Source organism: Panthera leo, chromosome D1 (assembly GCF_018350215.1).
Source record: "Panthera leo isolate Ple1 chromosome D1, P.leo_Ple1_pat1.1, whole genome shotgun sequence".
Classification (NCBI taxonomy): Eukaryota; Metazoa; Chordata; class Mammalia; order Carnivora; family Felidae; genus Panthera; species Panthera leo.
In genome coordinates this window covers 38,973,426-39,261,783 of record NC_056688.1, presented here as the reverse complement: position 1 = coordinate 39,261,783, position 288,358 = coordinate 38,973,426, and the positions used below count along the sequence as shown (strand labels likewise).

Sequence of the window (288,358 nt, the reverse complement as noted above, 5' to 3'; positions counted from 1 at the left end):
TTTATTTTGAGAGTGAGTGAGAGACAGCAAGTGCATGCAAACAGGGGAGGGGCAGAGAGAGAAGAGGGAGAGAGAATCCCAAGAAGGTTCCTCAATGTCAGCACAGAGCTGACTCCATCTCACAGACCATGAGATCAAGAGTCAGACACTTAACCAACTGAGCCACCCAGGCACCCCAGAACTGTTTTATATCTACAAAAGGATTCCACGCTTCTCCTTTATAGTCAGGCCCCCACCCACACTTCCCCAATCCCTAGCAACCACTAATCTATTCTCTACCTCTATAATTTTGTCATTTCTAGAATGCTTATATAAGTAGAATCATACAGAATATAACCCTTGGAAATGGCGCTTTTTTTTTTTTTTTCACTCAGCATCATGCCCTGGAGATCCATTCATGTGGCTGCATGTATCAATAGCTTATTCCTTTTTTACTGTTGAAGAGTTTTCCATACAAGCTAGTTTTGAGGATCCCACAGAACTGCACAAAGGCAAGTCACGAGCACAGTGCTCAGCAAACATTAGGTCTTTCCTGGAAGCTGATTCTGAGCTCTTGCTGAAGATCAACACCAGCCTGGGGCAGTGATTCACCCTGCCCATGAATTTACACTCTCCCTCAGTGTGTCTCCCCATTGTATACAGCCTTGTGGTCAGAGCTTGTCTGGTCCACTCCTTCCTTGCAGGGTGGAGGGTAGTACGACGCAGAGAGAGAGGAGGCCAAGTACGAGACGCCAGGTCATGCATTCAGGGTTCCTTCCACTGTACTGTGCCTGCTCCCCAGCCCACAGCCTATGGCAGGTGGTTAATCCCGCACTTGGCCGGGGCAGGCTGTGTACAGCGCGTCAGCTGGGAAACTGGGCTCCTCACCAAGTCAATGAGTCACCCCTGAGCACTGATTGAGTTGGGGCAGGGAGCCAACGATTGTCAGTTTTCCCCTAGATACAAAGCTCCGGGGTGGGGGGGAGCCTTCAAAACTTCAAACGCAACTTAACTGCAAGATGAGGTTGGCATTCATTCATTCAACAAAGGCTTTTCAAACTCCTACTGTAACAGATGACGGATATAAAGTTGAGCAAACCAGTAGGCTTTGGTCTTCATGGAGTCTCCTGGGAATTTGGGGGGGGGGGGGGGGGTGGGTGCTGGGGGAGGCTGAAAAAGACGAAGTCTTTGTTTCCATCCATCATTTCACTTCTCCTAGCTGTCTGCTCGGTGTGGGGCTCAGACTAAATAGCCTCTGAAGTCTAACATCTTTGCTTCTGGGATCAATACTGTCACGCTCTAGATCCTTGGAACCTGGACAGAAGAAGAAAGGAATTAGTATTTGTTGAGTACCTGTATGCCAGGCATTTAAAAATATACCTTATCTTCACAATCTAGTGAGAATGTTCCCTTAGTTTGGGGATGATGGATGTAATCAAGTGGTTTAAGGGAACGGCTGCTTAAGGCAAGCTGCCTGAGTCCTGTCTGACCTCTGTATGACCTTGGCCCCTGACTCCTCTAGTCCTTTGTCTCCTCATCTATTATATCTGTATCATCATGGGGTTTCGATGAGGATCAAAGGCATCTAAATAAAGGCACTCAACATTGTGCCGGCACATGGAAAACATTTAATTCTTGTTTAAAAAAAAAAAAGTCAAGTTCACAAAGTAAACCATATTTGAAAACTAGAAAACCCTCAACTCATGCAAAGGCAGGCAGCCTGGCGCACTGCAGAAGCTCAATTTGAGTTTTGATCAGAAAATCTGATTCAGTGCCTTAGCTCTAAAATTACAAGAGGTGTCTGGGAAAGTCATTTAAAATGTTCTTCCTTGTGCCAAAGTTCACCTTTCAGGACTGTTGTGAAAATTCAAGGATATTATGCACCTGGCACCGAATAGAGCTCAGAAATAATGGCTATTTGTCTTACCTCAAATAGAAACCCACTAATGACAGCTAAGGACAAGGGAAGCCCCTTGAATGTTTTCATAGAACCCAACGGCGGGGCACTTGGCTGGGAAAGTATCTGGAAAGGTCGTTGCTAAGACAGGAAAACCTTCACTGTTTCCAAGAGCAGCTGGATACTTGATCCCGGGGTTTCGTGCCTGGGCCCCACACGAGTGGCAGCAGAGAGGTGGGACTGTGAGGGTGGCTTGGGGATTTTCGGAACTACTCAGGAGTGTCCCTGAGTCAGCGAGCCAGATGGGCCCTGTGGGTGTGAACCTGCCAGCATTTGGAGCAGATGCTGGAGAAGCTTCCCCGGGGACCCCCAGCCCCCCGCCTTTGTGCTGACAGGCCAGCGTGGGTGTCAGCGCCCCTGTTCCCACGGGAGGGCACCGCGCACCCCTTCCCAGCCTGGAGCAGCGAGGAGTGAGGCCCCAGGCTGGCCGGCCCCTCCTCCCATTCCTCCCCATTTCTTCCTTTTGTTTCCAGCCCCCACCCAGGGCCTTGCTCTGCCCACTTAATGCTTTTAGGACTGAATCATTCAGGAAGAGGAAGAGTGTCATAATTTTCTGACACGTATTTTTCTAGCAACCTGTAACATTTCAGTCAAGCATTACTGGCTTGGGAGGAATTCTTTTTCAAGTGCATTTAAAGAGGGCTCAGAGGGTGGGCTCTCCAGCTGGCAGGCTGGCTCCCAGTGTGGTTTTGGTGCTTGACTTCAGGGCTCCTCAGCCTCCTGATGATTCAATATTCAGCTGAAAACTGGGGATAGTATCACCTACCTCAGAAGACCCTTGTGAGGTTCAAATGAGGGAAGACATACAAAGAGCTACGGTGCCTGGCACAAGTGAAGTCCGTTAGCTCTCCTTCCTTGATTTGACTCCCTTTGCTTGCTGTACAACGTAACCCTCCGTCAGCCGGTACTACGTTTTCAGGCTCTTGGTGGTTGCCTCACAATGGGAATCTATCCAGTTTACGGACGCTGAAAGGAGCCTGGTGAATTTAGGCTTTTGATGCTTCTAGAATCCATACTCAAAGAAGTCTCGGCTTATCCTCTCAGTCCCTCAGCTTCCTCATGTATAAAATGGGGACCATAATAGAATTGTTGAGAAGACCTATTGAGTAACATAGGTAGAGCACAGAGGCCCCGCAGAAACCCACACCCTATGGCAGATGTAATTATTCCCAATGTCACGGCTAAATCAGATAACATATACAAAGTGCTTGGGCCAGCGGATGTGCAGGATAGATTAGCCATTGCTCCCATAATCAGTATTACGTCCATCCTTAAGAAACTAACTTTGGATTTGAGTGTGCCCAAATCCCATACCCCCAAAAAGAATCGTTTTTGCTGTGGATAGATTCATGTGCATTTTTGCCTTGTACAAGAACTGAAGGTACTCAGGAGAGTGTTTGCCTCACGGCCCATTGTCAATTCCAGAAGGTTCTATTTGGACGAACTGCTTGGCTTCAGAAAGACACACGGATCGCAGGCAGGCACCCCATGTGCACAGTTAACGGGGCCTATTAAAACAGTGAACCACTAAAACGTAATGCAAAAGGTCTGCTGGGATTCACCCAGAGTTGTATAGGGCCTTCAAGTCCAAACTTCCCATAGAAATCACTTTTGGTGACCCCAACATGACCCATCGGAAGGACGTGATGAAGATAAAATTCAGGCAGTTCTGAACCAGAGCCAGGGGACACTGGGTGCTACAAGCTATTGTGTCAGCTTTTAAAACATATGTTGCCATAAAATGAACATAACATCCAGAAACAATCTTGCCAGAAGTCGGGAATTATCCACAGGGGGAAAAACTTGCAAGTTGTTTGACAAGAGACGATATCGTAAATCTCTTTCGTTGTCAGAATCGCTGTGCGGCCCCAGGTCAGACCCCAGTTTCTGTAGTGCCAGGGGCAGAGCAGGTAGAAACTGATGGTGGAGGAAACCCTGTATAGACCTGGAGCCAACCTGGGGTCACGTGCGCTCATAATTCAGAGGCTGAGGTTCAGGGTGAGGCATGTAGGCAATAATCAGGAGGACCCAAGCTCTCCAGCGGTGGTCAGAAGCAACTATCCTAAACCAGATGGCATGGCAACTTCTCACCTAGGAATTTTCTAGAGCTGTCCTCTTCCTCTCAATTCACAGAAACGTGACGGCATCTCAACACGTCCTGGCCTGAGCTGAGCAGTCTTCCATTTGTAGTAGGAAAGAACAGAGGTCCAATAGGGTTATTAATTCTCATGATCTGAAAACCAATGAGCTTGTAACCTTTAAAGTTTGTCCCTTTCTCAGTCTCATCAACAGTTTTGGGTTTAACACTGTGAAATAACACAGCCATGCGTCCATTCACTCAACAAATATGTGTTACTACTAAATGCCTTCCTTCTTTAAATGTCACCACTTCGTCTCCATTCCCATGTGGCGACACCCTCCTCTTCCATTCGTCTTGTAACTACTTCTTTTGCTGCCCAGGAAATTTACAGCAAGAGCTATGGTATAATTTGCACAATATCTACGATCCGCAAGGTGGGCTATGTGGGTTTTTACATCTTCATTTCCTTTTACACGAGGTGATAAACCAGAGAGCTGAATTTGAAGGTTTGGTGATGGCGTGCTGAATACAAATTAACAGCCTGTGTCCAGAGCCTGGAGGTTGGATCCCCATTAGACACTTCAAACCAACATCAGAAACAGGCTGCTCCATCCGCCACCTCCTTTACCCCAGCTATTCTTCCCCACTTCCCAACAGGCATAAGCTCTTTTAATTCTCTCTACATCCCCTTCAATCCCTTGTCTGCCTGGAGTGAGTAAAAAGAACGGGGGAAATGTGGACAGTTGAAGCTGTGGTTCTCAAAGTGTAATCCCCGGATCAGCAGCAGCACCACGGAGCTGGTAGAAATGCAAACCCCCAATCCCCACACCAGACCTACTGAATCAGAAACTCAGTGGGGGTGGAGGGGCAGCTATCTTAACCAACTATTTTTTTTAATGTTTATTTTTGAGAGAGAGAGAGAGAGAGAGAGCGAGAGCGAGCACACACACAGGAGAGGGGCAGAGAGAGACACACACACAGAATCCAAAGCAGGCTCCAGGCTCTGAGCTGTCTGATGTGGGGCTTGAACTCAACAAACCATGAGATCATGACCTGAGCCGACGTCTGAAGCTTAATCGACTGAGCCACCCAGGCGCCCCTTAACCAACTTTTTTTTTAAAGTTTATTTATTTATTTTGGGAGAGAGAGACAGAAAGTGGGAGAGGGGCAGAGAGAGGGCTGGAGGGAGGGGGAGGGGGAGAGAGAGAGAGAGAGAGAGAGAGAGAGAGAGAGAGAGAGAGAGAGAGAGAGAATGAATATCCCAAGCAGGCTCTGCACCATCAGTGTAGAGCCCGATGTGGGGCTCAAATTCACGAATCATGAGATTATGACCTGAGCCAAAAGCAAGAACTATACTGAACCACCCAGGCGCCCCATAACCAACTATTTTAACAACCATCAAGATGATCCCAAAGCTTGAGAACAACTGATTCAAACCATCACATAGAATGAAAGGCATCAACTTTTGGTCATAAACTAAGCACCTATATAAAGTATCTTTTAACCCAGCCTAAGCTGATAAGGATTCCTTGAGAGCACTCCCAGCCGCTTACCACTGCCTTTGTTCTGCCTTCTCGCTTTTCAGGGGCTCCCAGAAAAGGGAATTCCTACAAAGAGAGAATATCAGTCCTGTTGTCCATATTCTCACTCCTCCCACTTAGCAGTGTCTTTGGAGACACCAAGATCAAGGCTCTCTGTGTGTGCCCCTTCAGTGTTTCTACATCTCTGGTGAAATGAAAATGTTTCTTCCCACAAAAGATTAGGATACATTTCATATTAAGAGTGAAGCCTGTAAGAGGTACCTGGGTGGCTCAGTCAGTTAAGCACCAACTTCGGCTTGGGTCATGATCTCACCGTTCCCAAGTTCGAGCCCTGCTTCTGGCTGTGCTGACAGCTCAAAGCCTGCTGTGGATTCTGGGTCTCCCTCTCTTTCTCTGCCCCTTCCCCATTCATGCTCTGTCTCTCTCAAAAATAAAGATTAAAAAAATTTTTTTTTAAAGAGTGTAGTTTTAAAAAAATTTGCTTGGAGGGGCACCTGGGTGGCTCAGTCAGTTGAGCGTCCATCTTCAGTTCAGGTCATGATCTTGAGGTTCGTGGGTTCAAACCCCACATGGGGCTCACTGCTGTCAGCATGGAGCCTGCTTCGGATCCTCTGTCCCCCTCTCTCTCTGCCCCTCCCCTGCTCACAATTGATCAAAAATGAGTGAACATTTAAAAATTTTTTTTAAATATTTAAAAATCTACTTGGAATGGTTACAATTAACAACTCAGGCAATGACAGATATTGGCAAGGATGCAGAGAAAGAGGAATGCTTTTGCACTGCTGGTGGGAATGAAAACTGGTGCAGCCACTCTGGAAAACAGTATGAAGTTTCCTCAAAAAATTAAAAATAAAACTACCCTATGACCCAGTAATTGCACTACTAGGTATTTATCCAAGGGATACAGGTGTGCTGTTTTGAAGGGGAACATGAACCCCAATGTTTATAGCAGCATTATTGACAATAGCCAAAGTATGGAAAGAGCCCAATGTCCATCAATGGATGAATGGATAAAGAAGAAGTGGTGTATGTATGTGTGGGTGTATGTGTGTGTGTGCGTGTGTGTGTGTATACACACACACGCACACACACAATGGAGTATCACTCGGCAATCGAGAAGAATGAAATCTTGCCATTTGCAATGACATGGATGGAACTAGAGTGTATTATGCTAAGCAAAAGTGGTCAGATAAAGACAAATATATGACTTCACTCATATGAGGAATTTAAGATACAAAACAGATGAACATAAGGGAAAGGAAGCAAAAACAATAGAAAAAAGGGAGGGGGACAAAACACAAAAGACTCTTAAATATAGAGAACTGAGGTTGCTGGAGGGGTGCTGGAGGGTTGGGGGGGGGACGGACTAAATGAGCAAGAGGCATTAAGGAGGACACTCACTGGGATGAGTACTGGGTGTTATATGTTGGGGAGGAGTCACTGGCATCTACTCCTGAAATCATTATTATACTATATCCTAACTAACTTGGATGTAAATTAAAAAGTAAATTAAAAAAATCTGCTTGGAGATATTGCATGATCATGTCATGAGAAATTAATTGAGGGGGAAGGAATGACACACAATATAAACACAAGGCAGCTGAATGGTTAAATGTACACCCACCTGTGTCTTTGCCAGGGGTCCACTATATCCTGGGAGATCTCAAAGTTCAGTCCAGGTCAGGCCCTTACATGGCCCCACTTGTCTAACTTTCTTCTCCACATGATTTCAGAAGCAAAACCAGTTCAGGGGCAGGGCCTGGAGGTTGAGTCTGGCTGCCTGCAACCACCGGAGGGTCAACAGAAGCGAGAATCCAGGAAGTGAGGCAGAGAGCTCTTCAGGCAACAACAAAGCTTGTTCTCAAATACATGCTCAAATAACTGCAACTGCATGAAACCACAGGGGTTGTTTATCTCGTTTGTTTGTTTGTTTGTTTGTTTGAAACATAAAAATAACCACAAGTTGGGGGGCGCCTGGGTGGCTCAGTCGGTTAAGCACCCGACTTCGGCTCAGGTCATGATTTCACAGCTGGTAAGTTCGAGCCCCGCGTCACGCTCTGAGCTGTCAGCGCAGAGCCTGGAACCTGCTTCAGATTCTGTGTCTCCCTCTCTCTCTCTGCCCCTCCCCTGCTCGTATTCTGTCTCTTTCTTTCTCTCTCAAAAATAAGTAAACGTGCAAAAATTTGTTTTAATAACCACAATTTTTAAATGTCAAGAGGGAGAGAAACGAATCTATCATTTCAAAAGCCTAACCTAATGGCTACTGTAGGTTTTTGCATGAGATTTTCAGTCTTGGGCCGTTTGCACTCTGTGCTGAAGTATGCCTTGTGTTTTGCGGGTGGTCTTTTTTCTTAATGTCATCATTAATGCATTTTCTCCAGGTTGTTGCCAGGCAAACACTGCAATCTAACCAGAAGGTTGCCTAGAACCATAGAACATCAGAGCTATATAGGACTCTGGAGGTCGTCTTCTCCAGGAATTCTTAGTTAGTTCTTCATAGATGCTTTGTGCCACACCTGAAATTATTTGCAGAATTTTACCATAAACATGTACACCTTGCTAGGGATAATAATATCTGTTTTTCATCTGATCCTCCGTGGCTTAGACCCCCCAAATGTGATCCATTCTTTCCACAAGGGTCACTGTGTACAGCCCTTCAGGCTGTTCCTTGCACAACTCTGGGTGGGAGATTCACCCACTCAGGGTATAACACCCTGTAGAAATGTGCAGTATACAATCTGTATACACATGGATGATGGACCTGCATTCTATTCTATACTCATTTTATGCTTGGCACCAAAGAGCAGAGATGTGATTTGCCCTTTCCTTCCTTCCATACCTCCTTGCAGATAATTCTTTCATCACTGAGATTATACTGAAATGACTTTAGGAAGTATGTTTAATTCTAGGATTCAGTATTAAGAAATCCACTGTTGCACCTGTTGTCATGTTTTCCAATGTCAGTTTTATTACTAATAAAACCAACATTTTATTCTACCTGAGCCTGACTCCTTTTTAAAAAACTTTTTTAAATGTTTATTTATTTTTGAGAGAGAGAGAGAGCGAACAGAGGAGGGGCAGAGAGAGAGGGAGACACAGAATCTGAAGCGGGCTCCAGGCTCCGAGCTGTCAGCACAGAGCCTGATGCGGGTCTCGAACTCACCGACTGTGAGATCATGACCTGAGCCGAAGTCAGAGGCTTAACTGACTAAGCCACCCAGGTACCCCCTGACTACTTTTTATTTTGCAGTTGTTTCCCAAACTCAGGTAGACAAGAAGGATGCTATTTATTGTCCCCTAAATCTTCTTTTTAAGTTATTTTTTTCTCGTGGAAATAATTCTTTTTTTTTAAATTTTATTTTAGACAGAGAGTGAGTGAGCAGGGGAGAGGAGCAGAGGGAGAGAATCAAGGAGGCTCCACTTTCAGCCCAGAGCCTGACATGGGGCTTGATCCCATGAACCTGGGATCATGACCTGAGCTCAGATCAAGAGTTGGACGCTCAGCCAACTGAGCCACCCAAGACCCTGTCCCTTAAATCTTAAGCATGTTCATGAAGAGTCAATCAACAATTCATGAATAAAAGAAGTAAAAAAAATAGCTGTACAAGGCAGTGAGGACTAAGGACCCAATGAAAAATTAATTCCTTCTGTAATTCTAGCTGCTAGAAAGAGTTCCCTTAAGGGTATTTTCATACTTTGCTGTTTCTCTATTTAGAAGCCTCAGTTCCCTCTTCTATTAAATTTTGCAAGGGATTCTATGAATTTTAACGATCAATAGCTGATCCTCATGGTTCTCAAAACACTTACAATTACATGAGTTGATGTATCAACAGGAAGAACAGGTGTCATCTCCATTTTACACAAAGAGAAAAAAATAAGACTGGAGAGACGGTATGACTACACTTTGTGAGTGGCACAGCTGGGCCTCAGCCAAGGTATGTCTGGCTTGGAATTCATCACACTAAGACCCCATTCCAGGCAGTGTGATAGACAACACAAATGATCACCAACATCTAGTTCTCCTCTACTTCTAGGCAAACAGAGGACTGTGCTTCCCTTAGAGTTGGACATGGTTGTTTATATTGGCTAGTTATGACCAGTAATGAGAAAAGGGATTGGTGTCACTTTTGCACCAAAGCATTTAATTCTTGGTGGCCAACTCATCAGCTCTCCTTCTTTCCCTGTTACAACTTCCAAGGCATAGAAGCAAGTTGTTATATGGAGGTGCCATATGATCAAAGCAGCCTAGAATGATAAGACAACAAATGGAAGACATTTGCTCTGGTGAGCCACATGATCCTGTAGCTGACTTTTCAGGAGCAAGAACTTAACTTGTACTGTGGGCAGTCAAGAAGATTTGGGGATTGTTTGTTATCACAGCATAACCTAGCCTACCCTAATTAATACCAACAGACTCCCTATGGGACTGGTCTTCTCTCCGTTACAGCTCAGGCTGGTGCTCTGAGAGACACGTGAAACCATGCTCAAATGTACTTCCCTCCTCAAATTCAGCAATCTCCTTTGTATCTGGAGCCTTCAGCTACCACATTTTAAACCATGGATATGGCAGAAGATACAGCCCAGAGGAGGACAGTTGGGAAGGGGCAGATTCCTGCATGGTTGAGGGGAAACATCCCCTCAGGTGTAGTGCATGCTGTGGGCTGGGTCGTATATGAGTTTCCCATGATTGACTGTAGTGGCCTAATGAGATGAGGTCAAGATCATCATCCCAAGACCACAAGGAAAGGAAAAGATCAAAGTAGCAAATGAGGGTCAAGTAAGAGAAAAGGGTCAACCTGGCTGGGAGCTGATTCAGCACCACAGACAGATCCCGTGGGCCTATTCTGATTATTTTTCCCAGGCAGCTCAGTCTTCAGTTAGCCCTGCCTTTGAAGTGTCCTTGTAGGTTCCAAATGCCCAGCTCTTCCCAAGTAAGAGCTTGTCATGCCCTAGACCAGGGACCATGTCCTTATTCATCCAACACAGTGCTCCCAACTTATTTTTCTCCATTGTATATGATGCATGAGAATATTTACCTGGCATCCTGGGATAAATGCTTGGGGCTGCTTCTGGCTAGAGGTGGCAAACCTGTGAGCTCCAGCTATCCTAGGCCCTGCCTTATGGTATCCACACTTGTAATATCCTCCTGGGAAGTTCTGATCCAGTGATCACTCCTTACCCTCTACTTGTCAGGGACTCGGCTAGGTCTTCTAGGTGACCTTTGGGCCAAGCTAGGTCTGGGTCTTCCATCACTTGATCCTGGCTCCTTTGGACCGTCTTCCCAAATCTTACTATGCTCATAGCCAGGCCAGAGGTCCAGAAGACTAAGGCAAAGCACCCGGGACTCCCCACTCCCTCCTACACTCATTTATTCATTTGGCACATATCAAGCACCTGCCATATATTAGGTTGATAATTACCTCTGAGAATACAGTGGAGAACAAGATGGATATGGTCCTGCTCTCCCATAGCTTACAGTCCATTAGGGGAATCTATTAACCAGCACTTATAAGAAAGTCTGATTAGTATTATGATGGGACATACACAGATGCTATGGATTGCCCAGCTGAGGAAACTAACTTGGAGGATGGGTGAGTTCAGGGAGGACTTTCGACAAGCTTTAGTCCCCTTTTGAACTATGCCTTAATATGTATCTAACTATACGTAACTGTGGGGATCTAATGGACGGCATGAAGTATGGATTTCCCATGACTTTAAATTCCGCAAACATTTTCCAGGCACTATGTTGGATGTTCACCCTTGAATTACCTAACAACAACACTGAGGGAAGGGTTTTGTCTTTCTAATTTTCTGTGCAGCCTAGAGAGGCCCCACTGCTAGTTTACAACGGACTCACATGCTGGACTCTTTTCCATGCTACACTGAGCCTATGGGAGCTCCACTTACCCTCTGTCCTGCTTCTGAGAACACATACCTCAGCATTCTGAGAGCTCAGGTCCTTCTGCCCTTGAAGTCTTCTGTGGAGAAGCAGTATTCAAGTTAGCTACAACTTCCTCAAGGTGTTTGGTTGCTTCAAAGAAGTGTTCACTGCGTTGTGAGCGGTAATAGGACTGCTCTCGTGGCCCCTTGATGTAAGAAGGTGGCAAATGTCCCTGCAACCCGTCACCAAGGATTTCCTTCCACCAGGTGAAAGTGTCCTTGTGGAAACAGAACAGTGATCCTCACATCACTCCAGCCAGAGGCGCAGACAGGAGCAGAGGCAGCATGAAATCCCTGGGACACACCCCTGTCCTGTCTTATTGTGAAGGAGATTTGGCTCTTTCTTATTGTGATTTTCACTCCAGACTTGATGGCTCTAGCTGTGTTCCTGCCAGAGTTGCCCATCTTCCTCTACGTTTAAAAATGAGATACCTGGGGCGCCTGGGTGGCTCAGTCGGTTGAGCGTCCGACTTCAGCTCAGGTCACGATCTCTTGGTCCGTGAGTTTGAGCCCCATGTCGGGCTCTGGGCTGATGGCTCAGAGCCTGGAGCCTGCTTCCGATTCTGTGTCTCCCTCTCTCTCTGCCCCTCCCCCGTTCATGCTCGGTCTCTGTCTCAAAAATAAATAAACGTTAAAAAAAATGAAAAAAAAAAAATAAAAGAAAAATGAGATACCTGTTTACCTCTTTTTTTTTTTTTTATGGGTTACTGTCAGGCAACGATTCTCAAACTCAGGGACCACAAGTGTCCAGAGGAGCACCCACAGATAGACCTCAGCTAGTTTTACTGCATATAATGTGAAAAGGTCTGTGCTTTCCTTGAAGGCAGAACTTCAGTTAGTCTTTCTCTTCTCACCTCAAGTGAACATGACCTCAGGCCTTTGCTCCCACTATTTTCTCAACCCATGATGTCTTCTCTCTTGCTGACTGCCTGGCCAACAGTAGCATGTTTTCCAAATCTCTGCTCTACCTCCTTTATGAGTCCCTCCTTGACCACGCTCCTCTGCAAGGTAGAACTTATCTTCTTACTCTAGGACTCTACTGTGTGCTGCACACACATCTATTATAGCATCCATGATGTTCTGTCACAACTCATTCTTCATAGGGTGCAGGTTGGCCACCCAGCAAATACTTGTTGGATGAGCTCAGGTGTTCCTGTGGAAAGAGCCCTGAAGCCAGAAGGCCTGGACTTTGGTAAGTGTGTGGGTTTGACTAAGTCATCGCACAGCCCTACGTCTCATTTTTATCTTCTCTAAAATGCACAAGTTGGAGCTGATAAGGTGGAAGGCAACTTCCTGCTCTAAATTTCTATTTAGAAGTAAAAATGGAAAGACCACTGTGATGGTCTTTTGTAGGGTTGACTTGGCTAGTCTACAGCCCCTACTTACTCAAACACAAATCAAGGTATTGCTGTGATGGTATTTTGGAGATGTGATTAATGTCCATAATCAGTTGATTATCACAGATAATAGGTGGGCCTGGTTCAATCATTTGAAAGGCCTTAAGAGCAGAGCTGAAGCTCTCTTAAAAAAGTAATTCTGCCTGTGGACTCCAGTATCAGCTCATGCCTGAGAATGCCAGCCTGCCTTTTCTGATGACCTACCCTCTACATTTCTAACTTGCTTATGCAGTCCTCACAGTTGTTTAAGCTAATTCCTTGCAGTAACTCTTACTATGTATCTCTTATTGGTTCTGTTACTCTGGTTGAACTCTGACTGACATAGCTTTATACTCATGGAAACCCTAGTCAAAACCCCAGCTCTACTACTTATTAGTTGTGTGATCTTAGGAAAGATACTAAATGGCTCTGGGCCTCTGCTTTCTTATCTATAAAATGAGAGAAATAACTACTTCATAGTTAATAATAAAAGCTATTCTTATTTATGTGTTTTAGAGCACTACAATGTTTGGTACTTTCTATGTTTCAGCTTCTCTGAGAAGCACTTAACATATATGATCTCATTTAATCATCTATAAACCCTTATATGATTAAATGACATAATGCATGTAAATGATGATAAACACAGCCATACCATATACATTTAAGATGCTTAATAAGAGTTAATTCTGACTTTTCCTTTCCTTTACAAACATTTTTTTTTTTCATTTCAGAGAGCATTCCAGGAGAGGGGGGCAGAGGGACAGAGAGAGAGAATCTTAAGCAGGCTCTACACTCAGCACAGAGCCCAACATGTGGCTCAATCCCACAACCCTGGGATCATGACCTGAGCTGAAATGAAGAGTCAGACACTCAAGCGACTGAGCCACCCAGGCGTCCCTATGTATATAATATTTCTAAATGGTAAGCTGTCATAAGGCGGATCCATTCTTTGTATCTATTCTCATGAGGCTTTACAGTGATGGGGAAGGGGATGAGAGTGGGAAGACAGATCTGAACTGGGCAATTGGTAAAAATAAATACGCTGTAATTGTAAGGGATTTTTTTTTTTTTTTACCCCACTGGTCTGTACCATTAAAAAGTTCTGGAAACAATGGTTTTGACCGTGTATATGACTTAAAGAAAACAAGCTATGGGATTAAAAGACAATTAACTTCGTTGACCCACTCTCATCTCCAGATTGGTTTGCAGATACATCCCTCTGAACATTAAATTGCCCTGGAATTCTAGTACTTTTTGTATGAGGATTTATGAAGATGGTCTATATGCATCAGAGAGGAAGAGGAGATCACCCCTCACTCCATGGAAAAAAGTGAGGTGACCAGAAATGTCATGAAGTCAAATTAGAAAATATCAGCTCTCTGGATTAATCACAGACTTATTTCACTCTGTAAATCAGATTAAAAAGTACGGTACCTAAAACACTACCTGGATGCACAGGGCTGGATTAGGATTTGTGAAGATATAGGTATATAGACATAGAAGTCCCTGTGTGCCAGAAAGAAGTTTCCTCAGTTCTAGGAACTCCATGCCATTTAATACAATCAACCTCACTTATTCACCCTGGCCCAGTCACTGAGCAGATACAGGCCTACCCACCGCCTCATCTTCATGCTCAAGCATAAAGGAAGAGGAAGAAGCAAAGTCGGTAGTAAATGGGGCACTTGTGAGTGGGGAAGAAGGTGCTTAGATACATAGCCTCGGAAAGTAGTGCCTGGAATAAGGGGTGGATTGTTAAGTAGGTGCATGGGAGAAAATGTGTAAGCACAGAAGCGAAGGATTAGACAATCATCCATGGATGCAAGTTTCCACGCTAAGTCCCAGTTTCCATGTTGCCCTGGCTCTTGCCCCAGGTCTACAACCCCTTATAATCGGCCATACTGATGTCCATTCCACCAGTATGCAGCCTCTGTTGTGCCCTTTTCCCAAGCCAGTCCTGACTGATGTGGGAATATATTTTTTAATTGTTTACTACAGAAAACAAACATATAGATAGAAGTAGAGAGAATAGTATTACGGATCCACGTACCCACTCCCCAGCTTCAACAATTTTCAATTCATGGCTGATCTTGTTTCATTTATATTCCCACATACTTCTTTCTCATTCCATGAATAATTTTGAAGAAAATTCCAGACGACATATCATTTCATTCACAAATATTTCAGTACGTATCTCTAAAACATAAGGACTCTAAAAAATAACTAATATATTTATCATGCCTAAATATTCATCATAATTCCTTAATAACAGTAAGTATTCTGCCAATGAATCATCTTTTTGTTAATTTGGCATGCTTGAGTCAGATTCCAACTAAGACCCGTTCGTGGTTATTTAATTTTATATCTTACAAGTCTCCTTGACTCAGCAATACCCTCCCACCTCCTTTTTCCCTCCACTTGCAATTATTTGTTGAAGAGAACAAGCTGCTCATCCTGTCGAGTTTCTCACAGTCTTGATTTTGCTGATTGCATCCGTATGGTGTCATTTACAGAAATGGTATTTACAGAACACAGGCTGGGTACTAGGGTATTCAGTTCCTACTGATGGACATTTGGTCCTTCTAGTCTTAGTGCAGGAGGGTTCCTCTGACCTCATGTGTGGCATATAGCATTAGTTCCCCCCCTTAACAGCCATGAAACCAATATGGTTTTCCTATTTTTCCTTTTCTGCCACTCATTCACTCTGTGGAAAAATCAGTAACTACCTGATATTTAAGAAGCAAAATAGAATAGCTGTTAAGAACACATATTCTGGAGCCAGCCTTCCTGGTTTTAGATCCTAGCTTTGTTATTTACTAGTTCTCTGGACTCTCTATACCTCGGTTTTCTAATCCCTAAAAGAGTAGTGGCCATAACACAACTTAAATGGCATTATTTTTTAATGAATTAATATACATAAAGCATTTCAATAATGGCAGGTACATATTAAGCATGTATAAACACTTGCCATTAATATTTGCAGTGGGCATTGTACATGTGCAAACACGGGTACTTCAGCATGTAACTCAACTCAAACTAACTTAACAAAAAAAAATAGGACTTACTGAATTACAAAGCTTGCAGTAGTCATGGGGAAGTGATAGAATAAAGGGGTGAGGTGTAAGAGCTAAGGACTTACTCAGAAACTGGAATAGAGGACACAAGCCTCCTTACCCTACATATCACTGTTCAATTCTCCTTCTGTCTTGTCCTCACTCTTTTTCCTTCAGATAGGTTGGTATCAGGGAATTAGGCTGCTGCAGCCCAAAATCAATGTTCTTTCAGCTCAGAATCCAAGAAAAAATGGCTACCCTTTCCCTTCCAATCCAGAGAATTTAATGAAGCACTCTGATGGCTGACCTTGAATCATATGTTCATCTTTGGGCTAATCCAGGGCTTTGAAGGAGTATCGAATTATGGTTTGCCCTGGGTGGGTCACATGCCTACCCCTGTGAATGGGGGAAATCATAAGTAAAGCCTACCAGGACCACACAGAGTGAGGAAGAGATCCCCAAAGAAAAAGACACCCCCTTAAGAAGGGAGAAATGAAAGCATACTGGAGATATAAAAACAATAACCGCCAGAGCTAACTGCAAAGAAAATACAATATGGTGCCCACTTTCAAGGAACTTGGATCCTAGTAGAAGAGGCATAACAGATAAATTAATCATGCCATTATTAAGCAACTATTCCATGTCAGGGACCACGTGGTGACGGTACAGGAAGGAGTGAGAGACACCCTCTTTCTCAGCAGCTGGTCTAATAGAAGTATCTTGCTTTCCCTATTGTGTTCCTGAATGCCTAATACTCACTCTAGTATTTGAAATGCAGCAAGCAAACTGGGCGCAGAGATTTCATGCCAGACTCCAGAGGAATGAAACACAGGTACTCATTTCTAATTTGGGAAGGAGCTTGTCTGGGCAGTCTTTCTTCTTCTTTTTACAAACCCTTTAATTACATCATAGAAGTCACATTTACTGGGGGGAGGGGCTAGGACTTCCTATCATTTGGGAGAGACATGCAACTTGTAACAAGCTTCATCTCATTTTGAAGAGATTTGAAGTAACTTACAACAGTGAATGAAAGTGGAATGTCCCACGCATCTCATCAGCTTGATAGCATGAGGAGGTTACGTGCACACCAGCATTAATCTCCTATCTACAACGGCAGCCTCTCCCTACCTGATTATGGGCAACTTCCAAAACCAGACCAGACAACAGTAAACCTAAGAGCGCTTTCTGAGAGGTTTCCCCAACAGGGAGGAGGACCATGTTCTCACTCTTGAGCCGCATCTTATTGTCTCTGTGGCCGGTGACACCCTGAGAGTACTGGCCACTGGTACACTCCCTGCATTTCTATGGTCAACGCTGTGGTTTGTGGCCATGGAAAGGATTTAGGTCCTTGTCCTAAATGGTTGCACCTTTTTACAAAGTTGTCCTGAGCCCATCCCAGCAGCCTGGGGCCCTGCGTATTTCCACAGAGGCTTCTATCGAGGCTGGGGCCAGACTACACCACTCCCTCCATGGGTATCATTTCTGACTGTCGTCCTTACACCAGGGCACACAGCTCTCTCATCCATTGTTGCCCCTTTCTCCTCCGAACCACACAGAACTGCAAAAGCCTTTTCTATCATTTTATGAAATTAGATCCCCAAAGATCCCAGAACAAATCTGTAAGAGCCTGAACAAACAACCAGACTTTGAACCTTGGGGTGAGCTTACCCTGAAAGCGGGAGCCCAAAAGCATCTGCTTCATATGCAAATCCATCTTTCCAAAATAAATAAAGAAACCCAAGAAAGGGGGAAATAAATGTAGATTTATTACAAAAAAATAAATAGAAGGCCAGAAGAAAAAGATTATACGTAGAAGCACACACTGTACAGTTGTGCAGCTGAGCTTTGCAGTAGCTAAAGTGAAGACAGAAAAAGAATCCGCGAGAAGGTTCAGAATTTCATTGGAAATAAATAAATCCAGTAGTTCAGGAGGAGTATGGCTTGGTCTGGCGGTGTTCTGGAGTCTTTACTTCAGTTAACTTTACGTTTTGGTTTGCTGTTTTGTCCTATCAAGTCCCCTTCCCTGTCCTCTGGGGACACAGACCACATTCCCCAGCTCTCTTGCTGTCAGGTGTGGCCGTGTGACTGAGCTCCAGCCAAGGAAATATGGCCAGAAGTGCTGTGTGTCATTTCTGGGAAGACTCTGATAAGAAGCAGGTCTACCTCTCCTATAGTTTCTGTCCCCATCTACCAGTTGAACAGGAAAAACTCTGCCCCCCATGAGGAGAGTGGATCACGAGCTGGATAGAGACTGGGTCCCCAAGTGCTGGTGTGGAAGGCTGCTAAGCCATGCCACTCACAGCAGACTGAGCCATAGGGAGAGGTAACACAATCAGTATTAAGCCACTGAGACTGCAGCATTTATCTGTTAGAGCAGCTGATGTCACCATGCCCAAAATATATGGGCTAACACTGGCCTCCCTTGTCTTAAACTTCTCTTCCACCCACTCTCCCCGATGCCCCAACAAACATTCCAAAATTTCATCTGCAACCTCTCCCAGCACAATAGAAGATATTCTATCAGGGGAGGGCTCAAAGCCACTTAGATTGACTCTGAGCCCTCGGATGATCTTTCTTCTCCTGGATCTCTATGCCCTGTACCTAATATCACCCTGTCCCTTGCAATCTGACAACTGTCCATTCTTCATACCAGAAGAGACCAAAGGACATGGGATTTGGGAAATTCTGCATTCTCTCTGCACTGGCCACACTGCAACATCTGAGAGTTGTTGTTTCCTGTGATGACAAAACACCAAGCATGCGTCCCTCCTGCTGAGTCGCAGAACAGGCCATGTGGCACACTGTCCAGAACTGCAGGTCCCCACAGCCCTCTTAGAAGAGCCAGGGGGCATGAAGGGTGGAGAAGGGTCAACCCCAGCCAGTCAGGTCTTTCAGTAAGTTAGGCGTTGGCCTGGAAGGAGGTCCACAGGCATGCTGATACAGCTGATGGAGTCCTGACTGTCACACCATTAGTACTCTGAAGGACTCAGGTACTATCATTTTCTTGGAGGTCATGTTGACATAACATTCCCATGGTAATTGGCCTTGCAAAATTCACTGGTCAAAATGTTCATTTCCTGAGCAGAGATTGCAATTAGTAGCCAATCAGTGAAGCCAATCACTCAGCACATCTATGTCAAAATTTGAAGAGTTCTGAGTGGCTCCATCACTTGGGCACTTGCTAAAATCTAGAAGAAATATTGGTCTGGACGACATAATGCCTGGGTTTCAACTGATCCAACAATAGCCACCACTTACGGGGTACTTGCTGTGTCCCAGATCATTCTGGGCACTCAGTATGCAGCATTTCAAACATCTCCTTTGAAACAGGGTATCATTTGCATGCCCATGTATTTGAGAGATAACCTCATTTCACAGAAAAATACAACTGTCTACTGTACACACAACTGTAGGCTAGTCCCTCCTGGAAATAGATCGGGACTTTGATTTTGAGTTTAAAATCTTTTTGTGGAAGTGAAATTTTTCGGAAATAATTTGAGAATCCTATAAAATAGCATACGCAGCTAGCCTTTTTTCTGCTCAAAGCTAGATGGGGACTGAAGGTTCTGTAGAGAAAAAGGGGTGTGTGGGGGGTGGGGAGAGTCATGTCAGCCTGAGACGTAAGGCCAGGGTTGCAGGGTAAAACCAGCTCTGTTACCAGGGGTCTGGATGGACAAACACCAGTTGCTGAGGGGGAGGACGGCCAGCACTGAGGTGCGGGTGGGGAGGTAGAGTACAGAGCACCTTGGGAGAGAAGAGACGAGGAGCTCAAGAAGAAGTTGAGGACGGCCTGTTTTCATTCTGTTGGGCAGCTGCCCCAGAGATGCCCTCAGAGCAGTGACTCTGACCCACAAACCGTGGCAATAAGTCTGGGAAGCCAAACCATCAGCTAGCAACCAGTCAATGAAATCAAATCACAACCTCTGTAGCAATAGGCCCCGATCAGATTTGATCAGTAACTGATAGCTTCACTAAGTTTTGCCCTCACTTCCGACTCAGGATCACCCAGACATGGCCAGATATGTTCCCCTCACCAATTACGCAGGACGCTCAGCTCTGGTTATCCCACCTCCTGCTTCCCCATGCAAACTGCCTCCAATAGGCGCACACCTGACGCTTGCCCTTTTTTCTCACTATAAAGCTTTTTCACTCCCTCGCTGCCTTTGAGTCTCTGCCCAAATGCAAGTGATGGGGGCTGACTCTACCGTTAGAGCAAGTCCTGAATAAATAGCCTTTACCTGTCCTCATGTGGGTGGTCTTTGTTTATTTCCATGCAACTAAGCAAGGAGGAAAGAACAGGAATTAAAAATCAGACTGAATGACTGAATGACGAAGTCCACCAGCAGAAAAATGAATCCATGGTGATGGAAATAAGAAAGCGGTTGTCAGGATGTGTGTGTGGGGGGGGGGGGATGGCAGGAGTGGGGTGAATTCACTAAAAAGGGTCATTAGACGCTTTCTAAGATGATGGAAATGGTCTGTCTTATTTTGAGTGATGGTTACATGGTGTATTAAGTTGTCAAAACTCATTGACTTAAATCCTTAAGATTTAAAGTGCATTAAACTGTACTAACATTATTACTTGTGGCAGGCTGCCTTTAGGAGGGTCCTCAATTCCTGGTATTCACACCCTTGTGCAGTGCCCTCCCCTGGTGTGTGGGCCAGACCTAATGACCAACTTCCCACAAACAGATACAGCACAAGTGACAGTTTATCACTTCTGAGGTTGGGTTATGAGAAACTGTGGCTTTCAGGATACTCTGTCTTTCTCTTGCTCTCACTCTGGGAGAGGCTGGCTGGTCTGCTGTGAACTTACCCTAAGGAGAGGGCAACATGGCAAGGAACTTAGCTTCCGACACACAGCCAGTAAGGACCCCGGGGCCTGGCAACAGCCAATAAACTTGAAGCAGATCCTTCTCTGGTAAGCCTTGCTGTTATCTTGATTGCAGCCTTGGAAAAGACCCTGAATCAGAACCACCCATCTACACTGTGCCTGGATTCCTTGGCCACAGAAACTGTGAGATCATAAATATCTATAATTTTAAGCTACTAAGTTTTGGGGTAATTTGTTATGCAATAATAGATAATGAATACAAAGATGGAATCTGTTCTATATCAATTAAAAAAAAACCAAGCACTTGTTAAAAAGGAAGGGAATGGGGGCACCTGGGTGGCTCAGTCGTTTGAGCATCCGACTTCGGCTCAAGTCATGATCTCATGATTCGTAGGTTCAAGCCCCACATCAGGTTCTGTGCTGACAGATCAGAGCCTGGAGCCTGCTTCAGATTCTGTGTCTCCCTCTCTCTCTATGCCCATCCCTCGCTCGTGCTGTCTCAAAAACAAATAAACATAAAAAAAATTTAAAAGGAAGGGAAGCACAGTACCTGGTAATACATGCCTCTGTTCTTTTCCTAGCTCAGGGACTCTGCTCTGTCCACCATGATCTACCCAAGTCTTTCCCCGGAAAGCCTTCTTCCAGAAGATAAGTTTCCTCAGTATAAAAATAAGTAGGACATACAGACACATCCATGGAAGATCTCCTCTAAGGCACAGGGAGAGAGATTCTCCACATGCTGTTACAGGAACATTCCTAGCTCTGAGGTTCACATGGAATTCAAACATGCTGATACCCAGACAGGTTCATGGAGGGAAGGAGGTGACAGAAGGGGCTATCTCTTCCCTCAGATGCACGGTCTTCACCATGCAGCTCCTCCTCACATCTTCCCCTCTCTTAGAGAGCCTCCCTGGCCAGGACTGCCTCTGTCAGGGGGATAGCAGAGGGAGCGTGGGCTCTGACAGCACACAGATCTGGACTCAGGTCCAGCCCCATGAGCGGGGGAGGGGGGGAGCTTTAGTGCACTGAGGAAGCTCAGGACGTGCCACTTGGTATAGTGATTATTTTGAGCTCAAGGCACTTGAAAAATAACACGTGCAGAGAGATACTTTTCTCTGTACACCCTTATCTGCCTAAAGACAGAGCCTCCAACAGGAACTCACCTGTTATAAATCCCCTCCCCTGGGGTTCCATCAACCAGAGGAGATGGACCCCTTTCACAGGAAAGGAGATTAGAAGTAGATGCCACATCCAGGCCAACTTTGTCACAAACCGTCATATCTCCCCCACCTATTTTGCTCGGTGGCCCATTCATCTTCCCTAAAAACCACTCACTCACCTCCCACTTCCCTTATTCAGATGGCATGTCAATTCTGAAATCTCACCACGTCTGGGGGCATTCACTTTTCTGTGTATGACATCCCTCTGCACATAATACTGAAAATGAATAATTGTATATTCCTTTTCTCCCAGACCTAGACGAGGACAGTAGAGGGAAAGTCTTTCCTTCCCTGCAACACCATGACTCCTTTCTGGCCTCAAGAACCTCATCTATAAAATTAAGATAACTCCTACCTTGAGGAATGATCGTAAAAATTAGCGACAGACACCAACATGGATGAACCTCAAATGTACTGGCCTGAGAGAAAACAGCCAGATTCAAAGGCTACATAATATGACATGCCGGAAAGTGCAAAACCATAAGGGCAGAAAACAGATCAGAGGTGAGAGGGTGGGAAGAGGGGAGGGCCACAAAGTGGCACCAGAGAATTCAAGGGGGGCGGTGACACCGCTGTTCTATATCTCAATTATACTGATGGCTGCATGACTGTATGTGTCAAAATGCACAGAACTGCACATAAAATTGATGAATTTTATTGTACGTAAATTGTACGTCAATACACCTGCTTTGAAAAATAGGGGCAAAGTAAAAGGCACAGACACAATAATTCTCTCATTCTAGCCCACTGCCCAGGCTGGGGTCACAGCCTCTAAGACTGCCCACTGACTCCTCTCTGCCTTGGGGAGCTTGTCATTTTGGGGCACACAGACTTAGCCCTGGGAAGAGTGGTATCAGGACCACTCAAAGATGGCACCCTGTCCTGTTCCATCAGCTAACAGGGAAACATGAAGAGTCAGCCATTTTCATCTATCATTAGCCTCTATACAAATTCATGTATGTTTTTTACTCCAAACCAGCAAACAGGATGTTGACACAACCATAGAGCAATGCCTACAAATCAGACATATATGTTATATGTAAGCTGCTAACAAACTATTGAATTCACCCACCCTCCTTTGCACCAGCAAGGTAAAGAGCGGAAATGTGAGTTTTTAATCAAATCAGAAAATGAGAACCAAAATATGGCAATGGTGCCTGTTAATCTCCTCTAAGTTTCCACAAGGATGGGCCCAGCCAGAAGCCTTCATTTCAATGGAAGATACAAATGGTTAGTTTGGATAAAAGAAAACGAAACCAGGGCAGGGAAGGGAGTGGCTACATCCTGAGCAAGACTGAATTCCGAGGTTGGTCAGTCGAAGGGCAGCTTGAGAGCTCGGAAGGCAAAGCCTTGGGTTACCAAGCCCTGGCAAAAGGATCTTACAGTCTGGAGGGCTGGTAAGAAACCTGGATGTCCAACTTCTTTAGGCCTCAGGGATTCCAGAGAAATCCAGCGAGACTCGTGTGTGTGGGCCAAGGCAAAAGCACAGGCAGGAGAAAATAGGGAGGGGATTCCACGCCCAGCAGGAAATGGTTCCTGATACCCCGGAAGTACGCTCTCCTCTGCAGGCATCTGTCTCCACTGTACCACAGATCAGGATATAGTAATAGGCCGCTTACTTGCTGTCTCCACCACTGGATTCCTTGTTAAGAGGAAAGGTGTATGGAACTCATCATTGTATTAACAGCTTCTAGCTCTGTGCCCAGCCCTTCTGGCAGCAAGTACAACAGGAACAGCTAACTCTCATATAATAACAACAACTAAGACACGTTGCACTCCGAGTGTGTCATGTGTACTCTAAATTCTTCACATCTATTAACTTAATTTTTTTTAATGTTTATTTGTTTTTGAGAGAGACAGAGACAGAGACTGAATGGGGGAAGGGCAGAGAGAAAGGGGGACACAGAATCTGAAGCAGGCTCCAGGCTCTGAGCTGTCAGCACAGAGTCCAATGTGGGGCTTGAACCCCTGAACCGCAAGCTCATGACCTGAGCCAAAGCTGGACGCTTAACCAACTGAGCCACCCAGGCACCCCACGTCTATTCACTTTTAAAATTCTCAGTGTTGGAGAAACTTAACAGAAGACCATGGGGGAGGGGAAGGGGGAAAAAAAGTTACAGAGAGGGAAGGAGGCAAACCATAAGAGACTCTTAAAAACTGAGAATAAACTGAGGGTTGATGGGGGGTGGGAGGGAGGGGAAAGTGGGTGATGGGCATTGAGGAGGGCACCTGTTGGGATGAGCACTGGGTGTTGTATGGAAACCAATTTGACAATAAATTTCATGTTAAAAAAAAAAAAAAGGAACATAACAAATGACACAAGAGAAAAACAATTCTCAGTGTTAATATTATATTTTATAGATAAGGAAACTAAGGCACAGAGAGTTCAAGATGCTTGTCCTAGGCTATACCACTGGTAAATGGCAGAGCTGGGCTGTCTACTCCAGAGTATATTTTTGGCCTTCTAATAATGTACTTGGTAAAGATCTGCTGACTGAACAGTCCAAGGCTCTGTCCTTGCCCTCTTCTCTCGGACTCTTTCTCCGTGGCCTCATCTACCTCTTCAGTTCCTAATATTACATCTCTGCAGCCTAATCTCTCTCTTCAGCCTACTTCCGAACACTAAAGACATCTCTGCCTTTAAATGTTTATGGTTTAGTCAAGAGACAGATACATAATCAATACCAGTAAATCATTCACCTACCGGTACCACCCTACCTCTCTACCTCCTCTCTCTCTCTCTTTTTACGTGTGCACACACATGAATCCCCAAAGTCCATCCCCTACTGCCTTCTCCTCGGTAGGATATAACTGACCAGAAGGGGTATGTCTTACAGTTAACCTACTGAATAGCTGAGTTGGTTACTCAACACCAGTTTTCTGTTTCTACTACCAGCTCCTCAGCACACAGAACAATGGGTAGGTAGCAGCATTTTCCGCCAGCGTGAAACCTGAGACCTGCTCTACAAGGAAGAGTCTGCATGGAGAGGCCAGGGCTCTCGGGTGGGAGTCTGCTGCCCACCTCAGGGTAAATTTCTCTTCATTTATCTGCAAAGATGGAGATGGGGGTGAGGGGTGACCCTGCCTGTCTGCTTCCAACAAACATAGTAATTCACTAAATGTACTCTACACAAGTACACAGAGCTCACAGACAACCCTTTTCACTTGGGAACATATGCACTGGAGAAATGGCAGAGGATGCCTCTGCCAGCATCTCTGTTAACTGACCCAATCTTTCCTAAATACAAAAGGAAACCCAGGATCGTAAGCTTTATGAAAAAAAAAAATCAATAGGTTAAAAGCGGAGAGTAGATGAGAAAACAAAACAAGAAACTCGTCCAAAACAAATTCTAAAAAAGAAAAAATTGGACTTTAGAGGAAACAGAATACTCAAGAAAAGAGGGAAAATGTAAAAGTTTTTATTAATATGATCAGATATTTGAGAAGCTATTACATCAATGGAACATGAATAGGCTGCTAATACAGAGGACATTGAGAAAATAATTGATTGGAAATTAAAAATGTGATTTCTGCAATAAAAATTTAAAAGTAGGGGCTCAATGATAAAATTAAGGAAACTGTCAAGAACATGGAACAACAGGGACACCTGGGTGGCTCATTTGTTGGGCATCTGACTCTTGATTTCGGCTCAGGTCATGATCTCAAAGTTCGTGAGTTTGATTCCCATGTCTGGCTGTGCACTGACGGTGCAGAGTCTGCTTGGGATTCTTTCTCTCTCTCTCTCCCCCCCCCGCCCCTTCTCTCTCTTTCTAAACAAACAAACAAACAAACAAACAAACATAAAAAAGACATGGAATGAAAGAAAAAGGATACAAAACATGAGAGAAAAGACACAAAGCATCAAACCAGGCATCCAGGTGTCCAACATCCATCCCAGAAAAACTGAATCCAGTACATGAAAGAGGACATAATTGAGAAATAAAAAAATATATAAATTTTCCAGAGTCCCCCCCAAAACTTCACACCTTCAGAATGAAATGTGTTCCCCCAAAGCTAGAAGAAGAATGAAAAAAGATATGTACACAAATACATCAGTATAAAATTTCACTAAGAATAGATACTCTTAAAAGCCACCACTAAAAAAAAGTAAAGCACACATAAAGTTGGTCAACTACAAAGGGACAAAAATTAGATTGACTGCCGACATTGTAGCATTGATATTGGAAATTACAATATGATCTAGCAGCACCTGGGAAATATTGAGAAAATGACACTATGCCCACTGGCTTGGCTGTCCCAAAGGATGGATGGAGAGAGGCAAGAGACACAGGCAGACATCCGGATCCTTCCGTGTAGTTAGAAGATACAATTACAGCCATACAGAGCACAGAGCAGCAGCACACCCAGTCAGAGTGCAAAACCTCTGGCTTTCACATCTCCCTGAAGGCTCACAGTCGCTGCTGTCCTACCTGGCTCAGGTAAACATTCCATTCAAGAAGCTGTTTGGGGTGTGTGTGCATGTGTGTGTGTTTAATGTTTATTTATTTTTGAGAGAGAAAGAGAGAGAGAGGGAGACAGAAAATCTGAAGGACAGAGCCCATTATGGGGTTTGAACTCATGAACTATGAGAACCTGAGCCGAAACTGAGAGTCAGACGCATAACCAACTGGTCCACCCAGCTGCCCCCGGTGTGTTTTTGTATCGAATCCTTATCCACACTCTGCCAGCCCAATAGGAGCAAGTAACTAATTACAACTCCAGCCTGTTCCAGAACGTTCACTGCGAGACAGGATGAATCCGAGGTTAGTCTCCCAAAGTCAGTCTCCTAGGCATCCTGCCCTCCAGCAGATCTACATGTGAGGGTCCCTTGAAGCCATTTCCTGCGCAGTCAGTCACCATGGGGACCAAATTCATTTCAGAACTACAAGAGGTCAAAGAGTTTATCTCCCATAGTCTTGCTGAGAAAATAATGACTTGGGAATTTATTCGGAAATTGAAAAATGAAGCTAAAAAAAGAAGAATTTAAGAACAATGTGGATTGGAGGATTATCTACAATATCAGAAAGATTTATTCCATGGAAACAACGAAAAGGCAAATCAGATGACAATTGTACAGGGAGTTTATAAAACAATTGGCCCAAATTAGAAACTGAAGTCAAAGGACTTAAGATGAATATCTCCAAGAAAAAAAAAAAAAAAAAAAAGGATTTCGCTCATCAGATAGTATTAAAAACCTAGAAATATCCAGGAATTAAAAAGGCATTTATTTCTCTCAACAAGAAACAAGGAAACAATTAGAAACTCCAAGGAAAGGAAACAAGCAAATGTGAGAAAAATCCCAGTGCAAAGACAGAGAGCAAACTAAAATGGCATGGTTTTGAGCAAGGCTGGAACGTGAGAGAATTTAATTGCTCCACGGGCTCGAATATTCTTTGAACTGAGCAGGATTAGTGACATAGGATTTCACTGTATTTGGTTCTACAGTAAGTGAAAAATATATAACTATCATATGGGTGGTGATGTTTTATTTTTTAGAGTCAATCTGTAGACAAAACATGAGATATAATTATAGGCACACAAAAGAATGCAAACAGCTGAACTTTGCAAAAATGGTAGTCTGCAACTGACAAGGAAAAAGTGGAAGATGTTGCATCAGCTCTGACTGCTCCTCCTGCAGGGACCATCTCAAGTTTACTGAACTGAAATTTGAGTATATTGTGTAGTTCACTCTACAGTGACTTACCACACGCCCTCCACACGCTACATATTGCCCTGGGTCTTGAGAGACGATGCTGAGCATGTCTACAGTGCTGACAGGCAGGTTTCCTGCCCTTGGGGAGCAGGTCATGGGACACTGTGGAGGGAGAGTGCAAGTGACAGAAAGTTGCCATCTTTGACGGCAGGCAAAGAATGTAAGACTCCTTGACAATTATGGTAAAAGCCAAACAAAAAATAAAGTTAGAAATGGTTAAAAGCACTTGCCTCTAGAAAGTAAGACTGGTTGGTGGGGCAGTGGAGTTTAAGAAATGAGTTTTTTTACTTGACTCAATTTGCACTACTTTGAACATTGCCTTATAAGTATAAGGTTTATTTTAATCATAATTTTTTTTTTAAAAAACTGTAATAATGCTACTTCTAACCGGCACGGTCAGAGTGGCTCACACTAAGTGCAAATGTTGCATAAAAGACCTGATGTCAGGGCTTCGGGATCCTGAATTTTGTGCAAAGAGTGTGAAATGGTGCAGCTGGGAGCCATTTTCTTCAATATACACTGAGAAGATTTTGGTCCTATAATTGTGCATCTGGATATTTTAATAGCGGTATGATATAAAATAAGCCTCTAGAAATATACTGTGTTGCCCTTTCTGCTTTTTTTATTGCTGTAAGTTGACTTTTAATTTTTAAAGTAGTATATAAATATTTTAGAAGGTGCTGTGAAAAAGTGCTTAAGAAAGTACACACTTGGGGCACCTAGGTGGCTCCGTTGGTTAAACAACCAGCTTTGGCTCAGGTCACGATCTCGTAGTTCATGAGTTCAAGCCCTGCATGGGCTCTCTTATCAGCTCAGAGCCCACCTCTGATCCTGTCTCCCTCTCTCTCTGCCCCTGCCCCACTTGCTCTCCCTCTCTCTCTCTGAAAATAAACATTAAAAAAAAAAAGTGCATACTTGTCTATACACAAAAAACATGTTTGAGTGGTTCAACCCCTCTTATAGCCCATATCTAATAGTATGTTGGGATCTAACCATCGTGGGCAACAATGATCCCTGAAAAGATGTGTCCAGAGGTCTGTTTTGCCTGATCCCTTCCAATCTCTTTCGTCATTCTCTCCCAGACTACCTGAAGCTGCCCCTCCATAGCTCTAGAACTCTGGGAGCAGGAAAGTCATGGGGAAAGATGGAGGGTGGAAGGGGGTCCACTTCAGAATGGGGTGGGGTGAGAAAGAACGAGGGGCACTGTGAAAGATCAGCTCTGATCTGGAAGGGACTCTGAGGAGGCATTAGGTTAGAGGTGAGCAGTGAGGGGCAGAGAAGAACGGATCTGCCTGTAAGGCAGGAGAGGGTGTGGGAGCAGTAGGAGAGCTGGTGTGGAGTTTAGGGCAGTGAACAGAGTGGCTCCAAATGGACTGGAAGGAAGGCCTGCAAGGCAGGGATGTGGTGAAGGAAAAGTGAGAGCAACACAGCCAAGCCCTTGTGGTGAGAAATGAACTGCCGTAGACATTGCTCAGGAAAGGTGGGCATCCCAGGGCCTGCCTGGGAAGGACACGTGGTCTATCTTAGGTGCTTTGGCCGTGTGGTCTCGGGTCCAAGCCCACCCAGGGACTCGGTGACATAGAATGGAGAATTTGTTTAATGAACCCAGAGCCATAAAGAATCTGATCAACAAAGCATAAAAATCACTCAGGGACTACCCCTACCTCAGTTGTGTCCAGTTGGGGGTCTGTTCTGTGGCCTACTTCCCATCAGCCTCTGCTCTCATCCTTAGAGCAGGTGTACATGAGCACTCATTTCTGCCTCCACCTCCAGTCTGTCCTGGGACGCGGGTCTGGGTCACAGCTCCTGGACACTGAAGAAACACAGAGGGAGAATGTGTCTGTACTTGACCACCTGAATCAGAGTCCTATGCTCTCAGAAAAAGGCAGTGCCTCCCCCTGACCTACATTTTCAGGACTCGCGTTCTTAACCCGCCATCGAGGGTGGTGACAGCTGCCAAGCACAGTTAATTCTAGACCTGTCACCAATCCTCTTCCCTGCAGGGCTCGAACACAAAGAACCATGAGCCATTATTGCCTTCTTTCTGCTGTGTAGGAAGAAACTACGACTGATTCCTTTCACCCTGAGCTTCCTGAGAGTCGGAGTCACATGCCATGGGCTTTGGAAACACTGACCTAGGCTTGAGTTCCAACGTCACCATTTTCTAGCTGTGCAGCTTGCAAATTTTAACTCGTCTGAGCTATAATTTTTTTAAGTTAACAACTCGATATTAATAATTACCTCATTGTATTATATGGAGGATTAAGTGAAATAATATGCATAAAGTACCTAATTCAGAGTCTGGCACGTTGTACTCATCTTTGTTCTCCCATGTCTAGACATAGGTGGTGTTGAAAGTATCCTTGCCCTCATTTCCTGGCAAAAAAGTGGGACTGCAGGACCCAGCTGTCTCCCATACCCCCTGAGTCAGGTCCACAACCCTGTTGTCACTGCCTGCACGTTCTCAGGTATGGTTTTCAGGCAGATCCTCCCTTCTTTCTGTTTATATATCATATAAGCATGCTGCAAACAAGAGGCTGTCTCTGGTTCTTGTCACATCCGTGTTGAGTTGCCATGCTCCCCGACTCTGTGCAGAGGGTGTAGCTGGCTGTCCAATGCCTACTAAGTCAGCGTTAAGGCTGGGTCTCAGTCCAGTCCCTGGGCTAGCTTCCCAGGGCTACTCTAGGCAGCCAACCCAGCAGACCTTGCACACCAAAACCTCAATCCCAGCTTCTCCTTTTCTGAGTTCATCCCATGTGGGCAACTGTCTCCTTCAGCTGCGGGAAAAACTCCCAGATATGAGAACAAATGAGTCTGCAGGGTCATTCTGGCCTCTTACTGGATATCAGCAGCCCAGATTCAGAAAGACCTGGGCTTTCCCAGCAAAGGTTCTGGGAAGCCTGCTTTTTCCTCTTTTCTTCTCTTTTCTTGTGTTACTCTATTTTTTAGAGATCCTAGCTGTTGAAAAACATACTTTCTATCAACCACGCTGACAATTTCAACACAAGATAGTGGTTGAGAAGACAGGCTTTAAATTTGGATAGAACTAGAGGTGAATTTCATACCACAATTTATGAGTTGTGTGACCTTGAGCTAGTTACTTTAATCTATCTTCTCATCCCAAACTGAAAATGATAGTATCTATATCATGTATTTCATCATTTGGTTGCAAGTGAAGAAATCGGACTCAGTGGTTTAAAAAAAAAGGAATAGTTTCTCTCACCTAGCAAGAGCTCTGGAAGTGGTGACTGTGTAGTTTCAGCACCTCAATAACATCTCCCAGATTCTTTTGGCCTTTATTTCATCCTTATTGCCTCATGTTTATAAAATGGCTGTTGTGGCTCCAGATATCACATTTATATCAAGGTACCTATATCTTTCCTTTTAACAGGAAAATAGAAGGCTTCGCAGTAGTCTTTGTTCTGGACTTTCCTTTAGATCCTATTAGCCAGAACTGGGAGATATGGCAATTCATAGCAAGGGAGCTGGGAAATTGGGGAATATTATTGGCTTAGACCAAACAGAATTCATATATTGGAGCTGGGCACATTGCAGCTCAGGGGGAAAAAAGTCAGGGTTTAGTTACCTAATGTGATACTGTGATTTATTATAAGAAATACATATTTGGTCTTTGTCCCCATTTCTGGCACACAACTCAAAACCCTTGGAATTTCCTGTGTTGAGAGTTTATCACTCTTTGTTATGTTACTGAGGCAACTTTTGGAAAACACCTCAGGATGGGGGCTGGCCAATGGAGCCTATCTTGCCATGGTTGCTCCATGGTTGCCAATGGGGCCTGATTTTGATTAAAGGGTTAGAACTTTCACTCCTCACCCTTCTCCCAGTCCCCACCTCCCTGCCCCCCACCCTGACCTCAGGGGAGGGGAGACAGGCTGGAGGTGGAATCAATCACAATGGCCAATAATTTAATCAGCCATGCCTATGTAATGAAGCCCCCATAAAAACCCAAGAGTACAGGGTTCAGAGACTTTCAGGGTTGATGAACATGTGGACATCAGGAGACACCGGGAGAATGGTGTGCCTGGGGAGGACATGGGAGTTCTGCACTCGGCTCACATACCTTGCTCTATGCATCTCTCCCACCTGGCTTTTCCGGAGTTATATCCTTTCATAATAAAGTGGTAATACAGTAAATAAAATGTTTCTCTGAGTTCTGTTAGCCAATCTGGCAAATCCACCAAACCCAAGAAGAGAGTCCTAGGAATCACTGATTTATAGCCAGTTGGTCAGAAGCACAGGTAACCTGGCCATGTAACTGGCATCTGAAGTGGGGGGGGGGGGGATAGTGGGAGGGGGGACTCATGGTGAGGAGGGGGGGGCTCATGGTGAGGGTAGTCATATGGGACTGAACACTTAACCTGTGAGATCCAAACTATATCCAGGCAGATGGTGATAGAACTGAGTTGAATTGTTGGACACCCAGTTGGTGTCCCCAGAGAAGTGCGGGTACAGGTAACCCACATTGGAATGGAGTCTCAGAACCATTTTCCCAAGCAAGAGGTAGGTATGGCTAAAGGGCAAGTAACCAGAGAAGTCTGACTTGACACAAGCTTGTGGTATTAAATTTAAGAATATTTGTAGGGTCGCCTGGGTGGCTTAGTCATTTGAGCATCTGACTCTTGGTTTCAACTCAAATCATGATCTAACAGTTCATGGGTTCGAGCCCTGTGTTGGGCTCCATGCCAACAGTGCGGAGCCTGCTTGGAATTCTGTCCCTCTCTGACCCTCCCCCACTTGTGTGTGCATGCGCGTGCTCTCTCTCTCTCTCTCTCTCAAAATAAATAAATACGCTTAAACATTGTTTAAAAAAAGAATATTTATAAAGTGCCTAGTGCAGTGTCAGACTTATAAGTAGTGTTTAATACATTATACCCATCATTATCAATAAAATATAAATTGTTGGGGGGCCTGAGCGGCTCAGTCAGTTGAGTTGCACTGACAGTGCAGAGGCTGCTTGGGATTCTCTCTCTCTCTCTCTCTCTGCCCCTCCCTAGCTTGTTCTCACTCTCTTAAAATAAATCAATAAAAACTTTAAATATATATCTATATATACATATATATATATATATATGTATGTATAGATATATATTTATTTTGCCAAAGTTGGTTGATCATGCCCTATAGATAATTAAATATAGTAGTTAGAAAGTGATAAAATTAATAGCACAACTCAGCTGTACTGATTTCTGCGTGTCCCCCACCCCCACCAGCATAGGACTTATTCTCATTCATTCTTTCAGGCACAAATATCAAGTACCAACTTTGCATCAGGTGCAAGGCCAGGTACAGGCAATAATCCCTCTCCCTGACTCCCTAGGCCTCAGAAATTTAATTCCCATACCTTTTGTGCTCGTGTTCTCTGGCTGGAACCCCAGGTCCAAGCTCCTGCAGACCCCTGGATCTTCCCTTTCCCCGCCAAAGTCAGAAACCACAAGAATGGTTTCAACTTAAGGGCAGCACGGTAATTCGTGCCACATCCACACCTTCCTTTTTGGATTTTGAGATTCCCCAGAACATAAATGCGAATGAAGCAGACACCCAAAGAGCTAGCAGGGAACTCTTCACAAAGCGCACACCTTTCACGAGCACCAAAACCGGGAGCTTCCCCCGATTCTGTCGACGCCTTATGACTGAATTCAAACGTTTGTCCAGCAAGGGCTGTTCATAAGCAGACCTTCTGTGCTGGACCCCAAGAACACGTTCCAGAGCACATCCTCAGTTTCATCAGCAGTGAGGTCCTCAAAGCGGGCCTCATCCTCCATTAATAATGGGGTTAGAACCCATAACGCGGCTGTTCACAGTGCCAGGCCCTGTTCTAGGCACTTTATATACATTCTCTCATTTAATCTTCCTGCACTGCCAGATGGGTACTATTATCTCTAGTTTACAGTTGAGCAAACTGAGGCCCAGAAAGGGTAATTTACCTGAGGTCACACAGCGAGTTGATGGCAAGGCCACAGCTGAAACCCGAGCCTCCAATATCTAATCCCAAATACTGCCTCTGGGGCTATATGGCCCCTCATTACATGCATTCTCTGGAATAATGTTCCTGCTTTGAATCTTTTTTTTGCCGTCTGAGTGGAAGTTTTCTAGAGAAAGATAGTATTCCTTAAGCTAGGAGTGTGGATTTCGGCCACCTGTATTTTCTATAATCGCATTTCTAGAAATGACCAAATTGCTTTTTCTTTCCCTTCCTGTACCTCACCACCAGCACCACCATTTTGCTCTCCTTTTTTGCCACAGAAGAAGCTATGGGAGGTAGCGTTAGAATGAGCTTGACGACGGAATTGCAAAGAATCAATGAAGTGCTGTCCACCCCATCTAAATCGTCTCTACAGGAAGAGACCCTGCCAGTACCAAGGACGCATCTGGGAGAGTATTGTGGAGAGAGAGGTAAGAATAAGGATGGGAATTGCCAATAGGCTGAAAAACGACCTATTTAAATCTGGTAAATATTGGGAAGAAGAGAAATGAAACACATCCTGAAATGGAGATGGGCAGACCCCTGTTTCCCTTTACTTCGTTCCTGATGCAGAGATTACACAACAGCAGCATGACCTCGCTTGGAGCCTGGGCCAGTGCCATGTGGAGAGAGGGAGGGGAACCAATTCACTGTGTCCTATGCTCAGCTGAACCGTTGCTACCTACTTGGTCTGACCAAACTTCAAGCACAGCCTCCTTTCCCTTCCAGTGCACTAGGAAACTGAAGGGAAGCCCCTATACCAGGTGACTCCTGAAAGATTTCTGAAATTGTACACCGCACGCCATCTCATCCCGTTGTGCTTTACGCCAATGCTGTGTCAGAAAACCAGGGCTCACCTCAGGGTCAACACAGAACAGAAATACCCAGCAGATATGCTAACACTCTCTAGCCTCACGCAGAAGTTCGCTCTATCATGAAATTTGAATCCAAGAGTTCTTGCAAGAAAATTTGGCCCTGCTGCTCCTGCAGGTCCCAGTGTTCCTGTGACAGTCCTCCAGTCTTTCTGGAAATCAGGGCCATCGTTGTTTCTTATCAGGACATTGCCAGAACCTGCTGGTGTAACATCAGCTTTCTCTAAGACAGACAGATGGGTTCCTGCTGTTCCCTCCTGGAGAAGGGAAGTGAAGGGGCAGATCTATGAAGTGCAGCGTACTTTGGACAGAATCACAAAGCCCAAAAAGCCCAGTCACAAGTGGAGAATTCTCTTTCTGGTGGGTGGAGGAGGGAGGAGGGGGCAGTGTACAATGACTGCCCATATTCTTCATTTGGAAGAGACTAAAATAAGTAGACATAGGTGTTCGGGTGAAGTAGGATAAACTGAGTGCCAAAGACAGAAAACATGACTGGTTCATTCCATTATCAATGATTCACTTATACAGTCATTCACTTCTCATCCATTTCACATTCATTTCATCCATTCATTTCACATTCATGATTATGTACTGGACATAGCCCTAGAGAGAAGGCAGAGAAAGACCCAAGGATGTAATCCCCCTGCTTTGTGGTAAGGGCTAAAGGAGTCCACGAAGGGTTCACCATCGAGTTGCTCTTTCCTCTTTTTCTCTTACTCACATCCTGCAAAGGTTTGATTTTTAATAATTTGCCTAAGCTTTACTGATCCACTCTCCAGAGCTCTAGAAACACTATCTAGAGTACCATTGAAACAAAAATGATGAAAATGATAATAGACAACACTTACTGAGTACTTTTTGTATGTGAAGTAATGTTCTAAGCATTTTAAGTAGATTACCTTATTTATACCTTATAAGAGTATGACAAGCTGGGTACTATTAATATGCTTGTTTTCCAGATAAGAAAGCTGAGGTATAAAGAAATTCATCAACTTGTCAATGCCACACCAAAAATAAGAGGAAGAACTGGGATTTGGATGAAGGCAGTCTAGCTCCAAAGCTTCCCTTTTAGCCATTACTCTATCTGTATAATGGATGAAGTGTTTGACCTCAGAGAAAATTTCAAGTATATGTAGTTTTCTTTGCTGACTTGAATCATATAATTTTAAACATCCAATAGTGGTTGCTAGTGGAAACTATTGGAAGCCTGTTCAGTATTAAGCCCAGTCATTAACTAGCCACTCTTGAAGCCAGGCTGTGTTTAGCCCTCCCCCAGCAGGGAAGAAACAAATTTTACTGAGAAGGTGTCAAAGTCACACAACTAGTGAACCATGGGGCCAAGGTTCAAGCCTGTGCCTAGCACATGGCCTTCAACAAATATTTGTTGAGCAGTGAATAAATGAATGCATAAAGAAAATGAAAACGCGAGCAAGCAGGCAGGCAGGCAGGGCTGTATAGCCCAAAAGTTCATGCTCCATCCTTTGTACTGGTGGTTTTAAATTGTGTGCCACAAAGGCCTCAGGTAATGTGAGGAGGGGTAGTGTGGAATAGCTAGCTACCTGTGAGACTGGAGCCCCAGGCCTCCTATCCCTGCTCCAATCAGAGAATCTCTGCCTCTATATGTATTAGGTACTGGAGGGCAGGTGTCACCAAAAATAGTAGGGAGACCCAAGTATCTATCCCTCCACTGAAGAAAACATTAAGCTGGCAAAAATAATCAGAATGAGGAATGTAATTAAAAAAAAAAAAGATTTGCAAAAACCAGGGAAGTGCTTAATGAAGCAGCTGCTGCTAATTTTAGTAAAAGCATGTGGCATTTTTCTTGCCCACCTACGATCCCCCCCATTCCCTAGCTTGGCCCATGGACATGTTGATGGTTAACTCCCATTCCTCGTGGTTCGGTTTGCTGATGCCAGAGGGGCAATTCAAACTTTGTTATCAAAGAACTGTAGTTGTGCATTTTGACCTGTCGGTTCCCTGACTCACTTGCTCAGAGGCTGCCTTTGTTTTGACCCTCTCGGAATTTTCTCAGGGATGGAATGGCCTTCTGGGCAGCATTTGTTGAAAGGATGTAAAGGCATTTTACTACTGATAGTCACCTGGGGCAAAGGATGGAGAATGGGACAAGCAGATGACAGACCAAAAATTTGGGAAAGAGTAGCCTGAGGAGGAAGATAACTGAAGGTAAAAGGCTTGGAAGGGTTTCCAGGTAAGCCAGGGAATCTGGAGGTCAATATGCATGCCCAAGTCTGAATATATATACTCAGAAAAAGTGAGGTGATCTGATCTTTGGGTTCTTTGTGAGAGTTAAGACAGTTGTAGATGGTCTGGCTAAGCACTGAAGGACTGTAGTTCACAAACAATCTGCAAAGACTGCAAATACCACAAAGTCTTTTCTGTTTTGTTTTCTTTTTGGTTCCAAACACTTAAGGAAATATCTCTCAGGTTCCTGGATGAATGCTGAGATAATGGAAGCGAGACTTGCATGACCACAGATGACAAGAAATGTATGCAAAATCATTTGGAAAAGTCACTAAATAAGGAGATGATTGTAACTCACAATAAGAAACAATAGCACATCATGGGAAGGGGAAAGAATATGATTTCTGGAGTTATCACTTTATAATACTCAAAATGTCAAGTTTTCAACAAAAATTTAGCAGCACGCCAAGAAACAGGAAACTATGGTGCATTCACAGGAAAAAGAAAGTAAAGTGACAGAAATGGTCTCTGAGGAAGCCCAGACAGACAGATTATCTTGAAGATGCTCAAGTCAACTATCTTGAAGATGTTCAAAGAACTAAAGGAAACCAGGAGAATGATGTCTCAACAAATAGAGAATATCAATCAATAATAAAATGAACCAAATAAAAATTCTGGAGCTTGAAAGTACAATAGCTAAAATGAAAAATTCACTAGAGATGTTCAGCAGAAGATCCAACAGGAAGGAGAATCGGGTAACTTGGAGATTGGTCCATTAAAATTATCCAGTCTGAAAAGCATAAAGAAAAAAGAAAGAAGAAAAGTGAACAGACCTAAAGGGACATGTGGGACATCATCAAAAGTACCAACATGCACACTATGGGAATCTCAGACAGGAGAGGAAAGAGAGAAAGAGGAAAAAAAAAAAGTTGAAGAATTAATGTCCCAAGAGTCCCAAACTGATAAAAAACATGAATCTACACCTCCAAAACGTTCAATGAGGCTCAGGTAGGATAAAGTCAAAGGCATCCACACTGAGATACATTGTTAATCCAATTGTCAAAAGACAAATATAGTCTTGAAAGCAGCAACAGAGAAGCAACTAGTCATGTGCAAAGGATCCTCAATATAATAACAGCTCGTTTCTCATCAGAAACCACAGAGGCCAGAGGACAATGGGGTAACATATTTAAAGTAGTGAGAAAAAGAAAAAGAAACCCTCTCACCCAATAATTCTATGCCTGGCAAAAGTATCCTCCAAAAGTGAAAGAGAAATTAAGATATTCACAGATGAACAAAAACTGAGGGAGTTTATTGCTAGTTGACCTGCCTTAGAGGGTATACCAAAGGGAGTCTTTCAGAATGAAATGAAAGGACACTAGACAGTAACTCAAAACCATATGAAGAAATGAAGAACATCAGCAAAGGTAACTACCTAGGCAAATATGAAAACCAGTATTACTGTATTTTTTGGTTTGTAATTCCTCTTTTCTTTCCTATATGATTTAAAATACAAATGCTGTGGATATTATTTCATTTTATGGAATCACTAAGTTCTTTGTCTCCCCTCATTGTCTAATAATTTCCTCTCCCTCTCTTTAAGCTTCATTATTTTCCACAATTTTATGTTCCATATCACCTATTCTCTCTTCTTCTTCTTCAATTCCCATTGTGACTGTATCCAGTCAGTATTACATCTTAGTTATAGCATTTTTTTAAATTTCAGCCTGACTATTTTAGGTCTTTGACCTCTGAAGCAATGTTTCTCTGGTGTCTTCTATACTTTTTTCAAGGCCAGCTATTAGTCTTATGACTGCTGTTCTAAATTCTTGTTCATATATATTGCTTATAACTGTTTTGATCAAGTCCCTTGGCTGTGATTTCTTCTTGATCTTTCTTTTGGGGAGAATTCCTCGGTCTTGTCATATTGGCTAAGTTTCTGTCCTTTGCATGTTTTAAAATCTTGTTATGTTTCCTGCATCTGAGAGTACTACTATATTAAAAAGGGCCATACACTGTCCAGGGCTGGCACTTTAGGAAGTGTTTCTGGTGTGTGCTGTGTGCACTCTGCTGTTGAGTTTTGAATATTCTTTCTCACTGGTCAGTGCTCTGCAGAGTTCCTCTTGCAGTGGGGAGTGTTTAGACCTTTAACTAACCAGATATAAATAACATAACTGATCAAGAATTTAGAATAATAGTCATAAAATTAATCACTGGGCCTGAAAAAAGCATAGAAGACAGCAGAGAATCTATTGCTGCAGAGATCAAGGGACTAAACAATAGCCGTGATGAATTAAAAAATGTTATAAATGAAGTGCAAAATAAAATGGAGGTGACCACCGTGCCGATTGAAGAGGCAGAGGGGAGATTAGGTCAATTAGAAGATAAAATTATGGAAAAAGAGAAAGCTGAAAAAAATAGAGATAAAACAATCCATGATCACGAGGGGGAGAATTAGAGAACTAAGTGATTCAAACAGAACACTATCTGTTATCATAGGAATTCCAGAAGAAGAGAGAGAGAGAGAAAGGGGCTGAAGGTGTTCTTGAACAAATCATAGCTGAGAAAACTTCCCTGATCTGGGGAAGGAAACAGGCATTGAAATCCAAGAGACACAGAGAACTCCCTTCAGACGTAACTTGAATCGATCTTCTGCGTATCAGAGAAATTGGCAAAATACAAGGATAAAGAGAGAATTCTGAAAGCAGCTAAGGATAAACAAGCCTTAACATACAAAGGTAGACACATAAGGGTAGTAGCAGACCTATCTACTGAAACTTGGCACGACAAAAAGGAATGGCAGGAAATCTTCAATGTGATGAAGAGAAAAAATATGCAGCCGAGAATCCTTTATCCAGCAAGACTGTCATTCAGAATAGGAGAGATAAAGATTTTCCCAAAGAAACAAAAACTGAAGGAATTCATCACCACTAAACCAGCCCTACAAAAGATCCTAAGGGGGATTCTGTGAGTGAAATGTTGCAAGGACCACAAAATACCAGAGACATCACTACAAGCATGAAACCTACAGATAACACAATGACTCTAAACCCATATCTTTCGATAATAACACTGAATGTAAGTGGACTAAATGCTCCAACCAAAAGACATAGGGTATCAGAATGGATTAAAAAAAAAAACAAGACCCATCTATTTGCTGTCTATAAGAGACTCATTTTAGACCTGAGGACACCTTCAGATGGAAAGTGAGGGGATGGAGAACTATCTATCATGCTACACAAGAGAAAGCTGGAGTAGCCATACTTATATCAGACAAACTAGACTTTAAATTAAAGGCTGTAACAAGAGATGAAGAAGGGCATTATATAATAATTACAGGGTCTATCCATCAGGAAGAGCCAACAATTATAAATGTCTATGCACTGAATACAGGAGCCCCCAAATATATAAAACAATGAATCACAAACATAAGCAACCTTATTGATAAGAATGTGGTAATTGCAGGGGACTTTAATATTCCACTTACAACAATGGATAGATCGTCTAGACAGAGAATCAGTAAAGAAACAATGGCCCTGAATGATACATTGGATCAGATGGACTTGACACATATATTTAGAACTCTTCATCCCAAAGCAACAGAATACACTTTCTTCTCAAGTGTGCATGGAACATTCTCCAAGATAGATCACATACTGGGTCACAAAACAGCCCTTAATAAGTATAAAAGAATTGAGATCATACCATGTACACTTTCAGATAACAATGCTATGAAACTTGAAAGCAACCACAGGAAAAAGTCTGGAAAATCTCCAAAAGCATGGAGGTTAAAGAACATCTTACTAAAGAATTAATGGGTCAACCAGGCAATTACAGAAGAAATTAAAAAATATATGGCAACAAATGAAAATGAAAATACAACAATCCAAACACTTTGGGATGCAGCAAAGGCAGTCCTGAGAGGAAAATACAGTGCAATCCAGGCCTATCTCAAGAAACAAGAAAAATCCCAAATGCAAAATCTAAGAGCACACCTAAAGGAACTAGAAGCAGAACAGCAAAGACATCCCAAACCCAGGAGAAGAAGAAAGATAAATAATAAAAATCAGAGCAGAAATAAACAATATAGTATCCAAAAAACAGTAGAGCATATCAATGAAACCAAGAGTTGGTTTTTTGAAAACAAAAAACAAAAAACAAAATTGATAAACCTCTAGCCAGGCTTCTCAAAAAGAAAAGGGAGATGACCCAAATAGATAAAATCATGAATGAAAGTGGAATTATTACAACCAATCCCTTAGAAATATAAGCAATTATCAGGGAATACTATGAAAAATTATATGCCAACAAACTGGACAACCTGGAAGAAATGGACAAATTCCTAAGCACCCACACACTTCCAAAACTCAAACAGGAAGAAATAGAAAACTTGAACAGACCATAACAAGTGAAGAAATTGAGTCAGTTTTCAAAAATCTCCCAACAAAGAAGAGTCCAGGACCAGATGGCTTCCCTGGGGAATTCTACCAGACATTTAAAGCAGAGATAATACCTATCTTTCTCAAGCTGTTCCAAAAAATAGAAAGGGAAGGAAAACTTCCAGACTCATTCTATGAAGCCAGCATTACTTTGATTCCCAAACCAGACAGAGACCCAGCAAAAAAAGAGAACTACAGGCCAATATCCCTGATGAATATGGATGCAAAAATCTTCAACAAGATATTAGCAAATCAAATTTAACAGCATATAAAAAGAATTATTCACCATGATCAAGTGGGATTCATTCCTGCGCTTCAGGGCTGGTTCAATATTCACAAATCAATCAATGTGATACATCACATTAATAAAAGAAGAGATAAGAACCATATGATCCTGTCAATAGATACAGAAAAAATATTTGACAAAATTCAGCGTCCTTTCTTAATCAAAACCCTCAAGAAAGTCGGGATAGAAGGAAAATACTTAAACAGCATAAAAGCCATTTATGAAAAGCCCACAGCTGGGGCACCTGGGTGGCTTAGTCGGTTGAGCGTCTAACTTTGGCTCAGGTCATGGTCTCATGGTTCATGAGTTTGAGCCCCACATCAGGCTCTGTGCTGTTAGCTCAGAGCCTGGAGCCTGCTTTAGATTCTGCGTCTCCCTCTCTCTCTGCCTCTGCTCTGCCCACACTCTGTCTCTGTCTCTCAAAAAAAGTGAATAAACATTTAAAAAATATTAAAAAAAAAATGCCCATAGCTAATATCATCTTCAATGGGGAAAAACTGAGAGCTTTCCCCTGAGATCAGGAACACAACAGGGATGCCCACTCTCAGCACTGTTGTTTAACATAGTGTTGGAAGTCCAAGCATCAGCAATCAGACAACAAAATGAAATCAAAAGCATCAAAATTGGCAAAGATGAAGTCAAACTTTCACTTTTTGCAGACAATATGATATTCTACATGGAAAACCAGACAGACTCCACCAAAAGTCTACTAGAGCTGATACATGAATTCAGCAAATTTGCAGGGTACAAAATTAATGTACGGAAATTGGTTGCATTTTTATATACCAATAATGAAACAGAAAGAAAAATAAAGAAACTAATCCCATTCACAATTGCACCAAGAATCACAAAATACCTAGGAATAAACCTAACCAAAGATGTAAAAGATCTTTATGCTGAAAACTATATAAAGCTTATGAAGGAAATTGAAGAAGATACAAAGAAATGGAAAAACATTCCATGCTCATGGATTGGAAGAATAAATATTGTTAAAATGTCAATACTACCCAAGGCAATCTACACATTCAATGCAATCCCAATCAAAATTGCACCAGCATTCTTCTCAAAGCTAGAACAAATAATCCTAAAATTTGTATGGAACCACAAAAGACCCCGAATAGCCAAAGTAATATTGAAGAAGAAAACCAAAGCGGGAAGCATCACAATCCCAGACTTTAGCCTCTACTACAAAGCTGTAATCATCAAGACAGTATGGTATGGGCACAAAAACAGACACATAGGCCCCTGGAATAGAATAGAGACTCCAGAATTGAACCCACAAACGTATGGCCAACTAATCTTTGACAAAGCAGGAAAGAGTATCCAATGGAAAAAAGACAGTCTCTTTAACAAATGGTGCTGGGAGAACTGGACAGCAACATGCAGAAGAATGAAACTAGACCACTTTCTTACACCATACACAAAAATAAACTCAAAATGGATAAAGGACCTGAATGTGAGACAGGAAACCATCCAAACCCTAGAGGAGAAGCAGACAAAGACCTCTTTGACCTCAGCTGCAGCAATTTCTTGCTGGACACATCTCCAAAGGCAAGGGAATTAAAAGCAAAAATGAACTATTGGGACCTCATCAAGATAAAAAGCTTCTGCACTGCAAAGGAAACAATCAACAAAACTAAAAGGCAACGAATGGATTGGCAAAGTTATTTGCAAATGACATATTGGATAAAGGGCTAGTATCCAAAATCTATAAAGAACTCACCAAACTCCACACCCAAAAAACAAATAATCCAGTGAAGAAATGGGAAGAAGACATGAATAGACACTTTTCTAAAGAAGACATCCAGATGACCAACAGGCACATGAAAAGATGCTCAATGTCACTCCTCATCAGGGAAATACAAATCAAAACCACACTGAGATGCCACCTCATGCCAGTCAGAGTAGCTAAAATGAACAAATCAGGAGACTATAGAAGGCTGGCAAGGATATGGAGAAATGGGAACCCTCTTGCACTGTTGGTAGGAATGCAAACTGGTGCAGCTGCTCTGGAAAACAGTGTGGAGCTTCCTCAAAAAATTAAAAATAGATCTACCCTATGACCCAGCAATAGCACTGCTAGGAATTTACCCAAGAGATACAGGAGTGCATAGGGGTACATGTACCTCAATGTTTATAGCAGCACTCTCAACAATAGCCAAATTATGGAAAGAGCCTAAATGTCCATCAACTGACAAATGGATAAAGAAGGTGTGGTTTATATATACAATGGAATACTACTCGGCAATGAGAAAGAATGAAATCTGGCCATTTGTAGCAATGTCAGTGGAACTGGAGGGTATTACACTAAGTGAAATAAGTCAGGCAGAGAAAGACAGATACCATATGTTTTCACTCATATGTGGATCCTGAGAAACTTAACAGAAGACCATGGGGGAGGAGAAAGGGGGAAAAAAAGAGAGAGGCAGGGAGGCAAACCATAAGAGACTCTTAAATACTGAGAACAAACTGAGGGTTGGTGGGGGGTTGGGGAGAGGAAAAAGTGGGTGATAGGCATTGAGGAGGGCACTTGTTGGGATGAGCACTGGATGTTGTATGGAAACCAATTTGACAATAAATTACATTTAATATAAAAAAAAAAGAAATGAGAGGAAATCAAAATGGCACGCAAGAGAAAAAACAAAAGAAGAATTTAGAAGTTCTCTGGCTCATCCTGCCAAAAGAAGCAAAGATTGTCTTTCACTGGATCTGACATGTAGCCCATGGGCAAAATGAGGCTACTCCAAACAGAAATTCAGCCCATATAAGGCTTTTACCCAAAATATAATATAAATGTGAAGCATTATCTAAGTAATAGGTATGACCCAGGAGCTTGATATGGTCTGAGCACCTTCCCCACTATTGCTACTGTGAAACTGATGCCTGTTGCCACATAGCAGCCCAGGACTTCCCTATGTGTGATCAGCAAAGCACTCATGCCACGATGTTTGTGGTTATAACACACACAAGGACTGCTGTGGTCAAATATGTTTAGAAATACTGGGTTAAGAGGAGTTCAAGAAATGTCTTTATTGCAGGACACCTTGTTGTTATATATCATGCATATAGACTGAGTCCTCAGGAGGTGGTGATAGCATGAATACTTCCCCAATTTTTTATGAAAGAATCTGTTATTTGGGAGACGGGGGCTTCAGGGAACATCCTTTAGGAAAGAGTTAAACATAGTATGGAGGTTTTCTATACCTCACGTTCTTCATGACCACAGATGGGGCGATGGCATTTAGGGTTGCTGTGTAATAACCTGAGTGACATACCTGGCCCAGTGCCTGAGTAAGCACTTAATACTTTGCAGATTTGATTATAAGATCTAAGTGCCAAGGAATAATTCAATAGACTTTTTTGTCCTGTTTAATGTCAAACAGGAGAACACAGATTTTGAAGCTAGATAGACCTAGACTCAAATCCTTATTTCTCACTGCTAATTATGGATTTTAATAAGTTCTACAAAACACCTGCACAGCCACATCTAGGTTAGTGTTACTGAATAACAGGGGATACTAACCCAGACAAGATGACATATAGAACTGACTATCACAGTCTTCCCTTGTCAGCTTGGCACTCACACACATCTTAAACCATACTTAATCTCCAAGTAAAGACAATAAAGTCATACTACCATATGATACAGTTATGTCAAATACAACCAGTAAAGTGCTAATCCATTCCAAGGAGAGTTAAGATCCTTGGGTGATATTTACTCTTCTCCTTTGATATCCTATAATTTAAATACTGTGATATAAAATTAACTATTACAGGGCACCTGGGTGGCTCAGTCAGTTAAGTGTCTGACTTCAGCTCAGGTCATAAGCTTGCTGTTTGGGAGTTTGAGCCCCACATCGGTCTCTCTGCTGTCAGCACACAGCCTGCTTTGGATCCTCTGTCCCCCTCTATCTCTGCCCCTCCCCTGCTTGTGCTGTCTCTCCCAAAATAAATAAACTTTAAATAAATAAAATTAACTATTACTAATATATCTTAGGTTAGATGATAAGGAGATAAGAGCTTAAACAACTTGTATAACCTGTCTGAGGTCATCTGTAAAACGGGTTTATAATACCTATGCAGGGTTATTTGCTAATTCATTCAGCAATCATTTGGACTAATCAGTACAAACTGTGTAGTATACAGTATTGAACTACACATGGTTTTTGCCCCTGACTAGCACATAAGACAATGAGATAAGGTCTATCAAGAGTTTGGGCCTAGACCAGAGTAATACTTGAGAAACTTTAGCTGACTTCCCCTTTCTCCAGGAATGGGAAAGGCACAGTTCTCAGAATAACCAATGGTAGATGGTGTCTCCTCACTCCACCTAAAGGGACCATTCATCCTGCAGTAGAAAACCCAGGAAACTTCTTCTGAATCCAAAGAAATCACCATGCCAGGGAATTTGGAGGAGATCAAGAGTTTCCACATTTCTGTGGATATGTGCAGTGCTCTGTGTTTAAGGACAATGCACTAAGATGACTCATAGTTCCTCTTAAGCTCCAGTGTCCATAGCAACCAGACATTCCACAGGCTTTGATTAAAAACAAAAACAAACAAAAAAACAGAATCATCAACTCAGGTATGAGGAGACGTTTAGCAATTAAAATCTAGTTTCGTAAACTATTTGAATATTTACAATCATTAACATTTTTCCAGAGTATTAAGTCTTCAGTAAACATCATACATTTAAGAGCTCCTCATAATGTTATATCATAATGGTTTAGAATAGGGGTCATGGAAGAATCAGAAAATTCACTTTTCTAGAAATGCCAACTGCTTCATCAATGCCAATTGCCTTCATCAGAAGGCAATTTACCCACAGTCTCTTGCAAAATTGATTTTTCCCATCTCTACCTTGTCATTTGTAGGCACAAGGGCATGAGGAGTCAAATATTTGCCAACTTCAAATGATCCACTTTCTACCACTTTCTTTCCAATAAACAACAGAACACATGATGGACCTTCCAATCCTTCTGTGCATTTTCTCAGACATTTTCAATGTAAGACCAAGACATACAGACCAAAACAAACCTAGAATATTTATATTTGTTTGTGTATTTCCTTTAGTCTGTGAAATATAAGCTGATCCAATTCCATTCTTTGAACTTGAAATTATGTACATGCCTTAGAGGAAAAACAATTCACCAGCCACAATAGCCAAAGCTTATGGTTAACAGAGCTGTGGGGAGTCAAGAAGATGAGTAAGACAAGACCAAAACAATTTTAAAAAAAGATGGACATCCACAAGCTTGTACACCACATACACATAACTCTTATAATTCTTACCACAAAAATTCTGAGGCTTCCTAGAATTTGTCCTGATACACTTCTTAGTAAAAATGAATCATGGAAGAGAATCCTTCTTACCAAGGGGTAAGCATGTGTAGAGACCTGAGAAAGAGTGACCACAGAATGTTGAAAGTATTAAAGATAGTTCAGTTTAGCTGGGGCTTGGGACCCCTGTCTCTTTTAAGGCTAACACCAGCATTGGCTCACGTCCCATAGATTGTTGGGCGGGGGGGGCAGCTGGAGGGAGAGTACAGTGGTGCTAAGAGTCATGATCTAAGCAGCCATGCCTGGACAGGACCTCAAAACCATCTAAACCATACGTATTATAACCATGTAAATTTGTCCCAATCTAAACGAACATATTTAGGAATGTTTCAAGATCCTCTGAGAAGAGCTACACATAGGTCTGTGCTTTCCCAGACAAATTTTCAATTTTAAATACAGTAGGCAGGTGGGATGAAACATCCAAGGGATGGGTGCTGGAAATTGGACCTGAGGAAACAGCACTGTCCCCAGGCTCAAAAAGACTGGATTCTACATACAAGTTCAGGCCCCTGTGGATCGTCAGATGTGGCACATACAACTCACTCATTTATTCAAACATTTGGAGGCTCTTACATACACCATAAACTATGCTGGAGGCTAGTAGCCAAAGAAGGAGACAAAGTCCTCACCCTCAGGGAACTCCAAATCTACATAGGGAGGCAAGCAATGCAGAAGATTATGCTACCTTGTAATCCCCTTCTTGGATAGTGTGGCGTCATAATAGAGGTATTTTTAGACCAATACTAAAAAATAGTATGGAAACCTATGGGAGTCCACAGAAGGGACCCTAACCTAGGGAGGGGCAAAGGCAGGCTTCCTAGAGGTGATGCTGCTTGAGTGGAGCCCTAAGAGAAGAGTACTTGGGTGAAGAAGCCGGGAAAGGTCATTCCTGGCAGATGGAGCTGTACGTGCTAAGGTACAGGGCAGGGGCAAATTCAGATAGCAGCAAGGATTTCAGCATGGCAAGTGTGTCCGGTGAGGATGGGATTGGGAGGAAGAGGAACTTCCGCAGTAGCCAATTGCCAGGCCATGAAGAATTCTGTGTGTCATGTTAAAGGATTCGCATGAGGTGGGAGAGGAAAAATAGTCCAGGATAACTCCAGGACCATGACCTGGATGACTAGAGGGAGAGGGTCCCAGTAACCAAGAAAGAAAAGCAGATTGAATGAAGAGCTAAGAACAACCAGGTTATATTGAGTATAAGGCGCCTGTTGGAAATCCAAGCAAAATACTCCTGGAGATAGATCAGTAGACACCCTCACATATCTGCCATTCTACAGGTCAGGACTGGAGAGAGATTTAAGAGTCACCTGCAGAGAGGAGACAGATCACTGAAGCTACACTGGGGGTAAGGTTGCACAGAGAGAGTATGGACAGTAGAAAGAAAAGAGGCCCAAGGAGAGTGTTCAAAAAACCCACTTAAATGGCAGATGGAGGAAATAGAGCCTACCAAGGAGACGGAGAAGGGACAAGTTGAGATGTTGGAGGGAAACCAGGACACAGAGGAGCCCTGGGAATCAAGGAGGAGATGAGTTTTAAGAAGGTAGGAGGGATTCTGTTGGCCAAAGGCAGCTGAGAGGTCAACTAGGATAGAACAATTTGGAGGTTGTTAGTGAAGTTGGCAAGAGTGGATGCCATGGGATGGCAAGCAGAAGCTGAACACCAATGGTTCATAAATGAATGTGAGGTGACACAAAGAAGCCACAATGAACACACACAGGTGTGTTTTTAGGAAGCAAGCCTGGGGGCGGGGGGGGGGAGAGAGAGAGAGAGAGAGAGAGAGAGAGAGAGAGAGAGAGAGAGAGAGAGAGAGAGAGAGAGGGAGGTTTGTAGCTGGGGTGAAACTTCAGGTCAAGAGATATTTGCGGGGAGGGATGCCAGGAGGATTGAGAGAGACAATGTATTGATTTCAGCTGCACATTTTAAACTGCAAACCTTAGTTATTTCTTAAAACCTATCTCCCAGCCGCCCGGCAGCAACCTGGTTTGGACGTCACAGTGAGACGCTGGCACTGGGGAAACCATGTTGAAGGGAAAAGAATCCAGCAGCCTGAGAAGAGAAGTAAGTAGGCGAGTAAAGACATTTGTTCTTTGTGACATACCTTTCTTCCAACTCCGATTTTCAGCTAATCACTTTCTGGTGGGACTTTGATGTTTTTCTGTTTCAACCTACTTGGACTCTCTTCAACACTGACAGGCTTCACACTCATTTCCTTTTGTGGTGGCTAGACCTAGAAAGTGGTCTCTTCACATGGTGACGAAAGGGCACTGACGCACTGAGATCTCACAGAACTCACCAGAAACTGTAGATGTTCCCAGGTGGAAGTCGGAGGGGGAGGGAGGCCAGAAGGGGGAGAGAAGGGAGAGAAAGAGGATGGTGAGGAGAGAAGACAGGGAACAGAAAATGAGAGGTCATTTTAAACTCCAGGTAAGGATGGAATAAAGGAAGGGAGGGAAGACAGAAGGGCAAGGAGAGAGGATAGGTCAGGTTAACCTAGGGAAGCGCGTGGATAGTTTTATTCTATGCAGGTATTTTCTGCCCATTTCCTCAGCAAACATGTATTGACTAGTCACTCTGGGCCAGGCACTGTGTTTGGCACTGTGAGTACTCCTGTGGTAAATTCCACGTTGGTGACAAGCATAAAACCCCAAGAGAACAATTCACCAATCCTGGGGGGAACCACACAAGTTCCCTGAGTAGCCATCTGTCCTCTGAGCTAAAGGGCCAGTAGGAGTTACCAGTCACAGAGAGTGAGCTCTGAGAGAACAGCCAGGCAAAGGAGAGTGATGGGAAGTTAGGGATGTTGAGGGGTGAGGATTGCCTGCAAGGCAGGTGAGAGAAAGGACCACAGGTTAGCATGGAAAAGTAAATAGGGACCAAATTAAACAGGGTTCTTGTGACATGTTAAGGTTGGGACTTACCTTAAGCCTAGAAGGGTTTTAAACATGGGAGTAGCTTAATCTTTACCTTCTTTAAAAAAAAAAAAAAGTTATTTATTTTGTGTGTGTGTGTGTGTGTGTGTGTGTGTGTGAGAGAGAGAGAGAGAGAGAGAGAGAGAGAGAGAGAGAGAGAGCGCACCAGCAAGAGAGGGAAAAAGAATCCCAAGTAGGCTCCAAGGTATCAGCACAGAGCTCACAAACCCAGATGACCTGAACCTAAGAGTCAGACACTTAACCAACTGAACCAACCAGGTGCCCCTAATCATCTTTACATTTAAAAAAAATAATTTGAAGCGAAAAAACCTGCAGGCAAATATTGAACTCTGGTTAATGATAAGGATGCACAAATTATTTAGGAGGATGTTGGTGACTAAAAGGAAGACTGATGGATGACCAGAAGGCTAGCTAGATGTGGGACAAATATAGCGAAAGGGTAATGGCAAAATCAAAGTTGTGGTTATATGGGGGTTCACTGTAAAATTCTCTCAACTTTCCTTATGTCTGAAAACTTTCATAGTAAAATACTGGGAAATTAGATCACTCTGGCCGCTGCTTGGATAAAGGTTTTGGAAAGGGGCAAGGGAGCCAGTTAGTAATTGAGGCAAGGCGTGGCCACAGCCCAGGAATTGGGAAGAACCAGGGATAAAAGAATTCGAATTGAAGAGATCCTTTGGGAGGGGGGCGCTTGGGTGGCTCAGTTGGTTAAGTGTTCAACTTTTGATTTTGACTCAGATCATGATCTCACGGTTAGTGGGATGGAGCCCATGCTCTGCGCTGATATCACAGAGCCTGCTTAGCATTCTCTCTCTCTCCTTGTCTCTCTGCCCTTCCCCTGCTCATGCTCTCCCTTTCTCTCTTCCTCTCTCTCTCTCTCTGTTTTAATTAAAGAAAAAATTTTTTAAGATACTCAGGAAGCTAAATCAACAGTTTGGTGATGGAAAGGATGTGGAGGGAAGGAGGACTAGAGGTAAACAAACCTGCCTTAGCCACACACCAATTAAGCGTCAAGTCAAAGATGGCCAGTAGATTTTGGGGTGAAAAGAAGAACTCATGAGGCCCATTAAGAACTCTGAATCACCAATGTCCCCTTCAGCTGGCCTCTGACTTCAGATTCTCACCAGGAGATTCCTGGCATGAATTCTTGCCTTCTTAGTCTGCTCTCAGAACTCAGTGGGGCTGGGCACCTTGGGCGACCTCACAAGCAGTGGGGGGGGGGGGGGGGGGGACCAGGAGAGGGACTCTTACTCTGCATGCGTGGTGGCCTGCTCGGGGCTGGGCCGTCCTGCCCAGCTCTCCCTCCCGTCAGACCTCTCTGAGAGCTGCTTTCTGAGAGCTGCTCTGCTCTCATCAATTTAAGTGTTCTGTTTTGTTTCTTTAGAGCAAAATTGTTTGGGGTCAGCAGCTTTCAATGGCTTCATCCACAGCCAGCTTTAATTTATCAGCTTTCAGTCACAAAACAGATTTCTCTGGAAGACTCAATCACAATAGAGCAAAAATGAGTTTTCTTCAAGGGCTGCTAACTGCCTCTTTGCTGGAGCAGATGTTGGCCTGATGGTTCTCCGAGAGGCAGCCTCCATAATCCCTCCCTCCCCCGGCACCTGCGCAGACTGTAATTTTAGCTCATTTTCCACAGCCTTGTCCTAGAGACTGTTAGCGAGCCCCTCCTCGTCCTCCTTCCCTCCACGTGAAGAATGTTTATCAGAGGACCTGTTTTACATTTCAGTAATTACTCCTGTGCTTCATTCCTGGATTCTTGTCCCTGGCACGTCCACAGTTTACAGCAAACTCAGTGTTAAACCCCAATGCTCTTTCCTCCTCAAGGCTTACTGCCCGTGAGTGTTTGTCAGGACTTGAACAGGACAGGCCTGTCTGCTCTGCCCCTGCTGAGTGGACGCTGGTGGAAAGAGACCCAGGCTTCAGAAATGCAGTTCCTATTTGGTATCGGACCCTGAAAGGGGGACTCCTAACTCTGCTTAAGGCAGGGACTCGGGAGGCTGGGCCGGTAACCATCACTGTTCCCAAATAAAGCTGGCACAGGTCTCCCAACACACAATCTGATGGTGGCATTTGACTCTTTAAAACACAGACTTCGCTTGAGACCTGGATGGCCCCTACCCCTTCAGTCTTGGAGGCTGCCCCCGTCAGCTGGTCCTTAGGCATCAGATATGGGGTGTTGACCTGAGTTCAGATCCTAGCTCTCCCACTCCCCAGCTGAGCCTCAGCCTCCCCACAGTTAAATCAAGGAGGGCATTCAGCTTGGGGGTCGTTTCTAGGGGCTTTGTTTCTCTCAAAGATAAAAACGCTTTTATTGTTCTCATTTCCTATGTGTTGGTAACATGTCAGTCACTTTGGCTGCTTGTCCCTTGGAGAGGGGACTGGGTTCAAGAACAGGCAAGGAGAGGGGCTCCTTTTCCAGCATTTTCATTACCTTTGGGACTCTCCCAAGAGTCCTGTCCCAGTTTCCCAGCCTCTCCTTGTTAAGAAGGACTTCCTTGTGTGCATCATCACTGCTGAGGACACTTGCAGAATATTTCACAGGACAGGGTCTCTGCATGCTAAGGGAGACAGTTCTGTGGGCTGTGGAGGGACTTTTTTGGTTTTGTTGGTTTGGGCTTTGGTCACACCTTTAAATTCTTGGGCCTCCAAGGCCCCACTTTATCTCTGGGTCACTGTGCTGCCGTGCCTGTTCCCTGGCAGGAGCCTTAGCTCCTGGGGGCTGACAGAGGTCACTGTTACTCAAGCCACCAGAGGGTGCATCCCAGGTACCTGAGCTGACAAAGGGGCAGGCGGAGCTGCGGAACGGGGCGAGAAACACTGCACAGGAGAAAGGAAAAGAATTAAAGCCGCTAAGACTTACTCTGTGCCAGGCACGATGCCAAGTCCGTATGGTGTATTTTCTCTTTCACTGCGTTCCCCCAGCAATCTCTGTTATAAAACGGCCCTCTATACAGATAGGAAAATTGAGAGAGTTTGGCATTTCCTCCAGGTCATCCAGCTGGCAAGGAGCAGAGCCAAGAGCGGAAGTCAGTAGCCGACCAGAGCCCGGGATCCTACCCACTACCTGGTCTCTGCTTCTCTGAGTAAGTGAAAGCCTCAGGCTCCAACCACAGAAGACCCCTTCACCTCGGTGAGGTGGATGTGTTTAACCGGAGCCACCTGGAGCTCTGTATTTGCACCTGGGCTGGTAGGAAGTGGAGTGGGTGATAAATGAGCAAGATGGCAGCCTCCAGTCTCTGGAGGTGGGAGGGAGCGGCTCCTGCTATGAAAGTAAGTATGAAGAAAGCACTGGAAGGAGGAGCATCTTTCCTCTAATTCCCCTGATGCACCAGATTCTTTAAAGATACGGGATGGCTGCAGCTATGCCTGAGACTGGAGGGGGGCAGCCGCAGATTTGGACTTGAGGGTAGGCTTGGAAAGCGGGACGGGGTCTCCATCCCCAGCCTGCTTGATGCTCTAAACTCAGGTGAGGCCAGAGGTTTTCAATTTCACTCTGATGGGTCCGTGGTCCCTCTTGCAAGGCCTGGGGGACTGTGGGAGCCAAGGGGTCCTGGGTGGGTGAAGGCTGAGGGAGCCCTGTTTCCCAAAGTGTTGGGCACTTGAGACAGGGTGCTCTTCTGCCTTTCTTCTTTTTGTCTCTCACTTCCTTCCCTCACATTACCAGCACTGCCCAGAACAGAGTGGAAAACACAGTGCTCAACAGACACCAAGGGAAAAGTCAGCCTTCTCACTCCTGTGGTGAGGACCTGACTTTGGGTGCACAAGGCCGGCACATCTGACTGCCTGGGCATGCTCCCTGGCTCTGAGGTGCCCGCAAGTCCGCTGGGTGTCCAGGCTCCTGCTCAGGAGGGTTGGTGATGGGTTGGAGCTGGTGGAGGCAGAGGGGCTGCCATCACGGCTGGCTCTCGATGGTGTAAGGATTGCACTTGTCCCACTACCATGTCCCACCATGCCCTCTATCCCCTGTAGAATCTGGTGATTTGCTCTGTTCTTCACCCAGGATTAAAGCTCTGAATTCCAGCCCATATGTCATGGAGTTGGAAAGTCTGCCTTGGAAGGGGAGGGACCAAGAAAAGCTCCCCCAGAGCAGGCTGGAGCCATTTCACCAGACCCTCCCTTACCTCAGGGCTGGCCTCTTCCTGGTATTTCACTCACGTGTCTGTGCATCCGTTGGGGGTGGGTGTCAGAACTCTCAGGTTTGTTTCACCTGCCCTGACGTTTTATGATGCTGCCTCAGATAGAGGTCCTAGGGGCAGCCAGAGTGTCATGATCATTTGAGGGAGGGAGCCTTGAAACCCATACTCACTCCCTGGGAGAGTAGAGAGAATGGAGCGGGCGTCCTGTCTATCACACAAGCAGGTGGGTCTCCTCTCTGCAGTAGGCCATGGGACGGTGGTGGCAGCTCGTGTTACGGCTGTGGACAGTCGTGCCCATCTGGGCTGGGGACAAGCTGCTCGATGTCTGCATGAACACCAAACACCACAAGCGAGAGCCTGGCCCAGAAGACCAGCTCTACGATGAGGTACAAAGGCCAGACCTTGCCTGGGGACGGGAGTGAGGCTGCTTTGGCAGATCAGGGAAGGGACACAAATGCCAAGATGGCTTCTGAACTATCACCAACCCTCACTCACTTGGTTCCTTATGTTAGGATTTGGGCAAAGACCACTGGAGGGACACTTTGGCGTTTTGAGATCATAACTGTTGAGTGTTTCCATGTCCCCATACCTGAGCTGCCCGGCCACTTGGGGGACAGGGGCAGGGGCAGCTCATGATCCAAGAGGTCCATCACTGGTTCAGCATACATTCAAACAAACCAGGTCCCCCTTCTTTAGCCTTCCTACCCATAGGCACCGGGGAGACCTATGACTCAGGTGACTCCTCCCCAGACCCCTAGAGGCAACTGACAGGGGCACGGGAGGAGTCGTGGAGCTGATTTTTACCTATAAGCTCTTCTCAACTCTGGTGCCCTCCCATCCAGGGCAGCCGCACACTCCTCTGGGTCTCGTGGGGTTCCTCTGTTCCCTTTAGGAGCTGAGATCCTGGAAACCCTGTTTCTAGGGAATGGCAGCAGCCTGTGGCAGGGAGATTGGTGTGCAGGAGCCCTTTGGCTACAAATATTGACATATTATCACCATTCCTTCTAGATGGGCATTGCTGGCCTGAAGTCCTCCCATTTGCCCAGGCCCTCTTCTAGGGGACATTTTTACCTCTCTGCCCTGGACACTCCTCCATCTCCTGCCTCTTATCCAACCCCCTGCCTTTTGCTTCTTCTTCCACCTTCAGTGCACCCCCTGGAAAGACAATGCCTGCTGCACGGCCAGCACAAGCTGGGAAGCCCACCTCGATGTGTCCCTGCTTTACAACTTCAGCTTGATTCACTGTGGGTTGATGATGCCAGGCTGTGAGAAGCACTTCATCCAGGCTATCTGCTTCTATGAGTGCTCCCCAAACCTGGGACCTTGGATCCGGAAGGTCAGAAGGCTGGGCTGGGGAGGCAGGAGGCACATCCACACAGTGCCCTGTTACTAAGAGCCTGAGGTCCACGATGCTAGCAGGAGCAGGACACGCTGTCCCCCTACGGACCAGAGCAGAGTCAGAAGCTGGGTTGGGGAAAAAAGTGGAGAGAAAGCCACCTCTGGGCCCCAAAGAGCAGCATAGGGGAGCACAAATGAGAACTTTAGGATAAGGGACGACACTAAAACCTTGGCTTGCAAGCATAATTCATTCTGGAAACTTGCTTGCCATCCAAAGCACTTGTATTTCAAAGTGAATTTCAAGAACCATTGGCTCAGCTGTGATCATGTGACATTCTGTGTCATGTACTACTCATATTGCAAGGCATCACTCGTTTATCAAGTTAAAATTTATTAGAAATATTTCCTTGTCGGGGCGCCTGGGTGGCTCAGTCGGTTGAGCGTCCGACTTCGGCTCAGGTCACGATCTCTCAGTCTGTGAGTTCGAGCCCCGCGTCAGGCTCTGAGCTGATGGCTCAGAGCCTGGAGCCTGCTTCCGATTCTGTATCTCCCTCTCTCTCTCTGCCCCTCTCCCGTTCATGCTCTGTCTCTCTCTGTCTCAAAAATAAATAAATGTTAAAAAGAAATTAAAAAAAAAAAATATATTTCCTTGTCTTGCGGAACACTCGCAGAACAAGTTACTTGCAATCCAAGGTTTTGCTGCCTTTGAATCCCATCTCCTATAGGTAGGAAGCTGTGTAGCTGGGGCCAAACCATTTAGCCTCCTTAGCCTCATTGTTCTCATTGGTTTTCTTTTGGTTTTTTTTTTTTTAAGTTTATTTATTTATTTAGAGGTGGGGGGAGGGGCAGAGAGAAGCCCAAGCAGGCTCCGTGCTGTCAGTGCAGAGTCCGAGGCAGGGCTCTCTCCCATGAACCGTGAGATCATGACCTGAGCCAAAATCATGAGTTGGACGCTTAACCGATGAGCCACCCAGGCGCCCCTCATTGTGCTCATTTGTAAAGGAATGCTTACAGGCACCCCTCATTGTGCTCATTTGTAAAGGAATGCTTACAGACTTCCTAGGAGTCTGTACCCTATCTTCCAACGGTAACTGGCAGAGTACCATTGTAGCTACTGATCATCTCTGGATCCTGGCTATTAGCATTCTTGTCTCTTGCTATGCCTGCACCCAGATGGACTTGGCTGGGCCAGGAGAGCGAATCCTGGATGTGCCACTCTGCCAGGAGGACTGCGAGCAGTGGTGGGAAGACTGTCGCACATCTTACACGTGCAAGTCCAACTGGCACGGTGACTGGGACTGGAGTCGGGGTGAGTGGTGCTTGACAGGGCCCCCACCTGGCAGCAAGCGCCAGCTCCCTATGCTCCCCTAGGGCAAAGGATGGGGACGTGAGGGTGGGAATCTTGGGAGGTAACTTTGTGCCTCGATTTACCCCCACCCCCCACCCGGCCCCCTCCCAGGGAAGAACCGCTGCCCTGCGAGGGCTGTCTGCCACCCCTTCCCCCATTACTTCCCCACCCCCGCTGACCTGTGCGAGAAGATTTGGAGCAACTCATTCAAGGCAAGCCCTGAGGGCAGGAACAGTGGGCGGTGCCTGCAGAAGTGGTTTGAGCCCACCCAGGACAACCCCAATGTGGCCGTGGCCCGCCTCTTTGCCAGCACTGCCCCACCCTGGGAAGTCTCCTACAGTCTCCTGGCCTTCTCTCTGTACCTGTCATTCCTATCCTAAAAGCCCCTTCTCCCTCCCACACTCCTATGCCCTCCCCAGCCCCCCCAGCTATGGGTCAGGCCAGCCGTGGCAGCCTCCTTCCTTGGGTCCTTCTTTTAATGGAGCGGCACAGGCCACGGGTTTGGTAGGGACGCTGAGGCTGCCAGAGCTGGTGCCCAAGCCGTGAACTCTCGGAGCTAGGCCCCCCCCTCCACCTCTCTGCTCTGCTTTCAGGGGCTGGGAGAGTCAATGTGACCTGCCCCCTCCCGCCTTTATGGCTGGCTGGAGTCGGGGTCTCTGAGGTGGGACTCCAGGCCTATCTCCTCCAGTGCATGCCCACCCCCTTCCCTGGCAGAGCTAATGGTGTTCCCAATAGAACAGCAGCTGCCCTTTCTCTCTGTGGGACCCACTCTCTCCTAGCTCTACGGTCAGGGAGTCAATGTCCAAGAGGGAGTCCGTTTGCCTCCTGCACTGAAGTCTCAACGTTGGTTGCTACTTAACTAATAACCATTAGCTGCTAGACATGTGCTTGGCCCTCTCCAATCCTCGCAACACCTCCTGGGGGGGAAGACTCACAACCTCTTTTGCTTTTGGAGCAGTACAGCCTACAAAAGACCCAAAGCCAGGGTAAGGACTACCCACACCATCGTCTTTACTGTGGATGCAAGGCTGAAGCCACTGCCTCCATTGCTTTAGGCATCTCCTGTCCTGATGAACCCCAGAATCACAACAGGCTGCTCTGGAAATTCAGAAGCCAGAGCTCTAATCCAGTTCTACAACTTTCTATGTGACTTTTGGCAGGTCCTTTGGCCTTTCTTTAAGACTGTCTCTGCTTCCCTCTCCCCTGAGACGAATGAGGGAGCTGGACCCCCTTGATTTTAACTCACAAAAAGAAAGAGGAAAAAGCCAATGCCGGGGTGCCTGGGTGGCTTAGTCGGTTAAGCGGCAGACTCTGGATTGCAGCTCAGGTCCTCATCTCACGGTTCGTGGGATCAAGCCCCGTGTCAGGCCCTGCACTGACCGTGCATAGCCTGCTTGGATTTCTTCCTCTCCATCTCTCTCTGCCCCTCCCCTGCTTGCTTGCCATCTCTCAAAATAAATTAAAAAAAAAAAAAAAAAAAAGCCAATGCCATTGTTTGTGGGGGTCTAGTCTGTGCCTCTCAGGCAGTGCCAGCCCCTAAAGAATAAGAGTCAGAACTGAACTCAAGAAAGGGCACCGGGGCAGCCTTCATGTCCTCTCTAGAAGTGGACTGGCAGCTAACCTGCCCACTTGGCACCTTCTGGAGCCTGAAGCCCAGCAGCTTCTCAGCACAGATGGTGCCTTCCCTACAACCTTTTCTTTGACAAAGAACGTTTCTAATAGGTCTGCATCTGAGGTAGTTGATTTTGCTGACGATTACTCATTCTCACCACACACCAGCAAGCCCTGCTGGTCCATTAAACTCTACCCCCATTCCTCCCACGCCTCCCCTGACTGTGCTCCTTCACTGAGCAGAACCTCTTACAGGCAGGGCACTCGTGTTCTAACACCAGTGAGGACGGTCCTCCTACGTGAGGTGCTCAGAGTCTAGAGTAGGAGACTGACGCTAGCAATGGAGACCAAGTAAGAACAGGGCCTGGGCTGGGGGTCCTCATGAAGGGGGTGCTGTCTGAGCCCCAGTGAAAAGGGTCACTTCGTTAAGAGCAGGAAATAAAAGGGGCGCCTGGGTGGCTCAGTCCATTGAGCCTCTGACTCTGGCTCAGGTCATGGTCTTGCTGTTCATTGGTTCAAACCCCATTCGGGCTCTACGCTGACAGCTCAGAGCCTGGAGCCTGCTTCCGATTCTGTTTCCCTCTCTCTCTGCCCCTCCCCCATTTGTGCTCTCTCTCTCTCTCTGACTCTCTCAAAAATAAATAAGCATTAAAAAGAAAAAAACCTAGGAAAAAATTGCTGAATGAAAATCAGGCGGTCCCTAAAGCACTTAACTATCTGAAGCAGGAATTTCACTTGCTCTGAAATGAGTCAATGAATTGTGGCTTCAAAAACACATCTAGGTAAAGTTTCTTAAGAACTGAGGACTGGGGGCACCTGGGTGGCTCCATCGGTTAAGCGTCCAACTTTGCCTCATGTCATCTCATGGTTTGTGAGTTCGAGCCTGCATCAGGGTCTCTGCTGTCAGCATGGAGCCTGCTTCGGATCCTCTGCTCCCCTCTCTCTGCCCCTCCCTTGCTCACTCTCTCAAAAAATGAATAAACATCTAAAGAAAAAACCTGAGGACTGAATGAAGTGTCTGAGGGTATGTGTGTGGTAATAAAGCTGAGAGTTTAATGACTTTTTATTTTTAACGTTTATTCATTTCTGAGAGACAGAGATAGAGGGCAAGCAGGGGAGGGGCAGAGAGAGAGGGAGACACAGAATCTGAAGCAGGCTCCAGGCTCTGAGCTGTCAGCACAAAGCACAGTGCAGGTTCGAACCCACAAACTGTGAGATCATGACCTGAGCCAAAGTTGGACACTTAACCAACTTAGCCACCCAGGCACCCCAAGTTTAATGACTTCTTAAAAAGGATTTTTGGGTAAAAATATAAAAATAAAGTAGGGTTAAAACTGAGACAGCCAAAACAAGACTAGTCCTGGGAACCCTAATAACTGTTAGTATATATTGATCACTTACTCTGTGCCTGGGGCTCTGTTAAGCTACTAACATGTATTAGCTGATCTGATGGCTCCAAAAGCTTTGAGAGCCACACTCATACCCATCTTTCTTTCCTTTTTTTAAATGTTTATTTATTTTGAGAGAGGGAGAGACAGAATATGAGCAGGGGAGGGGCTGAGAGTGACGGAAACACAGAATCCAAAGCAGGCTCCAGGTTCTGAGCTGTCAGCACAGAGCCCGTCTCAGGGCTTGAACCCATGAATCATAAGATCACGACCCTGCCGAAATCGAATGCTCAACAGACTGAGCCACCCAGGTGCCCCCCATCTTTTAAATTAGGTCAGACATATGTGGGTTTGAAACCAGGTAAGTCTGACGCCACAATCTCAGCTCATGAGACTTATACAGAATACCCTGGCAAGTGGGGCTGGAGCAAATGTGGGGAATGGAGGGAGAGGGGAAGGGCACAGGCTATGGCAGGTTATGAGCAGGAAATGGGGACTAAGCTTCCTCCCCATAAGTGGTTAGAAGAGTAATAATTTTCAGTAGTGGAATGGAATGATCAGATTTGCAGTTAACTGATTTGCTTTAATCAGAGTGATCTATGCATGTGGCTAAAACACAGGTCAAAGGATCTCTAACACAGAACCACACAGCCCCAGCCAGCCAGTCCCTTGGTACCCACTTTGGAACCATTTCTGGATTTAAGCCTATGAAGAAGTTCCAAATGTGGCTTATCTTTTCTGCCACACAGGCTACCTTTTTGCTGTGTGGTTAGTTTCTTAATCCTCCAATCTTTTTAATTTTGGAAATTCACTTTTAATTTCCAGGAGATTTTTTTTTTATTCCCTTGTTCTTCATAGCCTGCTGTTTTTGGTTTTATGGATGTAATATCTTCTCAACTCTCACTGAAGATTTAATCAGAATTTTTGTTGTCTTTTTTTTTTTCCCCTAGTGTCTGAATGACCTATTTCCTCCAAGGGCAATCTGTTCTATCTTAATCTTCCCCTGTGTGCTGCTGGTTCTCTCTATGTCTGGTGACCTTGGCTGTGTATCCATATTTAAGAATGACAGGCTGGGTTCATTTTTCTAGCTAGCTGGTATAGGTGTCCTGTGGTTATATCTGTGCCTCTTCTTGCCCCTGAAGAGCAAAGCTGATGGGGAGTTCTGGGTATATGGGGGAAGGCTTATTGGCTAGCAGGCACCTTCTGCATATGGAAGTAAATGAGAACAAGCAAATCTATTTGGTCAGAGCTTGCTGTGATGAGGCAGTCAGTCACCATCACTTGAGTTCTGGCAGACACCCAAAAGCTTTGAAGGGGAAAACTTCAGGTATGCCCTAATGGAGGCTGTTGGCATGGGGAAGCTGTAGGCAGGCTAACTGGAAGTGCGGCATCCTAGGTGGTTGGTTAATAATGTGTATTTGGCTTTCTCTGGTTGATCCTCCATTGGAAACAGGGATAAAAAGTAGGAAAGCTGTCACTCATTAATCAAATCCTGCCTGTTGGGGCCAAGTGTTAATTGGGTAATTGGCTGGCTTCCTGGGCTGGTTGTTAAAATAGCGGCCTAACTTCCTGTAAGTTTAATTTAGATAGCAGGTTGGCTTTCTGAGCTGCTTGCTGCAGATAATGGGTTGAAACTCTATATACACCCAACCGTTGTCCATTTATATATGTAGGCTATCAAGAGTGAGTTGGCAGGAGCTATATTGGAGTGCAGACCCCTCAAATACTGGAATAAAGATGGTTCTCTTTGAGATGTCAATACCATGTATTTCATGATACATGAAATCTCAGCATTATCCAGAATTTAACTTTTCAGGGAAGACTCCCTCCGGGGGTTAAAGTTGGGTTACCTTAGCTCCAGAACTGAGCAGAAGACAGAAGGCTTTTTCTCACTGCCCCCTATGCCTGCCAGCTCTGCCCATAAGAGCTCATCTTCCTTCCAGAAATGAGCTCCTCTTTCCACTTCAGCTGCCTCTTCCATTTCTTCTGGCCACCACTGTGCCCTTTGTGTGTTTCCATATGCTCTCTAGCTTCTAAATATTTATTTATTTATAAAAATGTATTTGAGAGGGAGAGAGAGAGAGAGAGAGAGAGAGCACTAGCAGGGGAAAGGGACAGAGGGAGAAAGAGAGAGTCTTAAGCAAGCTCCATACTCAGCATCCCATGATGCTGGGATCATGACCTGAGCCAAAATCAAGAGCCGAACACTCAACCGACTGAACCACCAGGTGCCTCTATCTTCTAAATATTTTTTGAAATCTCTTGTTCACTGATGGTCTCCTTCACACTCTTTAGCAAAGGAACACTTAGAAATAAATATCTTTGTGAGATCCTAGTAATTCATTCTACCTTCTGTAATGAGAAACTGCAGATTAAAAGAAGATTTCATTATATAAAGAGAAGATTAAAAGGGGGCCAAACTGGAGACAAAGAGGCTGAGGACAACATATAGGATGAAATTTATAGGAGGGGAATGACATAAGAAATGCATATGGTAGGAACTTAATTGTGAGTAGAGCTCTAGGAGGCATTAAGTCAGGCTATAGGAGAGACCAGTGAATCAGAATATGGCAGAATCAGAAACAATTAGGAAAATAGAACCTATGGAAATTTGGATCACACTTTTGTATACAGTGCCACAAAATACATAAAAGATGAAGGGTGGGGGAGAGAGAACTATCACAAAGGAAGCAACAGCCTTTGAAAACTCAACTCTGATGCTCCCATTTGTAAGAGGTACTTTCCCTAGTCTAGATTATACCAGGTCTTGGGTGGAGGACATTCCTTCTACCGGATGCAACCTATTCACTTTTCCACATGGGAACATTAAATCTTGTTCAAGTCCTTTCTCAGAGAATGCTGGGAAGTTCTGGGTAGCCAGTGAAAAACAAAAACATGTATGCTTCCCTTACTTTAAGATTCCTTTTTGAATAACTTTCCTGAATAGGACTTCATACAGAAGTGTGTAATTCACAGCAGCCTGACATGAATACACTGGGATCAGACCACCTCTGCTGCCAATAAAAGAATGCTGAGCACCCCTTCTGTTCCTCTTCAACCATGTTCTTGTCCACTCCTTTTCCCACCCCATCCTCACTGACACCCTCCACAAAAATTACTGTTTTCTTAGGTATTTCCCACTGTCCCATTGCTTTTTTTGTGGGGAAAGGCAGGAGGATACAGATTTGGAGATTATTCTGGTGTCCAAGGCAGGTGTCTCTCACATTGGATCACATTCCCCAGCTCCAGCCCGTGAGACAGCTTGAGTGTCCAGTCTCTTCTTGCACCTCAGAGGGGCAGTATTCCTGCCAACAAAACCAATCACTTGTTTGCATTTTCCACCTTTCCTTCTGTTCTGCTCACATCCATCCTCAGATTTACCCTCCCACAGAACCAGAAAGCACTTTTAGTAGTGCTTTTGCTACAAACGGACCAAACAGAAAACTCTGGAGGAAGAGAGAGGACTTCCCAGATGGGAGAGGCTGATGATAGGCTTGAAGATGCTGGTGAGATGTCAGCATAGAGCTGTTTATCAGACAATGACTTGGGGTACATAAGAGAGGTCAGAGCTAGAGAAAAGAATTTTGGAATCACTTCTCTGGAAGTGTTATTTGACACTTTGGAAGCAGACATGCTTTCTAAGAAAAAAATGTAGACAAAAAAACAAAAAGCTTGCAGAGAATCTCTAACTTACCTACAGTTTGGAGGTGACTGGGAAAATGGAGCTAGTCAAGTTGCAGGAAAGCAGAAACTAGGGGTAGAAGAGAAATGAAAAGAACTATATCTCAAAGGGGCAATATAAAATTCTGAGTTGCCATCCAAATGCAAATTAATTCATAAAAAACTATTGAGTTATTACTCTATGCTGGACACTGTGCTGGTCCTGGGGACTGAGGGACTGAGTAACAATGAATAATAACTAGACTATAAATATAGGGCTCTGCCCCATAACCTGTAACAATCAGCCCAGGAAGCCAGCTACTTCCTGCAGGAAGCAGTCAAAGAAGTCAAACTACTATCCATAACAACCAGTCCAGGAAGCCAAATAATAACCCCTCTAATAATCATCCCCAAATGGCCAGGACTTAATTAATTACTGACAACTTCTCTATTTTTGCTCCCTATTTCCAACTTAGGACCAATTGGAGAAAGCCAAATGTGTATTCCTAACCAATCTCATGCAATACCTCATTTCTGCTTGGCCACTTAAGCTTCCCCATGCCAATAGCATCAAATCAGGACATACCCAAATCCTTTTCTTTTTTCCATTCTTCTGCCTGTCTTTGAGTCTGTCTTTGAGTTTGTCTTTGTCTTCTGCCAAAATCCAACTGATGGTGACTGACACTCTTGCAAGTTTGAATAAATAGTCTGTGCTTGTACTCATTTGGTTGGTCTTCATTGATTTTCATGGATAAAATAATGAGTGAGGCAAACATGATTCCTGTCCTCATGGAAATGATATAGTAGTAAGGAATACAGTAAAAATATGAGTAAACAATAATAAATAAATACAAATGAGATAATCATTTGGAAGGAACCATACAAGGGACTCAGAGAGGATTGATTGAGGTGGCTAATTTGGATAAGGTAGCTATTTTATTTTTATTATTTTTTTCATGTGTTAACTTATTTAACTTTAATTAATTAAGAGATAGCTACGATTATTATCCAGAATTTACATATGAATAAATGGAGGCAAGGAGAGATCAAGAAACTTGTCCAAGTTTACACAGTCAGTGACAGGTACAAATCCAGGCAATTTACTTCCAGACTCCATGCATTAATCATTAAATTCCATTGACAATGTATAAGACAGATAAGATAGCTATTTTAAAGGAGTAGGCAGCTTAAGGAACATTTTAAGGATTGAGGTGCATGTTTGTAGAATAAATGAAAAGTGTTATGGGTGGTAAAATTAAAAGAGAGCTGAAGAGCTGAGGGAATGAGTTCAAAGATGGGTGGGTGATCCATGGCATAAACGCAAAGGTTGACCTTGGCAAGGAGTTGAGATACTTTTTTCATTGAGACAGAAAAAGGGAGAAAATATGAAAAAGTGACTTCAGAATTAAAATATTTCAAATATAAACCACTGACTCAATTAACATTAAGACTTTGCCATCTGTTGGGAGTTTAGAAACCCAGACTACTGGGCTAGTGGGAGCATTCTGGCCAAAGCATGGAGCCTGGGCAGCTGCTCCTTACAGCCAGCTTTCCAAATTCACAGCCCAGGCAGTTTGTCTATCTTAGCCATATGGTTATTGTAAATTTTCCAGAGGATTAATATCTCCCCAAGGGTGATATTCAAAAAACTGAAACAGGATTATTTTCAGGGTGAGGACATTTTATGAATAAAGTGACTAAGAGTTAGTACCAGCAATGAAAAATCAAAAAAAATTAATTCATCCTGGCCTTTTCTGAGCTCTACATTGTGTCTGCAGAGACAGAAGCTGTTTCTGATCCCAGAACAGTTTCTGATTGTGAAGCTGCTGGTCTCGGGTCCTTTGTTTCCCGCTTCACAGAGGAGAACTCTAGAACTTAACGGGCTCTGATTACTTTGAATTAAAGGTGAGCTTTAAAAGGAAGGAGTATTTTTCCCTGGGGTGGATCCTGGTGCCTTAGCAGAGAACTCCCAAAAGCTGGATCATAGGGTCCCTAGGTGGTTCAGTTGGTTAAGTGTCTGATTTCGGCTCAGGTCATGATCTCAGTTTGTGAGTTCAAGCCCCACATCAGGTTCTTTGTGACAGTGCAGAGCCCCCTTGGGATTCTCTCTCTCTCCCTCTCTCTCTGTCCCTTCCTCATGCTCTCTTCTTCTAAATAAATAAACTTAAAATCTGGATCATAGATGAGAACAAAAGAAGGCAATGAGAAGGGGACCATTTCTCCCCAATGGTTAGGTTTAGAGTTTAACCTCCATGAACACCAGCCAAATGTGGTTTTTGGCCCTCTAAGATCATCAAAATAGCCATAGCAAAACATTAAATAATATATGTTGCTATGTTTTCATTATTAAGTAAAAGGTATAATATCACCCAGTTCTTAATCCATTGGTCTTAGTCCCTCCAGGGAGACTCAGAGGTGGGGTAGAAATATTTGTCTTACACATTACTTAATTTTAAAAACTAATGGAAAAATTGATGATGTGTGAAAGTAATGAGTGAGATGGAAATATGGGTGAATATTTTTATAATTTTGGTAGAAGAACTTTCTCAAGCCTAGAGCTATGAAAGATTAATAATAGAGTTACTATAATTTTTTAGAAGGCACAATAGAAAGGAAAGGAAAAGGGATTTTTAAAACACTGTAAACAAAGGTAAAAGACAAATGAAAAATAGAGGGAAACATCTACAATACACATATGTATAGATGTTAATAATTTTAATACAATAATAGTTTTAAAAAATCAATATAAAAATATGACTACTCCAATTGAAATATGGGCAAATGATTTGTATAAGCAATTCACATTTAGAATAAAATCTCAACTCCTTACAGGAGTTTACAGGCCTCCTTTGGCCTTATAGGTTCCATGGATCTGTCACTGCCTACCTCTCTGACCTCAGCTCCTGACTTTCTCTCCTACTTACTATTCTCTAGCCACATGGGATTTCTTCGAGTCTTGAAATAGACTAAACTCCTTCCTGCCTCAGAATATTTGCACTTATTGTTTCCTATTCCTCTTATGAGTTTGCCCCATATCTTTGCATACCTAAATCTTTCTCATAATTGGGTATTCAAATATCACATCTTCAGAGAAGCCTTCTGCAATGACCCAGTATATACAGCATCACATCATCTTATTTTTGTATAGCTTGTGTCACCATCTGAAGTTGCATGTGTGTGCTGTCTTCTCCAACTCCCATTTGAAGGCAAGCTCCCTGAGAGGAGAGCCCCCTATCTCTTGTTTGTTGCACTATCCCTAGCGTATAGAATGCTCCCTGGTGCATAGCAGGTGCTATGTAGAGAAGGGGCTAAAATGACTAACACAATTAAGAAAAATAAGAACACGTGATCCATTAACATGAACAAAGGCTTGATTCCATAGGTAATCAAAGAAATGCAAATGAAAACAATAGGAACTTTTATCACCATTTAGATTGACAATAATCAAAAAGAATATGCTACTGTCTGCTGATGGAAATGTAAATTGGTAGACATTTTGTGGAAGGTAAATTGGTAAAATCCAATAAGTTTAAATTTTTAAATCTTTTGAGCCACAATTCTATGAAGAGTCCTAGGAAAAGATCACTTCTGCTTCAGACCCAAATGATAAAACTTTGAATCTAAGATGCTCATTGAACCTCCAGCACAAGAAACATGAAGATAGCACCAAAACAAATAATACCAAAATTGCTCAAAACTTGGATACAGAGAAAATCTTAAAACAGCCAGAGAAATAAAAGAGTAAATATATTCAGAGGAACAAAATGAAAGATGACAGCATATTTCTTATGGTAAACAATGCAAGTGAGGTGATAATGGAGAACATCTTCAAAGTGCTGAAAGAAACTGTCAACCTATAATTCTATACCTGGAAAAAGTATCTGTTTGGGGCTGAACTGTGCCCAGCTCCAAATTTGTATGTTGAAATCCTAACTTCCCAGTAGCTCAGAATGTCACTGTATTTGGAGATAGGACTTTTAAGAGGTAATTAAAATAAAATAAAGTCGTATGTGTGGGCCCTAATCCAGTATGACTGGCATCCTTGTAATACCTTATAATAAGAGATTAAGGGGGTGCCTGGGTGGCTCAGTTTGTAAAGTGTCCAACACTTAATCTCAGCTCAGGTCATGATCTCTCAGTTTGTGAGACTGAGCCTTGCTTGGTATTCTCTCTCCCTTGTTCTGACACTCCCCCACTCACACATTCTCTCTCTCTCTCTCTCTCTCTCTATATATATATATATATATATGTGTATATATATATGTATATATATATGTGTATATATATATATGTGTGTATATATATATATATATATCTATCTCAAAATAAAAAAAAATAAACTTAAAAAAAATAAGAGAATAGGACACAGATGCAGTCTGAGAGCTAACAATGTGAGGACATAGAAGGCAGACATCCACAAGCCAAACAGAGAGGCTTCAGAAGAAACCTAACCTGTGAATACCCTGATCTTTAATTTTTGGCCTCCAGAACTCAAGGGAAATACATTTCTGTTGTTTAAGAAACCCAGTCTGGGTATTTTGTTATGGCAACCCTAGAAAGCTAATACGATATCTTTTAAAAATGAAAACAGGGGCGCCTGGGTGGCTCAGTCGGTTGAGCGTCCGACTTCGGCTCAGGTCACGATCTTGCGGTCCGTGAGTTCGAGCCCCGCGTCAGGCTCTGGGCTGATGCTCAGAGCCTGGAGCCTGCTTCCGATTCTGTGTCTCCCTCTCTCTCTGCCCCTCCCCCGTTCATGCTCTGTCTCTCTCTGTCTCAAAAATAAATAAATGTTAAAAAAAAAAATTAAAAAAAATTTAAAACTATCTTCTAAAAAAAAAATGAAAACAAAATACTTTTACAAAATATTTTTTAGAAAAATCTGAAAGAATTCATTACTAGCAGACCCATACAATAAGAAATGTTAAATAAGCAGAAGAAAATGAGGATAGATCAAAATATAGATCTTCACAAAGGAGTGAGGAACATTGGAAAGATTTACTACATGAGTAGATATGTAAGAGCTTTAAAAATTATTTAAATCTCCTTAAAATATTATGTAGTGGGGGAGAAATGGCAGTGTGTTACTGTAAGGTTCTTATACCATAGTAAAGTGGTATAATATGACTTTAATGATTCTGAACCCAATTTCAATGTGTTTGTGTGGAGTTTTCCCCATATCACTAAGAAATTCTACAACACCAGCTGGATGTTCTATAATCAACTCAATTCTGACGCTATCTACCTGGAGATAGTCCTACAAAACTGCCCCCAACATACATACATTTGAGATGCCATTCACAAGCCCAGGTTACCACCTACACTTCTGTTCAGCTGGTCATAGATTGGAGGTTCCAATGACTCCCTTCTTCAGTTCCATTAATTTGCTATTGTGGCTCACAGGATTCAGAGAAATATTTACTTACCAGATTACCAGTTTATTATAAAGGGATATAATTTAGGAACAATCGGATGGGAGAAATGCACAGGCAAGGTATGGAGAAAGGGTGAGTTTCCTTCCCACTCTCCCTGAATCTCTACATGTTCACCAACCTAGAAATTCGCCAAATCCTGTCCTTTTTTTTTTTTAAATGCACGTTTCATTATATACGCGTGATTAATTAAATAATTGGCCATTGGTGACTTAATTCAATCTCCAGCCCCTCTCCCCTCCCTGGAAGTAAGGTGGTGAGATTCAAAGTTCCAACCAGCTAATCACTGAGTGACTCAACTGGCAACCAGCCTGTATTCTTAGATGACTTATGGGCTTTCTAAAAGTCAACCTAATTAACATACCAAAAACACCTTTATCACTCTCATCACTTAGGGTATTCCAAGGGTTTTAGGAGCTCTATACCAGAAATGAGGATGAAACCAACTATATATTTCTTTCTTTTTAATTCAACAATTAATAAACATAAAAATAAATAACATTAATAAAATATCAATTGAAGTAACCTGATCATCTTATTAAATAACACTTGGAAAGTTCTTAATTCTGATTTTTATGTCATATTATATATTCAAACATAGAAAAAAACCTCAAAAATCACTTTAATAACTTAAAACAATATTAACACAAAAAATCATGTTAAACCTTTGAGTTATTTTCAATAACTTTCTTCTTCTTTCATAAAATGTGTATATGTTTTCATTATGGTAGACCTAAAAAAAGAACTAAGAATTCAAGCAATACCTCATTTTAGAGCTAGCTGAATAATTTCAAAAAGGTTTAATAATTCCTACTCATTATATCAAGGCATATGGGAATAACGAGCAGTGCTAGACATCTAAATTCCTTCGACTTTGCTCCATCCAAATATTCTCAGTTTATTTACTTTCCTTTTCCCTGATGGTTATAGATTTCCTTGCTTTCTCAACTAAAAAGCTTACCCAGCGCTAACTTTTCTAGCTTGTGTTTTTAATCATATTCTTTTTTAGCTGTTCTATTAGGCTTCAAAAAGTTCAAACCTCCCATAATTTAAAACCACCACCAAATACTACCGTTAATAATAAATCTGCACCCCCCATTTTTCCTTTGTCCTCTAAAGGCAGTGCTCTCAAAGCCAGCCCTTTATTTAGGATATCTTTCTACCTGGAATGTCTTCCATACTGCCACTCATCAAGGCTCATCCTAAATATAACCTTCTCTCTTATTTGGTCATATATTCTTTCATAAAGGATGCTCACACTAATCATAGCAACCTACAAATTCATGTTTAGCTCATTTTTTTGGTACTTTTCCCTTTTTTAAATTTAAATTTTAGGGTCACCTGGGTGGCTCAGTCCGTTAAGCATCTGACTTTGGCTCAGGTCATGATCTCTTGGCTCATGAGTTTAAGCCCCACTTCAGGCTCTGTGCTGACAGCTCAGAGCCTGGAGCCTGCTTCGGATTCTGTGTCTCCTTCTCACTCTCTGCCCCTCTCCCACTCACACTCTGTTTCTCTCTCTCAAAAAAAATAAACATTAAAATTTTTTTTAAATAAAATAAAATTTTAATTTTAGTTAGCTAACATGCAGTGCAATATTGGCTTCAGGAATAGAATTCAGTGATTCATCACTTACATACAACACCCAGTGCTCATCACAAGTGCCCTCCATAGTACCCATCACCCATCTAGCCCATGTCTCACCACCTCCCTCCATCAACCCATAATTTGTTCTCTATCATTAAGAGTCTCTTGTGGTTTGTTTCCCTCTCTTCTCTTTTTTCACCATTCCCATATGGTCACCTGTTTTGCTTCTTAAATTCCACATATGAGTGAAATCATATGGTATTTCTCTTTCTCTGATTGAGTTATATTGCTTAGCATGATACATCCTAGCTCCATCTACATCATTGCAAATGTCAATATTTCATTCTGTTCGATAGCTGAATAATATTCTATTGTGTATGTATGCCACATCTTCTTTATCCATTCATCAGTCAATGGACATTTGGGCTCTCTCCATAGTTTGGGTATTGTTGATCATGCTGCAATAAACATTGGGGTGCATGTAACCCCTTCAAAAGGTACTTTTGTATCCTTTGAGTAAATACCTAATAGTGCAATTGCTGGATCATAGGGTAGTTCTATTTTTAAATTTTGAGGAACCTCCATGCTGTTCTCCAGAGCGGCTGCATCAGTTTGCATTCCCACCAACAGTGCAAGAGGGTTCCCCTTTCTCCACATCCTTGCCAACACCTGTTGTTTCTTGTGTTGTTGATTTTAACCATCTGACAGGTGTGAGATGGTATCTCATTGTGGTTTTGATTTGTATTTCCTGATGATTAGTGATATTGAGCATCTTTTCATGTGTCTGTTGGCCATCTTGATGTCTTCTTTGGACAAGACCAACTATAAATTTCTTATTTAAAAATCACAATATCACAGACTTTAAGGTAATCTGTGATAAGTTAAATATATATAATACAAACACTAAAACAACCACCAAAATAACACATAAAAAAACATTTCTAGCTATTTACAAAGTAAATAAATGGGATCATAAAAAATAATCCAAAATATGGCACACAAAAGGAAAAAAGAAACAAAGTACAGATGGCACAAATAGAAAACAGTAAGATGGTAGACTTAAATCTCATCATATAACTAATCATATTAAATATAAATGATCAAACATTCTAGTTGAAAGGCAGAGATTGTCTGGTTTTGATTAAAAAAAAGAAAGAAGACCCAACCATATACAAGAAATATACTTTAAATGTAAACACACAAATAAATAAAAAGTAAAATAAAGGTATATCATGTTAATGCTATGCAAAAGAAATCTGTATGATATATTAATATCAGACAAAGTAGATTTCACAACAGAGTATTACCAGGGACAAAGGAGTTCATTTTATAATGGTAAAGGTTAAATTCATCATGAGGACATAACAATCCACACAAATGCTTGTATACAGAATAACAGAGCTATAAAACACATTAAGCAAAAACTGATAGAACTGCAAGAAGTAGACAAATTCATAACCTTAGTCAAAGATGTCAATCACCTATCTCAATAATTATTGCAACATGTAGATAGAAAATGAATAAAGATATAGAAGACTTGAAGATATTGAGAAGTCTCAATATATTTAAAAGTATTATTAATACAATATTTTTTCTAAGATCACAATAGAATTAAACTGGAAATCAATTATGATCTCTGGAAAAATTCCAAATATTAGGAAACTAACCGGTGCGTTTTTAAATAATGGATCAAAGAAGAAATCAAAATGGAAATTAGACATTACTTTAAACTGAATGAAAATAAACACAACATACTAAAAATTCATAAGATGCTGGTAAAGCAATACCTAGGGTGATAGTCATAACACCAAATATTTATACTAAAAAACACTAAAAGTCTCAAATCAATAACTTCAGCTTCCACATTAAGAAACTATTTTTTAAAAGATCAAATTAAACTCAAAGTAAGCAAATGAAAGGAAATAATAAAGAGCAAATGCAGAGAACAATGAAATAGAAAACAAAAGAATAACAGAGAAAAATCAATGAAATAAAAAGCTGGTTCTTTCAGATGATCAATAAAATTGAAACTCTCTAGCCAGATTTATAAGGAAAAAAAAAAAGAAATACACAAATTGCCAATATCAGGAATTAGAGAAGTAACATCACTCTAGAATCTATAGATATTAAAAGCATAATAAAGGACAAGCATAATAAGTAAACAACATTATGCTAGTAAAGTCAACAACTTAGATAAAATAAAATTCCTTGAAAGACACAAACTATCAAGAAGATACAAAACATGAGAAGAAATAATCTAAGTAGTCCTATATCTATCAGAAAAATAAACTTATAGTTAAAAAACATTCCCATAAAGAAAACTCTAGGTCCAAATGGCTTGGCTGATGAATCATACCAAACATTTAAAGAAGTCATACCACCTCTACACAAACTCTTTCAGAAATTTAAAGAAAAAATATTTTAAAACATATCCATTTTGTTATTATTTTATTTTAAAGAGAGAGAGTGAGCAAGCGGGGGAGAGGGGCAAAGTGAGAGAGAGAGAGAATCCTAAGCAGTGTGGATCCCACAACCCTGGGATCATGACCTGAGCTGAAATCAAGAGTCAGATGTTCAACTGAGCCATCCATATACCCCAAAACATCCATTTACCTTAATAATATATTATGTATAATTATAATCAATACCCTTTCATTAACACATAACATGAACATGGGGGTAATAGAGCTCTGAAGAGACAACAAAGAAAAGTGGAGTTTGATGAAGAAGAAACGGGAGAAGATCCCAGACAAAGAGCTCTGCTACACAGGATAGAAGAGGATGCTCGTAAGGGAGAGTTCCTCTCTCCAGATGCTCTCAACAACCCAGGAGCAAGAAACATTGCCTATGTTTCACTGAGGTTATACTAATATTTCCAGAGCACTACTGAGTAACAATTGTAGCCAATAGCAATGTTTCACTCTATATCAGCATCTACTACCATTTATTGAGGATCATCCATATGCTGGGTTCTATGCTGGAAATCTCTGTGAGTGATATTTCTTCCTATCCTTACAGCCACCCTCTGTTTTAGGAACACCATCAAGTACAGCACACTCCTGCCAGGGTTCTGAGTTTTTTCACCAGTCAGGAGAAGCACAAGATGAAATAATGGAAGGCAAAGAAACCATGAGAAGAATCAGGTTAGATTTATCCATTGATGTAATCCATATGGCAAGCTCCTCCTTTCTTTCTTCCACAAATGATGTCTCTAATAACCTTTCTGGAAGGGAGAAACAGGCAGCAGTGAGGGGCGGGGAACAGGGATAGAATCCATCTTACTATGTCTCCAACTGGGCCATCATCCTCAGGGCATATCCTCATCACTTTGTGGTCTATAATGAAGTTGTTTCCTCAGCCTAGTAGATGAGCTCTGGTAATAACTCTTTTTCTATATTCCCACCTTCCTTTCATTGAATTCTGATGAAAAGTTATGCCAATCTTTATTGCTAAATCCACATGGGGTTGGAAAGGAATGATGAAAAAAATCGATTGCCTTTTCCCTGATCCAAGTTTCAGTTCTTTGAATAAAAGAATAAAGCTTTATTGTCCAGAGCTTCTAAATATATGCCAATTTCCAACTTTTCCTTCTCTTTTCTTCTCATAGACCTTTCTCTTTTAAGCCACAAATACCTCTGTCTGACTCTCCCTTCAGAATAACCAATCCCTAGTACCCTTGTTGGACATTAGAAATCCATAACTGCAGGCATTTGATAAGTGAAAATGGCTTTATCTGATTTAGCAGAACTGTTGGCTGAACTCTGGTCTTACCATCTTCTGGCTCTGCTAGGAAGTAAGGAAGTGGGAGAGGGAGCTTTGGGGCAGTGGAATGTTGGAAAGATAGAAAAACAGGGGGGAATTTTTCCACTCTGAGTTGCAGCTATTTTTTTCCCTCAAAGCCATCTGAAATGAAACATATTTTACCACCACGAGGACTCATTTCCTTCTTCAGACTTTCCTATCTCCCATTAGAGAAGTTCAAATTCCTTCTTTTGGCCTATGTCTTAGAAAACAGTAACACAGCTATGAATAGAGACTGCCCCTTTCCACCCTGGTTAAAGCTGTTCCGCAGCGTTCTCACACTGTCTGAGAATTAGGGCTCCATAACTTCATTTTGAACCCATGTTTCTCTTTTGAGTACTGGAGTGAGAAAGAAAGTACAGTTTTGATTTTCAATCAATACCACCTCTCAATTTGGATAAATTAAAGGCTCCAGCCAACAAGCAATTAATCACAAGATAACCTACAGTGAATGCTAACATATAGAGTGGAGAAGAAGGGAAAAGATAACTGGTTATTAGCCACCTGTGTTACTGCTCCTACTGTTTCTGCAGGAACATTTAGAACATCTTGGTCCTATAGGTAGGAGGGAATGGAACACATATGAATGGAGGAAAAGGTTGCATGGAAATAAATGAAGATTACCTAAATGAGAACAAACAGAAGCTATTTATTCAGAGCTTGCTATAACAGAGGAGTCAGCCACCATCATTTGCCATTTGGTAGAGATTCAAAGGCAAGCAGGAAGCTTTACAGTAAAAAAAAAAAAAAGGCATGAGGATAGCCTCATAAGCTCTGATTGGAGTTTGTTAGCATAAGGAGCTGGATGCCAGCTAATTAGAAGTGGAACATGTTATATAATTGATTTGGAAAGCATATTTGGCTTTTAAGCTTGGTCTTGAGTTGAAAATAGGGGCAAAAAATCAGGAAACTGGCAAGGTCAGTTGGGAAATGGTGGAGTGGAAAGACCCTATGCTCACCTCATCCCATGGATACAACTAAATAACATTCGCATAAGCATAAACAACCCAGAAAATGACCTGAAGACTGGCAGAACAAATTCCACAACTAAAGGTAGAGAAGAAGCCACACTGAAGAAGGTGGAAAGAGTGAAGATGTGGTCTGGGAGTGAAAGGGACCATGGCCAACGATGGGGGGATGGAGCTGGTGGTGCAGAGAAGGGTGAAAAACAGACTTTCACACCGGGGAGTCCACAGATGAATAGGGAGGATGAACCCCCATAATATTTGCCTTTGAAAGTGAGAGGGGCCAAATCTCATGAGTTCTTACAATCAGCAGGACGTAAAGCCTGGAATTTTAAAAATCAGTGGCTCTGCTCTGGGAGAACCTAGAAGGTGTTAGGAAGCAGAATCCCTCTGCCCTTAAAGAACCAGCATGACAAACAGCTCTTGCAGATATAGTGTAGAACCAGTACTTTGAAGAATGCCAGGGGCAGACAGGAGGGAAAAAGACTTGCCCATCTCAGAGCATGGCCTGGAGAGGCAAGGATCATGGGAGAGCCCTCCAGGAACAACGGAGCTAACAGGCGCAATTTCCCTCCCCACGCCCCATCTGTGGAACCAACACTGCCCCAACATTTGTTACCTAACTTGCTTACACCAAGTCCCAACCCCTGCAAGTTGAGAATAGTCTTAGGGAACTCAGTGAATCCATCAAGGTTAATACATTCCCATTATAGAGGTCTCAGAAGAAGAAGAGAGAAAAAGGAACAGAAAATTTATGTGAAGAAATAATAGCTGAAAACTTCCCTAATCTGGAGAAGGAAATAGATAGCCAGATCCAGGATGCACAGAGATCCCCACAAAAACTCAATACACCAAGAGACATAGTAATCAAAATGGCAAAAAAGTAGTGATAAAAAAATTTTTTTAGGAGTGCCTGGCTGGCTCAGTTGGAAGAGCTTGTGACTCTTAATATTGGGGTTGTGAGTTCAAGCCCCACACTGGGTGTAGATACTACTTAAACAAAACAAAATGGCACCTGGGTGGCCCAGTCAGTTGGGCATCTGACTTTGGCTCAGGTCATGATCTCGCAGTTCATGAGTTTAAGCCCCACATGGGGTTCTGTGCTGACAGCTCAGAGCCTGGAGCTTGTTTTGGATTCTGTGTCTCACTCTCTGCCTCTGCACCACTCGCACTCTGTCTCTCCCTCTCTCAAAAAATGAATAAACATTAAAAAAAAAAAAAGAAAAAAATTAAAAGTAGCCACAGAAAAGACAGTTGCATACAAGGGAAACCCCATAAGTCTGTCATCAGATTTTTCAGCAGAAACTTTGCAGGCCAGGAGGGATTGGCAGGATACATTCAAAGTGCTGAAACAAAAGTCCAGGACCAGATGGCTTCACAGGTGAATTCTACTAAACATTTAAAGAAGAGATAATTCCCATTCTCAAGCTTTTCCAAAGAATACAAGAGAATGGAAAACTTCCGAATTTATTCTATGAAGCCAGTATCACCCTGATACCAAAACCAGATAAAGACACCACAAAAAAAGAAAACTACAGGCTAATATCTCTCATGAACATAGAAGCAAAATCCTCAACAAAATATTAGGAAACCAAATCCAACAATACATTACAAAAAATATACCAGCGTCAAGTGGGATTTATTCCCAGGATGCAAGCATGGTTCACTATTCACAAAACAGTCAACACGATACATCACATCAATACTAGAGAGGATAAAAACCATATGATCATTTCAATAGATGCAGAAAAAGCATTTGACAAGGTACAACATTCATTCATGATAAAAACCCTCAAAAAGGAAGTCTAGAGGGAAAATACCTCAACATAATAAAGGTTATGTATGAAAAACCCACAGCCAACATTATACTCAATGGTGAAAAACTGAGAGCTTTTTCCCTAAGGTTGGGAACAAGACAAGGATGTCCACTCTCACCACTTTTATTCAACATAGTACTGGAAGTCCTAGCCACAGTCATCAGACACCATAATGAAATAAAGGGCATCCAAATTGTTAAGGAAGATGTAAAACTGCCATTATTTGCAGATGACATAATACTATATATAGAAAACCCAAAAGACTCCATCAAAAAACTACTAGAACTGATAAATGAATTCAGTAAAGTTGCAGGATATAAAATAAATGTACAGAAATCTGTTGCATTCCCATACACTAATAATGAAACAGCAGAAAGAGAAATTAAAAAACAATCCCATTTACAATTGCACCAAAAACAATAAATTATCTAGGAATAAACTTAACCAAAGAAGTGAAAGACACGTACTCTGAAAACTATAAAACACTGATGAAAAAAATTCAAGACAATGCAAAGAACTAGAAAAATGTTTCATGCTCATGAGTTGGAAGAACAAATATTATTAAAATGTCTATACCGCCCAAAGAAATCTACAGATTTAATGCAGTCTCTATCAAAATACCATCAGCATTTGTCACAGAACTAGAATGATCCTAAAATTTGTATGAAACCAATAAGGCCCCAAACAGCCAAAGCAATCTTGAAAAAGAAAAAACTGGGGGTATCACAGTACCAGATTTTAAGTTATATTACAAGGTAGTAGTAATTAAAACAGTATAGTATTGACATAAAAATAGACATAGAGAGCAATGACATAGAACATAAAACCCATAAATAAACCCACAAGTATGTGGTCAATCAATCTTCAACAAAAGAAGAATGAATATACAGTGGGGAAAAGACAGTCTCTTCAACAAGTGGTGCTGGGACAACTGGACAGCCGTTTGCAAAGGAATGAAACTGGACCACTATCTTTCACCATACCCCAAGATAAATTCAAAATAGATTAAAGACCTACATGTGAGATCTGAACCAAAAAAAATCCTTGAAGAGAGCACTATTGGCCATAATAACATTTTTCTAGATATGTCTCCTGAGGCAAGGGAAATAAGAGCAAAAATAAACTACTGGGGCTACATAAAAATAAAATGTTTCTGCACAGTGATGGAAACAATAAAACTGAAAGGCAACCTACTGAATGGAAGAAGATATTTGCAAATGACCATATCTGATAAAGGATTAGTATAGAAAACATATAAAGAACTGATACAACTCAATACCCAAAAACAAATAATTCAAAAAAAAATAAGCAGAAGACATGAAAGACATTCGTCCAAAGAAGACATCCAGATGGCCAAGGAACACATGAAAAGATGCTTAACATCACTCATCATCAGGGAAATGCAAGTAAAAACTACAACAAGAAATCACCTTACACCTGTCAGAATGGTTAAAATCAACAACACAAGAAACAACAGATGTTGGCGAGGATGTGGAGAAAAAGGAACCCTCCTGCACTGTTGGTAGGAATGCAAAGTGATGCAGCCACTGTGGAAAAGAGTGTGGAGGTTCCTCAAAAAGTTAAAAATAAAACTACCCTATGATCCAGCCATCGACTACTGGGTATTTACCCAAAGAATGTGAAAACATGAATTCAAAGGGATACATGCACTCCTATGTTTATAGCAGCATTATTCACAATAGCCAAACTATGGAAGCAGCCCAAGTGTACATCAATTTGATGAATGAATAAAGAAGATGTAATATATTACTCAGAAAAATATTACTAAGCCATAAAAAAGAATGAAATCTTGCCATTTGCAATGATATGGATGGAGTTACAGAGTATAATGCTAAGTGAAGTAAGTCAGCCAAAGAAAGACCAATACCATATGATTTCACTCATATGTGAAATTTATGAAACAAAACAACTGAGCGAAGAAAAAAGAGGGAAATAGACAGACCAAGAGACAAACCCAAACATAGAGAACAAACCGATGGTTACCAGACAGCAGTGAGTTGGGGGATGGGTGCGATAGGGATGGGGATTAAGTACACTTACCATGATGAAATGAAACGAAGTGAAGTGAAGTGAAGTGAAATGAAATGAAATGAAATGAAATGAAATGAAATGAAATGAAAAAAAATCAGGAAGCTGACAATTATTGACCAGGTCCTGACCATTCTGGGACAATTGCTGCAGAGGTTGTGGTTTAGCTTCTAGGCTGGTTATTACAGACTTCTTTTGTAATATATGGTCTGGTCATTGTCCATGTATGTATTTAGTCTCTCCATGCTTAACCACCATTTTTGGTCTGATCTTCCTATAGCTACTCAGGAGACAGACTTTATGTCCTCAGGTCCTGGACCTCTGTGGAGGATTCCTATCATCAACTTTGTGTAGTTATTTACTGCTGTGTAATAAATTACCCCCCCAAAAATTGTGGCTTAAAACAATATTCATTATCACAGTTTCTTTGGGTCAAGAATCCAGGTGTGGCTTAGCTGGTCCTCTGGTTTAGGGTCTCTTACAAGTATGCAATTAAGGTATCACCTGTATCTTAGTCTATTAGGGTTGCTATATCAGGATACCACGGACTGTATGGCTTATAAACAACAGGAATTTATTTTTCACAGTTCCAGAGGCTGAGAAGTCCGAGATCAAGGTACAAACCCAAGATCATTTGATGTCTGGTAAGAATGTGCTCTCTGAGACAAATATCATATGACTTCACTCATAGGAGGAATTTAAGACACAAAACAGATGAACATAAGGGAAGGGAAGCAAAACTAATATAAAAACAAGGAGGGGGAAAACAAAGACTCTTAAATAGAACAAACTGAGGAGTGCTGGAGGGATTGTGGTGGTGGGGATGGGCCAAATGGGTAAGGGGCATTAAGGAAGACATTTGTTGAGATGAGCACTGTGTGTTATACATAGGGGATGAATCACTGGAATCTACTCCTGAAATCATTATGGCACTATATGCTAACTAACTTGGATGTAAATTAAAAATACATTAAAAAAAAAAAAAAAGAAAGAATGTGCTTTCTGGTTCATAGACTTAAGTCTTTTTGCTATAACTTCACGTGGCAGAAGGGGTGAAGGATCTTTCTGGAGTCTCTTTTATAAGGGTACTAATCCCATTCATGAGTGGTCCATGATCTAATTACCTCCCAGAATCCCCACCTACTAATACCATTGCATTGGAGGTTTAGATTTCAACATATAAATTTGGAGGGGAGAGGATACAAATATTCAATCCTTAGCATCCCAGTTCTGTAGTCATCTTAAGCATCAACTAGGGAAAGATCCACTTCCAAGTCCACTCTCAACAATCCTGCTCACTTGGTTGTTGGCAGGATTCAGTTTTTTTGAGGCCTTATTGGACTGAGGGCTTCAGTTCCTCACCAGCTGTGGGCCAGCGGCGACTTTCAGTTCCTTGCCCCTTGTTTCTCTCCATGGGTCTCTGTAGCCCACAACATGGCAGTTTCTTTCATCAGAGCCAGGAAACCAAAAAGAGCCAGAGATAGAGAATGTGAGCAAGACAGAAGTCAGAGTCTTTTGCAACCTAATCTTAGAAGTGACATCCAACTTCTTTTGTCATATATTCTATTCATTAGAAGTGTCAACCTTAAATTGTCGGGAGGCAACAGTTAAGCAAAAGCATTTATTTGGGATCAAAGAATTGCAGTTCAGGATTTGGGTAGCAACCCAAACAGCAAAAGTCAGGGGCTTTTAAAGACAAAAAAAAGGGAATGCTTGTATAAGTTGTTTACAAAGAATTTTGATTGGTGTTGGCAGCAGAAAACTAATCTTGGCCAAATATAATTGGTTGCTAAGGCTATCACTAAGCAAAAGTTTGCTACTGTAGCAAGTGGCAAGCCTTCTTGCCTGCAGAGTTCTTGGAGTATTTGCACTTTGGCCCTGTTCAAAAGTTCATGGTTCCACCGGTAAGGATATGCATAAGGCCACCTCCTTAATGGCCTCCCAGCTCCACTTTAAACTCTCTTGACATAGGGGTGCCTGGGTGGCTCGGTTGGTTTTGTCCAACTCTTGATTTCCACTTAGGTCATGATCCTGTAGTTGGTGAGTTGAGCCCCTAGTCGGGCTCTGTGCTGATGGTGCAGAGCCTGAGTGGGATTCTCTGTCTCCCTCTCTCTCTGCCCCTCCCTCACGCACTCTCTTTCTCTCTCAAAAATAAACATTTAAAAAAATTAAAAATAAAATAAGATCCCTTGACATAAATGACTCCCATTTTATTTGACCTTTCTCAGAAGCAAAGTACGAGGTCCAGCTTACACTCAAGGGTGGGGATGATGCAAGAGAGTGAGTATCAGGAGTGGGGATCATTGAGGGCCATCTTGCAAGCTATCACAAAACTCTGTCAAATCAAAATCAGATCCAGACTAGTAAGAGACTTCATTAGTAGGGATCATTGCAAGAGTGGGGGAGGATTATTGCAGTAAGGAGAACATTGATGGTAAGATCAGCAAGCATCTCAAGTTTGGGAAAAGTTTTCTTCTATAAAGTAGAGAATACAAGGCTATGGGATGAAAGGAACCAATATATGCATGGTTGTGTGGCCGTTCAGAGAATGTCTTACCCTGAGGCTGGCCTCTTTTCCAAGAGGACCCTTAAGGAAAGGCTATATGCTGGCCAAAGCTGAGGGTGGGCCAAGGTTCAATCCCCTGAGAGAACCAGAGAACTGTATCCTGGGTTCAGTTAACAGCATTTTGTTCCTATTGATCAGTGGGGACAAAAACAGTTCATCCAATCATTGATGAGGCCAAGAATGGGAATTTGGATAATGAAAAGGCTACCCAGGAGCCTTATCTAACCCATATGGGAAGGGTACTTCTTTGCAGTAAGCCATTTCCTGGAACACAAAGGGCAAGGAGATTCCTTAAGCTTCCCTGTTTTCCCTGCTCAGCTCAAATTCAACAACATCATTTTCATTCCCATCCCTCTTGCTTCCAGCATGGGGGCGCTTCCACAGAAGCTGACCATCCTTGGTTTGGCTCTGCACCCCAGTTTTTCACCCAGTGGGCTGCCTTGGGCAGGATGAGGAAGAAGAGGGGCAAGAAGAGGAAAGGAAAGAATAGAAAACATTTACTAAGCAGTTGGAGGTGTCAGCAGTGTCCTAAATGCTTTCTCCACATTATCTCATAAACTTTCCATTTAGCCACTTCTGGTTCCTTCCCATTCCTTCCCTCAGGCCCCACCCTTGACACCCCCTCCCCCCCCCACCCTCCAGTCATGAACTCATATTGCCCTGCACTACTCAAGATGCACTTGCCATTCACATGTTTCACTGCATTACTATTATTTATAAATAATTCCTAGACTGCAGGCTGAGTGACCCCTTCACTTTTGTGAGTTCCCTGGCCTTCCATTTTTTATCTGTAAAAACTGGGACTGAAGAAGTGAACACTGTGTTGGGTTTACAGAATCTTAGATTTTGTGTTTCTCAGGTGACCACAAACCACTGGAAAACAGCCAAGCAAAGTCTCAAATCCACCTCAGAGAAGGAAACTTTCCCAACAATAGTACTTACCAGGATCTTCTCTTTGTAACAGAATCTTCTGCAACATTCCGCCAAGGCCACACCTCCTCTGATCCCACCACAAATAGAGCTCCCTCCATCCCATAACAAACCCTTCTAATACCTGGCTGCTTAAGGAACATCTTATCTTCTTTCCACAGAATTCTAGAACTCCTTGACATTCAAATAACTTCCTAGCTTCTCCAGCCATTCCCAATTTCCTGGCATCTACCATAGTATTTCGAATTCAACGTATCCAACAATGGAAGCCATTTCCTATAAGGAGGCCCAGAAAACACTGCGGATTAGAGGAAATACTGATTTGCCACAAAGGAAGGTAATTATATAAAAGAAGCTAAGAGCTGCTTGGCCTTGAGGAGAATGACTCACACAACCTACAAAATCACTTGTTAGAATACAGAAGTGGAAAGTAAGCATACACTAAACCCTTCTGTTTTTTAGAGCAGTAAAAATCTATTGTGTTAGGAAATAGGCTTCTATAAAGATTAGCCCTTAGCTTCTACAACATCGGTATAGGCAAACCTTTTTTCATTGTGCTTTGCAAATAAACTGCGTTCTTTACAAACTGAAGGTTTGTGGCAACCCTGTGTCAAGTCAAGTCTATTGGCACCATTTTTCTAACGGCATTTCCTTACTTTGTGCCTCTGTGTCACATTTTGGTAATTCTCATAATTTTTCAAATTTTTTCATTATTATATTTGTAATGGTGATCTGTGATCAGTGATCTTGGGTATGTTGGAATTATTTGGGGGCACCACAAACCTTGCCCATATAAGACGGTGAATTTAACTGATAAGTGTCGGGAGTGTTCTAAAGCCCCACCAACCAGTCCTTCCCTGCTTATACCTCACCTCTCTCCCCTCTCCTTGGGCTTCCCTATTCCCTGAGACACAACAATATTGATTTAGGCCAGTTAATAACCTCACAATGGCCTCTCAGTATTCGAGTGAAAGGAAGAGTCGATTGATAATGGCAGATTTCATTGTTGTCTTATTTTAAGAAATTGCCACCACCACCCCAGCCTTCAAAAACAACCACCTGATCAGTCAGCAGCCATCAACAATGAGGCAAGATCTTCCACCAGCAAAAAGATTATAACTCACTGAAAGCTCAGATGATTGTTAGCATTTTATAGCAATAAGGGTATTTTTATTTTACTTTATTTTATTTTATTTTTTATTTTATTTTATTTTATCTTATTTTATTTTATTGAGAGCAAATGAAAATGTATGAGTGGGCAAGAGGGAGAGAGAGAGAGAATCCCAAGCAGGTTTCACACTCAGCGTGGAGCCCAATGTGAGGTTTGATCCCACGACTCTGGAATCATGATCTGAGCCAAAATCAAGAGCTGGACGCTCAACAGAATGAGCTACCCAGGAGCCCCACAATAAAGGTGTTTTTAAAAATTTTTTAAATTTTTTTAAATTTCTCTCTCAATTTAAATTGAGGGAGAGACAGACAGAGAGCAAGCAGGGAAGGGGCAGAGAGAGAGGGAAACACAGAATCAGAAGCAGGCTTCAGGCTCTGAGCTCTCAGCACAGAGCCCAAAGTGGGGGTCAAACTCACAGACCACAAGATCATGACCTGAGCTGCAGTCAGCCACCCAACCGACTGAGCCACTCAGACGCCCCAAGGTGTTTTTAAATTAAGGTATGTACATTGTTTTTTTTTTAGACATAATGCTATTGCACACTAAATAGACTATAATATGGTGTCAACATTAACTTTTATATACACCAGGAAACCAAAAAATGCATTCGACTCACTTTATTGTAATAATTGCTTTTTTGTGGTGGTCTGGAACCAAACCTGCCATATCTCAAAGGTATGCCTGTACACAGTAACAAATGTATTATTGTCTCCATTTTTGTGAATGAGATTACCAAGTCGGGGAGCATGCTGAAGTTTACAGAGCATGCAGAGCGGCAGAGTGGTTTACAAATAAGCCCCATTCCAAAAAGTATGCAATGAGCTCACATGCCCTGAGTTCTTCTACTTACCCTCCCCTACCCCCTGAGTCCTGGAAGGCATGACTATATTTAACAATTATTTGTGCAACTTACACAGTGCTTTGTACATTATCAGTCTTCAGTAAGTATTTAGAATTCTGAGCCTATGAAAACCTAGTTGAAAATGGCTTCAAATGCACATAACAGAAAATCCTAGTAACAGGAGCTCGGGTAAATAGGGCCTTATTTTACTCATATAACAGTGTCTTACATAGAGGTAGCTGGCTTGCTTAGGTCAGCAGTTTAGGTCAACATCTCTAGAATTCTCTTAAACTTCCAGAATGGGTGTTGGGATAGCCAACATGCAGTGTTGGACACAGGCCTTTAGAGGGCATCTGGTCCCAAACCTACATGTTATAGGGAGGGACTGCAGCCCAGAGAAGTTGCCCGAGATCTCACAGCTAAGTGACCAAGCTCAGATTTAAACCCAGAACTCCCTAAGCCATGGCCTTTTCTCTTTCTAAGAATTGATCCTTCTGGGATCCTGATATCTACTAGAAATAACCTGATAATGTATTATGAATTATTCTTTGATCACCCATATGTTCACCAGATTAAGAGATGTATTTATAACATAACCTGAGATTTCAGTGACTTATTCCCAAGCAGTGGTCATAATGGTGGAAATTACAGTTTCCATGTCACTCAGAGTGAGGAGAGATGATTTCGAGACCGGGGTTGGCAGTGCCTCCTCAGTCATATAGAAAACTAGTGACTCGCTTAGGTTGTTTGTCTGCTACTACCAACTTGTATTCAACCTTCTAAACCCAAGCATGCTATAGTAATTTGTCTTGTCTATGTTAGGGATTCCTGGCATGGAGCTCCCAAAGCCCTTGGAATTCCCTGAATGATAGTAATGTTTTCTTATGCTCCTGAAGTGATTTATGGTGTACCCCTAGAGAGCTTCAGCCTGGGGCTGATCACCAGGAAGTCCAACTACATGATTAGAGGGTTGGAACTTTGGGCCAGCCTAACCTCTGGGGAAGGGAAGGGGGCTAGAGATTGAGTTCAATCACGTGCCAATGATGTAATCAACCATGCCTATTTAGTAAAACCTCAATAAAAACTCTGGACACCAAAGTTCAGCGGAGCTTCCTTGTTGGTGAATACATTGATATGACACTGATATACACTCTAACTCCATGGGGAGAGGGCACAGAAGCCCTGCATCCCTCCCATACCTCACCCTATGCATGTCCTTTATATTAAAACTGTAATTGTAAGTAGAGTACCTTTCTGGGTTCTGTGAGTCTTTCTAGTGAATTATCCCACCTGAGGGAGCTGTGGGAAACCCTGAATCTGTAGACAGATAGTCAGAAGTGTGGCTGACATCTGGAGCGAGGGCAGTCTTATAGAGGAGTTCACCCTGAACTTGCAAAATCTGTACTAGCTCTGGGTAGTTAGCATCAGAACTGAATGGTAGCATACCCAGTTGGTGTTAGACAAGTTGGGGTGGAAATGAAACACCAACTCAGATTCACCCCCTCCTGGATGCCTTTCCCTCTCCAGATAGAATAAACCCTCCCTCTCCTGTGCTACCTTAAAAATACACTGTATTTATCACACTGTATAATGTTATATTTATATAATTTTTAATGTCCTCCAACTAGATCATTAGCTCCTAGAAGAAAAAGATTCTACCATATCAATTCTACACGCGTTTCCATAGTGCTTGGCAAATGTGCTCAGGGCATTTTTAATGAGCTAATGGATAAATGAGTGATTGTGTGACAATCTCTCTATTCATCACCTCCATCTCTCTGCGCTTGCTTTCTTCCTCATGCTGTCCTTCTGCTTCACTCTTTCTTGCACAGAGCAGGGTAATTATTTCTACACAAGCACCACTCTACCATAGCTACTCTTTATTTTCTGATTTAGAACAGACGCTGCCTGCTGCACAGGAGTTTAATTTGTTTGTGTCTCCGAGTCCAGTACCCAAATGATGAGTGACTGGTAGGACATGGCTAGAGGAAGAGCTGATGGGTTCACATGTTCTGAGCATCCCTCAGGTACTGTTCCCTGCTCAATTCCACCCTCAACCCCTGAAAATGCAATGGCATTATTTGTAATATCAGGTACTGTAAGAAGTAGATACCACCAATAAAACATCTGTTGTGCAATAAGAAATAATTAAATAATCATATCCTAATCTCACAGAGACCCCCTCACTCCAGCTTGGCTGCTCTTCTGCTCCCTTGCCATGTTTGACTTGGCACATGCCTCTATATGAAGCTCCGAGGCTCCTCAACCCACATCTGAGAAAGCAGGATGCCAGGCTAGATATTTCTCAGTCCCTTGATGTTTCTAGCATCAGATGCTTCAAGGCTTGGGGAGAGAAGCATGGGTTGGGAGAAATCTTGCTCCTCTCTCTCCCCTTCTCCCTTCCATCTTCCCAGTACCACAGAGGCTTCCTTCTTCCTCTTTCTATGTGACAGGAGCTCACTTTTGTGTCATTTTTTCCTTCTTCCTTGCTCTGTGTGTTTCTTTCTTCTAGGTGATGTTTACAACCCCTTCTCTGAAACACTAAGTCTTATGGTCAAGTCTTACACTCTTAAGGGCTATTGGGGATGGAAAGGAAAATCTCTAAGAGGAGAAATACTGAAGTCTTTGTAAAGTATTGTCTGTGTTACATAGACATCTAGCCAACATTTATTCCTAGTTATTCTGTGCCAGTGAAAATCTAACTGAAAGGTAAGGCATAACTTCTTCCCTCAGGCAGCAACCAAGTTAACGGGAGAGGCAGACAAGCAAAGAAGCAATTACAAACCAAAGAGCTCAAGGAAGGTCAGAGTTCTGAGCTTTCATAGAAGAGGGGCTCCTTAACCCGGATGTGGGCATCTTGATGAGAGGGACATGATCCTGAGCTGATACCTGAAAGACACATAGGAGTTAAAGAAGAAACCTTGGGTAAATAATGGATAACAGCAGGAGGATCTGCCTGTGCAAAGGTCCAGAACATCAGGAACTTCAAGTCAGTAGTTCAGCTTAGTGGAAGCTGAAGCAGGAAGAGTGGGAAGAGGTGAGGCTCTGTGGGCAGATAGGCTTTTGTAGGCAATGAGGGCCCAGTGAAGTGTTCTGGTTAGGAGATGACAGGCTTGCCTTTGAGTTACTTTAACCCATGGCATGAAGAATTAATTGGATGGGGCAAGACTGGCACTTGGAGGCCAGTTTGGAGACCACTGCTTTACCCAGCATGAGGCAAACAAGGTACTGAGGGTGCAAAACTTAAGAAGGCATACACTCTCAGAGCTGTGCAACTGCTTTGTTATACCTGTGACTTCAGCCCCTCCCTTGCCTCGCCCTCTTCCAAGCTCTAGCTGAGAATATGAACTCATGCACTGATAACTGATCATTTACATGTTCACTGAGGTATTTGCTTTTGTCAAAAGAACCCTTGAGCTAGAGGAATAATTCCTAAAAATGAGATCCTATGAAATTCTAATGTACCCAACACACAACAGCATGCATAAACATGTCCATGAATGTGACAAAAAGAGCCCCTGTGAGTTTGACTTCTCAGGATGAGGCTCTTGAGAAAGGGTCATAACAAGGAGAGGAATTTTTTTTTCCCTCTAATGTGGGGGCAACTTTATCACAAAAGAAGTGGGGGCTGCTCAATGTCAGGGTAGCTTAGTTTCAAGAGCCAAGGTAATGTTGAAGAGGATGGTGTCCATCCATGTCCAAGGCAGCCTCACTACAGAGTCTAAATCCCTTGGTACCCACGTAGGGCTCCAAGGCAATGGCCTTCAAACATATTTAGGCAGATGCCCCCTAAACAAATCAATCACAAACCAAAACAAAAGCCTTAAGAATGGGAACAAACAGGGATGAAGAATGCAAAGAATAAAGTCTCACAAGCTAGTTGTAAAATCAGATGAGAGAGTGAATAGAAAGTCCTGGTAGCATAGTATCATCCAGAGACTTTGTTCCATCAGTGTTAATTCACTTCACCTTCCCTTCTGAGTTATGTACAGAAGCTTATAGATGATAACTAGAGTTGCTGTTGATCAAACAATTACAAAAGAATAAGCACTTTCCATGCATTATTTCATCCTTACAACAGCCCCATTTTACAGATAATGAATTTGAGACTCAGAGAAGTTAATTTAGTTGCCCGAGAGCACACAAGGGTGAGATGGATTTAAGCCCCAGTTTGTCTAGCCCTAGCAGAGCTGAGGCATGAACTACACCCTCCTGCCCCTCCTGGCGTCAGAGTCACAGAATGGGGCAAATACCCAGCAAACGATGATTCACTGAGCCCTCCTTCCCAGATGAGCACCTCCCAGGAAAGAGATTCCTCAGCCTTCCTGGGGAAACAATTCCATGTCCTAAAGCATCACACTCAGACTGCTCAGAGAACTCTCCTCTGTCAAAACCTCATTTGCTTTTTGCTGTAATTTCAACTCATCACTTCTTTAGTTTAGTAGGTAAGACTTAGAATAAAATGAAATTGAAGTTTTATTTCAAAACACTTATGTCTCCATCCTTCATAAAAAAGACTGTTCCACATTTTTTTTTGGACTTGTGGCAACAGTGATTTATTTCTTACTTTCAAGACCAAGCTCTAGCTAGTAAAAATAAAATGAGGGGGGGGGGTAGCAAAAATAAAAATTATTCAGTCCCTTTGCCAAGGGACTGAAGCTCAAAACTTATTTTTCTTTGAAGAGAATTTGAAAAAAAAAAAAGTCTAGCATGCTGTCCAAGCTATTGGCTTCCTCTTCTTTGTACTTTTTTTTCTCAAGCTGAGGTTTGACAGCAACCTTATATCCTACAAATCCTCAGTTTAGCCTATTTTTAGCTCCATACAGTTCTTTTTTTTTTTTTAATGTTTATTTATTTTTGAGACAATGCGAGAGACAGAGTGAAAGCAGCGGAGGGGCAGATAGAGGGAGACACAGAATCTGAAGCAGGCTCCAGGCTCTGAGCTGTCAGCCCAGAGCTGGACGTGGGGCTCGAACTCACTAACCACGAGATCGTGACCTGAGCTGAAGTCAGATACTCAACCGACTGAGCCACTCAGGCTCCCCTGGCTCCATACAGTTCTAATGACAAATATTCACCAAACAATATATACTGAATTTTCATTATTTTACCTGAAAAAGAAGAAAGGAGCTGTCAGGGTCTCTGACACAGGACAGCAGATCCTCGACATTTTCAAGGGGTTTTCCCAAGACTTTGGCAAACTCCTAAGAATAACTTTTGTAAAAATGTTTAGATTGGCACTTAATCGCCCTTCAAATTACATTTTAGTCCAAAGTCACATGTTTCCTCTACACAACCTCACAATCTAAGTTAATTTTTATTTTTCATTCCAGTTTTATCTTCCACTTAATAAACAAATTAGGGCTGACTGGACAGTCAGTGAAAGTGCCCCAAAATCCCCTTTGCCTTTTTTGTATGGATTGATCCTGTTCACATTAAAGACTTGAGTCCTTCCTAAGGCATCCCTCTTTCAAGTAGCCTAAACTCCTAATCTCTGGACAATCAGAACTACTTTCTCTTGGAAGTAAGTGTAAGAAACCACTTTGGTCATATTTCATGATGAGTAATCAAAATAAGTGGTATAGGTGTAAGAGAACAAGAAAGAGATGTTTAGGCAAATCATTCATAATGATACTAGTTATGGACTGAATTGTGTCTCCCCAATCCCTATGTTGAAGCCATAATCCCCACTGTGATTGTAGTTGGAAACAGGGCCCTGGGGGAGGTAATTCAGGTTAAATGAGTCAAAGGGTGGGGTGCTAATCCAATAGGACTGGTATGTTTATAAGAAGAAGAGGAGGGGTGCCTGAGTGGCTCAGTGGTTGAGTGTCTGACTTTGGCTCAGGTCATGGTCTCATGGTTCATGGGTTCAAGGCCCACATTGGGCTCCGTGCTGATGGTGTGGAGCCAGCTTGGGATTCTCTCTCTCTCCCTCTCTCTCTGCCCCTCCTGCACTCATGCTTTCTCTCTCTTATAAACAAACAAACAAACAAACAAACAAAGTTTTTAAAAAATTAAAAAAGACAAGAGGGGCGCCTGGGTGGCTTGGTCGGTTGAGCGTCCGACTTCGGCTCAGGTCATGATCTCACGGCCCGTGAGTTCGAGCCCCGCGTCGGGCTCTGTGCTGACCGCTCAGAGCCTGCAGCCTGTTTCAGATTCTGTGTCTCCCTCTCTCTCTGCCCCTCCCTTGTTCATGCTCTGTCTCTCTCTGTCTCAAAAATAAATAAACGTTGAAAAAAAAAAAAGACAAGAGACACCAGAGAGTGTTCTCATCCCTCATCCCTAGCTTGAGCATACAAAAGAAAGGTCTTGTGAGGATGCAGTGGGAAGGGGGCTATCTGCAAGGCAGGAGGAGAGGCCTCACTAGTACTTTGGTGGCACCTTGACCTTGGACATGTGACCTCCAGAAAATTTCCTGTCAGGAAATAAACTTCTGCCTTTTAGTCCACCCAGTCTGTGGCATTTTATTATGAAAGTCCTAGCAGACTTAGACAATACCACTAGATGGAATTAAAAGGATTATTTAGCCAACAAAAGTAGGAAGCAGTGAGGGTCTGGGAAAGAGTCCAGGAGAAGTGAGGAAGTAGGGAAGTTTAAGTGAGCTGATCACTCAGGTTCTATGACAGGGAACCAATAGATATTAGAGAGAATTGATAAGTCAAGAAAGGGGAATTTTGAATACATTATTTAAAGTTACAGAGGTGAACCCTTTAAGAATGCTTCCACTCCAATTACTAGAACATCTGACTACAGTGGACTGAAGAAATAGTTATTTTTTCTCCTCATCCCTCATAACAAGCAGTGCAGGAGGAAGCAGCTGCTGGCATTAATTCAGAAACACGCCCAACATCACTGTAATTCTCTTGGCTTTCTCTTCATGATCACAAGTTGGACCTTGCATCTCCAGCCATTGAGACCTCATTCCAGACAGGAATAAGAAGTAAGGGAGAAGGGATAGCACCAGCAGACTAGGAGGAAAAGAAATCATGCCTCAGGTTTGTAAATTACTACATGTCGTGGACACCTTGGGGTGTGACTGTTGAAGCCACAATTTTAAATCAGTGACTGCTAAGAATCTACCTGATGTGATGTTTCCTGGGGTAGCCCAGGGAGGTTCTGAATTCATTTAGCATCTCTAAGAGTCTCATAGCTAGGTATTAAAGCCATCCTCCTTGAGCTATCTACTCTAGACCTCAATGATGGCTACTAGATGATTTGGCAAGACATACAACTGCACAGAGTAATGGTCAAAAGCATGGCCAATGGAGGGGCACCTGGGTGGTTCAGTTGGTTAAGTGTCTGATTCTTGATCCCAGCTCAGGTATTGATCTCAGGATTGTGAGTTCAAGCCCTGCGTTCAGCATTGGGTGTGAAACCTATTAAAAAAATCATTACCAGTGGAGTTGGAAAGACTTGGGTCTGACACTCACTACATACTTCTTACCAATTGTGTCAAATTGGACAGATTACTTTAGCTCACTTTCCTGAATCTCAGTTTCCTTGCTTATAAAATAGAGATAGTGGGGCACCTAAGTGGCTCAGTTGGTCGAGTGACCGACTCTTGATTTCAGCTTGTCATGATCTTTCGGTTCATGGGCCCCAGCTCCATGTTGGCGTCCATGCTGAGCTTGGAGCCTGCTTAAGATTCTCTCTTGCTCTCCCTCTGGTTTGCATTCTCTCTCTCTCTTTCTCCCTCGGAAGAAAGAAAGAAAAGAAAAGAAAAGAAAAGAAAAGAAAAGAAAAGAAAAGAAAAGAAAAGAAGGAAGGATGGAAGTAAGGAAGGAAAGAAGGAAGGAAGGAAGGAAGGAAGGAAGGAAGGAAGGAAGAAAGAAAAAAAGAAAGAAAGAAAAGAGACAGAGAGAGAGAAAGAAGAGAGAGAAAGAAAGAAAGGAAGGAAGGAAGGAAGGAAGAAAGAAAAGAAAGAAAATGAAATAAGAGTAACACTTCACAGTCCAGTGTTTGCAGTGAGAATTGACTACTCTATTGCCAGCTCTTAGAATGCCTGACTCACTGAATGTTTGTTGAATAGTTTGTGAACGTTTTCATTTCCATTTCCCTAAGAACTGTCATCATGTCTGAAGTTGGCACCTCATTTTTTTTACGGTGACTCTTAAGTCAGCTTTCAACTTTACATTCAACCAAATTGCATATAAATTGCATCTCTCAAGTAGTTAATGCATAATAGAAGCTGGAATTTAAAAACAACTTCACGAAAGAAATTCTCGTGCAAAGTGAATTATGGGACTTTTGTTCAAAACGTGTCCCTGGGCTGAAGCAGCATGTTCCATGCCTACTGCAAACACTGAGCAATGTTGTTCAAAGTGAAGGAATGGGAAAACCCAGATTCCACAAACAAGGAGTAAACTAAAAGCCGAAGTGCTGAGTAGGAGTTGATAGTGGAGCCGCCCCCTGAGAATATCAGGACTGACTATTTCAGAGGGTCAGGTTGTGATTATGAGGCCACATTCGCCACGGGGAGGGGTCAGGGCTGGAATTTCCTGCCTAGTGCCTGAAGCCTATCCATGGCTTGGGTGTGGGGCCAAATTTACCCTACTCATGGGGTTTGGAAAGCTTAAGCTTGAGAAACAACCTTAACTTATTCAGAGTTATAATAGCAGAAAAACTAGGTCAGGTTAATCTTTTTGTATTAACAACGAAAGATCAGGAAAAACATTTTTTTAATGTTTTGAGAGAGAGAGAGAGAGAGAGAGAGACAGAGTGCTGGCGAGAGAGAGAGGGAGACGCAGAATCTGAAGCAGGTTCCAGGCTCTGAGCTGTCAGCACAGAGCCTGACTGGGGGCTCACACTCATGGACCACGAGAGCATGACCTGAGCCAGAGTCGAATGCTTAACTGACTGAGCCACCCAGGCACCCCAGTCTGGAATAATATTTTAAGGCAACTATCTGAAGGCACTGGAGAGGAACAAGATCATGTAGAAACTGGGTAAGAGCCCACCCTTGAAATACAATTACAATTGGTGTGATTTGGGGGTTTCAGGCTTTTTGTCTACATGCTGCCCACCACAGGGGAAATCAAGGTTACTGCCTGCTAGGCCCAAATAAGAAAAATGAAATTCTTCAGAGAAACATAAAATCCAGAATCTGGTCACCATACCATCATAATATCCATAATGCAGTCAATCCAAAAAAATCACCAAACATGCAAAGAAACAGAAATATGTGACCCATTCTCTAAAGAAAAACCAGGCAAAAGAAACGAATTCAGAGATGACTTAGATGTTGCAATTAGCAGACAAGAAATTTTAAGGCAGCCACTGGCATAGCAGTTCAAATATTTTACGGGAAGATATGTTTATTGTGAAAAGATGGAGTGATAATCTCAGCAGAGAAATAAAAGTTATAAAAAATAATCAAATAGGGGAAGGATGGGATTTCTGTAATGGTAGATTTAAACGTTCAGGGAATCGTTGGGGCACTGGGGTGGCTCAGTTGGTTAAGCGTCCAACTTCACTCAGGTCATGATCTCACAGATCGTGAGTTCGAGCCCTGTATTGGGCTCTGTGCTGACAGCTTGGAGCCTGGAGACTGCTTCAGATTCTGTGTCTCCCTCTCTCTCTGCCCCTTACCTGCTCACTCTCTGTCTCTCAAACATAAATAAACATTAAAAAAAAAAAAGTTCAGGGAATTGCTTTTGAAGATAAAAATCATAAAATGTGACAAAATTATTTGAAACAATTTCTGTCCTGTGAAAGATAATGTCAAGAGAATAAGAAGACGCTCCACAGACTGGGAGAAAATATTTGAAAAAGATACATCTGGTAGAGAACTGTTACAAAGAACTCTCAAAATGTGACAATAAAAGAACAAACAACCTGATGGAAAAATGGGCCAAAGACTTTAACAGACACCTCACCAAAGAGAGTATACAGGTGGAGAGGCACCTGGCTGGCTCAGTCGGTTAAGTGTCCAGCTCTTGATTTCAGCTCAGGTCATGATCTCACAGTTTCATGAGTTCGAGCCCTGCATCAGGCTCTGTGCTGACAGCATGGAGCCTGCTTGGGATTCTCCCTCTCTCTCTGCCCTTTCTCTGGTCTGCTCTTTCCCTGGTCGTCTCTCTGAAAATAAATAAACTTAAAAAAAATCCTTAAAAAAAAAAGAAGATATACAGGTTGCAAATAAGCATATGAAAAGATGCTACATCATTTGTCATCAGGGAAACACAAATTCAAACAATGAGCTACCATTACATACTTATTAGAAAAGCCAAAGCTGGAACCAATTAAAAAATTTTAAAACTGAAAAATATATCTAAAAGCCATGCCCACCACTTCTATTCGCTATTGTAGGGAAAATCTAGTTGTACAAGACGATAAGAAAATGATATAACAGTTATATATGTTACAAAGAAGTAAAGTTGTCTTTATTTGCAAATAACATGATCATGTACATAGATAATTCTAAAGAATCTACACACACACACACACACACACACACACACAGTCTGCTAGAATGAATTACTGATTTAGCATGGTTGCAGGATAAGAGTTTGACATAAAGGAGCGCCTAGGTGGCTCAGTTGGTTAAATGTACCACTCTTGATTTCCACTCAGATCATGATCTCACATTTCATGAGTTCGAGCCCTGCATCAGGTTCTGCACTGACAGCACAGAGCCTGCTTGGGATTTCTATCTCCTTCTCTCTCTGCCCCTCCAGAGCTCGCTTCCTTGCTCTCTCTCTCTCAAAAAATAAATATATAATCATAATTAAAAAAAAGAGTTTGACATAAAAAGAAATGTTTTCTGTATGTTGGATCTACAAAAAGGGATGAGAAGCCCAGATGTGATGGCCTAACAAATGTCCTTAGGGCCTGACGGGGGTAGGGAAACTTAACACAACATAAAATTAGGTAAGAAAAAGTGCTTCAGCAAAACTTTGTATAATAAGGGAGGAAGAGATTCCAGCTTCCCCCGGGAAGAAAATCAGGCCTCTGGATGATAAAATTGCTTTGAGTGGATAAGATCTAAAAAGGCATCCAGCATTTCTGAGGCGCAGAGCTAGGTAATTCTTCTTTGAAGGGACTATGTCTGGTTTGACTACCTGTACTCTTTCAATGGCTCTACAGAGACTTCCCAAGTGTCCTGTCATGCTTGAAATTCCATGCCTGGGATGCTTTAAAATTTTTCATATTCCACAACTTACAATTAGCAATCTTTATGTGACCCAGGTTCTGGCAGACACACTCACAGACACCTGGAAGGCAGAAGTGAGCTATGTGACGTAGAAGCTGGGTGAAGGTCAAAGTGCTCTTCTATTGGACACTGAGTTTGAGGTATTTGGTTGATTTGTGGCAGCTGTGGCAGAGATTCTCCTATGCTAGGTGGTGAATGATGGTCAATGACAGCTGTGGGTTTTCTTCTAGCATTGTCCCATGGAGTAACTGGGCATTTCTCTTGGTGGATGCACTTCTGCTGGTAAGACCTCCCAAGTAGGTTCTCTAGTTCCTAAAAATCTCTCTAATATTCTGCAAAAATTGCATTTAGACTTAAACTAGCTAGAGTGGGTTCTGTTTTCTGTAACAAAGGACATCATCGGTTAGTAAGGAATTTGCTCCAGAAATGGTGGCAGGCTACAGAGTTTCAAAGAAATGGGAATCTGGAATTAGTTGTCTTATGTCAGAGAATTTGAAGGCCATGGGGATTGGGTTAGCAGTACAAGAAGAGGCACAGGTGTTGCATAGCATATTTGGGTTTGAGCAGTCACTTAAATGAACAATCATGGTCACTTGGAATGAAATGCATATTGAAGGCAAAGCTTTGGTGACCACAGCAATGGACCATTATCACAGATGTAAGAAATACATGGATTGTAATGTGGGATGGCTGCTTCTAACTAAGCTGTAATAGTTTTAAAAAGAAAAAGGCTGAGAATTTGTAAAATTCTCTGATGCAGTCAGAGAGTGAGGGATATTCTGTGACTGTCCTGATAGACTTTGCTGTATCTCAAAACTGCAGAATTAATGTAGCTAGCATAGTGGTTAATCAGATATAGTGGGCTGTCAAATTACAACATATGTTTAATTCGTAGCCTCCTTTGGTCTCTAGTGTGAAAGTTAAGTCATTTATAAGGGAGTGTGGCACCCTGAAAATTAGAATGGGAATATTTGTGGGTATTCAGATGACTCCAATAACCCCAACACTTCACTGAGCCTCACTGAGCCTTTCTTGCTGAAGAAGTTCCTCCTCTCTATCTGATGAGGCCGACCCATCCTGATTACAGACCCAGAATAACCTCATCAGAGAACACCTTGATATGAATTGTCAAGCCTCTTCAAGTTCCACTGCTAACTCTAGAACCCAGGGTGCTGTTACGGGGCCATTTACAACATCAAACCCAGAGGAGATATTGCATACCAAACCAATTGTATGATTTAAATAATTGTAATATGTAAACATGTAGGTAACATATGTGAGAATGGATGATCAGAGTGCTAGAACAGGGAGGAAAGAATAAAAATGTTAATTAGGCTGAATTTTATCAAATTTGGAAAACACACCAGAGATTCTGGAGTCAGTGGATTAAGTCTGGGCTGCTGAGAAGGGTTTTTTTTTTTTTTTCCTGATGTTCAATTTACATTCTTTTTTTTAAAAAATTGTGGTTAAAATACACATCATATTTATCGTCTTTTTTCCAGTAAAATAAGACCAAGAAAAAGAGCATGTGGTTTCCTTGTTTTTAATTGAAGTATAGTTGACATATGATGTTGTATTAGTTTCAAGTGTACAAAACAGTGATTCCTCAATACTTTGCTCACCACAATAAGTAATATTTGCCATCTTAATCATTTTTAAGTGTACCATTCATTAGTGTTAAACACATTTGTCATACATACATTGTCATACAACTAATCTCCAGAACTCTTTTCATTTTGCAGAACCCCAAACTCGATACCTATTAAACAATTCCATATTTTCTTCTCCCCCCGGCCCCTGGAAACCACCATTTTACTTTCTGTTTCTATGAATTTGACTACTCTAGATCCCTCATAGAAGTAAAATCATACAATATTTTTCCTTTTGTTACTGGCTAATTTCACAGAGCATATTGTATGTACCATGTTTTATCATCCGTCAGAATTTCCTTACTTAAGGTTGAATAATATTCCATTGTGTGTATAGACCACATTTTCTTTATCCATTCATAGACTGAGAGACAGTTGAGTTGATCCCACCTTCTGACTTGTGAATAATGCTGCTATGAAGATGGGTGTACAAATACCTCTTGACAAGACTCTACTTTAAAATCCTTTGGGTTTACAACCAAAAGTGGAATCTCTGAATCACATGGCAATTCTATTTTTAATTTTTTGAGGAATTCCCACACTATTTTCCATAGGAGTTTTCCATTTTACATTCCTACCAACCACATACAAGAGTTCCAATTTCTCTACATTCTCTCCAAACTAGTTATGTTTTTTTTTTTTATACTAGCCATCCTAATGGGTAGAAAGTGATATCTCATTGTGATTTGGATTTGCATCTCCCTAATGATTTATGATGTTGAGCATCTTTTCAAATGTTTGTTGGCTATTTGTATATCTTCTCTGGAGTAATGTCTATGCTGATCCTTTGCTCATTTTTTAACTGGGTTGTTTTTTGTTGTTGTTGAGTGGTAGAAGTTCTTTATATATTCTAGCTACTAACTCCTTATCAGATATTTAACTTGCAATTATTTTCTTCTATTCCATAGGTTGCCTTTTTACTGCCAATTGTTCCCTTTGATACACAGAAGTTTTAAATTTTGATGTAGTCTGATTTATCTATTTTTTACTTTTGTTGCCTGTGCTTTTGGTGTTCAAGAAGTTATTGCCAAATCAAATGTCATGAAGATTTGTTTCCCTTATGTTTTCTTCTAAGAGTTTTATAGTTTAAGCTCTTACAGGTCTTAGGTCTTTGATTCATTTTGCATTGATTTTTGTATACAATATGAGGTAAGGGTCCAACTTCATTCTTTTGCATGTGGATATCCAGTTTACCTAACATCACTTGTTAGAAAGATTCATTTCCTCCATTGGTTTTAGCACCCTGGTTGAAAATCATTTGACCATATATGTGAGGGTTTATATCTGGGCTTTCTATTCCATTGGTCTATATGGCTTTTTGCCAGTATCACACTATTTTGATTACTGTAGCTCTATAATAAGTTTTGAAATCAGGAAGTGTGAAACCTCCAACTTTGCCATCTTTTTCAAGATTACTTTAGCCATTTGGGGTCTTGAGAATGGTTCTAATTGATTTAATTAAAAATCAATAATGATTTAATTATTAATTTAATTATTTTATGATCTGCTAGGTTTCTATTATCTCTGGGTTCAATACTGGTCTATGACAAATGAGCTTGAGATGTCATGAATACCTTTGTAAGTTAGGAGAAGTAATACAAAGACTTTGAGAACTAGGAATAGCACAGTGGATTTATTAGGTGTGACCCATGCATTCATCCTTAAATATGTCACCCAGAACTTTCTATGGCATAGAGAAACACACTAGTGAGAGAAATGCAGGCATATGTAAAAGTGCTAGAGTGGATCTTTTCCATGCATCAAAAATAAATGTGAGGATGCTGTCTTTGAAATGTGCTTCCTAATGTGAATGAAGTTAATGGGATTAGATTCTAGGGTGGCAAAAGCCAAGCATCAGTACTCAGCTCTAGTGGCACAGAAGGTATGATTAGTATAGCAGTTTGTAGGGTAAGTTCAGTAATCAATGATTTGGCCCACAGGATCTTCATGGTGTCTAAATCATCACAGGGACCTTGAATAAATAGAAGAACATCCTACTATGGTACTACTTGATTTGTATAACAAAACAAAACAAAACAAAACAAAAAACAGCTATAGGTCTGGCAAATGCAGCCCTAACTTTAGCCACCACATTTGAAATTCAGAGCCCCTTATTTAATTTCCATTCCCAAATTAGTTTACAGACCATGGATCCCTTGAATAAAGAGAAGACTATGACAATATCACTGTAAGTATTATAGTTCTCCCAATCAGCTTCTCTAAACGGGCTTATGGAATGGCCATATTCCCAATTTGGAGATAACTAGATTGGCTTTTGGTCCACATAATTTAAAAAAAAAAAATTTTAATGTTTATTTATTTTTGAGAGAGAAAGACACAACATGAACAGGGGGTGGGGGACAGAAAGAAAGGGAGACACAGAATCTGAAGCAGGCTCCAGGCTCTGAGCTGTCAGCACAGAGCCCGATATAGGGCTCAAACCCACAAGCTGTGACATCATGACCTGAGCTGAAGTTGGATGCTTAACTGACTGAGCCACCCAGGCACGCCTACATCAAAATTTTTTAATGTCTATTTATTTATTTTGAGAGAGAGACAATGAGGTGGGGGCTGAGAGGGAGAGAGAGAATCCCAAGCAGGCTCCATGCTGTCAGCGCAGAGCCTGATGTGGGGCTTGATCTCACAAACTGCAAGATCATGACCTGAACTGAAATCAACAGTTGGATGCTTAACTGACTGAGCCACACACGTGCACCTACACCAATTCTTAGAGAGGAAAAAAGCCACTGTGGCCCATAGGTGAGAGTGAAGACTCATAGAGGCCAAGTGATAAATGGAATCCTGCCTGTGTCCAACTCATATGGGGCCCCTGAGTCTATTCTGTGGCTAATTCCTGAGTTACTAAGTGTAGAGTTAGAATACTTGGCAACTTGCAAAATCCACACATGAGGTCACTTACAGTAGTGTCAAATGGAAGCCCCTGACGCTCCTCCTCCCAGTGAAAATATAAACCAAAAGGAATGTCACATATATGAAGGCATCACAGCAGTTGGTGTCAAATTAAATACTTCATAGGTGCAGAAGTAATGATTCTTATTTTAGTCACTCAACTCACCTACTTGGCCTCTACTTAAAATAGATCATCTTAGGTCACACACATAGGACTAGAAATCTCAATACCACCCAAAGCAATCTACACATTCAATGCAATCCCAATCAAAATTGCACCACCATTCTTCTCAAAGCTAGAACAAATAATCCTAAAATTTGTATGAAACCACAAAAGACCCCGAATAGCCAAAGTAATATTGAAGAAGAAAACCAAAGCGGGAGGCATCACAATCCCAGACGTTAGCCTCTACTACAAAGCTGTAATCATCAAGACAGTATGGTACTGGCACAAAAACAGACACATAGACCAATGGAATAGAACAGAGAACCCAGAGTTGGACCCACAATTATATGGTCAACTAATCTTTGACAAAGCAGGAAAGAACATCCAGTGGAAAAAAGACAGTCTCTTTAGCATATAGTGCTGGGAGAACTAGACAGCAACATGCAGAAGGATGAAACTAGACCACTTTCTTACACCATTCACAAAAATAAACTCAAAATGGATGAAAGACCTAAATGTGAGATAGGAAACCATCCAAACCCTAGAGGAGAAAGCAGGCAACAACCTCTTTGACCTCAGCCACAGCAATTTCTTGCTGGACACATCTCCAAAGGCAAGGGAATTAAAAGCAAAAATGAACTATTGGGACCTCATCAAGATAAAACGCTTCTGCACTGCAAAGGAAACAATCAACAAAACTAAAAGGCAACCAATGGATTGGCAAAGTTATTTGCAAATGACATATCATATAAAGGGTTAGTATACAAAATCTATAAAGAACTCACCAAACTCCACACCTGAAAAACAAATAATCCAGTAAAGAAATGGGCAGAAGACATGAATAGACACTTTTCCAAAGAAGACATCCAAATGGCCAACAGGCACATGAAAAGATGCTCAACATCACTCATCATCAGGCAAATACAAATCAAAACCACCCTGAGATACCACCTCACATGGGTCAGAGTGGCTAAAATGAACAAATCAGGAAACTAAAGATGCTGGTGAGGATGTGGAGAAATGGGAGTCCTCTTGCACTGTTGGTGGGAATGCAAACTGGTGCAGCCACTCTGCAAAACAGTGTGGAGGTTCCTCAAAAAATTAAAATAGATCTACCCTATGACCCAGCAATAGCACTGCTAAGAATTTACCCAACGGATACAGGAGTGCTGATGCATAGGGGCACTTGTACCCCAATGTTTATAGCAGCACTTTCAACAATAGCCAAATTATGGAAAGAGCCTAAATGTCCATCAACTGGTGAATGGATAAAGAAGATGTGGTTTATATATACAACGGAATACTTCTTGGCAATGAGAAAGAATGAAATCATTCCATTTGCAGCAATGTGGATGGAACCGGAAGGTATTATGCTGAGTGAAATAAGTCAGTCAGAGAAGGACAGATATGATATGTTTTCACTCATATGTGAATCTTGAGAAACTTAACAGAAGACCATGGGGGAAGGGAAGGGGAAAAAATAGTTACAAACAAAGAGGGAGGGAGGCAAACCACAAGAGACTATTAAATACAGAGAACAAACTGAAGGCGGATGGGGGGGATGGAGGAGAGGGAAAATGGGTGATGGGCATTGAGGAGGGCACTTGTTGGGATGAGCATTGGGTGTTGTATGTAAGCCAATATTAAAAAAAGAAAAGATCAATAAGATTACTAAAACTAACAGACTGACTAGGGAAAAAAAGGAAATCAGAAAAGCATCCAATTTCTCAGCAGCAGTGCTGGAAAGTAGATGAGCGATGCTGGCAGGCATAATAAATTTGTGTTGTTTAAGCCACTAAGGCTGTGGTTATTTGTTATGGCAGCAATAGAAAACCAATAGAAATTCCTTCAAAATTCAGTTTGTTCCTATATACCTTTTCTTGGCCAACTGCTAGAGGATGTGGTCTTCTAAAATAAAGGAGTAAATTAAAAAAGAGGAAGACAGCGGTTTAGGAAACTGGAAGACCTAGTCCCTGGGTAGAGGACAAGGGAAGGTCCTGGGAAGAGCAGGTATTCTGCAGACAGAGAGATCTGCCAGCCCAGGGAAGAGCAGCTGACAACCCAGGAGGTGTGGGGGAGGGTTGCTGGCAGATACTTGATGTGTGTAGACAAGTCACAAAGGGACTCTCAAGTATTTTGAAAAATTGTGAAAGAATTAGTGATAGTGACATAAAAAACTAAGCCAGAAACAAAAAGGAAGTTTTAACTCCAGAAAAGCAAGATTGTTTTTAAAAAGGAAATATGATTGTCATATCCTACTTGTCTTAGAAGTCAACTCTATTTGCATGGTTTAATAATACAGATGTAGAAGTAACTTGATTGGAAGGATACAGGGAAGAAAATTAGGTTAAGGACTGTTTTTTCCCTTGCTGCTTTCCTTTCCTGAATATTCTTTCCATGCCTGAGTATTTTGTGAATTTGACTATGATATGCCTTGTCGATGGTCAGTTTTTGTTGAATCTTATGGGAGTCCTCTGTGCTTCCTGGATTTTGATGTCTGTGTCCTTCCCCAGATTAGGAAAGTTTTCAGCTGTACTTTGCTCACACAAAACTTCTGCTCCTTTTTTCTCTCTCTTCATCTTCTGGGACTTCTACGATTCAAATGTTACTCCTTTTTAATAAGTCACTGAGTTCTCTAAGTCTTGTATAGTAATCTTTTGCCTTTGTTTCCCTCTTTTTTTCTGCTTCATTATTTTCCATAATTTTATCCTCTATCTCACTGATTTGCTGCTCTCCTGTGTCCATCCTAGCTGTCACGGTATCCATTCGAGATTGCATTTTGTTTATAGCATTTTTAATCAGCCTGACTAGATTTTAGTTCTTTTGTCTCTGTAGAAAGAGATTCTCTGGTGTCATCTATGCTTTTTCAACTCCACCTATTATTCTTATAATCATGGTTTTAAATTCTAGTTCAGACATCTTACTTATATCTGTGTTGATTAAGTCCCTGGCCATCATTTCCTCCTGTTCTTTCTTTTGGGGTGAATTGTTCCATCTTGTCATTTGGGGGAAGAAAAACATTAATAAAATAAAAAATTAAAATTAAAAAAGAAACAAAACAAAATCAAATCAAATAAAGGAAGCTAGATCCCAGGTGTGTTTCAGTCTGTTTGTTGAAAGAAGCTTGATAGAATAGAGGAAAAAGAAAAAGGAAAGAAAAAAAAAGTTAAAAGTTAAAAAAAATTACAAATTAAAAAAATTTAAATAGTAAAATAGAATAAAAGAAAATAAAATAGAATAAAAAATTTTAAAAAATCTGCTCTTTTTGTATCCGAGAAAGAGAAAAAAAGAAAGGAAAAAAAGAAAAGAAAGCAAAAGCAAATAAAATGAACAAATAAGTGAACCAGCTAACACAATGAAACCCAAGTGAACTTACATCCAGTTTCCCCTAGAACTGAAACTTTGAATCACACTACATACACTAAGCAGGTGGAGGGATTTGTGCTGGCCTTTTGGGGGATATGGCTGGAGGGCACATTTGGGTGGGGCTTGGTGTAATGGCTCCATTTTCCACTTGGTGGCACTGCTTAGTTTACTGGGGTGGATCTGTGAGTGTGTGTGTGTGTGTGTGTGTGTGTGTGTGTGTGTGTGTGCGCGCGCGTGCGCACGTGTGCATGTAGGGGTGAAAATGGCCTCACCCAGCTCCCCAGTCTCTGGCACAGGAACTTTGCATTCTCACTGGCCCGCGATCAAGCACCCCTCCTTTGTCTCAGGCCTCCGTCCACTCCCCACCTTTACTCTGTGTCCAAGCTGTCTGCCTGCCAGGTGGCCCCTCCCTCCAGAGTTTTATCTCAGATGGGGTTGTGTTTCAAAACCCCATGCTTCAGGGCCCCCTGGCGCTTGGACCTGTGCTACTCTCTAGGGGAGGGTCTCACTGAGCAATGGACAGGTGCCGGCTTGCCCCAGAAAACATTCGTGCAATCTCACAGCAGCAGAGGGTCAGAGGTTATGGCAAACCACAACACATGGCTGGTGCCAGATTTCCCTGCACTCTGGCGTCTTTGTCCCAATACCAACAAACGTAGATGCTCTCCGGGGTCCCCTGGGACCTTTGCCTGCGAGAAGGCCATAGGGCCTCTACCAAATGCACTCCAAGCAGGGGAACGGCTTCTTCCTGTGTGGCACATGGACTCCTTGGACCCTACCGCCTGCTACTGGGGATTTGCCCCGCTTCTTCACCAGAACACCTCCAGGCACTGAGTTCCGCTGTTTAGAGGATCCTGGTGGTATTGAAACTCTCTCCTTTCTCCCTGTCAGTAGTTTTGGGGAACAGATTTCTTGTCCAGTCTCTTGTGAGTGTTTTCACTCTTTCTCTCTTTCTCTCCAGCTGCTTTCAGGGGGAGTGCTTTTCTTGCATAATCCCAATGCACTGAACTCTCCCCCTTTCTCTTTCTCTCTCTGTCCTCTCTCCACAAAAACAGCTCTCTACCCTCTGCAGCACCATGGCTTTCCTCTCCCCAGTTCACCTCTCCACACTGCATACCTGCCAAGTTCTGGGGCTCAAGTTATGCAGATTGTTGCTTTAATCTTCAGGTCAATTTCCTAGGTGTTCAAAATGGTTTGACGCTGATCTCGCTGGGTTTCAGGGATGAGACAAGCTCAGGTCCACTATACTGCCTCTCCATCTTAACTCCTCTTATTTGTTCCTTCTTGCACTACTCCTTGAAATGAGAGAGAATAGTGGGGCAAGGGCGGGTACACAGAGATGTCAAAACAAGATGCTAATGACCTGATCTCACAGCACTATGAGCATCTTCTGCCACCTGCCTGTAGGCTACACTCAAAGGCAAGCTTGTTTCCCCAGTCAATGTTCCCTTGCCACCTTCCAGATTTGCCCCTGACCCCAGACACTCTTGCATGCCTCCCATTACCCTAAAGCCTAGAGCTTGGTCAGCAGCATAGAAGCCCTAGAGGCACATCATACCAGTTTGGAGCAGTAAGGGTTTAGCTGAGCTCTCCCTGTTCAGTCTGAGGACCCTGAGGCCTGGGCTGGCTATGAGACAGCTATTTGCCTTGACAACCTATTATGGTTGGTCAAGCAGGGCACCAGCAATCTGGAAGTCACTTACAGTTCGTTTGTAAGATGTGTCTAACCAGAATTGAGTCCTCAAGGCAGCATAAGATCCTGCCTGTACCAGAACCATGGACTCGTTGGCCATGAAGCTGCAAGGGCCTTGGGGTCCACCTAGTAGTCAAGCATTTCCCAAAGCAAAACTCAAGCACTGATTTTTAGGATGGCTAACAGGTTTTACCCCCAAAAAGTGTCTCACAATCAAGGAAATTTGTAGAACCTTGAATTAAAAATAAATTAAGATTCTTTTTTACATGCCTTCTCAGAATTTAACTTCCAAGAAGGTAGAATTTCCTAAATTTTGCTGTGTGACCCTTCGCTGGAAGCCAAGTTTCCTTAACCGTAATACGGAAATGATAATGCCCACCTTGGAGAATTGCTGTGAGGTTGAATGAGATCATGAGCTGAGACGCATTTAGCATAGTATCTCACATATTAGGGGTCAGCAAATTTTACTTCCCTTCTCTTTCTCCTACGCCTTTCATTGTTCTTCCAAATCTTCCCCTAGGCTCGGTAAATTACCCCTATATACAACCTTCTGTGAAATTATGTGAAACCGATTTCCTGGCCTCTTGATGGCATCAGAGTATTTATGTATGCCACAAAGCTTCCTACCCAGCTTATCTGGAGGACAGGGGAACCCCGGAACCAATGGGGCAGAAATCCTGGTAAACACAAAAATGCGGCACCCACGGCACAGTGCGAGTGGGGGGGCCGATCCCCAGTCTCCAGTGGCAGCTTTGCCTCCTCCCGAATCACCAAGGACTCACAGGTGGAGTCCTAAGTTCTCAGCACAGATTCACAATCACAAAAGAGGCGACGTGGCTGCCAGCTCACTGGAAGAAGCTCTAGACCAAGATGAGAGGTTTTCAGCTGGCTATTTACCCTAGCCAAAGCATGGTGGCACTTCCTCAGTTGTGAAATGCAGGGATGTGGGCAGATGATCTTCACGCTTTCTTCGTAATTTGCACAGATCCCCATTTTAAAGGTTACCAGCTGTAGTTTAATCAGAAGTCCAAGAAACATAGTCCATGCACCCCAAATATATTTTATTGAGAGCGGAGCAATTACAATAAAGTACTCATTACGGCACACTGGAAAGGCTCAAGTCCTACAAATTTCACAGTCACAAATACAAATTGCTGTTTGCTCTGAGGCACACAGGGAACAAGGGGAATGGGGAAGACAAGGTACTGACAGGAGACCCGGATCTATGGGCCATCTGTGAGTCTTCCTCCAGGGAAGGGCCTTCTCTGACTTGGCAGTATTTCTAAAATTTTTTTTTACATTTATTTATTTTTGAGAGACAGAGAGAGACAGAGTGTGAGCGGGGGGGGGGGGGGGAGGGCAGGCAGAGAGAGAGGGAGACACAGAATCCGAAGCAGGTTCCAGGCTCTGAGCTGTCAGCACAGAGCCCGACGCGGGGCTCGAACCCACGAACTGTGAGATCATGACCTGAGCCGAAGTCAGATGCTTAACTGATGGAGCCACCCAGGTGTCCCGGCAGTATTTCTAGATTCCCTCAGAGAGGAGCAAAGCAAAGCTCTCCCCATGATTCCAGAGCAGGACCAACTATCTGTAGTCTTGCTACCTATTCTCTTTCTAGTTCAAAGAATTTCTATGGCAGCATTAGGATGAAACGATTAGCTACTTCTGGACACCACAGAGACAGGAGGCACAGGCATGGGAGCCATTTGGCCTGAAAAATCCATCTTGGGATCCATACAGACTTAGAAGCCTCTCTGTCCCATGGAAGTCAAACACTTCAAACATTCTCATAAATAGACTAGTATAATGAACCCCCATGTCTCATTATAGGAAAGCAGATGATAAGACTGAGTTCAATTTCAATTAACAGCCAAGAGATCTAAGTAAACCTTGGATAAAGCCCTTCTCCCCAAACCTCAGTTTTCTACTCAGCTGCATATCCATGTCTGCTTTCAAGTCTATCTGGTGTTAGAAAGGAACCTAAAACCAGTGTGAGAATGGCAATTACTTAGGGTGGGTGAATTAAGCACTATTCTGCCTTTGTCTCCTGGGTGACCTAGTGAGTCACTCAAGACCAGATGAACGATGATGAAAACAGTCTCTGGAATGCTATTTCCCTGGCATGTTGAGTCCTTAAAGACCATCACAATGTCGTAGGTTTCTGTAAGTGACACGTGAGCCACTAGGGTGATGTTGACAAGTGAGTTGTCTTCAAGGAACTGGCGTGAAGAAGCCTTATTATTTAGACAACACAGAGAAGTGGCCTGTCTAGACAGCTTGCAAGGATGAAGTGTCTAAGTACGATTATTTCTGGCATGTTGGAAAGACTGCTCCATCATCTCCTGTAAAAGCAGGGCAGTGTTTTTACCACCTCTTGTTCTATGTGAGTGCAAAGGAGAAGGAATTATGCCTCCTTGGATGAGTTTTGTTCCCTGGCTCATCACGATGGCCGCCATCTGAGAAGAGATACTTCATCTGGGTCTTTCCCACCGCTGGGTACAGGATGACAGCAGTCTGTTGGCTTTGACAGCCTTCTCCTTGTGTTCCTCTCCCACCTCTTCTTCCAACTCTTCCCGTGGACACTGTTCCTGGGAGAGGGGCTCACGAGTTCCCTGCTATGCCCTGTTTCTTGCTTATCTCTACATGGAAAAGTGTAATTCAGAACGGAATGAAAAGCGCATGCACACACATGCACACACACATGCGCACAGACACACAAAGGAAAAAAGTTGCAAGTGAATCCACAGCACGTTAACAAAACTCATCACAGTTGGTGGGAGAACGGGGTGATTTTTGTTTTCTTCTTTGTGCTTTTCTAAATTTTCCGAAGTTTTATAATAATAATTCTTTAAGAGAACTCAGTAATTTCTCTTTGCTTTCAGGGACTTAATTGGCCCTGTCTTGTCATGTATCCAAGCCAGCCACCACACGGCTGTGATTCATTCTGGCCCAGGACTTTGGGAAGTGAGGCAAAAAAATGTGGCATCTCTGGCTCACTCACCTTTTGCTGGCATGAACCTTTTTCAAGCAGAGTTCTGTGCATCTGGGTCAGCCACACCCCAAGTATGACTCAGGTGTCCTTTGCAGATGTTCCATGGTAGGGAGTATTGTCAGGCAGCTGACTCAGCCCTCATGTGGGCTGCAGCTTCCCTGGGTTCTCTGGCTCAGGGAACCCAGGTGATATGCTTTGCAGCATTTCTTGGACAGGAATTCACAAACACATGTCTAATTGGGTGTTGCCTTTTAGTTTTCACACCAAATGGGGTAGAAGGCTAGACAGAGCTTCCTGGGAAATGAAGACTCCCATGGCTTCTGTAGGACCTTGTTTTTAGCACTGTGAGGGCCATGGGTGAGAGGACAGGCTTCTTTTCCAGTCTCTATCCTCAGGCCCTTTCCCAGCCTTAGTTGGAGAGAGAGCTCGCCCTCTGCCTCTTCTCACTCTCCCCTAACTCACTGCCACGATGGGCTCCACAGAAGACAGGTCTGTCTTCCCAGACTGCAGTTGGGAGGAGGGCAGGAGGTTGTTGGCTAGCGGAGCCCTCCGGCCACTGCTCTTCTCTGTCCAAGCCACCCTGAAGGAAGGGACTGGGGAGGGTGGCCTTTCCTCCTGGGGCTTGGGCAGCCTTTGGCACATGCTCAGTAATGCCTTCAGCTCAACCCTGAAGTTCTCGTTGAGCCAGCAGTAGATGAAGGGGTTGTAGCAAGTGCTGCTCATGGCAAACCAGTGGAAGGCGAAGTAGAGGGCGTTGTTGGTGTGGATGACCTTGCTGGACAGGAGGAGGACATAGCAGTTGAGGGGGAACCAGCAGAGGGCAAAGAGGACCACCACCAACATCAGCATCTTCATGGTCTTCTTCTTCTTCCGCCGCAGGGCCAGGTACTGCTCCGTGGTCACATCGCCGATCGTGTTGCACATCCACAGCTTCTTGGCCACGCGGGCATAGGCCACGGAGATGATGAGGAGGGGTAGGATATAAAGCAGGATGAAGGTGGCCAAGTCCAGATACTTCCAGAAGAGGTCAGCTGGCTCAGGGAAGTCTGGCAGGCACAGGGAGCGGACAACGTCCTCGCTGGTGACAGGGGAGAGAGGGAGACAGAGAAACAGAGATAGAGACAGAGGGAGGCAGAGAGAGAGGAAGAGAGAGGAAGGGTGTGCCATTAGTGTGGAAAGGCCTCATCACAAGATTCTGGCTCTCCCACTAGATTGGGGGTTTAATAGAGACAAGGAAAACACCTGCTCTCTGTGTGTTGTCTTAAGCTTATATAATTCCTAGCCTGTAACAGAGACCCAGTAAATATCTATTCAATGAATGAATACAACACTGGCATTCCTAGTCTTAGAACTAACTCATCCTGAGAGCACAATGTGCTCAGGAAACGTTGGAATTCCTCCATTCCAGAGGGGAACTAAGGAATGGGGCAAAGAAAAGATGGATCTTGGGAATGTGAGCGGCAAAGCCTGAACGAACACACCTTCAGCCAATCGTGTAACAAGTATCTATTTTCCATGGAATGTACCCAGTCCTCCTTGCAGAAACCCTAGAGCTGATGTGTTGAGACTCTGCAGACTACGACCCCCTGAAAGAGGGGGCACAAATCACCCACACAGGGCTGGCCAGTACCACCCTTGGTGTCCAAGCTCCCACTTTGGGGAAGTGAAAACCTTAGGGCCATTTTGATTGAAGGCACAGTTTGAATACACTCACACGAAGGAAGTAAAGGATATATTACTTACAAATCCCAGCATGGAGACGCCAGGAGCTGAGGGGAAGGGCAGTCCTCTGTCCCAGGTCATGAGCAAGCAGGAGATAGAGAGCAGGGTTATAAGCACCCATTACTTATAGGGTGGTTGAGGCACAGTCACCAATTTTTCACAGCCTCAACCCGGAGTGGTTAGTTTATTTTTTGAGAGAGAGAGAGAAAGTGTGAGCAGGGGAGAGGGGCAGAGGGAGAGAGAGAGAGACTCTTAAGCAGGCTCCACACTCAGTGCAGAGCCCGATGCAGAACTGGGATCATGACCCGAGCCAAAATCAAGAGTTGGATGCTCAACTGGCTGAGCCACCCAGGTGCCCCTCTGAGTGGTCATTTTAAAACGTGACCCAGGGGCACCTGGGTGGCTCAGTCAGTTAGGTGTCTGACTTTGGCTCAGGTCATGATCTCTGTGAGTTCAAACCCCAAGTCGGGCTCTGTGCTGACAGCTTGGAGCCTGGAGCCCGCTTCCGATTCTGTGTCTCCCTCTCTCTCTCTGCCCCTCCCCTGCTCGTGCTCTCTCAAAAATACATGTTAAAAAAAAAAAATGGTGACCTGGAAAAGCAAGGCAGGAACTTGTGATGGAATCGTAACCTTGAGTCCCAATCTAAATGCCCAGACTGCGGGTGTGAACAAGGGTTGTCATACTGTTAAAATGTCTAGGCAGCAACTCAAAATGGCTGTTTCTTCAGCGCATTATGTCGCTTGTGCACTTGTTATATGTGCTGATGGCCATCACTACTGAAAGAAAGAGAATTCTCTTTGCTTTCATTAGCAGAAAAAAAAAAATAGCTCCCCATATGTGAAGGCAGATGGGGGTCTGAGTGCTAGGAGATTTGGGTATGCGATTCGTTCCGCTATCGTAGAATTTGGGGAGGGAGAAGCCTTTGTAAATTACAGTCGACCCTTGAGCAACATGGAGGTTAGGGGCACCGACCCCTGTGCCGTTGAAAACCCATGCATGACTTTTGACTACCCCCAAATCTAACTACTAATAGCCTACTATTGATGGAAGTCATATCGATAACATGAACAGTTGATTAATACACATTCTGTAGGTGTATGATACACTGTGTTCTTACAAGAAAGTAAGCTAAGGAAAAGAAAATGCTATTAAAATCACAAGGAAGAGAAAATACACTTACGGTAGTGTACCATATTAATCGAAAAAATCCACACAGAAGTGGACCCACACAGTCCAAACTAGCATTGCTCGGGGTCAAATGTAGTTGTAATCAGCCTTCAGAGCTTGTTCTCCCGACTCTGCTTATGTCATAGGCATGTGTGTTTTGAAGTGTATGTTTCAGGCGGAGCAGCACAGAATTATTGCAGGACACACGTGGCTACTGGTCTGGAGCGCCAGGATGCTAGCTCCCGGCCAACCCACAAGAAGCAGCTGGCACCTGTGATATTGTAGGGACCTAGCACTACCGTAGGACCACTAAAGTCATTTCCTACAGATCCACTAAGACCCAGAGGTGGCTGGGAGTTTTCGATTTCTGCAGGGAGCCCGGAATATGACAGCCCAGCGTCCTGGCCTCGAGGCTGAACAAACTCTGTGTTATCTTTGCTCTAGAGCCCCCTATGCTGCTGCCTGTAGCTTCTCCTGACATCCCTCCAATGCCAACATTGCACCCTCCCTTGGTCTCTTGCTATCCTGCCTGCTCACTCCCTTATCCATCACTCCCGGGGGCACTTCCTTTAAAAATCCCAAGCACGATCTGTATCTCAGGGTCTATTTCTAAGGAACCTCCTCTAAAACAAGTACAGACTGATGAAAATCACTCTAAGCTTGCTCATTCGTTCATCCATTCAGTAATTATGTATTGAGGGGCTGTTATATGGAGACAGTAGGTCAGGTGCTAGGGACACCAGGAAATTCTTGTTCTGCGACAGCACAGGACAAAGAAACCTGAACGGGAGGTAGGAGATAGAGCATCCTGCCTCAGACACACAGACACACGCATGCTTTATTTATACGTTGTGCGAGAGAATGTAAACGTTGCCATTTTAAACGAGGCCTGGGTGACTTTGATTCTCAGTCTGTGTGAGTACCTGTCCCCAGCGAAAGAAGCTGTTGGCTCCTGCCCTGACCTCGCAGACAAGCTGGGTGGAGAATAAGGAGGGAGCTAAAGTTGCTGAGAAGAAAAGGTGAGGAAAAGCAGAACAAATGCCACAGATAGGCCCCAGACTTGGAAGCAAGACAATGGGAGACAGAAGTGCTGGGTGCAGCAGATACCGGTCACTCAGACTCAGAGGGGGCTCAGACTTCCCTCTGTCAGGGCCCTCTGAGTCCCCAAGCTGCTCCCGACTAGCCAACTCACCTGTACTTGAAGGTAAATAATTTCTGGCAGATGGCGTGTGGGAGTGAAAAGAACGTAGCCATGGTCCAGATGACCGTGACGTAGATGACACCTTTTGTGATTGAGATCCGGGGTTTTAATGGATGCATAATGACCTGGAAAACAAGCAAACTGTGCATCACTGGCTGAAGAAGTCTGGAAGCAGATCAAATCTCAATGACGGAGCTCACGTGCCACACTAAGGCAGGTAGGTCCTATTTATAAACAAGCACCCCTTCATTCAGTGTTAAGCCCCTGGGCTGCACCACCCCACAGTCCACCCCCAGAAGCAAAAAGAAGGTATCGTCTGGACTCAGAGACTCCAGATGGCTCAGATGCCTCTTACAGGTCATATGTAGCAGAACCAGAGTGCAGTGAGGGGATGGGGAAGGGGTGAAGCAGGAGGTCTGCTCCCATGACACCCACAAGGCCAGCAGAGGAACAAGCCACAATCAGCTTCCACCTTGGGATCCGATCTCATTCCGCCATGATTCTAGACCCCTTGGGTTATGGAGGGCTCTGAGAGGATCTGGGGTGACAAGCCTGGAGAGGAGTCTCTATTTGTCATGGGAAGTTGCACTGACATTTATGTGGGGGTTCGCAACACTGTTTACAAAAGCTATTTCTAACTTGTGGGGTCCAGCTTTCCCACCGCTTATAGTAAAGTCTGTGTTACAGGCTTTGAGCTGAAAACCATTTTGGAATTACTACAGTTGGACAATCCATTCTGCTAAAAGGTTTAAATAAAGATTTGGGAACTCAACGGCATCCTCATGTTAAGATTAGGATCATTATTTCTTGAAAAAGGCATTCTGAGACAGGTGAATCCAGGGTCAGGGAGAGAGGTCCTCAAGAGCTGCCATCACCTAAGGATGTCATCCCAGGACACAGTGGACATTCTGGCTGTGTCCTCCCAAATTTTGTCTCCAGGTTCTTTCAAGATTTTATGAGAGGAAGTGACTAGGCTTTAGAAGCTGCTCAGCACAGCCCCCTTCTGGATTTTGCCATATTTGCCCCTCAGACTCCCTCGTTGTTCGGGTTGCTGAAGAAAGTGAAAGCCTGGGTCAGAGGCCCCAGACATCGCTCAAAGATTTCACTGCTTTGGGAAAAGGCCCCATGTTGGGGTTTATGTCACAGCAACGTGATCAGTGTTGGCAAGACTTAACCCCCTTGTTCCTCAGACCCACCTTTGGCCCAAGGGGCAACTGTCGGTGAGGCTGTGTTAAGTGGGGGTAAGCATCGGCCAGGTGGAAGTAATCCAGAGTCCCTCTTGTTGAATTAGGGGAGAAGGTTAAGAAAAGGCAGAAAACATTAGCATGCAGCCTTTTCAGACTTTGCCCAGAGTATCTGCAATATAAATGCCAAAATGATGGAATTTCGGGGCTAAAGAGATCTCAAAGTTTGCCAAATCCAATTCCCTACCAGATAACGAACGTCCTCTAAAACATCTCTATCAAGTGTCATCCAGACCTTGCTTAAAAATGGCTGGGGAAATGAAACTCACTACCCGCCCCCCCCCCACCCCCACCCCGGCAGCTTCGTTCTGCTAGAAAATTCTTTCTCCTACTGAGCTGCACCTTTGAGTCTGCATCTTTGAGGCCTCCTCTCCTTTGCACCTCTTGCAGCTACTCAGAATAAATTCTTCCTCTCTCTGTCCTGCTGGCCCTTATGATATTGGCCACCTTGAGCCTTCTCAGAGTAGGGCGGCCTCATGATCAGGGCAGAGGTATGAAGCCAGACAGACCTCAGTGCTAATCCTGGCCTCATCATTCACCAGGCATGTGATCTCAGGAAGGCTACCCATGCCCTCTTCTGAGCTTCCATTCCTTGATTCGGCATAGACCTAAGTACACAACATGGATTTACTGAGTTAGCACATGCAAGGTGCTTGGCAGGGAGCCATCCTCTTCCAGGATAGAGTCCTCTTTGATTTCCTTTACCATAGCCACCATGTGCCTCTGGTGGGGCAGGGCAGTGGCTGCCTGCTCCTGCCACATGGCACCCTAGCTTGTTTTCCTCCTCAACAACTTGGGCCCCGGGGGCTCCATCCCCCTCGTCTCTGACCTGCAACCATTTGCCAATCTCTTTTCAACTGTGATTTTCGGGTTGGCTTTTCTCCCCCACCCCCAAACAAGCTCGTTAATTTCTGAGACACAAAATATAAGCGATGAGCCTTTGTTAGAACAACAAACTGGGAATAACTTTTTGTAGCACTTAGCACAAACGTTTTAAAGCGCCTAATCTAAGTGCTCATATTAGTCAATAAGAAGACAGATACACTTATTGAAAACTGTGCTAAAATACTGTCTCGAGGGCCCCTGCAGCTCCCCGGAAAGCAAAGCCGGAGGGGGAAGGACCGGGTGTTGGGGGTAGGTGCCCTCACCTGGTGGCGGTCCACAGCAATGGCCGTCAACGTCAGTGCTGAGACGTGCAGAGAGCAGTACTGGGCAAAGCGGCTGACGTGGCACATGCCTTTCCCGAACACCCATGTGCTGTTCACAAAGCGGACCTGGAAACCAGCCCACAGAGGTCAGAAGACAAACAGGGCCTTGACCCTGACACCCCTACCCCCATCCGTGGCCTCTGAGGAGCATCCCTTGGGAGGCATCTTCCGGCTCCTCTCTTCTTCCATTCTACACTACTAAATTGTGCATCACACGTGACTTTCTCCAGCTTGACTCATTTCCAATCATTCGATTCAACAAAACCTGATCATACCGCCGGGGCCAAGCCTTGTTAGGTGCCAGGAGGGCGTGGGAATACGTGGGCCTTGCAGTTGGACTTCCCACCTCTAACAGTTTGAAGCTATATGACCTTGGGCAAGGTGTGTATAATCTCTCTGAACCTCAGTTTCCTCATTTGTAAAAAAAAAAAAAAAGGGGGGGGGGCTTAAAAACTTCTACGTTGTAGGCTTATTACATGGATTAAGGTTTTAAAAATCTATAAAGGGTGGAACACAACGTCTGGCAGATTGGTAGAGAGATATTCTTAGAAATAAATAGTAGCTATTTTTATGGTAATAATAAAATCCATTCTCAGTCCACATGAGTTCGGACTAATGGGGGAGACCCATGTGAAAAATCACAACATAGCGTGTAGGCTGTGCTCTCTAATGTTGACTAAGCAGGCCTTACAACTTCATCTGGGAAGGGGCCTGAGGGGCCTGGAGGGGTGGGGGTGGGGCAGAGCGGGAGAACGGCAAGCTGCAGGACAGCGTGGGGCCCTCGGAGCAGCCCTAGGCCTCACCCCACATCATCCATGGCTACTTGCCCACTCAATCAGTGCCTGGGCAGCTCCTGTGAGTGATGCCCAGGCCCAAGAAACATCAAGCACCGATTCTGAACAAGGAGCTTCCGGTCTGGGTAGAGGACCCAGGCACCTCCGGATGCAAGAAAGACAGTATTCAGTGCCCACAGAAGGCCCAGACAGAGGGCTTCGGGGCCGCAGGGTGGGAACGGAGCGGGCTGAGGTAGAGGGGAAAAATGATAGAGAAAGATCTAGAGCAAGTCAGTCCGACAGAAAGAAGATCATGTAGTGGTGGCCAGCAGAGTCACCCGGGGCAAGGCCCTTGGGCTCCATAAGCACCACTGCCCCCATCTGTAAAATGCGGCTAATGGTCTTCACATGGTTGTTAGGAAAATCAGAGGAGAGATGACGCGTGTAAAGTAGGTGCGGCAGGGCCTCGAACACTAGTAAATACGCCCTCCACTACCCTCGTTATGACACATGAGGCATCGGAGACGAGCTTTAAGAATACGTGGCATTTGTACTTGTGGCAGTAAGAACAAAGGCTTGGCGCTGAGTCAGAAATCCCAGGACCTATTTGAGGAAAGAGGAGTGGGATGGTTTGGCTGGAGGGTGAGAGTCGGGAGACACGGATTGTGTCGCTAGGACAGCAGCTTCATTCTCTGTGAGGCTGGCAGGTGGCAGCCACACGGGGCTTCTGAGCAGTCCGGGAACATTACAGAGCTAGAAATCCTTAGTTCCTCCCACATCCAGTACGTTGCAAAGTCAACCGGTGCCCCTCTCATCCCAAAGTCGTGGCCCTCGTCTCTCACCTGGACCTTTACAGCCTCCCAGCTGCTACCCTTGCCCTCCGGTCTTGTCCACTTGTCATTCAGCCTTCACTCTGCTGATGGGATTTTTCTTAACCAAAAATCAGATGACTGTCACCTTCCTGCTTAGAATCATCCTGGCCCTCAGGACAGAGCCAGATGCCTTAGGAGTCTCCAGGCCCATTCACAAGCTGGCCCCAGCCTTCCTCTCTGGCCCACCTGCACTTGTCCCCACCCCCCACCCCCTGTTCCTCTCCATTCCTCCCACCGTGCTTCCTGCCTCCTTGCTGCAGCTACATCAAGCCTCTCAACATTCCCTCAACACACCATGAACTCTGAAGCCCTTTGTTCTCCAGGTCCCTCTGTCTGCACTGAGCGTTCATCTTGACCTGGGAAATTCCTGCTCTTCCAGGCCCTTTAAAATGTCACGTTCTTTGCACAGTCTCCTTTGACCCTCTCATGAGACCCTGGCAGGACAGAATAAATGATTCTCTCCTCCAGGCTCCACAGCACTCCATACGTGTCTCTGCCATGGGAATTGTAAGTACCTGTTTGCTCTTCTCTCAATGACCAGGGCTGGGCTTCATGCTCGCTGTCGTGTGTAAAGTGAACAGAAAAGGAAACCAGGTTGCAAGAATACTGTCACCAACTAGCTGGAAGGCAGGATGCCTTACCTAGTCAATTAGCAATTGATACATCAGCTGTGGCACAAAGCAGCGTCCTAGGGTGGGGGTGGGGGGGGCATTGAATGGACTGGATTTCGTGGGTGGGGGGTGACCTAATGATCTCTGCCAACATTTCCAGAAGCTTCGATTTACTGCTTGACTATCAAATAGGCCCACGTGCACTGCCATTAAGTAGGAGTGTGAGGGCTTAGGAGATCCTCCCCCTCAACCCTTTCATTCTCCCTGCTTGCCAGCACCTTGCGAGCTCTGACAGGAATTCAGATTGGGGCAGTTACACGGGTCAGGTTCAAGGCCAGGCCACTTTGGATTATCTTAGAGGAGTGCTGGGTTCTCAGGACCCTGATCCTCCTCTCTTGCAGGAGATCATCCAAGGCTGGACTTGTCAGGCCCCAGCCACAGCCTAGCCTGGGGTTCATGGTGTCTCTCTCCCATCCCCCAGCCTCTTCTGTGCATACTGCTCTGGGCAGTAGCACAGGGGCCATGCCCCGGGGCCAGTTCTCATCCTGGGTGTCCCAGCCCAACCCTAGCATTGCAGATGGTCAGGATAGAAACCAAGGGGGCAGGGGCAACCAAGGAGAGCCAGAGATACACAATCTCATGCTTCAAGGTAAGAGGCAGTTACCTTGGCAGGGTGGGGCCTGGTATTTGAAAGCCCTTTTGTCCTTGGCTAGAGAATATAAACTGGCAGGAGAGCAGGAAAAATCCATGTTTCAGAATAGTGGAAGCTTAGCATGGTCCAAGAAGCCCTCCTCACCCACCACCCCCAGCGCTAGGTGGCTTAGTGGACAGACCTCTGACTTGAGTCAGGAAAGTAATTCTCATCGTGGCTCGGCCAATTACTAGCTAAGTGACCCTGGACAAGGGATTGAACCTCTGTGTGCCTTAGTTTCCTCATCTGCAAAATGTAATATTCTTGTGAGGACAAAGGTAGAACGCAGTTTTAAAATGTGAGGTTTAGAAGGACGTGCATGCAGGTGGATGGATTTGTGGGAGTTCACCCTCTTCTGGCTTGTCTATTATTTCTGGTTGCGTGTGTGTATATGTGTGAGAGAGAGACAGAGACACAGAGCAAGGTACGAACAGATACTGTTTTGGTAGTAACTCAAATAACGGTAAGGTTATTCCACAAGGTGAAAAAATGTAACACTCATGCTGCAGAAACATAAGGGGTAACTGTCAGTAGATTGCTCAGTCATCGCCCTCACGGTCCCAAACCACCCATGAGCACCAGGCTCCCAAGACACAGAGGGGCAGAAATGACACCACTAACGCTGAGCAGCCAAGGCTTGGGGACGGGAGCCACATCTGCCATGATGGGCACCTGCCCCCGGCCTATTCCTGGGCCCCAAGCCCACCTCATTCCCATGTCTTCCCCAACACACACTGCCTACACAGCCTCACTGTCAAACCACAAAAGAGAAACACAATTTAAATAAGTGGTCTAGGAAAACGCACTGAAGTTTCCATGCACAATTAGCAACTGACATATCGGCTGTGGCACAAAGCAGTCTCCTAGGGTGGGGGTGTGGGAGAGCATTTAATGCACTGGATTTCGGGGGTGGGGGGGTGACCTAACAATCTCTGCCAACGTTTCCAGAAGCTTCGATTTACTGCTTGACGATCAAATAGGCCCACGTGCACTGGTCATTTGCTCCCGGCTGAGCACAGACACTCCAGTCATTGACCCCACGGCCCCCAGCTGCAGAAGGTGATGAGACAGAGACCGAGAGGGGAAGAGAACGAGAAAAGGAAGAAGGACGGAAGCAAGGGAGGGAAAAGGGAGGGTAGAGACCCAGATGGAGGAACAGACAGAACGACAGTCACAGAGAGGGAAAAAGATGAAGACACAAAGAAAACGGAGAGGGACAGAAAGTCTACGAAGTGGAGAGAGTTGAGAGGGGAGCTGAGAGGGCAGAGGGGGAAGGAGCTGGAAAGGCGCAGCCAGCCAGCGGGACCCAGGAAGCGCGGACGAAGAGAGGGGCTGGGGCAGCGGGGCGGGAGGGGAGCGGAGGGCTTGGGGGAAGGAGAGCCGAGCCCGCCACGGCCGGGCGGGCGGGAGCCGGGGCCTCACCAAGGTGAAGGGCGTGTTGAGCAGCGTGATCATGATGTCGGCGACCGCCAGGTTGACGATGAAGAGGCTGGTGGCCGAGTGCATCCGCTGGTTCTTGAAGATGACATGACAGACCAGCACGTTGCCGAAGAGCGAGAAGACGATGATGAAGGAGTAAGCCACGATGAGCAGGGCTTTCACCGTGGGGTTCTGGGACTCGGCCCCGTAGCGCCTCCGGCCCACAAAGTTCTGCCAGTCGGAGAAGGTGTAGTTGCTCCAGAAGAAGTGCGAGGCGTTGGGCACGGCCAGGGCCGCCTCCAGGCCCGGCTCGTCGGCCCGGCCCTCGGGGCGCTCGGCGGCTCGCACCAGCGGGAGCAGGCAGAGCAGCACCCCGCGCGGGCCCATCCCGCAGCAGCCCCAGCGCCGCGCCCGCGCCCACGCCCGCCCGGAGGGGAGGGCGCGGGGCCGCCGGCCGCACTTCGCCGGCGCTGCGCCCACCCGGCCGCGAGCGCGCGGGCGCCTCCGCCTCTCGGGCGGCTCGGGCTCGGGCTTCCGCTCCGGCTCCGGCTCCGGCTGCGGTGACGCGAGCCCGCTCCGCCCGGCCGGCCGCCTCTGCGGGAACGCAACTCCGCGGGGCTTCCACGGCGCTCTCCCCGGCGCGCGTTCGCCCGCTGGCTTGCCGGCGCCCCCCCACCCCGCCCGCTCCCACGCCGGGAATGCAACTCCGCCCGGCTTCCGAGCCTCTTTCCCCGCCGCGCGCACTCCGCCCGCTCCCACGCCGGGAGCGAAACTCCGCCCGGTTCGCAGGGCTTTTCCTAAGTCACACTCGCCCCTCCATCCCGCCTCAGCCTAGTTACGGCCAAGGGAGCAGGCGGGCGGGCGGAAGACGCCCGCGGCGGGGGGGTGGGGGGGTCGGGGGGGGGCGCGGCAGGGGGTCAAGCTGGGTCTGCCGGCCCCAGGCTGCTCCCCGTGCAGAGACTCGGGTGCCTTCCACCTGTTTCCGTCAGAGCGTCCGCCCTGCGGTGGATCCCAGTCCGGCAGTGCTGGGGACACAGGCGAGCGATGCCATAGATGTCACTAGGGTTTCTCCAAGCCCCCTCACTGACCCCACTTCGGACTTGCTGGACGTTTTGTTTCCTTAAGGTTCTTAAAACAGTGTGGGGCGGAGGGGGGGGGGGCTTGGTTTTCCAAAGAAAACCTTCAAAGCAGGACACTCTTCTGCCAGGATCAGAGAATCAAAGGAATAATAAGTAGGTTTTGAAGCTGTAGTAAGGGAGATTATCCACGCGTTTTGTTCTCTGCCTACTTTACAGGAAATCTTGATCTCTCGCCCACCCGTTTTCATTCCTACTGTGAAATCTCTCCTAGTCACCCCAGACGGGTCACCCATTAACCCCCTCCCGTGGAATCGGGATCATAGCACAGCTGTGTCACTTCCTAGCTATGGAATCCTGGGCGAGTTACGTAACTTTTCTGGCCTCGGTGAAAGGATTTCCTTTTCCCGCGCGTGGGGTTTTCGGAGACCCCTGTATGGATGTCCCACCACCTTGCTCTCGGCGCTAGATATGCAGTAATTGGTTGACTACTTGTAACTGACCTCGCCCCCCCCCCCCCCCCATTCAAATGGTAAACGGTAGACTCTTTATTCTGTCATTTCCCCCAGCTGAGTGAGCAGTGCCTTTGGGCTGGGACTCCCATCAAAGGACTCCATCAAAGGGGACTCCCATCAAATAACCCTCTGAGAAGTCCACTTGGCCCAGGGGAAAGCCTGCTCCTCTGTCCCACCCAAACCCTGGGGAATGGGCCCCTCCCACCAGCCACCTCTCACTTTGGAATTTTCCAGGAAAGTTAGATGTCAGCTTCTTTACCCCTTCAAACTCCAGGGACACAGCTCAAGCTCTCCCACTAATAAGCAGCTAGAAGATGGCTTAAGTGTCACCATAGTAAAACACAGGTGCTCTTCCTGAGGTGGGAGGGAGTCTGGGAAGACTTCGGGAAGAGTGATACCTGGCAGGTCCCACGGAGGTAGGTGGTTGGAATAGGGGATTATGTGACTGGTCCTAGGAGAAGGGACAGGGGTGCCAGGCAGCTGAAGTAATAGGTGGTTAGCTCTAGAAAAGAAACCAAGGGGCTGTCTGTAAGCATTAACTCAAGAGCTTGGGTGGACTTGATGTTCTACTAAGATGATGTGGCACCATCTCAGGGAGGCAAGGCTGGAACGTGACGGCAATTTAGAGAACAGAACAAGGCTAGGCAGCATCAAACACAGAGGAAGAAATCAAAGGTAGGCAGTGCCCTTCAAAGCACAGTCTTTCAAGTCCCCTGCTTGGTGCTCTGTGACAGGCACGCCAATCTGGAGCACGTGACTAATGCCTTCACTTTGATTCCTTGTTCCCGATGCCTGCCTTGGAGACGTAAGGGCATTTGTGCCAGGTGCCTGAAACCTGTCCCTGAAAGACAAGATGACCTATGTTAGTTCTTAGCTTTCCACAGAAGCACATCCTGAGACATAGATTCCAGTGCAAGGGTTTATTTGGAAAGTGAAGGCAAACACCACGAGTGGGGTGGAAAAGTGAGACGAGCACGGGAAGGTGACCAATAGAGTATTGTCAGGCCAGCTACCAGCGAGTGATGGGAACGTAATCCTGCCAGGAAAGCCAGCGTCAGGAAGACATGTCAGCTATGCAACCAACGGACAAGAGCTGGATATCTACCCACCAACCCCTGTCAATCACTGGTTGAAGTTGTTCCCAGGGGTGTGATGATTCTCGTGCACTTCCAGCCTGTCAAGTAGGCAAATAAATAATGGTGCTGGGAGGTGGCAGTTGGACTGGCGTGCCTTGAAGGGGTGGAGAGGACTGACAATATCCAAGGTGAGGCACAAAGTCTAGGATCACTTCATTTCCCTCTTCCCCAGGCATTCAGCTCTCCTGTCCCCAGTTTATCCTCAACTACAGGAACAGGCCAGTGCTTAATGAAATAAGTACCTCCCTCCATCCACCCCACAGCAAGACCAAAACTAAGGTTTTAAAAAAGTTCTTTCCTCAGGGGTGCCTGGGTGGCCCAGTCAGTCAAGCGTCCAACTTCAGCTCAGGTCATGATCTCGCGGTCTGTGAGTTCTAGCCCCACGTCGGGCTCTGTGCTGACAGGTCAGAGCCTGGAGTCAGCTTTGGATTCTGTGTCTCCCTGTCTCTCTGCACCTCCCCCACTCATGCTCTGTCTCGCTCTGTCTCTCAAAAATAAATAGATGTTTGGAAAAATTTTTTTTAAAGTTCTTTCCTCAGAGGGCTTAAAGGTCCTGTAACATTACCATTGCTATTCCGAAGAAGATTTGGGAGGACACAAAGCTGCTCCTCCAGAACAAGGCAGCTCCTTCCTTGTGTGCATTCTGAATAAAACCAAGGATACCATGCATAGTCAGGATGTGCCAAATAGTAATTATATTTTTGTCTCTAATTATAGTCACATGCATTAAACATACTGAGGAACAGAGAAGAGTTTAACTCTTTCGAGTGGACTTGAAACAAAAGGAAAAGAGTAAGACACCTCACAAGTATTCACAAGACCAAGAATTATAGAATAATAATATAATTATAGAATAATAATAGAGAATTGAGAGCCTCACTCCATCTGCAAGCAATTGCTCCTTTGACACCAATATTAGTTCCTGAAAAGGTCCTACTTGAGTTCAAAACTCACCACACCCACAAATCTTCTCTGGTGCCAATCATCGTGGCAGAGGGGAAGAAAGAACAATTAGCATCCTGCCAGGCAACGACAGTCACTCATAGTTGATCTATTTTAATGGCCAAGGTTGGATGTCATCATACTTTAGTTACAAATGAATCAAATAAGGGCTCCTGGGTGGCTCAGTTGGTTGAGCGTCCAACTCTTGATTTCAGCTCCGGTCGTGATCCCAGGAGCCCCGAGATGGAGCCCCGAGCTGGTCTCCACACTAAGTGTGGAGCTTGCTTAAGATTCCCTGTCTCTCTCTCTGCCCCTCTATCCTGCTCTCTTTCTCTCTCTAAAATATAAAAGAAATGAATCAAGTAGACTTGACATATAAAATATGGCTTAAGATATTCTCAATGCAATAGAAACGCAGTGTGTGGGCATGTTACACTTGGAATCAGTTTCCAAGTTCCAGTACCTTGGAGCCACAGGCTAAAATGATACATTTAGGATAAGTAAAAGGAAGTCTAACTTACAGTTTGTGGCTCCAAATACTTCTGTAACTTGTTTGAACTTACTCTGCACTTTTACATGGGAAGTTTTATAAATGGTGGAGCGGGTATTGGGCCAACTTGTAATAGCCCATTTAATCCATAAGGCAGAAAAGTGGTTGCATTAGTTGTACCACCACAGAACTGCTAGCCTCTGTTGGTGCTCCAGAGTGCCATCTTCCATTATCTGCTCCTCTTGAATTAAATGTCCCCCTGGGCGACCTCAACCATCTCCACTGGTTGCACCATCACTCACAAGTGACTCCAAGATCTGTATTTCTACTTACCAACACTCCTGAAAGCTCCAGATTAAAATTATACATTCGACTGCTGCCTGGACATTTCTACTTGGAATACCCACACACACTTAAAATTCAACAAGCTCCAAACTAAACTCATTATATCCTGTTCTTCCCTCACTCTCTTACACTTGCTCCTTTTCTTGTTCACTTGTTCACCACAGTCAGAATCTTGGGGTCATCTCACGGCCCACCCCGTTTAGGATGCTATGCATTCGAAGGTGCTATTTCTGTCTACAGTCATCCTCTCTCTGAATCCCAGAGCCAGAGAAACTCCTCTTCATTCTTGAAGACCTAGTTGAAGTGTTCTCTCTCCTGTGAAGACTCACTGACCCCCCTGACTGCCACAACCTCAGAACCAGCAGCGTTGCCCTATCGACTCATTTAAAGGTGCTCCTGTAACATGTAACCCATGCCAATGACGTGTGCTTCCCTTGTTGTACCCCACTATTTGTGACTTATCTGTCTTTCCCACTAAACTGTCAGCTCTTCAAGGCCAGGATGATGTTATTCCTAACGTTACCTCTAGAACCTTGCACAGTGCCCAGACAGGGGAAATGGTAGTAGATAAATCTATGTATCTATATCTATATCTATATCTATATCTATATCTATATCTATATCACACACACATATATATATATATATATATATATATAGCACACACACACTATATATATATATGTATACACACACACACACACACACACACACACACACACACACACATATATAGTGTAGTATAGTGTAGTGTAGTGTATATGTATAGTACTCAGAAAGATTAAGACTTGCTTCCTGGGTTGTCTGAATAGACATTGGACCTGGATTCAGACAACCCAGGAAGCAAGTCTTAATTTTTCTGAGTACTCCTTTCCCTGAGTTCCTCTTTTTCAGGGGAGGAGCAGAGGGAGAGAGAGAGAATCACAAGCAGGCTCCATGCTCAGCACGGAGGCCATCGTGGGGCTTGATCACATGACCCCGGGATCATGACCTGAGCTGAAATCGAGTCAGATGCTCAACCGACTGAGCCACCCAGGCACCCCTGAACCTCCACCTTCCAAACTCAAGGTAAAACCTACCTTCTGTGAAAATATTTCCTGGCTCTGTTGCTAATGAACCACTTGATTTCAGTGAAGAAATGAATATTTCTTCATCAGATCTCTGAAGGGGCAAAGAGAGGATAGGATTCCTCTAGTAGATGGAGCCATGGGATTAATGTTTGAAGATTTTCTGTAATCCTACAGGTTGAGTCATATTTCCTAGGACCAGCTCTAATTCAATGCTCTTAATTGCTACCGAGCTATTTTTTCTACTTCTCTTTTATTTCTGCTGTGTGCTTTGTTTCAAATCAGATCCTCAGAAAGTGGAAGAAGATAATTAAGCATGGTACTTAAGCCATTTGGTTAATATTGCATCTTATAGGGGGAGGAATGATGTTTCCTGTTTTTATAAACAATACCAAGTAAAAATTATATTTCTAGAAGGCATCACTGGATCTGCAACTCATTTTCATGAGATATAAGCAATAGCTATCATTGATCTTACACTCTTGAAAAGTGCTTTAATACGTTTTTTTTTTAATTGCCCCTTGAGGCCATTAGTTTTGAGCTCCAGAAAAAAAAGTTGTCTTTTTCTCATATTAATGTTCTGCTGATTTCTATTTTAGAAAGTTAGTACTATGATAATGACAAATTCTAGCAATTACAGTTGAAAGTTCAGCTTGCAGGCAATGGAACCAAGGAAGTCTGTGGTATTTGAAATATGATGATCACATTTCTCTGAGGAAAAGCTGTACACAGTGAAGTAAACAAGTAGGATCTGAATGTAAAAGTCAGATCTTGACCAACCAGTAAAACTATTTAAAAAATCATGGGGCGCCTGGGTGGCTCAGTTTGTTGATCATCTGACTTGATTTCGGCTCAGGTCATGATCTTGGTATTAGGGGTTACAGCCTCCCATCCGGCTCTGTGCTGACAGGAAAGAGCCTGCTTGGGATTCTCTCTCTCTCCCTTTGTCTTTGCCCCTCCCCCACTCATGTGTGAGCATGCACACATTCTCTCTCAAATTAACTTAAAAAAAATCTCATTAAGGATACCATAAAAGCCTGGAATTAAGGGCAGAATAATAAAATCTACTTTAAATTGTGTGGGGAAGATGACCACACCATTTATACTATACCTAGAAAGTGAACTGCTAAGTAAAGGATCTTAGCAGCAGGTGACTTCCAGAAAGACTGTGGGCCCCCAGCTTGAGCTTGGTGGTCCATCCTGAGCTTACCTCTACCCACAGTCTTCTTATACAACATAACAACTATCTATGTTGGCCTCTCTCATTAAACTGAGCTTCTTTGAGTGCAGGCATTCTGTTCTTTTCATCTTTTAAAGCAAGCCTAGCATGGTACCTGGCACAGAGCAGGTCTTACTAAATGCATGAATATGTGAGAACAAAAATAGAATGTTTTTTAAAGACAAAAAATTCCAAAACACCCGAAGAGTTAAGGCAGAGCTGTTAATTTGATAAAAAATTGTGTGTGTGTGTGTGTGTGTCTTCCAGATTAAGTGATAAAATCATGCAATGTCTGGAATTTGCCCCAAAATAAACTAGACTAGAAGAGGAAAAATGGATTGAAGCTGGATGATGGATGGATACATGTTTTCACATACTTTCATCACTGGATAATGGACGTGTCTCACAAAAACACAACTGGTTGTGCCCTGCAGAAGTATAGGGTATAAATTACCAAGCTAACAGTTTGATTTCCTCTCTGCCAATGATGTCCTAATATATGACTCTATATATGTCCTAATATATGACTGTTACTGGCTCACATTGGTTCCGTTGGCTGATCAGACCAGTGACCCACCTCTGACAGTGACAATAATAAGGGACCTGTCATAGATGGGGGGCTGTTGTCTTCCGTAAGTTTTTTTTCTGAGTATAAATGGTATCTGCAAAAAAAAAAAAACAATGATAAAGAACATAAACAAGAAAATAAAAACCACCACAATCCTGCTATGAACATTTTGGTGTGTCCCCTTTAACTCTTTCTACATAATAGTAATTAAGTTTTACTACTTTTATATCCTGCTTACATTACTCTGAGAACAGTTTCCATGTTCTAAATTTTTCTCAAAAACATCCTTTTAATGGCGGCATATTTTAGCTCATGGAATACCAGATTTTTCACTATAATAAATACTGCTTGATGGAATCATCTTTTTACATATTTTAAGACCTTTTTAAATGGAAGTATGTTGAATAAACTTACATGTATCCATCATCCAGCTTCAATCGATTTTTCCTCTCCTAGTTTATGATGAGGCAAATTCCAGACATTCCACGATTTTGTCACTTAATCTGCAACACACAAACACACACACATACACACACACACACAATTTTTTATCAAATATTCCACCAATTGTACATAAATCTTTAATCACATTTCTGATTCTCTCCTTAGGGTAGAGTTAAAACAATAGAATTCCAGGTAAAGATGAAAATACTTTAAGGCTTCTAATATTTTACCAGATTGCTTTGCAGAAAGGATGTATCCGTTTATACTCTAGCAACACGAGGGCACCTCATTCACTACACCCTAACCATACAGACTCATTTATTTAGTTTTTTGAAATATATTGAAAAAAGTTTCCTCCATTGATTTTAGGCTTTCCAATATTCCTTCACCCAGAGCTAATGGTGAGATCTTTGGAATTAGTCACAGTTGGACTTCCACCCACAGCCTGTATAGCCATGTGACTCATACAAGTCAGTCTCTGAACATCTGCTTCCTCATTCAGTAGGTAAAAATACCCACCTCATAGAGTTTTGAGAATAGATGCAATAGTGTTTGTAAGTGCTTCGTGTACTCCCGGCACACAAAAAGGGTTCAATAAATGGTGTATTTCCTTCAGACTAAAAGTTCCAAGAGGCCATATCTATTGTGTTTTTTCTTTCATTGTTTGGGGGGCGGGGGGTGAGGGGCAGTTGCTTGGTGTCTGATACATGGCCAGCACTTGAAGGAATGCACAAAGTTCTATTTGACAGTTAAAAATGACCTGCCGTTTAAAATTTAATAAAGTCCTATTTGCATTTCTAGTCTGTCATTTTTTTAAATTCATGTCCTTCGGCCATTAAAAAATACAATTTGTCAGTTTTTTCCAAATCGTTAAATATGACCACACTCTATGTCCAGTTAACATTAAGAATTTATTTAAAGAAAAAAACAGCTATATTAACACATATATACATATTTGGGTTTTTTTTTTCTTTATGCTGTTTAATACTTTTTGGGTTTCCCAGAGTATTTTTATAATCAGAAAAAAGAAAGAACTGATAAATATGATTTGGGGGAAAAACCAAAAAATAGAAACACTTGCTATGGGAAATCACTATTAAACAGGTTTTTAGCTGATAGATACATGAAACTTACTAAAACAATCCTGATAAACGTAAAAAAAAAAATTAAGAAATTAGGGGCGCCTGGGTGGCTCAGTCGGTTAAGCGTCCGACTTCGGCTCAGGTCACGATCTCGCGGTCCGTGAGTTCGAGCCCCGCGTCGGGCTCTGTGCTAACAGCTCAGAGCCTGGAGCCTGTTTCAGATTCTGTGTCTGCCTCTCTCTCTGACCCTCCCCCATTCATGCTCTGTCTCTCCCTGTCTCAAAAATAAATAAACATTAAAAAAAAAACTTAAAACAATCCTGAGAATCTCAGGGGAAGCCCCTTCTGAGCCTGTCATCTATTACAGCCTAAACCAACTGGGAGCTATTGATACTTTCAATATTCACAAGAACTTGGTCAACAGGTCATTCCTATTTACTATTCATTGTTTAATATGAATCCCTGTAGCCATCTGAAATGTTTCTTTCCAAGGGAAAGATCTCTTCCTGCTATTCACCCTGCCTGGGACAGTCACCAACTTTAGACCCAACTCAGTTTCTCCTTTGAACTTCGCCCTTCTTTTTTTTGTATAGTCCACGCCCAAAGATGCATCAGGGTTTGAGGCTAATGATTTTAGTTTTAAGTCAGGACATGCCTCATAAGTTATGGGAGGCAGTGTGGTCATGTAGAAAGAATGAGATTTGGATTCAGATAGAATTAGCTTTAAATCTCAGCTCTACCATTTATTAGAAGTGTGACCTTGTGCTTAAGCCTTTATTCTTACCTATAATGAAAGGGTAATAATGCCTGCTTTATAGCGTTGTTATGAGAAATTAATACTATGCACGAAACCTGGGCCTGGCTTGGAAAGGAACTCAATACACAGCTCTCACTTTCGTGTTCCTCCTTTCCTCTGTCTCTTCATAGCATCTGCTGCATTTGATGAGAAGGGACCCCTGCAGATACAAGGAGATGGCTGTGATAGGGAGCTAAAAGTGCAGTTGGAAGGAACTAGTGGGTGAAGACACAGAGGGGATTGGACAGCGAGGACCAGAGCTGGAGGAAAGCCTGGATTGCCTGCTTTATAAACATAGGCAGGGGCTCAAGACAGGAGGGAAAGACAGTACATGCTTTACACAGGTTGGAGGAAGGGAAGGTGGGTGTGAAATAGGGGTCTAACAGACACTATTACCCTCTATTGATTCAGTAATGTCACAGACGGCAAAGGAACATTAAGCCAGGTAAATGAAGTGGATAACATTTCAGATAAAACAAACAAACAAACAAACAGAAAGATCCTAGCAAGGACAGGATATCTTCCTAATCTCAAATAGCAAGCTTTAGCTCTGGCAACCAGAATCACTATCTTTGACTGCCAAAGGAAATGTCCAGTGAAGCCTGAGAATGAAATCAATATTTAAATTAAATCAAATGCAACGGACAACAGCTGAAAATTATAACCAACCCGAAACTAGGCAGTTATTTTTGTTAAAACCTTGTATTAGGGGGGCACCTGGGTGGCTTAGTCGGCTAAACATCCGACTTCAGCTCAGGTCATGATCTCCCAGTTTGTGAGTTTGAGCCCCACATTGGGCTCTGTGCTGACAGCCCAGAGCCTGGACCCTGCTTCAGATTCTGTGTCTCCCTCTCTTTCTGCCCTTCCCCCGCTCATGCTCTGTCTCTCTCAAATATAAATAAACCTTAAAAAAGTTAAAAAAAAAAAACCCAAAACCTTGTATTAGGTCACAAGCAATATATATAAATATAAAATTTACCTGAAAAGTTGTAGGGCCAAGAATTGCCAAGACAGTAGTCTCAATAAATGACTAAATAGTTCTGCAGGGCAGGAGAAAGAACAGTCATTTCAACAAATGGTACTGGGGCAAGTGCATCCCCATATGGAACAGAATGAAACATGATTCCTATCTCACACCACACATAAAAAATCAATTCCCAGCTGGACTGGAGAGTTAAATGTGAAAGTCAATCAGATAATTTTCTGGAAGGTAACACAGAAGAATCTCATTATGATCTCAGTATAGGGGATGTTTTTCTTAAATGGGACACACACACAGTAATCATTAATCATTGATGAACTAAACTTTGTTAAGAACTTTTGCTCAATAAGACACCATTCAAGAACAAAAAGGCAAGCCACAGACTGGAGATTTTGTAATACATATAGCCAGCAAAGCAACTGTATAAAATATATATATTGCGAGGATACAGAGCAGCTAGGATCCTCTTACATGGCTGGTAAGAGTATAAACTGCTATAATCAATGAAAAAGTACAAAGTGTAGGAACATGCTGGAACATGGATGTATCTCAGACACAATGTTCTGTGAAAGAAGTCGTACACAAACAGGGTATATATTGTATGATTCCATTTAAATGTAGTTACTACTGGTTAATTTATAAAGCCTACCTACAGATGCAGAATTTTCAGAGCAACTTTCAGTAACAATTTTTTAACTGCTATAACATTATCCCAAATTATGTAGAAAAAAAATTATGTTCCTTGTCTCCACTTTGGCAGTTTTTTGTTTTAATTAACATGGTAGTGGAGGCCAATGCGCTTAGATGCGAGAAAAAGTTAAAGGGATAAAAATGGAAAAGAGGAAGGAAAAATATCTCTATTGGTGGATCACATGAAATTATACCTGGAAAATCCTACAGTATCAAAGATAAAAAAAAATTAAATGATACAATTTAGCAAGTTAGCAAGATATAAAATTAATGTGCAAAAATAGCTTTCATATATAAACATAATAACCGGTAAAAATACATGATGGAAGAAAAACACCGTAATCACAATAGCAACACAAAAGGCAAACACTTGAGACTAAATTTTAAAAGTGTTAAAAACCTATTTCTGAAACACACAAAATAAACTTGAACAAATGTGAAGACATCAATTGGATAGGACATCCTCACAGGATGTAGTTCTTCCTAATTTACAAATTAGGCAATACCAATTAAAATACCAAAACCCTTTTTTTTTGGTTTGCTGCAGCCAGGAAATTGATACTTAAGTTTATTTGGGAAAACAAACATAAAAGAATAGGAAAACACTGAAAACAAAAAAAGCTAGGAGGAGTGATGAACCTTATCAGACATTAAAACACTCTATACAGCCTCCATAGTTAAACGTGCAAATGGACATTAACAATGGAATAGAAATCCAGAAAGAGACCCCACCACATTCGAAAACTTAGCACATAACCAATCACTGGAGCAAAGAGGCACCTGTAGTAAATGATGTACATTCAACTGAAGAGCCATTTGTAAAAGATAAAAGTAGGTCTATTCCTCACAATTTTACACAAGAGTAAACTCTAAGTAATCAGAGATCTAAATGTAAATGACTTGAAACTGTAAGTTTACAAAAAGGGAGTAATTTCCTCTATATGAGTAAATGAGTAAATTCCTCTATAACCTGGGTGTAGAGGAAGATTTTCTAAGTCCAGATGGAAAAGAAAAAAAAAAAAAAAAAAGAGAAAAGGAGGAAAAATAGGACATTAAAAATAAACTAGCGCATTGGGGTGCCTTGGTGGCTCAGTCAGTCGAGCGTCCAACTTTGGCTGAGGTCATGATCTTGCAGTTTGTGGGTTCAAGCCCCACTTCTGGCTCTGTGCTGATGGCTGAGAGCCTGGAGCCTGTTTTGGATTGTGTCCCTTTCTCTCTCCACCCCTCCCCCACTCGCGCTCTGTCTTTGTCTCTGTCAAAGACAAATAAACATTAAAAAGTATAAAAATAAAAATAAACTAGTGCATTGCAAAAAAATATGAGCAAAATCAAAATACAAATAACATTGTAAGCTACATTAGCAATATGTTATTAGACAAAGGGCTAATATCCTTAATATCCTATATCCTTAATATAAAATTTAATCGAAAAAGGAACCAAAACCTTAGAAAAGTGGACATAATACATGAATAGGCAACTCACCAAAAGTGGATACAAAAATGGCCCTTAATCATGTTTTTACAACTTCTTATTCATAATAACAAAAATGCAAACTAAAACTACAGTGAGATACTTTTCCACCAGATAGGCAAAAATTAAGAGCTTGACAATTAAATTCTGACGGTGAGGCCATGGAGAGTAACACATTGCTGGCAGAAACACGAAACGGTGCAATATCTATGGAAGGGAATTTGGCAATATTTAATAAAACTACATATACATTTGCTCTTTTACCTAGTAACTCCAACTTCTAGGAATTTACTCTTGAATATATACTTCCAAAAATAAGAAAATGCTAACACGAGGTTAAGTATTGCTGCATTACATAGAGTTGTAAATGCGAGAACTACTTAAATACCCAAATATGGGAGAATGATAGCATAAAGAATGAAATTTAAACTCAATGGAATACTATATAGCTATGAAAAAGATGATCTTTGAAAGGTTATATGGAGTGATTTCCAGCACAGATTATTCGGGGGGCAGGGGAAGAGCATGCACACACACAATTCATTGTGTAAGAAAGAAGGGAAAATTAGAAAAAAAAACCGTATTTGCTTATTTTAGCAAAAAGAAATGCGGAAAGGATGAACGAGAATGGGATTGTTTACCTACAATCGGAGCAGAAAGGAATGAAAGGGATGGGAAAGGGTGTAAGATTTGAGTACATATGCTGAATGGTTAGACTTCTGAACATACGTTAATGTTCTATACATTAAAAAATACAATTAAATCCCGGACTAGAGGGAAAAAACATGCTTTGTAAGGGAATTATTGGGACAACTGAGAAAATTGGAATATAAAGTATTAAATGCATGTTAAAATTTCTGGAAGTGGTGACTGTACTGGTGTCATGTAAGACAATATCCTTATTCCTCGGAAATATACATTAAAGTATTAAGGGGTAAAGGAGCATTACTGCTTAAACCCTGCTCTCAAAAGCCTGAAAAAAATTACGTATGTGTGCATATTCACATTTGCATATGAAGAAAGTATGTAACATACACACATAAATTTTTTAAATGCCAAAATGTTAAAAATTAGTGAATCTGGGTAAAAGGTAAAAATTCTCCATTCTTCTTGAAAATTTTAAATCATTACTAAAAGACTCTACGATCAAGATTGGGATAATAAGCCATTGGGGGCTTTTGTCTGTGACGGATGGGTAGACTAATTGATTTCAGGATTTATAGAAAGACATTTTAATAAATGTAAAATGGATGCCTCCATTTCATGCGTTCTATTTCCAGACTGTCAAAGGACCAACAGAAATGCAGCCGTGCCTCTCACCTTAGTAAACAATTTGCCTCTTGGCAATTTGCTCAAAGTCCAGATATACCTACCCCTCCACCTAATCAGTTCAAATGCACGAACAGGTAGATTGGAGTCACATTTATAAGCTCCTAGTCAAGCAAATTTTGTACTTTTAAAGCCCACTAGTGTTGGCATCTCCACATGGATCATAAGAACTGAAACAGTGGCTCTAAGAAGCCGAAGAGTGTGGTCTGGGTTAACCCGCTGCCCTTCTTTTGGCTAGTCAACTAGGATATACCGTCACTGGCCGAGAGCCCTTTGAAAATCACTGTACCACTCTGGATGGCAGGTCACACAGATTAAACATTCTTTTATTTGACCCAAACTGAGCGGTAACATTTAAATGATGCATTGGAAAGCAGTGCCGTTATCCCTCAAAACAGACAAGGGTGGTTTAATTAGAAGAGGTTGACAAAGCAGATGTGGAAAAATCAGGATGTCAATCAAGTACCAAGGTGAACATACACCTTGATACGGGGACTAAAATATTTGACTATATAATTTGGGGTTCTAATTCAACAATTTTTGTCAGTAATCATGCCAAAGTAATGGACAAATAAGTACCTAATGGTTGGGAGGTTAAGTCTGGGGAGAGGATTACAGGGACATATACACATTTTAATATGTATTTCAATGTTTGAATTAAAACATTTTTTAAAATCTTTATTTATTTTTGAGAGAGAGACAGAGTACAACCGGGGGAGGAACAGAGAGAGAAAGGGAGACACAGAATCTGAAGCAGGCTCCAGGCTCTGAGCTGTCAGCACAGAACCCGATGTGGGGCTCGAACCCACGAACAGTGAGATCACGACCTGAGCCAAAGTTGGACACTTAACCAACTGAGCCACCCAGGCACCCCTCACTGTTTGAATTTTAAAGAAGACACCCTGACTTTACAATTTAAAAACAGCTAAAATCAGTTCTAGTGATCAGTCATGGGAAAGATACAAACATGAATGGAGACAGCAATCTGTGTGAGCTGGCTTTACAAAGATCAAACTAAAACGCTAATGTTTTCAGACCTAGCTAATAAACATTAAGATAAAAAGTAGCAAAAGGGATAAACAAAGGACAAAATACATTTTTTTTATTCAAGAATATGGAAGCTCTTTGGACTCAAAAACACAAACCTTTATTCTATAAAAGTTTTATAATAATCCTTAGTAGTTAGCTCTAAAAAGCCACAGAATACTAAGAATTAAATGTATGACACACAAAAAATCAGGCAACATTGGGGGAAAGTTATTTTTAAATATAGTACATTTCAACAGACAAATTTTACAATGGGAGACCTTTTAATTCAATTTTTCTAATAAAGGGTTTTTCTTGGTTTATTAAAAACATAAAATAGTTTCTTCTTGAACTTTTATAAAATTTATCAAACTGGCAATTTCCTTAGTAACAGGCGGAGCCAGGTGATATACGGAAAACAATTTCCATCTAAGATTAGAAGGCTAATTTTGGTACTACTGCATAGGTTTAGTATTATTGCATAGGCTGCAAATTTATTGCAAAACTATACTAACTTCTTCGGTTCAGATTTGCTGTTGCATCATCCTATTTGCCATCGGATGGTGGAGGCACCACCTTGTGGTAAAAAAAAAAAAAAAAAAAAAGCTTCTCAAAAAATTAAAACTAGACCTACCCTATGGCCCAGCAATAGCACTGCTAAGAATTTACCCAAAGGATACAGGAGTGCTGATGCATAGGGGCACTTGTACCCCAATGTTTATAGCAGCACTTTCAACAATAGCCAAATTGTGGAAAGAGCCTAAATGTCCATCAACTGACGAATGGATAAAGAAATTGTGGTTTATATACACAATGGAATACTATGTGGCAATGAGAAAGAATGAAATATGGCCTTTTGTAACAACGTGGATGGAACTGGAGAGCGTTAAGTGAAATAAGTCATACAGAGAAAGACAGACACCATGTTTTCACTCTTATGTGGATCCTGAGAAACTTAACAAAAGACCATGGGGGAGGGGAAGGGAAAAAAAAGAGGGAGGGAGGCAAAACCGTAAGAGACTCTTAAAAACTGAGAATAAACTGAGGGTTGATGGGGGTGGGGGTGGGGGGGAAAGTGGGTGATGGACATTGAGGAGGGCACCTGTTGGGATGAGCACTGGGTGTTTTATGGAAACCAATTTGACAATAAATTTCATAATAATAATAAAAAAGCTTCTCCATGACAGAAGTCAAAAGACTGGTTAGTCAGAGGGCAGGGGAGAGCCACTGGGTGGGGCTTCCAGGGCACGAGTGGTATTCTATTTCTTGACCTGCATAGAGATGTCATGAGTGCTGACTTTACAATTATTAAACCACATGACTTTCCTGTTCTTGTACCTTGTAATTTTAAAGGTTTATTTTGGGGAAAAGAAAGGTTTCTATGTACCTGAATGAAGTCTTATGCCTAAATGCTTAAAATTCCTAAGCACCTGGCCAGTCATATATTTATAGCATTTCCTGGAATTACAATTCATTCTTAGCCTTATAAATGCACTGCTGTATTTTTATGATAGGAACAAAACACCGAAAAGAGGTATATTCTTTGGTAAATGATGGAAGGCTCTTTTCCTCAGAATGTTTTCATCGTTGCTTTCTTGGCCTCCAAGAGCAACTGGGGGTACTCTGCAATCATCTGGAATCACCTCTATACACCTACACTAACATGTCTGAAAACTTCCCACCAAACCCCTAGATTTCACTGCATCAACAGTAAGTACCAAGGGCATACTGAAACTATGCAACAATATCCAATCAGAAAGGATTTTCTTTCCTGTTTCCAGGACGTGACACGCACCGTTAACAAAATGATTCGGATTAAGTGAACAGGGTTTCACCTCTCACTGCCCTGGGATCCCTTTTCCTAGGAGCTAACTGCGTTACACTTAGTACCTTTTTTTTATACCATGGAGCAATTTTCAGAAAAAGAGAAAGTCTTATTCATTTTTCGTAGGACTTGGTCAGGATGCTTTTGTCACTGTCTCCTTCACTATGCCCCTCGCCCGAGCACATCTTGGCGGCAGGTGAGAAGGGCCATTAACAGACGCCCGCTGTGCAGGGGCGGCACTACGCTGCCCACACACCACCGCCCAAACCAGCTTCCATTCTGCAGGGAAAGCAACTCTCACTCCTGGTTTCATTTCTGCTGGGAGTATTAAAGATGTGGGCCCATGGACCTGAGAATATTTCGCAGGACAACGCCTTCACTGATTAATACTACCTGCTAAAAAAATCCTTACGCTCAAGCTAGGTACAGAAAATATATATTTTTTAATATTTAAAACGGATTCACACTTTATCCCAATAGAAGGTTATATCCCAGGCCTAGGCCATTTCAAAGGGCTATAATATGGAGACAGCCACCAGGCAAATGTTCTTTTATAATTTGACACAGTCCAGGTGTGACCGTGCCAATAATCATGACTACTGCTCAGTCAAGTGTATAACTCTACAAATGAAGAAATGTGTGCTTGTTGTACTGCCCAGATCTACAAATTCCCTAAGGAGTCTTTAAATATAGGTACCTCTTGGACGATAGGAAGGAACACTCTAAGGGTGTTTTAACAGTCTTAAGACAGAGAACGAAATTACTGAACTTAAATCTGAAGAGGTCCAATTCTTATACCCCCCTTGAACACAGTAAAGAAATACAAACTTGTCCACGGGCATACAACCCTGAATGTGCCTGATCCTGGAAGCTAAGCAGTGTTGGGCCTGGTTAGTACTTGGATGGGAGAAAATATGAACTTAACACGGGCTGCTTCACTAAGATTTCTGGAACTCTGTCTGATGTTAAGATAAAATGTTATTACTATGAAATTTTGGCACTGATATCCCACAGAAGTTGTATTTTAATATTTTAATCTAATATAATCATAATGACCAACTGACCACTGTATCTAAAAAACGTTCTTCAATTATCTTCTAAGAAAGATATAGTTAAGTATAAATCTTTCTTAATGCTTTTCCTCCTAGAAATAGAGGAGAGAGCTATAGCACAGGAGAAAGAGAGAACCACGAATAATGGAGAATAGAGAAAATGACTATTGCTGAATGGGAACACAATTTTTTAAAATCTTTGCTACAACTGAAATCAAAAACTTAGTAATTCAGAGACTGCTCTATTTTTTAACACAAATATATCTAATTATTCAAAGTATAAGATACATCTAACATTCAAAGTCTCAGTGGCTGACACGATCACAAACATTAGAAAAAGAACAACACTTAGTAACAAACAATGAGCTTAGGCACGGTTTTACAGATTGTTTTACCTTCAGGAAATCCAGAATCTTTAGAAATTATTAAAATTACAAGGAGATTAAGTTTTATAAGCTCTTTTCCTCAACCTTGGTTAAATGTAACTACATTAAAATACTGACAGTCTTTGATAATGAAGCAGAAACATAGAGTGACAGATTTCTGTTAATCCTTACTCAAGAATGGTATTTAAGCAAAGCCCTCATTCAGTTAGATGTACGCTAATATATGTAAGGAAAACATTCTGATCTTGTAGAGCATCCCCAGGTAATGTTAAGAACTAGATTGAAAAGTATGGTGAACCAGTGCCATTCTGGATGTCCTCAAATTGGGATGTTTCTCAATTAAAGGAGTCATGTTCACGAAATGATACGTCAAAACACAAATTCTTATACGTTAAGTTTTTCTGTTAAGTAAGTCTCTTTCAAATTCTTTAATTAACAGCAATACTTAAAAAAATCTTCAACTGTAAACTGTTTGCTTGCAGTGTTTTGATTTTTCCTGAACCTTGAATGCTTCAAACTGCCATTAAATATATTATCTTCTGTTTCCTCTTAAAGAGCTAGTGTTCATAAAAGGATCATCGTCGTCATCCTGCAATGACACAAATGTTACATGAGTGGTTGTTCCATGCTTCACTGAGGCAAGACAGAAGTGCTTCTGGGTAAACACCACCACCAGTAAGGGCCATTTCCTCCTTTCACATGAGGAAGGCACTCAGTTTTATATATCCCTTATAAATATGAACTTTTCCCTTCCCTAGTAGCTTGCTAAGAAGCACTCAAAATAATTGATCCTGATGTGTGTGTGTGTGTGTGTGTATACACCTGTAATACATACCATACACATTTCTATTAACCGAAAAGGCAAAAAAGATGTGGGGAAGCCAAGAAAATTAATACTCTTCAAATTATTTCTATTTGGTTTTTGAGTAGGTTTTTTTCCAATTACATATTATTACTGGTGTTACCTAATGTTCTGGAAACTCACCCCCCCCCCCCCCCAAATAATGAAGCCACATGGCCTAACTGAGAAATAGCTGTAATTCTTATCTCCCATTACCTATTTTATGCTAGAGATAGCTAGCTATTCTCAGATTGCTGCAAAAAAACATCTAGCAAATCAATCTTTCAAATGTCTTTTTGGGAAAAGAAGCAGTATGAAAGAGGTCCCTTGCTGGAACTAAGCTGCAGATTATAGGCATACTAAGAGCTGACAGGAATATCAGAAGAATTTAGTTAAAGAGTAGGAAAACTAAAACCTTCGAGAAGCCTAAAATATAAAATTTGTTGAGGATAATTTGTTGAATTGCTTTAAGGCAATAACTTTTATTTATTTTTATTTAAAAAGTTATTTAAAAACTTAAAAAAAAATTTTTTTTTTAACGTTTATTTATTTTTGAGACAGAGAGAGACAGAGCATGAACAGGGGAGGGGCAGAGAGACAGGGAGACACAGAATCTGAAACAGGCTCCAGGCTCTGAGCGGTCAGCACAGAGCCCGACGCGGGGCTCGAACTCACGGACCTTGAGATCATGACCTGAGCCGAAGTCGGACGCTTAACCGACCGAGCCACCCAGGCGCCCCGCTAAAAACTTTTAAATATTCAGAAGAGAAAGCAAAATTGCATGTAAAATTTTAATTTATGTTTCTTTTAAGACACTGATAAAAAGGGGTAATTATTTGGTGTTAGGCTTTGTTGGTGGTATTAACACATTCAAATGTTAGCTAAGTTGGCTATCTGGTAAGAAATGGATGCCTTGAAAAATACAAACTCATTCACATTTTTTGATTTATTTTCTGCTATTATCAAAGGCAGAACTTATTAATAAACCAGAGGTAAATCCAAATTGGAGCATAATAATTAGTCAACAGTTTTTCTTTGCAGTTAACATGAACTATATACAAATCTTTAACTGTAACATATAACCACATGTCTATCTAGATGCTTGGGAATTAACAAATTAACGTTAACTGCTCACCCCCCTCCTGGAAAAAACATATTCGTTTTTTCCATAGGTAGATTGAGCTCACGATGCCATTTTTCTCTTCAGCCTGAACTGTTGGTGAGTCTTCTCCTCAAGCTGGTTCAGAACCTCAGCTGGGATAGAGGGACATGATAGCAACAGGTGAAGCTCAAAATGAAAGGTGTGAGTCACACGCTACCGCAGGGGTGGACCTGGAAGACACTGTGCTAAGTAGAATAAGCCAGTCACAAAAAGAGAAAGACTTATGACTCCAGAGCAGGTATCTAAATCAGTCCAATTCACAGAAACAAAAAGAACAGTGGTTACCAGGGGCCGGGAGGAAGGGGAAATGAAGAGTTGTTCCATGGGTGAAGATTTTTAACTCTGAAAGAGGAAAAGACTCTGGAGATCCACTGCATAACAAGTGAACATACTGAACACGAGGGCACTGCACACCGAACAATGGTTAAGATGGCAAGTTTTACGCCACGTGTTTTTGTCACAATTGAGAAACTTTTTAAGTAAAAATAAACAAAAGAGGTTACAGACTTAAGAAAAACGCCTTAAAACAATTCAACAAAAAACTAGCAAAGTCCTTTCAAATGGCCTCCATGGAGGAATGGGAAAGGCCAGACTTTATTTAATTCAAGGTAGCTGAACCAACAAACGAATAAAACCAAGAGGCAAGTCCTGAGTCTGCCTTGTCCTATTCCTTCTTTGCTCCTTTTCTGGCCCAGACTCAACTTGTCTTCACTTGGTTTCTTTCACATATCCTGCCATTTAATATTTCAGTGCATATCTGAACACCTTTGTGAATGAAAATCACCACCACATACCATTTTATATAGGAAATGTGTAAAGCATACAGTGGGTACTTAACAAATATTTTATTAAAGTAACATTAAAAACTTTAAGAATATTTCATCACTTCTCCAAATATAAATGACAGATGCTGAAAACAACTATTCTGATCCATTAACAGGGCAAATTATCTTATTTCAAAAATTGGCAGGCCTTTTACGTCCGAGTATTTACACTTGCAGGTACTCAACAGATTCTACTTACGGACTCTTAACATCTTAAGTGCAGTTCAAAGGAAGGTTATCAATGAAACTATTTTAAAAAATAATTTCCAGCAACTAGCTTAGCAGTCCCTATTTACATTTTTAAAAAATGTTTATTTATTTTTGAGAGACCGAGAGAGACAGAGAAGATCTGAAGCGCGCTCTGTGTTGAAAGCACTCACAAACTGTGAGATCACGACCTGAGCCACAGTCAGACACTCAATCGACTGCCACCCAGGTGCCCCAGTCCTTATTTAAATTTTATGAATTGCTAAAAATTAAAGAAGATTGAATAATATTACTTTATTACCTCATCTGATTCAAAATCGACCCCTTTAGCTATTTGGCTTTGGGACATGCGCTTGCTTGATGATGATGATGTGCTCGGACACCTGAGGCAGAAACACGGAAAAAACAAGGAAAATGAATCAGAATTCATCAGAAGTGCCTTTTTAGCTAAATGTTTCATTCTAGTAGCAGCCACGAATAAAATTAGCTAATACCTTCCCTTTAATGTACATTAGCAACATAAAAACTTAATGGTGAGAAAAAGGACTCTGGGGCCAGGGTTTGAATTCCAGTTTTGTTGTTTACTAGCTATGTGGCTTTAGGCAAGTTACTTAGCCTCTCTGCCTCAATTTCCTCATCCATAAAATGAGGATAATAATTTTTAGAGATTAATTGTGTCAGTGCCTGACATACATTAAACACTACACTGATACCTGCTTGTTAGTATAGGGCTCAGCATGTTACTAACATGCGTCTACTACCAGCCCCCACTCCTAAAAATTGTGGCAACACTGAAATACTTTTTATTCAAATATCAGTTTTGTCTCTTCAACAGGCTAAAACGATTTTAGGAAAGGCTCACTGCTTTCTAGGGTTGCGTCGTTATATGATTTGTATTCAATCCAAAGCAAATAGCAAATATATACTGAGTGTTTGCTCTTTTCCAGGTACTCTGATAGGTCTTGGGAAATATCAGTGTACAAGAAGATCAAGATTCCCATCCTTATGAAGCTTAACTTGTGCTAATTAATGAAACTTATATTCGTATGTCTTTTTATCCATAAGAATTCTGTCTTCTTAGATCACTAGCGCATGCAGCCTATCCAGCCTGCCTGGTTTTTTACTGCCTGTGAGCTAAGAATGGTTTCACATTTTGAAATGGGGTACATTTAGATGGTTATATAAATACCTACAGAATATCCTCAGTTTTGCCTCTTGGTCTGAAAAGCCTAAAATATTTATTATTGGGCTCTTTAAGAAAGTTTGCTGACTTCTCTCTTAAATGAAAGCAGCATTTGTCAATTCTTAGTTAATAATTTATTATTATGCTTTGGGATGTTATTACAGCAAAGGAAGTATGTCTGAAGGTCTTGTCTGGAAAACAGGTTGAGAATCAAGCGGTCTTGTGTCAGAAGGAGAGAGAAAAATCCACAGGTTCTTATGCATAAAAGTAAAGGACATGAGGATTTGTCAAGCAAACTTGAAGAACAACATGGTTTTAGAAGTACAGATCAAGGACATTTATCAAATGACCCATGTGGGGAGTGCCCATCTCTATCTATACTTGACCCAAGCAGGAACTACCTGATCAGTTGTTGACTTGCTTCTATCTGTGACAGGAAGCAGATCAAGAGCATAAAGTCATAGTGCCCAGGTGGCAAAGTTAGGTTAATAAGTTCTTGTTGGGGGCCTGGAGAAAGGGGTGGGGTTAATGGAAACACCCACTGAGATGTGACTCTGCCTCTGATGTCTCCCCAATAACCAATGGAACCCAGAGACAAGCCAGTCATCTATGATGGATGGTGGCTCATCTTATCATAACAAGAATCCTAGTTCAGAGACCCCACAGACCTACAGATCTCATCTGTGAAGGATCCCCTATCCTTAGAAATCAGCAGAGGGGAGGGAAAGAAATAAAGGGAGAAGGGTGTATCAAATCGAGTGCCAGGAGTTGTATAAGTTTTCTCCATTTTTGTTCAGCTAGCATTTGGGGCCATAAATTAGAGTTCCTCGTCTAGAGATGTTCAGCCAGTAAGTCAGTTGTAGCAGTGTTATAAACACAGGGCAACATGTTAAATTGGCCTTATATTGTGCCTGGTACATAAAAGGTGCCACAAAAACCTTAGTTCCCTGCCACTGCAACATTTAATAGAATCCTCTCAACCTCTGCTCCTCCCCCTGGCCCAGTGGGGCTGGGTCTTCTTGTACTTGCTGCTTTAAAGGGAGGGTCGTTATTATCCGCCAGCTCTATCAAACCTGAAGGGCCCTCTTATTCTCAGTACAAGGACAGAGTTTGGAACGACTTTTTCCAGGGAAAAGCAGGCTTTCCATTGCCTATTTGGCAGAAAGGGATCTTACAACTGGAAGCTATTTCTGTTTTCAAGTTAACTGCAAGCATATTAGTGCTTTCACTGCTTACCCTTCCTCCTGTTCTGCTTGTTTTCCCTAGCGTGTTACTTAATTTATTTAATAAGCACTTACAGGGCTGTTATTGTGTGCCAGGCACTGTACTTAGTCCTTGATAAACGTGAACTCACTTAAGCTTCATAACCCTATGAAGTAAATATTAGTATATTCATTTTATAAATGAAGATACTCAGGCACAGAAAAGTAAAAAAAAAAAACAAAAAAAAAACTTGCACAAGGTCCATACCTAGGAAGTAGCAGAGCTTAACTGCTGTAAATTATAATCAGGGTAACCATACAAACCCTGCCACTAGTAATATAATTCTTCAAAACCAGCCTAAATCATGTCATTCAGTTGCTGTCATCAGAAATACCAATCTGCCATGGCTGATTTCAGATCTACTGCCAAAATGTTAATTTCTAAATTGCCTCTCATCATTTAAATGATTCTTGCTGCCTGCACAACGGTTTGAGAGGTTAATCTATTAAGTTCAGAAGTGACAACAGAGACAGTTCTGGAGCAGAATGTCTTGGCTGTGTGACTAGCTGGGTCATCTTAGGTAAGCCACTTAACCTACTGTGCCTCGCCTTCTTCAGAGGTACAATGGAGATAACAGAGTTTTTGTTTTTTTTGTTTTTTTTTTTTTTTTTTTTAATATTTACTTATTTTTTGAGTAAGAGTGAGCCCATGTGCAGGGGCGAGCAGGTGAGGGGCAGAGAGAGGGAGAGACAGAATCCCAAGTAGGTTCTGTGCTGTCAGCACAGAGCCCGATGTGGGGATAGAACTCATGAGCCTTGAGATCATGAACTGGGCCGAAATCAAGAGATGGGTGCTTAACCGACTGAGCCACCCAGGCACCCCAGGATAATGTAGCTCTAACCATGAATACCTGGCATGGCTGTGAGCACCAAACAGGCTAATTCACATGTAAAGACTTGGAAGAGTGCCTGACTGAGCAATTCAGTTACTATTATTACCTCATAGGTAAATAAGAAGTCAACATTTATTCTTCTGAAAAGTAGACCGCCCAAAATGGCAACAACATTATGAGTTTTAATACCCTGAAAATATATGTCAAACATACTGAAGTTGCATTTTCACCATTCCAATAATGAAAAATAAAGACTTCATGCAAGCTAAACTTCTTTTTCCTCTCAACTACTGAGGCACCACTGAAAAAAACCTCCAAAGGCTACACCTGTTTTTGTGTGTTTTAATTCACAAAGACAAGAATGACCAAACAAGTATGGATATTCTTTCAATAAATCTCCTTCTCCTTAAGCAAATTTGAGTTATGTTTCTATCGACTGGAACCAAAGGAGTCCTGATTGATACTGGACTCAAGTTGAAGACAGTAACTCAAGACTGAGAAATTAAAGTAAATCTTTCTATGAGCTAACTACCTCAATGACCCTCAACTACGGACTGCAAATATACAATCTAACCTGCGTCTGAGCCCATCACAGTATTGTGTACTCCTTCTACAAAGGCTGGCATTGGCCTTGGCAACTCTATACTCTCCTGGGTCTTTCTCAGGTCCTTCTTGTTGCCTTTCCTACTTTTCCTAAATTCTAAAGGTTGAAACCCAGGTACTGGAACACAAGCCCTCTTTTGTCTCTACCTTCTCTTTCGAGGTGATCAATCCATTCCAATGGCTTCATTAAGTATCAGTGTATCAGTTATATGCTGCTTAGAAGTAAATTTTGTGATCATCCAAACCTCTGATCTCAGCTCTGGACTCAGATCTCCAATTGCCTATGACCAACCCCCTTCAAGTCAATTTTGCAGGCATCTCAAACTTTCCATGTCTCAAGCTGAATTTTTGATTATCTGCCAATCATCCTTTACGAAAATCTGTTTCTCTTCTTTTATGCCTTTCTCAGTGTATGGCAGTGAATGTTCAAGTAGGAAACCTGGAAATCAACCCTGCTACGCCATTCTTCCTCACTCCAAATGTTCAATCCATCCCCAACTGCTGTCATGTCTACCTCACAACATAACCTGAAACCATCTATTCTCTCCCTTTCCCCTGCTACCACTCTGGCGCAAGTCTCCATCATCTCTCTTCCAGGGAGTCCAGGGACTCCCCACAGCAGCACCGGCCTTTCAGGTCAGCCAGCTGGTGCCCTGCCTCCTGCACCACAGGGAGCCTTTAGAAATGTAAATCCCACGGAGCCACTACTCTCCCCAAATCCTTCCGTGTTCCCCCTGCATTTATAATGAAGTCCGAATTCCTTACCTTGCTCAACTGTTCCTGCTTCATGATATACTCCTGCCTCTCCTATTCTTATACCAACTTCCTTCTTTCCCATGTTTTAGTCTACAGTAAGCTTGTTTCTTCTTCAAGAGACTTCTACATGTGCCTTTCCCTGTGCTTTAGGCAAGGCCATGTCTCTTTCAGTAAGATTTCAGCCTCCTCAGAGGCCTCCTCAGAGGCCTTTCCAGATCACCCTTTCAGAGCAGATGTCTGTGGCCTATGACATTACTGTTTACTGCTGCTTCCTGATAACTTGGTAGGGGCCAAGGGCAGGCCACACCAAGATGGGCCACTCTGGCATGAAGATTATTTTGAGTTAAGAAGCAATCAAACCCCAGCAGATTCAGGAAAAGCTCTTTACCTCTCCCTCAAATGCTTACAAAGAGTTTAGTAGAGGACCTGTTCCAGAAAGAGAGCTATCACCATAGATAATTACATTATGACATATATTAAGGTATGACAAACAGGAGAAACCTAGCAAGGCCTGTGTGATCAAAGTCCTCTTTGTCCTACTGATTCTGAATGTCCCGGCAAACATTTATTTACTAAGCATTTACACTTTATAATCTTCTTGTGAATTGCTTTCCTTCCCTTTGCCATCCCAGACCCCCATCCTCTTCTCCTTAGTTCAGAATGACATATATATTTGGAATTGCCATGTTTGTGTGGATTACCCCCTATGTACAAAATTAAATTTGATTTTCTCCTGTTAATCTGTCTCACGTCAATTTGGTTCTCAGCCCAGCTAGAAAGACCTTCAACGGCAGAAGAAATTCTTTACAATTTCCTTTAAGCATTTTTACACATCTGTTGATCATTGGCCCAGATGTGACCTACCTTCTTTGTGAAGCCTTCAATGACCTATTCTAGGAAGACACTGTCACTTCCCTCAGATTTCAATGCACTGGAATAAAACATTCATCTTGTTGGATTATTAGTGCCTTATAATTAGTGTACTGCTAACGTGGAAATTCCTTGAAGGAAGGAAACATTTCTTTTGTATTTCTAGCCCCAGCTCCTAGCATACTGTTTAACCCTAGAAATAAGTGGATAGAGGGGCGCCTGGGTGGCTTGGTCGGTTAAGCGTCCGACTTCGGCTCAGGTCATGATCTCACGGTCCGTGAGTTCGAGCCCCACGTCGGGCTCTGTGCTGACAGCTCAGAGCCTGGAGCCTGTTTCAGATTCTGTGTCTCCCTCTCTCTCTGCCCCTCCCCTGTTCATGCTCTGTCTCTCTCTGTCTCAAAAATAAATAAATGTTAAAAAAAAAAAAAAAAAAAAGAAATAAGTGGATAGGGAACTATACCTACCAATTTTTCCAACACAGACCCGTAATTCACATAAAGCATATATTCTCGGTGGGGTCAACATCACACCCAAGGAATTAAAACTGGTCCCGGGAGATGGGGTGGGTGAAAAATACTGAGATACTACAATGGTTTTGACCCTTCCCAAACTCAATCCTACCCAGCAAAATTTCATTCTTTAGTATTTAATTTCTCTTGTTAGGGAGAAATTAAATTTAAGTTATTTTAATTAATTTAAGTCAAATTTAATTTTTATCCTTAGGTAACGAAAAAAGGCTGAGATCATGAAAAACAGTGTGAGAAACACGGAGGCAGAGTTTTTTCTCATTCTCCCGCTTAGTGCCACAGCTCCCACTCAGGCCATCACTCTCAGCTGTCCTTTTCCACCTCTTTGCTCCAGATGATTCCTATCTTCAAAATCTCAGGTAGATTTTACTCATTCTATAAAGCCTTTTCTTTTTTCATAGCCCACAATTCTTGCTCCGTTTTCTAAGGGCCTATAAGCACTCACACCTAGTCTGTATCATAAAATTTCACACACGATTATGTACTGACTCATCATCCTTTAATGGACTGAAATGTGTTCATCTCTCCTTTCCACTATAATTTATGCTGCCTAAAGGCAGTAACCATGCTAAAACATTTACTATGTCCCCCATCAGACCTAATTTAATGTTCACACAGAAAATTTCTGTTAAGAGAAGCTCTTGATTATTTTCTTAAGTAGAAATTTTCATTAACTGAGCTTAAGTTAAGCAGTGTTCACCTGAAACATGAACACAGAGAACATGGCAATAGTGAATCAAGTCAACCCTTACAGTAACAGCAAAAATGGCAAAAACCAAAAGGACAGGGAAAAGCACACAAGTAAGTGCTTCAAGGGCAGAAAAAGCCAACATGATCCTCTTTTCAGTGTTTATTTAGCACAGCACCCTGTGTAACTCAGTATATAAAAATGTGATAACAAAGAAGAGAAGCTGAAATCAACTATTAAGAAATATACAAAATTATTTTCTGTTAATTAGAGAGAATACAGAACTCCATCGGGAAAATCTTTGGGTAATACAGACAAAAGGAAACAGATTACAGGGTAAGTTCCGTTGAAAAACACTTGTAATGATGCTGCACCAACTCTGTGAACCAGCCTTCCATCTATTTTTCACTTCTCTATTTACTTGACCAGTTGGAAAATAAATCTGTTAAAACTTCTATGGCACAGGGGCGCCTGGGTGGCGCAGTCGGTTGGGCGTCCGACTTCAGCCAGGTCACGATCTCGCGGTCCGTGAGTTCGAGCCCCGCGTCAGGCTCTGGGCTGATGGCTCAGAGCCTGGAGCCTGTTTCCGATTCTGTGTCTCCCTCTCTCTCTGCCCCTCCCCCGTTCATGCTCTGTCTCTCTCTGTCCCAAAAATAAATAAATGTTGAAAAAAAAATTAAAAAAAAAAAAAACTTCTATGGCACAGAAAAATGTGTTAAGTAGAGCTCTGAATAATTTTAAGTTTCTTCAGATGTTTCTTTCTCCACAAAGTCACCGCACCTACCTCTGCTCTGTTTTTGAAGTGGTAGGAAACATGTCTTCTTCTTCATCTGTCTCATCCACAATCATCTAAGGGAAAAACAAAACAGGGAGTAGTTTTTATGGAAATGGAACACCTGAATAAGAATAAATCACTGAGGGGCGCCTGGGTGGCTCAGTCAGATGAGCGTCTGACTTCGGCTCAGGTCATGATCTCACAGTTCGTGTGTTCGAGCTCTGCATCAGGCTCTGTGCTGACAGCTCAGAGCCTGGAACCTGCTTCGGATTCTATGTCTTCCTCTCTCTCTGCCCCTCCCTGGCTTGGGCTTTGTCTCTCTCTCTTTAAAAAAATACATGTTTAGGGGCGCCTGGGTGGCTCAGTCGGTTGAGCATCCGACTTCAGCTCAGGTCACGATCTCGCGGTCCGTGAGTTCGAGCCCCGCGTCAGACTCTGGGCTGATGGCTCAGAGCCTGGAGCCTGCTTCCGATTCTGTGTCTCCCTCTCTCTCTGCCCCTCCCCCGTTCATGCTCTGTCTCTCTCTGTCCCAAAAATAAATAAACGTTAAAAGAAAAAAAAAAAAAATACATGTTTAAAAAAAAAAAGAGTAATTGAATCTCAAGAAAAATCTTTTTTTTTTTAAATTTCATTTTTTATTTTTCTAAATTTACATCCAAATTAGTTAGTATATAGTGCAACAATGATTTCAGGAGTAGATTCCTTAATGCCCCTTACCCATTTAGGCCATCCCCCCTCCCACAACCCCTCCAGCAACCCTCAGTTTGTTCTCCATATTTAGGAGTCTCTTCTGTTTTGTCCCCCTCCCTGTTATTTTATACTCTTTTTTGTTTCCCTTCTCTTATAGTCATCTGTTTTGTCTCTTAAAGTCCTCATATGAATGAAGTCATATGATTTTTATCTTTCTCTGACTAATTTCACTTAGCATAATACCCTCTAGTTCCATCCACGTAGTTGTAAATGGCAAGATTTCATTCTTTTTGATTGCCAAATAATACTCCATTGTATGTATGTATGTATGTATGTGTGTGTGTGTGTATATATATATATATATGGTGTGTGTATATATATATGTATATATATATATACATATATATATATACACACACACACACATACACACCACATCTCCTTTATCCATTTATCCATCGATGGACATCTGGGCTCTTTCCATACTTTGGCTACTGTTGATGGTGCTGCTATAAACATGGGGGTGCATGTGTCCCTTCCAAACAGCACACCTGTATCCCTTGGATAAATGCCTAGTAGTGCAATTGCTGGGTCATAGGGTAGTTCTATTTTTAGTTTTTTGAGGAACTTCCATACTGTTTTCCAGAGTGGGTGCACCAGCTTGCCTTCCCACCAACAATGCAAAAGGGATCCTCTTTTTCTGCATCCTCGCCAACATCTGTTGTTGCCTGAGTTGTCAATGTTAGCCATTCTGACAGGTGTAAGGTGGTCAAAAATAAATGTTTAAAAAAAAATTAAAAAAAAAAAAAAAAGAATAATTGAATCACAAGAAAAATCTTTTTTAAATATACCAAAAAAGTCACAAAAAAAAGGGGGCAGAAACCCCATGAAGAGCAATTGTTAAAACTGAAGCTTAGCCTGACCTCCCTCCAATGTCTTCAATCATAAATGGTATTCTTTCTATATAATGTGTTTGAGCTCGCCTTTCTCCTGGACACCACGGCAGCCAGGGCACCTAAGGTGAATGACTCACATAGGGTCACGTGCAGACAGTGCCTGTGATTTTCTTGGGTTCTAGTGAAGAGACCATTTCCAGTTTAAAATTTGGTATAAGACCATGTGGAAAGTACTGTATATCTAGCTTTCTATGACACTCATCCCTGTTAAACACCATTTGGTAGTTTTAGGCCCCAGTAAAGATATTTGTGATTCTTGATACTAACATCCAAAATACTACTTCTTCCTCTACATTTAGTGTTACCTTGACATTTAATACACTTAGTTGCTATGTCTAACTAATGAAGCCGAGGACAAAACAGTGAAAAGACAGCACCTGAGATCTCCCCCTCCAGGCTGACACTGAACTATTAATAAAAAATCATTAAATGCAGTTGTCTAAGAAGCTATGAATCCAGCCAATATTTCTGCATTGTCATAAAACTATCAGAAGATTGTCTTCTGTGCCTTGAAGGAATCAAATGTATTCAATACTCCTCTAATCTACCAATGTGTAACCACAGTTAAAAAATGAAAAAAAAGTTAGTTTAGCACCACCTGTTCCTTTTGAACTCATGTTCCTGCCTTATATTAGAAAACTCTAGGAAAGAAGCTACCGTGTGGATGTGATTATAATTTTTTTAGATATGATGATCTTGAAGTGACAGCAGACAACAGTTGAATGTAAATAATAAAATGGAGCTCAGGACAAAAGCTAGCACTGGTACACTCACGTAGCAGTGACAACAGGAAGAAGGGGGGGAAAGATGAAGAGAGACAAAAGAACAAAATGAAAATCAGGACAGAAGTTTCCTGGAGAAGTGGGGTGATCAATTGTGTCACATACTCAAAAGATTAAAAGAAATTTGAGAAAATGCTGCTGGGGCAGGTATTATACAGACCATGGATTCTCATCTGGAGGGGATTTTTAACCCCCACTCCTATTCTGGAAACTTATGTCTGGAGACATTTTTGATTGACACAATTAGGGGGGCTTGCTACTGGCATCTAGAGGGTATAGGCCAAGATGTTGCTAAAAACCCTACAATGCACAGAACAGTCCCTCACAGTAAAACTCACCTGGTCCAAAACTTATCTGGTCAGTAGTGCTGCTACTGAGAAACCCTGACACAGAAGGAAGAACACTGGCTTAGGAGTGAGTGGGTTTTGAAAGTAAGGAAATAGGGGAGTCAAGCCCATACAAATTCTTGGAATCCAAAGGAGGTGCAGAGGGCCTATTTTTAAATCTGAACACAGAGGTCCTCAGATTCTGACCGCCTGGTTTGTCTTGAGTCTAGCTCCAAGCCATCAAGGCACAAGCCATAGTATTATGAGAGTATAAATAACAAAAGATAGCCAGATTTACTAAGACCTCTATATGCACTGAACTCCTATGTGCGATATTAATATTCCACGCACGGACCTTTCTGGCTCCACACTGTTATCCTTAAAAATATTCCTGGATACATACATTTATGGCTTTCTAATCACGAGATCCATTATTAAAAAAAAAAAAAAATCCCAGAAGCCCTGACTTGATAATTCATAAAGTTCTCTCCAGCTTTAACACTCCACACTTATCCTTCTCTTGTTTACTTTGTTGATCAAAGAATTGACAATTCAGAATGCAGGATCATAAATTATTAAAAACCAATTATAAAAACTTTTTTCTTACCTCTGTATAATTCTTAGTAGCAACATTTCGGGAAGGCTGCGGTCTTGTAGATTTAAAGGCTATGATACAAAAGAAGAAACATCCATTATGTTACTCTTAAAATAACTTAGGAAAATTTGTCACATCTTTAGCTGAAGATTTTGTAAGCTCTATCTACAAATATCCATGATGACCAATTATAAAACCATTTCCTATTGTGTAAAATCTAAAGGGACATCAAATTATATGTTCAAATAAATCAATGCCTAGCTGCCAGTATCACGATTTCCTGGCTTATTGAAATATAGTAACAAGCAGTGTGCATAAACATACCTACACTAAAAACATTTTATAGAAAAATACATGAAAGCTAAAATCTGATCACCTAATGGATTTAACTCCAGGTACACTGAAGGTGACCCTTCTAATGCCTTCCTTCTCTTATAATTGGCAATACCTTTCCCTGGGGCTATATTAGGAGCCATGTGGTTCCAGTAAGGTCTTTCTTATTCTCCTCTACTTTGTTAGCCATATTCTGTACCTAAGGAACAGTCTAGAGGAAAATTCTAGAAAACAGTGTATCTTCTATGCTATTATAAAACTTCCCTTTAAATCCTTACATTTTAGCTTTATAAACTTAGTTAGAATCATGAAGTTTAGCTAACCCTTCATTTTTCCAAAGACCAAAACCATGATTTTCAGATTTTATAATAAGAAATACAGGGGCACCTGGGTGGCTCAGTTGGTTAAGCGTCTGACTTCGGCTCAGGTCATGATCTCACAGTTTGTGAGTTCGAGCCCCGCGTCGGGCTCTGTGCTAACAGCTCAGAGCCTGGAGCCTGCTTAGGATTCTGTGTCCAAGAAATATATTTTGGTCTTTGTCCCCATTTGTGGCAGAGCTCCTAAAACCCTAGGAATTTCCTAAGTAATGAGCGCCATAAAATTGTCTTTTGCTATGTTAATGAAGTGACATTAGGACCACACCGACAGCTGAGGGCTGCTTACCTAGGGAACCAACTGGAAATCAAAGGTTGGAACTCAATCCCACCCCATGATTTCCAAGAAAGGAGCCTGGAGCCAGAGGTGCAACCAATCACCAATGGTCCATGATTTAATCAATCAGTGGTAAGGAGGCTGCTTTAAAAACCCAAAGGAGGGATCTGGTGAGCTTAAAGGTAGTGAATCAGAAAGCTTCCACATGCCAGGGTGCCAGCCCCCGAACTCCCTGAGGATACAAGGACCTTCCCTTTCATATCTCTTTATCTGGCTGCTGATCTGTATCCTTTAATATCCTTTGTAATAAACCAGTAATTTAGTGAATAAATTAGTTTCCTGAGTTCTGTGAACCACCCTGGCAAATTAACTAAACCCAAAGAGGGAATTATGGGAAAGACTGATTGAGAGCCAGTCAGAAGCACAAGTTTAACCACGCAGACCTATGATTGGCATGTGAAATGGAAGCAGCCGTGTGGGACTCAGCCCTTAACCCATGGAATGCGATGCTACCTCTGGGTAGGCAGTGGCAGAATGGAATTGAATTGTAGGAAACCCAGCTGATGTCCAAGAATTGCTTGGTGGTGTGGGGAACTAACCCCTCTCCTCCAAAAAGCCCAGAATTGGGTGCGTAATATTTAAAACCCAGAAGAAACTTCAAAATGCCAATTAGAGGTTTATTTTCTCCCAAGCGTTACCAGTTTCCTAATACAAAATAATGTTTCCCCCCAAGACAACCCCCAAACTAAACAACAAGGGAAGAGGAGGAAAAAAAATATACGAGGCCTTGAAAAGTCAAACACTCAAAGAATCCCACAAAGCTAAAAATTACCGTCGTCTGAAAACTCAGGAATCTTTCTACCTAGCCTAAATTTATGACCTGCTCATTTTTCCTATTCCAAGCTCTATTCCCAGTCTTGTGATGTCTATTTGAGAACAGAGATCAAGAGCAAAAGCAAAGTTCTTATCTACTCTACTCTCAATTACTGGAGTCTCACATTCTAACTCTATTCAAAAGACCTTTAAATAAGGGCAAGTGAATAAAAAAAGCCAGCCGTCATGACTCTTAAAGCATATTTCTGCTCAATAATTATTCACTAATTGACTCCTCAAACTCTCAGATCCTTGAAAACAGGAGCCCTATCTTTTTATCCCCAACAAGTATCAGTGAGGTAAATTAAATCATCAGAAAAATGTGCACTGAGTTCTGTTAGGAAGCAATACAGTATGGTGGTTGTAGAGTTAAACTCATTTGACTTACTAGCTGGGTAACTATAGCCAAGGCCCCCTGGCTTCCTTAAGTCTCAGTTTCCCCACCTATACAATAATGTTAATAATTAATTCGTGCAGAAAACGGTTGAGAAGATAAAGAGAGGCAGTTCATGTAAATCGTTTGGGCAAGTGCCTAGATGTAGCAGGCATTCAAATAATGTGGCTAGCAGCAGTGGTAGTAGATGGAGTAGTGGTAGCCAGGATGGTAAATTAAATCCAAACACAGAGTCTTTAGAGGTACCACTCACTCAGTCCCCATCCTCTACAGAAAAACTTCAATGGAAAACTCTGGGCTGTCAACTCTTACTTGTAACTGCTGCTGGCTGTAAGTGTAATATCTACCTTTCCCGATACAATTCTGGTACAATAATAAATCTCTACACTCCATGGGGCTTGTTATAATAGAATTTTACCTTTATGTATCTCTTCACACCTCCATTTACAGTAGGGAACTGGAAGCTATAGTTTTAAAGATGCTTTTATCCTGAAGTTATAGTAGATACAGTTAGTACCCCATGGTTATTTTGTCAGAGACTTACCACCAAATCTAACCTAATGAAAATGTTTTACACATGTATGTTAACAAGTCCATTTCACTTTTCAAAAAAAGTCCCAATGTTGGAGACAGTTCAATTGTAAATCCATTAGACCAAATGGATTTACATAAAAGACAAATTTAGACTAACATTTATAAAACATCCATTTTCTTAAGTTTATTGTAAACATTGCCACTAATACTAATAGCAGCAATCATTCCCTTGGATTCTTACTAAATCCTGTGCGAAGTAATGTACATGTGTTAAGTTTTTTTGATACTTCGAACTTCTCTGTGGAGTCAATTTTATACTGTCAATTTTATAGCTAAGGGATCCGAAGCTTATAGAATAGAAACAGTCTACTCTTACTGGGGGCTTAATATGTATATATACTACACCAAATATTCCACATGTATTTTCTCATTAATCTGCAAAATAACCCAATGAGATCAATGCAATCATCACCCCATCTTACAGATGAGGACACTGAAGATGGAAAGCCTAATTAATGTGCTGAAAGACACATAACTAGTAAATCAAGGAGTCAGAATTCAAACCAATAGTTCTGACTTTAGAACCAGGCTTTTAACCTTTATGCTATACAATCTCTAAGGGGTTTTTATTCAGTCGTTCTCCAGTATTTAATGGGCATCTGCTCTATGCCAGGCACTATGGATACGGTGATGAAAAAGAATGACTCAGTCCCTGTTCTGCCGGTGCTTGCGGGGCAAGGGCATGGAGGCAGCCAGTGAAGAGCTGGCCGACCATACCATGTCAGACTCCAAACCCCAGGTTCTTAACCTCACCATCTGCTGCAAAAGACACCACATTTAGATTTTCTCCTAAACATAAGTCAGGAAATCTTAAGTTTCACATTAATTTGTCTTTTATCTATAGCTGCTTTTTACAAATGACTATTATTACTTTAAAAAAAAAAGAACATCGGTGAACATTTTAAGGCACTATTACTGGTCTCTTGTCTTTTCTATGCAAACAGAAGCTTTACTCCACATTATCAATGGGTAACAGCAGGACTCAGGAAAGAAGGTCTTTGGAAGGCCTCACAAGTGCAGTAGTTCTGAAAGGAGCTGATGGCAGAATGTGAAAAAATGCTCACAAAAAACCTTATGAGATAGAAAGTTTTAGATGCAAAGGAGGCAGTCACATGTAAGTTTTAAAGAAAGAAAACACGGATAAAACCTCTGCTACTTGTTTATTGGGGGCTAGGTTGTTGAGACAAACACTGCTGCTCAAAGCAACCCAAAATGCTCCATCAAACATTAAAAAAAAAAAAAAATTCTGAATGGTATTTAATTGCTGATCACATAAAGAAGTAACAGGCAAAAATGGAAAAAAAGCTCGAACTCAGAGAATCAAGCAGAATCCTTTTTCCTGGGGACCTGTTGATCTGGACAAATGTTCACACTGGTCTTGACAGCTCTGTATAGAGAAAGGAAGAGCTATCTACAATAGGTCAAGGCCTGCTCAAGACAAGGTGGGGGTGGCTAATGCATTTCCTCCCTACCTTAAGCTGGGACCCCAACAGTTAAGAGGGAAGCAGATGTAAACAGGATTTTGCAAGTACATATCAGCAGGCTGAACCTCAAGTCATAAATTTAAACATAGTTTAATGTGGTCTAAGACTTGTGGTGCCCCCAGAGGCCTGGAGAAACAAATAGGAATCATGTCTGTAGGACCTTCCCTTCATCCCTGACCTCAAATTATTCCTGCTGAGATTTTTTTAGGGACAACAGATAACAAAACATGCAAGGAAACATGTCACCATACATGAGAAACAACAGACACAGGAATCAGAAACAGACAATAAAAAGAGGCCAAAGACATTCAGACACTAGGTTCTTAGACACAGAATACAAAACAAGTATCCTTACTATGTACACACACAAAATTACAGACAGGCTTAAAAATACCTGCAAAGAATTTTTAAAATCACACAGCATATTTCAAAAGAACTATGTGAATTTCTACCTCCACAAAAAAACCCAAAAAACAAAAAACAAAACAACAATGAAAATTAAACATTTAAAGAACACTTTTTAGAATAGGTGGGTGTGGGGAGCCTGCCTGACTCTGTGGGCAGAACACGTGTCTCTTACCTTGGGGCTGTAAGTTCGAACCCCACAGTGGGTTAAGAGTTTACTTAAAAAAAAAAAAGATGGGTCAATCGGAAGATCATACAGCACAGGAAGATAAAACAATGGAAGATACAAGAGAGATTAATAGTGACTTGGGGACAGAGTGATTCTTGTATTGATGTTAAGTGAAGACCCAGAAGGGAGGAGAAAAAGAAGAGCACCGGGGTAGCATTTGAAGGGAGAGGACTCATAGGAGTGATGAAAGACACCAATTCAGTTTCATAGAGCCCAATAAATGCTAAGCAGGATAAAAGAGAATCCCCTATCTAGATTCAATGTAGAGAAACTGCAGAACACTAAATACAGCTGGCTGGAGGAAAAACAGACTACCTGGGGGGGAAAAAAAAAGCAAGCTAACAAGCTAACATTTCCTAACAACAAAAGACTCATTTTTAAGTGATTAATTCTGCCCATTGGTGCCAAGGAAAGCTTCACGTAAAACAATTAAGCCAGGACAAAAAAAAGGCAGTTTGGGCTGAGGGACAGGTGGGTAATTTATAACATCTATGCCTCTGTGTCACATGCTAACCAATTTGTGGTGGCTTAACACGAAAGTGTACAGATTTTACTCACTTTGTTTTCCTATCTCTCTCTGCTTTTGTTTTTATAGTGAACATTTTGTAAAGGCCTACTATGTGCCAGACTCTTTGCTTCTCATCTTCAGAATAACCCCACTATGTAGAGACTACTACGTAAACAAACATAGAAGTGTGACTGACTTGTTGAATTCAGCCTACATCCTTTCTATGCTGCTCATTTTGATTTTTCTCCTTCTCGGCTTTATCTCAGTCCTGCCAAGAATGCAAGAGCACCTTTTTGGATGCCATTTCCTAAATGGCATCAAAGACAGCATGCTTTTGGAGTAAAGGCAAAGATCTCAGCTAGCTCTACTCAAGTACTGAATAATCACTGAGGAAAAATATAGCAACCGAACTTTCGATAAGAAGGTTAAGAGTCATTTACTTGATCTAATGTTTGTATCCTTCCTCCAATGTCAGTTGCCATCCAATAATGTGGAAAACTTCCTCTGACAGTGTAATAATTCACTTCCTTCTGGGGCAGTTGACTCTATCTTCACATTAATTAGATAGGTTACTCTGTATAATGCAAAGACTGTTCTATTGAGAACTAGTAGGTAGGTATCTAATCTTACCTTGTTCTGGAAACCAGTGGTACAACTGACTTTTGAACAACTCAGGGGTTAGGGGCACTGACTCCTGCACAATCCAAAATCCCCACGTAACTTCTGACTCCCCCAAAACTTAACTACTAATGGCCTACTATTTATTGGAAGGCTTACTGACAACATAAACAGTTGATTAACACTTATTTTTCACATTGTATTATATACTGTATTCTTACAACAAAGTAAACTAGAGAAAAGATAATGTTATTAAGAATATCACGTGGAAGGGAAAATACATTTATAGTACTGAATTTATCGAAGAAAAAAAAAACCACACACACACATATAAGTGGACCTACACAGCTTAAACTGGTGTGGTTCAAAGGTCAAGTAGTGACTAACTGCTGGTTCTGGAGTCTAGAGTCTAGGGAATGTGGGATTAATCCAAGTTCTAAAATTTCCCAGTTGTGAGACTGTGGGTAAGTTGCCTATCTTTTCAAAGCCTCAGTTCCCTTTTCTATAAAAGAGAGATAATGTCAGTATCTAACCAGAGAGCTGTTGAGAAGCATGCAGTAACTCTCTCATAAATATCAGCTATTTTGAGAATTATTGTTAGTGGTTTTATCAACCTAGTACAAATTGCTTAGCTGAGCTCCCCCACCTGTAAGATGAGGGAGTAGGTGAAGTATTCTTAAGTCTTCTGGGTCCATTTTATCAGATAATAAACTTAAATCTGTAAGCTTCTAGCCTTTCCAATCTATCCTTATTGGAGCTCATGGATGAACTTCATGGAAGTCCCAGAATCCTTTGAAAATGAGTGCACCTGCACTTGAGCACCTACTTAAGGAGAAGAGACACAGCTCTCATCAGATTCTTAAGAATCCATAACTCAAAAATATTTAACACCACTGCCTTTGGGACTATACAAATCAAACGTATTCTATCTTTCACAGGACAGAGTTGAATTTATATAAAGACCTAAATTCTTCCCAGGTTAGATATCTCAAGTTCCTTCTACCATTTCTCCTATTACATGGTTTTTCTTCTGAATGATCATATGTAGTTGATATCCCTCTTGAAACACGGTTCCAAAAGTAAGTACAGAGGGAGAACATCCTTGCTGCAAAGAGGCACTACTCCTATTAATATTGTTAAAATACCGTTAAACATGGACAGTTAGGAGGACCTGCACATATTTACTGACCTTAGTTTTTTTTACTTAAGTATGTGGTTAAACTCACATACCTCTCACAACTCTTTATACAGCCGTCCTTTTGAACATATATGCAGTTTACATTTACATTTGATAAATTTCATCGTGTAAGATTTAGCCCAACTCTCCCATCTGTCTAAAATTAATCCTAGCTATGAATGAGACAATAATTAACCTCAATAATAGATAACGTAAATAAAATGCATATGGCTACATATGCATTTTATGAATGCTAGGTAAACAAAAATATATAACCACATGTTTTAACAATGTTACTTTTAGGAGCCCCTGGGTGACTCAGTCTGTTGATTTTGGCTCAGGTCATGATCTCACGGTTCATGGGTTTGAGCCCCATGTCAGGCTCTGAGCTGCCAGCATGCGGTCTGCTAGGGATTCTCTCTCTCCTTCTCTCTGCCCCTCTCCTACTTGTGGGTTCTCTCTCTCTCTCTCTCTCTAAATAAATAAACATTAAGAAAAAACCCCAAACAATGTTACTTTTTTAAACAAACAACTTAGAGTGATCTCAAAATTTAAAAACAGCTTATTATATTTTTATACTATTATTAAAAATAGGTCCCCTTAGGTTGAGGTCAAATTTTAGACTATAACACATACACAAAATTAGCTTAAAGAATCCTAACCATAATTTCTCTTAAATACAGATTACATGACTTCCCTGTGCTAACAGTAGAGTCAGACCAAAGCAGCATAAGAAAGTAAACAATATATTAAGCAGCAGCTCTTTCTCTTTTGATCATTGCTGATACACTGACCAACTGACTCACTTTTCTAGGTCTTCATGATCCCTCTATAAACAGGAAATAAATTTGTCAAAAGTAAGGGATTATAAAAAATAATTTTTAAGGCTCACCCTTTTCAACAGCTCTGATGAATGGCAAAGACCTTTAAAAGAATAATTTATCCTGTAATCCTAACAATCCTTTTGACTCCCCCCAATGATGGCAACACAGACCGATGAGGTTTACTAATGGCAGATTCCTAGGTCTTCCTATGTTGACATTTATAAATAACTGCTAGATGATCATCTGAAGTCCACACTCACCATCTATAATAGACATATTTCTAGATGTTGACACAGCAGCCTTTGAACTTCTGCTTCGAGTAGAAGTATCCAGACTACTGCCTCCTGTTAGAATAGTGAGCAGTCAGTATACAGTACCGTCAATAGCCACGTTTTTTAAAAAACAATGCCAAAATGAAATGTAAATAGTTATGTCAAAACATAGTTTATGCATAAAAAGTCAAAGACATATATAGCAAGAAACACCTAGGCTAATCAATTTTCAAAGACTATATACTTCTATCACATTTGGTTTATACTGTTCCAATCAAAATTTAAGGAAATACTTTGTAAATTTAAGGATAATGAAAATAAATTATCATTAGAGGATGAGGATTTCTCTCCCTGGAAATTTTTAACTAAAATATTTTACCAGATTAAAATTCCTACAGATAAATATTTAATGAAAACAATTCAAAAATATTCCTAGAAATGATTTATATAATGCACCAGAAAGCCAGTGGATGGCCAATTTTCCATTATTTGAATTATTTAAGGGAAACAGTGACACATTACTACACTGATGGCAATTAATGTCAATGACTGCTTTAAGAGATCAAGTTGTTTTGGGCGCCTGGGTGGCTTAGTTGTTTAAGCGTCTGACTTTGGCTCAGGTCATGATCTCACAGTTTGTGAGTTCAAGCGCCACATCGGGCTCTGTGCTGACAGCCTGGAACCTGCTCCAGATTCTGTGTCTCCTCTCTCTTCCCGTCCCCAGCTCACGCTCTGTCTCTCTGTCTCTCTCTCTCAAAAATAAACATTAAAAAAAAATTTTTTTTAATTAAAAAAAAAAATCAAATTGTTTTAGGGTAGTTTTCTTTCTGCACACACTTTATGAAGCTACTTTATAAAAATGCAGGCATTTGTATCTTACAATAGTAACAGAAATAATAATCTTTATGACCTGGAGTTTGTTTCTGCTGCCAATGGTCATTAGGTAGCCATTTTCCTTAGCAGCTCGTATTTGCCCATTACCTGATACATGTGAGAGTAAATAGGATATTAAATGTATCCAAAAGGTACTGTGTGAGAAACATAGTGAAGTTCTTAAAAAAAAAAGTGAAGAGAAATTAAAACCTATGTGCACATGGCCATTAATATTTATGTAAAACACACATATCAGAACTACATAAAAGATGGACTTTATGTATTACAAAAGCAAAGTTTTAAAGGACTGCATCACTTAAATTCTGATGATAGGAATACAATCTTGTGTTTCCCATTTAATTGCCAAGTCTGAATATGTGTGAAAGACAGTACTCAGGGCTAACCTCTTCCTCTCTGAGACCCTCCTCTCGAGGCTGAACTCTGCCCTCTTCCCCGTCGGCCTCTTCCTCGGCCTCTTCCTTTGTTGGCTGCTGCTGTGATGTCATCATCAGAGTCATCAGCCATCTGTTCTGCCAGATCTATACTCATAAGGTCCTCAGCACTAAAGGCGGAAGCAGAGTCCTCGGACTGAGATCTGAGGGCTCTGGCCCTAGTCATAGCCTGAGAGGGAGAGAAGGGAAAGTACACATTAACAGACAATGCAGCATCCTAAGTCATTAGTCTGGTCACTGAGATAACATTTAATATTGTCAAACTGCCCACACCATTCTGTTTCACTAATCATGCTATAAAAATGTCAATCAGGAGAAGAATAAAAAGCTTAAGACCAAGAAGATGCAAATTTTAACTTGGGAAGAAACTGTCTAAAAAGACAAGTGTGAGGTTTAGTGAAATATTTTAACTCTGAAATGAACAGATTTTCTGATTAAAAATAGGGTAAAATAAAAGCAATGCTGTCCTGAGCTCTTCCCTTAAACCAATCAAAAGGTAACAAGGAGAACAGAAACAAGACACAATACACTTTCAATGAAATAAGAAATAGCTCCAACTTCAAAACACAAACTCTCTGAAGAGTTACCAGATATAACAAAGATCTGACCTGTTTGAGGAACAAGGGTGAGAAGAGTGTCAGGGAACATAGAGCTCTCTAAAATGGATCTATAGGTCTCAAGGGACCATGACTATAGTCTCTCTTGCTTGGAATAGAAAATCCTCAGTCTAAGAACAGGTGGCTAGAACATTTCTAAGTGCTCTATGATACCATAAAGTAAGCGGAGAGGGGTCTAAATGAGGAGATGAGAACAAAGCAGGCAGGGCAGAAGTAGGAGTAAAGTGGGCTGTGGGAGATCATCCACCTTCAGGATGATGGTGGACGACCTTAGCTTAAGGGAGATAACAGCTAATTCACTACACGAAAGGACTTGACACTGAATTACTATGTAAAAAACAAAACAAAACAAAACAAAACAAAAAAACCTTCAGGGAACACAACAAAAAATATAAAGAAAAAATAACAGAAAAAGATTTCAACTCATTTTTCTTGTCATAGATGAAGTATGGCGAATCCTCATTATTCCCGGATTCTATATTTGCAACCCCCAGAACGATCCTCCTGACACTTCTGCAGTCATCTGTGGACCTGCGCAGAGTGGCAAAAATGCTGAGTCTCCTGACGCACATGTTCCCCGATGAAGATGAACAACGGGACACCCTGCCTGCTTGTTTCTGCTCGCACACTTTAAACAGGTGTCCTTTTGGTGGCATATTTAGTGCCACGTTTTTCCACACTTTTGTGCTTTTGGTTGGTGATTCGTTGTACTGCTCAAGTGCTGTCTAGTGCTCCCAAGTGCAAGCAGGCTGCGGCGTGCCTTACAGATGACATACATGTCGTTAGATAAGCTGCATTCAGGTATGAATTACGGGGCCGCTGGTTCTAAGTTCAATGTTAGCGAATTACAATATATATATTAATTAAGATGTCTTTAAACAGAAACACAGATAAAAAGGTTATGTACTGATCAGCTGACAAAAATGGAACCAGTAGTTGGCAGGAACCTAATCCTGTATTTTCTCCTAGCAGCAATATGGTTCAGTATTTGCTAATTTAGTATTTGTGGTGACATAGAACATAGAACTTGTACTTTTTTTTAAAGTAGACTTAAAAGGAAAAAGGAGATCTAAATTACATAATTAATAAGACAGGTCTAATTGATACATGTTGAACTCTATACTCTGAAAATAAGTAATATACTTCTTCGCAAGACCTCCTGAAATGTTTAGCTAATATATCATAGGGTGTTAAGAAAAATATCAGTTAAGTTCTAAATAATTAACAGTATTATTATATTGCCTAATCACCATGAATACAATTAGGAGTTACTTACAATAAAGCAAAAACACTTGCCTCAAAACCTCAAAACTAAAATTGTAGAAATCTAGAAAATAATAAAAATACTATGTACAAAACATATGAAACAAATAAAGCCGTGTTTGCAAAGAAAGCCTACAACCTATTAAAAAAGAATAAATGCAAATAAGGAGATCTGGCATCCAAAAAGTTTAGACAAATAAAACCCATCCACAGGAAACTATTAGAAATCAATAATGAGGGGTGGCCTGGGTGACTCAGTTGGTTGAGTGCCCCATTTCAGCTCAGGTCATGATCTCAGGGCTAGTGAGTTCAAGCCCCATGTCAGGCTCTGTCCTGACAGCTCAGAGCCTGCTTTGGATTCTGTGTCTCCCTCTCTCTCTACCCTACCCCTCCACTTGTGCTCTGTCTCTTTCTGTCCCTCTCTCTCAAAATAAATGATCGTTAAAAAAATTTGCGGGGGGAGGCGCCTGGGTAGCTCAGCCAATTGGGTGTCCGTCTGACTTCGGCTCAGGTCAGGTTCGCACAGTTTGCGGTTTGAGCCCTGCCTCGGGGCTCTGTGCTGACAGCTCAGAGCCTGGAGCCTGCTTCTTATTCTGTGTCTCCGTCTCTCTGGCCCTCCCCCGCTCAAGCTCTGTCTCAATCTCTCAAAAATAAATAAACGTTAAAAAATTAAAAAAAAATTTTTTTTAATTTGTTTGTATAAAAAAAAACAATGATGGTACAATCATAAACAAACACATTTTAAGCAAAAATCATTCAAATTAGCAAATTTAAAAACTGGTCCTCTGGGGCAAAACCATATTGATAAAAATCACTAACTTAACAAGAAGGAAGACAAATATACACCATTAGAAATGAAAGTGGAGGGAAAAAAGATCGACAGAAAATTCAAGAATCCTGACAAATACTCTTCAATCCTAAGTAACTGGAAAAATAAATGACCTAAATGGATCCAAGAACAGGTACACAGTCTCAACAGACTAATATCAAAGAAAAATCTGAGAAAACTATTAAAGGAGCAACACCTCTGAAAAGGACCACAGCCAGAAAGTTTCACAGGTAAAGTCTATCAAATCTTCAAAGAACAGACCGTTCCACTGCTATTCCCATAGTACAGAGCATAAAGAAAGCTTCCAATTTATTTTTGTAAAGCAGCATAACATTGGTACTGAAAAAGTGACAAAGGACTGCATGCACAAAAGAAAATTACAGGATCTGACTTATGAATATTAAAGTGAACAAAGAGAATCCAGGAACATACGGAAAAACCATATCAGGTATACCCATTATCAGGGGGCTCACAAAGTGATAACAAGGATGGGGCAATAATAGGATATGTTTTAATATAATTTATCAAATCAATAAATAGAACAAAGGAGGAAAAGTCCCACATGTTTATCTATACATGGGTCAAAAAAGCACTTAATTCATCACCCATTCTGGATTTGAACAAACCCCAAAACCCTTCTTTTGCATGACAAATACCCTAAATATGCTATCCCCTCACCACACAAAGAGTGTGTGCACACTTTCATGTGAGAGAGACCAACGCCCTTGGCACAAAAACAAAACAAAAATTTTGGGGCCAAGAACATGACCAGGTGTCTCATATAAATAATTTATAAACCCAAAACCACTCAGAGTCACTGGTAACAAAAGCAGTACGGATTAAAAACAACAGCAAGAGACAATTTCTCACCCTTCAGATTTGTAAAGATCAAAAGGGTAGTGGGGCACCTGGGTGCTCAGTAAGTTAAATGACGGACTTTGGCTCAGGTCATGATCTCATGGTTCATGAGTTCGAGCCCCCGTGTGGGGCCCTGTGCTGACAGCTCAGAGCCTGGAACCTGCTTCAGATTCTGTGTCTCCCTCTCTCTCTGACCCTCCCCTGCTCACACACTCTCTCTCTCTCAAAAATATTTTTAAAAAAATTAAAAAAAACAAAAACCAAAAGATGAAGTAATACATCATGATGACAAAGATGTGGGGAAATAAACACTCCCAAATACTGGTCATGTAAACTGGGGTGACATCTCTGTAGTGATGGAAAGGTATCCAGCAAAAATCTAAAATGCATATGCCCTTTTATGATTATTCCTTGGAACAAATTACCCACCATCCATTTCCAAATTTTGTACTTTGCCTTTGTCTAAATACTAGACCTTCATTTTATCATCTCAAACATTACATTAAAATAGTTTAACTCTACTTTTCTGTGCAACAGACTTTGGAGTTTACGAATATATTTGAAGTACATTACTTCTAAGAATTAGTTGGGGAATTCTAATTTACCTCATGAGTGTAGGCCCAGAACCATTGTTAAGTGCAGATCCACTGGTAGGACAATGTTTTCAGGTGCTTTTTTGATGAGATTCGAAAACATCCTATCCTGGTATTACACCTTTTTAAAAAAAAAATTGTGGCAAAATATACAAAAGTAACTCCCCATTCCCTACCCCATCCCCTAGTTATCACTATTCTACTTTCTGTCTGTATGAATTTGACTACTCTAGGTATCTCACGTAAGTGGAATTATACAAGCAATCATCCTTTTACGTCTTACTTCACTCAAGATATTTTTGAGTTTCGTCCATGTTGTAGTATCAGAACTTCACTCCTTTTTAAAAAAATTTTATTTTTATTTACTCTGAGAGAGAGTGAGAGAGACAGACAGAGAGAGAGAATTCCAAGTAGGCCCTGCACTGTCTGTGCAGAGACACGGGACTTGAACTCATGAACAATGAGACCATGACCTGAGCTGAAATTAAGAGTTGGACGCTTAACCAACTGACCCATCCAGGTGCCCCACAATTTCACTCCTTTTAAGGTTAAATGAATAGTCTGCTGCACATACATACCACATTTTATCTGTCCATCAACTGTTACTACCTTTTGATTATTGTGAATAATGCTTTGAGCATGGGTGTACAAATACCTGAGTCCTTGCTTTCAGTTCTTTGGAGGTAAATACCTAGAAATGCAACTGCTAGATCACGTTATTCTATTTTAAATTTTTTGAGGAATTATCCTACTATTCTCCACAGAAGTTTTATATTCCCACCAGCAATGCACAGGGTTGCAATTTTTCCATATTCTTTGCAACACTATTTTCTATTTCTGTTCTTTTTTTTAACGGTCATCTTAATAGATGTGAAGTGAGATCTCTTTGTGGTTTTGACTTACATTTCCCTAATGATTAGTGATGTTGAGCAACGTTTCTTGTGCTTATTGGTCACCCGTTTATCTTCTTTGGAGAAATGTCTAAGTCCTTCATCCACTTTTTAAGTTGCGTTTTGTTGTTGTGACCAAGTTTTAGGAGTTCTTTACATGTTATGGATATTAATCATTTACCAAACACATGATGTGCAGATAACTTCTCTCATCGTATGGAGCGCCTCTTCACTTTGTTGACAGTGCTTGGCACTATAGTTTAGAAGGGGATCAACTCTGCCTCCGATTCAGGTAAAGCACAGGAAACTAGAGGCTGGGAAAACTATGGACTACATGTTAGACTAAGAATAGATTTTACATTTTTAAAGGATTGTTTAAAAAAAAAAAAAAACAGCCACCACCTACACAGAGAAGAATATGTGGCAAAGAGCATAGATGGCCTGCAAAGCCTCAAATATCCACTGTTTGGCCTTTTATTTAAATGTGAACTTATATTTAAAGAAAATACTTGAGAGCTTTCCAATGCGCACAAGAGCCTTTAAAGCCTCTTGGAAGGACTAATGCTTTTGTCTGTTTGTTTAAATAATTTAAGCTAACCCCCACGGCTGGAGGTTATAGCTTGGGAAAGTCTCAAACTCCATTACAAAGCCTAAGCAGTATGTTGAATGAAGACCATTTGTAACATCCTATGGCAATGCTAACAAATTACTTAGGAAACCCCGATTACCTGCTAATGTCTTAAAATATAGCTGAAAAATCAAAACTTAAAAGCGCTTTCTTCTGAAAAATTCCCAAATGCAATCTGTCATGTCCATTATTACCTTCCTTGTATAAAATATTCACTCTTATTCTTTAAAAGGTTAATGAAAAACTGAATTTAGTGGCTCCAAACACAAAGGACGTGCCCAGAAATACTTCCGTAACCTGTTAAATTGAAACGGTTAGTTAAGTTTACACGATCCAAGAATCAGGAGTCATTTCTTTCCTGTAGCATTCACTCTTGCTACTTAGCAAACTCTTTTCTACTTGAACGGAACTCTGTAGGTGAATACAAGCATAAATGTGGTAAGGGATCCCTAATCTATAGCCTCCTCTTCTTAGCTCCCCAAAACCATCTTGTAAACGGTAAAGCAGTTATACCTGTGCTTTTTAGGAACAGTGATTTTCATGTGCTGCACATCAAAAACTTTGAGAAATTTTGTATTTTTAGCTATTCACTTGCCATGAGTTGTATTAATGTCATGATGATACAGAGTTGTGACAGGATGTGGTATGGTGGAAAAGTCTAGACTTGAAGGTAAAATTTCACCCCACCAGGTAACCTTTACTGTGGTCTCAGTCTCATTTGTGAAATGGAAACTGAAATAGTGTGATACACCTAGAGAAAACTCAATCAATAAAAATTTCATAAATACCATTTGCCCTTTCTCCTTGAAAGCAGCAAAGAATAAAACAAAGTAGGCAATGTGTTCTGTTTTTTCCTACATTCATGTAGAAGTGACTCTGACATCGGGAGTGTTGAATGTGAAATTTAGTGGATGGTGGTAGCTTTTAGTTCTCTGATCAATTACTGTAGGCTATTAATGAAAGGCAGGAGGTAGGAAAAGCCTGTAGTCAGTATTGGCCCTACTGCTAGTAACATTAGTTTATGTTGTAAAATCTCCCGTATTACACGATGGAGATGGTGCTAACTTTTACAACACGAAGAAGCCAGTGAAACTCACAAAACTAGGCATTTAGAAGATTATCTTTGCATATCTAAAGAAAGTTTACTAAGTGAGTTATTACACTTCACATTACTACATATTCTAATGAACTGGGATATAATTTGGGGGGGGGGGCAACTCCCCCTACCATAAGCTCAGGTCATCAAACTTTTATAGGAAGACAGAAAGAAAAAAACCACAATAACACCAAAAATGTTACTTTCCTACTCCTTAATATTCCACATAAGGTGCATTACTGGATCAGCTTAAAATGTAAAGTAGCCAGTATGGTATGACAGATATTGAAGTAAATCAGATGTAGACTTAGAAACTGCATTTAAAAAAGAAAAAATTCTATCTAACGGCCTTTAGAGATGGTACTGAAGAATTATCTGATAACTAATCTTTCCTATGTCAGGATCTAAAATTGCTTCACATTAAAGGCTGTGTCGTATTACCTAGTAGTCATCACTAGATCAACCACTATAAACGGACTCCTTTTCAGAGGACAAAAAAAGGAAATTCAGAGTCCCCATCTCCTTAGGCAGGGTTCTTTTCCTTTTTAGTATCCCAGGTATTGACTTTTACCTAAGGAGTGTGCATAAAACAAGGCAAAAAATATTTAAAGGTGGTGGTGATGGGGGTGGGGGGGTGGGGTTTCCATTAATTCCTTTTTGCTTGTACCTGAGAAAACTGGAGTTTGTAAAAGTTAATGAGGGATGTGTCAAGTGCTTCCGCACCTTCCATCTCACCACCTGTCAGGGGCAGTTCTGATTAGGAAAATGACAATGGACTAGCAGGATAGTTGTATTAATTCAGTGAGGATGACACTTCCGGTCATGATAATGTTTAACAATTTTCTTTCTACACACATCTGCCTCACCTACTAAAGTGAATCTCTGGTGGACACGAACCACATGCTTTCCACATCTGTACTGCTAACGCCAAAAGGACGGCAAGGTTGTAACAGATACGGATGAAAGCAATCAAGACAAAGTCCCAATAGTAAATCAGTTATAAGATAACCTTTAAATACTACATAGCAACCATAAAACACGAGGGACAAATGGGAAAATAGAAAAACATGTTTCAATAGTGAATTCACCAAGTACCACATAGAGGCCCAAAGTTTAAGTAAATGGTCGTTAACCAGAAGTTCCTAAACTGCAGATTGAGAAAGACAGCATTGATGGTGATCAAGCCCATTTCAACATTTTAGAAAGCCCAGAGGACACTGTGTATTTACCTATGGTAATACTGCTAGCAAGACCCTATGTTTCTTCCTTTTTACCCAAAATAATACCAGCTCGGTAGGGTTAGATTTCATCTTACACTGGTTAAGATGTTCTGATCACAATTATGTATTATTTTGATTAATAAGGGCTCTTGTTGCATATGTCCCCTGCCCCCACACAATTAAATCAGTTTTAGAGGAGAGCAAAAGGGAAAAAAGGGAATGTCAGCGAGCAGAATACTGGTAGGGTGAGCTGGTGTAAATCAAAGGCAGCTATCCTCGGCCAATCCCTGCTCAGTCCATCAATCAAACCTCGGTCCTGTGGACTGATTCCTCTATAAACAAACCTACTAGTCATTCTAACTTAAACTGACATATAAGCACAAGAATTTACAGCAGGAATTACCTCTCGAACTTCATCATCTTCTTCATTAGTGTTTTTTTGCCTGCTTTCTCTGAAACGGCGTACCTGTATTAAAACAGAGTAAATCATAAACATGTTGCTTATTCCTATCATGTAAATATAAATGTGCTACAATTAAGAAATGCTTTCTAGGGGTGACTGGGTGGCTCAGTCAGTTAAGTGGCTGACTTCAGCTGAAAGTCATGATCTTGCAGTCTGTGAGTTCGAGCCCCATATCGGGCTCTGTGCTGACAGCTCAGAGTCTGGAGCCTGCTTCAGATTCTGTGTCTCCCTCTCTCTGCCCCTCCCCTGCTTGCTCTCTGTCTCTCTGTCAAAAATAATAAACATTAAAAAAAAAAAAAAAAAAAAGAAATGCTTTCTATTACAACAAAAAACTTGGAAATATAAGTACAGTTTTGTCTCACAAAACACTGATTAAAAAATCGTATTTTTCTAGTGACTTACATTAAAATTTCAGAATTGTACTATATAGGCCCTAAGCAAAACTGTATTACCTCCTGTCGAAATGTTCCAGATCACTGAAAAAGTCTATCAAACTGCAGAAGAAAAAATAATTTAACACCTATGGGTGCTATACTTCAGTAAAATAGTTAAAAACAAAAATCTCTTCTTTCAGAGGCTTGAAGTATTTATTATATGGCTCAAATCATTCTTAGGCACTTGGGTGTAAGAGATTCAGGAGGCTCTCTGAAATGGTAATGCGAAGTGCGTGGGCCTCTAAAGATCACTTTACTACTGAATGTTTACCATTGGCTGATAATGGTCCCGGAACCAAGAGGGATACTACAGATTTTTTTTTTAATTGTTGCTCAACAAGGCTCTTATAGTACAGTTACATAATTAGAGAAAAGCTCTATTTGTTTAATAATTTGTTTGGCATCTATTTACTAAGCACCCATTATGTGTCCAGCACTATAGGAACTGAGAATACACTGAAAACAGCTACAAACTCTGTCCCCCAGGAGTACAATTGTGTGTGCGCGCAAGTGTGTGTGTGCGCACGTGTGTGTAGCCAATAAATGAAAACAAAATAAGAAGTTCTATTGCATTTTAGAAGGTGGATTGGATTGAGTTAATTTACAACTAGACAGAAAACTCTAGGCTCTTCTCTGGGGAGCCTTTAGCTGGGGCCGTTTATTTACTGATGGTTTTCAATCTGCACAACCAGGTTTGAAGCGTGGCTTGACTATGTGACCAGAGGGGTATAAAAGATCTCCTGGGACCTTTTGCACAGATGTTGGTGTTCAATCCAGGGACTACTGTGTGGATACGACGACATGGGGAGCTTATACATGCCTGGGGTCTCCCAAGTCCCTAATGTCTGCCCATACTTTTTCTTGATGCACTAGATCCTTTGCCTTTAAAGAAAAACCTTAGGGGTGCCTGGGTGGCTCAGTGGGGTAAGCGTTTGACTCTTGATCTCAGCTCAGGTCATGATCTCAGTTCGTGGGTTTGAGCCCCTTGTGGGGCTCTGCGCTGACAGCACTGACCCTGCTTGGGATTCTGTCCCTCTCTCTCTGCCCTTCCCCCACTCTCTCTCTCTCAAAATAAACTTAAAAACAAACAAACAAACAAAAAAAAAACCAAACCTTAGATGAAGAATGCTCAGTGAAGTCTGGAGTTCTTCAAATATCTGAATCTGTGAAATCCTGGCAAAAGACAGTAAGTATGCAGAGAAAAATAAAGCAGGAAGAGGATGAGCAATGCTGAGAGGTCACATCTGAATAGGATGACCATGGAAGGCCTGAGAAGGTAATTTATGAACAAAGATTGTAGAAGGAAATGAATCTTGCAAATGATTAGGGAAGAACACTCTAATCAAAGCAAACAATGTGTTTTGTAAAGGCACTGGGGGCAGAAGTACGCATGGTGTGTGTAATAAATAGCAAGGAGGTTGCTGTGGCTCAAGCAGACTGGATGGGAAAAACCTAAGGGAAAGCCAGACTGAACAGGGCCTCGTGAAAAACTACAGGGGCTTTTTCTTCATGCGGGAGTGACTGGATCTGAAATATGTTAGGATCACTGACAGGTGAATTGAGAATGGGGGGGTGGAGGAAGAGCACAGGTAGAAAAAGAGAGAGGAGTTTGGAGGGTACTGAAAGAATCTAATCAAGAAACAGCAATGCAGGTTGGACCACCGGTAGTGACGAAGGCGTGAGAAGCAGATTCTTTATGTATTCTGCAGTAATGCCACAGGACATTTACAGAGTCAGGACACAAGTGACATAACGGGAAGAGTCAAGGATCACTTCAAGGTTTTTGGCCTGAGCAATGGAAAGAATGGTGTTTCCACTAGGACACGACACAGAGTAAAGGCTGAGAACAGAGCAATTCAGATTGGGGAGTGTTAGCGGTTGGAGAGGTCTACTAACCATCCAAGTAGAAATGTCTAGCAGGCTGCTGGCCACAGAAATCTTAAGCTGAGAGGAGAGGTCTGGGCTAGACTTTTGAAAGTCACCACCAAACAGATGGAATTTAAATCCAGGCAGCTAGATGAGATTATAAAGGGAGTATGCAGATGAAGGAGAGCTCCAAGGACTGAGTTCTAGGGACTCCAACAAAAGAGGTGGAGAGATGACAAAAACAACAGAAGCAGAGAAGAGGACCAGAAGACTGTGGGGTCCAAAAGCCAAAGGAAAAAATGGCTTCAAGAAGAGTTCAACTGAGATTTAAGATGAACTGACAAGTGGATTTAGCAAGAGAAGTCACTGGTGACTCTGAATGAGCAGCTTCACTGGAATGATGGGGTCAACCCACCTGGACGATGGGCGTAAGGGAAAAGGGAGGGAGAAAAATCGGGGCAGCAAATACAGAAAGCCCTGAAGCAATTCTGCTGTAAGAGGGAACCAATGAAGTAGAGTAGTTGCTAAAGGGAAATGGGACTGAAGAGGTTTATTTGCTGTTTAAGCTGAAAGAAATGACAGTGTCTGTCATGATTCAGGAGAGGGGATAAAATTGTTTTTTAAAATGGCACAGTATGTAATAGTGCTCTAGGTGGCATGTGCCTCACCAAAAGTGCTAAGTCACTCAAGCAAGAGAAATGAGTCAGTAAAAATACTGTGTAGGCACTGTGTGCCCGCAGTGCTCCAGGACTTTACACGTATTGTTTTCACCCTCACAACAACCTTGACGGAGGTTCTGTCATTATCCCCATTTTACGTATGAGAAAACTGAGGTGGAGAGTAGTTAAAAAACTTACTGATGGTTACACAGGTACTAAGGGTTTTGATTTTGAACACAGGCCGCTTGGTCCAGAGTCCGCGCTCTTAGCTAATACATAGCCCATCCCTCATGCACCCTCTCAGGAGTCATGACATCTCTCCGGGTTGGAGATGGTTTTTTGCTTTACTGTTTTTTTTGTTTTTTTTTTTTTAAAGAGTAGTTTTAGGTTCATAGAAAAATTGAGAGGAAGGTACAGAGATTTCCCATATACCCTCCTGACTCACACATGCAGACTCCCCTATTATCCATGTCCCCCTCTACCAGGAATTGGGACATTTGTTATAACAGATGAGCCTACACTGACACATCATAATCACCCAAGTCCATCAGTAGTTTTTTGTTTTTTTTCAAGATTTTCTTTTTAAGTAATCTCTACATCCAATGTGGGGCTTGAACTTACAACCCCAGAGAGATCAAGACCCTGGCAGGCTCAGTCAGGCGGCCCCCAAAATCCATAGTTTATAGTTCACTCTTGGTGTCATATATTCTATGAGTCTGGAAAAGTGTGTAATGACATGTATCTACCAGTATAGTATCATATAGAACAGTTTCATTGTCCTAAAAATCCTCTGTGCATTTATTCATCCCTCTTCTTGCCCCTCACTCAGCCCCTGCAACCTCTGATCTTCTTGCTGTCTCTATGGTTTTGCCTTCTTCAGAATGTTGTATGGTTGAAATCGTACAGTTTACAGCCTTTTCAGACTAGTTTTTTCATTTAGTAATACGCATTTAAATTTCCTCCATGTCCTTTCACAGATTGACAGCTCGTTTCTTCCTAGCCCTAAACAAGACTCCCTTGTCTGAATGTTTCACAATTTATTCACCCATTCACCTACTGAGGAACATCTTGGTTGCTCTCAAGTTGTAGCAATTATGAATAAAGCTGCTATCCACATCTCTGGGCAGGTTTTTATGTGAACGTACCACTTTCAACATCTCTGGGTAGATATGACTGCTGGATCATATGGTAAGAGAATATTAAGTTGTTTAAGAAACTGCCGAACTGTCTTCCAAAGTGACTGTACCACTTTGTATTTCCACTGGCAACGAGTGAGCATTCCTTTTGTCCACATCCTCACCAGCATTTGGTGTTGTCAGGGTTCTGGATTTTGGCCATTTTAATAGGTGCACAGTGGTATACTTCACTGTTAATTTGCATTTCCCTGATGACATAGGATATACAACATGTTTTCTTTAAAAAAAACTTTTTTAATGTTTATTCATTTTTGAGAGACAGAGTGCGAGTGGGGGAGGGTAGAGAAAGAGGGAGACACAGAATCTGAAGCAGCCTCCAGGCTCTGAGCTGTCAGCACAGAGCCCGACACGGGGATCAAGCTCATGAACCGTGAGATCATGACCTGAGACGAAGTTGGACGCTCAAACGACTGAGCCACCCAGGAGTCCCTATTTTTTTTCTTTAATTTACTTATTTATTCTTGGGAGAGAGAGAGCACATGTGCTCGTGACCGGGGCAGAGGCAGAGAGAATCCTAAGCAGGCTCTACGTAGTCAGAACTGTGAGATTGTGAGAACTGTGACACCATGACCTGAGCCTATCAAGAGTTGGAGACTTAACCGACTGAGCCACCCAGGTGCCCCTAGAACATGTTTTCATCATAAACTTACTTGACATTTGTACATATTTGGTGAGATGTCTATTAGGTCTTTGGTCCATCTTTTTTTTTTTTTTTTTTCAAAATTTTTTTTTTTTCAACGTTTTTTTATTTATTTTTGGGACAGAGAGAGACAGAGCATGAACGGGGGAGGGGCAGAGAGAGAGGGAGACACAGAATCGGAAACAGGCTCCAGGCTCCGAGCCATCGGCCCAGAGCCTGACGCGGGGCTCGAACTCACGGACCGCGAGATCGTGACCTGGCTGAAGTCGGAGGCTTAACCGACTGCGCCACCCAGGCGCCCCTTTGGTCCATCTTTATATCGGGTTACCTATTTTCTTATTGTTGACTTGTAACAGTTATTTATATTTTTTGAATAATAGTCCTTTACCAGATGTTATCTTTTATAAATATTTTCTCCTTAGATCTGTTGCTTGTCTTCTCATTCCTTTGACACTGTCTTTCACTGAGCAGGTTCTCATTTTTATAAAGTCCAGCTTATTAATCCTTTGTTTCATGGATCACACCTTTGGTGTTGTATTTAAAAAGTCATTGCCACACCCAAGATCATCTGGGCTTTCTCATACGTTATCTCCTAGGAGTTTCACAGTTTTACATTTACATTTGGGCGGGATGTCATGTTTTATTTTTAGCAATTAATTGAGAAATGCATTCCTGCCAAAAATTTATAAACCCCATACACCCAGTGTCACAGTGTGAGTGATTTTAGAATGTGGAATACTTATGCTGACTGTTGAAGTGCTTGGCATGGAACATTACAAGTTGCATACTGACATCACAGGAACCATGTTGACTGACTAAAAGCACCAAAATCAAAGTCAAAGGGAATGAGTTTTAAAAATAATGTTTTGTTCTTCTGCTTAGAGGGAATCTGGAAGATACAGAAAATGATCCCCTATAATCCCATTACCTGAATATAACAACTGATAACGTTTGAAATATTTTCTTTCATTCTTTGCATGCATACACACATTCATATATAAAATAAAAACTCACTGGCACCATTCTGTATGTAGTTTTAAATCTTCGGAATTCTTTCCCCACATAACATTGAAAATATTTTTCCATCCTCTTCAAAAGTGTAATTTTTAATAATGCCTGCATAGTATCTAGTATGTATGTGCCAACATTTACTTCAAAACATTTTCCAATTTTCCCACTGTAGACAACACTTAAATTACTCCATATGCAAATCTCTATCTCACTGTTGTCTTGGGAAAATTTCCCAGGGCTGAGTTAAAGGTCAAATCTTAAGCCTCTTGATGCACGCTGACAAAATGCCTTTTGGTGCAGTAGCTCAATCTTGATACCCTACAAGCAGCATAGGAAACACTTTCCTCAAATTGCTGTCACTTGGACAAATAAAAACTACATTTGAGTTTCATTTTTCTTTCCTTTCTTTTTTTTAAGTAGGCTTCACACCTGGTGCAGAGCCCAACGTGGAGCCTGAACTCATGACCCTGAGATCAAAACCCAAGGTGAGATAAGAGTTGGATGGACACTTAACTGAACCACCCAGGCGCCCCCAAAATACATGAGTTTCTTTGATTATCCTCGGCTAAACACCACTTTCATACGCTTACTACCTGTTTGTATTTCTTTTGTGAACCACTTATTCATGTCTTTGTTCATTATTCTATGAAATGTTTACTACTTTTCTTAAGACTATTATAAAGGTACTACAATAACATTGAGTATCAACCTTTTTTCTGCCCACAAATATTTTCTCCACGTCAGTACATTTTGATTTTTTGATACTTTGAGACATGCAAAAATTAACAATTTCTATGCAAACTTAGAGCTTTTCCTTTGATTCTTCCACTGTTTTTCTGCTTACAGAGAATGCATTTTCTAGATGACATTCAAAATCTCAAACAAAGCTTACTAAAAAACTGAAAATCAGAACAGAAATTTTCACCCTATACGGTTTGTCTTAAAGCATTTTCATGATCTTTGGGAGAAGATGCCATCCATGGGGAACAAAGCTAACATTTAATGGGTAGCAATCATGTTTCAGATTCTGTTCTAGACCTTCTCTACTTTTAATTCTCATTTTGCGATCTCAATTTTACAGATGAGGAAACTAAACACATCAGAGAGGTTAAACACTGGTCTATCAGAAAGGAAGTCAGAGGTACTTTTAAGGAGAGAGTATCCAATTAGACTTATCCACCAAATGAGTTACCTCTTCGTCGATTTTATCTTCTAAGGCATCAATATGACGTTCTTTAAGAAATCGCTGTGTTTTTTCCAATTGGTATTTCACTAATTCCTCTATGGCATCTTTTTCTTCCTTGTCCACAAATTCTTGTACTGCTTCGCCCATTCCCCTTTCGGTTAGAAGTGAGAGCTGCACATTCTATAAAAGAGGTACAAACCACTGCCACTGGATGCAGAAATCAGGATCTATTCCTTACCAAATAATTCTATCCGAGCAAGAAAAATTATAGTCTAATGTTACCAGGGGAAAAAGACAAAAAAGTTATCTAATTATTGAAGGGAAAACAAAACAAAACAATGGGCAGTAATTAAGCCTACTAACAAATATTCAGGGCTAGAAAAAGCCAAGTAAAAACCAGATACAGGAGTAGTGTAAAAGACAGGAAGAATGCAGAGGCCCTAGTGGTTGGGATAAATGGTCCTGAAATGGTAACCAATGACTAAGAGACTAGGTTAACCAGTGCAGCAGGCAGAATGATGGCCCCTAAACATGTCCACATCCTAATCTCTGGGACCTGTGAGTATATTATAAGGCAAAGGATAATTGAGCTTACAGATTACTAATCAGCTGGCCATACAATTGGGAGGTTACAGGGACTATGCAAGTGGGCCCAGTGTAATCACAACAGGGGGTGAGAGGGAGATGGAACTGGCAGGAAATGGCCAGAGAAATAGAACATTGCTGGCTTTGGAGGTGGAAGTAGCAGGCTGTGAACCAACAAATGTGGACACCTTTAGAAGCTGGAGAAGATAAGGAAATGGAGTCTCCCCTAGAGTCTCCAAAAAGGAACACACAACCCCACTAATACCTCGGTTTTAGGCCAGTGAGACTGGTGTCAGATTTTTGACCTACAGAACTCTAAGACAATAAATCTGTGTTAATTTAAATTATTAAGTTTGTGGAGACTTGTTTCAACAGCAATAGGAAACGAATACAGCCAGATCTTAAAGTGACATATACTCATGCCAACAAAAAGTCGCTGCACCGTCCTGTGGCTATATTCCTCGAGTTCTGAAACTACATCCGGATGTGACAAAAGTAAATCCTGGATTCAGAAACATTCGGTAGAGAAAAGAAGGAAGAACAGAACAACATCAACAACAACAGCCACAATAATAATACCATCAAGCACTGATTTTTCTTAATGTAGAGTAACTATACATGAGTATAATTCATTCTTACCCTACTTACTTCATAGAGAACTTGTGAGGATCCTCTACGTTTACTTATTTATTTTTGAGTGTTTATCGTTTAAGGAGAGTGAGAGAGAGCGTTTGCAAGGGAGGGGCAGACAGAGAGGGAGACAGAATATCAAGCAGGCTCTGCTGGCAGCACAGAGCCCAATGCAGGGCTCGAACTCACAGACCACCGTGAGATCATGGCCTGAGCCGAAATCAGTAGTTAGGTGCTTAACCAAATGAGCCAACCAGGTGCCCCTCGTTTCAAGTATCAACTATACATGACCCAAATTCAAGTCTGCTATCATAAGATAGCCATTATTCAAAATGTAAACTGTAATTAAGAAATTACCTTTTCCGCAGTTTGAAAATACTGTTTTACAAGGTCTTCTACTCTTAGAGTTGTGCCTTCTGAAGGTTTTGTGATTAACTTCCCTAAGTTGATTTCTTCTCCTAGAAAAAAGAAGTCCGTGGAAAAACAGTAGCTTCCATTACAGTGTTAAAGTACCCAAACTTATGGCAAGTCTGGCTCAGTGGAGGCGGAATGGCCAGACCGTATCAACAATCAGCTTGAGGCATTTTGAGGCAAAAACATGGCATTTCTACTGACAGCTGCAGTCTCCTCCTCAAAGCTCGTATTTTTCCACATCTCCAAGTACTACGTCTCCTACAGCACAGGGTGGTCTTCAGACCTCTGGGGATCTCCAAAACGACTTCAAGGGATGTTCAGGGACAAAACTACTTTCATAACACCGAGATGTTATTTACCTTTCCCACTATACTGACAATTACAAAAGCAATTTTGGGTAAAATCGCCAGTTCCTCATTACAAACCAAGGCAGCAGCTTGGAACTCTGCAACAGTCACCACCACATACGCATAGCTCAAAACAAAACAAAAAGACAGCCAGTTTCACTCATGAATGTCTTAGATGAAACTATAAAAATATTGATTTAATTAAATCTCAGCCCTGAGGTATATGCCTTTTTAATAGTCTGTGAGACAAATGGGATGTATGCTAACAGCACTTTTGCTGCTTTCTGAAGCAGGATAGTTGTTGCAAAAACAGCAGGTGAAGAATAAAAAGAGTATTGGGTAGGAAGCCAAGAAGCATAGGGTCCAGTATCTACTCTGCTGGTAACTCTTGTCAGGGAAACAAATATTAGCTGTCTGACATACTGGACCTGGCCATGAAAACCCAATGATAAGACAGGATCCCTGCCTGTGAGAACAAATGATTACAATTAAGGTGGGAAGTGCCACATGAGGGAAGAACAGAGAATATGACTCACAGGAAAGAAATGAATTAATCTTCTCAGAGAAGGTTGAAAATAACGTGCAAATATCAAATGCAGCTATATCATTTGAATCAAGACCTCCAGAATGAGTAAGATTCACAAGGCAAAACAGGAAAAAGAAAAAAAATTTGATGCAGAGGGAAAAATACGTGCAATGGCCTAGAGGGTAAAGAGGCACAAAGTTCAGTGTGCCTCTTGCAAAGTACTAGAGACAAGTAAACAGAAATCGTTTCTAAATTTCAAGACAGAATTAACATCATGACTTCCTAAGTATGAAGTCATGCCAGACACTGTGATAAGACCGTTTACACGCAGTGTGTCTTCTAATCCTTAACCACAGTTCTGTGAGGCAGGCTCACGTACTATCCTGATTTCACAAACAAGAAAATCAACCATCAGATAGGTTATGTACTTTTGTACAATGTCACACACGTAGTTAAGAAGCAGAGCTGACCAAAATAACAAGAAATGCTTTCAATAAAACACACAAAAACGTTGTTTTTTTTAAGTTTATTATTTATTTGGGGGGGGGGGGGGGAGAGAGAGAAGAATGCCAAGCAGGCTCTACACTGTCAGCATAGACCACCATGCAGGGCTCGAACTCACGAATCGACAGAACATGACCTGAGCCAAAATCGAGAGCTGGATGCTTAACTGACTGAGGCTCCAAAGTGCCCCTTCTGTTTTGCAATTTATGTTTAAACCAAAAAGGAATCATTAGAATAAAACTGACTATGGATGAAACTCAAGTAACAACATACTATTTCTATATTCTGTATTATTATGATCTCAAGGGATTGATAAGGATGGACAATTAAAGAAAACCATGATCAATAAGCAACTAGTTAAAATCCATAGCATAAGAAAGTAATTATCTGACACAGATTTTTTCCTAAAACAGTGTTTTATGAGTTCCACTTAAATACCTCAACGAGGGGTACCTGGCTGGCTTATTCGGTTAAACATCTAACTCTCGATTTCGGCTCAGGTCATGATCTCATGGTTCATGAGTTTAAGCCCAAAGTCTGGCTACATTGTGGGGCTACGTGCTAACAGCACAGAGCCTGCTTGGGATTCTCTCTCTCTGCCCCTTCCTCCACTCGTGTGTGTGGACTCTCCCTCTCCCCCTCTCTCTCAAAATAAATAAATATCTGAACCAATGTTTCAGGTTGAATTAATAGCATGGAAAATTTGGTCACAATTTGACATTGAAAACAGAAGCTCCATTAAAGCTCGGTTAATAAAAACCTAAACAGCTTACCTATAAAAAAAAAAAGATATTTTTCTATAAAAATTCTCTGACTCAATAGCTTTAAGAAGAACCTCTATATTTAACATGATCAGTATTTCTAATGAAGAAGCACTATTTCAGTTGGATGGCCTTTTTTATAAATACATTTAAAATAAGAACAATTAGGGGCACCTGGGTAGCTTTGTTAGTTAAGCATCCGACTCTTGGTTTTGGCTCAGGTCATGATCTCACACGGTTCGTGAGATCAAGCCTCAAGACAGGTAGCTCGTGGAGCCTGCTTGGGATTCTTCCCCCACCCCTCCCCCGCCCCTCCCATGTTCGCACATGTGCTCGCTCTCTCTCAAAATAAATAAAACGTTTAAAAAAAATGCAATTAGTTATTATGAAATTTAATTGGAACTTAATTATGTGGTCATCAGAGACATCAAATACCTCTTATTCCAAGACTCGAGTTGTCCTAAATCCTGTATACTCAAAAGTTGAAATACTTGCGTAAAATTTGAGTATATTCTCTAAACATTAACAATGTATAGTCAATAATGTATACTTTGAGCAATAAATCTCTAAAGTCTGTGTGTACTGTTAGCAGCACTATTTTCACAAACTATGTCTGCAGAGAAAATGTCCCTTTCTTTATTAACATCCACAGGTTTAAAAATGATGGCTATCTAATGTTTAGAAGACGAGATTTAATTATTCCGGTATCAGCTTGCCCAAGATATGAGAAATAATCACAAAAACATTTCCATTAGTTTATATTCCTTTTAGTAAAACCTGATTTTTATACATCCTATAAAAAGCATTTTTTTAATCTGTAAAGGTAACTGGCTTACCTGTGTTCTCCTTTTGTTCTCTGTGCCTGAAAAAATGGATAACATCTTTTGGGTTAGCTACCCGATCCACAAATTTCTGGCTAAAGCGAAGAACACTGAAAGGTTCAAAACCTCCACTATAGTCCACCTGGAAATACAAAGCAAGCTATGAAGGCCTGGAAACAGTTTACCAATTCCATTATTTATGTTGCTGCTTTTAAGATAGTAAGTTAATGTTCTATAATTCATGTTAAAAGATCATGATGGTGTTACACCTTTTATTCTACTGAGGAAATAAAGCTTCAAAGGTTTCTAAGCTTACACAAGACACTTTGCTTGATGGAATCAAGATACAGCAAGAATTCCCACAAGATCTGAAGGAGTTACTCTTCCCAGGATAACACTGAGAGCCTGGGCACCAGGAGTACCATCTGGAAAGGAGGGGAAGTTTCTAAACGGGAATATTTAAAAAATTTTTTTTTTAACGTTTATTTATTTTTGAGACAGAGAGAGACAGAGCATGAACGGGGGAGGGTCAGAAAGAGGGAGACACAGAATCTGAAACAGGCTCCAGGCTCTGAGCTGTCAGCACAGAGCCTGACGCAGAGCTCGAACTCACGGACCGCGAGATCATGAACTGAGCCGAAGTCGGCTGCTTAACCGACTGAGCCACCCAGGCGCCCCTAAACAGGAATATTTAAACTTTCAAAACAGAAAGAAAATTCTCCACTGAAATAAAAGGCTGGCCCTAGATGCATTAGTGAATTGCTATCATCTCAGGGATATACTCTCACACTGAGGAATAAATGCTGGGAAGATCCATGCAGAAACAGAATCAAATGTGTTAGCTTTGAGAAATGATTACCTTTAAAACACAGTATCTGTTTACAACAGTCACTCTCCAGGCAGGCTCTAAGTTAACAAGTTTATGGTCATACTTTCACAAAGAGAAATACATACATCTTTTTCCAAGAGAAATAATCATTTCCCTAAACTAGCTGTTCTAAAAACAGGCTCTGGGAACTAACATTGTGCTGCATCGCTGGCCTATCCAAACTATTCCCTAACCTCCACCCAATTTATACTCTTCATCACTTTTAGCACTAGCTGGCATTCTGTTCATTTATTTGCTACCTATTTTTTATGTCTCTCCTCATACCTCCATCTCCCATAAGCCCCATAAATTAAAAACCTCTTCTATTTTACCATCACTGTGTCCCTCAGCATGCAGAACAGAATGTACTTCAAGTGTTTGCTCACTTACTCATAAAATTAACATGGGTCCCCTAGTTGATATAACATACTTTGGAATATTACATACATAAAAATATTTGTTATTTTGTTTCATGAATTTACTGTGTTTAGGAAAAGGAATGCCAACTTTCTATTTAAGTTTGGTTAGTTCTAATGGTATCAGACAAACATAGATGAGAAACATGCGATCTTCTAACCTGACAAAGAGAACAATGTGGTTCTCCCAAAGCAACTATGTATTATATCACTACCACGTCCATGTTATATAGCAGAAAATGCTAAATGCTCACGCTACAGGGTCGCCCCAAAATTCTTCACACACTTTCTCAATTATACTCCAGCTTAACCTGATTCGTAATCTTCTGCTCTGAAGAGCCACAAAACTTGTTCACTAAGCAAACTTCATTGAGGGGTCCACAGTGTGCTAGGTACTCTGCGAAGGGCCTATTTTTATATCACCATAAAAAAGCATAATCTTGGTTGTCAAGAAATTCACAAGCTGACTGGCAAGACAAACATGTAGATAACTGCCAGCAGAATGTGAATGGTACTAGAACAAGTACGTACAAAGCAGACCGAAGACACAAAGGAAGAAGCATTGCTTCTGAAGGGAGGTCAAGAAAGGCTCCTAGAAGAGGGGAAACTTTAAGTGGATGTTGAAAGAAATGCTATGGAAGGAGAGCAGCACACTCCACACAGCAGGATCAGCAGGGACAAACGTATGAAAGAGGAAAATAAACTCTACTGGGCCCAGGGAACGGCAACTTTTAACCTAATATGGCTGGAGCTAAGAAGGTTCTGGCAGAAAAGGGAGGAAGAAGCCAAAGAGTTTGGTTTTGACCAGGTCATATAAACCCTTCAATGCCATGCAAGAGTGTAGACTTCTTCCTGTTAGCACTAGGGGACCATTAAGTCCCTTTCAGCAGGAAAGACGTGCAAGACTGTGTTTTACAAGGATGATTTTGGCATTAGTGTGAATAGACTAGAGGTGGAGAGAGGGGGAAAACTAATGGCAGAGTCAGGTAGGAGGCTGCAGTTACAGGCCAGATAAGAGAGAATGAAGGCTCAATCTCAGCAATGACAATGGAATAGAAGGCACCAGATTACTTCCTGTGCAAAGGTCAATTATGTAATTCATTTAAATTTTGTGAATCTATGAGGTGCAAACCTAGGTCATACACTGGTTTGAACCCATTCATGCCTGAACCCAGGCATGGCTTCAACTGTTCTCTCTTTACCTTCATACTCTACATCCCAGAGTTTCTCAAATTTTAACGTGCATACAAATCTCTCGGTGATCTTATTAAAACGCAATTCAGGGGCACCTGGCTGGATCAGTTGGCGAAACATGCGACCCATGATTTTGGGGCCATGACTTCGAGCCCCACACTGGGGGTAGAGATTCACATAAAAAAATAAAATCTTTAAAAAATGCAATTCAGTGGGTCTGATGTAGGGCTTGAGATTCTGCATTTTTAAGAATTTCCCAGGTGATGTCAGGGCTGCTGTTGTGATTATTCTTTGAGTACCTGGGTTTAGGGGGGCTCACGGACCTCAACAAGGAGGTTTAAGCTAGAGGTAAAGATTTGGGAATCATCACTCCATAGGTGGTCATTAAAGCCACATGCCTAGGCTGAAATGGAAGCTCAGAGAGAGGATGGGTCAAACATAACTCGGAGAGAATGCCACAGTGATTCAGTCAGATGAAAACAATCTACTGGCTTTGACAACTGAAGGTCATCTTTCCCACCTGAGATGGTGGGGTGAGAGCCTTGCTTATAGTGGACTGGGGAACAGAATGTTAGATGCACAGTAAGAGCTATGTATTTGGAGGGATTTGGAAGAAAATAAAGACAGGCAGAGCTAGCTGCAGGGAAAGGCACAGGGACAAAAAAAAAAAAAAAAAAAAGAGTTGTTACTTTGTTTATATGATGACAGAAAACGGCAGTAGCTTTACAGGCATAGGAAGCATTTCAATTTCTTAGAATTGTTTAATCCTCTCAAATACTTATTCTTTCATCGTATTTATCAAGCACTTGCTGTATGCCAGAACTGTTTGGAGATCTTTGGACACATGAGGTAACAAAATCCACAAAGTTGCACGCTTTCATGGAGCTTACAGCTTTGTAGCTGAGGACACGTTAATAATCAAAATAATCACATTGTATACAGTAGGTTAGGAGGATGTATTGTGGTAAACAAAGGACAAGGAGACCAGAGTAAGGGAAATCAGGAGTGCTGGTGAGAAGGTATGGGGGTGCCATCTCATTTGGGGGGGCCTCACTGAGCAGACATAGAGAAGGGTAGTATGTTAGAATAGGGGACAGCAGGGAAGCCACGGTGTCTGGGATGGAGGATAAAGAGGGAGATAGTAGAAGATAAAGGCAGAGATCTCAGCCAACCTATTAAATAGAACAGATTATTTAGAAAAGGAAACAAGTATCAACCTATCAGAATCAAACTATGATTAAATCAAATCCTGGTACCTTTATTATTTCTGGTACAAGCTGGTGATTGCTCTTATTATTATACATATCCTTCTTACTAATTAAAATAATAAAGTTTAATTTATCTAAGTAGGACTTACTCGAAGTCGTATGAGAGGCTTCTCTGGCTGTCGAGAGTTTCCCAGACGTTCTCGCTCAGCATTTTCAAGCATTTCTTTAATCTCAAAATAAAAATACTGTCATGACTTGGGGCAAAGGGACTACTGGCATCTAGCAGGTGGAGGTGAGAGATATTGCTGAAATCCCTACAGTGCAACCTCCCACAACAGAGAATTACTCAGTCTATGATGTCTCGGCTGACAGACCTGACGTAGGCCTGACCAATCAATCTGTCTTCCACCTCCCAGGGACACATCCACGACCTGAGTCCAACAGAACCACTGGGAAAACTAGGCTCTTTCGGCTGTAGGGACATTTTGAGTCTGCGGGCCACCGCATGGACACGCCCACCTCTTCAAAGTGAAGCGTAAGACAGCTACCTACAGAGGGGGTGTCATGGGACCAAACACGGAAGCAGATAGAAACTGCAGTCCTGATGGGAGTTTTTAGACTGAATCCTCCCGAATCCATCATACTCTGCAGTTTTTCAGCTATGGGAGTTACGTGCTGCCAGGAATGCTGTGCCACTGGGCAAGTTATTCCATCTAAAGTTCGGTTCCTTTCTATAAAATGCAGATGGCACAATCTACCCACCTACAGCATTGTTGAGTGGATTAAACGGAAAATGCTGTCACCAGTGCCCAGAATATATAAGCAGCCAATGAATACCAGTGATAATTGTAAGAACTTAGTACCCACAATTAATGTCATTAAGCTGTCAATTTACAGATTATTAAATGCATTCACACCACTTCTGCAGTGGCTCTAGAATGTCTCAGAGGTCCAGGGGTGGCAATCCGCTTGGTAGGTGAGGTATGGTACTTCTGCTGAAGCTACAAGGCACAGAGCAAACACACTTCAAGATTTCATTTGGGGTAGCTTTCAGGGTAGAATGAGATGAGATGAGATGCTAAGGCTCTCTTCATCCTCCATGGTCCCCGCCGCACCCCCCTCAATTCCTCAATCAAAGCCACTGCCTCCTGTCATAAATGAAATGCACAAGTTATCCAGTCAGAATTAAAAGAAAAAATTAAGTGTTTGTTTTTGAGAAGGAGGAATGGAACTGGGAGGGGGTTTAATTAAACAGAGTTTGTCCTACATGTAACAGTCTTCCATCTCAGAGACTAGAAAAAAAAAGTCCTTGATACAACTAAACTCATTCATGGAACAACAGTCCTCCCTTGCAGGCTTCCTGAGAATGTTACAAATATGGCAATTTCCCCATCTCCACTGAAGCATTTAATTAATTGTCAAATAACCCTCAACCAAAGCACATCTCATTGACCTTTATCCAGAGAAATTACCTTCTCCAAACAAAAGCTTTGTATGGCCTGGGTTACTTTAGGATTATCTGGGTTAAAAATGTCTGGATGATCGGCCAGAACAATATCCTCCATAAAAAACTGCCGCACCGTGTGGAGAGGAATTTTCTGCATATTCATCTTCCTTCCCTTAACGCGCAGCAAACCAACATGCCTGAAATGAGGAGGGAATCGAAAGCCTTGTCACGCTGTAAATTTTCTCAGGAAAATGTGCACATTAAAACTATCATATTTCTAAGTTTCTACAAAATATTTCTTTATAAAATTATACTCTTAAAAAAATTTTTTTTAGCAACTTAATCTTAATACTGTTATCACAGGACAAATGCTAAACATCCTTCTTCCCCAGAATAAAATCCAGTCATCCCTCCTGTCTGAACAAATATAGTTTAGTGAGGGAAGACAGACAGTAGATCAAACAAAATGTTACCAGGACTATGATAGTGGTATATATATGTATTACATCTGTGTATATAAGTACACATACATACATAAAATGAACTAGCAGAAGTATGAAGAAAAAAACCCATATATCCTATTGCCATATTCTTTAAACCTACTATTACCATCTTAACAATCAAAATCTGAGTGGATTCAAGTGGTGAAATCCATCATAAAAATTGGGCTTAATCAGTGTTAACTACTTTAGCATATAACTAAAGAACTAAAAGAAATGAGATGTGCTATAATATTCCACTTATAACCAAAAAAATCTTAATTAAATGGTGTTAGGTAAATTTGTTTATAAACGGACTTTGGGAAATTAGTAATCATCATCATAGCACTTTAACTTGAAATTTAATTAGTAAAACTATTAGCCCTGAGTATGCCTAATAAGCTGCAAAATCATTAACACCATTGGGAGGCTCTCCTGTTGAACACAGCTTAAGAGCTGGGAAAACAGTAAGACTACACTGAATGGTGAATCTTTGTAAAGAAATCTATCATATAGATAACCATCACTATCTTGAACCTATTAAATGATGATAGTATTATAGCAGGTATTTTTTTTATTTGAATTGATTTGGAAAATATAACCATTACTTACTTCTTTACAGCCTCTCCTGGGGAAAGAGAAGTAACCACTGAACTTCCAGGTTGTGATACATAAAAGAGTTGTTGTTCATTTTTGGTTGGAGCTATTTTACACTCATGTTCATGGCCCCATATAACAAGATCAATGAAGTCATCCAAAAATTGTTCTGGAATGAAGTTAGTATTTCCGTGTTTACTCCTATACCAAGATTTTTAAAAATAAATAAATGTCCAGAGATACAGAGACACTTCACATTAAGTAAATCTACACAGATCTTTCTTTCTCCATTCATCAAAGCCTTGTTACGTCTCTTCTATGTGCCAGAAACTATTCAAGAGATTAGGGATGCAAACATAATACCTAATTCCTGCCCTCAAAAGGTTTACAAACTTGCAGGGCACAGACAAGTAGGCGCCACAAAAGAGAAAGGGTCAGTTCCACACTGAGAGGCAGATCACGAAAGGCTTTACAGAGGGAAAGTCAGAAAAGCATGAGCTCTCTCAATAATGAAAACGGTAAGTTGGTTTGATTATGTACATATGTAATCAGAAAATAAAGTGAATTAAATCTAAACTGTAAAATAAAAAACAAATCTCTAAAAATGTCCAGTCATTTTTTAGCATGTTTTGTTCACTCATAATAATGGGTGTAAGAAAGTTTGTCTTACTTAAGAGATTAATTTATAAATAAATTTCATAATAATTATTATGAGATATCGTATGAAGATTTTTGCAGACTCTGGTTTTATACCTAGATTAGTTGCCTTTATTAAGAGATATGTAAACACCCAAAGAGAGGAAAGACCAGAAGAAAGTTTTCCCAAATACTGACTTCATCATTGGGAATTTAAGTAAAAGTGTTCAAATACTTCAACCCAGCATTCGCTTTAAGGCAAATCGAAAACTCACTCATTCAACATTTACTGTGTGCCTACTACGTGCCTAGTGTTCCAGACCTCTTCTAGATACCAAAGACAACAGCAGTGAACAAAGTCCTTGCGCTAGTGAAACAAGCAATAACATAGTATGTATGTGTATATGCTTACGTACGCACGTATAATTTGTCAGGTAGTGCTAAGTGCTGTAAAGAAAAAGGGAAAAGTGACACACAACAGGAACGCTACTATGTGCAAGGTGGTCAGGACAGGCCACTTAGCCAGGTGACAAAGGGCAGAGAACTGTGATGAGGGATCAAGTGTAAGAGGAACGAAAAAAAAAAACAAAACTGTAAGCGAGGGAAGAAAGCCCTCGGGGAGAGGGCTGAGTCCTGGGCAGAGAGTCACAGAGCACATGACAGAGGTATCCAGGTGGGAATGTGTTCAGTGAGTTTAAGGACTGCAGGGAGGGGGGAGTGGCTGAGCAGAATGAAAAGCAGGAAGGGAAATCAGAGCAGCAGCAGGCTTGTATATCTAAGAATGTTTTTGTGTAAAAAACACGTATCTAGGGAATATTATCACAGTTACTGAGGGAAATCAGGAAGGAAGGGAAAAGCAGGAAGGGAAATCAGAGCAGCAGCAGGCTTGTATATCTAAGAATGTTTTTGTGTAAAAAACACATATCTAGGGAATATTATCACAGTTACTGAGGGAAATCAGGAAGGAAGGGAAAAGCAGGAAGGGAAATCAGAGCAGCAGCAGGCTTGTATATCTAAGAATGTTTTTTGTGTAAAAAACACGTATCTAGGGAACATTATCACAGTTACTGAAGAAACAAAGCATAACTCAAATATTGTATGATACAATCGTGCCTTCACAGAGCACCAACTCTTGCATGCAGAGGGAAGATTATGCCTGTGGGCTGACTCTGTGACTTCCATCTGACTTTTGACTTAGAAGTCGATCAAAACAGCCTTGTGGAAATATATTACATGACAAAGTGCTCTTCTGCTTTCCTTCTTTCTCAGCCAGAAAAACAAACGGGCCCAAGTATAGAAACAAATGGGAAATAAAGTCATGATCTCACAGTTGTGAGATTAAGCCCTGCGTCTGGCCTCATGCTGGGCTTGGAGCCTGCTTAAGATACTCTCTCAATTCCTCCCTGGCTTGCACGTGGACTAGTGCTCTCTAGAAAACAATGAAGTACTTAAGAATGCAGAGGGTGACAAATGCATCTAACAGTACTACAAAAGAATTGCACAGTTATGTTAAAGTGGGAGGGAGAAAAAGGAGCTGGCCTAAGTAACCTTGGAGGTGGTGTTTTCTTTGTTTGTGTCCCTAAAGTTTATTTTGAAAGAGAGACAGAGAGAAAGAACACTAGCAAGGGAGGGACAGAGGATCCGAAGAGGGCTGTGTGCTGTCAGCAGAGAGCCTGATGTGGAGCTTAAACTTACAAACCAGGAGATCATGACCTGAGCCAAAGTCAGACACTTAACTGACTGAGCCTCCCAGTCGCCCCTAGAGGTGGTGTTTTGACTAGATATAGTGAGGCTAAAAACAAAAATCACTTACATAAACACTGTATACTAGTTGGTAAATTTGTTTCTCACAGGGGTACAGGTCAGCAATTTTAAAAAATTACCTTATATGTCAACCAAGATTGAAAAAATAAGTAAATATACTATAGATAAAATGATCCAGGTTTCTGTTAGAGAAAGAACTCCCAAATAAGAAAAGGGAGAAGACACTCCCTCTGCCCCTCTGCCCTGCTCCCACTCTCTCTCTCAAATAAAAAAGAAAAGAAAAATTAAAAAAATGGGGCACCTGGGTGGCTCAGTCAGTTGATCATCTGACTCTTGATTTCAGCTCAGGTCTTGATGCCAGGGTTGTGGAACTGAGCCCCATTTCGGTGTCTGTGCTGGGCATGGAGTCTGCTTAAGATTCTCTCTCTCCCTCTACCCCTCTCCCCTGTTCAAACTCTCTCTCTCTCTCTAAAAGAAAAAGAAAAAAAAAAAGAAAAGGGAGAAGACAAAAATGAACCCTGTAGGGCTGGATTAGAGTAAGTATGAATTCATGCTTGTGTGTGTGTGTGTGTGTGTGTGTGTGTGTGTGTGTAACACATATGTCAATACACAAATATAGATGTGTCTGCATGGGTTAGGACATATACACATATTTCCTTAACTCTGATTACTGAGGGCTAAGACAGCCCCAGTAGCAGTAAGCACACCTAGTGGCCATATCTGGGTTTCTAAATACTCTTCTCCAATAAAAGCAATCAGGGCTCCTTGGAGAAGTGGTTGATTCCAGGGCTAGGGCAGAAAAACACAAGATGAGGCAGAAGCATCTTGTGGTAGTAAAAAATAAGTAAATGTACTTATTAGTTAAGGAAGTTTAAAGTTAAGGAAGTTAAGGAAGATTCAATAAATAATACATAAATGCATAAAGAAAGAAGAAGTCATGCTGAAAGGACACAGAAGCTAATATAAAAAAACTCCCAATGGTCAAAGCTGGAAGAATTTGAGCAACAACAAAAAAACTGGATAGTACTGGATTATAACTCAAAGGATAAAATAAATACCCTTGAGTCCATAACAACATAAATAGAAAAATGAATAAACGAGAGAGAAGCAACAAATTTTCCTTACAGAAGACTTTCAATGAATAAATGCAGACAGAATGAGGGGAATTAAAAAATAACACAACATCATAGTATGCATTGCTAGAAACAAGATTCACCAATGGATGCTAGAATTAGCGGGCAAAATTTTAAGGCAAAACAGGTTATTCACACAGCCTCAAAGTATTTTTACCAAACTATTAATTACAGAATGAAAAATGGGACCTTGACAATGGTGAAACCTGGAGCAGACCACCTTCATCAAATGATCACTGTGAACATCACCAGCAACTGGCCATTACCAACCCCAACGCTGCCGTTCCATCTCACATTCTGATTGCAGCTCTTGGAATCAATCACTTATGATTTCTCCTCCCGATTTTTCCCTACTTTGGGAAAGTTTTCTACTTTACTTAGGAAACCCTAAGCAAGAGAAGGAGCACACTCCCAAGGGGTGCAAAGTTCTATGGAGACCACACTTATTACAGCTCTGGCCTGCTCCTCCTTCAAAGCTGTTTCTTTCAGAATGTACATAAGGCAACGCAAGGCTGCCTCCTAAAGCCCTCCTTTCACTGAGAACTTAGTGGGTTCAAGTGCCAGGGATCCTGCACTCAATAAATACCTGTTCAGTAAGTAATAAATTACACAATCAGGCCCAAATCCCTTTGGATTCTTCCTTGATAACTTCTCAGGTTTGTCCCTTCCACATCATCTTCACGCCCATCACTACCATCATTTCACACTATTTTATCTGTGGTCACATAATAAGCCTTGCATCAAGTCTTCCTTCCTTTCCATCAATCCTGCACCCTACCAACAGATTAAACTTCTTCAAAATACTAGCAAAAGAAAACTGATCTAGCTATATTTGATATATTCCAGAAAAACACCTGCATACATGCACCAGGAGATGCATGTAAGAGTAGTCATAACAAAAAGGTTTAAGAAAGCAAGACTCTGGAAGTAACACAGAATATTCACCAACACGTGAAAAAGTAGAACTGTACATATCAGTGAAAATTAATTACACTTTTAAGCATCAAAATGGATGAATCTTAGTAATGTAATGTGGAACACACTAAGCTGCAAAATATACAGCAGGGCCCCAGTTACACCAAACCAAATAAAATACTCATTGTGGACAGATATACACAATTAAACAATAAGGAAAAGCAATGGATTTGATTAAATAGAAATTAAAAATAGTGCTTCCTTTTGGAGTATGTGGAAAGATACAGGGTCAGAGAAGGGCATGGGATAATGCACTGGTAGTGTTCTACTTGAATTTAAGATTATTTGATTTTATGGTTATTCTTGCACATGTCATATTCTTTACAGATAATATATATTGGAACCGATTTCACAATGCAGTCAGACGAAGCACAGTTAAGTTCTGCATGATCCTTTAATGACAACTTTCAAAGAATAAGGAACATTTTATGGAAACTGGGAAGCTTGGAAACAGAGATTTAAGGAACCTCCATACTTGACTCAAAATTTTAAAAAGAAGTTTTTTTCAAAAAATTCGTTTACCTGTTCTGATGAATCACAAATAAGTTAAACCAAGAGTTCTCATCTTCTTTTGGTCTCAACATTGTTACCTTTTTATTGACAAACATTCGATAGAGCCTTTCATCTGGAATGGACCCTGAAATAGACATTATTTTAATAACCGGTTTCTTACTTAGTTTTCAAAAAAGAATGTTTCACTTCTAAATTTTGTGCTTCTCTAAGTATTTCATGTTCTTATTAGAGATACATTTGAAATGTATCATTATTTACAAATGAGTATGTTCCAGGTTCTCACATGACAGTTGCTAAGAAGATACATGTATTAAAAACATGTTTCCCAGGGCGCTTGGGTGGCTCAGTCAGTGGGGCATCCAACTCTTGGTTTCGGCTCAGGTCATGGTTCATGAGTTCGAGCCCCGCATCGGGCTCTCGGCTGTCAGCACAGAGCCCGCTTTCTCCCATGCTCTCTCTCTCTCTCAAAAATAAACAAACATTTTGGAGAAAAAAAAAAAAAAAAAAAAAAAAAATTTTGCATGTCAGGCATACATACCTTCAAAATCTGGAAAATACAGAATAAAAATTTGAGTTTTCTATGCTTAAATTCTTATTAAAATTTCTAATAATATTGAATAATATTGTTTTCCACTATCCCTTTATTATACATACTTTTGACCTAACATACACATTATAAAATACAGACATTAAAAAGGATGAAATAAAAAAATAAATGTATTTAAAAATAATCTTATATATTGGGTTTTTTTAAACCTTAAAAAAAAAAATGTTTAGTTTTGAGACAGAGAGATAGAGAGTGAGCAGGGGAGGGGCAGAGAAAAACAGGGACAGAATCCACACCGTCGGTGCAGAGCCTGATGCGGGGCTCAAACTCGTGAACTGTGAGATCATGACCTGAACCAAAATCAAGAATTAGACGTTTAACAGACTGAGCCACCGATGCCTAGTCCTTACCCAGCCCCCTTATATATGGTTTTTAAATAAAGATATTATGCTTTTTAATAATATAATGACTTTTAAATAATTCTTCTTGTACCCTAAAGGATCACCTTAGTCTAATGGAAGAAGCAAAAAAAAACCAAGTAAACAGACAAATTACACTTTTAAATACTGTAAAAGGGACAAAAGATGCTAAGTGGCGAGTTATCAGTGAGGGGACAAGTTGCTGCTTTATGCAGTCATTAGGGAAGGCCTTGGAAGAAAAGCCAACAATGCAGAAATGTAAGAACTACAAGTCTAGCTTCTTAAAGAGAATTTCTAGAGTGTGACCAATGGAACAGATGGTGCAATGTAGAACATATAAACTGGAAACAAAAAAGTCAAGGCATACAAAGCCCAAGGCATCAGAAGGTTGACTGATCTACTTAGGTGTTGAAGGTCTGAGAACACAGACACAATTTGAAGGTAAGTAGGTGAAAAATTTGAGGGAAAGGACAGGGCAGTCTAGCCAGCTGGCAATTAGCTTCAAGGGGGCAGGGTGTCTGCAAATAGGAAAGAAGTGGCAAGCAGGGAGAAGGGAGAACAGTGATCCCTCACACTCCACCCTAAGACCTGTAAGAAGCCTGTGAGAAGCGAGTGGGAAGCAGAGCCTTAGGGACTAGTTTCCTGTAAGTCGGAGTGGAGGTAACACGCAGAGAAGAAACTGAGGATAGGAGGGAATTTGCTAACTATAGAGTTCTAGTGTGTAGAGAGAAGGATTGGGGTGTGTGTGTGTGTGTGTGTGTAGTCCAGTTAAGAAGAGAACAGGATGGAATGAGACTCTGGGAGAAAATGGAGACTGAGGGATATTCCAGGGGGTGCCTGAGGCATAACAGGGTCTTAGTCTGAAAGTAGGAGGATCAATGATTTTCTGCAGATATGACCCCTAACACTGCAGTGATTAAAATACCTGTTAGTAGCTTTTTAAAAAGTGTATTTCACTTCCTGCTCTATCACCTGGGAAATCAGACATAACACTTTGATCTCATTTTCCATCTCTCTACAGATAACCATGATGCTTTTCTACTTTTTAGAAATTATGAAAACTGGAAAAAGACTATAAGCGCCCTAGAGAAAGTATTTAAATAAACCATCCATCATAATTATACTTTTAAAAACATATTCGAAGAGAATTAAGTAAATAAGGTCTTCTAAGGCTTCTATTATACTAAAATCACTCAAAAAATAATAAAAACTATGCAAAGGTTACAGTGTGAAATTTCTCATTTCTCTCAGGGTACTACTTTAAGGTTGATTTAACATAGAATATAATTTTTATAACTCTATACACAATAAAACTACTAAAGCTATCGCATTCATAAAACAAAATATCAACCTGAACTTAATCCAAGGAAGACTCAACAAATAGACTTTGAATGCAGTCTAAAAATATTCTTTGATCTTTTGTTCATATGGCTACAAGCCTAGCAAAAAGGCTTTTTTTTTTTTTTTTTTTTTACCTACTGGACACTAAATAAATTGAGGACAGTCAAGTTGATAAAGCAAATTTTCTGAGCATTATAGATGACAGATCTGAACTAGCACTGTCTAACAAAAACATAATGTGAGCCACTAAAGCAGGCCAAATACAGAATTTAAAATTTTCTAGTAACCACATTAAAACAAGTAAAAAGAGACAGGTAAAATTAATTTTAATGTATTTTATTTAACCTAGTATATTAATAAGGTACTTTACTTTTTTTTCTAAGTCTTTGAAATCTGATGTGATTTTTGTATTTATAGTATACCTCAACGCAGACCAGCCCCATATCTACCTGAGGCTGGTACTTACTGTACTAGACAGCGAAGCTTCAGACATTTCAAAGACTTCCAAGATACCAAAATGCAGTTTTTCTTTTTCTTAATGTTTATTTATTTTTGAGAGACAGAGAATGAGCATGAGGGGAGAGAGGCAGAGAGAAGGAGACCGAGGATCAAAGCAGGCTCTGCACTCACAGCTTTGGTGGGGCTCGAATTCATGAACTGTGAGATCATGACCTGAGCCAAAACCAAGAGTCGGCCACTTAAACAAATGAGCTACCCAGGCACCCCTAAAATGCAGTTTTTCTAATTACTCTACAATTCTAACATTCAGGATTCTATATCTGAGTCTAAAAGAAAGAAAAAATCAACAATAGATAGTAAAAGAAAACATTTTTTTTAATCAAAACCTCCAATGAAAGAAGTATCAAGGGCTAATGGTCTTACTAAATACTAAAAAATTCTACTAAAACCTGTCATTTTTTATGGTCACGCATAAGGAATAATTAGATTTGCCTCACTCTTTCCCAAACAGCAAGAAAGTTCATTCCAGAATGTGATTTCCCAGTTGCTTAAACAATTATGTATTGTCATAAACAGTAAAATAAAACCATCTTACCTAAGCCATATAAAGCAATTTTGGAGCTTCCTTTTTGGAGCAAAACTGGACTAATGTCTATCTTCTCCACAGACACTGAACGTCCAAAGTGATTTACAAATCCAGCACAGCTTAGTATGTCCAGGGCACACAGGGCATCTGCCTACATAGAATGTTTTCAAAGAATATTAATGTATATATCTAAAAATAAGTAATCTCCATCATATTACCTATTAAAAGTATATTCCATATACCACTTACTAAAACATAGATCAGGACAGTGTCTTTTCAAAATAAAATTACAATAGTGAAAGTATTTGCTATGTTTCTTCAATTACAAATGACCTACTGCACCTGGAACCACATGCTAAATGCCACGTTAACATTTCATCAAAACTTAGGATGTCCCGGCCACCAAAAAATAAAAACCAGCCATGAAATGAGTGCTTTGTAATATTAAGCTGACCTCTTAAGCCATGGGGGGAAGAAAACTAGGTAAGTAGTGATTTATGGTGTTCATGATCAGATAAAACAAAAAGATATTTCAAGTGTAGGACCTTTATAAGGTCCTTCCACATCAAACAGGTAATAAGACGATCTAATTTAGATTTAGAACTGTCCATGAAAAATCGTTTTCTACAGGTGAAATTTTGAAATGAGAGACACAAAAGCACCAGGTAAACTGAAAGCTTCATACAAATGTTAGGTATTTATCCTTACTTCGAGTTACTTATTGTCAACCTCAGCACTAATGAAATAAAAGCACACCTCACACACCAACTACTATTACAGATTTTTAAAAATTATCTAAAAAGCAATATAAAAGACTACGTGAATGATACAAAGTCAACTTGACTTTCTGAGTCAACTGACGAAAAATTTCTGGAAAGGACAAGAATGCCTTCCACAAACTAAAGTGACAACAAACTGTAAGAACCCAGTAAGTACCCCTGTGGGATCATCATGATTGCCATGAATACTGAACACTGGAATCGAAATGTTGAGATTGTCATCTTGGTAGTTCACCCACGGAAACCTTAAAAAAACAATAACAAAAACACAAAGTTAATGTTTCCATACAAGACAAAAGCTATTTTCCACAATACCCTCCTTTAAAAAATTAATACAATTTATGGGCAAACTGGATAAGTTGGCAGAAGACCACTAGTTTGGAAAGAAATACAATGACAGGCAACAATTCATTCCAAGTTTGAAGTGCTTCAAAGTACTACACTTTAAAGAAAACACTGTAGTATATGGTGCTTGTGAATTGTATGAAAGAGAAGGATATCTGACTAATGGCAAGTAAAGAGGCTTTCAAATTTTTAAAGGCCTTTGTATAAGAAGAGAGAGGGGAGGAAACACATCCGTTTTGGAATCCAAGCTTCAAAATTCCAGCTCTAGCACTTACTACTTGTGCAATTTAAGTCTCCCACCCACGGGGCTCCTGGATGGCTCGGCTGGTTGAGTGTCTGACTCTTGGTTTTGGCTCAGGTCATGATCTCTCAGTTTGTGATTTTGACCACGCATCAGGCTCTGCTCTGACAGTGTGGAGCCCATTTGTGATTCATTCTCTCTCTCTCTCTCCCTCTTTCTCTGCCCCTCCCTGCTCTCAAAAAACAAAAAATAAAAAGTCTCCCACCCACTCCTGCCCCTGGAGTCAGCTAGCTCCTCCTCTCAGAGGCAGATGCCATTAGAAACTTCATAGTGTTATCTCTGCAAAAATATCTTATACCTTCATAGCAAATAAATGGCATCTTCTCCCTTCTTATACAAATAGTAGTGTAATACAGATTTCTGCACCCTGCTTTTTCATTTAATATGTTTTAGAAATCATTCTACATCAGTACATAAAGAGCTTCCTTGTGCATTCTCTGGTGGGACAGTACACCATCGAATGGGCTATCAGAATGTGTTTAAGTAGTTACCTACCAATGGACATTTAGACCATTTTCAGTGTTTTTGCTTTACAAATAATGCTACAGTGAGTACTCTTGTACCAAGTTGCCCTTGTGCAAATATAAGAAAATATCCAGAAGGGTATTTAGTCAAAGGACAAGAATGAATTTGTAAATTTGGAAATACTTCCAATTTCTGTCTATAGAAGTTGGACAAATTTACACACAATACAACAGCAATGCATAAGAGACAACTTTTCCCTTTATTCCATCAACATAAGCTATCAAGCTTTTAAACCTATGCCAGCAGTCGGGGTGCCTGGGTGGCTCAGTCGGTTGTGTCCAACTTTGGCTCAGGTCATGATCTTGCGGCTCATGGGTATGAGCCTGCATCGGGCTCTGTGAGGACACTGAGAGCCTGGAGCCTGGCTTCGGATTTTGTGTCTCCCTCTCTCTCTGCCCCCCCCCCCCCCCCCCCCCGTGCTGCTCTCTCTCTCTCTCTCTCTCAAAAATTAAAATAAACTTAAAAAAAGAAAATAAACCTATGCCAAGGATTCTAAACCCTAGCGGTATGTTAGAATTATCTAGGAATCTTTTAAGATCTATCAATGCCCATGACACAGAGAGTAACTGGCCTACAGATTGTCATCATTTTTTTTTTTCTGAAAGATTTCTAGGTAACTACAATGTGCCCCTGGAATTGAGAATCACTGATCTATGCCAATCTGACAAGAGAAAAATATCTCAGTAGAGCTTAACTTAGTATCTTTCTTATGAATGGACTCCATTTTGTATTTTTCATATTCTTTTAATATGTCCAAGTGTCACTTTATTTTTTCTGTGAACTATGTCTGTATTTTTCACATATGTTTCTATTAACTCTTGGATTTTTTAATGGGGTCAAAAGAACTATTTATCTATTGGGGAAATTAGACCTTAATTTGCAATTCATTGCAAATATTCTCCCTACCTTAACTCTCACTGACTTTTGACTCTGTTCTAGGCGGTATTTGCCCTGCAGAAATTTACTTTTACAAAGACTAACATCAATTTTACTTTTATGGCTTCTCAGCTTGTATCATACACAGAAAAGCCTTTCCCATATCTACATTTTTAAAAAATGTCTAATAGTTTCTTCTAGTACACTTATTGAATAATCCATACTTTCCCTAGAGATATGACACCACCTTCTCCAAATATTAAATTCCTACATGTACTGAGTCTATTTCTGGATCTCTTTACTCTTTCACTTACCTGCTTACCAATTCATGAGTCATATTACATTTTTAGTTATTGAGGCATTATATTTTTTCTAACTTTATTACGAAATAATTGACATAGAGCATTGTAGAACTTTAAGCTATACAATGTATTATTTGAAACACGTATACTGCAAAATAACCACTACAGCTTGGCTAACACTAGCATCACACCCATTTTGTGTGTGTGTGTGTGTGTGTGTGTGTGTGTGTGACGAGATTATTTGAAATGTACTCACAGAAACCTTCAAGTATAAAATAAAATATTACGAACTATAAGCACTATGCTGTACATCAGATCCTTAGAACTTACTCATCTTGTAACTACAACTTAATACTCTGATCAACATCTATCCTTCCCTCAAGTCCTGGCCCTGGATAACCACCATTCTAGACTGTTCCCGAGTTCAGCTTTGTTAGATTTTACATGCTAAGTGATGTTACACAGTATTTTTCTTTGTCTGACTTATTTAAGAGCGTAATGCCCTCAAATTCCATCCATGCTGCAAATGGCAAGATGTTCTTTCTCATGGTTGAATAGTATTTCATATTCATATTACACGCCACATCATCTTAATCCATCTTTATCCATTCATCCACGGAGAGGCGCTTAGGTTGTTTCTGTATCTTGGCTGTTGTGAATAACGCTACAACAAACTCAGGAATGCACATTACCTCTCTGAGAGCCTGTTCTTCATTTTGTTTCGATGCATATCCAGAAGGATTGCTTAATCATATGGTAGTTCTATTTTTTTTAACTTTTTGAGGGTCCTCTATACTGTTTTCTATAGTGACTAAGTCAATTTACATTCCCACCAGCAGTGTATACAAGGGTTCCCTTTTCTCCACATCCTCCTCAACATTTGTTCTTATTTTTTTGTTCTTATTTTTTTGATGATAGCCATGTGTGAGGTGATATCTCATTGTGGTTTTAATTTGCATTTCCCTGATGACTAGTGACTTCGAGCACCTTTTCATATACCTGTTGGGTCATTTGTATGTTTTCAGAAAAATGTCTTTGGTTTCTTTGCTTATTTTTAATTGGATTGGATTTTTGGTCTTCTTTTGTTTTTGTTTTTGCTATTGAGTTATAGAAGTTCTTTGCATATTTTAGATGTTAACATCTCATCAGATGTATGACTTAGAAATATTTTCTCCCATCCCGCAGGTTCCCTTTTCATTCTGTTGATGGTTGCCTTCACTATGCAGAAGCTTTTTAATTTGACATAGTTCTACTTGTTTATTTTTCCTTTTGTTTTCAAATCCAAAAAAAAAAAAAAAAAATCACTGCCAAGAATGATGTCAAGGAGCTTACTCCCCATGCTTTCTTCTAGGAGTTAGACAATTTCAGGTCTCACATTCAAGTCTTTAATCCATTTTGAGTTGATTTTTGTGTATGGTATAAAGGGGACAGCTTCATTCTTTTGTATGTGGCTGTCCAGTTTTCCCAATACCATTTATTGAAGAGACTCTTCTTTCCCCCATTGTATATTCTTGGCTCCTTTGTCATAAATTAATTGACCAAACATGCATGGGTTTATTTCTGTACTCTATTCTGTTCTACTAACCTAGATGTCTTATTTTTATGCCCAAACCACATTGTTTTGATTACTATAGTTTTATAATATAGTTTGAAATCAGGAAGGGTGATGCCTCCACCTTTGTCTTTCTTTCTTAAGACTGCTTTGGATATTTTGGGTCTTTTGTGGTTCCATACAAATTTTAGGATTGTTTTTTCTATTTCTATGGAAAAAACCATTAGAATTTTGATAGGGGTTACACAGAATCTACAGATCACTTTGGGTAATAGGGACAGCTTAACAATATTCATTCTTCTTATCCACCAGCACAGAATCTCTCTCCATTTTTTGTCTTCAGTTTCCTTCACCAATGTCTTATAGTTCAGTGTATAGCTCTTCTGCCTCCTTAATTAAATTTATTCCCAAGTATTTTACTCTTTTTCTTATCCTATTCTTCTTTTCTTAGTTTCTCTTTCTGATGGCTTATTGTTAGTATATAGAAATAAAATTGATTTCTGTCTACCGATTTTGTATCCTGGGCCTTTACTGAAATCATTAGTTCTAATAGTTTTTTCGGGGAGTCTTTCACATTTTCTACATATAACATTATCATCTGCTATTAGAGACAACTTCACTTCCTTCTTTCTGATTTGGATATCTTTTATTTCTTTTTCTTGCCCAGCTGCTCAAGCTAAGACTTCTAAATTGATGTTGAATAGGAATGGTGAGAGTGGGAATCTTTGCCTTATTCCGAATCTTACAAGAAAAGTTTTCAGCTTTTCACCACTGGGTATGATGTTAGCTGTGGGTTGGGTCATATATGGCTTTTATTACATTGAGGTATGTTCCCTATATGCCCGCTTTGTTGGGGGAGTTTTTAATCATAAAAGGATGCTAAATTTTGTCAAATGCTTTTTCTGCATCTATTGAGATGATCATATAATTTTCATCCCTCATTTTGTTAATGTGGCTTAATATACTTTAATATGTAATAGGGCTAGTCATTATTTAGTGGTTTTCTCTTTCAGACTTTCCCTACCTTTTCTTTTGTCTATTTTTCTATGTGAACTAGTAAACTAGAAGGGGAAATTATTCAGAATGCAGCACAAAGAGATAAAGTAATGGGCAATATAACAAAAACAGTAAGAGATATAAATAATATTCAGAAAGAATAGGCAACAATGTTTGAAAACGTAATGGTTAAGAACTTCCTAAAATTACTGAAAAAAATAATTCTTAGATTGAAATGCATGAGGATACCCAAGCAGAACAATTAGAACTAAATCCACAACTAAATATGTCCTAGTAAGACTGTGAAATGCTAAGGACAATGAGAAAATTTAATAGTTACCTGAGAATTTTCTTTCTGCCAGTTGCTATTCTAAGCAATTTTCTTATTAACTCCACTATTCCTCACAACAACTCTGTAAGATCATCACTATATAAAAGTAAGGTAAAGTAGAGCCAAGACACGAATTCACATGGTCTGGTACCAGAATCCATGCTTTTAATCACAATATTACACTGTTTTCCAGCAACTACAGTGATAGCAGACTTCTCAACAGCAACCAAAAAATAAGAGTTTACCACTCACTGACACTCAATGAAAAAACTACTGAAAACAGTACTTTAGAAAGAAGAACATGGAATCCATAGGGAAAAAATGAAATGTAAGAAGCAACAATAGTGAGCAAAGAAACAGGTAAACATGTCTGCAAAGGTGAGGGGAGCAGTTTAAAAATAAGATGAGAGAAAAAAGAAAACACTAACGTTCTGGATCTGAATAGGAGACAGGTAAAGACACTGATCAGATTTCTAACGACATATGTTAAAAATCATAGGTACTTTTAAAATCCAATTCTACACTCTGCCAAACTATCAACCCAGAGCAAAGTTAAATACAGCCATTTTCTCACATACAAAAATCTCTAAAAATTTACCTCCCAACATGAACTCATTTAAAAAAAAATATAGATAGTTAGGGGTGCCTGGGTGGCTCAGTCGGTTGAGGGTCCAACTTCGGCTCAGGTCATGATTTCAGACTCGTAAGTTCAAGCCCCGTGTCGGGCTCCACGCTGATAACTCAGAGCCTGGAGCCTTCGGATTCTGTCTCCCTCTCTCTCTGCCCCTCCCCCACTTGCTTGCACACACACTCTCTCTCAAAATAGACAAACATAATAAAAAGAGAAAGAAAAAATACAGATAAATAGATAAAAAACAAATCCAGATAGGTCCATGCATATGCATCTGTTTCTTAGCTCTGGGCACTGAGAGACCCTAGAAGCAGTGACAAGGTGACAGCAATGTGCAAGCCTAGCAACTAGGTTTGGGCTTTCAAATACCTTTTCCAAAGGAACCAGGACTCCTTGAAGAAATGGATGAGTCTAAAGCTAGGGAAGGGAAAATAATTCATCTGGAGCATCTTCTAATGTCAAAAAATAGGAAATGGAGGGGAAAATGAGGGTAAGTCAAAAGGAGAGAGGAGCCAATCTGAAAAAGTACCCAATGGCTAACCTTTGTACATATCCTCTGAGCAACAAAACAGATTACAATTGCATTAAATTACAACACAAAGGGAAAAAATGAGTTCATATTGATATAGACAATTGAAGAAGTTCCTTCTGATAGCTGAGTCAATAAATTAACAAGCGGGGGACAAGGGACAAATCTTCCTTACAGAAGAATTTTAATTAATAAATGCAGAAAAACGTGGGAAATAGAAAATCAGCATTAGAACACCACGGTTAAAACTGCTATAGGCAAGAGCCACTGACGAATGTTAAAATTAGTGGACAAACTTTAAGGCGACACAGAATAAATAGGTACACAGCCTCAAATATCTCCCCCAAAATACTTACTAATGACTACAGTAGTTTTAATATGCCCATCTCCTTTGATACTCTTTCCTCTCTACAGGAAGTGACACTTAAATCCCTCTGAGTGCAGGCTAGACTTAGCAACTCACTTCTAATGAAGAGTGGATGAAAAGGGAAAAATCCTAACTTGACAGCAGAGAAACCTGGCAGGCACCACCTTAACCAAGAGATTAAGGTTATCCTCACCAGTAATTAGCCAACTTGATAGCGTGTACTCCAGATATGCTATGAGAGAGCACTTCACCTCTATGGAATACCTTCCTGAAAACCCTTAATCCTGGTCTAATCACAAGAAAAACCCAAATTGAGGGACAATCTACAAAATGACCAGTATACTTCAGAAGTACCATGGAAATGAAAGGTAAGAAAAGACGGAGAAGCTGGCACAGTGTGAGGAAACTGAGAGAACATTTCAACCACATGTAGTATGGTATCCTGTGCAATGCTTAAGAAAAACCACGAGACTATCTTTACAACATGGGGTTCTAGGTGACTATCATCAGTCAGTCCCCAAAGTATGAATATTAAGGAAAAAGAATGATACTACATCAAAATTAAGTACTGTATTTGTCAACAAAAGTCTCCATAAAAAAAGTCAAAAGACAATCCACGGATTGGATAGAAAAAAATTCATGCTTAACAAAGGCTTAGCCTCTAGAACATATGAATAACTTCTGCAAATTCAATAGGAAAAGACAAAAATCCCAATTTTTAAAATGGGCAAAAGGTATGCATAGAGCAGGATACCAAAATGTACAACAGAAATTTAAGAAAATTCTCAGTCCCACTATTAATTAGGGAAATACAAATTAACACAATGACATAAAGAAATTCAAAGAATTACACTTACTATGAAAATAGCTCATAGTGAAGGTCAAATAGCTAATTGTTAATGTGTTTGTCTTTCACAGAAAATATTACACAAAAGAAAACATTCACTTAAGCATTTAAATATACTTACTTACTAAAACCAAAGTTGACTGACTGATCACTGAGAATTTCAAACTGTACAGGACGATCACCCATGCAATATTTTCTCAATAACTCGAGGCAGGTATGTAATGTTTTTCTTGAGGGCTTATTTTCATGAAAAAGATCACCACCTAACAAAATAAAATCCACCTAATCAACAGAAAATAGTGTGAAAATTAGTATGTTTTATAGGGGAAAATGTTAAAACTATAAAGAAGTACAAAAAAATCTCATAAAAGATACCGATGTGTATGGAGATTCAAAATTTTATATTTTATTTATTTAAAAGCTTGCAGTCTGTTGATTACTTGGACTCCAACTTAGGTTCCTAGGCCACCTTCAAAAAAACCATCTTTGGGGTGCCTGGGTAGCTCAGATGGTCATCCAACTCTTGATCTTGGCTCAGGTCATGATCTCAGTTTCTAAGACTGAACTCCACGTGGAGCTCTGCACTGACAGCATGGAACCTGCTTGGGATTCTTACTCTCCCTCTCTCTCTGCCCCTCCCCACCCCCCCCAACCCCCCCACATGCACATGGGCTCTATCAAAGTAAATAAACATTAAAAAAAAAAAAGCCATCTTCAAATTATTACACCAAACCTCTGACTCATGCTACCCAGAGTAATCACTATCTTTTGTTATTCAAATTAAACATAAATTTAGAACTTCAATGGAACCTACGGACAAGATAGCCAATTCAATTTAGATTACTCATTCAATTCATTCAACAATCATTTAGGGCTCACACAGGCACTGCCACCTAAGGAAACTGCAATCTACAGAACAGATGATGTCCAGGACTGACAATGTACAATTCCCTGTACTGGGCCCTGAGGATACAATGACGAATAAAACACAATTCCTTTCCTAAATATGTTCAGAATCTAGTGGAAGAGACAAACGGCTATGCATCTGAACGTAAGTCAGACTCAGACATGCACTAGGAGTATGTAAACAAACCAGGAGCAGCAATGACACTACAGTTAATTCTAACTGAAGGGAAGAAGTCATCTGAGGACAATGCATGCAGAAGGAAATGTGCCAAGGGGCCCCTAGGTGGTTCAGTCAGTTAAGTGTCCGACTTCAGCTCAGGTCACGATCTCATGGTCTGTGAGTTCGAGCCCCACATCGGGCTCTGTGCTGACAGCTCGGAGCCTGGAGCCCGCTTCAGATTCTGTGTCTCTCTGCCCTTCCCCTGCTCATGCTTCTGTCTCTCTCTCTCTCTCAAAAGTAAAAAAACATTAAAAAATTTTTTAAAAAAAGTGCCAACATGGTAGCATTTAGGTTACCCTATTAAGAATAAATGAGACTTTAAGGAAGAGTATTCTAGAAACAAGAAAGAAATTATACAGAAAAAAGCCCAACACGCATGCTTTCAAGAAGTATATAATCTACCTAAAGAAACTTGATTAAGTTCTTAATTATACAAAAGAACCCAGATCACTTAGGCTACAGTAGTGAGGGGGAGAATACACCACTCCCGAAAGTGTCACTATGGCACATGGACTGGAGCTAAAGGCAATTAAGACTTAGTAGACTCAGGAATAGCTTTTTTAAAATTTCCCCTAACTACCTCAAAGAACTGACTGGGGGCCTATACCAGGAAGAGAGCTATTATCAGAGAGAACTTTTTATATCAGAAAGACTTCTCTCTTTTTTTTTAATTTTAGAGAGAGAGAGCCTGAGCGGTGGGGAGGGGCCGAGGGACAGAGAGAAAATCTTAAGCAGGCTCCGTGCTCAGTGCAGAGCCTGACACGCGGGGCTGGACGTCACTGTGAGATCATGACCTGGGCCAAAATCCAGAGCCAGATGCTCAACAGACTGGGCCACCCAGGCACCCACACACAAGACTTCTCTACGTGGCATGACCAACATTTGCTCTTCCCATCTTCCCATGAATCATCTCCCTCCCTTGAAACCCCAGACCTCTACCTCCTTTCTCTTTAGCTCAGGATGGTATATAAGGCTCGATTACCTGACTGCTGGGGAGTCTCATATTTTTATGAGGCTCCTATACATACAAAATTTGGTTTTCTCCTGTTAATGTGTCTTAGGTCAATTTAAATATTAGCCCGGCCAAAGAATCTAAAAGGAAAGAAGGGAAAGTTTTCCATCTTAGAGTAGTCAGAGGAGCTTCAATAAAAATGTGGGACTTAAGCTAGGTCTTCAAAAATGAACACGATTTGAATAAAGGAAGAAAATCATCACAATCAACAGCATAGAGAAAAACAAAAGGAACACAGAAAACATTTCAGGCAGGAGGTGGAGTGGTTGTTTAAATGGTACAGTTTCACTTTTGCAAGAGGAAGAGTTCTGGAGATTGGTTACACAGCAACGTCAATGTGCCTAATGCTGTTAAAGTCTACACTTAAAGACACTGAAGATGGTAAATTTTGTTAGGTGTATTCTACCACAAATAAAAAAATTTTTTTAATATTTTTAAAAGCTGGTGACTCCAGGCAACACTGAAAAAGGACACACTTTGCTTCTATGGTCTTCCTGCCACAAAGTGAATCCAGTCATGAGGCAATATCAGACGAATCCAACTGAGGAACATTCTACAAAGTTACTAGCCTATACTTCTCAAAAATGTCTGGGTCATGAAAGACAAAGGCTGACTGAGGAAATGTACCAGATTACAAGAAACTAAGGAGACAGGACAACTAAATGCAAAATGTAACCCTGGGTAGGACCTGGACTCTGCCACCCTGCCCCCAGATTGCTGTAACAGACATTACTGAGACAATCAGCAACATCTTAAAGTTATCTGACAGTATCGAATCGGTATTAATTTCCTGGTTTTGATAAGTGCACTGTGGTTACATATGCAATGACTCTCAAATGGTTCAGAAAAAGTGTGTGTGCGTGTGTGTGTGTGTAAACAGACAGAATAAAGCAAATGGGGTAAGATGTAGGAAAATCTGGGTGAAAGGTAAGGAATTCTTTGTATTATGCTTGCAATATTTCTGAGACGGATACTGTTAGAAGTTAAAAAAAAAAAAAAAAAAAAAAAAAAAAAAAAAGGCTCCAAGGAATTAAGGAGTAGAAATAAGGCAAATTTGATGGCACAGACACACAAAGTAGGGCACTTAAAGTTAGGAAAAATTTAGATTTCAATAGTAAATACTTTGTTAAATACAAACTAAGGGAAAAAGTAAATAAAATACTAGCGTGGGGCTGCGGGAGGGGAGTGTTAAACTTAAGGGATGCAGGAAGGGAACTGAGAAAATAGAAGGGAAGCAAAAGACAAAGTAGAAGAAAGAAGCTTATGCCCAGGAAAAGAAGTATTTTAGTACTAAAAGAAAAAACACAAGCTTTTCTGGCAGGAAACAGACATCCTTTGGCTATAAGTTTCCCTGACCTCAGGGAAAGAGGAAGTCATCTTAAAAGGAGATATTACTGGGGCACCTAGGTGGCTCAGTCGGTTAAGTGTCCGACTTCGGCTCAGGTCATGATCTTGCGGTCCGTGAGTTCGAGCCCCGTGTCAGGCTCTGTGCAGACAGCTCAGAGCCTGGAGCCTGTTTCAGATTCTGTGTGTGTGTCTCTCTCTGCCCCTCCCCTGCTCATGCTCTGTCTCTCTCTCTGTCTCAGAAATAAATAAACGTTAAAAAAATTAAAAAAAAAAAAAAGATATTACTAGACATTCTTTCATTCATTAACAAATTTATTTATTACTTTTTTTAAATTTTATGTTTATTTCTGAGAGAGAGACGGAGAGAGCATGAGTGGGGGACGGAAAGAGACAGAGGGAGACACAGAATCCGGAGCAGGCTCCGGGGTCTGAGCTGTCAGCAGAGCCTGACGTGGGGCTTGAACTCACAAACCGTGAGATCATGACCTGAGCCGAAGTCGGATGCTTAACCAACTGAGGTGCCCCTCATTAACAAATTTATTAAAAGCTACCTACTGCTTGCTAGATCCTTTCTAGATTAAGATACAGCATGAATAAGCAAAAAAGATTTTTCCCTCTCATGGAGTTTACCTTCTAGTGGAGGAAGGTCAATAGTCAACAAGTAAACAATTCAATATATTATTTCAGATGGTGTGATGAAAAAAATAAACAGAATAATTGATAAGAGTGTTTGGAGATATCCGGGAAGACCTCTCCCAAAGGTAAAATGTGCTCCAAGCAGAGAGACCTGACGTGCAAAGGTCCCAGAGCAGAAATGCCAATGGGGATGGAGCACACTGAACAAGGCAGACAGTTGTAGAAGTCTCCTGGCAGAGGCCAGACCAACTTGAGCCTTGTAATTTGAATTTTATTTTAGATTCACTAGAAGGCCACTTGGAAGATTTTAAGCAGCAGAGTGGTACGATCTGATTTATGATTTTCAAAGTTCATTTTGGCTGCTATGCTGAACAGATGTAGGGAAAAAGAATGCAAACAGAAAGACCCACGGGGAGCTACTACAGCAAAATATGATAGAAGTCTGGGGCTAAATATATAGGCAAAAAAACCAACAGTTTCCATATACATTCGGGAGGAAGAACCAAAAGACTTGCAGATAAACTGAACACTGAGGAAAAGTCAAGGTTAGAGATACTAATTTGTAAATCATAAGCATTTATGTTTACTCCCCAGCTCTCTTCCGAAATGTCCAGCAGGACATCTCAACTGTCTACTGGAATATTGACCTGAATGTCTTATTGGAATCTCCCAACTCAAATGATCTAAATCAGAATTCATTACCTTCCCACATAAAGAAGTACCTCATCCTTATTTAGAACCTATTTCTATTACTGGTACCACCATTTGCCCAAACTTAACATACTCCAGTCACTGTCCCTTCCCTTTCCCATAACCCACCCCCAAAGTATTCAAATCCAATCTTTGAAAAATGCCTCTGGCATTCACTTCCTTTTTTTCCATCCCATGCCACTACTTTAAAAAAGCCTCAAACCGGTCTTCAATTCATGCTATACCCTGTTGCCCAAAGATCTTCCAATGGATTGGGCACAAACTCCTCAATCTGGCATTTGAAGCCTTCTTTGATGCAGCTCAACTCATGTCTTAGTCTTTCAGCATATTTTCTAATAAATGGCCTACAAATGAGCAAAACTGACTTGTTGTGCCCTTAACATACCTCTCATATTGTCTCACCTCTGTGCCCTTCTTCCTGGGAAATGTACATTCTCTATGCTCTTCACCCATCAAAAGCCTACCCATCCTTCAAATCCCAAGTTAAATGCCATCTCGTTCATTAAACTGATCTTGCTATCCTCTATGTGATCTTTTCTATGTCTAAACTCCCAGGAAAGGCTGCTGATAATTTTCTTACGGTTCCTGCCACATTAAGACCTTGCATCTGAGCATTATGGACATTTGTCTAAATCTTACATCCTGTTACGCTTTATGTTCTTAGAAAGCAGAAACTATGACAGTCATCTTTCCATTTCAAATAGAAACTGCCACAGGATCCAGCACTCTGTAAACACCCCATAAATATTTGTAAACTTTTACAAACCTCTGACAAAAGTAGCTCCTACTTGATTTAAGGTGACAAGGCACTCTAATTCTGCTTTAGGCTTTTCGTATATTGACATTTAAGCAGGCAATGTAGGCACATGAGCCTGTAAAACCAACCTCCAACTTTAAGAAGCAACGAGCCAATTGACTAAAAGAACATAGCAGAAACTGAAAAATGTAAAGCCAACTCACTTCATTTTCCTGGGCAAGTCTTAAAATCTCATCAAATGTTACAAATGTGTCATTTCCTCTGACTGCATCTTTCTCCATAAATCCCAGATGAATATCTGTTGCAACTAAGATTTTAAATGTATTTTCATCGTCACTGTATTAAAAGAAACATTTCAATACAATAAGAGTATGCTCAAACCAATTAAAACCTAAATTTGTGAGATAAATAAGAACAGTTATGTAGTACAATCGCTTTTCTAGCCTCAAAATAGGTCTGAAAATGTAAAGTGTCCAATAGATCTTTAACATTACATAGTTTGCCTACCACTAATTCAAAACAGAACATATGAATTTTAAAAAGGTTCTGTGACTCCTTCAAAAAAGCATAACCTTGTTACAACCAGTTTTATATACTCCTTTTTACCTTGGACCTGGGAGCCTGGTTGTTTTCGAATTCTATTCCAGAGCAAAAAACCCAAGAGGATTTGACCCCATATCTAAACCCGCTGTTTATCTATTTTGTACTCATCCAGGAAAATCATACTTGACTGGTTCATTTAAAAAGCCCTTCTTTTATCCTCATAAGCTAATAAGCTTACACTGCAGTCCCAGAAGACACTTGCTTGATTCTACTCTCTATACAAAGTTAGTGTTTCATTAACAAATTTGGCCAAGTAACAAAACAGAATTATTTACAAGTCCATTTGAATTTGGTGGTATTCAAAGGTACTTTCACGTGAAGCAGGAACGTAGTAGTTATTACGGCTTTCCTAAATTTAATGTAACTTTTAACTCTTTTTAAAAAAGTACTTAGGGATTTATGATCTCATCTCAACTTCCACATGTAAAGAGGCAGGTATTTACTGTCTCTGAAAGATGAGAACACAAAACAGAGAAATTAAATGATTTATTGCACAACTAAGTGGAAGAAACAGGATTTAACCACTCAGGCTATTTTCATTAAACCACAAGGAACTTAAAAAAACTTTCACATATATCTCCAAAATTGAAATCTTTATATATGAGATTTTTCCAGAAAAGGTTTCTCTTCAGAAACTTCAAAGATGATATATACGCACACAGTTTTAATTGCCACACACACAGGCTGATCAGAATATTTTCAAGATCACATTACCCTAGCAATTTATGTTACAAAATACATAGCGTTTTATGAAGTATTTTCAAATGAATTCTCTCATTTAAACATTTAAATTAATCTGAGAAAGGCAATTTTGTTCCAATTATATATATAAGATAAGGAAATTGAGGCAAGGTTCAGAGAACTGCTAATTTGCCCAAGGTCACACAGTATTAACCAAGGAACTGAAATTAGACACCAAATCTAATGCTTTTCCCACATAACTTCTGATTCTTTTATTGATTTTCATTTTACTCAGATTCATTTCCAATTGATTCAATGCTAGAGCAATTTACTGTTTAAATAGGCTTGCACTGACTAGTTAAGCCTTCCTCACAAAAGTTCAAAAATATTTATAGCTTCACTATTTTAAGACAAAACCTAAGAATATAAACTTATATACTAAAGTAATACACCAAATTACTGCAAGGCTTCAACCTATAGGTGAATATTATCTTTAAGTTAGTAAACATACAATAGTAACTTTTTTTTTAACATTCTAAATGTTTTTTGATCACTAACATTTCTGTTCATAGGTAAGCTCTTTATTTACTGCCAATTTATTAAATAAGTTTTCTTTTACGGCGATCTTAGTTGATGGGCTTTAGAAATCCAAAGCAACAAAAAAGACTCCAGAAGACAAGTGCTTACAGGGCATCTGCAGGACTCATTTCTACCGTCAGTCTAGGTCCTCTGGAACCAGTTTTTTCTCCAAGTACTCCTGGGTCGTGTGCTCAAATATGTCAGAGAACTCACTCGATTTCAAATCCCAATACTAAAAGCAAAATTACATTATTATAAAACGCACATTCTTTTAAAAACAGACTACCAATTTTTGGAATCTCATTTCCATCTAAGGACCTACTACATTTTTACTTAAGAACCAACAATAGAAAATGGCACATCCCCAGTGCCATTCTAATTGCACCATTATGATTAAACTATAGGAAACTAATGTCCATCAAATGAATGGGCAAAAAGGGTCACATACAGCAGTTTTGGTTTAGCACACAAACAATTCTGGGTGTGCAGAAATGTTTAAACTACATGTGCAGCCTACCCTGGAGCATGGAGGTGACCCCATACTTTCTGCTGAAACACAAGGCTGTTTAAAGAAAAGGTCTAATTTATGAAAAGAGAAGGGCCCACCTTTAAAACGACTGTAAATAAAAAGAAACACGTGCTCCGCAGAAAAACGCCCGGCGCCTGCAAAGCAAGTGGAAACGGCCAAAATATTCGGGCAAGAGTGTATATACCACCGTGAAACCACCCCTCCCACGTCCGGCCTCCTGGTTCGGTGGAGATCCCAAGCCTCAACACACACACACCACCGGACTCTGAAACCAGAACCAGAACCTTCCAGGACTTAGCCGACCCGTCCCATTCTTTTCCAGAGTCAATCCACTCAGGGCTTCCTCCCCGGATCCCACAGAAATAGGCAAGTACGTTTCCCAAATTACCCCACACCCTCACTCTCCCAAAGCCTCAACGGGCCCCCAGGGTGTCTTTTACCCGGGAAGAAGGAGCGAGCTTCCCGAGGAGAAAGGCAACAGCAACTCACGAGCGTCGGTCTCAGAACCCGCGGGGCCACTTACCTGAATTAGGCGGGAGAGAAAAAGCAGCTCTTTCTCTCGCGATACCTCACTGATGACGTAGCACTCAGGTCTTCTCCCGCTCTCATTGGCTACCAAATGCCGTGAGGAGCCGGGAAAGTAGCGGCGAGGCCCCGCCCTCATGCGAGAGCCAATCCAGAGAAGCTGAGGGACGACCCCGGAAGCGAGGTTCGCGGCGGCGATTTTCCCTTCTTTAAGGTGGGTAGCTCTTGCTTGTCCCGGCCCGCGCTCCTTGGTCCCCTCGCGCCACCTAAAAACTAGTGGGCCCTTAGGGGCGGGTCACCTGTCGACCCCTGCTGAGCCCTGCTGAACGGGCTGCGTCGTGGGTCCTGGGTAGGGCTGGAGCGGCTTCTCCACTCTTGGCTGTTTGGAAGGCCGCAGGCGCAACTCCGGGCCTGTGAAATGACCAATCGGTGCCAGAGGGCTTCTCCCTCACTCCCACTCCCCAGAGTTAGAGCATTCGGACCCTTGTTATTTATTCCCCGCATCCTTTATTTTCGCCTCTGGACCCTGGGTTCAGCACATCTGTACTACTTTGTGCTCGTAGCAGTAAAATATAGTGTGTGTGTGTGTGTGTGTGTATATATATATATATATATATATATATATATATATGCATATAAAGTGAAACTTTTGAATTAGAAAATCTGACCTTTCAGTGCCATTAAAGGGTCCTTAGTCTAGGGCAGGTTGTTTTAATCTACCCGAAACTCAGCGCCTTCACCTGTAAAATGGGGTTTATGATACCATCTGTCACTGAGTTTTTTGTAAGGAGTTGACATGGTTTAGATCTCTGTCGAAATGTGTTCTTTTAAGAAACATGGGGTATGTTTCTTCCTGGTGGAATGTCGTCAAGTAAGAATCTTAATCGATTTTTTGACTCTAGGTTTGACTCTTAATCTACCTAAAATTTAAAAATAAATTTTACACGTAACTTATTCTGTCTGAAGCAGTAAATTCAGAATTTACTTTAAAAAGGGGAGAGGGAGTTTTTATAGAAAGGAAAGGGGAGGATAAAATATGTGCTTTATTGTTTCTATATTTGCTATAATTAAATGAACTGTATATTATTTCTTGGTATCTGTTAAGTGTTTAATGAATTGATGTATGATCATTTTTGTGTTGCAAGGTTCAGAGAATAGTTTGAGAGGAAAGAAAAAGATGAGAACTCCGATGGGAGTTCCTAAATACAAAGTTCATAAATACAGAACAAACTGGTGGTTACCAGAGGGGAGAGGGGAAGGGAGATAGACAAAATAGGTGAAAGGTTTGGGAGGTACAAACTACCAGTTATAGGAAAAATAAGTCAGAAATGAAAAGTACAGCATAGAGAATATAGTCAAGGAATATAGTGAGGAGTATAATCAATAAGTGAATATAGTCAGTAATAAAGGATACTGTGGTGAGCATTGAATAATGTATAGAGTTGTCGAATCACTGTGTCGTATACCTGAAGCTAATATAGCATTGTGTATCAACAATAGGTCAATAATAAAAAGTGAAAATTCCAAGAGAACTTGTAAAATACAAAGCAGTTCTGATGGGGCCTCTCAATAGACTGAAAAGCTGGGCAGGACTTGGAAATCCTTTAGTACAGTCATTACATTTTACAATGAAGTAACAGGACAAGAGAAGTTGTTAGTTATGAGTGATAGATTGAAACTTGAATTTAGTACTCTTGGCTCTAGTAATAAAATCTAATGCCACATTAGGATTGAATACTATTTAACTGGTGAAATTAGAAAGAAATTAGTATCTTAAGGGTATGACTAACTCGGGAACTTCTCTCAATCCCTTCTGCATTCCACACAAAATCAAGTGATAGGACTTTAATTAAATTTAATTCTACAAATATTTCTTAATGCCCTCTGTATAAGTAGGGCATAGAGATAAGTTAAATACAGACCCTATCCTTAAGCTTATTAACTTCTGAGGGACTAAAACAAGAACAGATTAGTGCTGAAACAAGGCAATATGTAGCACAGAAAAAGCACCAGAGAGAGATCTCATTTTGAGGTTCAGGAAAGACTTAATGAAAGAGATAACATCTGAGAAGAGCCTTGATAGACTGATTTCAGCAAATATAATTGGGAGGCAGAGACATGGTATTTTTAAGATATTTATTAGTCACATTTTTCAAAATTGGCTAAGATTTAATAAGCTGTGTAACTCTTTAAGCTGATACTGGTTTATAAGTTAATATGGCAGCCTAGCTGAATAAATGTTACTTCCTTCAAGAAGCCTTTTCTAATCCTGTAGGACTGGGTTAATTATAACCCTCTTGTATATTCATTGTATTTGGACAAGGTCCTGTTATAGCACAGATCGTGCTGTTCTTACTGGTCATCCCCACTAGACAATAAGCTTCATGAGGTTAAGACATGGGTCTTGTTCATTGTTGAATCCCAATATCCAGAGACTGGCACATACCAGCCATTCTATTCATATTTGTTGAATGGACTGAGTGACAGCCAAAATTCAGTTCAAAACAAGAAGCCAACTGAGAACTATCGTTATCTATCAATGAATGGAACTCCTTTTTAAAGCAGTGAATTTTCCCAAGCCTGAAATTACCAAAGTAGAAACAGGATAATTATTATAGACGTTAGGATAAAGATACCTGCATTGATGAGAGATTTGAACAGATGCCCTTGAGGCTATTCCATCTCTAAGAATGCTTAAGTCTTTGAAGTAGTTTATTAGAAATTAAAAGTTTTTGTTTCTGCTTTGCATCATTTGTCCAGTCTATGAAAATCATGAACATGCCTTTCTTTTATAATTTAGAAGCTTTAAGCATTTATCACTCAGTATAGTACAATAGTATCTAAACCAATAGATTCAGAAAAATATAACCATGGACTTAAAAAATAAGTTTTAGACCACTGAAGATACAGATAACTGAAATCTCATTTTCAGCACAGCATTTAGAGAATGTAAAGTACCAATAAATCCAAAAAGTTCAGACAGGGTTTATTGGTATGTGTTTGCAAAACTTATCTATGCTATTGATAAACACTCAGTTACTGTTTTTCTAATAATTTTTATGTTTGTGTTTCCAGATTTTGATGGATAAAATAAAGCAGACATAATTCATCACTAGAAAGATTAATTATACGCTGGCATTTGAAATGCTTTGTATTTAGAATAACAGTAAAAATGGAAAAAGGGAAAGTAAATGATGATGGAAAACCAGATACAGAAAATTCCTTGGACTTTTCTGAACACTTTAACCAACTTGAATTGTTGGAAACGCACGGACACCTTATTCCCACTGGTACCCAAAGTCTCTGGGTAGGGAATTCTGACGAAGATGAGGAGCAAGATGAAAAAACTGAAGAGTGGTATCAATTGCAAGAAAAAAAAATGGAAAAAGATCCAAGCAAATTGCTTCTTTGGGCTGCTGAAAGAAATCGGGTAAAAAAACCAAAAAACCAAAACAAAAAACAGTTAAAGAGGAAATCATAATATAGTAGGAAAAGTATTGGATTTGGAGCCAGAAGACCTATCCCTGAACCTCTGTTTGGTTTGTAACTTTGGGCAAATCCCACCATTTCTGAACCTCTATTTTCTTACCTGTAAAAGTGGCCATCATAATACCTGTATCTTTTATATAGGATTTTGAGGAGCATATGAGGAAATGTACATGAAAGTACATAGTAAGCCAGAAAGCATCCTATTCATTATTATTTGGAAGCTTAAGGGGTAATTATAAAGATGGCAAGAAGTCACCTATATTTTTAAATCATTTCTATTAAGTCATTAAGATCATCCTAGAGACAACTATGGTTTAGAAAAGGGAGGATGGGAATTAACATGTTTTGTTTATTTTTGGGACAGAGAGAGACAGACAGAGCATGAACGGGGAAGGGGCAGAGAGAGGGAGACACAGAATCGGAAACAGGCTCCAGGCTCTGAGCCATCAGCCCAGAGCCCGACGCGGGGCTCGAACTCACGGACCGCGAGATCGTGACCTGGCTGAAGTCGGACGCTTAACCGACTGCGCCACCCAGGAGCCCCAACATGTTTTGAATACTAACTATACCATGTGCTTTTACTACATTATTTGATTTAATCCTCCTATATCCCTGCAAGATAATAATATTCCCTTTTACAGTTGAAGAAAATGAGTTTCAGGAATACTCATTTGCCCAGTATTATCCAATCTATTCTTCCCACTCATCCACTTCTACCACATTTCACTAAGTTCCTCCATGTCTGTTAGTAAACTAACCAAAAAGGTCTTGTATTTTTGGATAACTTTTTAACCCAAGAGCACACTGCATCCCACCAGAGATCCAAAGACCAAGCTGAAAATCGCTTCCTGAAAATACATTTCTAAGGTTGTTTTAGTTTGAGCTCTTTAATCTCTAGATTTCTTGTAGCATTGTCTTCTGATAAAGAAGTTTATTTTTTAAAGTTTACGCACTGTGTATATTGGTGTGGTAATCCTGTCGAAGAATCAATCAATTATTATGTTTTCTTAACTAATGAAATATAAAGGATTAAACCCAATAGCCTGTATTATTCATCTAGGACCAAAGCTTTTACGCAATGAGCCTTAATTGGACCAGGAGTAAATGTATGTTTTGATATTCAGAGAATCACATTCTTAGACACAAGAGCCTGGCTAACACTAACTGTTCATTCTTAAAAATCTGTTGCCCCCGAAAGAAATGTTAAATCATTTTTATTTTAAAGTCATCTGCTGACAAGGAAGTTTATGTTGAACTTCATCAAATCTAACACCACGAGATAGCTTAATTTTCTCCATTGACTGTTCTGGGTTTTTTAAGATGTCTTTTCCTCCTCAGCTTACTACGGTGCGGAGACTACTTTCTGAAAAGTCCACTCACGTGAACACTAGAGATGAAGATGAGTATACCCCTCTTCATCGAGCAGCCTACAGTGGACACTTAGACGTTGTGCGTGAGCTGATCGCACAAGGGGCAGATGTCCACGCGGTGACTGTGGATGGCTGGACGCCCCTGCACAGTGCTTGTAAGTGGAATAATACCAGAGTAGCTTCTTTCTTACTCCAGCATGATGCAGATATTAACGCCCAAACAAAAGGCCTCTTGACCCCCTTACATCTTGCTGCCGGGAACAGAGACAGCAAAGATACCCTAGAACTCCTCCTGATGAACCGCTACATCAAACCAGGTCTGAAAAACAACTTGGAAGAGACCGCATTTGATATCGCCCGGAGGACAAGCGTCTATCACTACCTCTTTGAAATTGTGGAAGGCTGCACAAATTCTTCACCTCAGTCATAACGGTTCTAATAATTTTCCAAGTACCAGTGCCTCCTTTGTGTGAGATATGAAATATCCCCATGATACAGAATTGACATCAAAAAGTTTCACTGCAGACATTCAGTGGTACACATTCGAACGCCCTTCCGAGTGAAAATGCCTACCGTTGATGTCAAAATGTGTTTGAAAGTTGTTTGGATGTATCTTTACTGATTTATGTGGAGTTTGTAATTTTTATCAGAAATAATTTTAACTTCTACTTAAAAACTTGTAAACGGGTTGTACAGAAAACTAATGATATTTTTGGTGCTGATCCAAGAGAAGTGTATTTTTAAATACCACCCCCTCCCGGATCTTTGTTGAGTATTTAGTATATTGACATGTATTTTTATAAGGTGAGCTAACTCAGAATTTAAAAATCTTAAATATACTGGTGCAGGTCAGCTGTCTTCTCGACATCACCATAGCCATTTGCTTTCATTTTAAATCATAAGAACTGACTTAGCAGTGACTTGAATCGTCAGAAGTTTAAAAAAAAAAAACAAAACAAAGCAGGAGAAAAGCTTAGATCTTCGTCTTTTAGAGCATAGACCATTTTCAGGAAAGTAGTTAGCTAAGTGTTTAGTCCATGAATGTTATATATACTGCCTCCGCTACCACAGCTCACACAATCCTGTGGATAGTCCTACCTCACCCTGGTCAACCTACACGATCCTTATTCCATTGGTGAGTCAGCATGACCTTTCAGACATGCACACAACTCTACCTTGGTCCAAGAGATCATAATATATCTGCTCTCCAACTGGTTTTACCTGCCTAATCCTGCTGTTTGCGGCGCTGCTCAGATGGTCTCTCCAGTTCACAGGAAGTATTGATTTTCCAAGGCCCTCCTTTTATACAAGCCCTACAAAGGCAAAGAGACAAGGGACGAAGAATTCTAAGAGTGAAAGGATGATGGTTATATTGGGGCTAGAACCACAAAGTGGCTAAGGCTTTAAAAAGCCACAGCATGGATAGCGACAAAAGCATAAATATAAATATTCAGAAAAAAAATAAAAATTTTGAGCAACAAAAATGGCACCATTTCTTTTCTTTTCTTTTCTTTTCTTTTAACCAGTGTATCTCTTCCTTGGCTTGGGTCCATAAAATATTTATTCACCCAGCATACATTTATTTAATAACTCTTCTCTCAGTCTTTCCAGCTGGAGCTTCTCGTTGGCTACCTGGCCCCTCTGTGACTGTTCCCAAAGGGTTTTCTCTTCACTTAACACCAGAACTGGCACGCTATGGGAAGGAAACTAAACCAATGGGGCCACAGTTATATATTCACTGAGGTTTCACAGTGCTCACAGTGAAATTTGTTGGCTTTGCTTTTATAAATCTTAAATATGCTTCTCCAGGGAGCTTTCTGACCCACAATCTGCCACAGTGATGGGATTTAGTCTTTACACTATTCCGTTATTTCTATTCGTTGGCATCTATTATAACAAAAATCAAAACACCTCCATTTCTTGAAAAACCCCCGTTTTCAAAGGTTCCTTTCAGACATGAGAGGTCTCCAACAAAAGAAAAAACACAAGGAATAAGAAAAGAAAAGAAAAAACAGATTTGAGCAAAGACTGAAAGGAAATGAGATTCTGAGAGAAAATGTGTTACCAGAGTGTATCCAAGGGCTAAGAAGTTTAGAGTGACTTTTTTTTTCATTCTGTGTACAGCTTCTTGATGCCTGTCAAATGAGTCAATCTTTAAATTCAAACCTAGTTTTCCCCCCGTTTCAGGATGGGTCTTGTTCATGTTGAGCAAATGGAATAAAAACACAAAAACACCCATATTTGGTTCATAATCAATTATCCAATCAGCACTCGGGTACATCTAATACTCGCCATTATTAATTTAATGACATGGTGCCGTCTGCCAGTGGATCTCAGAGTAGCAGGATTTGTAGGATAGAAAATCTGCTTAATTAAATAAATAGAAAATCTACATGCAAACTACTACCTAATTTGCTTTCTTCCCCCTTCTTTTTCTACCATATGTTCAGCCTTTCATTTCTACTAGACGTACAGTGTTTAAAAATGAGGAAGACATCATTGGAGAGTTAATGTGAGTTGATAAGGAGCACTGTCTCCTGAGCGGTCACTGGAGTTCTGTTTTTAGACACAGCTGCCTTAAACGGAAACAGTTCTTAGGAATCAACAAAACATAAAGAAACCAAGAAAATGAACCTGTCCTCCTTTAAAAAAGCAGGTGCCTATAAGGTTTTCTCAAATCTCAATTTAGTAACTCATGAAGATAAATGTATCCTGATTGAAGGGACCAACTCTAAGACCAAGATATTGTATTGAGACCCGATACAAAAATCAGACCCTTCAGGGCACATACCAAATAAAAGCACTAGGGTTCAGATTTGCTTTCATGTGCTTTGGCATATTTTTAATTTGAAAATAGGCAAAGTTTATAAAACAAATCAAAAGGGAGAAAAGGTATTAGGGTCTTCATCCATTCTTTTGATTTTATTCTGCACCCTTGGACAATGAGGGGGCTTGGGGGTCCATCTAGAAAGGTAACTATATGTCAGTGTTCCTCACACTATTGACATTGGGCCCAAATAATTCTTTGTTGGCGGGGGGGCATCCTGTGAATTGTAGGATGTTAGGCAGTATTCTTGGCCTTGACTTAGATTTCAGTGGTACCTCCCTCTCCCTCCTCCCAGTTGTGACAACTGGAAATGTGTCCAGACATTGCCAAATGTTCCTTGCTGTATGTCATCAAAAATCTCTAAGGCAGCAGATTTCATAATTTGGCTCACCTCAAAATTGTTTTGTTAGCACACAATTGAATTTTACTTTGGTGTACATGTTTTCTTTATACTGTAAACATTCATCAGTATACGTTCAGAAATTAGATACTCATTGATTCTATTTTAAATTTTTAGTATTTTATCAATGAGATTATTTGAACACATTCAAATATTGGGATAAAACGTACAGTAAGATACAGAACACACTCTTCAATACTGAGTATCATTTGTAAGAACGGCTCACATCCAACTCCCAGCTTTGGCTTCTAAGAAACACTCCATAGTTCAGATGAGTCTATTTTAAGGAAATTCTAACTTCTGGGTATTAATGAATATAATAATCAAATCCAGATTTTTGATAGGTTGCACCATTACAACTATAAATTTTTTATTGCATTTCCGAACAAAATGCTATTGGTTGATACACAGGCTTTTCACTTCTAGAAGGGATAAGAGAAGTCAACTCTCTGTCAGAATATGAGGAGGGAGCTACCAGCTTCCAAGCGTAAACACCTGGAGAAATAGCAGATAATCTCTTAATGTCATTACAAATCTAAAATTTTTGTTTAGGGCACCTGCGTGGCTCAGTCAGTTCAACGTCCGACTTCGGATCAGGTCATGATCTCAGTGTTCATGGGTTTGTGTCTCGCATCAGACTCTGGGCTGACAGCTCATAGCCTACAGCCTGTTTTGGATTCTGTGTCTCCCTCTCTCTCTGCCCCTCATCTGCTCATGCTCTGTCTCTCTCTCTCTCTCTCAAAAATAAACATTGAAAAAAATTTTTTTAAATAAAATAAAAATTGTGTTTGTTACTTAAATTTAAAAATAATATGGTATAGTTTTTGGCAATTCCTGTCATCTTAAAAATTAATTCCAAGATGAAATATATCAAAATCAATGTAAAAGAAACCCCACATCTGACCATCATCCTTCCCCAACAAGTGAAATGGTCTCATCTGGTCTTGTTTATAAAAGTTCTTACATGTCCAAGATGTGATACACTAGACCATTGTGATAATATTAATAGCTAATATGCTGTATGTAGATGCTCATTAACTTTATGTCATAAGTTCCATGATAACATTTTGAGATAGATGCCATTGTACAAGAGAAGAAATTGGGTTTATGGAGGTTAAGTAAATCATCCATTGTCATGAACTACGTTTTCACAAAGCTCACATTCAAATACAGTTTTTATGTGGTCCTTGAACGTTCATATCCATGTACCACCAATTTGTCTATCAAATAATCATAACAAAAATTCCATTTTATTTAAAATTATTTTACGAGCTTATTTATGGTAGCGTTTGGGGACACAAAAATTGCCCTTATTAGAAGCAAATGGCATTTTATGTCATAGAACATAAACAAAAGTTCCTAAATCATAAGAGCCAAAGCAATTTATTTTATTTTATTTTTTTAACGTTTATTTATTTTTGAGGCAGAGAGAGACAGAGCATGAACAGGGGAGGGGCAGAGAGAGAGGGAGACACAGAATCTGAAACAGGCTCCAGGCTCTGAGCTGTCAGCACAGAGCCCGACGCGGGCTCGAACTCACGGACCCTGAGATCATGACCTGAGCCGAAGTCGGACGCTTAACCGACTGAGCCACCCAGGCGCCCCCAAAGCAATTTTTTAAAAGAACAACAGATTAATACAATCTATGAAATGGCAACATCAAGACTGTGATATTGAATAGACATGTAAATCAATAGAACAAAAGAGAATCTAGAAACAGATCCAGGTATAAATGGTCAATTGATTTTTTACAAAGGTGTCAAGGATTCCAGTGGAAAATTCTCTTAAAGAAATAGTGCTGGAGTGCCTAGGTGGTTCAGTTGGTTAAGCATCCAACTTTGGTTCAGGTCGTGATCTCACGGTTCGTGGGCTCGAGCCCTGCATTGGGCTCTGTGCAGACAGCTCAGAGCCTGGAGCCTGCTTCAAATTCTGTGTCTCCCTCTCTCTCTGCCCCTCCCCTGCTCACGCTCTGTCTCTGTCTTCGTTTCTCTCTCTCAAAAATAAACATTAGAAAAAAATAGAAAGAAAGAAAGAAAGAAAGAAAGAAAGAAAGAAAGAAAGAAAGAAGAAAGTGCTTTGTGGAGCACCTGGTAGCTCAGTTGGAAAAGCATGAGACTCTTGATCTCCAGGTTGTGAGTTCGAGCCCCATGTTGTGTGTAGAGATTACTTAAAGTTTAAAAAAAAAGAAGAAGAAGAAGAAGAAAGAGAAAAAGGAAAAGAAAAGAAATAGTGCTGTGTTCCAAATGAATATCCATTTGGGGAAAAAATTAACACATTTAAGGACAGCAGAACAGCGGTTGCCTGGCAACAGAGACAGAAGTTGGACTGCAAAAGGGCAGGAAGAATCTTTTGCAGGAGATAGAAATATTCTATGTCTTAGTTGTGGTGGTAGTCTTGCAGATGTATACAACTGCCCACGTTGTATTAAGTCGTATTCTTTAAATGGAGTGTAGGTTTTCATAGGTAGGAGTTATACTTCAATAATGTTGATTTTTAAAAGTAGGTATCTGGAGATGCCTATTATTTTCCATAGCAAGCAGGGACCTATTAGGACCTCTTCACTGAATTCTAGGGGTACATCTTTCTGGGGGCTGCAGAGTCCTGTGAGTTATTAAAAAAAAAAAAGATTTCACCAATTCACTGGAATTTTAAAATCCCGAGCAAAAAGCCCTTTATAACAGGAAGGAAAGTTTCCTCCATTAAATGGTAGAGTAGGAAACAAAATAATTCCCTCAAATTATTAGTCCATTTAATAGCATTCAACAAATTTGAAAAAAAAAAAAATGTCTTAGTACCAAAGAAGGACTTTGTTGGCTTTTTACATAATTTAGATCAGGACTGTTAGAATCTAGAAGAGGAAACCAAAATGGTTTTAGCATCTACTTGTCTAGATAAAAAGCAATAGTATTAAACCTCCATTGCTTTATTCAATTGCCCTGTTTACTAAGGAGAAAACTACGATGACTTCTGGACATGTTTAATCTGTAAAATGAAACACAGAATGTGGAACTTAATCCATCTAGTTTTTACTAAAATACCGTCAAGTAATCAAAGCAATGTATTAACTCTGGTAATACATTTTTATTTCCTTGCTGAAGATTTTATGTGTTTACATTAAATATAGTTTCTAATTTTTTTACAAGAAAAGTTTAGTCTTGGGTTTTGCCTCCATCTAGTGGACATACTTGTCTTTTACATTTAATTGCATTAAGCATAAGCTGTCCTGGTATTGTTCATTTTTAGTTTTTCGGAATAAAAAAAAGTAAAGAAAAATGGTAACCACAATTCACAGATAAAATGGTATGAATTATACTTATTTTCATCAATAATTTATTCCCAAGAAGATTTGAGGTGGTATGTAATTGAAAACACACAAATAATAATCAGAAATAGAAAATCAAAAGCCTTTTTGAAGGAAGAAGATAAACTAATTAATATGGCTACTGCAATTGACAATTATCCCCCAAGATTTTTGATATTGAAAAGAAAAAAGAAAAAAAACAATAATTGCGCATATCTTTATTATTTGATCAAAGTGATCAACATTGCTTTTTTTAGAGTAAAAATATTTCCAGCCTGATTTTTTCTAACTAAAATAAGCTTAATATTTGTACAGTCTCGTAGAGGTATAGAAAACAGAATAAGGTCCAGAAATCTTGGTGAATTCTATGAAGTGAACATACCCATGTAAGCATGACCCATATCAAGATATGGAACATAACCAGCACCCAAAAGCCTACTTTCTGCTCCCTTTCAGTGCTCCCTCAAAGGCAACCGCCACTCCATCACCATCATTTCATTTTGCCTGCATAAATGGAATCATTAATTGTGCATATCTTTGTGTTTGCTTCATGGACCCAACCTTAACATCTGTGAGATTCGTTCATATTTTTGCATGTAGCAGGGGTTTGTCTCTTTTCACAGCCGTAGAGTGTTCTTTATATGCACACACATGTAATGTATATATACATTTTATTGTTGACTTTTGAAGAGCCTTTGAATTGTTTCCAGTTTGGAGATTTTATGAATGGTGCTGGCATAAACATTCTAGTACATGGTTTGGGTGTACAAATTACACGCTTTTGTATACTTGTGTACTAGTGTTAGGTCTGCTGGACATTAGGGTATACTGATATTCAGCTTTCGTAAAAATTGCCTAAACGGCTTTCCAAAGTGGTTGCACCAAATTTACACTCTTAGCAACAAGGAATTAGAGTCCCAGTTGCTCTGTATCTTCCCAACCCTTGTTATTGTCACCTTGTTTCTTGTTGTTGTTTAAATAGCCATTCTAGTCAGTGTGTATTACATTGACATTATAGTCAATGTAATACCTCATTGTACTTTTACTTTGAGTTACCCTGATGACTATTGATTTCGGGCAATGTTTTATATGCTGATTGGCCATTTGCATCTCCTTTTGTGAAGTGCTTGTTTATATTTCTCCGTTTTCTTACTGGGTTGTGTGTCCTTTTCTTACTGATATGTAGGAGTTCTTTATATATGCTGGATACTAGTCATTTTTTTGTATATATAGATTGCAAAAATGTTCTCTCAGTTTGTGGCTTGACTTTTCACTCTCTCAGTGGTGATTATAAGTGAAGAGAATCATTTCATTTTAACAACTTCTAATCTGTCAATTGTTTTTCTTTAAGTTACTGCTGTTTTATTTCCTGTTTAAGAAATATGTGTCTACCCCAAAATGATGAACCTATTTTTCCTTGTTATCCTCTAGATGATTTAATATTTTACTTGTAGTGCTCTAATCCATTTTGAGTTGATATTTGTGTTTGATGTGTGGTATGAGTCAAGGTTCATTTTTTCCCATAGGAATATCCAATTTATCCAATACCACTTAAGATCCCACCTCCCCCAACACACACCCAAACACACACACACACACACACACACACACACACACACACTTCTGTCATATATCTGATGACCATATATGACTGGGTCCATTTCTAGACTCTGTTTTGTTGTATTGATCTAGCTTTCCTTCAGCACCACAGTTTTAATACAGTAGCTTGATAGTAAGTCTTGCTGTCTGATAGTGTAAATGTTCCAGCTTTGTTTTTATTCTTCACGGTTGTTTTGCCATTCTCGGCCCTTTACACCTACTTTTCAATTTTAGAATGTCTTTGTGGATTTCTATCTTTAAAACAATTGAGATTTACATTGGAGTTACATTGTACGTCAGTTTGAGGAGAATTAATGTGATTATAATGTGGTATTACAATTCTTTTTTTTAATTTATTTTTTGTCAAGTTTTTAATTTTAATTCTGGTATAGTTAACATGCAGTGTTCTATTGGTTTCAAGTGTAAAATATAGTGACTCAACAATTCTATACATTACTCAATGCTTATCATAGTAAGTGTACTCTTTAATCCACATCACCTATTTCATCCATTCCCCCCATATGATTCTTGAATATAATGATGTAATGTATTCCTTCGTTTATTTAAGCATTCATTAGATTTTCTCGAAAATGTTTTAGAATATTCTGGTAGAGTTCTTTTACTTTTGTCTTAGATTTATTCTTATGTATTTGGTAGCTTTTGATGGTCTTGTAAGTGGCATTGTTTTTTACATCCCATTTATTTATTTGTTGCTGTATATAAATATCATTTGTAAATTTATTTTTCTTTATTGACTGTGTGTCCAGTGACCTTAATAGAATTATTAATTCTAACAGTTTGTCTGTACATTCATTTGAATTGTCTGTATGTAAACCATGTTGACAGATAATGGCAATTTAATTTCTTCCTTTTTCTTTTATTCTCTTAATGCAGTAAATTATGTTGCTTAATTTTCAAATGTGAAACCAACCTTGCATTTCTGGAACAATCACAACTTTATTATGATGTGCTAAACTTTTTTGTTTTTGTTGTTTTGTTAACATGCTGAGTGTTATTTGCTAATATATATATATATATATACATGTATATATATATATATATATACATGTATATATATATATACGTATATATATACGTATATATATATATATATATATATTGAGATGGGGAGAAGGGCAGAGAGAGAGAGGGAGAAAGAGAGAATCCCAAGCAGGCTCTGCACTGTCAGAACAGAGTCTGACATGGGGCTTGAACTCACTGTGAGATCATGACCTGAGCCAAAATCAAGAGTTGGCTGCTTACCCAACTGAGCCACCCAAATGCCCCCTACTACTTTATTTAATATTTTATATTTTAATCAATCTTCATCAGGGAGATTGACCTACACTTTTACTTCTTTGGTTTTTTTTTCAGATTTTGGTATAAAGGTGAGTTGATAAGGGCAAAGATTTTTTTCTAGTTCCTGGAAGAGTTGGAAAGAATTGGCATTATATCATTCTTAAATGTTTGGAAGAATTCAGCAGTGAGACTTTAGGTTGTCTTTGTGGGACAGGTTTTAATTTGAACTCAATATCTTTGATAATTCTGCTTCTATAACTGCCATATTTCTTCTTGTGTCCATTTAGGAAAGTTGTGTATTTTAAGTAACTTGCTTGCTTCATCTAAGTTGTCAAATTTACTAGCGTGAAATTATTCATAATATCTTATTATCTTTTGGGAAGACATTAGGGAATCATTCAATAAATGTATGAAATGAGCAAACAGTGCAGAAAGCGGAGTTGCCTGAGGTGAAGGAGGGCCTCCTCTGTCTCCAGGAAACCCCTTGGGTACTGTGGAACAGTCTGAAGCCTATTTTTTTTTTTTTAACTTTTAACGCTTATTTATTTTTGAGAGAGAGACAGAGAGTAAGCAAGGGAAGGGCAGACACACACACACACACACACACACACACACACACACACAGAATCTGAAGCAGGCTCCAGGCTCTGAGCTGTCAGTGCAGAGCCCAATGCGGGGCTCAAACTCACAGACCCCGAGATCATGACCTGAGCCGAAGTCGGACGCTTAACTGACTGAGCCACCCAGGTACCTCCAGTGTGCAGTCTATTGAACTAGATTTTCGATAAGCTTCTCCTTGCTCCAAAGTTTTATGATTGTGATGTTCAATGAGCAGTTAGGGATGTCACATTGGAGTCAGGATAAAGATTGAATGACATCTATAAAAATGACATCTATAAAAACCCCAAACTAACATAGTGGTGAAAGACTGAATACTTTCCATGTAAGATCAAGAACAAGACAAGGATGTCTGCTCTCACCAATTCTATTAAACATTATACCAGCGGTTCTAGCCAGGGTAGTTAGGCAAGAAAATAAAATAAAGGGCATCCATATTGGAAAATAAGTAAAAGTATCTATCTATATTTTCAGATATGATCTTATATATAGAAAATCATAAGGAATCCACTGAAAAAACTATTATATCTCATTGAGTTCAGCAACAATCCAGGATACAAGATCAAAATACAAAAATCGACTGTATTTCTAAAAGGTATCAGTGAGCAAACTGAAAATTCAGTTAAAATACTGAATTTTAGGGACTCCTGGGTGGCTCAGTTGGTTAAGCGTCTGACTTCAGCTCAGGTCATGGTCTCGCAGCTCACGAGTTCAAGCCCCACATCGGGCTCTGTGCTGACAGCTCAGACCCTGGAGACTGCTTCAGATTCTGTGTCTCCCTCTCTCTCTCTGCCCCTACCCCACTCATGCTCTCTCTCTCTCTCAAAAATAAATTTAAAAAATTTTTAAATTTAAAAAAATACTGAATTTTATGTACAAAACCATCAAAAACAATAAAATACTTTGGAATAAACAAAATGCAAAACTTTTGCTCTGTGACTACAAAAATTATTGAAAGAAATTAAAGAAGCACTAAATAAATGGACAGACATCGTGTGTTCATGAATCAAAACACTTATTGTTGAGATGGCAACACTCTCCACATTGATCTCTGGATTCAGTGCAATCTCTTTCAAAATTTTGGGTAACTGCTTTATAAAAAATGACATGCTGAACCTAAAATTCATATAGAAATGCAAGGAACCCAGACGAGCTGAAACAATCTTGAAAAAGAACAAAGTGGGAGGCCACACGCTTTCGATTTCAAAACTTACTAGAAAATCATCTTCATCAACACATGTGGTACTGGCATAAGGATAGATATATAGATCAATGGAATAGAATTGAGAATCCAGAAATAAACCCTCACATTTATGGACTTTTGAGAGGGTGTCAAGACAATTCAGTAGTGGAAGAAGCAGTCTTTTCAGCAAATGGTGCTGGGAAAACTGGATATCCACATGCAAAAGAATAAAGTTAGACTCTTGGGGCACCTGGCTGGCTCAGTCTGTTGAGCGTCCAACTTCAGCTCAGGTCATGATCTCACAGTTTGTGGGGCTTGAACCCACAAGCTCTGCTGACAGCTCAGAGCCTGGAGCCTGCTTCGGATTCTGTGTCTCCTTCTCTCTCTGCCCCTCCCCTGCTCATGCTTTGTCTCACTGTTTCTCAAAAATAAATAAATGTAAAAAAAAAAGTTAGACTCCTAACTATAATGTTAATAAAAAAATTAACTCAAAATGGTCAAAGACTTAAATGTAAGAGCTAAAACTATAAAACTCTTAGGAGAAAGCAGGTAGGGGAAAAAGTCTTCACGATATTGAATTTGGCAGTGGTTTCTTGGATGTGACATCAAAAGCAAAGGCATCAAATGGAAAAACAGATAAATGTGACTACATCAAAATTAAAACTTAAAAAAATACTTATTCATTTTTGAGAGGCAGAGAGAGGCATAGCACAAGCAGGGGAGGGGCAGAGAGAGAGGGAGACACAGAATGTGAAGTGGGCTCCAGGCTCTGAGCTGTCGGCACAGAGGCCCATGCGGGCCTCGAACCCACAAACTGTGAGATCATGACCTGAGCTGAAGTCGGATGCCTAACTGACTGAGCCACCCAGGTGCCCCTAAAACTTTTTAAAATACTTATTTATTTTTAAGATAGAAAGAGAGAGAGAAAGACAGAGTGCGATCGGGGGAGGGGCAGAGAGAGAGGGAGACCCAGAATCCGAAGCAGGCTCCAGGCTCTGAGCTATCAACACAGAGCCCAACATGGGGCTCTAACCCGTGAACCATGAGATCATGACCTGAGCTGAAGTCTAAAGCTTAGTTGACTGAGCCACCCAGGTGCCCCCGAATTAAAACTTTTTAAAATCAAAGGACACTATCAACAAAATAAGAAGGCAGCCCATGGAATAGGAGGAAATATTTACAAATCATATATCCTATAAGATATTAATATTCAAAATATATAAAGAACTCCTACAACTCAACAACAACAAAGAATCCCACAAGCAAAATACTTGAATAGCTATCTCTTCAAGGAAGATATATAGAGGGGCGCCTGGGTGGCTCAGTCGGTTGAGCGTCCAAACCTTCATTTCAGCTCAGGTCATGATCTCAGGCTCATGGGTTTGAGCCCTGCGTTGGGTTCCAGGCTGAGTGTGGAGCCTGCTTAAGATTCTCTCTCTCTTTCTCTCTCCCACTCCCCTCTCCCCTCCTTGCACGCTCCCTCTCTTTCAAAAAAAATAAATAAATAGAAAGAAGATATACAGATAGGCTATAAGCACATGAAAAGATGCTCAACATCACTAATCATTGGAGAAATGCAAATCAAAACCACAAAGAGATAACCACTTCGCACTCATTAGGACAGCAGACTATTATTATTTCTTTTAAAAAGGAAAGTAACAAGTGTTGGTCAGGATGTAGAGAAACTGGAACGAACCCTTGTACGTTGCGGTTGGGAATGTAAAATAGTACAGCCACTTGAAAAAGTTTGATGGTTCCTTAAAAAGTTAAACTTGGAATTACCATATGATCCAGCAATTCCATTGTTAGATATGTACTCAAAAGAATTGAAAGCAAGAACTCAAATAGATAACTTGTGTATCAGTGTTCATTGCAACATTATTGGAAACAGCAAAGGTGGAAACAACCCAAACGTCCATCAACAGATGAATAAGAAAATGTAGTATATCCATACATTGGAATACTATTCAACTTTAAAAAAGAATGCAGTTCTTATACATGCTATGACATACATGAACTTTGAAAACATTATGCTAAGTGAAATCAGCCAGAAACAAAGGGAAAAATATTGTATGATTCCACTTATATGAGGTACCTAAAGACAAATTCATAGAGACAGAAACTAGATTAGAGGTTCCCAGGGGCTAGGAGAGGGGGAAATTGGGAATCATCATTTAATGGGTACAGAGTTTCTGTTTGGGACACAGTTTCTGTTTGAGAGTGGTATCGGCTGTACAACATTGTGAATATACTTAAATCCATTGAATTATATGCTTAAAATTGGTTAAATTTTATGTGTATTTCACCACAATAAAAATAAAGCAGTTAGACCCCCGATTTCCCAATTCTGAGAAGCTAAATGAATGACTTCCCACCCGAGCAGAAGACTGGAGGTAAATCTGTGGAGGAAGCTAAAGAGAGGCCTTCTGGACTGGAAGGTACAAAGCACAATTGAGGGCAGGACCACCATACCAAACAGGGAAATTTTGTGAATATTTTCATACTTCATGTTGAGCCCTCGGTTGTCTTTTCCCACTCACTTCCCGGGGCACCGACACCAGACAGACACCCTCCAGCAGGGAGATTGGAGGAATCACTCCACGGAGAGTCAGAGCAGTTCAAGAGATAAGAACTTAAAATACATCAAGGGTTCCATAACTGAACGCCCCAGGCAGTCACCTATCACTAAAGGCCCTAGTTAATAAGTCCCACTATATGCACAGATTCATATTTTCCACTGCTAGATAAGGCAAGACAGTCAAAGACCACTTGAAGATTGAGGATGATCACCTACTAAGACAGAAACCAAAATAAACAGGAATAGGTATCTTGGAGGAAGCAGCAATTATATAAGAAGAAACTAACATGGGAACTGAAGTATATCGTTAATATCCTCAGAGACATAAGATATTGTACCATGATACAAGGCCAAGATGTTTGTAAAAACAAACATTCAGAGGGCTCTGAGAAATTAAAAACATGACAGCAGAAGTGAAAAATAGAATTTAGAAAATAATATTGAGGAACTGTCCTAGAAAATAGTGTAAAAATAGACATACAAGACAGGAAAAAATAGGTCAGAATAGTAGATGACAAATCAGGAGCTCTAACATACAAATGATAGGACTTCCAGAAGAACAGAGAAAACAAAGAAATTGCAAAAAATAATTCAACAAAAATTCCCTAAAATGAAGGACATGAATTTCTAGATTGAAGTGTTCTGTTGAGTGCCCAGCAAAATGGATGGAAAATTTATCCATATCAAGATGTATCCTCATGAAATTTGAGAATAATGAGAACAAAGAGAAGATACTCCAAGTTTCTAGAAAGAAAACACACACAAAAAAACAAAAAACAGGGCCTGTACCAGCGGTAAGGAATGGAATGATTCTCTATGGCAACATTAGATACCGGAAGACAATGACTTTAAAATTCTGAGGAAAAATGATTTCCAATCGAAAGTTCTTTACCCAGCCAAACTTCCACGTTAGTAGAAAGTAAAATAAAGACACTTTCAAACTGATAGGACTTGGACATTTTATCTTCTATATACCATTTCTCAAAATGCTACTGGGGCCAGACTTCACCAAATAAGTGAGTAAACCAAGAATGAGAAAAGATGGGATACACAAAACAAGGGATCGAATGCAAGAGATAGCCAAAGGGAAATCCTTAGGCAGCAGCTGTGCAACTAGAGGTCTAGAGAGCAACCAGTCCAACCCTTTTTAAAAAAGATAAAATTGACAAAATTGCTCATGAGTTGGAACATATTAAGAGAGAGAGAGTTTAGGAATCCATCAGTGATAAGGACATTAAAAAGCAAGAAAATTAAAAACAAGGGCAGTTACCAACTCCAGGAAGTTAAAACGCTATTCAGAAGGGAAAAGTCACCATAGTATTATTATATAGCTCAGCTGTGACTAGAGTTAACTTAGTCATGGTAATACAAATGCTCTGGCCAAAATTTTGATTTATCTTTACTAGGGGTTTGAGGGGGCAGTGAATATATGGGAGGTGAGGAAAAGGAAAGAAAGATAAAGCCTTATTCTTTCAACGTAGGAGATCAGCATATGATACCTAAAACTGAAAAACCTAAAAGCATCAAAATAAACACTTGGTTACGTGGTTATAAATACTAAAGTGTCAGCCAAGAGACGTGAAAGTGGTTGTTTGGGGATGAAATGGAGGCAGGTGGGGTCCCCTGCACTTGGTTATAAGTTTGTAGAACTATTCGGCTCTGTAAAATAATGCACATTTACTCCTCATAAAAGTAACACCACATCGTAATTTTATTTTTCAATGACTGCAAAAACAAAACAAAAGCAACCTCATGCTCCAAAAAGCTCTAGGTTTTCCCGTTTGCTACTCAAATCAAATTTCTCTGAATTCGATAGTCTCATCTGTAAAAATAGTTACTATGTATAGATTGAAATAGATTGTGAATACAAAAGTTCTTGAAAACTACAAGAGTTGCTTAAAAACAACTTAGAATCCAAAAGTTTGGGATCCTCCACATGCATTTATTTGATCACGTGTGTAGCAGGGAGCGAGACAGGATGAGCTCAACGCACGTGAAACTAGCGACCTTACCCTGAACTCACCTGTCTAGTACCTGCTCCTACTCCTACCTGCTCCAGGGGGTGATCTATTCTTTGGGCCTGTGACCTCGGACAATTTCCTTAGCTTTCCTGAATCTCAGTTTCCCTACCTGGGAATAGTAAAGCTACTCCTGCGAAGTGGGAGTGAGAAACAAACGAAAGCCTAATGGAAAGTCCTTTGTTTTGGTGGGTAGGTAATCGATGCTCCCTAACTTCAGGGCCGCCCTGGGCGCGCGGGACACCAAGGGCCGTGGAGAAGCACCCTGAGAACTTCTGCAGCCGCGAAGATCCGCAGTCACTATGGCAACCGGAGACGCCCGGCGTTCCCTAGGTAGCGCGCGGAGGAGCGGAGAAGGCCGGGGGCAGCCGGCGAAGATGCCCGCGGCATGAGGCGGGAGGAAGCGGTGGCGGTGACCTCGGTGGCGGCGCCGGAGCCGGGCCGCGACGGGGAGCAGCCTCGGCCGCCGGCGGGACTGGGGTGCGGGGCGCGAGGGGAGCCCGGCGGCGGCGGACCCCAGGAGTCTTGCAAACAATGTGAGTTCCCCTCCAGTCGCGCACCCGGAGCGGAGGGACGTGTGGCGTGCAGAACGCGTGAAATGGGGACTGGGTGGGGACTGGGGGGAAACCGCAGTGAGACTGGCTGGGGCCAGAAGGGTTTTGGAGGGAGGGGGCAGAGCTGCCGTTTCGGCAAAGGCAGGGGAGCTGATGGCACTGTGGTCGAGAGGATCAGGTCCCTTTCCCCAAAGCCTGTTTCACAAAAGGCTCCCTGAAGCCCAAGTAGCCTCCAACCTATAGGTAGTGGCATTGGCCTGGAAGGTATTGAAAAAAAAAAAGTGTGTGTGTGTGTGTGTGTGTGTGTGTGTGTGTGTATACGTGTGTATAAATTATAAAATTGTAAATATAAAATCTGCATAGAAAATAAAATTATAATATAATTATAAAAATCTGTAATATATAATATAAATTTAAAATTGTATATAATAAATATATAAGAATATATTTATATATAATAAATATATATAAATAATGCAAATTATTTTATATACTAAGTATATGTAAATAATATAAATATATTTATATATAAAATACGTATTATATATTAATATATTGCTATATAATTCTATATGTTATGTACAATTATGTATTATATATTGTATATGAATTATTATTTATATCTAAATAATATATATTAATTTCTATATAATAAAATGTATAGACATTTATAATCTGTATATATATAAATTATACACACACACACACACACACACACACACACACAGAAATACATAGATCATTTTTGCCAATTCCTTCATTTTACAGACCAGGAAACTGAGGTCTAGATTAGAGGAAATGAAGTGACTTTCCTACAGTCGTTCAGTCAATGCCGGAGAAATACTTAAAACACTTAAACTCACATCTGTTGGACTCTCAGTTCATCAATTGTTACTACCTGAGGCTTTTAGAATCTCACAATTATGGGCCACGTTTCAACACACGGTTTCCTCCTTTGCCCTGCCGAACACACAAACAATATTCGAGTGAGTAAAGGCAGCTCTGGTCCAGTCACCACCAACCTGGCTGAAACCTGAGTCTGCTCCAGACCTCAGCACTCATCCATGTTGTTCTGTGAATTTGCAGATATTTCACAGCCCACTTGTGCTCTACAGGTTTTCAGTGAGTGCTGAGGAATGATGATGGTGAATATCATAGGCCAAAAGAGGAACACCAGCAGTTTCTAGCCCTTCTGCATTGCCTCCTTGATTGCCTCTCTAGGGACGGGCCTCAGGCTCTAGCAGTTCCTTCGTGCCCAGGCAGACCCCAGGAGGGAGGGGTGGGCTCAGCTCCCCTGTCTCAGGGGGCCACACACTCTGCTCCCAGGACACCTCATTAAGGACCCGCAGAACCTGTGTCTCCTAATGAAAGGGCCTCTTCCCTCAGCATCAGCCCCACATTCCTTGGATTATTATCAACAGCATGGAGGGGTCTTACTTAAAGCAATGAAATCTAGTATGTTTAAGTATACAGTATATTTAAGTACATCCTTATTCTGACTGAAATTCCATCTGGGAATTTTCCTTACTGCATGCCAGGCATTGGGCAAGCTGCAGAGGAGTACCGAATTAAGGCATGTGTCCAAACTTTCAGGAACTCACAAAGTCGGGGGTGGGGCATGTGGAGTTCTTGCTTCAGCCTTCCGGAGAATCTTCTCTGAAGGCCTCAGCCTAAGTAGAGCCAGGCTATTCACACCCACATGAAGTACCCATTCAATTTTCAAATGTTTTTTGGAAAGGTCTTCAGTCTCTCTGTAGTTTCTACTCCCTCATCACAGGTCTGATCTGAAATAGACAGAGATGAAATGAGGTCCTTTTCCAATGAAACACCCTTAAATTGTATGAAGGTGGATATTTGAGCAGCCACCAAATCTTTCATAGACTTCAGTGTCATCTTTAAAATTGGAGCTCTCTCACCGTGCTGGCTAACCTCTTCCAACATTCTCCAGTTTATTAAATCACTGAATCCAGTATTCCAGATGTGATCAGATTAGGCTAGTGTGGTGGACGATAACCTCCCTTGAGCTGAACCTTATGCTTCTATTAAACGGATCCAGGATCACATTAGCTGTTTTGGGAGGCACATTGTATTATTAATATACATAACAAATGCAGTCTATGACATCCTTAGTTTCTCTTTCCTCTTTCGTCCAACTGAAAACATTTGGACACTTTTCCTACCTTATATTTATGCAGTTAATTGTCTCGTCCTAAAAACAAGTTAGTGTATTTATCTCCATCAATACCATTTTGTGAAATTTAGCATTTCGTTCCTGGTATGCAAGCAGCCCGTTGAGTCCTGAGTTTGCCATTCAGCAAGTCTGTGCCATTCTCACATTTGGTGAATTTATGGGCAATTCCTATACCCAAATTAGGAGGTGGTTCCAAGAGTTCCGAGTAGAGCCTCTAGAAGACCCTGATCTTTGCCATGAGTGCTCTGCCTCCTACAAATACACTTTATCAAATGCCTTTGTTGAAATGCGGATACATTATGGCTGCAACATCCCCCTAATCTAGCTGGCGTAGTAACTGGGGTTTGGGAATCAGGTAGGCTTGGCTTTTAATTTTTATGACTAGTTTTGTGATTTCTGAGAGTTGCTTTCTCAACGATCAAATTAGGAATAATTATCCCTGCCCATAGAGTGATTTTGAGAACGAGAGATAATATATGTAAGATGCTAACAACATCTGTATGGTAGCATTCAATAAATTATAGCAATTGTTAATTAGCTCTTAACAAAAGAAAGCCATTTAGTCTGGGATAACATGTTTTGTTTTTTTTTTTTTTTAACTTTTTTTTCAACGTTTTTAATTTATTTTTGGGACAGAGAGAGACAGAGCATGAATGGGGGAGGGGCAGAGAGAGAGGGAGACACAGAATCGGAAACAGGCTCCAGGCTCCGAGCCATCGGCCCAGAGCCTGACGCGGGGCTCGAACTCACGGACAGCCCAGAGCCTGACGCGGGGCTCGAACTCACGGACCGGGAGATCGTGACCTGGCTGAAGTCGGACGCTTAACCGACTGCGCCACCCAGGCGCCCCTGGGATAACATGGTTTTAAGTAGGTCCTTAAAACTTGGTGATCACCGTTCTTCATTGTCTGTGACTCACAAGCCATCTGTTGACTAACCCACGCAAAATGTTGAAGATCAACATCCAGTTGCTATGTCAGAGTTTGTAGAATTTTTTCCTTTTTCCTTTTTTCCTTCCTTCTTTCTTTTCCTTCCTTCCCTCCTTCCTTTCTTCCTTTCCTCCTTCCTTCTTGGAGCAGGGAATATTTGCCTAGACTAAGCTCTTTACCACTATAATTTTTAACAGTTTCTCAAAACCTTTGATGATTTCCTCCAGAAACTCTTGTAGCAGCACAGCTGAAATTCGTCAAGAGACTTGAACTTAGAGCAGGTGATCTCTTCTGTACTACTGATCGGTTACAGGATTTTCTTCCTTCTTAGCCATGGTTCCTATACCCTTTCCTTCCTTCAGCTCCTAATTTAGCCAAAAACATTTAAACCAAAGTTAAGATTGAGTAATGCTTAACTGCCACCTCCCATTCATAGGACTCCTAACTTTTGGGAAACAAACGTGAGACCCAGAAAGTGTCTAATTTTACCTTGTTCATGTTTGAGGGCATGTTTGAGTTTTCATGACCAGGAATGACCCACATAGCCAGAGGCAACTGGTCTATTACCCCATTTGGACCAGTCTGTACACAAGTCAAATCTATTCACCAGTGTATCGGTTAGTCTGGAAAAGATGAGGCACATACCATTGTGAGTTAAAGTCACATCTTAAAATAGCTAAAGTATTTGGTTGTTTAGGTTTTCCATGATTCCTTGGATTGAGCTTTTGGGTATTAAGACTAGAACTACTTGTTCCCTTACATTGACAAGGCTGCATTGGGATTCATGCACAAGAATAGTCTTTGAACTCTATCTAATTTAACAATGCTGAGTTCTGCTTGAACACATATTTGGTCTATTATTGTGCCAGATTGTGTTCTAGGACTCGGATGGACTGAACAGACAACATTCCTGCCCTACAGTATGTATGGTCTGGTAAGGAAGGCATATATTCAACTAGTAGTTACGTAAATAATGGTAAATAAAGCAAATGAAGCCATATACAAATTGTAATAAATGAAATAAAAGAAAAGAGAGTATTATGAGAAAAAGTAACCAGGGACATTTCAAGATTGTAGAGTCAGGGAAAGTTTCCCCAAAGAACTGACATTTAAGCCTGCACTTGAAATTTGAGTAGAAGCTACCCAGGCAAAAATATTAGGAGAAAGGCAGTTCAGGCCAAAAATAGAATGTACAAAGGCTTTGATGTGGGAATGGGCAGAAGGGCCATGATGAAGCTCAGAGACCAAGAGAGGGGGGCTGACAGGAGAGACTGGGGAAGACAGTGTCAGCACAGAGCTCGGGGCGGGGGTGAGCAGAAGAGATATTGCTAAAGTGCTTAGAACAAATAACCCAGTCCTCCACAATAGCAGTGATATCCTACAGGGCCAGGCTTAGAGGCCAGGAAAAAGTCATATGTCCATGTGTGGTTCATTACTACAATTCAGGTTGATCTGTAAAAGTAATGATTAAATAATGCTGGGGCTGTTCTGTGTCGTGTATCTGGATTATAAACTTCATGCACACATCTGTCTTATTCATTGCTAGGTCCTCTGCCCCTAGCCAAATGCCTGGCACAGAGTAGGTCTTTACTAAGGGTTTATTGAATAGGGGCTTCTCGGTGGCTCAGTTGGTTAAGTGTCTGTCTCTTGATTTCGGCTCAGATCATGATCTCACGGTTCATGAGTTTGAGTCCTGCATTGGGCTCAGTGCTGACAGTGTGGAGTCTGCTTAGGATGCTCTCTCTCCTTTTCTCTCTCTGCCTCTCCCCTGCTCTCTCTCTCTCAAAAAATAAATAAACTAAAAAAAAAAAAAAAGGATTTATTGAATAAATGAGTTATCTTGAAGCTAACGAAGGAAACTCCATCTATTTCTTCATAATAACTGAAAGAGGTATCTGAAACTCACCACAAAAGTTCAGGAATTATGTGACAGCAAAAAGTCCCAAAAGAACCAAAAATTACAATGAAAGAGATTTTTCCAAAATAGAGCCTCAGGAGGAAATCATCTGCTCTCTGTATGGAAGGATGTGTCCTTTTAGAAAATAGTTATTCAGTAGGTATAATGGCCAGAAAGTTGGGCGTAATTTATGATAAGTAACTGATTTGATTCATGTCTTTATAGGGAAGAAATTCTTGTATTCAGAACCACATAAGCGAATTAAGGAAGTACTGGAAGAAGAACTTTATATTAAAAGAGATGAATGCCACATTAAAAATGCACCTGCAGGTAATCTCAGTGACAAACGAAGTGTAGTTCTGAAATGAAACTGAAATTACCTATTTGATGGGAGAGTGATTATTTTATCGATTACAAAACCATGACTATCAGAAGAAAAACGGATCCTTGGGAAATTCTTGAGCTAATTTTATAATTAGTTCACCTCTGTGCAAATAAGCTTATATTTAGGAAAAAAATGAGCTGGGCGTCAGCATCTACATTGCTGCCCCACATTTTTGGTGGAGTTATTTAATTTAATGAGAAGTAGAATTTTTGCCAAGAAAAGCACAATAACATCTTCAATCTTTATCAATATAGGTATGACCAATAACAGTGATTCCCAGAGTTTAGATTTCATCAGAATTACCTGGGAGAGCATGTTAAAAGCAGAATGCTGGGACTCATTCCTACAGTAACTGGCTCAGTAGTTGGGGGGTGGGTGGGGAATGGGCGCAATTTGCATTTCTACCGAGTTCACGGTTGATGTGGAGGCTGATGGCGCAGGGACCAATTTGCAAAATCGCTGACCCAGAAGAATCGAAGTCATTTAAACAGGTCAAACAATCGGGGTGCCTGGTGACTCAGTTGGTTGAGTGTCTGACTTTGGCTAGGGTCATGATCCTGCGGTTCCTGAGTTCAAGCCCCGTGTAGGGCTCTGTGCTGACAGCTGGGAGCCTGGAGCCTGCTTCAGATTCTGTGTCTCCCTCCCCCTGCCCCCCCCCCCCACTCATGCGCATGCTCTCTCTCTCTCAAGGGTAAATAAACATTAAAAAATTTTTTTTAAATAAACAGGTCAAAAAACCATCCAAGAATTTTATTGTATATACACATAGTTTACGGGTTATATGGTCTGGGTATTGATAGTTCTCATTGATGGTTTGGGAAAAGATAAGCTCTAGAAGCCCAGAATCCCTCACAGATGTTATTTTGGAACCACTGGAGCCCCTCGTTTTCGTGATTCCTTCTCAGTGACTACTGGGTGCACATTTCATGCTTTTCAAACAATCAGGTTTTTATTGCAAATCTCTTGGGTGCCATCATTCCTAGAGGAAAGAAAAGAACTGTAAGATGTGACTCCTATACTCAGAGAACTTGACATTTTCTGAGGAGGATTGTTGAATCCCCAGCGGGGCCCAAATTCTCTAAGGATTCTCAAGAGCTGATGCTGCAGGCCCAGAAGTGCATTTTTTCAGACTCTCCAATTTTTTTTCCCACTTTCCATCACAGAACCAGTCATACAAACAGATTTTAGGCCTCCTCTATTGCCCATTCTTACGAAAGGAGAGACCAGCAAAAATGGCCGGTTTTACTGATACTGTGTCTGGAAGGAAAATATAAGTCTGGATGCAGAATGCTTCTACTAAACTGCTTCTCTGAAACTCTGCCCATATGTACAATTTCCCTAGTGGTTAACAAAATTTTTAAGTCTTACACTGTTTTATTTTGGGGTTATTTCATATACGCGCTTATAAATCTATAATGTATATACTAGCTAGATATTGTATTATTGTTATTGGTTACAATTGATTTTTTTGACAATATAAGTGATTAGGAAATATGATATGATTTATAAAAAATTCATTTTTCTAAGCAATCTTTGCAAAAATATCCTTCCTATAAAATAGAAATGCTTGGGCTGCATTTTTTGAAACAGCCACCAGAGGTCGCACAGAGGGGGGGTCTTTTAGTCCAGACCGAGAACAGACTCTGGAAGATTAAAGTTTTATATATTTTTATTTTTATCTTCGTTTATTTATTTATTTTGGGTTCACCATTCCTGGAGATACTGCGATACCAGCTCGGTGTGTGGACGGAGAGAGCTCCTATTCCATCTCCCTGCTCCCCAAATCCACTTAACGTACTGTCCTCAGGTAGAGGACTTACCAGGTATTTTAACTGACCAGAACACACGCTGCATTTGATCTTAGCCAAAAGCCCGAGAAAGCGATGGAAGGTTAAGTTTTAAAGGGGCTTTGCTTATGGAAAACAGGAACTACTGATTTTTTTTTTTCTTTTTCTGTTCTTAAAAAAAAAAAAAAAAAATGAACAAGGCTGGCAGCCCTGTGTCCTTGGCCACAACAGGGAACTGGCACAGGGAGGGTGCTTAGTCTGAGTGTTGTCGCTCTGGGCCAGCCATTGAGCCTCCTACTGCGGGGTTTCCAGTGACAGTGACAGACTCCTTTGAATACACGATGAAAGCGATCACTTCTCTTTCTGGAGAGCACAGCTTGTCCCATACACGCAGAACTCTGCATAAAATTTTTAGGGGCTAGTGCGGCTTCCATAGCAGCTATTCCTACATGTTAACGGTAAGGACACTAGACCCGTTGCTTCCACTGCTGCACTTACTGTTTACTCCTTCACCCATTGCAAATAGGCTTCTGTTTCCGTGAATCCAAGGAAACTGTTCGTTTCCAGATGGTGAGTGACCTTCCTCTTGAAGGTCAAATCCGATAATCTTGAAAGTCAAATACAGCCCCCAAACTCATCACACTCAACTTCTCTGTAGCACCTGACGGAATTGTTGACTCCTTCCCTTTGAAAAGACTTTGTCCACTTAGCCTCCGGGTCACCATGCTCCAGTCTCCTGGTTTTGCTGGTGCTACTCTTTGTCACCTTTGCTGGCTGTCCCTCCTCCTCACCTCTAAACTTTGGATAGCTCAGTCACAGGCCCTACCTTCATTTCTTGAGCGATCACATCCAGCCCCACTGCGCTCATGACTCCAAAATTTGTATCTCTGGCCTCTGCTTTTCCCCTCAGATCCCCAAAGCATAACTTAACTTCCCACCTGGGTGTCCGTTAGGCCTCTCAAACTTAACGTGTCCAGAACAGGACTCTTATTCTACACCACCCTTCAACAGCTCTTCCCCATCTCAGGAAATGACATCACCATCCACTCCATTGCTTAGGCCCAATATCTAAAAGTCAAATCTTCAAACTTCCTATCTAGTCCCTTAGCTAATCCTGTTAAGTCTACATTGGAAATACATCCTAAATCTCCCCAACTGCAACCTCGTCCAAGCCCCTTTCATGTCTTCCAAGCCCAGTAGTAGCACCCTATTACAGCTTCTACTGCTGTCCGCCCCCCCCCCCTTCTGTTCTCTATACAGAACCCAGAGGGAGCTCTCACAACATAACTCGTCGCACATCACCTCCATACTCAGAACTCTCCGATGGCTCCTTATTATTCTTAGACGAAATCCCAGTCCCCTTGTGTGGTCTGCTCAACTCTCTGAAGTCAACCCTTATGCTTCCCCACCCCACCGTAGCCACACAGATTTTCCTGATGTTCTGGAACATGCCAAACCCTTTCCCACCTCAGAACCTTTACACTTCGCCCAGACCATCAAATGTCTTTCTCCCTTTTCCTTCAAGTTTCAGCTCAAATGTCACCTTCTTGGAGATAACATCTCTACCAGGTTAAAATAGAGACTACCCACTCCTCCAATTACTCTCTAATGTTCTATACCACTTTCTTCTTTCTGCTCTTTTAAAAAAAAAATTACTACCTGTAATTAAGTATTTATTTGCATACTTCTTTACTGACGACCTCTCCCACATAAGCTATATGAGGATGGGGGCTTTATTTTGCTTACTACAAATCCTCATAAAAGCCATGCGATGTAGGTATTATGATCCCCATTTTATGGATGAGAAAACTGAGATTTTGAGAGGTTTTTGCTGTCCAAGGTGATGCTTTAAGTGGCAAAACCAGATTCCAAACTCAGGTCTGACCCCCAAATCCCATTGGCTTTTATGCACTATAGTGTTTCCAGTGACATGTTATGACTAAGTCCCATGGGTACTGTTCTGCCCTTGACTGGCTTGAGATTTCTGCAACACGAGACATAGTTGATATGTCAACTCATAGATGAGTTCTCTCCTTAAACCTTGTTTCTTCCTCACACTCCTTGATACTAAAATGTCCTTATTCTTCTCTCACTTCTCTGCATGTTTCTTTTCATCCTCCTTTAAGAACTTTCTCCCACACATCCTCATCATCAAATATTAGTGTTTATCAGGGTGTTACCCACAGTTTTCTAAATCTTGTTCCATTGGCTTTCCCTGGATCATCACCACTATTCCCACTCTTTCTACCACTACCTCATTATGATGTGCCTGTGTCTGAAATCTGTGTCTCCAGGCTAAGTTTCTCTCAGTGGATGTCCCATGTCCAACATCAGCACGTCCCAAACAAAACTCATGCTTCTCCTCGGTTTATTCCTTCCTATATATCACCTATCCCAATGCATGACGTGGCCTAATGTCCAAGTCCAAAACCAGAGAGCCACCCTCCATACCCACTCCAGATCACCACGTCCCACATCTAGTGATGCTGTCGGGGGTATCTTAGTTTGGGTCAGGATCCCTAACTGTTGACTCCTCTGGCAGGTTCATCTTGCAAGCAGATAGACATATTTATTTGTTCTGCATTGTAATTTTTGAATATATGAACCAGCTGTCAACATTTCAAAAATCAGGACTTTTTACATACAAATCTAGATGTTTAGATTATGTTGGGTAAAGAGGGAGAAGGGAGGAGAGAGAGGTGTGACGACCAAGTTGACATTCACACCTGGCAGCAGTGACTGGAGTTGGGTTATGCCACCCTAGCTGGCCTGCCCACTCTGTTCCCCCTTGCGTGTGAAGTTCCCCAGTCAAGTGGGGCATTTCACAAGCTATGTTCACACGTCCACTGCAGACTTTCTCCTTTCATGGTGGAAATGGGAAAAAATGTGTTTCTCTGGCATCCATGCCTCCAACAAAAGTAGAACAAAATAAGAGTAGGAGAGCCAATTATTTCTTGCCTCTGGCCTGCTTTAAATAAAACGTCTAACTAGTAGATACATTATATACATACATATATATACAGATATATATATGTATATATCTACATATATGTATACATACATCTACATATATACAGATATATATATATAATATATACATGTATTATATATATTTGAATTTATGACTATAGATAAACAATCTATACTATTTCTTAGACATACCCAAGTCTAGGAGGCGCCTGGGTGTCTCAGTCGGTTAAGCCTCCAACTTCGGCTCAGGTCATGATCTCGCGGTTCGTGAGTTTGAGCCCCCCTTTGGGCTCTGTGCTGACAGCTTGGAGCCTGGAGCCTGCTTTGGATTCTGTGTCTCCCTCTATCTGCCCCTCCCCTGCTCTCACTTTGTCTCTCTATCTCTCTCTCCCTCTCTCTCAAAAAAAAAATAGACATTAAAGAAAATCTAAAAATATCTGAATTCTAAATATCTAAATCTAAATTCTAGGGACCCCAAGGTATATATGCATGCATGCAAGCATATTTGTGTAGCAAGGGTTGCATTAATTGGGTTTGTTTGCATTCCACATCCTCTCACCACAATCGGATTGAGGGAAGCGAGATTTCAGTAAGCATCCAGGCTGGAGTTTCTCTCAACCGTCGATAAAGCACCAAAACGTCAGGTCACGTAGCAAAGGGTGAACTTACCAAACAGCTTAGGCCATTTATCAAGAGGGGGGTTGGCCTGAAGTCAGGCAACTTAAATCATAGCATGTTTTGTTTGTGACCGAACTAATGATGACAATTACGGAAGTGCCCAGAAGCAGTGGACTTCAGTTATTTCTGTGCTTTTTCTCTTTTCCTCTGGTTGAGTGAAATCGGTGTAAGATCAAAATTTTCTTTTTCTTGGGTTGAAGGAAGTAAATAAGAAGTCTAAGATGCATTAATTAGGTTTTGTGGACGTGTAACAGAGTAAACATTGCCCTTATTTTGGAATACTTTTGTTTGGGTGGCAGTAGGAGATTCAGGTTTGTCTTCTGGGGCCTTCAGCGAAATGAGCTACCTAGTTGTTCATGTGGTTGTGTTGTGGCAGCAGTTACTAAGAGTTGTGACGACGGGGGGCCTGGGTGGTGTAGTCGTTTAAGAGCCTGACTTCTGCTCAGGTCAGGAACTCGAAGTTCAGAGGTTGGGGCCCTGCATCCGCCTCTGTGCTGACAGCTCAGAGCCTGGAGCCTGCTTCGGATTCTGTGTCTCCCTCTCTCTCTGCCCCTCCCCGTCTCATACTCTGTCTCTCTCTCAAAAATAAAACAAACAACAAAAAGAGTTGTGATGACATTGACATGGGCGAGATATCCCAGGTGGTTGTTACCCCTTACTTGGATCTGGGGAAGGACATCAGTGACCACAGGAAACATGGGCTTCCAGGCTGCGTAGCCCTCTCTTCTCGGGGATTTTGATTCTTTCCTGGCTCCTTGTACAGAGATAGGTGGGCTCAGTGAGAAGCATTGGAGGCTGGGGTAAGGGGTAGGTGTGGGTCCAGGGTGTCTACATATATATGATGGTGGTGGTAATCATAATAAGTATTATTAGTAACTAATAGTATTACTATTATATTTTTGCGGTTTTTATAAATTATATCTTTCAACCCTTGCAATGACCCTGCACTCTTATTATTCCCATTTTGCAGATCTGGAAGCTGAGGCTCAGGGAGGTACAGTGACTTACCCTTTGTCACACAGTGCGAAAGGCTTTTCAGAAGCTGACGTCCTTGCTCTCAGCCATTGGCTTATAATGTCTCTTTTAAAACATAAGATTATTGGGTCACCTGGTGGCTCAGTCAGTTAAGCATCTGACTTCGGCTCAGGTCATGATCTCACAGTTTGTGAGTTTGAGCCCTGCGTTAGGCTCTGTGCTAATGCTCAGAGCTTGGAGCCTGCTTCAGATTCTGTGTCTCCCTCTCTTTCTGCCCCTCCCTTGCTCGCACTGTCTTTCTCTGTCTCTCAAAAAAATGAATAAATGTTTAAAAAATTTTTTAAATATTAAACATAAGGTTATGTTTTCTGAGGTTATTATTATTGAAATTGTATTGGTAGCAGATAGTATTCTCTTCAGTAAAAGAAAAGCTGTCACAATCTTTTCCAAGTTCTGCCTCAAGTTCAAACTTGAGGTAGAACAGTCTTCAGAGGATTTCCACATTCCTGCCAGAAAGGACAGGGTCTGGCCTCTACTCAAAAACAGTCTCATCATCCTGACAAGCAAATGCCATTTTCTGCTCAAATCTTCTGTCAGATGAGAATGGAGTTTGGGGGGTGGGGGAGGGCACCCGGGTGGCTCAGCCAGTGAAGTGTCCAACTCTTGATTATCGGCTCAGGTCATGATCTCATGGTCTGTGGGATCGAGCCCCACATTGGGCTCTGCACTGACAGCATGGAGCCTGCTTGGGATTCTCTCTCTCCGTCTTTCTCTGCCCATCCTTCTCTCTCTCTCTCTCTCTCTCTCTCTCTCTTTTTCTCAAAACAAATAAACTGTAAAAAAAAAAATTAAAAAAAAGAGAATGGAACTCATGGGAAAGTTCCAACTTATGGAACGTTCTGGATAGGTAAGAATTAGCCTATATCATCATGCACATATTCTTAGTGACTCCCTGAAGATTTCCCCCCTCCTTACAACTTTTTAAAATGAAGAGGTAAGCTTGTGAAACAGGTATTATCATTTATCATTTTACCATTTATCTTAAAACTATTTCTACATTTCTAAGAACTTCTGCAGAGGACTTTGTGGAAATAAATTAATGTTTTAATTTAATGTTTTCAAGTTGCAAGGGCTTTTATATTTTCCTGGCTACAACCTGCAGAGGTTATAGTAATCATGAAAAATCTGATTAATAACACTCACTAGTTTTCTGTTACACAACATTACCTTTTGCAATGACTTTCCCAAGTGTCCCGCCAAATCCATTAACTTGTGTCTATATGTCCCAGAATGCATAAAAACTTAATTTTCAGCTTTGCTTATTTATTACATTTAGTACCAATTTAGAAAATGTAAAACATCGCTCGGCAAGTGTGGATATGTTTGTTATTCATTGATTCATTCAACGAAAATATTTTGTGTACCTACAATGTAAAGGAATTTACTAGACACCAAAGGCACGTTAAGGTAATTACAGAGCCTAGGAGTCACCAAAGATGAATTTAAATTGCTTAAATTTTTCTTCCTGTGGTCAAATCTCTTGACGATATTTACACAAAGGAAGCCCATATGATATGGCTCTAAACTGGCTTTTCAAGCTCCAGTATTCATTACTCATAAGCAGAGACAGCTGAAGGGAACGAAAATATTTTTGAAGGGCAAACTTATCTTCCCTGAAAGACCAGGCCAGGTCCTCCTGGCTAAAATTTCTAGCATAAAGTCATGGTTTAGTAACCTTAACATTCAGGACAAACACACACCTAGAAAGGTCTCTGAGTAGAAGGGGTTGGGGGCAGAGAAGGGAGGAGGGAAGAAGACACTCCTGAAGATTCTGAGCTTCCAGAAGGGATTGAATTGCTTCCTCTCAGCTGCCCTTTCCTTTCCAGGTTGTGTGCCAGCCCTGTGGTCTCCCTGGCCCTCCTCCCCTCTTTGTCTTTTCTTCCTCCTCTTGGAATGCACATGCCCAGAACCGAGGGAGTTGGATTTCTCTTTCAAGAAGCTGCTTCAAAAGGCACTTGTGCTTCTTTCTAGGCTTTTTTAAAAAAAAATTTTTAAAAACGCTTATTCATTTTTGAGAGAAAGAGACAGAGCACAAGCCGGGGAGGGGCAGAGAGAGAGGGAGACCCAGAATCTGAAGCAGGCTCCAGGCTCTGAGCTGTCAGCATGGAGCCTGATGCGGGGCTCGAACCCACAAATTGTGAGATCGTGACCTGAGCCGAAGTCGGAAGCTTAACTGACTGAGCCACCCAGGTGCCCCTCTCGGCTTCCTTTTCTCCAGTTGAACATATCACCATCTGTAACTTCTTCATCCAAACATCAAGTCAAGTCAAAGCAGTGCTGTTTTTTTTTCCCCAGCAGCCTCTTTCCCTGAGTACAATAAATACTTACACATAACTATATTTTGCTTTGATTTTTTTGTCACACATTACTGAACATCTGCATTTGCATTTGAGGTGTATTCCCCAGTAAGTCGTAAACCTCCAGATATTCCTGTGATTGCATTTGAAAGCTTAGTATTAGATTAGTTATAATTTTTCTATCAAATTTAATGTGGTTTTTCTACATAGTTCTGCCTCCTGATTTCAAATGGTTTTTCATTAGCCAGAACTTCCCACAATGTGGAACAAAACTAAATCTTTTCCCTTGGTTTCTTTAAAAAAAAATTTTTTTTGATGTTTGTTTATTTTTGAAAGAGAGACAGACAGAGGGTGAGTGGGGGAGGGGCAGAGAGAGAGGGAGACACAGAATCCGAAGCAGGCTCCAGGCTCTGAGCTGTCAGCACAGAGCCTGACACAGGGCTCGAATCCACGAACTGTGAGATCATGACTTGAGCCAGTCAGGTTAGCCTGGTGGCTAACCAACTGAGCCACCAGGGTGCCCCTATTTCCTTGGTGTCTTACCAGGTGTTGTACACAGGGGGTATCTAATAAATACCTGTGAGCTCCTAAATCTGAGAGCATATTACCCAGAGGCTAGAGAGCAGCTCTTTTCTGTCTCTAGACAGGATAGAAGAGGAGGAAACTGGGTGGAACAGTGCGGAAAGATTTAGGTTAGGTATAAGGAACAGCTCAAACTTTGTAAGGTCTTGACAGAAGGAGACTGTGGAATCTTCACCGAAGGTCTTTGAGGGAGGGGGGAAAACCAACCTTGCCGGCTTCAGCGACTCCATTCAGGACTGGGGAGGGAGAGGCAAGCGCTGACAACCCGCTTGGTGAGTCAGCTCATGGATTGTGCCTGTGGAAATTGAATCTGAGTCCCTGCTTGGATAGGAAGATTATTGTCCCTGTAAAACTAATAGCTACCATTTATTGAATGCAAAGCACTTTATTTCATCCAAATCCTATGATAATTCTTCAAGCTAAGTGTCATCCCTATTTCAAAGCTGGGGAAACTGAGACATCGTGGGTTAAATGACTTGCCCAAAGTCATACAACTGCTAGGTGGTGAAGCAAAGGCTGAAACCCAGATCCCCCCACCCCGAACCCAAACACTGTGCCCCTGATCACCACATGGCACAGAATCCTTTAGGGAGGAATCAAATGTTAGCGTGGAGACCAGTGGGCCGCCGTGGACCTGTGGAGAATACTTGGCTCTAAGATTTGCAGCTTCAGAAATGGTAAACACAACACATGGCACTAACCTGGATAACCTTACTTGACTTGGGTCACAGTTTTCTGCACGGTAGATTTTTACGAAAAGCTTGTTGATTGACTCTCGAGAACCAAACAAATGCTTTTAGGATATGGAGGACGATCCAGTGCAAATCAAGGAACTAAAACAATACTTACCGAAGGATGTCAGGATTTAAAACTGCCGTCTGCTTTGTATCAACGTGTAGTCGTCACGTTCTGAATATTTTGCTACGGTGTTTTTGCTGCGAGCTGGTTGTTTCCTTCAAGGGGAGATTAAATAGCATCGAGTGCAATGTATTAGAAGATTGTTGAATGTAGTTGATGATATGGTAGCTTTTAATTATATTATCTTTGGAAATGTTTGCACTTCTAGGAAATAAATCCGAATCAGATAGGGTTGGCTGCATGAAGTCTATGTATTAACTAATTTATTACTGATCCTTTGTTGTTTTGTTATGTATGTTTCTATATTGACTTTTCATCTATTTCTTTAGGGCCAGTTAAATTATCTAATTAATAGCACTATAGAGGTTTAGTTGCCTGGGGGATAACTGAATGAACAAACTGGAATAAAAGATCAAATACTAAAGACCTTGGGTGGTTTGATTAATCACACAAAATAATGCTCCACCCAAATGACTGGAAAAATGATGACCACATAAATACTTGTAAAACATTTTGTGCTAAAAAGAAGCTAATAATTGTCATCTTGCTTTTGAAAATATTGACAGTGGCCCTGGAAGGGATTTGGAGCATTAGAAGGAATCTCCCTGTGGGAGTCTTGAAGCCAGGACTGCGGAGCAGAAACAGTATGCTGCCACAAGCCAAGTACTATTCGAGGCACGGAGGGCTGGGAAGTAAGATCCGGACACTCCTGACTTCTGCTGAAGCCCCTGAGGGCGCCGATTAGTTCACAGACCAGCGGTGCATGCTTTATTTCAAGTTCTCAATCAGAATTCAATCTTCTTTTGGTTTGCTTCTCTCAGGTTGCCTTTAGCTTCGCCGTGTAACCTCAGCGTGGAACTCAAACAGTAACAATTCAGCTAAGCAAATTATCCCACCGCTAGGATAGAAGTTCATCCTCTGAGTTGTACTCCTGACCCTTTCCTTTTTATGTAAGGAGGCCTTTGTGGCACACAGCCAGCCTCGCTGGGGAGGCATCTTGGGCTGTCCCTTTTTCCAGACGGATGATCTTTGCTTACCAGTGGAAATGGGGAGAGGGAAGAGGAGGGAATTAAGGAAGAATCAGACTTCTACTTTGCTTGGCTCCCTTAGTGTCACTCCATTTGAGGTAAAAGGCCACCAAGCTGGGCCCAGTGCACTGTTCCTCACAGACACACATAAAGGTTGAAACAAAATATTATTCATTCCTCACTGTCATAGTCAGTGTCTGCCAGGAAATTGGTGGCAGGATGTGGAGAAAGCAGGGGTCTTGGCATGGAAGCGTAAGTAATGTCCAGATATTCTAGGGACCTGAGATTTGGTTTACAAATCCTAAAAGTAGCTCTACAAATGGGAGGTTGCCCTAGGATGAAAAGAGATAAGTGAGTAAAAATGCCAAGCTTGGGTAATGCTGTGTTGTACTTATAATTCCAGACTCCTTATGTATAATAATCTCCTGATTTACAACAACCACAGGAAACAGGTACGATTCATTTGATAGGTTAGGCAACTGAGGCACAGAAAGGGTGAATAATTTACCCAGAGCCACTCAGCTAGTGAGTAGAGGTTCCGAGATCAGAATCCAGACAGCCAGTCTCCAGGGGCCTTTAACCACTAGATATTAGAGCCTTTCTGAGTCAAACTGTGCCCAAGAGCTGGGGAGTCTGTTGAACCTAAGAGTGGGGTGAGAGCTCAGAAAAAGTGGCACAAAGGAGGAGGGTCTCCTGGGAGGCAGTCTCTAGGATCTGATTCAGTAGGGAGAAAAATGCAGTCACTAAGAGACAGAGACACAAGGTTAAAGAAAGAAAGAACCCTGGTTACTAAAGGGGATTCATTGTAGCAAAAAAGGACCAGTATGGAGACATGGGTTCAATAATAAAGGACTAGTGGCCACCATTTGCCATGTGCCAGGCACAACAGTTAAGTGTTTTATATAGCTATGTAATCCACATGTTCACATAAGATGTGAGCTTTAATTTCCATTTTCCAGGTGAGAAAACTGAGGCACAGCGACATTACATTACTCAAGATCCTGTGTCTAAGAGGTGGTGAGCCCAGCACTACCAACCTGTGTCCGTCTGGTTTCTGGGATGATGCTCTTAACCTCTGGGCCATCATGGCAGAGAATCTAGTCACTGACCCCGAGGGTGGAACCAGTGTGGGTGGGGTTCAACAGGCTGAGGGGATGTGGGGTTAGGATCCTGGGAGATGGCTCTACTCGAAATCCACAAAGATAGCAGTGTCCTGAAGTAATGTTGATTCAGCTCATGTCTGGGCCTCTTGCCCATTGGGGGCTGTTTATTTCAACCTTCCACCCAATTTGTCAGGTTCTAAGTATAGTGGGTAAATTCATCATTCCAAGAAAACTCACAAAGCAATTTATTTGAAAAAGTGAATGATTTGCTAAATGCCATATTATAAGACTGGTTTGAAGAACAAATTACCTTCACTTGAAGACATAAAATTCAACAGATGACCCAATTCATCAGTTGGGGACATAAGATTAAAAACACATGTGTTTCATTTTGACCATGATTGCATTAGTTTCATCTGTACAAGTTAGGAGAGACTTGTTTATTGCTCCCCCTCATTTTCACTCATCCACACTTCCTTCCTAGCAGCCTCTAGGCCTCTATCGACAGCCCAGGTCAAGCACTAACAGTGATCATAATATCTTAGGTTATTACATCTATATAATCTTAGATTATAATTATTATAATCTATATATCTTAGATTATATATCTTAGGTTCATCTCTGTAAGTTATCAGCTGCGTTTTGCCATATGAAATCCTACTATCTGCTATACAGATCACAGCTGATCATTCTATGCGAACCAGATTGGTAACAAGGAATTAGACTCTTCTCATTATCAATGAAAAAGGTAGACGCGAGGCACAGAAATATCATAGATGAACAAAATCCACAGATAGTTTTTAAAAACTGATCAGCAGTAAGGCATACGTATCAGAAACTCCATGAAAGCACAAACCACGTCTCTTCCACTAACGACCACGTACTTAGCAGGGTGCCTGGCAAAGTAGGTCCTCAGTCACCTTTTGTCATGTGAATGACCAGTGAATGACGAACCAGGAAGTACATGTTGGATGCCTACTCTATGTTCAGAATCATCTTGCTGCTAACTCACATGTGTCTCTCCCTCCACAAAAGTATATGGTTTTCCCTACTTGAGCCTGCTAAATTAAATAGAGTGCAAAACAGAGGGAAAAGCGAGGGGACCTATTGATTTTAGTGTGTTCGTCATGCAAAGTTGCATGTATTGTATAACAGCTTCGAACTGATGCTTTCAGTGACAGGTTTTCCACGGATTACAATATTTCCAGGGACTTCTCCCATAGAGTATACTTCAGTTAGATAACTCAGCGGGTCCTCACCGCCACCTTTTTCCTATTCACTCGTGCTTCTTTTTCTCTTCCTCATGCACAACATGGTCATTGTAGTTGTGACTCTTCCAACATTTAATACACGCGCCTTAAAATTTAAATTTAGAATCACGATCATCTAATTGTACTTCTAAAACACGTTTCTGTTTGATACTGTGAAGCATCCGCTACCTTCCTCAGACCGACAAGTTTTATTCATGTCTTTGTATCGTTTCTTTCTTGTCGTGTGGCATATAACAACAGCAGCTAAAGTTGTCCAGCCCAGCACTTCTGAAGCTTTAATGTGCCTACAAATGACATGGGTGTCTTACTAAAACTCAGACTCCGATACAGTAGGTCTGGGGTGGGCTCTGGGATTCTGCCTTTCTAACCAGCTCCCGGGTGATACCAACGATGCTGGTCGGGACACTGTACTCTGAGAATTGAGGGTCCGGAAGACTGAGCGGCGGGTTCTTTAATTACCTGGATCGCACGGGTGTGGCTTTTACACTCTGCTCTACCAAATGAAGTGCTGTTGGGAACATGAAATCAAATTTAGATTAAAAGGGGGTTGGGACTGGGGCGCCTGGGTGGCTCAGTCGGTTAAGCGGCTGACTTCGGCTCAGGTCGTGATCTCGCGGTCCGTGAGTTCAAGCCCCGCGTCGGGCTCTGTGCTGACAGCTCAGAGCCTGGAGCCTGTTTCGGATTCTGTGTCTCCCCCTCTCTCTGACCCTCCCCCGTTCATGCTCTGTCTCTCTCTGTCTCCAAAATAAATAAATGTTAAAAAAATTAAAAAAAAAAAAAGGGGGGGGGGGTTGGGACTGAGAGCATTTCCCCAGAGTAAAAACTTGCTTATTTGTTCACTATTTTCTTTGCTCTAGGATAAGATGAATACATTTTTCCAGTGAGAAGAAACTTCCTTCTCCTGATGCCTGAAAAAACAAGAGCCCGAGCTTGTTTCACAGTTTAAGATGTGTAAAAAAAAAAAATGTATGTTAGTCTGTAATTCTAATTATTGGTATTAATTCCCCTCTATAAATTAATCCGAGGCAATGGAAGACTATTGGCAAAGTTTGCTAAGCACCTGGAAACAAGGAAGAAGAATATTATATTTACTTTTAGTTGGCACATTTGGAATACATTGAGTTGCTAATTTAACTTATTTTATTAAATGTGTGAAACATGATAAAAACAAAGGCATGTTTATTGAGTCTTTACTTCGAGGTAAATATTATAAACCTTAACCCTTCCCTTAGTATAAGTATGTTCATCCATTAAAACAAACAAACAAATGGGGCCCCCCGGGTGGCTCAGTGGGTTAAGTGGCCAACTTTGGCTCAGATCATGGTCTTGCAGTTCTTGGGCTCGAGCCCTGCATTGGGCTCTGTGCTGACAGCTCAGAGCCTGGAGCCTGCTTCGGATTCTGTGTCTCTGTCTCCCTCTGCCCCTCCCCCACTCACACTCTGCTTCTCTCTCAAAAATAAACATTAAAAAAAATTAAAAAGAAACAGATAGGGGTGCCTGGCTGGCTCAGTTAGTAGAGCATGCAGCTCTTGATTTCGGAGTTGTGAGTTCGAGTCCCATGTTGACATGGAGGCTAGTTAATAAACAAAACAAAACAAAAAACACAAAAATAAATCCAGGTATAGGTAAAGGTTAGTAAATTAATCATGTAGATGAAAGTCTCAGAGACAACAATTTCAATGCTAGTTTGGTAAGCTCATCATTTCTCTAGAATTTGTCTACTAAACAGTATGGATTTTACTAATGCTATTGGGTTAAAAACAGATTAAAAAGAAGGAGGAAAAACTATTCTCCCCCTTCCCCTTGTCAAACGTAATACATGTGCTATATAGAAAAATGGGAAAATAAAGAAATGTAATGGGAAACATATCATCTAGAATTCAATTCCCAGAAACAACCACCGATAAAATGTTGACATAATTTTATTCTTTTTTCCTACGCGTATGTTCATTTTACATGTTCGAAATCACTCTGTATACTATATACATTCATTATCCCTTTTAACATAACATCATACAATTTCCCAGTCATTAAAATATAACTTTTGTTTTTAGTTAAGTAGCCACACAATGTCGCATGAGTTTCAGGTGTATAACATAGTGATTCAACAGTTCCATACGTTACGCTACACTTTCCAAAAGTGAGCTACATCTGTCACCGGGCAACAGTGTTACAATATCATTGACTTGTGTGTTTCCCTAGTGTAGTGATTATCACGTTAGCCTAACAGTACCATCGGCTGTATTTTCTATGCTGTTGCTTTCGTCTCCGAACTTATTCAATCCAAAATTGGAAGCCTGGGTCTCCCACTCCCCTTCCCGTTTTGCCCATCCCCGCACTCTCCTCCCCTCTGGCAACCACCAGTTTGTTCTCTGTATTTACGGGTTTGTTTTTGCTTTGTTTTTTAGATTCCACATACAGGTAAAATCGTACCGTATCTGTCTTTCTTTGACTTATTTTACTGAGCATAATACCCTCTAGGTTCATTCATGTTGTCGCAATGACAAGATCTCATTCTTTTTTATGACTGAATCATATTTCACTGTGTATGTGTACCACAACTTCTTTATCCATTCGTCTGCTTTTTTAAAATTATTTTTACTTATTATTTTTGAGGGAGAGAGAGAGGGAGAGAAAGGGGGACAGAGGATCTGAAGCTGGCTCCACACTGACAGCAGAGAAGACCAATGTGGGGCTCGAACTCACAAACTATAAGATCATGACCTGAATCGAAGTCAGACACTTAACTGACAGAGCGACCCAGGCACCCCACCATTCATCTACTTTTTAAAGTTTATTTATTTATTTTGAGAGGAGGGGAGGGGCAGAGACAGAGAGAGAGAAAAAAAGAGAAAATCCCAAGCAGGCTTCCCATTCAGCAGGGAGCCTGAAGTGTGGCTCCATTTCATGACCTGAGCCGAAACCAAGAGTTGGATACTTAACAGACTAAGCCACCCAGGCACCCCTATTTTATTTTTATTTTACAGAGAGAGCAAACACTAGTGGGGGACAGGGACAGAGGGAAAGAGAGAATCCCAAGCAGACTCTATGCTCAGAGTTGATTCTGTGAGCCTGGAACCACAACCCAAGCTGAAATCGAGAGTCAGATGCTCAACCAACTGAGCCCCTGAGGTGTTCCTATCCATCATATAACTTTAAATGATAATTATACTTAAAAATTATATGTAGTAAAATTTTGCATTTATCACTATTTTTTGGACATTTGGGTTTTTCAGCCTTTCATTTTATACATAACTGTCATAATACTCATTCCTATCCCCTTAAAAAATTCTTTTTCATAGGGGTGCCTAGGTGGCTCAGTCAGGTAAGCGTCCGACTTTGGCTCAGGTCATGATCCTGGGCTTCATGGGTTCGAGCCCCGTGTCGGGCTCTGTGCTGACAGCTCGTAGCCTGGGGCCTGCTTCAGATTCTGTGTCTTCCTCTCTCTCTGCCCCTCCCCTGTTGGTGCTCTGTCTTTCTGTCTCCCAAAAATAAATAAACATTAAAAAAAATTTTTTTAATTCTTTTTCATAGTATTCTGGTTACATATCTCTCATTCTCTTTCCTTTCTAGGCTAAGCTCGTCTTAAAACTTCTTCCAGTTCTCAGTTCTCCAGTTCATTTCTCAGTTTTAATGTAATAAGTCAAGTCAACAAAGATTTGTTGACTGGGTATGTCCCTTCCCTATTTAAAAATATTTACACAGTGAAACAGTCAATAGTCTCTTAAGATCCAAACTTTTCCAGATTTAATATAAAAATTTCCATTTAGTAAATGCACACCAGAAGAGATCCTACATGTAAGCCAATCCCAGCCACCACCATGTTTATGGAATTCTCCATCGCTGGTTGCTTCAAAAATGGTGCTGTGGGCCAGTGGCTAAAATTGGAGAGATTACATTTTAAATCAGTCAAGAAATATAGCCCCCAAACTACCAGGAGTTGGGTAAAGCGTTCATTATTCTTACCAATCAAAAATCTTAACCTTCTAAAAATTCTTCCCATCACCTCTTTGCACCTATGTTAGGATACCACACAAAAAGTGCAGTGAGTGGGGGAGTGCTGACTTATTCATCCATTAGAAACGATGTCCTGTTTGCACTTGAACTCCAGGTGTGGCTTTACAAACTCACTCTAAGGGATTTCCTTCCTCACTTCCACTCTATTCCTGCCCAATAAACAAGCCCCGCTTTGTTCATTCTCAACCTCACTGCCTAGGCTGGGTCCTTGGCATCAGTCTCCCACTTCCTGATCAGCCGCTAGCTACCAGCACCAAGGACTGATCTCAAGGCTCTGTTTCCTAGCTAAGGTTTCTGTCCTTATTCTAGTTTGAGGTCCTGGATCCTTTTGTGGCTAAATTCTGTTCTTCATTGCCCCATAGTACATCTTCCTAACTGGATTCCTGGACAGGATTTTTCATGCAAGCATTATGTATAATAGTGAATAACTGAAACCATCGAAATGCCAAAGATAGGGGATGGTTTTAACAGTTACAATATGATACATCTGGTTTTTAATTCAATAAGCATTTTCAATAAAAACTTTTTGAAAACCAGAATTACAAGGATACTCCTTTAAAGTGATAGAAATCTATAGCCATCTTAAATCAATAGCCATTTTAATACTCGATGAAATATACTAGAGGCATTCCTTCTAAGGTCAGAAATGAAATTAAAAAAATTTTTTTTTCCTAGAGCTGTTTGAAGCTTGCTCACTTTTAGTTTTCATTTTATATGCTCCCAGCCCAAGAGTCCTTGAATTTTTACAGTTCAGGCTGAAGTTGCTCTGGGGTAACTTGGTGTCATAGGGCTTGCACCACACTTCCTAATTTGGCTAAATAGTCGTGGCAAAAGTATCTGTGAGCCACACAGATGATAAGATTAGAAGTAGATTCACAGAGCTAGAACAAAGAATCCTCGAACTTCTATGGAACCACAAAAGACCCGGAATAGCCAAAGCAATTCTGAAAAAAGAAAAACAAAACTGGAGGCATCACAATTCCGGACTTCAAGCTGTATTACAAAGCTATAGTCATCAAGATAGTATGGTACTGGCACAAAAACAGACACATAGATCAACGGAACAGAATGGAAAGCCCAGAAATGGAAGTACAACAATATGGTCAACTAACCTTTGATGAAGCAGAAAAGAATATCCAATGGAAAAAAAAGACGGTCTCTTCAACAAATGGTGTTGGGAAAACTGGACAGCGACATGCAGAAGAATGAAACTGGACATTTTCTTACACCAAACACAAAAATAAATTCAAAATGGTTCTCCTACAGGAGAACACAGGCAGCAACTTCTTTGACCTTGGCTGCAGCAACTTCTTATGAGACATGACTCGGGCAAGGGAAACAAAAGCAAAAATGAACTATCGGGACCTCACCAAGGTAAAAAACTTCTGCACAGGGAAGGAAACAATCAACAAAGTTAAACACGGCCTACGGAATGGGAGAAGATATTTGCAAATGACATTTCTGATAAAAGTTAGTATCCAAAATCTATAAAGAACTTATCAAATTCAACACCCAAAAAACAAATAGCCCAGTTAAGAAATGGGCAGAAGACTTTCCAAAGAAGACATCCAGTTGGCTACAGACACATGAAAAGATGCTCAACATCCCTCATCATGAGAGAAATACAAATCAAAACCATGATGAGATACCACCCCACACCTGTCAGAATGGCTAAAATTAACAACACAAAAACCAGCAGGTGTTGGCAAGAATGCAGAGAAAGTGGAACCCTCTTGCACTGTTGGTGGGAATGCAAACTGGTCCAGACACTCTGGAGAACAGTATGGAGGTTCCTCAAGAAACTAAAAATAGAACTATCCAGCAAGGACACTATAAGGTATTTACCCAAAGGATACAAAAGTACAAATTTGAAGGGGTACATGCACCCCAATGTTTACAGCAGCATTATCAAAAATAACCAAACTATGGAGACAGTGCAAGTGTCCATTGACTGAAGAATGGATAAAGAACATGTGGTGTGTGTGTGTGTGCGTGTGTGTGTGTGTATGTATGTGTGTATCACTCAGTCATCAAAAAGGATGAAATCTTGCCATTTGCAATTATGTGGAGGGAGCTAGAATGTATTATGCTAAGTGAAATAAGTCAATCAGAAAAAGATACCATATGATTTCACTCATGTGGAATTTAACAAAACAGATGAACATACAGGGAGAGGGGAGACGAGAGGGAAACAAGCCACAAGAGACTCTTAATGATAGAGAATAAACTATGGGTTGACGGAGGGACATGGGTGGGAAATGAGCTAGATGGGTGATGGGTATTAAGGAGGGCACTTGTTATGATGAGCACCTGGTGTTGTAGGCAAGCGATGAATCACTGAATTCTACTCCTGAAACCAATATTTCATTGTATGTTAACTAAAAAAAAAAAAAGAAATAAAGAAAGAGAAAAGAAAGAAAGAAAAAAATTAGAAGTAGAAAATAAGGGGCACCTGGGTGGCTCAGTTGATTGAGCACCCCACTCTTGATTTTGGCTCAGGTCATGATCACACAGTTGGTGAGATCCAGCCCCACGTCTGGCTCTGTGCTGACAGTGTGGAGTCTGCTTGGGATTCTCTCTCTCTGTCCCTCCTCTGCTTGCACACATGTGTGTGCACTCTCTCTCAAAATAAATAAATAAACTTTAAAAATACATCAGAAATAAAAAAAAAGGGGGGTTAAAAGAAGCATATGTGGGTAGTCTTTTTTTTTTAAATGTTTATTTTTGAGAGAGAGAGAGAGACAGAGACAGAGACAGAGCACAAGCAGGGGAGGGGCAGAGAGAAAGGGAGACAGAATCCAAAGCAGTCCAGGCTCTGAGCTGTCAGCACAGAGCCCGATGCGGGGCTCGAACCCACAGACTGTGAGATCGTGACCTGAGCCAAAGCCAGACGCTCAATCGACCGAGCCACCCAGGTGCCCCTATGTGAGTAATCTTAGCAATTATTGAGTCTTAAGGGGAATTTGGGATTCATCACCCTATTTTTTCTACGTGTAAAGTATTTCATAATATGTTGTTTTCAAGGATTTACTTTAGATATAAGGAAGCATTTATTCATGGAAATAATTGAAAGGCTGAGGAAGACCTCCCTTGGTCATGTTTATTTATTAAAAAACAAAACAAACACAGGAGTTAGTCTCCTCTCCAGAACGGTTCAGCTCACAAAGGTGTTCCTTCCTCTGAGAATAGCTCACCACCACCGTATCCCTGACTCCCTGCCCCCACTAATCCACTGACCACACTGCCGTGGACTCTGTTCTCGGCCATGGCTAAGTTCACCAGGTAGACAAAGCCCAAGGTGGCCCAGTTGGATTCTTGCTGGCAAAGACTGAAAACTGAGAGTTAGGGCACCGGGGTGGCTCAGTTGGTTAGATGTCCGACTCTAGATTTTGGCTCAGGTCATGATCTCAGGGTTCTTGGGATTGAGCCCCAAGTCAGGCTCTGCATTGACAGCACAAGCCTGCTTGGGATTCTCTGCCTTTCTCTCTCTTTGACCCTCACCTGCTCTCTCTCTCAAAAATAAACATTTTAAAAATAGTGTTAATAAAAATTTTTAGAAGTGGGTTTCTGTGAGACTCACTTCTCACCTGTTAATACGTTTTGCCCCCCATCCTGCCTTTTTTTTTCCCCCCCCCGATCCGGAGCTGCCTCCAGTAAGTCACTATAACTGCAACTAAAAGAATCCTTACTAATAAAACTGGCTGTAGTTTTGTCTGGCTTAATTATAGCGCTTGCTTGAAGCACATGTATGTGGGCTAAACCTCTTGACTCTGGTTTATAATCCCACATCTCTGCCACTAAGAGAGAGAGAGTAGAATCTACTGGGTGGAGAGACTCAGGTCTACCCTCTTTCCCCAGCAGAAACTTGCTTCCCTTTCACATGAAAAACTTCCTTGGCAAACCGACGAACCTTGCCTAACTAGTTGTAAGCGGAGATGAGAAAGGTGCAAAGATAGGTGGCCTAGAACAACCTTCTACTCTGAGAGTGACACTTGATCAATGCAGAGGTGACAAGGGACAAAGTGACAAGGCAATCGAGGAAGTCTTGCTTCTAGAGGCACGTTCAGCAGTGACTGAAGATTTAACACATCCCAGGTTCTGATGTCAGCCTTTGGACTCTTTAGGTCTGGAATTGCTCTAAAACTATAGTTCAACAGGGTGGATTAAATAGCTAATAAATAGCTATTAGTGTAATAGTGTAATAAATAGCTAGCGTCTCCTACCAGGGCAGAAATGTTTGTCTGTTCAGATATACCTCAAGGACTTTCACATTAATTGGCCTTCAGTAAATGTTATCGCATGAAGTTACAGCTTTTGCAGTTTTCTAAGCCCAAACAAGGTCTGCCCCTAATGTGGCCCGGCAGGTGTCAATGTCGGACAATTCTCAGTACTGTGTTGTTTGGAAAACCCTTTAGAAAACAAACAAACAAAACAATAGCTCTACAAGCTGATCATGACAAAGGTGCCGTGCCAAAATGTACCAAAGAAAAACTGAAGTATTTCACCTTTCAAAGGCACACAGCAAATCCGGTCACATCAAAATCGTCTATCAACAATCCCCATCAATCTTGCTCAAACTGTGGACTGGGAAAGGGGCCAGGAGAGCTTCAAGGGCGCTGGGAGGCAAAACAGCTGGTCAGTGGTGGGAGTGAGGAGCGGTGGGCTCCGTGAACGGGCGATCAGACAGCATCTACCACTTTCGTTCACATCTGATTTCTCTTCTCTGACTTTAACAGTTGCCGCTGTTTCCCTGCTGTCTTGGATGATCCAGGAAATGAAGTCTTTGCACAGTGAGCTCACTCGAGAAAGAAGTTGCTTTTTATGCAGAGCCCCGTGGTGCTGCCAGCACAGAAGAAGCTCTTGCCATGCAGTTAGATAGTTAGGGCAGTGTTTATTCACCTGTCCTCTTTTCCCCAAGACCAAATGTTCATTGAATTGCACTAAACGTTTCTGAAGGTGAGTACAGACCGAATGTTCCTTTCAGAGTGGTTGAAAATAATCCTATTATAACCAGCCTTATTAATGTGATTTCAACTTTATGCAGCATGTAAGGTTTCTGGGCTGTGGTTTATTTGGCCACAGTAAGCTTGGCCTGGAACCATAAATATGTGGCTGTCTTACTTCCTCAGGAATTTTTCTTCCCTTGCCATATGAGCAATCTAGACTTACCCTTTCATTTTCCATGCCTTTCCAAAATCATTTGTGTGTCACTAATTTGTTCATTGTCACCCAACAAGTATTTCTTAATATTGCAAGTGCCTAAACCCCTTTTTAGAAGTAGAATCACAGGAAGGAGAGTGATGGAGCCTGGTCTGAGCACCGTTCTATTTTGATTGGCTACTTGAGAGAAATTTACTGGTCAAGGCAGAATTACCTGACTTCTAGGGGGAAAAAAAAATGTATCTTCTCTCCATTTTCTTTCATGACGTGTGCCCTGGGACTGTGTGAGAAGTGGGGTCAGGACAAGGGGTGGGGGACAGGTAGTCAAGATCCTTTCCTCCATCTGCAGAGGGTGGGGGGTGCCTCCCAGAGTTAAGGTCTGGTCCTGAGTTAGGATCTGGTTTACTTGAGTGTAGCCACACACATAAGTACTAATGTGGGGCAGGTACCATAGAAAAGCCTAGTGTTGATATGTTTGAATTTCTGTGATTGTGTAGGATTTGTCCTAACTTGCTTTAGTCAAGTGAGACTTGGGATTGGGGTAGAAGGACAGTGCTGGTGAACCTGGAGGGGATTTGGGGAGGCCAGTGTGATACTTAACAAGATGTACCCTACACTTCTGTTGTATTATTTTCTTAGTAATTATTTTAGAGTTCAATCTTTTTTTTTTTTTTTTTTTTTTTTTTTTTTTTTTTAAGATTTTTATTCTTAAGTAATCTCTATACCTAATGTGGGGCTCGAACTCCCAACCATGAGATCAAGAGTCACTTGCTCTACCAACTGAACCAGCCAGGCACCCTTAGAGTCCAAAGTCTTTTGCATAACCTTTATGAATGCAGAAATGAAATTGTTTTGTAAGTGTCTCCTAAAATGTAAAATTAAGAGTGGTGTTCATTCATTCATCTATTCATGTATTTAAGAAATATTTATGAAACACCTCATGTTGCCAGGCATTGCACTGTGTGATGTTAATATACTTATTTCGATGTCAAAATAACTTTCTTTTTTTTTATTCCATTAATTTATTTTTTGAGGGTGGTGTAGGGGCAGAGAGAGGGACAGAGAGAATCCCAAGCAGGCTCCTTCCTGTCAGTGCAGAGCCTGATGCAGGGCCTGATCTCATGAAGGTGAGAGCATGACCTGAGCTGAAATCAAGAGTCGGACGCTTAACCCACTGAGCCACCCTTGCGCCCCTTACTTTCTTTTGCATAAGTCTTGTATTCCATAACTTTCACATGTGACTACAAATAATGTCTATTCTAGGAGGAAGTAGTTTAACAAGAAAAATGCAGAGGTAAATCCTGCCAATATTTAAAGAATTATATAAATATTTCTAACAGTAATTGAAATTTCACTATGTACATTTTTCGGATCTCCCAACATTCTTGTATCACTCTTCAGTCAAGGAAGTGTGCAAGAGGAACTCAAGTACATAAAGAGTAACACCCTAAAGTAAATACAGTAAGTTTTCATATTGTCTCTTCGCGACAACGCCTTTCAGGGGCAGTAACGTTTTGCACTTGGGGAAAAAGAGAAGACCTTATAAATTGGTATTAGGCTTGTTTTTCTACCAGTGATTTCACAGGGCAATGAATAATAAATTGGGGATTGTCATTGAATTTACACAATTCTTAACAATCTTTAACTAACAATCATCTCCACACTCAACTGCCCAATTACGCACAGTTAAAGAATTATGCCTGACAAAGGAAACAATCTCCACCTACTTGCATCCGGGTTAGCCTTTCCAGGCACATCTTCTCACAGACTGCTCCCCACTTCCTTGTAAGTACAGAATATGGGGAGGGGCTCTGGATTGCCCTTTTCTCTCTTCAAGGGAAAAACTGGAAAGTATACTGAGCAGGTCAATGTTGAGTCACAGGAATCTCAAATCCAGGAATCTCAAATCCATCCAGAGAAAAGAACTCATCTGAGGGTGGCCTTGTGGAGCCCAGCTGGCCAGCTTGGTGCCGGTGGAAAGGCCTGAGGCCGTCAGAATGTGTTCTGGGGATTCCTAGGAAATATCAAATGTCTTTGGTGAGGAGTCCCAGGACGGGCTGCAAATGTACCATTTCCCCGAGGAAGAGCCAAGAGTGAGTTAGACTTGCAGCAACCAGAGTCGTCCTTGCCCTTGGTCTCAAAGAATTCTGTCCTATATCAAATTTTGGAACTGAATAGATCATCCTCGGACACGCTGTGCACTGATTACTCACTTGGCTTGATAAAATAGGCCTTAATTTATGGACTTCTCTACACCGCGTTAGCAATCCTCAGAGTCCTGAAGCCCTTCTTTACACCTGACCTTGTTGTCTTCATACTTGCCAAGGAAAGCCAGTTCTTCCTGTGTAATATTCCTTGGAAACTGAGAGGCCTTTAACTACACAAGAAATACTTTGGTTTATCCTTACCAAATTAAAGACAATCATAGAAACCTTAAAATTCTAAGAATCTTAGAATAACAATTTTAGCATTTAGAATAACAATTGCTTACTGACGGCTGGTAGCCAGGGTTGTTTTGGCCCGCCCACTACCCCGTCCTCTTCAGATAACAGCATCTCCCTTTGGGGAACTCCCTCCGCTGTTGGTCCATGAAGTTTAGGCAAACCTACCCTGTAGCTCCACAAGAGTATCTAAAGAGAGTCCACATCTCCTGATCACAGTGATAGTTTCAAGAATGACACTTGGTGCAGGTTGGGCCAATGAGAGTCAGCCTTATTTGATGGAGCTTCTGATGCTGGTCATCACGGCTCTAATTCATGTGTAGCATCTACACTTGAAAGCTTCAGGGGCTTCTTCACGTCACAGCAAATCATTCACATAGCCAATTTTTCCTGATACTTACACACTTTATAGTGGGGAACACATTTACCAACAGATTATTTCAGCAATACATTAAGAGCCTTCATTCATTCAACAAGTGTTCAGTGAAATGATGAAAACTACTAGATGCCTGGTTCAGTGCTAGGGATGGAGTTGTGAATGAAATATGATCCCGGCCCCATGATATTCTGAACGATGTCTATATGGGAGCACACAGGAGAGTCATGTAACCTACCCTACATTTGTGCACATGGGGGTCCAGGAAGGCTTCCTGGAGGAAGGGCCTCCTAACTATCTCTGAATTGATTCTCCTTTAATTTTAATTTAATCTCATTCTCACATCTATCTCAGTTCAGGCATTTTGTTTCATATCTGAATTATACCAACGGTTTTCCAACTGGATTAGATACTTGTGTTCTTATCCTGGTCCTTACTCCCAATTCATCTTTTACTAATGAAAGAATGATTTTTTTTTCTTAGAAACATTTTACTGAAGTATAATATACACACATAAAAGCACATATGTAAGTCTGAAGCTTAATGAATTTACTCAACAAAACATACCCAATTAACCAGTGCCTATATCAATGAACATGGCCAGCACACCAGGAGACTATCTCATGTCAACTTCCATATGCTCACCTCCCCTCACAAATGAGTTTTTTTGTTTTGTTTTTTAAGTAGGCTTCTAGCCCATTGTGGGGCTTGAACTCACAACCTTGAGATCAAGACCTGAGATCAAGGGTTGAATGCTTAACCAACTGAGCCACCCAGATACCTGGCAAAAGATCTTTTAAAAATACTCGTTATATTGATCCTTTGCTTTATTAAAACCTTTCGAGGATTCTCAACAGCCTTCAGGATAAAACCCCATCTCCTTAGTCAAACTAAACCCCTAGTGATTTCTAACCTACCATCTTCATCCCGTTTGGCTGTTGCTATGCTGCTCCTTCTGTTTAGACGAACATCTCAGCCCTGTTCCCAATTTTAATCGTTCCTAATTATTCCAGGAACCACCTTCTCAAAGCCTTCTATAATTCTTTCTCTCTGCACTGTTTCAGATTCTTGAAGGTAGAAATGGTATTTTTCAGTCCAGGTTCCTAACTGGTTAAATAAATAAATGAGAACACCTGGCTTTGTTACTTTCCCTTAACGCCTTTCCTCCTTTCCATCCCTCTAAAATAAGAACAAACCGTTGCTCAGGGAATAAATCAATGAGTATGATCTTCAATCAGTTGTTTGTAGAGGAGTCATGATTGGTTTCCATTGATCCAACTACACCCTCCTGCCAGGTAATCCCTTTCCCCAACATCAAAATAAGACTAAAGTAGGAGTTGCTGATCCCTCACTCTACCAAGGTAAGTAGATACTATGGAAATTGATATTCATGAGATAGGAGCCATTCTGCCCATAAAAAGTTGGTTTAATTGGAATATCTGAAGGACTTACAGGAAAATTGGGAGTGGGGGAAGGAAGCAAGGAAGCAGGTTAACATTTACCAAATGCTTACCTACCATGTGCTGGATACAACGTTAGCCTCTATCTGTGATGTCTTATTTACTTCAAGTGGGGGAGGAATGTGCATAAATATATGGGTTTTTGAATTGCATAACAAGAAAAGCCAATATATCCTTTCCTTCTTTTGGTTGAAGAAGGAAACACTTGGGCACTTATAGCTTTTTTTTTAGAATTAAAAATAACAGAGTGGGGCACCTGAGTGGCTCAGTCCGTTAAGCATCTGGTCATGAGCGTCGGCTCAGGTCATGATCTCACGGTTCTTGAGTTTGAGCCCCACATTGGACTCTGGGCTGACAGCTCAGAGCCTGGAGCCCGCTTCAGATTCTGTGTCTCCCTCTCTCTACCCCTTTGCTGCTTGCACTGTCTCTCGCATTGTCTCAAAAATAAATAAACATAAAAAAAATAACAGAGTGGAACTGAAATTCATAACTCCAATGACAATTTGGTTAAGTAGCTTAAAAATTATACCATGAAATTAAAAAATAAAAAGTAAAAAAACTCCACAACATTATAACAAGTTTTAGTGTGTAGGAGAAAGTAGGTATAGCCAGAACATCTAATGCTATCCGGCTCCCAAATTGTCCCTGTGGGCCAGAAGGCAGTGCCACATGAAACCATCTTTATAGAAGCTTTCAAAATCTATACTTGATTTTTTAAAATATTTATTTTGAGAGAGAGCATGTGTACACAAACGGCCAGAGAGAGAGAGAGAGACAGGGAGAGGCAGAATCCCAAGCAGGCTCCACCCTGTCAGCACAGAGCCCAAGAGGGTGGGGGGCTCAATCCCATGAACTGTGAGATCATGACCTGAGCAGAAATCAAGAGTGTGATGGTCAACTGACTGAGCCACCTGGGTGCCCCCTCTGTACTTGATTTTTAATGAAAAAGTTCTTCCTGGTAAATCCTAATGGCAAATCCAAGTTTGTTTGTTTGTTCTGTATGCATAATATCAAACACATCCGACAGGTCGGTCCCATTCCCAGCAAATCCATTTCTCCTCTAACATCCCGTAACTCAATATGGCACTGGGCTGGGGTGCTGGCAATGCACAGCTGTCAAATACTAAAAATTCTCCCCAAACTGCCTCATCTCCTTAGGTCAGCAGCCCACCTATGGCCTATTTGGAATTTTGCTGAAAAACAGTTTAATGACATAAATGAAGGCCTAAACCTAGAAATTCAAATTCAACTTGTAGGAAAAAAAAATTTGCTCAACTGGCTATAGAAATGCATGCCTGGATTGTTGACTCACTGATAACAGTGGAAGCAGCTGTGAGCTACTCACCTTTTATAGCCAAAACTTGGGTGCTCTAATTGTTTCTTCAGTGCTTAATAAAACTTAGTAGTGCCGTTCATTCATTCAACTCCCGGACCAAGCAGTAATTTCCTGGAGGACAAAGGCCCAAAGGGCCATATGTTTATCTTTGGTTTCAGAGTCCTCCTCGCCCTTGTACCAAGAACGTTCTGGGCCAGCAGTGAGGAGTATGTAGAGGTGGAGTGAGGGAAAAGAATGTTTCAGATTGCTCAGAAAACGTTTATTCTTCTGATCCTCTGCTGGGGAGGAAGGCGGAGGGGAGAGAACGTTCTTGTGGCAGTGGGATTTAACTATCCACCCTGAAAACTTGGTTTCACAAACGCACAACCCCTGTGGGTCGCGCCACTGGCCTGTCTCGGAGGGTCACGAGGTCACGGTCACCGCCGCCGTGGCCGCGCCGCAGCCCGCACATTTCCGCGGCCTCTCGCGCTCCCTCCCTCCGGCAGGCGTCGCTGGCCACCGCAGGGCGGCGAGGAAGGAAGCGGACTCGATCTTCCGTCCCGACGCCCGGGGACTCGGCACCCCCGGCCCGCCTTCTCCACGAGTCCGCTCTAGCGCCCTCTGCACGCGCCCAGCGACCAACCGGGTCCTCCCTCTGGAAGGCGAAGGTGCAGGCCACCGCGACTGAACACCGGGGCGCCGCTGGGAGGGAGCCGCGGGCAGGCCCGGGCTCAAGGCCAGGGAGCTGGGCGCGCGGAAAGGCCCGGGACCCCCCGAGGTGGGGTCCGGAGAGCGGGTGAGGGGCCCGGGCGGCGCGGCCGAAGGTCCGGGAGTCCTGGACGGGGCGGGGACGGGCGGAGGCGCTGCAGGAAACGCCCGGGGCCGGCAGTGCCGGTCGGGCCGGGGGCGCGGTGGAGGGGAGGGACGGGGCGGCGCCCGGCGGGGCTGCCCGGGCCGCGCGCTTAGCCCTGGCGGCGCGCCCCGCGGGGACTCTTCGGGAGGAGTGCCAGGCCCGCGAGCCTTGGGATTCCGGGACCGCCCTCTCCCGCTCCAGGGCCGGCGGCGAGCGGCAACGACGGCCGGAGCCGCAGCGGCAGCATGAGAGCGGGCGCCGCGGCCCCACGCCTGCGGACGCGCGGCGAGCGGCGGCGGCCGTGCCTGCGCGCGCCATGGGGGCGCCGTGGGGCCGGGCGGCCGGCCGGCGCTTCGGGCGGCGCCGGGGCCGGGGGCTTCTGCCGAGCGCCTCCGCGCTGGCGGCGGCCGGCCTGCTGTGCACCGCTCTGGCCGCCTTCTGCTGCTGGAGGCAGCTGCCGCCGCTGCCCTGGGCATCCTCCGCCCCGCCGCGGCCGGTGGCCGTGCTGCTGTGGTGGGAACCCTTCGCGGGGCGCGACAGCGGCGCGAGGCCGCCCCCGGACTGCTGGCTGCGCTTCAACATCAGCGGCTGCCGCCTGCTCACCGACCGTGCGGCCTATGGGGAGGCCCAGGCGGTGCTTTTCCACCACCGTGACCTCGTGAAGGAACCCCGTGACTGGCCCCCGCCCTGGGGCGCCCCGGTGCTCTGGGCAGATGAGCTGGAGTTGCGGGTGTTGGACGACGAGGAGGCGGTGGCCGCCGAAGCCCTGGCCACCTCGGGCCTCAGGCCCCCGGGCCAGCGCTGGGTGTGGATGAACTTCGAGTCGCCGTCCCACTCCCCGGGCTTGCGGAACCTGGCGGGGAACCTCTTCAACTGGACCCTCTCCTACAGGGCCGACTCGGACATCTTCGTGCCTTACGGGTACCTCTACCCCAGGACCCATCCCAGCGACCAGCCGCTAGGCCTGGCCCCGCCGCTGGCCCGGAAACGGGGGCTGGTGGCCTGGGTGGTGAGCAACTGGGATGAGCGCCAGGCCCGGGTCCGGTACTACCACCAGCTGAGCCAGCACGTGTCGGTGGACGTGTTCGGCAGGAGCGGGCCTGGCCGGCCGGTGCCCAGCATTGGCCTTCTGCACACAGTGGCCCGCTACAAGTTCTACTTGGCCTTTGAGAACTCGCAGCACCTGGATTACATCACTGAGAAGCTCTGGCGCAACGCGTTGCTGGCCGGGGCCGTGCCCGTGGTGCTGGGCCCCGACCGTGCCAATTATGAACGCTTCATGCCCCGCGGTGCCTTCATCCACGTAGACGACTTCCCTAGTGCCTCCTCCCTGGCTGCCTACCTGCTCTTCCTCGACCGAAACCCAGCAGTCTACCGTCGCTACTTCAGCTGGCGCAGGAGCTACGCCGTGCACATCACCTCCTTCTGGGACGAGCCTTGGTGCCGGGCCTGCCAGGCTGTGCAGAGCGCCGGGGACCGGCCCAAGAGCATACGCAATTTGGCTCGCTGGTTTGAGCGGTGAAACCCCGGTGTGACCCAGGGAGGTCAGATCGTCAGCTTTTGACCCTCAGCTGCACATCTCCTTGGCTGGTCGAGTTTTCCAAACACCCATTTTTACTCTATGGGGGAAAGGTGATTTACCAATTAATATGATTCAGCATAAAGACTGGGTAGGAAGGATCCCTGGTTCTCATGGTTTTGTTTTTTTGTTTGTTTGGTTTTTTGGGGTTTTTTTTTGCACAGCTAGCAGTTGGGCTCTGTCTGCTGTAGGTGGGCATCAGTGTTCACCGGTGAAGAAGGGAGCCCTCCCTCACCTTGTAACCAGGACGGATGTGAAACAGTAGCTTAACTACCAGAAGCCTTTGAGTCAGTTGCTCTTTTTTTCCTCATCTGTCACGGGCTATGTAGGTGGCCTGTGCTGAATCCAAATCCATACACACTGCTCCTTGACTCACATTGCACTGGGCGAATGTGTAGCAAGCCCCCCATTCCAGAAGGAGCCTTGTTGCAGAATAGTGAAAGGACTGTGGCCGCAAGTGGGTCTCATGACTTCCTCAAAGTCTCATCTCCTAAAAAACGGTGAGGAGGGTGGTCCAATGATCCATGAACCGTTCCTTAACAAGTACTGTTTGTTTTCCTGCTGTCTGAATACAAAGACGATGCTAGATTGCCCTTGGGGAAGAGTTAGGATGAATATACAGGTGTACCTCACTTTACACACACGTATTTTTGAAACACTGCTTTTAAATCAAATCCCCAATTCACTGCTTTAGGAGACGTCAGTGTTTAATGCAGTCCTCTGGGGAATCCCTTTACAATGTGAATAAGCATCTCCTAACTTATTTCCTCTGTGTCTGTTTTTCTATAACCAAAATTTTTAAAAAGTGTATTAAAATTAGAGATGTGAAAAAAGCAGAAGCGACCTTCTTCTCCCCTCTGTCCAGAAAACCAGCCCGTGTTTACCAACAGAAGAGAAGGAAGCCGCAGTGCCACTTTCCACAGAGTTATTTGTTTGTATCGTTTTACTGGACGGGAAAATTAAGCAGGAACGTACTGGCGGAAGTACCTGTCTGCAGGACAGAGAAAAGAGATTGTGCCGCAATATGGCAAAAGGAAAAAAGTTTCATGGTGTCTATTAATGGCAGTTTTTGTTTCTGTCAGTTTTCAGTTAAATGTTTAATTGCTAGGGAATGGAACTAAATTAGTGCCTGCAATGAGCCGTGGTTTTCTGTTAAAATATAAATCTGCCATTCTCCCCGGGGCCGGCTGCTTCCCCTCCTAGTCTGCATGGTAGTACTTACGGTATGGCCTCACATTTCTAGTGCCCTTGAGCCTGTGCCGTGGACCAACTTTGAAAATGGTATGCATTGACTTGAAAAGGTGAACAAGCAGCATATTTACTAGGAGTGACCGCGTGCCTCCTCTGTGCCAAACACTGGGCTTGGGGTGCCAGGAGAGACACACACATGTGTAAGGCGAGGTCCTTTTCTTGAAGGCTATTAGAATCTGCCCTTGCCAACAGGTAAAATAGAACTTTGATCAGTCAATCGGCAGAACCTACTTGTTTAAAGTGACATTCTTTAATACAGACCATAGGTCAGTTATTAGAAAACCAGTTGATTTATAGCCTCAAATAATGGTTTATTTTTCTCTTTGACTTATTACAATAAGGACCTTCAGTGACTGATTATTGTGAGCATGGTCTAAGATTAGGTTTATATAAAGTTGTGCTGTAAACTGTAATTTTGCTTTTGATTAGGGCAATTAGCTGAATCATTAAGTTTTATCTCTACGAGTATTCATTGCAGACTCACTTAAAAAGTTCACTGAAATCCAGGCGCTTCAATTTTTTTTCCTTAAAAGGAGAAATTAAAGCCCATAGATAACATTTCCTTATTAAAATATTATAGTGTGGGCGGAATTACAAAGTATCAGTCAACCAATAAAAAAAAAGGAAAAATTCTCTTCTTATACTGAGTATTTATGAGAGATTGGCAAGTGATCTTGGGGTTCCTGGGAATCTAGATGGGCAGTGGGAGAGTGGATTTTGAAGGTACTCTGGCTTGAATTCCAGCTGTGTGACTTCTGCAAGTTAGTAATAACCTTGAAGGGCACCTGGGTGGCTCAGTCAGTTAAGCCTCTGACTCTTGATTTCGGCTCAGGTCATGATCTAATGGTAGCGAGATCAAGCCCTGTGTCTGGCTCTGCACTGGGCATGGAACCGGCTTAAGATTCTCTCTCCCTCTCTCTCTGCCCCTCTACTGCTTGCACTTGCTTTCTCTCTCTAAAATAATAAGAACAACAACAACCTCGAGCCTCAGATTCCTTATCTGTAAGATGGGGAGGGAAAATACTTCATAGCTCATTGTGAGCTTTGTGGAAACTAAAATAAGTAAAGGGGCCTAACACGTGGCAATCACTCAATTGGTAAGAGATTTTTTTTTTCCTTTTTTGTTGCAGTGATTTCAAGGTGCCTCCATATCGATTTGTATGTCTTAATTTAAATCTCAACATATGTTTCAGGATATATCTCAAATAAAAAGGAAGGGGCCTCATTATATATTTCAAGTGTATTCCTAAAGCTAAACCCTATTATTTCAAGAATCATCATTGCTATTTAGATCGAGCTTGAATTTGCAGGCTATTCTTTCTTTGAAAGACAAATTGTTAAGTTATATTGTTACATGAGTATTATTTTACTGATGTTCTTCTTAGTTACAGTAAATCTTGTTAAAACTAACCACATATTTATTGAATATTTAGCGTAAGGAAGGTATAATTGCATTTTTATTTGTGTGCAAATTTTGGGTCTAGAACAGCCAGAATAGTTTTTGAGACTGATTTCATCAAAGAGTAAGAGAAATATGTCAATTGCTCATTTTATCTTATTTTTCACATCATTCTAAATTGAGTAGGTTAAAATGTCATATCTGATAATATAAAAATGCATCATATATATTTAAAAATGTCTTTTCTATGATCATCATGCCCCACCCCCCTTGAAGGCCTAAACTTTACTTTCAAGTTTATTACAAATTGAATATTTTAGCACTTGATGACTCTAATGATATGATTGTGCCTGGAATGATAGTGGGATCGGGAAGACAGTGTGACTGGCTTTCAGCATCCACACTCGTTTCTGGTGTCCAAGCCCTTCCCTGGTGGTAAGTTAGAAGAGACATGGAAAGAGTTTGCAACTGGGAGTCAGAACCTGGATGTGTTTCTGCCACTTTCTGCCCCTGCCGTCCTGATTAGGTGAGTTACTTAAACTCTCTGGGTTTTAGCTTCCTCCTTTATAATGCACAAATGCCCCTAGAGAATGAGGATTACATGGGACGACGTGTACCACAGTGCTTTGTACATTGTGAAGTGCTGTACGGTTACAGTGTGCTCTAAGTTTTCAAAGTTCTAGAGCAGGATGAAAACAGACTTCTCTCTGTAAAGGGCCGGGGTAAATATTTTAGGCTTTGCAGGCCATACAGTTTCTGCTGCCGCTAAACTCTGCCGATGCAGCACAAAAACAGCCGTTGGCAATATGTAAACAGATGGGGTACCTGGATTTGGCCGTAGTCAGTCAACTCTGTGCTAGACATTTAGACATCTGGGGAATTTGAGAACCTACCTGATGGGTGTTTCTTAAAAGGGATTTGAGAATTGGAATTTAAGAATTTTGGAGATAGACCCTCCTCGGTTCCTAGATCAGCTTGGCAACTTTCGCTAATTGTCTTACCTTGGGTACGTTATTTAAACTTTCTGTGCTTTGGCATCTCTAATTAAAGGTAATCATCTATGGTTGACAGAGGTGTTGGGGGAATTAGATGAGACACAAAGTACTCAGTACGGTGTCTGGCACATAGGAAGCACCTGGAAGATGTTAGCTATGATTATCACCATTCCATTTTATAGAGGAAGTTGAGGTCCAGACCTCTGAAGGACCTGCTTGAGGTTATGGTAGTAGAGGCAGGACCAGCCGTGCTTGAGCAAGTCACAACCCCTGGAGCCTCTGTCACTTGAACTGCAGAATGGGGGAGGGGGGGTTGGACATCTTCTCTTGGGACCTTCTAGTTTCACTTGCCATCGTTCTACCAACTGGCACCCCACAGTTTAAAGAACTAATTCACCTCCCCAGGTGCCTTCCTGGTAGTCTGGAAATGACTTCCTACCCAGCAGCAATAAACAGGAAGAAAACCAGGCACCAGAGAGGGAGACTCTGATTTAGCATTATATATATATATGTGTGTGTGTGTGTGTGTGTATGTGTGTGTGTGTTTTAAAGTGTCACATGCCTTAGATAGGAGGGAAGGGAGCCAAGTTCTTGGTAATTAGTATGGTGAATAATCGCATTACGTTTCAAGTCCTTTTTGGATGTATCTCAGGGACTTTTATGCTACCCATTCTTGAAGCAAATCAAGTATTTATGTACGCGTGTTCAGATTGTTTTGACAAAGTGATTAAAGTGTTACCGTGGAAAATGACTCCTTGTTTATGATGTGTCTCCTCCAGGCACTAATGTGTCCCACCATGACACGTGGGAGTGTTTCTTGGTTGAGGGGTTCCTGTTAAGTTCGTCAGTCTTAGATTGGTAACTAAAATGTGACGCGTTTGTCTCTTCTGAGTGGCTCGAGGTCTAATTCCAGCTCATCCTCTTACCTTTCTTGCCTGGCTTCTTTACTTTAACCCGGTGACTTGTCTCCAAGGGCAGAAGTAGTGTATTCCTTGCTCCTTCCAATTTATTTTATTAACTGCTCCAACACACTCTCTGTACCGTCTTTACTTCCTGTCCAGTAGACCAAATAATGCCATTTTAAAAGAGGCAGAACAAAGACTGGGAACATGATGGTGGGCAGACGCATCCTTCTTCAACTAACATTCAAATTATTGAAAAGGGGAAAAACAGTGAGTATTTTCTCTCCTTCCCTTTCCCCAGCACACACACACACACACACACACACACACACACACACACACACTGACATGCTCATTTCAGTACAGATTGGTGAAACCGATGATGGCCAGCTGAGGGTAGGAGCAGACGGGACGACAAAAGAAGATTCGATAGTGAGTACTCCATCACGAATCGTGAATGAGCGAAAGGCGTGCACTATAGGACAGCTGGTGAATATACGTGGGGAGGGAAGAGGAAACAGAGAAGCAAAGACATTGGGGTAAACGGGTAGGACGTGTTTGAAGAGAAAGTGAGAAGAGCAGATAGGAAGGAGAGGGAAGATCAGGGTTAAATGACCTGGAAAGAGGCAGGATCAGGGAGGAGCATGTGCACAGAGAATGAGGGAGTAGTGAAGAACCTGCCATTTTGTGGACTCTCTGAAAAGGAACCTTTGTTCCAACTTGAAATGCAGCATCTGTTGGCACATGGGAAGTGAAATCAAGAAGTCTGAACTCACGGACAGGGAAAGTCAGGACCTTAACAAGGAATAAACTAACATTTCAGCAGATCTATAAAGCTGTCCCCTGATGACAAGAGATTCTTGAACTCTTATGAATGCTTCTTTTTTATCTTGGAGAACTTAGTCATTGCTGTTTTTGTTTTGTTTTGTTTTTTTGTTTTCTTAATTCCCAGTTGGTGTACTTCAACTGTACTCAGCATCGACTTTTAGAGAAATTTATTATTTTTTTTTATGGAGCCACAATAACCAATAGACTCCTTTGAAGAAGAGTCAGAGGAAAATAAAAGACTTAATACATTTGATAGACTTACTAGTTTCATACAGAATAGTTTTAAATATAAAACTATTTAATTTGTGAAGGATTGGATTTTGGAGATCTTCAAATTCACGTTTTCAAAAATTACTGAATTTTGGGATACCTGGATGGCTCAGTCGGTTGAGTGTCTAACTTCAGCTCAGATCATGATCTCACAGTTCAGTTCATGGGTTTGAGCCCTGCGCAGACAGAGAGGAGCCTGCGTGGGATTTTCTGTCTCCCTTTCTCTCTGTCCCTCCCCCAGCCCCCAATCTCTCCCTCAAAGATAAATGAACATTAAAAATTTTTTTCTGTGTGTGTCTCTCTCTGTCCCTTCCCCACTCATGCTCTCTCTCTCAAAAATAAATAAACGTTAAAAAATGAAAAAGGGGGCACCTGGGTGGCTTAGTCGGTTGAGCATCCAACTTTGGCTCAGGTTGTGATCTCACAGTTTGTGGGTTCGAGCCCCGCATCGGGCTCTGCTGACAGCTCAGAGCCTGCAGCCTGCTTCGGATTCTGTGTCTCTCTCTGCCCCCTCCCTGCTCATGCTCTCTGTCTCTCAAAAATAAACAAACGATAAAAAATTTTTTTTAAATTTTTTAATTACTGAATTTTATCTAAATATACTAAAAAACATTGCCCTGTTAGATCATGAGTGTTAAAAATTTTAATCTGAATTATTTTAAGAGGGGGGAGAAATGGACTATTCAACAACAATTAACGAACATTTCTTTTTTAAAAAAATGTTTATTTTTGAGAAACAGCACGAGCAGGGGAGGGGCAGAGAGAGAGGGAGACAGAGGATTGGAAGCAGGCTCAGCACTGATAGCAGAGAGTCCGATGTGGAGCTCGAACTCCCAAACCTCGAGATCATGACCTAAGCTGAAGTCGGACGCTTAACTGACTGAGCCACCCAGGTGCCCCCAAATTCAGAACTTTTAGAAATCTCTGTTCCACTATCTGAAACTTACTCTGAGATGCAATTAAGTACAATTATCTTAGTGATCAAGTCTTTAGATAAAAACGAGTCAAGGCTCCTTCTTCGGGAGGCACAAATTTGTGGCGTTTAAACCAGAATTGTTTGCCAGAAGTTCACTAATATTTATAGGCTCCTAAATACAAGGTGCTTTCCATATATATATATATATATATATATATATATATATATATATATATATATATATATATTTTTTTTTTTTTTTTTTTTTTTTTTTTTTTTTTTCCCCCTTTACATTAATGGCATTGTGGTAGGCAGTTTCTAAGATGATTACCATTGGTCTCTGCCCCCTGGTATCCATGCCGTTGTGTAAATTTCTCCCTTTGAGTGTGGTCTGGATTTAGGGATTCTTTCCTAAAGAATATGGCGAAGAGAGGGGCTGAAACCTTGAGATTAGGCTATTAAAAGTTTGGTTTTCTGTCTTGCGGGCTCCTTCTTGCTTTCTAGCTTGCTAGCTCTGACAGAAGTCAACGGACATGATGGGAGCTGCTGTGTGGCAAGACACCGAGGAAGGCCTTCCGGGCAACTCCAGTGAGTGACTGTCAGTCCAACAGCTCAAGAGGAACTGAGTCCTGTCAACCACATGAGTGAGATTGGAACCAATTCTCCCCAAGATGAGACGCCAGGCCTGGCAACCGTCTTCACTGCAACCTCATGAGAGACCTTAAGTCAGAGGCCCCCAGGTGAACCACGCCTGCATTCCTGACCCACAAAATCTGTGAGATAATACATGTTTGTCGTCTTAGGGTTTGGAGGTATTCGTTATGCAACAAAAGATAACGTATACAGTCATTATCTCCACGTTAGAGATAAGAAAACTGGGTATCAAACAGGTTAATCATGCACAATTATGCAGATAATACCTGAGCCAGGATTCTGCTATATGTCCATTTGGTTCCAAATCTTTGTTTCATTATAGTATTGTGCTTTTCATTAAGTCTGAGTTTTGCAGTAACTGTGATGAATGTCCCTGTGTCCTAGTTTACCTAAGTTTCACTAGTCTTCAGCTACCGATATGGGCAATTTTCTTAACTACTCTCCGTTTGCATTTGCTCATTTGTAAAATATGGGGACACATATTTAGCACTGGCTTACCAAGAATCTTGCTGGGACTTGAATGCCTGGACATCAGAAAGAAGTAGCAGCCACGACTGGGAAGGGGTTAGGTGAGGTCAGCCAACTCACTGGAGGCAATGCCTTTGGATGGTTGTCAGCACCCCTTGCCATGGATTCTACAAGAGCCCGAAGACCTCGTGGTAAGGGCTGGTGTCAAGCTGACAGCAGCTGTGATCTTCTGGACTAAGCACAAGAGTCTCCAGGTGGACGTGACTAGGGGCCAAACGGGTAGCAGCAACCTTGCCATTTCAGAGGGTCAGTCCATGTGGTTTAAAGCAGGATCACATGGTAGGAGGACAGGAAATGGGGTCCAGTCCCTAGAGGGATGAGATGGGTAACAGGTAGAGAAGATTCCACGTCTTCCGAGCAGGGCTGGGGCAGGAGAGTCTGGAAAACACAACTGCTCGTCTCGTGGTCCCTCTGGTGCCACGTTCTTCATCATGACCCTAGGTTTCTAAGTTCTCTGCATTCTCAATGATGGAATGACAGCAAATACTGGCCACAGGAAGAAATAATGCTGACTCATGAGCAGTGTGTAGCTGAATGTAGCTTGATTTCAGCTCCGGACTTATTGTAGCCATGGCTCCGGATTTTCTCAGGTCCCCCAATTTACAATATTTTGTAATGCATGACTATTTATCCCTGTTTCCTAATTTTGGATTTTAAAAATGTGGTACCGTAACTTTGGAGGACAGCCTCCCTGCTCATGTGTTGTTGACTGAAGGTTTATGCCATCTGTGGTGGATTCCCCAATTCAAGTTAGGACAAAATCCTTTTGGCTGTAATTGAATGGAAAGAAGAGGGGTGTGTGTGTTGGGGGGCCAGGGAGATGTTGCTGAGCTGCCCACTGGAGGCTTTGACTATTTCTTTGATTTTAGAGAACAAGAAGTTTAGGGATTGAGAGTTTACCATATTCTGGAGATGCGCTCTTGGATTGAATCTGGAAAATTGAATAAAGCTAAAAAAAAAAAAAAAAAAGCTTTGCAAAAGGATTTGGCAACTACCTACAGCATTTTGATCTCAAGTGTCATTGATGTAGTATGGATTTATGGATTTCTTTCATGGCTTCTCTACACCAGAGCACTAGAATGTTATCTATCTTCTCTTAAATATCAGCTGTTTGTTATAGTGCCACAACTCTGGAATTATGTTCATATCTAAGGGCATCTTTCTTCCAAAATTACATTTCTATTATTAATGGGTTCATATTATTTAAACTATAGACAAAATGCAATAACTGGAAGCTATGATCAAATTTGGACAATAGCTCTTCCAATTAACAGACCTCAAAGTTATGACACTGACTTTCAATGGTATTTTAATACCAACAGTCTGACAGTCAGTTGCTTTTCTTTTGTTACCTTATTATATGTATGTTTGTAGTTACCATTTATATTATTTGAATTGTATATTGTACCAACTTACTAAGTTCAAGAGATATCTGGAAGAAAGCATTGTTATGCCAAAAGTGCATTTTTAAACTACTTTTTAATTTTTAGGTTGCTCCCTCATGCATAGTTAATTATTTCATTTATTCATTTTGTTTCATTCATCTTAAACCTAGCGCTCTGTCCCCAGTAATTATCTAAGTAAAGCATAGCGTCCTCATCTGCCCATTCCTGCCACTTCTCCATTTCCTCAATGCAGAGGAGGAAGATTTACAATTCTATTTCAGTTACTTGATGTTATATTTGAGATTTATCTGGGCCTATAGAACCATGATCAAATTAGAGCAGTACATAGTAACTTTGATTTGCCTGGTCATGTTGATAGACTAGTGTTTCCTGAGTGGTGCTGCCATGTAGATAACCACAGCCAAGCAAAGCTAAAATATGCGAGTCCCCTCCAACCTGGGATGTATTATTTTCTACAGCTATTATACTCTGACTTAATTTGCATGCATCTCATATCTGAAAACCAGGAGTGGTGGTGAGCTAACTAGAAATCCAAAATCAGTCAATCAGATTTATTGATGAAAAAGAAATACAGAAACGTATGTTTACAGTTCCCAGAATGATTTTTACATACTTATTTTATAGCCTTTATCTATGTATCCAGTCATTATTCGTCCATCCAGGAATCCACTCAGCCATTCATTTAATCGATACATAGATTCACATAATAGCTATCATGCCAGACTCTAGACACAGAAGTGAAAAATGTGGTCCCTGTCCTCAAGGAGATCACAGTCTAGAAACAGACACAGACAAATGAAGCAATAATTTTCCAGTGGCTTGATTAGAGTCAGGGCACAGGAATGTATGGAGCAAAATGGGAGTACAGATGAGACATGTCTCATTCAGTTTGGGTGTCGAGAGAGTGAGCGGAGACCAGGGAAAGTGTCCCTGAATTTGGAGATGTCTGAGGGAGTCTTTAAGTTTGAAGAAGTTAGCAGTATGTATTTAGGAGAAATTAGCATAGGCAAAAGCCCATAAGTATGGGAGAATATGGTAGGTTAAAGAAACTGCATGTAATTCTGGACAGAAGACGGGGTGTGCTGGGGCAGGAGTGAGGTGAGTGGGGCAAGAGATCATTCTGGAGAGCAAATCAGGATCTGATCGTGAAAAGCCTTGTCAATGAAGCTAAACATTTTGGATTGTTTCCAAAAAGTGAGGGGAACCATCAAAGACTTCGGTTTAGTTTGCCCAGAATAAATCCCAAAGAGGAGATATGGCCTTGGCAATTGCTTGCTCATTTTACATATTTCTGAGCAGAGAGCAGTCTTAGGTGTTCATTTCCCCATGTTCATTTGCATGTTTGAAGCCTAAATGAAATGTAGTGAGTTTAAGTAATTCACTCCAGTGATTCTGATGGTGCAGCACCGCTGATGCCTGTCCAGCATCTAGGAACCAACTCTTGTGGTCAATTTCCATCATTCCCCAAATTTGCCTCAAGGGCTCTTTGGATACAGTTTCTCCCACCACCCCCAGGCCTCGACAACCACTGGTCTGTTTTCTATTGCTGTCTTTTGCTTTTTCTAAAATGTTATAAATGAAACTGAGCACCATGTAGCCTTTCAATCTGGCTTCTTTTGCTTAACATAATGCATTTGAGACACTTCAATATTATTGCACGTGTAAGTAGTTCCTTTTTATTGCTGAAATGCATTCCATTGAATCTTTGTATATTCTCTACACAAGTTCTGTGTGTGTGTGTGTGTGTGTGTGTGTGTGTGTGTGTGTTGAAGAAACTTTATATTTTAGAGCAGTTTTAGATTCACAGCAAAATTGAGAGGAAGGCACAGAGATTTCCCATATGTCCCCTACCCCACACATGCATGGCCTCCCTCATTATCAATATCCCCTACCAGAGTGATACATTTGCTACAACTGATGAACCTACACTGATACATCATAATCACCCAAAGTCTGTAGTTTACATTGGGGTTCACTTTTGGTGTTGTACATTTTATGGGTTTGGACAAACGTATAATGACATGGATCCACCATCATAAGTTTCATAGAGTAATTTCACTGTCTTAGAAATCCTCTGTGTTTCCCCTATTCATCCCCCCCACCCCTCTGACCCCTAGCCACCATTGATCTTTTTACTGTCTCCATAGTTTTGCCTTCTACGATTTCATATGGTCAGAATCATACATATTAGCCTTTTGAGATTGGCTTTTTTCACTTTGTAATATTCACTTAAGATTCTTCCATGTCTTTTCATGGCTTGATAGCCCATTTCTTTTTCAAACTAAATAATATTCCATTGCCTACATATACCATGGTTTCTCTATCCATTCACCTACCAAAGGACGTCTTGGTTGCTTCCAAGTTTTGGCAGTTATGAATATGAGTAAAGATGAGATAAATCTGCGTGGAGGTTTCTGTGTGGATATGTTTTCAACTTCTGTGGGTAAATACTAAGGAGCTCAATTTCTGGATCATATAGTAAGAGGTTGGTTATTTAAGTTTGTCCCTTGAAATGTGCCACTTAACCATCATCTCTCAGGTTTTTATGTCCTAAAGAATAAGAAGAAATTATTTTGTTGTTGACTTAGTTACCACCACTACATTCTTTTTCTTCTTCTTGTTTAAATGTCTGATGATACTGTCCTTTTACTTAATGTACTGGAAAGAAAATGATTCAAGATATTCTTACGCAGGAGACTAACATGGCCGATGTGCCAACTTTGGCACCATTCTTGGCTTTAAATCAATACTGTTTGGGGCAGGACACTTAGTAGACAATCCCACACAAATAATCAGGCAAATCTTGTTATTCATTTACTGAGAAGGACATACTGATATGATATTAAGGTCATTAATTCCTAGCAGTACAGGCAGCTTTGCTCTCTAATTCTCAATCTGTAAAGCAAATCAGTGAGACTGACTACAGAGTTCCACTTTATTTCTACTTAGCCATGTATCTATTTTGAGTTTTCAGGGCATAAACACTTTGCCTGCACTATTTTCTGAGTTCCACTTTTAAATGAGCCTCTATTTATCATGCTCCATATATAATTGAACAAAGCATCCTTAACAATTCAGATACGATTTAAAAAAAAAGTTTATTTATTTTGAGAGAGAGAGAGACAGCATGTGTGCGTGAGTATGGGAGGAGCAGAGAGACAGAGAGAGAGAGAGAATCTCAAGCAGACTCCACACTCATTGCAGAGCTCGATCTGGGGCTCAATCCCATGACCCTAGGATCATGACCTGAGCCAAAATCAAGAGTTGGATGCTTAACTGCCTGAGCTACCCAGGAACCCCTTAGATGCCATTTTAAAAATTTTCAATAAAAAAATCCATTTGCTTCTTTCTTTTTCTACTTTTCCATATTACATTTATTCTTTCCACCAGTCTTAACAGATAAGCTCGCCTTAAAAAATGAAATGTCTTTACTTATGACATCAGCGTCATTCAATTTGAAAGCACTTTATTTATTAACAGTTCTTTAGAATGACTAATAATTTTCAACCTTTTTTTCCTTATTTCACAGTAAAATAATTGAAAATATTATATATCACGTTTGGAAATTAGTCATCCTCTATTTCTTCTTTAAAGATTTACCAAGGTCGTTTATGGCCTAGTAATTATAGAAGCATGTAGCATATACAATAAACCACGATTATTTAGACATCAGCTTTGGCAACTCTGCCATTCCTTTTGAAATTCCACTTGCATTCTCTTGGGATTATGGATATAAAATCTTGCTTTATTTATTAAGTACACTAGGACAGGATGTAGACGCTAGGCAGTGAGCAAGTTGAACTAAGTAAGCAAGATGCAAGTTTCTGTGTGTCATAATGTATGAGAGTTAAATGATTTTCTTACTTTAGTATTCTGCTATCATAATTGCCAGAACTGCTGAACCATTTGGGAAACATGATTAAAGAGTTGGAATAAAAGTTCTTTATGGAAACATGTGAAGCAATGGGACAATATTAACCAGAGAACAAAAAGTTAAGGGGCATCTTCTCATGGTCTTCAAGCATCTCCAATCATCCAACAAATAATTTTCTCAAACACTGGGACCAGATTAGTTTCTGGGGATAAAATATCAAGCATACAAAGTTTAAGTTCTCCTGGTGGAACCACATGGAGGGAACAGAAAGTATACAAGTAAGGAGATAAATAAAATGGTTTACTGTAACACATGAGGGCTCATTGTTCAGAATGATATCCAGCATCTTTTATCTTTGCTGGGGCCCAAAGAGAAAACAGGTTTCGCACCATAGAACAGGAAAGAAGTTCCTTTCACAAGGAGAGTACGTAGGGTTGCCCTGAGGGGGGAAAGAAGCAAAGAGAAGGTGAACTTTCCTGAACCTGCTATGTGGCCATCTAAGCTGGATGCTTTCTCACATATGTTATCCCATTTTAGAAATCACAACACTCCCTGTGAGTTAACTTTTAGGATCCCCATTTTACAGATAGCTAGGAGCTGACTTAGTTGCTTAAGGGCACAGATCTCATCATACAGAGCCTGGGTTGATTCTCTGGGACTCCAAGGTCACTTATTTTCACCGTGCACTGCAGGGAGATGGAATATTGCCATTCTAAATCTTTAAGCTTCTTTATAGGATTCTTTAGGTAGTTTCTTGCCCAAATTAAGGGAAAAGACTATCTGAATGGCTTTCACACCTGTTTTTTTAAGGAGGAGAATCTAGTTTTTAAAGCTTTATGTGGGACCCCAATATGTGAAACAGATTAGAGCAGAGCAGCCCTGTTGGAACTGGGGTGCATTGTTAGAGGCTCAGCCACCCTTCTGCTGAGTCCCCCTCAATGACTAAGCTCCACTGTGACCCAGGCACTCTCTCCTTGCCTAGTGGTTGGACATTTTAAAAAAGCTATTAAGAAATAAGGTGACTGGGGAGCCTGGGTGACTCAGTCAGTTATATGTCCGACTCGTGTTTTTGGCTCAGGTCATGATCCCAGGGTTGTGGGATCCGTCCCTGAGGCGGGCTCCATGCTAACAATGAGGGACCTGCTTGGGATTCTCACTCTCTCTTCTCTCTCTGATGCTCCCCCACCCTCTCTTTCTCTCTCAAAATAATAAGTAAACTTGAAAAAAAAAAAAAAAAAAGAAAGGTGAATAAAGTGAGTATTGATAGTAGTGAAACAAAGAGGAAACTGAAAGGGGTAGATCATGAGATTCATCTCCTCTCCCCAGGGTGAAAATCTTAGATGTTTATTTAAAAATGGGATGAATAAAATGGATGTTGATGGGGTTAAAATAGTTTAATACAGCACTACCTAATGTTGGGTGAGCCATCAGGACTCCCTACTGCTCTCCCAACATTAAAGGACCCTGAATAAGTCCACTCTATTCACCCTTTGGGGAAACTCAGGAAGTTAGAAGGCAGGGATTACAATGAGAAACCTGACCAGCAATCCCCCCACTGGCAATAGTTAGGTGCATTAATCAAGTTAAAGAGTCACCAAAGGGCCTGCCTTGGCTCAACTCCTTCCTGGGAGACCCACAGCCTTTTGCACAAGAGTGGATAAAATGGCGGGGGTGGCGCCTGGGTGGCCCAGTCAGTTAAGCTTCTGATTCTTGGTTTCAGCTCAGGTCATGATCTCACGGTTCATTGAGCCCCACATCAGGCTCTGCACTGACAGCATGGAGCCTGCTTGGGATTCTCTCTCTCCCTCTCTCTCTCTGCCCCTCCCCTGCATGTGCACTCCCTCTCTCAAAATAAATTAAAAAAAAAAAAAAGATTAAAAGAAAAAGAGTAGGTAAAATGGTAGGAGTCTCAGGACTCTTTCATTCAGAAGTCCCATAGACGGTGGTACCAAAACCCGCTGGTGAGGCCCTGACTCTGGCTAAGATTAGTTTAAGAGAATATAAAAATGTAAGGACCAATAAGATTATGAAAATTAGAATGTTTAACCAGGCTTTATATGAAGTGACTATGTCTTATTGCTGATCTTAGGAATAATTCTTTTTATATGTTGCTGGATTTAATTTGCTATTTTTGTTGAGAATTTCTGTATCTGTATTCATAAGAGATGTTGGCTTGCAGTTTTATAATTGTGATATCTTTGTCTGGTTTTGGTGTCTGAATAACACTGACCTTATAGAATGAGTTGAGTAGTATACCCTCCTCTCCTTTTTAGAATAATTTGTAAATAATCATTATTAATTCTTCTTTAATAATTTGGTAGAGTGCATCAGTGAAGCTATTTGCTCCTAGGACTTTTTTTTGGGTGGGGGCAGGTTGATTACTGATTGATTTAATCTTTAAATTTGTTATAGACATATTCGTATTGTCTATGTCTTCTTGAGTCAGCTTTAGTAGTTTGTCTTTCTATGAATTTGTCTATTTTATCTAAGTGATCTAATTTCTTGGCATATAATTGTTCATAGTATTCTTTTATAAATCTCTTTATTTCTATGTGGTCAGTCATAATATCCCTTCTTTCATTGCTGATCCTGGTAATTTAAGTTCTTTTATTTTCTTTCTTCCTTTCTTTCTTCCTTTCTTTCTCTTTCTTTCTCTTTCTTTCTTTCTTTCTTTCTTTCTTTCTTTCTTTCTTTCTTTCTCTTTCTTTCTTTCTTTCTTTCTTTCTTTCTTTCTTTCTTTCTTTTTTTCTTTTCTTTCTTTCCCTTCCTTCCTTCCTTCCTTCCTTCCCTCCTCTCACCACACCCCTCTTTATTTTTGTGAGTCTAGGTGAAGATCTGTCAGGTTTATTGATCTTTCAGAGGACCAAATTTGATTTAGTTGACTTTACATATTGTTTCTCTATTCTCTTCCCTTTATTTCATTAATTTCCCTTCTAATCTTTGCTTTTTCCTTCATTCTGCTTACTTTTGGTTTAGTTTGGTTCTCTTTTTCCTTTGATGTAAGGTAGAAGTTTAGGTAATTGTTTTGAGATTTTTTTTTAATGCATGCATTTACAGCTATAAATTTCCTTCTAAGCACTGCTTTAGCAGCATCTCATAAATTTTGATATATTGTGTTTTCATTTTCATGTATCTCAAAGTATCTTCTAATTTTCTTTTGGTATCTGCTTTGATCCTGGTTATGTAGAAGTGCATTGTTTAATTTCCACATATTTGTGATTTTTCTCAAATTTCTCTCAGTTACTGATAAATTTCTTTTTTTTTAATTAAAAAAAATTCTTTTAATATTTATTTTTGAGAGAGAGAGAGACAGAGCGTGCGTTGGGGGAGGAGGAGAGAGAGAGAGGGAGGCATAGAATCCAAAGCAGGGTCCAGACTCTGAGCTGTCAGCACAGAGCCTGAAGCGGGGCTCAAACCCACGAACCATGAGAACCAAAGTCAGCCGCTTAACCAACTGAGCCACCCAGGTGCCCCAGTTACTGATAAATTTCTAATTCTATGCCACTGTGATAAGAGAACATATTTTATATTATTTGCACCCTTTTAAATGTATAGAGGCTTGTGGCCTGACAATGGTTTATCCTGAAGAACGTTCCATGTGCATTTGAGAAGGATGTATATGTTGCTATTATTAGAAGTGTTCCATAAATGTCTGTTGGTTTGTCCTGTTGGTTCACAGTATTGTTCCAGTCTTCTCTTTTTGTTGTTGTTCTTGGGCATAGTTGTCTTATCCGTTATTGAAAATGGTATGTTGCAGTCTCCAACTATTATTGTTGTACTGTCAATTTCTCTCTTAGGTTCTGTCAGTTTGCTTGGTTATTAGGTGCATACATGTTTATAACTGTTTTATTTTTCTGAGGGATTAACCCTTTTATCATTGTAAAACGTCCCTGTTATCTCTACTCGTATTTTTTTTAAGTCTCCTTTGTTCAATATTAGCGTAGCCTCTCCAGCTTTCTTTACAGTTGCTGTTTGCCTGGGATATCTTTTCCCATCCCTTTAAATTAAAAAAAAATTTTTTTAACATTTTTTAATTTATTTTTGAGACAGAGAGAGACAGAGCATGAACAGGGGAGGGGCAGAGAGAGAGGGAGACACAGAATCTGAAACAGGCTCCAGGCTCTGAGCTGTCAGCACAGAGCTGACGCGGGGCTCGAACCCACGGACCGTGAGATCATGACCCGAGCTGAAGTCAGACGGTTAACCGACCAAGCCACCCAGGCGCCCCATCCCTTTAAATTTTTTAATGTTTATTCATTTTTGAGAGACAGAGAGAGACAGAGTGCAAGCGGGGGAGGTGCAGAGAGAGAGGGAGACACAGAACTGAAACAGGCTCCAGGCTCTGAGCTGTCAGCACAGAGCCCAATGTGGGGCTCGAACCCACAGATGGGGAGATCACGACCTGAGCTGAAGCGGCCGCTTAACTGACTGAGCCACCCAGGCACCCCTCCCATCCCTTTAATTTTAATCTATTTGTAATTAAATCTCAAGTGTGCTCTGCTATAGACACATAGTTGGTTCCTTTTTGGCTTCCATCCTAACAATCTGCACTTTGATTGACTTGTTTAATCCATTTACATTTAATGTGAATACTGAGATGTTGGATTTATGAGGCATTTTACTTTTTGTGTTCTATGTCTGTCAGGTCTCTCATGTACTTTTCTTCCTCTTTTACTGATTCCTTTTTATTAAGTGGGTGTTTTCTACTATAATTTTTTAATTACTTAGTGATTTTTCACTAGGTTTTTGAGTTATTTTGAGTTATTTTGAGTTATTATTTTGAGTTATTTTCTTAGTTCTTAGTTCTTAGTTCTTTTGTCATTTTTTTCTGTCATTTTTTCTGTCATTTTTAATTTTTAATTTTTTTCTTTTTATCATCTATCATGTATGTTTATATTATGTATTTATATAAAAGTTTGGTTATGTTCTATGCCTCATCATTTCAACGTGGAATTTTTAAGAGCTTCTTTTTACTATGTATTCTTTCTACTGATTTTCAATCATATTTTGTCTTCAATTGTACTTATTCATTTCTTGCTGTAAGCTGCTCTTTTTCATTGTGCAATTATTTGTGTAAATTCTCTGACACCTAGGTTAAATATAGATTTCTTTGGAGATTTTTGTTTTGCTTTTTAAATGTTTGGGTCATCACA

The 288,358-nt window shown here is 41.4% G+C and overlaps 6 protein-coding genes, 1 long non-coding RNA gene and 1 other non-coding gene across 14 annotated transcripts; 4 read left to right on the top strand and 4 right to left on the bottom strand.

Annotated features, from left to right (window-relative positions):
- The first annotated feature begins 20,696 nt into the window (after positions 1-20,696).
- Positions 20,697-57,614, top strand: IZUMO1R (IZUMO1 receptor, JUNO). Its single transcript, XM_042905697.1, has 8 exons — positions 20,697-20,847; positions 33,958-34,107; positions 48,781-48,876; positions 52,741-52,834; positions 54,130-54,273; positions 55,035-55,223; positions 56,399-56,534; positions 56,685-57,614. The coding sequence occupies exons 5-8, from the start codon at positions 54,136-54,138 to the stop codon at positions 56,951-56,953; spliced, it is 732 nt and encodes a 243-aa protein (XP_042761631.1). The 5' UTR covers positions 20,697-20,847; positions 33,958-34,107; positions 48,781-48,876; positions 52,741-52,834; positions 54,130-54,135; the 3' UTR covers positions 56,954-57,614.
- Positions 57,615-106,775: 49,161 nt separating this feature from the next.
- GPR83 (G protein-coupled receptor 83) lies at positions 106,776-119,608 on the bottom strand. Its single transcript, XM_042905696.1, has 4 exons — positions 119,225-119,608; positions 114,796-114,921; positions 112,395-112,528; positions 106,776-109,391 (listed from the first exon to the last, which is right to left on the bottom strand). The coding sequence occupies exons 1-4, from the start codon at positions 119,606-119,608 to the stop codon at positions 108,767-108,769; spliced, it is 1,269 nt and encodes a 422-aa protein (XP_042761630.1). The 3' UTR covers positions 106,776-108,766.
- A 6,680-nt stretch (positions 119,609-126,288) lies between these two features.
- LOC122200542 lies at positions 126,289-129,593 on the bottom strand. The gene is made up of 3 exons (XR_006193846.1): positions 128,890-129,593; positions 126,994-127,082; positions 126,289-126,673 (listed from the first exon to the last, which is right to left on the bottom strand). It is a non-coding gene; the product is annotated as an uncharacterized LOC122200542 (long non-coding RNA).
- Positions 129,594-135,515: 5,922 nt separating this feature from the next.
- Positions 135,516-212,726, bottom strand: MRE11 (MRE11 homolog, double strand break repair nuclease). 4 transcript variants are annotated; one of them, XM_042904691.1, is made up of 21 exons: positions 212,650-212,726; positions 212,287-212,343; positions 211,789-211,912; positions 210,021-210,153; positions 204,350-204,510; positions 196,784-196,871; positions 195,857-195,998; positions 192,505-192,619; positions 187,490-187,675; positions 186,424-186,595; positions 185,101-185,181; positions 181,281-181,407; positions 178,250-178,350; positions 176,684-176,857; positions 169,626-169,688; positions 161,181-161,397; positions 159,892-159,975; positions 151,554-151,612; positions 148,202-148,266; positions 140,997-141,078; positions 135,516-138,250 (listed from the first exon to the last, which is right to left on the bottom strand). In XM_042904691.1, the coding sequence occupies exons 3-21, from the start codon at positions 211,806-211,808 to the stop codon at positions 138,194-138,196; spliced, it is 2,127 nt and encodes a 708-aa protein (XP_042760625.1). In that variant the 5' UTR covers positions 211,809-211,912; positions 212,287-212,343; positions 212,650-212,726; the 3' UTR covers positions 135,516-138,193. The 4 variants fall into 4 exon arrangements, with proteins under 4 accessions (XP_042760625.1, XP_042760627.1, XP_042760626.1 ...); XM_042904693.1 differs by lacking the exon at positions 212,287-212,343 and having other exon boundaries at positions 212,650-212,713; XM_042904692.1 differs by lacking the exon at positions 212,650-212,726 and having other exon boundaries at positions 212,287-212,627.
- Positions 212,727-212,865: 139 nt separating this feature from the next.
- On the top strand, positions 212,866-219,925 carry ANKRD49 (ankyrin repeat domain 49). 2 transcript variants are annotated; one of them, XM_042906492.1, is made up of 3 exons: positions 212,866-212,948; positions 215,810-216,164; positions 217,562-219,925. In XM_042906492.1, exons 2-3 carry the CDS (start codon positions 215,907-215,909, stop codon positions 218,021-218,023), a joined length of 720 nt encoding a protein of 239 aa, XP_042762426.1. In that variant the 5' UTR covers positions 212,866-212,948; positions 215,810-215,906; the 3' UTR covers positions 218,024-219,925. The 2 variants fall into 2 exon arrangements, with proteins under 2 accessions (XP_042762426.1, XP_042762427.1); XM_042906493.1 differs by lacking the exon at positions 212,866-212,948 and adding an exon at positions 213,488-213,605.
- Positions 219,926-233,612: 13,687 nt separating this feature from the next.
- Positions 233,613-254,147, top strand: CD1H11orf97 (chromosome D1 C11orf97 homolog). Of its 3 annotated transcripts, none has more exons than XM_042905764.1 (4): positions 233,613-233,952; positions 239,213-239,317; positions 250,146-250,254; positions 253,839-254,147. In XM_042905764.1, exons 1-4 carry the CDS (start codon positions 233,805-233,807, stop codon positions 253,846-253,848), a joined length of 372 nt encoding a protein of 123 aa, XP_042761698.1. In that variant the 5' UTR covers positions 233,613-233,804; the 3' UTR covers positions 253,849-254,147. The 3 variants fall into 3 exon arrangements, with proteins under 3 accessions (XP_042761698.1, XP_042761696.1, XP_042761697.1); XM_042905762.1 differs by having other exon boundaries at positions 250,146-250,338; XM_042905763.1 differs by having other exon boundaries at positions 233,618-233,952; positions 250,146-250,271.
- On the bottom strand, positions 241,070-241,257 carry LOC122201566. The gene has a single exon (XR_006194262.1). It is a non-coding gene; the product is annotated as a U2 spliceosomal RNA (small nuclear RNA).
- A 4,171-nt stretch (positions 254,148-258,318) lies between the features above and the next one.
- On the top strand, positions 258,319-272,238 carry FUT4 (fucosyltransferase 4). The gene is made up of 4 exons (XM_042907114.1): positions 258,319-258,372; positions 264,177-264,251; positions 268,172-268,418; positions 268,552-272,238. The coding sequence occupies exons 1-4, from the start codon at positions 258,319-258,321 to the stop codon at positions 270,123-270,125; spliced, it is 1,950 nt and encodes a 649-aa protein (XP_042763048.1). The 3' UTR covers positions 270,126-272,238.
- Positions 272,239-288,358: the final 16,120 nt, after the last annotated feature.

What these genes read in the sequence shown, in the direction of transcription:
- IZUMO1R (XM_042905697.1), top strand. Translation starts at nt 54,136, where the DNA reads ATGGGACGGTGGTGGCAGCTCGTGTTACGGCTGTGGACAGTCGTGCCC. An exon ending in AAGACCAGCTCTACGATGAG is followed by an intron (nt 54,274 to 55,034) that starts GTACAAAGGCCA and finishes TTCCACCTTCAG; the next exon opens with TGCACCCCCTGGAAAGACAA. An exon ending in TGACTGGGACTGGAGTCGGG is followed by an intron (nt 56,535 to 56,684) that starts GTGAGTGGTGCT and finishes GCCCCCTCCCAG; the next exon opens with GGAAGAACCGCTGCCCTGCG.
- GPR83 (XM_042905696.1), bottom strand. Translation starts at nt 119,608, where the DNA reads ATGGGCCCGCGCGGGGTGCTGCTCTGCCTGCTCCCGCTGGTGCGAGCC. An exon ending in TCAACACGCCCTTCACCTTG is followed by an intron (nt 114,922 to 119,224) that starts GTGAGGCCCCGG and finishes GCTGGTTTCCAG; the next exon opens with GTCCGCTTTGTGAACAGCAC. An exon ending in TTGCTGTGGACCGCCACCAG is followed by an intron (nt 112,529 to 114,795) that starts GTGAGGGCACCT and finishes CTTGTTTTCCAG; the next exon opens with GTCATTATGCATCCATTAAA.
- MRE11 (XM_042904691.1), bottom strand. Translation starts at nt 211,808, where the DNA reads ATGAGTCCTGCAGATGCCCT. An exon ending in AAGATAAAATCGACGAAGAG is followed by an intron (nt 169,689 to 176,683) that starts GTAACTCATTTG and finishes GTTTTAATACAG; the next exon opens with GTACGCCGTTTCAGAGAAAG. An exon ending in CTACTAAGAATTATACAGAG is followed by an intron (nt 148,267 to 151,553) that starts GTAAGAAAAAAG and finishes TTTTTCCCTTAG; the next exon opens with ATGATTGTGGATGAGACAGA.
- ANKRD49 (XM_042906492.1), top strand. Translation starts at nt 215,907, where the DNA reads ATGGAAAAAGGGAAAGTAAATGATGATGGAAAACCAGATACAGAAAAT. An exon ending in GGGCTGCTGAAAGAAATCGG is followed by an intron (nt 216,165 to 217,561) that starts GTAAAAAAACCA and finishes TTTCCTCCTCAG; the next exon opens with CTTACTACGGTGCGGAGACT.
- CD1H11orf97 (XM_042905762.1), top strand. Translation starts at nt 233,805, where the DNA reads ATGAGGCGGGAGGAAGCGGTGGCGGTGACCTCGGTGGCGGCGCCGGAG. An exon ending in CCAGGAGTCTTGCAAACAAT is followed by an intron (nt 233,953 to 239,212) that starts GTGAGTTCCCCT and finishes ATGTCTTTATAG; the next exon opens with GGAAGAAATTCTTGTATTCA. An exon ending in CATTAAAAATGCACCTGCAG is followed by an intron (nt 239,318 to 250,145) that starts GTAATCTCAGTG and finishes AAATATTGACAG; the next exon opens with TGGCCCTGGAAGGGATTTGG.
- FUT4 (XM_042907114.1), top strand. Translation starts at nt 258,319, where the DNA reads ATGACTCGGGCAAGGGAAACAAAAGCAAAAATGAACTATCGGGACCTC. An exon ending in TCCCCGAGGAAGAGCCAAGA is followed by an intron (nt 264,252 to 268,171) that starts GTGAGTTAGACT and finishes CCTGTCTCGGAG; the next exon opens with GGTCACGAGGTCACGGTCAC. An exon ending in CCTCCCTCTGGAAGGCGAAG is followed by an intron (nt 268,419 to 268,551) that starts GTGCAGGCCACC and finishes AGAGCGGGTGAG; the next exon opens with GGGCCCGGGCGGCGCGGCCG.